This window comes from Prosopis cineraria, unplaced genomic scaffold (genome assembly GCF_029017545.1).
Source record: "Prosopis cineraria cultivar Desert tree isolate PC_DT_omini unplaced genomic scaffold, ASM2901754v1 PC9, whole genome shotgun sequence".
Classification (NCBI taxonomy): Eukaryota; Viridiplantae; Streptophyta; class Magnoliopsida; order Fabales; family Fabaceae; genus Prosopis; species Prosopis cineraria.
Genome location: NW_026555340.1, coordinates 27146884 through 27389459, shown reverse-complemented (window position 1 = coordinate 27389459; position 242576 = coordinate 27146884). Strand labels below are relative to the sequence as shown.

At 33.3% G+C, this 242576-nt stretch overlaps 24 protein-coding genes, 3 long non-coding RNA genes and 1 pseudogene across 50 annotated transcripts; 16 read left to right on the top strand and 12 right to left on the bottom strand.

Moving 5' to 3' along the window:
- Positions 1–9662: 9662 nt before the first annotated feature.
- On the bottom strand, positions 9663–15070 carry LOC129321024 (uncharacterized). 2 transcript variants are annotated; one of them, XM_054966752.1, is made up of 6 exons: positions 14602–15070; positions 13807–13979; positions 13324–13467; positions 11953–12138; positions 11444–11568; positions 9663–10641 (listed from the first exon to the last, which is right to left on the bottom strand). In XM_054966752.1, the coding sequence occupies exons 1-6, from the start codon at positions 14816–14818 to the stop codon at positions 10416–10418; spliced, it is 1071 nt and encodes a 356-aa protein (XP_054822727.1). In that variant the 5' UTR covers positions 14819–15070; the 3' UTR covers positions 9663–10415. The 2 variants fall into 2 exon arrangements, with proteins under 2 accessions (XP_054822727.1, XP_054822728.1); XM_054966753.1 differs by having other exon boundaries at positions 13837–13979; positions 14602–15069.
- A 1173-nt stretch (positions 15071–16243) lies between these two features.
- Positions 16244–22757, top strand: LOC129320734 (inorganic pyrophosphatase TTM1). 2 transcript variants are annotated; one of them, XM_054966309.1, is made up of 12 exons: positions 16244–16382; positions 17187–17573; positions 17800–17914; positions 18574–18769; positions 18874–18987; positions 19081–19254; positions 19561–19755; positions 20459–20581; positions 20655–20767; positions 20963–21086; positions 21472–21744; positions 22079–22303. In XM_054966309.1, exons 2-12 carry the CDS (start codon positions 17231–17233, stop codon positions 22151–22153), a joined length of 1845 nt encoding a protein of 614 aa, XP_054822284.1. In that variant the 5' UTR covers positions 16244–16382; positions 17187–17230; the 3' UTR covers positions 22154–22303. The 2 variants fall into 2 exon arrangements, with proteins under 2 accessions (XP_054822284.1, XP_054822283.1); XM_054966308.1 differs by having other exon boundaries at positions 16245–16382; positions 22104–22757.
- A 1233-nt stretch (positions 22758–23990) lies between these two features.
- On the bottom strand, positions 23991–26031 carry LOC129320581 (H/ACA ribonucleoprotein complex subunit 2-like protein). The gene is given in 5 exon segments (XM_054966104.1): positions 23991–24248; positions 25081–25121; positions 25124–25185; positions 25593–25662; positions 25830–26031. Coding segments are annotated over 5 exon segments (513 nt in total). The 5' UTR covers positions 25972–26031; the 3' UTR covers positions 23991–24050.
- A 10681-nt stretch (positions 26032–36712) lies between these two features.
- On the top strand, positions 36713–44570 carry LOC129320450 (phenylalanine--tRNA ligase beta subunit, cytoplasmic). Its single transcript, XM_054965911.1, has 20 exons — positions 36713–36893; positions 36970–37025; positions 37102–37199; positions 37611–37740; positions 37825–37940; positions 38184–38250; positions 38870–38911; positions 39077–39118; positions 39307–39383; positions 39878–40004; positions 40100–40267; positions 40972–41100; positions 41217–41348; positions 41540–41674; positions 41957–42031; positions 42363–42470; positions 42809–42904; positions 43013–43096; positions 43977–44091; positions 44258–44570. Exons 1-19 carry the CDS (start codon positions 36836–36838, stop codon positions 44043–44045), a joined length of 1809 nt encoding a protein of 602 aa, XP_054821886.1. The 5' UTR covers positions 36713–36835; the 3' UTR covers positions 44046–44091; positions 44258–44570.
- Positions 44571–46599: 2029 nt separating this feature from the next.
- LOC129319457 (protein STRICTOSIDINE SYNTHASE-LIKE 11-like) lies at positions 46600–48139 on the top strand. Its single transcript, XM_054964528.1, has 3 exons — positions 46600–46837; positions 46914–47186; positions 47510–48139. The coding sequence occupies exons 1-3, from the start codon at positions 46605–46607 to the stop codon at positions 47997–47999; spliced, it is 996 nt and encodes a 331-aa protein (XP_054820503.1). The 5' UTR covers positions 46600–46604; the 3' UTR covers positions 48000–48139.
- A 4378-nt stretch (positions 48140–52517) lies between these two features.
- LOC129319523 (plant cysteine oxidase 3) lies at positions 52518–56291 on the top strand. Of its 3 annotated transcripts, none has more exons than XR_008595511.1 (5): positions 52518–52879; positions 53606–53775; positions 54412–54574; positions 55378–55701; positions 55805–55944. XR_008595511.1 is itself a non-coding variant. In XM_054964635.1 (5 exons), the coding sequence occupies exons 1-5, from the start codon at positions 52672–52674 to the stop codon at positions 55930–55932; spliced, it is 852 nt and encodes a 283-aa protein (XP_054820610.1). In that variant the 5' UTR covers positions 52518–52671; the 3' UTR covers positions 55933–56291. The 3 variants fall into 3 exon arrangements, 2 of the variants coding, with proteins under 2 accessions (XP_054820610.1, XP_054820609.1); XM_054964635.1 differs by having other exon boundaries at positions 53624–53775; positions 55378–55578; positions 55805–56291; XM_054964634.1 differs by having other exon boundaries at positions 55378–55578; positions 55805–56291.
- A 1314-nt stretch (positions 56292–57605) lies between these two features.
- LOC129319932 (tetraspanin-11-like) lies at positions 57606–59098 on the top strand. Its single transcript, XM_054965044.1, has 2 exons — positions 57606–58271; positions 58591–59098. Exons 1-2 carry the CDS (start codon positions 57771–57773, stop codon positions 58906–58908), a joined length of 819 nt encoding a protein of 272 aa, XP_054821019.1. The 5' UTR covers positions 57606–57770; the 3' UTR covers positions 58909–59098.
- Positions 59099–62231: 3133 nt separating this feature from the next.
- On the bottom strand, positions 62232–64268 carry LOC129319496 (uncharacterized). The gene is made up of 2 exons (XR_008595508.1): positions 64069–64268; positions 62232–63825 (listed from the first exon to the last, which is right to left on the bottom strand). It is a non-coding gene; the product is annotated as an uncharacterized LOC129319496 (long non-coding RNA).
- Positions 64269–71115: 6847 nt separating this feature from the next.
- LOC129319218 (uncharacterized) lies at positions 71116–71727 on the top strand. Its single transcript, XM_054964216.1, has one exon. The coding sequence runs from the start codon at positions 71136–71138 to the stop codon at positions 71625–71627; it is 492 nt and encodes a 163-aa protein (XP_054820191.1). The 5' UTR covers positions 71116–71135; the 3' UTR covers positions 71628–71727.
- A 2612-nt stretch (positions 71728–74339) lies between these two features.
- Positions 74340–75236, top strand: LOC129319171 (probable calcium-binding protein CML15). The gene has a single exon (XM_054964159.1). It carries the CDS (start codon positions 74531–74533, stop codon positions 75020–75022), a length of 492 nt encoding a protein of 163 aa, XP_054820134.1. The 5' UTR covers positions 74340–74530; the 3' UTR covers positions 75023–75236.
- Positions 75237–76184: 948 nt separating this feature from the next.
- Positions 76185–82222, bottom strand: LOC129320857 (putative phospholipid-transporting ATPase 9). The gene is made up of 11 exons (XM_054966510.1): positions 81494–82222; positions 79805–81150; positions 79585–79695; positions 79043–79319; positions 78718–78806; positions 78524–78632; positions 78028–78237; positions 77747–77872; positions 77543–77641; positions 77242–77433; positions 76185–77148 (listed from the first exon to the last, which is right to left on the bottom strand). The coding sequence occupies exons 1-11, from the start codon at positions 81887–81889 to the stop codon at positions 76519–76521; spliced, it is 3585 nt and encodes a 1194-aa protein (XP_054822485.1). The 5' UTR covers positions 81890–82222; the 3' UTR covers positions 76185–76518.
- A 6608-nt stretch (positions 82223–88830) lies between these two features.
- Positions 88831–101915, bottom strand: LOC129320020 (G patch domain-containing protein TGH). Its single transcript, XM_054965147.1, has 16 exons — positions 101529–101915; positions 100874–100964; positions 100680–100774; positions 99583–99686; positions 98649–98710; positions 98478–98552; positions 96800–96951; positions 94781–94856; positions 94610–94696; positions 94438–94512; positions 93619–93757; positions 91955–92444; positions 91463–91747; positions 91254–91382; positions 90797–91015; positions 88831–89975 (listed from the first exon to the last, which is right to left on the bottom strand). Exons 1-16 carry the CDS (start codon positions 101661–101663, stop codon positions 89052–89054), a joined length of 3138 nt encoding a protein of 1045 aa, XP_054821122.1. The 5' UTR covers positions 101664–101915; the 3' UTR covers positions 88831–89051.
- Positions 101916–103808: 1893 nt separating this feature from the next.
- On the top strand, positions 103809–107783 carry LOC129320201 (protein Dr1 homolog). Of its 4 annotated transcripts, none has more exons than XM_054965485.1 (6): positions 103809–104027; positions 104208–104270; positions 104883–104972; positions 105440–105534; positions 106605–106673; positions 107428–107783. In XM_054965485.1, exons 2-6 carry the CDS (start codon positions 104216–104218, stop codon positions 107587–107589), a joined length of 471 nt encoding a protein of 156 aa, XP_054821460.1. In that variant the 5' UTR covers positions 103809–104027; positions 104208–104215; the 3' UTR covers positions 107590–107783. The 4 variants fall into 4 exon arrangements, with proteins under 4 accessions (XP_054821460.1, XP_054821459.1, XP_054821461.1 ...); XM_054965484.1 differs by having other exon boundaries at positions 103809–104112; XM_054965486.1 differs by having other exon boundaries at positions 103813–104054; positions 107431–107783.
- Positions 107784–107920: 137 nt separating this feature from the next.
- On the top strand, positions 107921–109735 carry LOC129320200 (protein MIZU-KUSSEI 1). Its single transcript, XM_054965482.1, has 2 exons — positions 107921–108213; positions 108635–109735. Exons 1-2 carry the CDS (start codon positions 108073–108075, stop codon positions 109418–109420), a joined length of 927 nt encoding a protein of 308 aa, XP_054821457.1. The 5' UTR covers positions 107921–108072; the 3' UTR covers positions 109421–109735.
- Positions 109736–119196: 9461 nt separating this feature from the next.
- On the bottom strand, positions 119197–122976 carry LOC129320441 (kinesin-like protein KIN-8A). Of its 2 annotated transcripts, none has more exons than XM_054965900.1 (7): positions 121898–122976; positions 121318–121591; positions 121148–121198; positions 120961–121053; positions 120491–120856; positions 119749–120414; positions 119197–119690 (listed from the first exon to the last, which is right to left on the bottom strand). In XM_054965900.1, the coding sequence occupies exons 1-7, from the start codon at positions 122638–122640 to the stop codon at positions 119610–119612; spliced, it is 2274 nt and encodes a 757-aa protein (XP_054821875.1). In that variant the 5' UTR covers positions 122641–122976; the 3' UTR covers positions 119197–119609. The 2 variants fall into 2 exon arrangements, with proteins under 2 accessions (XP_054821875.1, XP_054821876.1); XM_054965901.1 differs by having other exon boundaries at positions 119197–119636.
- Positions 122977–127897: 4921 nt separating this feature from the next.
- On the bottom strand, positions 127898–134311 carry LOC129320896 (piriformospora indica-insensitive protein 2-like). The gene is made up of 4 exons (XM_054966568.1): positions 131953–134311; positions 130733–131770; positions 129081–129180; positions 127898–128434 (listed from the first exon to the last, which is right to left on the bottom strand). The coding sequence occupies exons 1-4, from the start codon at positions 132157–132159 to the stop codon at positions 128106–128108; spliced, it is 1674 nt and encodes a 557-aa protein (XP_054822543.1). The 5' UTR covers positions 132160–134311; the 3' UTR covers positions 127898–128105.
- A 3052-nt stretch (positions 134312–137363) lies between these two features.
- LOC129320830 (uncharacterized) lies at positions 137364–143021 on the top strand. 2 transcript variants are annotated; one of them, XM_054966473.1, is made up of 8 exons: positions 137364–137585; positions 138066–138288; positions 139194–139317; positions 139406–139737; positions 140316–141167; positions 141503–141596; positions 141886–142079; positions 142510–143021. In XM_054966473.1, the coding sequence occupies exons 1-8, from the start codon at positions 137497–137499 to the stop codon at positions 142609–142611; spliced, it is 2010 nt and encodes a 669-aa protein (XP_054822448.1). In that variant the 5' UTR covers positions 137364–137496; the 3' UTR covers positions 142612–143021. The 2 variants fall into 2 exon arrangements, with proteins under 2 accessions (XP_054822448.1, XP_054822447.1); XM_054966472.1 differs by having other exon boundaries at positions 137366–137585; positions 141461–141596.
- A 1190-nt stretch (positions 143022–144211) lies between these two features.
- LOC129319356 (oleosin G-like) lies at positions 144212–145109 on the top strand. Its single transcript, XM_054964402.1, has one exon. The coding sequence runs from the start codon at positions 144245–144247 to the stop codon at positions 144737–144739; it is 495 nt and encodes a 164-aa protein (XP_054820377.1). The 5' UTR covers positions 144212–144244; the 3' UTR covers positions 144740–145109.
- Positions 145110–149820: 4711 nt separating this feature from the next.
- Positions 149821–150852, bottom strand: LOC129320766 (uncharacterized). Its single transcript, XM_054966360.1, has one exon. It carries the CDS (start codon positions 150783–150785, stop codon positions 150312–150314), a length of 474 nt encoding a protein of 157 aa, XP_054822335.1. The 5' UTR covers positions 150786–150852; the 3' UTR covers positions 149821–150311.
- Positions 150853–164305: 13453 nt separating this feature from the next.
- LOC129319871 (protein FON2 SPARE1-like) lies at positions 164306–165145 on the bottom strand. The gene has a single exon (XM_054964967.1). It carries the CDS (start codon positions 164850–164852, stop codon positions 164490–164492), a length of 363 nt encoding a protein of 120 aa, XP_054820942.1. The 5' UTR covers positions 164853–165145; the 3' UTR covers positions 164306–164489.
- Positions 165146–167188: 2043 nt separating this feature from the next.
- LOC129319872 (uncharacterized) lies at positions 167189–170701 on the bottom strand. 2 transcript variants are annotated; one of them, XR_008595542.1, is made up of 4 exons: positions 170296–170701; positions 170107–170170; positions 169162–169311; positions 167189–167751 (listed from the first exon to the last, which is right to left on the bottom strand). It is a non-coding gene; the product is annotated as an uncharacterized LOC129319872 (long non-coding RNA). The 2 variants fall into 2 exon arrangements; XR_008595541.1 differs by having other exon boundaries at positions 167189–167747.
- A 545-nt stretch (positions 170702–171246) lies between these two features.
- LOC129319873 (uncharacterized) lies at positions 171247–172450 on the top strand. Its single transcript, XR_008595543.1, has 3 exons — positions 171247–171285; positions 171538–171616; positions 171796–172450. It is a non-coding gene; the product is annotated as an uncharacterized LOC129319873 (long non-coding RNA).
- Positions 172451–181073: 8623 nt separating this feature from the next.
- LOC129319410 (uncharacterized) lies at positions 181074–199091 on the top strand. 6 transcript variants are annotated; one of them, XR_008595502.1, is made up of 5 exons: positions 181074–181210; positions 181340–181595; positions 181756–181804; positions 191619–191738; positions 198735–199091. XR_008595502.1 is itself a non-coding variant. In XM_054964472.1 (5 exons), exons 2-5 carry the CDS (start codon positions 181554–181556, stop codon positions 188931–188933), a joined length of 249 nt encoding a protein of 82 aa, XP_054820447.1. In that variant the 5' UTR covers positions 181074–181210; positions 181340–181553; the 3' UTR covers positions 188934–189472. The 6 variants fall into 6 exon arrangements, 3 of the variants coding, with proteins under 3 accessions (XP_054820447.1, XP_054820445.1, XP_054820446.1); XM_054964472.1 differs by lacking the exons at positions 191619–191738; positions 198735–199091 and adding exons at positions 188664–188729; positions 188835–189472 and having other exon boundaries at positions 181763–181804; XM_054964470.1 differs by lacking the exons at positions 191619–191738; positions 198735–199091 and adding exons at positions 188664–188729; positions 188835–189472.
- On the bottom strand, positions 194887–197062 carry LOC129319409 (transcription factor TB1-like). Its single transcript, XM_054964469.1, is given in 4 exon segments — positions 194887–195174; positions 195438–195815; positions 195818–196567; positions 196763–197062. Coding segments are annotated over 3 exon segments (1026 nt in total). The 5' UTR covers positions 196397–196567; positions 196763–197062; the 3' UTR covers positions 194887–195105.
- A 15864-nt stretch (positions 199092–214955) lies between the features above and the next one.
- LOC129320424 (uncharacterized) lies at positions 214956–217386 on the top strand (annotated as a pseudogene).
- Positions 217387–219143: 1757 nt separating this feature from the next.
- LOC129320426 (transcription factor MYBS1) lies at positions 219144–223713 on the top strand. 2 transcript variants are annotated; one of them, XM_054965884.1, is made up of 3 exons: positions 219144–219282; positions 222190–222628; positions 222947–223713. In XM_054965884.1, exons 2-3 carry the CDS (start codon positions 222198–222200, stop codon positions 223422–223424), a joined length of 909 nt encoding a protein of 302 aa, XP_054821859.1. In that variant the 5' UTR covers positions 219144–219282; positions 222190–222197; the 3' UTR covers positions 223425–223713. The 2 variants fall into 2 exon arrangements, with proteins under 2 accessions (XP_054821859.1, XP_054821858.1); XM_054965883.1 differs by lacking the exon at positions 219144–219282 and adding an exon at positions 219294–221233.
- Positions 223714–224398: 685 nt separating this feature from the next.
- LOC129320425 (histone deacetylase 15) lies at positions 224399–232889 on the bottom strand. 8 transcript variants are annotated; one of them, XM_054965879.1, is made up of 18 exons: positions 232783–232889; positions 232136–232376; positions 231849–232030; positions 231568–231673; positions 230302–230378; positions 229569–229644; positions 229386–229450; positions 229074–229129; positions 228473–228596; positions 228229–228354; positions 228058–228108; positions 227677–227745; positions 226798–226906; positions 225860–225939; positions 225540–225622; positions 225341–225386; positions 225062–225233; positions 224399–224758 (listed from the first exon to the last, which is right to left on the bottom strand). In XM_054965879.1, exons 3-18 carry the CDS (start codon positions 231984–231986, stop codon positions 224646–224648), a joined length of 1491 nt encoding a protein of 496 aa, XP_054821854.1. In that variant the 5' UTR covers positions 231987–232030; positions 232136–232376; positions 232783–232889; the 3' UTR covers positions 224399–224645. The 8 variants fall into 8 exon arrangements, with proteins under 8 accessions (XP_054821854.1, XP_054821853.1, XP_054821851.1 ...); XM_054965878.1 differs by having other exon boundaries at positions 232136–232380; positions 232783–232882; XM_054965876.1 differs by having other exon boundaries at positions 232136–232380; positions 232616–232872.
- A 6392-nt stretch (positions 232890–239281) lies between these two features.
- LOC129319401 (glucan endo-1,3-beta-glucosidase 8) lies at positions 239282–241441 on the top strand. The gene is made up of 2 exons (XM_054964458.1): positions 239282–239686; positions 240201–241441. The coding sequence occupies exons 1-2, from the start codon at positions 239346–239348 to the stop codon at positions 241315–241317; spliced, it is 1458 nt and encodes a 485-aa protein (XP_054820433.1). The 5' UTR covers positions 239282–239345; the 3' UTR covers positions 241318–241441.
- The last annotated feature ends 1135 nt before the right edge of the window (positions 241442–242576 follow it).

The window sequence follows — 242576 nt, the reverse complement described above, 5'->3', positions numbered from 1 at the left end:
CCATAACACTGCATTGTCCCCAAATAACCTCCACAAATGCGATCATCAATCATCACCAAGAAGCGTGAAGGACTTTTCTTTCTTTATCCTCAATCAATCTACTTGGCGCCTGTAGATGCAGTACAAAATTGTCAAAGGTATTTCTTTATGCTTTTTGTTTCACGATACTGAAAAATTTGGACACATGCTCGCTCATTATTGGCTGCTATATCGTAAGTAGATTCTCTGCTACTCAATTCGTTTTGCAGCGGAGCAACTATCGCAAGTGGCATTTCCTCATCTTATTTTTTTTTAACATAAAAAAAATCTAAATAAAAAATACGGATAAAATTTTAAAAATTTAAAATTAAAAGGATTTAGATTGCTGCCTAGCTAGTAGTGCTGCTTCGTAAACTGAGGAAAAGAAAATATGCATTTCTCTATATTTTCGACGATAGTTTAAATTAACGTAGATCATAAAAAGAATAGTCCTATATAAAATCTTAAGATGCATTGCTGTCATTTAAAAATGTGAAATATTTTTAATAAATCTTACTTGTTAATAAAATAATTTTTTATTTTTAAAGTAATCTTATTTTTTATATTTACTCATATTTAATAAGTTGTTTCACCTTAAAATAAGTGTAAAGTGGTTTATTTAATATTGACATTTAAAATTATTTTTAAACTAATCTTATTTTTTATATTTACTCATATTTAATAAGTTGTTTCACCTTAAAATAAGTGTAAAGTGGTTTATTTAATATTGACATTTAAAAAAATATAATAATTATATTTTAAAAGTGTATTGCTTTTTTAATATTTAACTTTTTAAAAAACATTTATATTTTTTAGGCGAGGTAGTAGAAAGTAAAACACAAAGATCTGAAGAAACCTTTGACAAATAGATAAGCAGGGCCTTGTGTGGCCAGGACCTTGGTGAAACGTTACTATGCTTTATGGGCTCCAGATCCTCTCCTAATCCTTTTTTTCCTTTTCTTCTTCTCATCTCATCTCCACCATTAAATTATAAAGTGAATGGTGTAGATTTAATTATTTTCGCAACAAATTTAATTTTTTACAAAATAATTATCATATAAAAATGGATAAATTTAAATTTTTAAATGAAAAAATTAACAGAGAGGTCCCAAAATAATCAATTAATTTAAGTTAAGTTCTAAGTGTTAAATTTCAGGAATTTGCAACTCAATTTTTTAATTTTGTAACTGCGTTGTGATTAATTTGCAACTTGTATTTTAAATTTTGACAGAAAAATAAATTTTTTTATTTTTCAACCATGTTAAAATTTAAAAAGTAAGTTGCAAATTCATTACAATGCAGTTACAAAATTGAAAGATGGACTTGAAACTTCTAGAATTTAGTACTTGAGACCTAACTTGAATTAATTGATTATTTTGGAACCTCTTTGTCATTCTCTCTTGTTAAAATTTGATCTGCACAGTTTTGTATATTGTTATTAAATTAAAATTATTTATTCATTTATTTTATTGCAATTATACATTGTGTAGGTTAAATTTTAACAGTTTAAAATTATTTGTTTTGGTTCAACTAGTTCAGAAAGTTGAATAAACTGAGTTCAAGTATTGAAATATGCAATCATGTTAAGTAAATATAGTAAAGGCATTCTTAAAATACTTGTGAGGCTGTTATGTAACAGTTTTACAGTTAAATTAATATAAATATTTCTTATTAATCTAAGGATGGAGATGGAATGAGAAAAAAAAGAAGAAGATGACGATGAAGAAGAAGAAGGATACGGAAGGACATGCAAAGGAGATGATGATTCTCATATAAAATAATCCTGCATTTCTTTTTCCTTTGTTGAAATTTATCTCTCCACATTTGTCCAGCAGCATCCTCTTTGACACTAAAGACTTGTCATTTTCACTAACTAGCTGTCACATTTTTTAATTTTTGGTGCAATAGCTGCTTTACAGGCTATGTTTATTGGTGTGAAATCACCATGCCAACTAGGTTCGCCAGATTGGTATGTGAATTTAAGTTTCTTCTTCTATTCTAAGGTCTTTCTGTTTTTACATGATTTGTCTAGGTTTCTAACCATGGATGATTCCTTCCCATGTTTACATTAAATAACTTTGAGGGCAATGTAAGTGCTTTTTCTTTAGGTAAAAGATTACTTCATACTTTGAGCTTCTACCTCTGTTTAATTTACAATGGCATATTTTACATGCCACTATTTATTTGTCTGTCATGATTTCATAACGAGCTTGCAAAGCAAAACCAAGGACATATCAACAAATTATGGAGGTTGTGTTTAGTCATTATATTTTAATCTTCTACCTATAATGAGATGGCCGCTAATGTTTTTGTCTTAATCACAAAGTAATCATGGATTTCAATAAATTTGCAATGCACTCTTAGTTGTAGGTGGCCACATTTTTAACTGTTAATCCCGAGTCTTATTGGAAAAAGTTATAGATCATCTCGTGGTGAACACATTCTTCGGTTTTACATTGTTCAACCAGAGGATATTAATCAATATTCTTTGGATTTAGCTTTGTGCTTGCCTCCAAATTAGAAAAATCTGGCACTAATGGGGTTAGATTCCTGTGTTCTCAAAGACGTAATCAGTCATGGAAACTATTACTTCTTTAGCCTTTTCTACAAGTAGAACAATTGAGGTCTCCTTAAGTAACACTGCTCCCAAAACAATAAAACCAGCAAGTAATAGAAGTGAGAGTCCACTTGTAACAAGGTACTCTTTGAGCTCTAACCTTACTGCAAACATCTGATAATAAGACATGAGTGTCAAAACTGAACTTTTTAGGGTGAAAAGATTTTCAAGCAAATCACTGCATTTCATTTTTTGGTGTGAACAGGTTTATGCGGATGGGATATCGTAAATGGTTCCTCTCCCATTGAGCCAACGAGTGTTGTTATCTCCTCTATAGCAATTGCCATGTGATTCAAACAATGGCACATCGCAAAAAAACTCAATCAGATCATTCATTTGGCTATAGCCATAGATCCTGCAGACCCCATGATCACCTTCCATGTCAGGCCCCTCTTTGAGGAACTCCACCAAATACTATTAAGCTTACCTTTAGTTACTACACCCCAGTTTTCGAGCCTCTGTCTCCTTATGCAACTTTCATGTTGAAACAGCAATGTTTTTTTTTTTTTTGTGGGCTATGTTATATATAAAGCATGGCTTCCTTTTGAATGTTAGTTATTTTCTTCTTCAGGTCCATGCTTGCAGAAGGTCTTGGCATGTCTGGGATTGCATCAATATTGTTCACGGGAATGGTAAGCACAAATTATATTCCATCTCTTATTTTAATATTTTTGCGTTAACATATTATAATCAGGATCTTGATTCTCTATTTTAATTAGCTTGTGAAGCGCCACACATATGTAGCTTTGTCCAGAAATTCTCAAAGATATGCCTCTTTTGACTTAATATCATCTTTGGTAGAGATATTTGTGCGAGGAAGATTCTATTTGCAAAGAGTTATCTTGTGTCTCAAAATTGCAATTGAGAAACGAGTATCTAAGGTTAGTGACGTCACATCATTTATATTACTGCATTTCAGAAATAATTGCCTACTTTAGTGGAAAGATGTTTAGCTACCTTAAAACTCATTGCTTCACTTGTTACTATGGAGTTGGAAAGCCTTAAGTGTGATTGAATTGCAGTTATTGAACTTTAGGTGCCATGGCCTCAAATGAAGTTTACATTAGATAACACTTTCTTTTGGGAACAAGAAAAACTTGAGATAATTCTCTTGAGATTAGATTTTTCAATAAAAACGTAATGCCTGGACTAAAATTGAAAAATGCATTTTTGATCCCTTTTAATCAGTTTTTCAAGACAGATTTTGATCATTTTACTTACTAAGTTCTGGTGATCTCTATATTACCTGTTACCGGTACCATGCTACTTACAACTTTCGTTGTGCCACCAGAGTTTTTTGAGATCAACCATTTAAGGAGATGCAATATTTTTTTTAATTTTTTTTTTTTTACCAGAAGGAGAGATGGAGTTTAAGAGGAGAACTTTGCTAGAAGATGCGTGGAGCCTGGAGGGCTTAATTCTTTTGCTAAAAATATACATTAGCCATGATGTTAAGCTTAACGTATTTAAATAAAAATGATTTTTTTTTTGAAAATTCAAGTACACTTTTTTTAAAATAATTCTTGTAAACTTTTTATGTTTGTGATAATCTTTTACCTTACATGAGCAAAATGCACATGCCACATCAATTTTTACATGTGGATTTAATCCATTTAATATAAGTAGTTATTATTTTCGTCTTTCTTGGAGCAGTATTTATTGATTAGATAGGTTGTTATTTAAACAAAGTTTGGTGATTAGATAAGTTCATTTAGTGTTATTTTCTGTAATATTATTTCTTTATTGATGATCTTTTTTTTTAAATTTTCCTTCTTTATATTTAAATAAATTTTTTTTAATTCCTTCATTTTCATTAGCACTGTAAGTGAAATATGATCTAGATATTTATGGTGATAATTATTCTGTCTTTATTTGTAAGATTCTTGTGATTGAATATAAATATATGCAGTGCTGGTATTATTGTATTCCTGGTGAATGTTGTAATGAGTTTGGGGATCTTCCCCTTTAAAAGATTGAGTTATTTGTATGACTATTGTAATAAGTATAACTCAAATATATTTAATCATTTTTATAGGCAGAATATGGTTTGTAGCCAATATTTTTATTTAAGTTATTTTATCAGTATTTAACTTAAAAGTTATCGATTTTCTTAAAAAATAATGTCTCTACTAATTATTTTTAACAATTATTATTCTGGTGCCAATCCCTTCTGCTTTTGTGTTGCATGACAGGTTACTAATTACATGCCATCTTTTATAATGCAAAAACTTATTACAGCCCCATTAATTATATAAATAATTGTCCATGACATTACCCGTTCTTTATATAAGTTATTCTTACCAATGTTATCAATATCAATAAAAAAAATAAGAAAAAGTGAATAAAATTTTAAATATGTTCTTATATAATAACTCTAAAAAATAATGTCATATTACTTTTTAATTTATTATGAAAAATAATTTTAAAAATATTTTTCAAATATTACTTGAAGAGCAGCATTATGGTTTTTAAATGAGACCAAATTAATCCTCTAAATTGTACTTTATAAATGAGACCAGAGGAAATATACTATAATAAATGCTATACTATCATTTATGTCACAATTGTATTCATAAATTACATTTATGGAAAAAAATAAGAATAAATAAAAAATATCTGCACAAAGTATCCATTATATGATTACTGTTGTTCATCAATTAAAGTTTATTTGATTTATTGAATTTCTTGAATAATAAACATTTTATTTGGTGAATTACAATTTCTAATTTTAATGACAAAATGTTTTATTTATTACAATTTTAATTACAATTTCTAATTTTAATTACAATTTTAATTTTTTTTTGGGGCAACAAATGGTTTTGAATGAATCAGTTAAGGCTTTGGGCTATTAAGTCGGGTCTGGCCTTGCCATGTCATACCATTTTTACACAGTCGGTCCAATTCTATTTATAAGGCACTGGAGAAGAAATTTTTTATCCCTTGTCCTTAATATAAAGCAAACTTCTACCAAAATATATATATATATATATATATGTATATATAAAAAGAAAACGGTAAGATTTTTTTTTTAACATAAGGTAAAGTGAAAATAATTAACATTTTTTAATTTTATCCCTTATTTATTTATAATTGTTTGAATTTTTAGGTAACATTTTATTATGATTATTGATTGAAGGAGGGTCAAATTGAAAAAAATATACTATATATTTTTAATAATTTTAAAGATATAGTAACTATTATTTTTCAATAAGCACGAAATTAATTCAGTTTATCTTATATTAAGAATCAAAGCATGTCATTGGCTTCTTATCATAAGTTTTCTCTTTTGTCCCTTACAATGTTGGGAAAAAATATTATTAAAATATATACATTAGGAATAAAATTAACACTTATTAAATTTAAATACAAAATTAATCAGTCTTAAGAGTTTTTTTTTTGCTGTGATAAAATTTATTAAAAGTAATTTATGAATAAGAATATATTAGGAGAATTGACTTTTTGGAAACTCTTATAAATGCCAAAAATTGTGAAGATTCGTGTACAATTTTTTTTGAGATTATTTTTAATTTTTATCTTAAATTTCAGGTCGTCATAAATGGATGTGGTCAGCCTGCAAATTTAAATGAATAAAATATTTGGGTTCTGCATTAAAATTTTTAATCTTAAGGGGAACAAACTATGATGGTGATAATATATTCCCTCTATTTTTAAATATAATCAAATTTTAAGTAACTCACACAAGTTAAGAAAATTGATTAATCCTACTATTTGTGTCTGAAGTTGAAATGTTTGGACTAGAATGTCCTTATAATTAATGTTTACTTTTTTACTAATTTAATGATACAATCCATTTATGAGGAGTAATTTGAAAAAAAAATAAAAACTCTTTTTACCTCTATATACAAGGTACTTCTTTAAAAATCAATTCTTTCTAAATATAAGGGTGTCATTGAGATTTTTGAATAATTAGATAATTTTGCTCTATTCTTAAAAAATAGAAAAGATATTAATTATGTACTTTATACTCCACCACCATAATATTAATTGTGATTGTGATGTTATTTGGGATAAAACTAAAAATTATTATGATTTGATGTTATTTTAATTAAATAATAAAATTTTATTAATATATGAAATTTGATTAAAAATATCTTATACATAAAGACCAATGATTAAAAATCTAGACTGAACTGGATGATCGGATCGTCAACCAATTTGAATTTCGGCTTGATCAACATGAAAAAATTGTTTGGAGGGTTGGATCACTTTGAATTGGTGGTTAGATCGAGAATCAAGATCAAACTGATAACCAAATCTAATTTTTAAAAACTAAAATGTTAAAAAAAACTCTTTTTTTTCATTTTTTATCAAATTTTTTATAAAATGATTAATTTTTTTAATCATTTAATATCATATTGTACAGCCTATTTTAAAATGAATGGGCATTACATGGGTGTGCAGCATAATTTTTTACTTTTCACAATGGAGGGGAAATTATTTTATAGACCGTTGCCATGTAGGAGAATTTGAGGGAGCCCACGGTGTAATCATTGGGAGTAAATATGGCGGTGTTCAGAATGTTGATAAGTGATAAAAATAAGTGTACTTTTATCGATACCCCTTGTGATTTTGGTTTAAGTTTATTGTTCTGTTTTTCATGGTTCAAGTCTAAATGTAAATCAATACCTCGTTTTTTTGTTATGGTTTTAGTTTTAACTTTTTACACTTTTTATAGCTTACATTAATGAAGGAAATCTTTTTTACATCTGCCAACATTGTGAAGCAGCAATGTGATATAATGAGCGGGTCAAAATGGGTTCAATGTGTGGGACTTTGACTTTTTACAATAAGGTTTGTTCTTCAACAATTTTTCTGATACAATGTGCATTTGGACCTCTGTATTACACCCATAAATGCATGCAAAGACTAAAATATTTATGTTACTGGTTGGCCAACTGATTAATTGAGATTAAATACTTTGGCAGATTCAAGCTTATTTCTTTGTGGGTTTTTTCTCTTACATATTAATGGTAATTTCTAATATTTTGCAGCTAAATCTCTAGAGTTGTTTTTGCAAGACGTATGTGATTGTACCTACAAGTCCACTACATTTGTGAGTCCGGGATTATTATGATCTTTGTTGTTTTTATTTGTTATTTACCCTGCTAATGAATTTGAACTAACTGAATAACATGACAGTTTTATTAATATCATTCTATTTATTTTCATACCTTTGAATTTAATTAATTTCTATTATTGCTTAGAGTTATAGCGTGTAATTTCTATTCGCGAGGAACTTATTCAGTCTCCAATTGAATTAGAGCCAATGATGTTATTTGAAATTAAACTAAATGATGGTCACTGTCATATTACATTTTTCAGCCATTTAACCATATTATTAATGGCTCCTCTATATATTTGAGTCGTGAACGTTTTGTACATGAGTCGTTTAATTGCTCTTGATTTGTACACGGCCATTACGTTAAATATATACAATAGACCGAATTTAATATGACTTATCTCCCGTGAGCTATAATTAGATGCATTAAACACAAGTATATGCATATAGTCTGTTTTGGAATTACCCTCGCTGACACTCGTTGTCCTAAAATGTGGGCTACAAAGACATTATCATATCCCATTTTCCCTTGGTATTGGGATATTGTCAAATAAATTTCGTAACATTATTTTTGACACGGTTATTTATGTTTATGTTAAATTAATTAGTAATACATCCATCTTTAAATTACGTTTGCAAATAAGGAGGGTATTTCCCCCTCTTAAGAACCAAAACCTTAAATTTGATAGTAACATTTCATAATATATATATATATATATATATATATATTGTATGTAAAATAATTAGATTATATTATTCAATTATAACTATGTTGGAACATCTAAACATGTATATGTAGTTTGGTTTCGTCTTTGGGAATTCTTTATGGATATGATGACATTTTGACGAGAGGGGTATTTTTTAAATTTTTAAATTAAACATTATATAGTTTAACGATAACCTTCCGATACTCTGTGAACTTTCCTTTATTATCTACAAGTTCAAGAAAAAAGTCATAGCTTCATGAACATTTTTCAACAAACACTTGTTGACGATTTTATAAGTTCTCCGATTTTTAATTGAATTTTCTTCAATAAAAGATACTTCCTTCGTTTAAAAATATAAAACATTTTTTAAAGAGTTAGATATTTAAAAAAGTAAAAGTTTTTAATCTTTTGAGATATAATCATTACCTTTTTTCAAAAATACCCATAATAATAATAATTTTATATTTATTATATAGTGTTTAATTAAAGTAAATATGAAAATATAGAGTTAATTGAAAAATAGATAATTATTTTATTGAAATAAAATTTAGTTAAAAATACTTTTACATTTTTTAACAGAAAGAATATATTTTTTTTATTATAAAATGGGCTCTCTATCATTAAATCTTAACTAATATTTGATTGACTAGTTTCAAAAAATTGATCCATGAATTTTCCGTGCAACGTACGAGGTCCTTCCACTAGTTCCTTATTAATCTAAGGATGGAGATGGAGTGGGGGACAAAAAACAAGAAGACGACAACCACGATGAAGAAGAAGGATGTGGAGGGACGCGCAAGGGAGCGCCGCAGAGAGGATCTGCTTCCGTGCTTTATGCTCACAGGCTACAAGCCTACAATAGACCTAATTCACCCGGCATCATGTGGTCTTTTTCAGAAATATAATTGAGTTGAAAACATTACACCGGACTTGGATATGATGCATAACAATGGCAATATGCTTTTTTCATTTCTTCTATTTAATGTTTTGTTTTTCTGTGTCTAATATACAATATTAAATAAACATTATCCATGACTTACGAGTTATGAATAGCAACTAACATTTGTTATATATTTGATATTAAATATTAATATTTTATTTCTCTGCCTAATTCCAAACAAAAGTTTTAGCGGGTCTGATAGGATATGCAGCTTAGCAATTGAGAGCCATGCTGCCACAACAGAGAATAGCCTTGATCCTCACATAATGAATACCCTAAGTTTTGGATCCAAAATAAATATGTAGGAGCAATGGCAACGCTGAGCAAATACATATTATTAAGTACTGGAAATATGCTAGGAAAGATATACATGAAAAATCAATAAATTACATGAAATTTATGTAAATTCATAAGTAAAAGACAGGGGCAAGGGCCTCTAATATGTCCTTATCTAATGCCCCAACTTCTTAATTTTATTTTTCATTTTTCTTTAAATTATTAACTTTCATTTACAATAAAAGACATTTGAAGATCTTGATGTTTTAAAATGGTGAAGATTTACATTTTTTTTTATGATTTTTTAAACAAAAATATCACAAATACACCCTTTTACTTTTAAAAAATCATATAAAAATACAAATCTTCACCATTTTAAAATATCAAGATATTTATTTAAAGGTTTCTTGTTTTATGTAAAAGCCAATAATTAAAAAAATATTAAAAAAAACAAAGTTGGGAAGTTGAAACATTATAAGGGACAGTAAAAAAGGCACATGAGAGGCCCTTGGTCCTAAAAGACACGGGCATAGATTACAGAGTGAAAAGAACTACGTAAAATTTGACAAACAACATATTAATAAAACCGACGCAGCCTACCAAGACTACCGCAACAAAAAAAAAATTAAAAAAAGTTCAAAGTGCAAGGGAAGGAACAGCTACTGCTTTTAATCTTACTATATATATCAATGCCGATAGAAACAGAACTTGGAATTTTCTCGACGGCTACAATATGCATTGGTTAACTGTGCCTCCACCGAACCCTTTCATATTTACTCAAGGAGAGAACTTTGCAATCAGCTTATCGACGTGGATAATGATATCATTTATTCGGGGCCTCACAGCAGCCTGAGGCTGAAGCATCCATGTCACAAACTGATGAAGAGCTTCTGGATATGGGGGCTTAGGTCCAGCTGGCCATTTGACCTGAGCATTTACAATGGCCAACTGCAGGCTTCCTCCAGATTCTCCTAGTGCATATTCAAATGGAGATACGCCATACCTACGGAATAAGTCAGTCATTGCTGAACAGACGTACTAAACCAGGTAAACTATTGTTAGCAAAAATGGAAAAATAACATCCATTGCCAAGACGAGGGCAGTTATAATGGTATTGAGTCGCCTTTGGAGTCCAAAGCCCTAAATATCTCACTTTTTCAAGGAGGAACTTTGTTCAGGGCCTCAAAGCTAAGGATGATATTTTCTACCCCATCCAACTGTTCTCCCTCCCTAAATAGGTTCCACTCCAAAAACGAAAAACCAAAAAAAGAAATCTAGATCAACTCTGCTTTGTTCTTTCCGTGTAATGCAAACCATGCACGCCCTGAACTCTATTACATATGTTAATTTACACTCCCTCTGGTCCTAAATATAAGATCTAGTTAACTAATTTAAGAAAATTAAGGAAATTGGCTAAGTTGGTTATTTGCTGCCATTCTTGCATAAAAAATGTGTCACTTTCCCAAAAACTCCATTCAATGTGAGAGACAGACAATGAGAAAAACTCAAATTAATGAGGGTAATTTGGGGAAAACAAAAAATGAGAGACAAAGAAGATTGAGGCCCTATATTTAGAATCAAAACAAATCCCCCAACCGGGTCTCGTATTTGAGACCAAATGGAGAAGTGTCTAAATGTTCAAATGGACATCAAGGCTTCAGAATCAAAACGCAATGCATACACAAAAAACTAAGCACATATGAAGTGATAAGACAAATGTTATTTGTGGAATCAAGGCATAGACAATATAAATTATTAACATAAAAATATAAAAAAATCACATGTAAAGAAGGATTAATCCTCACATTATCGCATACAATGTGCATCCCAGCGACCATATATCAGTTCTTTCATCAATATCAGCATGGCTTGGGCAATCCCACAGCTCAGGAGCACGGAAAGGAGCAGAGCAGTGTTCGGCAGCCCATTCCTATCAAGAAGTTAAAAATGTAACAATCACCTAAGTATAAAACCCAAGCCTGATAACTGAAGTGAAACTTTGGTCCTTCTGATACACATTATATCAGAACATCTAGTTTTTTAGATTGTCACAATAAAAATCTAAAACGAGTGATGGAGTTTTTTGTGAATTAAAAATGTGCCACCTAAAGTATGACAACAAAATGATAAAAGACCACAGAATAACTTGATGATGTGGAATGTCATATCATATGCCTCAAGGTTCAGAAATATTGTGCTTTGCAAATATGGCAAACCAAATTGCCAAGATTCATGTAGATACTAATGGTAATGTAAGAAATGGGCACATGAAACATCAACACTATATAATTAATATAGCGATGAATAGAAGCACCTGCAGCTGTAATGCCTCTTGTCGGGAGCGAATTTGCCTCTTGGCAGGTTGAGAACTGCCAAAATCCATCAGTATGGCAAGAGGCGATCGTCCTTTCCTATGTGTTATCAGAACATTCCCAGGTTTGACATCATTATGCGCATATGGAGGATCTAAACTGTGCATGTGCTCGAGTCCTGCACAAAGCTGTTGAGTTGATTTCACTCGGTTAAAAGGCTTTTACTACATTTAAGCTATGGCTTTGTGAGTTTAAAGTAATATAAAACCTTCAAACATGGATTATAGAAAAGCAATCTGAAACGAATGTTTTAAGAATTTGAACCAATTATCAAAGATAAGAAACGATTCATAGTTTAGCAGCTCGACTTGCATGTTTTCCTGTAACACACACCGTTTCATTAACGAATATCAAGATACATACTATGTATATCATGTTTTAAAAATAAAGGATACACGTGTTATCAAAAATGTAAGAGAAGTATAAATATTCTTATAAATTAATTAAATATTAACAACATAAAAATTAGCTGATTCTTGTTTCATAGGACCAGGATATTATTTAATGAATGTTGGCTTGAACTAGTCTTTTTCTCTTTTCGACAATTTTTAACTAGTTATATTTTTCCTTTTTTTTTTTTAATGTAACTTGTGCTTTCAACTTTTCATCTTCGGACTTAAGTTTTAAATGGCTTTCAATTACATTCTAAGAATTGCCTTCTTCATCAGACCAAAAGTACCATCCTTTCATTATTCAAGAACCAAAATTACTAGATAAACAGAGGGAGGAAGATAGAAGGAAAGAGACGATGATGAGAAAGCAAGCAATGCATTTTTGGATCAGGACCATGTCAGCCACTCATCCTTTCTCCTTAAAACAGTAACTCCACACTTTATTTACTCTCTCTTCTCTAAACCATGCATCTCTGCAATTGCTTTCTTTTTCCTGTTCTGGAATTTTTTTTCAGTTTCAGAGATGGAAGAGAACTCAGCAATGAAAAGAATTGCTCAATGCTCGACCATAAATGAAAACAGTAACAGAGCACTCTTACATATTGGTGCTTTAACCCTCAAGTTTTAGGGGTCAACCAGACCAGAGAACCCGTTGGTTTAGTGATTGAACAGACTGATTGGGCTCCTAGAACCATGTACGAAACTGAGACAGGCCAGAGAATATCATATTTCTTCTCTCTCAATGTAAATTTTTAGATAACCAATTTATATCGCAGAAATTGCTAGATTGATATTTTAAAAAAGTGTTGCCAGCCAAACTGTTGGCAATTTATAATTTTTAGTTGTTGGATTGATCTTTAAAGCACACGCACATAAGTCAACAAGCGTGAAATGTGTACAAAACAGATGATTTTCCTTTACCTGCCGAAATATTTGAAGAACATCAGAGGTAGAGTAGAACTCCTTCTTGGCTTTCATGGTTTTGGCATTGTCTAGCAACGTTCCATCCAAATGAACTGGAAATAACAAGTATGCTTCATGGTTCCAAGATGTTTCTTGGGTAGGCTGTCAGGAAAAACCACATTGAAGGAATGAAAAAGAGCCTAATATAGCAAAGGATTTAACACAGTGTTACACATCCCAGCACTAAGAATATATCTTCTCTTTTTATGAGCCACACTGTAACAACACAAGGACTTTCCAGATTAGAAAACCTAGAGAATATCCATGTCACACCGCACAGCTGCAAAATTCCCAATCAAGTGCGGAAAACCTAGACCCTCCTCAGCAATATAAGATAGACGTGCTGATATATCGGGGCTTTAAAATAAACATCCATATAGAATTTATCGTTTTGTTGAATAGGAGCCTAGCATCATTCTTGCCAGCAATTACTTATATTACCTCAATAAAATTTGCTCGAATGAAAATTACCTTAACAGAGATGATTGCATGATCAAGAAGCGGGAGCAGATTTCGATGACTAAACAGTGACGAGACACGGATCTCCTCCCTCACCAACTCCAACTGTTCACCATTCTGAATGAGGATCTTTTTCATGGCATAAATTCCATCTTCTGCAGAAAGGAAGACCATAACGAAGTTCATAATTCATAATTATATAGAAACTCCTCCAACTGTAGACAAACAACCTGGAAAATTCTGAACTTACAGATCACCACCACCATCAAAGTGAGAAACATGACAGGATATTTATCATCATTTTTTTACCATAATCCATGACGGGATAATTATCATCTCCATTTTATCAAAAACGCATTACTTTGCCGCGTAATCAATAGACGTTAACTAGCGCGCAACAAGGAAGAAGCAAGCATACAGATCTCGTTCAATCGAGAATATGTCTATCATGCCCGGAGACCAAAGTTCATAGAAATTTTTATCCAAGCTTAAACATCATAAATCACACACAGTGGTAGCGGTTGAGATAGGAAAGGGGAGATACTCCAATGAATGCAGTATTAAGAAGCACAGATCAAACCTTATTCTTGATCAGATTGGAGTGTGCCCACAAAATCTAAATCTCTGTATGCCTTTATTTCTATTATTACCCCTAACTCGTGAATAAAGGGAATTACTATAAGATTCCCACAGAAAAAAGGCAGATCACAGATTGTTGTACTTTTTATTCAATGAGGCAAATAGAGTAATTTGGGTTAAGAAGGAGAAGAACCGAACCAGATACATGAGAGGAGTCTTTAAGCTTCTTAGAGAGACCACCGCCAGCAGAGGAGGGAGAGGAGTCAGCGACCACCTCCCTAACCAAATAGACGAAGGCGAACCCACCTTCCCCGAGCTGCCTGACGATTCGGAATCGGTTCTCATTGATCCAGACATCCCCTCCTCCATTAACGGCGTCGTATAGCGCATTCAACCCAGAAAACGAGCACCCCATCTTTCTTCTGCTTCTACTGCTTCTACCAGTGCATGTAGATCCTGAAATCCGTCCTTTTGTTTCTCCCTTTCAGCCTTACTCCCCGTGAAAAGAAACGAAACAGGAGCCCCAGAAGGAATTTGGAATCCAGGACCTGATTTCACCACAATGGAGTAACCAGACTGATTTTTATTACCCTCCCATGACTCTGGTGTATTCCGTTTTTTGATCCCCCTCCAATTTCAACCAGTGCACCGAATTGAGCCGTCAATTAGAGTTGATTCGAGCCGACCTTTTTGAACTTAAACAAATTTTGGGCGAAACCACTACTTTAATATGTAACATAATAAATTAAATTTTAAAGTCCTAAAATAAAATTAAGACTGACTTTTTTAAACCCTTGTATATTATTATGAAAAAATTAAACATTTTTAACAGTTTGAAACTTAATTTTATTTCATTTCACTGTTAAGTGTATTTTCATTCCTTTTTCCTTGATCTTCCAAGTTTTAATTTAAAAAAAATTAAATAATATTGATATTAATAACAATAATATTGATAGAATTTAATTGTTATCAATGTTTATCTTGTGATGTTGCTATTTTTTATTATTGTATGAATTATTTTAAATTTATTTTTTTAAAAGTATTAAAATATAATTGAGTTCAATAAGATCAACAAAATTAGACCTGACCTCTTAAGAGTCAAATTTTTAAGGTTACGTTGATTTTAATCGACGGACTCTGACACTAAACACACATTTTATTTATTTATTTTGGCACGCCCCTCTTTGATTTGCACGCGCCGTCTGAGTCAAAATCAGTCAAGGGCCCATGATGTTATTTCCCTCCCAATTCTGATGTTATTATTTAAAGAGTTGGAAAAAAAAAAATTATGTGCATGCATGCGAATTACTATTGTCATTTGATAATTGATTGGTTTGTCGCCTTTTTGTGAGGATGAGGGGGGAAAATTGAAATTATATTTAGTTATTCATCTTTTAATTAAACTTTTTAAAACAAATACATACGATTACTGAATTTATCATTTCTTTTTACAAGATCGAGATATTGAGAAGATAATTAATGAATAACCAATCTAATTCTCAATTCGGGGAATTTACCCCAAGGCTGGCTGGATACGGATCCCCCGTCCCTTTTCTTTTATGCTTTTGATTTGAATTTGTCGGTGGTAAGGAGAATGTGTACTGATTTTTCCCTCCTTGAATACCGTTTCCTTGGCTGATATTTATTTATTTTTCCTCAAGACAAGTTTGTCATATTAATTTGAAATTTGAATATAATTGATTATTTGGGGTTATCCAAACGGGCTGAATGTGATTTTAGATTCAGTGTCATTTATTTATGTTAGCAACTTAACAAGCGCAAGAATGATACGGCGGTAGAAATTTAGTCCGGTAGATATTTATTCAAACACGGCGGTAAAAATCCTGTTGAGGGCCATCCACGTGCCTTGTAAACCCCCTTTTTAACCGAAATCGTATGCTCCCGACCTCTAACAGGTTGAAGGGCGTCAAGCCGTCAACTGAAGGATCTAACAAATTCTTTACTCTTTTTCTCTAAAGGTTCGCGTCTCGTGCTTTTTAGTTGCCTCAGTTCATTCTCTGTTCTAAAGCAAGTGATCGCTGGATCATCATTCTCCTCATAATGTTAATCTTATTATTTTGTTGTGGATAGCCGTACCTCCAGTTTTAATTACATAGCTGTTTTCGGTCCCAAAAAAAAAAAAAAAATCCATAGCTCTTAATTTTTGTCCAGACTTCGCAGTACAGTTTGATAATTCCAGAACGTATTTTAATTGTAAGTTTATCACGGTTTTCCTCTCTCTGTTGCAGTTCCTCAGGCTATTTGTCCTGTTCATTTTTTTTTTTTTTGTTCCTGGTTTATATTGCATGGGAAGGAATTACTCTTTATTTATACCTCTTGTTTCTGATTTAAATTATAGTGCCTCAGGCCTTTTCTTTCTTTCTTTAAGATTTGCCGTGAGAAATTTTTGGATTTCTGCATAATTGCTTTTTCTGAAAATATGCTGTGATGCAGTGCAAGATCTAAATGTTTTCCCTAATGTAAGATGACAGTATAAAGCTAGTCTTTATTGGTTTATATGAGTCGAAGTTGCTAAAATCCATTATAATGATATTATCAATTAATTGCTGTATATCCAGTAAATTTGATACGCAGAAGTTAAATGCATCACTGTTGTTTTTATAATATTATATATGTTTCTGTTTTTTTTTTTTTTGGGATAAGCGATAATATACGTTTCAAATGCGAAATATATGTGCTGCGATTCTATGTGCAATGTTCAAGTCATTCGTTTTGTTGTAGCACTGTTAGCATATTTTTTATGTGGCATTTTCATTTCCCAGGTCCTTTTGGGCCGCCTATAGTGTTGACATCCTTAGTTTCCCTAATGGCACCACAAGATACTGCCCCTACTGTTGAAATAACCCAGAGAACTTCTGGTCTACTGCGGGATCAGGTTCAACTAGTAAAAAGAAAAGACTCTGACCGCTATGAAATTGTCTCAGTCCCAGATTCTCTCTCATTTGAGAAAGGTTTCTTCATAGTTATCCGTGCGTGCCAATTGCTCGCTCAAAAGAATAATGGGATAATATTAGTAGGCGTTGCTGGACCCTCTGGAGCAGGGAAGACAGTATTCACCGAGAAGGTCCTCAACTTCATGCCAAGCGTTGCTGTCATAACAATGGACAACTACAATGATTCTAGTCGAGTCATAGATGGCAACTTTGATGGTATGTTTTATTCTCATCAATTACATTAAGTCGATGACATGATTCAATAGGTTTCATTGATCTGGAAAGACATTTCTTGATTCTCTTTTATTGGCATGCTCAGACTTTATTTTCTCCATTCATTGTCAAGAACTGCTTCCGGTTGTTCATCTTTCTGGTCAACTTCCTAGAAATAGAACAGAGTCAATTCAAACCAGACTTCTAATGACATGATTCTTGGAAACAGATCCTCGGTTGACAGATTATGATACATTGCTCGAAAATATACACGGTCTCAAAGCTGGCAAGCCAGTTCAGGTTCCCATATATGATTTCAAGTCTAGCTCTCGCACAGGCTACAGGTACTGTTCCTTTCCACGTAAAATTTCTTGGGATATGAAAAAGGTTGTTTTGTGGCTTTAATCTAAATTACCCCTCATAGTGAAAGAACCTAAACATTAACAAAAACTTAGATGATAATAAAGCACTATGACATTGTGTAATTCATATGGCCAGCCCCACTGGGATAAGTGTCGTTATTGTTGTTGTAATGAAAGAACCTGAACACTCATTCACACACGCACAATGTAATAATAATTCAAGCTAACTGTTGATCTAAGTTATTACTACATCAGATAGGCCTTACATGGCGAAAGCCCTATTAGTGTCTGGTTGTCTTAAGATTGTAGTTAAAACAGTTCACCGAGACAAGGAACTACAACATTTACAGTCTGTGAGTGTGCTTGCGTGCGGTCAACTTTTTAAAGACACATGAAATACATGTGCACTTTCATGCACACAACTCTCTAACAGCCACAGACACTATGATACAGATATGCATACAAAACACATACATGCTCTACACAGGGATGTCGATTATGTTGGGAGGGACTATGGTGCAGGCTATTTAAGTTTTTATACACATAAGCACATATAAATGGTATCATTTTATTGAAGCTTCGATGCAGTTATGTATTTACTATTCATGTCTCAATTTATTTTCATACAACTTTTCTTATAGGACTGTTGAAGTCCCTAGCTCCCGTATTGTCATCATAGAAGGTATCTATGCCTTGAGTGAAAAATTACGTCCTTTGCTAGATCTTCGGGTGTCTGTCACTGGAGGAATACACTTTGACCTTGTCAAGCGGGTGTTGCGGGACATTCAACGTGCTGGTCAAGAGCCTGAAGAAATAATTCATCAAATTTCTGAAACGGTTTTTCCCTGATCCCATGCTAGATATATTTCTCCTGTCTTGGAAAAATGCACCATAAAAGAAATCAGCTTTAATTCTAACCTGATATCTTGTTTCTTGTGCAGGTATATCCAATGTATAAAGCCTTTATTGAGCCAGATCTCCAAACAGCACATATTAAAATCATAAACAAGTTTAATCCATTCTCTGGATTCCAGAATCCCACCTACATATTGAAGGTGATCCTCTTGTTCTTCATCATGCTTTACATTTTACATGTGCTTTCTGCATGATATATTATTGAAAAATTTTCATTGTTTCTGATGTTGTAGTCAACAAAGGGTGTGACGGAGGATCAAATCAAAGCTGTTATTCCTGCTGAGCACACTGAAACCACAGAGGAAACATATGACATATATCTTCTTCCACCTGGGGAAGATCCTGAAGCTTGTCAATCATACTTGAGGATGAGAAACCGGGATGGAAAGTACAATCTTATGTTTGAGGTTAGGAGATAAACAACTCTTTTTGTATAGGTATTTATATTTTTTGAGAGAATATACAAGAAGCAATAATTTTTTTTTTTTTTTGGATTTTGTTTCTGTAGGATATATTTATCAATTTTGTGCCAATGTCTGTTTCATTACTGTTCTTTATCCAATGTTTCATGATAAAAAAAATCTTCTATCTTTGATCAAGAAGCAAAGTCTCTGGCCTGAGTATCAAAACTATTTTCTGTACCATTGAAGCACGTTTTATACTCCTGTAGCTTTTCCCGAACTTCACTACAATAAGACTTTTCTTGTTTTCAGGAATGGGTTACTGACAGTCCATTCATAATATCTCCTAGAATTACTTTTGAGGTTAGTGTACGGCTTTTGGGAGGGTTGATGGCCTTGGGGTACACAATTGCAGCTATCCTGAAAAGGAACAGCCATATCTTTCATGATGATAAGGTGTCTATAAAAACTGATTGGTTGGAACAACTTAATCGCCACTATGTTCAGGTATAATAGCATACCATTCAGAATTTCCTTGCTTTGCTTACGTGGGTTGATAATGTGAGTCTGCCATTTGTTATAAGCTGAGCATTTATTTATAAAATTGTCAGATGTCGTTAATTAATTATGGAATCTGTCTGCTGTCATCAAAGGTATCGTTTGAAGAATTTGGAACCTTTATATACACAACAGTCGATGCATGTAGGGAGATAGAGAAAAAAAGGAGGGATGATTGGTGTAAAAATGAAATACAAACCTCATACATAGTCACATTCTTTGGTGTCACTTTCCACATGAATGTATTATTGCATTAATGCAATTTTGCATTCAAAGATGCCTTTTATTGATTTGCCATGCTAAGCATATAACCGTCTACTGAGAGGGTACAATAAATTTTGCAAGACTTGAAGAGGACCCGATTAATGTCCTGACTTACAATTCTGCTTTTACAATTATCTTATCCTTCAGTGATTTCTCCCACATGCTGAAAAAGTCACAGCAATGTTGACTCAGTTCTTATATGTTTATTGATTTTTGCCTTCTGCTTGGTAATTAAGGCCCGTGCCCTGGCTTTAGGCATTATTTATTTTAGGCCCAGGCACCTGAAACTCTGCGCTTTTGGGCTGAGCTTGAACCAGATTCCCGGATCCATTTCCGTGTATTTTTTTCACTCTTTTATACGAAGTATTTGGTTCATTTTGTGATAAAGGTGCAAGGGAAAGATAGAAACTATGTTAAATATGTGGCAGAGAAACTGGAGTTGGATGGTTCATATGTTCCTCGCACTTACATCGAACAAATTCAGCTGGAGAAGCTTATAAATGATGTGATGGTATGACCCTTCCTACAAATTTAATTATGCTCCACATATTTGTAATTTGTGTACTAATTTGGTCAAAATGCAGGCATTGCCAGATGATCTGAAGACCAAACTCAGTATAGACGATGACGTGGTTTTGAGCCCTAAAGAAGCCCTTTCAAGAGCTTCTGCGGATAGGAGAATAAAGCACCTAAATCGGTACTTTTGAATTTTCTTAGGCACTGGTGATACGCCCTCTGCTTTCTTTCATGATCGGAAGATTATTATTATTATTATTATTATTATTATTATTATTATTATTTGGATAATCAGGAAGATCAATTTCTGACTTCAATAGAAATTGAAAATATAAAGTAAAGCCCTGTGATGTTTTCCCATGTATGTTTCTTGCAGCAATTTCTCACACTCATTTTCAAATCAAAGAGATAAGAGTCTATCTAAGTTGACTAGATTAGCTATAAATAACCGAAGATTCGATGGACGTGCCCTTGAATCACCTGCAGCAATTGCAAACCAAGTAAGATATATCGCTTTCAGAAGTCATATCCTGGCTATCATTTTGGCTTCTCCATTCATCAAAGCACCAAGACTTAACCTGCTGTATCTCATTGTGGGTAACATGGAGGGAAAGTTTTAGTAGCATGCTGAATTAGTTGCTAGAAAAGGTGAAAAGGATAACATCATAACCATAATATGCAATTGGACCGCAAATTGGAAAGAAACCTAAGAGGAATATTCAATTTTAGTGGAAGTATATTCATCTGTTTGTTTGGCATAGAGGGGTGGCAAGAATTGATAGCTGTCTGTGTGAGGTAGAAGGTTTTTATTTTTATTTTTATTTTTATTTTTTTACCCAGCTAATTGATTCAATTAAACTCACTCGTGATTTCTTTTGGTTACAGGGAGTCATTACACAACTTTCTGATCAAATTTCAACATTAAATGAGAGGATGGATGAGTTCACATCCCGTATTGAAGAGCTGAATTCTAAGTTTGCAAACAGAAAAGTTTCCGCCAGTCAGCAGAACTTGTCTTTACAGTCTGAAGCTTGTAATGGTTCGGTACCCACTTCCCTCTTCCTTACAGGATTGGGTAATGGTTCATTGACTGGATCGCTGTTGCCTAATTCTTCATCATCTTCCCAACTGGCGAGGGAGTCCCCCTTGATGGAAGAGGTAATTCCCTTCATTTTTTTATGGGACATCTTCAGTTGACTTTTCTTTCCATCTTCATCTTCAGTTAACTCTTTTTTTCGTTGATGGAAGAGGTATGTTTTTTTTCTTTTGTTATATTTTCTGTTCCAGTATGTTGTTTTCGGGTTGACTCATGAAATTTAGATTTTATGGGTCTTTGTGTTTGTAATCTTTTTCTTTGTGATTTAATAAAATTTATCTTTCTTCAAAAAAAACTCTTCATTCTAAATAATTGGATATCATTACTGTTCAAAAACCCGATTATGGTTAGACGTTTGCATTATGGGAGGGCTACTTAAAATTTCCTCTCACACAGCCACACCTCAACTGGCTTTTATCAGGTTGTACTTATTTCACGGGGACAACGTCAAATCATGCATCAACTAGATAGTCTGAGCAATCTTTTGCACGAATACTTTGGAGAGAGAGCACGTCTAGGAAGAGCAAACCAGACAAGCAGGATGCCTGATGTTGACTTCACCATCCCGCTTGTTCTGACTTTGGCAATTGGTGCTGTTGGCGTCTTTTTGTTCAAGGGTTTGACATCCCATAAATAATGTTGTCCTTTAGCAATACAATTTGTGAATACCATCGCCCTTTCCTGTAGTTTTGCTGGACAACTGACCAGACGTTAATGACGGGAGGCAAACGATATATTCCAACCATATATGAAGTAATATCGGATGGCCAACGGCCAGTAGGATTCGAATGATGTGTGCTTTTTCAATACAAGGATATGTACGCCTCGCCCCCTTCTCGCCCGACCAATATCCTTGGTGGGATTACTGAGCTGGATACATCTTGTAGCCCTATTTTGTGGTTGTTATACATCATGTAGATTTGACAGGTTATTGGATGTAATGGTATGGAAAGCAGCTTGATAACTCCGGCTCACGTTTCATTGTGAAAATTTGCGGCCCACCTTGCATTGTAAATTGTTGAATATACTCGACTTCATCACAAGTATATGCAGCAATTATCTGGCAATTTCAGTCTGTGTTGGTGTCTTTATTTTTCCCTTCCCTTCCACTGTCCCCGTCAAAAAAAAAAAAAAAAAAGCCTTCTCCGCGTGCAGATCCTCTCAGAACTGTTTTGCCTCAGCGTCCCTAAGCGTGATCCTTCAAGAAATATATAATGTCTCATACTTTACCATATCATCCCATGTGAAGATGATTTCATCTTAAAAAATAATTATTTCATTAAATCGATTTTTTTATTTTATTTTTTATTTTCAAAACTTGTTCTAAATAATTACCCTACAGATTTTTACAAAGAATTTATACGTCAACTTATTCAAACCCTAACTTAACTTTTTTAATAAAAATTTGTTCAAAAAAAAATTTACAAAGTAAGCCAGATTATAAGGAAATGTTTACAGTACAACTTATTTAAATTCTAACATGATTCATTTAATAAAAATTTATTTCAAAAAATTTACAGAATAAGTCAGACTTATTCGAATACTGATATGATCTATTCAATAAAAAATTATTTAAAAAATATAAAGAGAGATTTTTTCAGAACAAATTGAAAAAAAATTAAAACAAAATTATTTATATATGAGATGATGCGATAAAGTATGAGATATTGGATATTTATTGAAAGGATCAGATTGGGACGCTGAGGCAAAACAATTGTGAGAACATCCGCATCCGGCCTCCCCCTCAACCTTCCAGAAGCCATTTGCAAAGCTCAAGGGCTGCTGCTGGAATTGAATCCACTTCCGTTGAGGATGTGATGTCATGAAATGAGACAAGAATTAACTCGGGGGAACAAGACACTGAGGATCGTGAAAGAGTTATTACCGAGGCACCTCAATGGGGATTCCATTTCCGTTTTCCTTTGCTTCCTTGTTCAATTCCCGCATACCAAGAGGAGGGAATTAGTCCGTCAGTTACCCATAGATTACGCGGGGGCTTGAAACGACAGCTAACTTAAACGGCAACAAGGGGATTTATACTGCTCAAACACGTGGCATTAAATGATTAAAAGTATTCACGCCTCTTTGACTCTCCGCTCAGGCACGGCTCACATGAACATGCAAGTGAACCATAAGAGCCCTCATTGGGCTCCAGTGGTTCACACAATCGCCGTATGTTTGACCGGTATGATTCTAGAGATTTCTCACTCGATCGGCTTAGCCCCTCGTGGGATTTGCCAGGCAGCAAGTTGATCCACCGAGACCCAAAATAAAAAACAGCGAGAAAGAAAAAGAAAAGGGGAGGGGCTTTAAAAGCAATCCTTTGATAGATGATATCATATCAGCCATTTATCCGAGGTAAAATGCTTTAACTGACCAAAAGAGAGTACAAATGAATTTGTGCTTCAAAAAGAGAAGCAGTAACCTCATTAACTTCTGATACAACTTGATCATAATCTGACTCTAGTTTTTCCTGTTCCCCTTTATCTAATTCCCCCTTAGCAGGCTTGGTCATCACCAAAACGCAGCAAGTTGGCCTCTTGGTCACTCCTGCACTTGCAAGGTCCTGGTAAATCACATAAAAGACTGACGGCATTAACATACGACCATAATTTATGTTTCTTAACATATTTCAACATCGCATAATTGCATGGCGCATCTTTTGTTATCCATTAAATCGAGAGAGAGAGAGAGAGAGAGAGAGAGAGAGAGAGCTGAATTCTAAAATGTTGATAGACTTCGAAGGTAGCTGAGTTCAAAATAATGGTTCAGTCATAACCTTTGAGGTGTACGTGATTCAGTGATTAGTGATTACAGTCTACAGAGTCCGATTTAGATCATACGGGTGGAATGGGGGCACTTTGTGAGTGGTCTAACGTTTTCAAATTAAACTCCTTTTTATACGTCCAGAGAAGCACTGGATAGAAGAAGATTCTGGTAGGTTGAAATTGAACAATACAAGCACTTTCAAACCTCTTGAAGGAACATATCTATATTGGGGTGCTTCAATATTTATTATAAATGGGAGGGAGATCCTTGAAGTCCCACGAATAAAATCAACAAGAAAAGAGATTTGTATTGGTAGGTGTTTTTCTCTTTGTTAACCCACCCTATGCTTACGGGTGGCTACTAGAGTCAGTTATTAATATATTATGAGATGTTCGATATAATTGTGATAGTTCATTAGTTTGTTATGACTGTATGCGTGTACACCTCAGATGACACACATTATATATACTGTACCTCATATTCAGAATCAGATTAATACAATTACCTTTACCCTTTCACTTTCTCTCCATCGGTCCATATCTTGACACAAGGGAATAGAAAAATAACAGCCCAATGATATTACTAAAAGAGATATAACGTCAAAATACAAGGTAAAATTGATTTCTTACTTCTTTCGATGGAACGTATATGTATGGGATTTCAGCTTCTCACATAAGATAGGAAGATGGGTAATCACATCAATTGGTGATATATTGCCAGCAATAACACATAATCTGCATTAACCAAAACAGAAGATTAGGGATAGATTTATTTTCCTTCTTGTATTGCGATGCAATTGACCAGAACTCAACAAAACAAAAACCGAACAGCATAATTAAGACAGGAGTTAAAGCATCTTCAAGCCATTGTTCGGGCTTAGCAACATCCCTGGCGAAAATAGATGCACGTTGAAGGCAATCATGTCCACCGCAGATGTTTCAAAAATCGACAGGTTCCATGTCCCCTTTCTAACTACTAATATCCAGCTAAGCTGGGTGGTTGTTGCGGAAAGCAAGAAAAATGATGCAAAGGAATCAATCAGAACAATCCCATTTCCAGACATTTTCAATCATTCTTTCCTGACAACCAAACGTAAACTAATTTTCTGACAGACAGATTAGGATTTTCAGAGAATACTAACCCTTTATGACCACGCCTTATACTTTTAACCACCTCCTTTACTCCTCTCTTTAGGCACTTGTGCTCAGAAGCTGAAAGAATCAGGGAACGAACGGTTACAGGAAAGAACTCGTTATACCCAAGCTATCAAAAACGTATCCAAACATTGCTTGCAGAATGAAAATAGCACACCAAGCATAAAATAGAGAACTAGCTAAAACAAGAAAGGAAAGAAATAGACGCGCGTGCAACGTAACACCTCGACGAACAAGTTTAAGAGCTCGCTTGCAGAGCTTCTTCCCAGCCAGAGGCTTGGCAATTGGAGACAGACCGAGCATTTTCTTCTTCTCCTTCTCCTTCTCCTTCTGCACCGACTTTTCGGCTTCACTATCGCTCCCCATCGCTTCCTGGAAGCGAAGGAATGGCAGTCGAACGCAGTGCCCTTTGTAGGGTTTCTCTTTTGTCCCAGCATAAGATTCTGTTACTTAATTTTATATGCTGGGCCCAACTCAAGTTCTTTTGAAGAAAACGATGATTGGGCGCAACAACATGGAGCAAATGTGGGCCTGACCCTTGTTATTGGGCTTAAGAGGATTGCTGGCATGCAATGGGCTCTATATAACATAGACCGTCATTGAAAATTAATTATTGTACCCAAAAAAAAAATTAGAATTTAGAATCCATTAGACTTTTTTGTTTTAATGGAATGTCACAATAAACCATACAAGGTACAACAATCAGTTCATGTCAAAGTTCATAAGATTTATCTGACCTTTGGGCGGATCAACAAAAATCATAGTATCAATACTATCAATAGAAGCCTTGCAAGTAAACCAATCCATACATAATACATCTATTCATTTCTTTAAGGGTATAGCAGAAATTATCATCCAAACTTTCATAACAATATCCTTGATTTTGTTGGCAGCATTAGAAAGAGAAGGGCTACAGTGAAATTACTCCAAATACGTGTGAGAGTTGTTAGCCTTTTTTTTGAATAAAAGAGTCCATTACGACATGATAAGGGGGTACTTTCCACCTCACTCAAACCCAAAATGCTGTGCTTGCCGATAACCTTTGATTGCTTGTAGATTTTGATGCTTATCTCTGGAGATAGGAGTTTGTTAATTTTTAAGATATTCGATCTACATTGTTTTATGTGTAATGTTAACTACGAAAATTTAAGATTTAAAATAAAAAAATTATTTTAAAAAAATCTATTGATCATGTACCAGGTATCAATTAGTATGTGGGTTCCTAAATAAAAAAAAAATCAAACACATCCCGATGATGTAATCATAAGTTTAAAAACTCAATAAAAATTAATTAATATTTTTCATATTATGAATTATTCCTATAAGTTCATCAATTTTAAGGGGGTAAAATTCATGTACTTGGCTTTACATGTTTAATGTACTTTTGCCCAATTAATGCTACCATTATCGATCAAATACTTTTATCAAATTGGGTTGTGTGGGCCTACAATGGATGAATAGTGAGCATTTCATGCTAGCCTGTGTTTATATGTCAACATTTAATTAACCATGTAATTGATTTTTAATCAATTTCTTGAGATGCAGTGTCAAGTTAGAGTGGCTAGGTTATTTGCCACGTTACGGATATTTCAAATTTTTCCCTCTAGTTTATATCAGTACATGCCATTTTTTAGGGATTTTTGACATGGGGATAGTTGGTTCCACATGTTTATATCCAATGATAGTCTAGTTGTTTTTAGACTGGCATGCGTCTTATGTTCCCAGCACAATGTATTGACATAGGTGTTGTTGCTTTTAAGTTTGTGACATTGAGGAGGGCTCTTCTGTGTCCTACGTTGGAGGTACTTAATGGCTTCTGCCTCTCAAGTATATTATGTGGGCTTGGATGTCTACTCATTCTACTGCATTGTTTTGTTCCAAGATCCTTTTCTCTATTTCATTATTAATTCGTATTAATCTAAGCAATCCACAAACCGTTGTCCACAACCATAGCAATGACAATGAAGAAGCCTCCCCATCTCCCCACCATTCCCTTCCCCCCTCACCAAATCCCTTCTTCTTCCTCCTTTCTTCTGACTAGACTAACTTATACAGCAAAATAGACATTAATTTTTTAGTATGAAAAGTGATGTCATTGACAACCTTTGTTCATGATTTCTTTTTCATCTCCATAAATTATTGGTTTTTAAGTTCTTTGTTGCTTTAATCTTTTAAGTTTATTTTGTATATTGTTAAATTATTCTAATCCACTCAATTGTTTTTATGTTTGATGTTGATTTTCTAGGTGGACAGTAGTTCTTTTGGTAGAGCTTCAATTGTTTCTATGCTATCTATACTTCTTCTTTTCGTTTTCTCATAGGTTCTCCTTTACCCTTCGTTTCCCTACTCTTATTTAGCTTAGGTGGTAGAGTCTCTCTCTTTCCCTCTCTTAATGACATAGGTGAGCTAAAGCTCTTGGCATAGGCGAGTTACACTTTTTGTGGTATATAATTATGCTCGTGTCATTACCCCCATTCCACCACATACCATTCTCTACATTCCTCCACCTGAAAATTTTGGTGTTTTCGATCATGGGAGAAGAAACACTAGGGGATAGATGTTATTTCCCTTACAAACTTATTCATCATTAGATTTGGGATTAATCTTTATCTATTTCTAAAATAATGTCTTTACACATTCCTTATCTTAGTTGATTAATTTGATTATCGCTTTATTTAGAAAATTCATGTAAGCTATATAAAAGGGCCAAATTCAATAAGATTTTTTTAAAATAATCTCATAAACAAACTTCATCTACCATAAAGAAATGTAAGAGTCATCAACTTCTACAAAATGTCACTAACATGGGGTAACAATTAAGGTGGGTTATGAGTGTTTTGTTCTTTGCTCTTTTTCATACCTTTTCATTGTCATTTTCCATAAGAAAGTTATTCTTTACTCTCTTTCTATTTAACTCATAGCATTTTTTTCACATTATAAAGATGGATTTGGGTGTTAACTCAACTAGAAATTGCCATAAATGTTGGAATTACACCAAGCATAAGAAGTGTTATGAAAACTTAGGTTAAAGTAATAAGTTTCGAGGTAATTATAGTTTTGTCATTGCCATTTTTCCAATTCCACATGTCTTGGACCCATTGTTATTATTTCACCTTAGTTTTCCCTTTATGATTTTTCCTACATTGCTACTTATTTTCCTCCCTTTCATTTGTGTATTAAATTAAAACTTAGTAAATTTGATAGCTTTGTTAGCAAGCATCAATGAATATAAAATAGTAGAGAAAAAGATCTATCTATGTTCAGTCTGCTTGTAATTTCCTTGCATTTTTTACTAGATATGTTGACATGCTTGATTAATGACATCTCTATATATAGTTTGAAGAAGTTTTTGTATCTTTACTTTAACTTATTGTGCTTAACAAAATGTTAAACAGGTCTATTTATTATCTTTTTTTCCATTTTTGATTGCAACCATGGGTCATCATATAAGCTATGAGTAATACTATGACTAAGAGATTGGTTTGTCATGTTTGACAAAATGAGAGAAGTATATGTGTTTCTAAATCTTGCTTTACTGCTATAACAAAACTCTTCATAACTTATTATTCAATCTAGTGCTTGATCTTTCATGCTCTTCAGTTGAATGGTTCTTATCAAAAATCTTGGTAGGTCATTTTCTATGTTATGTTGAAAAACTATTTATATACTAACTATGAACATATTTAATTATTTATAAACCACCAATTTTCATCTAGTTGACTTTCTATCACTTACCTCTATTACTATAAGAAAATCACAGTTCATCTCTTTTTTTAATACAAGACCACGGTAAAAATACTATACAAAAAGATCAAGGTCAGGTCATATCAGAAGACAAAATGCTTCTATAATCTACTGGAGTGTCGTCAAATAGAGTAGTATTAAAATGTTTGCTGGAGGCCTCTTAAGGTAGAAGATCGGCACAGTCATTTGCTTCTCTGTAGACATGTTCTAGAGTGACTTCCCAGCTCCTCGTGATGACATTTCTAATGCTTTTGATGATTTTTAAGAGTGGATGATTCTGGATCGATCTACCATTAATGAGGGATATGGCCTCCATAGAATTATTATAAACATTTATTTTCAAAATGTTTGCATTCCATTAAATGTTTAGCCCTTCTAGAATTCCTATAAACTCAATAATGGTAATGTATTGATAACCAAGGTTTTTAACAAAGCCTTTGATCTAGTTACCCTTGTCATCCTTAATAAGACCTCCACAGGCTGCAGCACCATTATACTTGAGTGAACTATCAATATCAAGTCTCACTTATCCAAGATTCGAAGGCTTCCAACTCGCTTCATGTTTGGTATTAAAATTGCTCAGACGGTCAAGCTTGGATTAAAGCTGTAGGTCATTTATAATTTATTGAGTGCTTAAAAAAGAAATGTATTTATCTAAATTATCATCTTCGAAGCAAACTTCCTTACATCTTATTTTCCAGATGTTCCAATAAGCTTGTGCAAAAAGTTTATTCCAAGGCAGTCCTCTAGTATGTATGCTTCCTACTTTATTATTAGCATTCCAAATAATCCAGTCCTGCAAATGAAGAGAAAAAAAGATATTATATTTAGAAGGGTTAACTAACTTTTTTCCAAACCTCCTTAGCATCTTTGCAATCTCTTAAGATACGAACAGAAGAGTTAGGAGGGTTACAACCCAGTTGACAAGTACAATGCTGTCTCGTATTTCCGTTAAAGGGCATAATGTTTATTTGAAGACTATCCCAAGCTGCTTTCTAAACAAAGTACTTAATATTTTCATAAATAGGCCATTTTTAGATTTTGGACCATAAATTATTATGTTCCTAAGCCTTTCAATTTTTTATTGTTGTGTAGGCAGATCTAATAGAAAATTTACCATCAGAAAATAGTCTTCAAATAAGAATATCCTCTTCGTTCTGAGTATTAGGAGGTTAAACAAGAGCAATATGATTAATAACATTCGGGTGCAAGTATCTTCTTATAAGATCTAAATTCCAACCTTCGTTAGGCTTGCAAAAATCCATACTCATGTATGGAGAATAGAATCGACATTATGAAAGGCATGTTTAACAAGAGGATCAGGGAAAGAGGTCCATTTATCATACCAAAAGTATATTTTATCTCATTTTTCAACTTTCCAACCAATAAAAGTCATGAAAGTGTCCCATATTTTGCAAATGCTACTCCAGGTATAGGAGCAAGAATTAAGTTTAACGACCATAAGGATAGTTGGTATGCTACAATTGTATTTATTGCACAAGATCCTTACCTAAAGACAATTTGTTTTAGTGAGAATGTCCCAACATAACTTCATGATAAAAGCAATATTTTGGCTTTTGATATTTTTAATGTTGAGACCGCCAACCTTTTTATCAGAAGTGACACAATCTCGGGACAGAAGATAGGGTTTTTTTCTCCTATCAGAAGAGTCTTAAAGAAAATTTCTAGAGATTTTATCCAATTCTGCTAACATGTTATCAGGTAGGAGCATAGTTTGCATGATATAGTTAGAAAGAGCCGATAGAACAGATTTTATGAGAATAGAATTTCTCGCAATGTTGAGATATCGACTTCTCCAATTTGCTGAGTGACAGTTTGTCTTTTTAATTAAAGGTGCAAAGGTAAGCTTCGTAACCTTCTCGTGAATGATAAGAATCCTAAGATATTTTTCAAGATTACTAATAAGAGAAATTCTGAGATTTTCACTAATTTGTAAAGCTTCATTAAAATTGACATTTCCAGAGCAAAAAAGTTTGGATTTGCCAGTGTTGATTTTTTAACTAGATGCACTGCAGAAATCAGAAAGACATTGGAAAATAATTTGCATTTGAGAGAGAGATAATTCTGCAAAAAGCAATAAATCATCAGGAAAAAATAAGTGTAAGATAGGAGGCCCATTAAGTGTTAGTCTAGTAAGTTGTCATTCATTTTTATCAATACTACTACGAATGCAGTGACTTAAACGTTCAATACAAAGGATAAAAAGATAAGGAGAAAGAGGATCTCCCTGACGAATGCCTCAAGAAGGAGTGAATTCTTTTATTGGTTCACCATTCCAAAGAACTTTCATTCGAGTGGTGGAGATAGCAGTAAGAATTAATTTTCTAAAGTAATTATTTATCCCAATGGAGATAAGAGTATCGTCAATGAAATTCCATGATAGTCCATCGAAAGCTTTTTTAAGATCTACTTTAAGGGCCATAAAACCTTTTGTTCTTGTTTTTTTTCCTCACAGAATAAATGACTTCTTGAGCAATACTAATATTATCACTACTCTACTGTTCTTGAATGAAGCTACTTTGGTAATCACCAATTAAGTGGTTCATACAAATACGTAATCTTATGGATAGAATTTTGGTGATAATTTTATAGGTAACATTACAAAGAGAGATAGGTCGAAAGTTTTTTATACAAGTTATGCGATCAATCTTAGGGATCAAGGTAATGAAAGTGTTACTAATTTCCTTTATAGAATCTGGTTCTCTGAAAGCCTTTTTGACCAGATTGAAGATGCTGTCTTTGAGATCCTTCCAATAAGAGTGAATGAATCTTGCATCAATGCCATCAAGTTCAGGAGCTTTAAATGCCCCAATATCAAATGCAGTATTTTTAATTTCTCCATCAGTCACATCCCTATATAAGGATTGAAGCTAGTCAAAAGAAAGAGGTGGAAAGCAAGTAGTTGTAGCGAGTTTAGGTCTGTCATTGTTGTCTTTCTTAAAAAGGTATTCAAAGAAAGAAACAGCCATGTTCTTTAGAATATGTTGGTCTTCCACCCAATTGTCCTTATCATTTTTAAGAGAAATGATCTGGTTTCTTTTCTTTCTGATGATAGAAGTAGTATGAAAAAATTTTATATTTTGATCTCCCCATTTAAGCCATTTACATCTAGACTTTTGAAACCAAATCATCTTTTCTTGCCAAAAAACTTTGTTATATTCTTCCCAAATGGATTTTTCCAATTTTTGAAGGAAGTAATTATCTTTGTAGCTTTTGTTCTTGTCAATTCCTTCCAATCTCCTTAAAATTCTTTTCTTCTTGGATGAAATGTTGCTAATTTTTTCCTTATTTCAAGTAGTAGCTAAATTGGCAAAATTTATAGCTCCCCCCGCCTAGTTATTATTGATCCATGAATCCTTGACCATAAGTTGGAAAGATTGCTCTAGCATCTAAATTGCATGACAACAGTTCATCTCATTTCAAATCTACACCTACGAATAACTTCTCTTTCCCCCAATTTTAAAATATTATCGGTAGTATTTTTTATTGTGAAGCTTTGTCAAATATTTTAATGTAAATATATTTATAGGAACGTAAAATTGAGTTTGCAATCAAGGTTGGGGGCAAGTTGTTTGAATAGATTACAATAATATCACTTAGAGTAATGTCCCCTTAGAAATATTTGCAAGACATCCTCTTAATATATGTCTTTCTTTCAGAAGGTTTTGAAGCCAAATGGGAATGAGGGATAGAGGATTTAGTTAGTTTTGTCTTGGATTTTATGTTTTTTACTTCTTTCATTGGTTAAGCCTGCCACCAAGAGCAAAAAGCAATATGAACTTTCTTTATCTAATGATACTCAAAAGATGAGTTAAACCTCAGCATCATGTTTATATCGGTCCCTTGATCTTATCAAGCTATTATTTCATTTCATAACACCAAACAAAGATTGAATGAACATAGGTTCCTTCATAAGATTTTGCTTAGCACATTTTCATTAGGTTGTGCCCCTCCTTACTTCTTTTATTATGTTTTATGAATATAGTGTAGGTGTTTTTTTTTTGGGTTTGAAATAGGATTAGGAGAGATTAGCATATAAAAAGCCTATGAAATGTCCACGTGAGTATTAATGTGATCTCATTATTGGGTTGATTATTGTTAGTTAATTTGGTTTGCCATTATATAGCAATGAAATAAGCTTGTCATAATGGAAAATGTGGAGACAAGTGTGATGACTTTGGAATTTCAGTAATAAGGAAGATTGCATGAATTTAATTTCTTCTTTGGCCATTGTTGCTTCAATTGCTTTTATTATGAATTCTTTTTCCTCTAGTTTTTTTGTTCTCTTTTTTTGTAAATTCATTTTTTGTTTGCAAATGTAATTAAAAAAGAAATCTTTTATGAAATACCAAAGCTAGAAAAAAGTTTTGCTTGAAGCAACAAATTAGCAAAGAACATTTTTTTTTACCAACATCACAAATGAATGACATAATTGGGGTTATTTCTTGATTGAAGGCCAAGGTCAAATTTCAATTAGTATCCTCTAAAGTTTTAATCTTCCTAAGCTATTGTACAATCAATATTGATTGCTTTTTTTCTCTTTCATGTGAACACATGCTTTGTCTATGCTGCAATGTTTTAAAAATAAGAGCCTAAATAAATGCTTCTAATGCACATTTATATTTCTTATTTCTTATTCTTCAAACTCTAAACTTGATGTTTTATATGATATTATGCGCTCTAAGAGAGAATTATTCCATCAGACATAGATTGGGATTTCATCCCCATGGATAATTTTACTAGATGATTTTTTATTTTTTTGCTATCTTGATTTCTTCTCTTCAATATTAAAGAATAAGGAATCCATTATTTTACCAATTAAAATAATAAAAGCATTTTTAGTTGATTCTGTTGAGAAACTCTCAGGTTAACATGGAAAATTTAGTTTCTTCAAAACTTATTATTTTTTGTGTTATTATCTTGATTGTGGATGAGGAGGAAGATGATGAACATGGGGATCCAAAAAGGTAATTTCATTGTCAAACTTACTTATTTGTAATTGTAGATGGATTATTATAAAATTCACATAGCTATTTTGTTATTCTATATTTTATAGGTGAAAGAACTTGAAGAGAAAGAAAGATAGTCAAGGAGTTTGAGTATGTTCTTCTACATCGCAAGAAGCTCAAGATTTATTTTGTGATGTTGATGAGTTACTATAGTCTTGCAAGCTTTGGAACTGGTTGAATATATATATATATATATATATATATATTAGCCTTAAAGATAAGTTTGAGCCTATTTTTAAGAGAAATGACATAGATGATCAAATTCTCCAAGTAGGCAGCTTGATATTCTTAAAAGAATGCAAATCTTTTAAGACATGTATAGGAAGATTATTTGTTGGATCACTGAGGTTTCTTATTTAAAATGTTGGTTTTCCTGTTGATATCAGAAGAGACCGTTGGGTGTGCTCTACTGGATGCAGGCAATATGGAAGAGAAGTAAATACATGCATGAACGATTTAAAAAGGAATTATGGTTTTGTAGATTGATAATAAAGATGATAATGATTTACAAATTGTCTCTCATGATATCATTAGATTTTTGGAACCGCATAATCATGTACAAAAATTAAATGTTGATATCTTTCTTATTCATGAAATCACAATTTTACTAGGTTCTATTGTTATTGTCTCTTGAATGAAAATTTTAACCTCATTTAGGTTCTTTTTATTGCTATGTATTGGAAGTAGGAGTGCATTCAACATGTTAAAAAATTCTTAGCAACTTGATGATGAGAATTGGGATAAAGATACTTAATACGAAATCTTTAACTTTGTACAATATTCCTTCACATTGCTTCATTTTTCTCAGCAAAATGTCTTAACATTGGAGCTTGACTTTCTTGATATATTATGTTATAGACTAATGTGCTTAAGTGTAGATGATGTCCATTACTTTTAGCACACTAAATTGCTATGTTGAATGTTTTATCAGCCCAAAATTCTGATTAAACAAAATATCAAGTAACTTCAAATACATTCTTTTAAACCATATATATATATATATATATATATAGAAGATTAAATTTTTAAACAAATTCACAAATGGATCTTATAACACATGGATCTGTTCAACCACTTTTAACTCATTTAATCTCATGTTGTAAATTGATTTGATTGAAGCCTCGTAATAAATTTAATTAGCTTTTGTTTTAAAATGCAAAAGATTAATATTTTCCAAATTAAAATAACTTTTCCCATATGATGGAATATTTCTCGTGCATAGCACAGGTAGACTTATAGTTTTTTAACAATTCAAAATGTGCCATTAATATGATGTTATCAGGTTGATCTTTGTATATAGTTATGGTAGCATTGACAGAATATATAGTGTGTGTGTATTTTGGAACACTTTGTTGGCCTTGCTGAGATTGAGGGGAAGATTATTCTAACTGTAGCTTTGAGTGTGTGTAATAGCCTTGTTATTGTTGCTAGTCAAAAAATTATCCACTCTCAATTTTACACATCTCATACAACAACGAATTCTTCATTTATAATGTAAAACAAGATAATCACCTTATATAATTGATAGTTCATATTTCATTAATAATATATGACGAGGTATTTGTAATACAAGCAATTGTTGCTTTAAAAGCGCTTGATATAACATTGAGAGAGATTCTGAAATTTCAACATGCTTATGCTTTTGATATGCCAATTAGTGACAATGCCATTTGCTTTTTGTTTTTGTTTTGGATATTTTTATCAAGTCCTCGTATTTACACTTAGAAATGCATGAGAGGACATAAGTTTTATACCCATGAACTCATCATATATTTGAAAGGCTTGCAGGTCGATCACCTTAACCAAAAGCATGAAAGTATTGGCCAACAAATTCGTCAGAAGTGAATAATAAGCTAAATGAGTATGCACGATAGATAATTTTCATAAGAGATTAGACAATTGTAGAAAATAATGATGGAGTAATTAACTAGTTAAATACATAAAGGTAAGTACATACAACATTTTTTGATGAAAAGATAGGTAGTACACATTTTAGATAACACAGACACACTCACGAAATAGTTATTTCATTCTCGTATTTTAAATCATTATTTTCTCGAAGTGTGCATAAATACAAATTTCCAGGGTATAGCTTCAATTAAAAAAAATAAGATTTTTAATTAAAATTTCTATAAAATAGTATCAATGAGGGATGCTTGATTCTCAGGACACTTATTTGGAATTTGGAATTAAAAAAGAAAGAATATGTCGCAAGAAAAGATGAAAAATTAAGAATAAAAATTATTCCACGCTAACCTCGAACTTTGCATCTTGCTAAATTTTATGTTAAATCTTATTAAACTTCAAAAGCGAGAATAAATTCTCTCGCGAGCTGTTTTGTGGGCGCCACTGGGTGAAGCCGCGAAACCACATCTTGGGCAATCTAAAACCTAGCGCGGAAGCCGTCCGCTCCGCTGAGCACGAGGAGGTTGCAGTAGCGACTCCGAGAGACTACCATGCCTACTGTCAGTGTCGGGCGGGATCGTCTGTTTGCAGCTTTAGGAAGAACTTACAGTGAGCCCATTTCAATCTATTTAGCATTTCTTATGCACGACAATTACTGACACTTGCTGTTGTTTTTAATTCTCAGCACAAGAAGAATTCGAAGACCTGTGCTTCAGTTTTGGAATCGAGCTTGACGACGTCGTAAGCTCCTTGACCAAAACTTTCCAGTTTTGATAGAAATTTGATTCATCTGACCGGTACAATGTGATTGTGACAGACTACTGAGAAAGCAATTGCCAGAAAAGAAAAGCACTTGGAAGAAGAAGCTGATGAAGATGAAGAAGTTATCTACAAAATCGAAGTTCCCGCCAACAGGTACCCTTGCATTTAATTTTACCCCCTTAATTTCTTCGTACGCGCAGATGCAACCAAAATGCTGGTGTAAATTAGCCCTTGCTTCCCAAAAAACGAGTCTTTGGTATGACCTCATAATACGTTGAATGTTATTGTTGGTTGATGAAGTTTCCTTTCGGGTATACAAGCAAGCTTAAGTTCCATTTTAAGTTCACTTAATGAGTTCTAGTCTCCTGGCTCGATACTGCCTAGAATCAATTGGGGTTGAACCACTTGTTTTTATTTAGCGGCTATGTCTTATGTTTCTCATTGAATTTGGGATTTTCTTGTTTTGGTTGCAATCTTTATACTTTCTGAGAGTTTAGCGAAATAATGAAGTATGATTTAGGAAATTATTGCTAGAGCGAAGCTAAGCTGCTTGTACTTGCACAGATATGACCTGCTTTGCCTTGAAGGGCTAGCTCAGGCCCTCCGAGTGTTCTGTGGGTTACAGGAAATCCCTACGTATAGTTTGGCTGACGTTAGTAAAACTGCAATGCTCAAAATGCACGTTAAGCCAGAGGTAACTATGCTACCCTGCATTTTTTTTAATTAGGCCATTTACTGATAGGAAACTGAGGCGTGTCTCTTGTGTTACTCATTGTAGACATCTTTGATTCGTCCATATGTTGTTTGTGCCGTATTGAGAGGGGTAACATTTGATAAAGCAAGATACAACGGCTTTATTGATCTCCAGGACAAGCTTCATCAAAACATTTGCCGGTAATGTTGTTTGACTCAATTATTTGCTATTAACATTCTTTGGGCACGATTGGTTACTGGTTGATATTTTCTCTATCATTTTTAAATCTTTAGATTCTTTATTTTATTATCTTTCAAAGAAAACTGGGGAAGCCTTGCTTTTTGGTTTTTTGAATTATGCTTTTATAATTTTAAACTGCATTGCCTTTTTTGCATCATTACAACACTTTATTTTTATGTTTAATCTTCATCTTTTTTTTCCAGGCGAAGAACTCTTGTTGCAATTGGCACTCATGATCTGGATAAGTTGGAAGGCCCTTTTACTTATGAGGTTTCTACTAAAATGTAGACCAGCAATATTCTTTATATTGTATATAGAGGATATTAAGAAAAACAAAATAGGGATTCTGGATCTGAAAGAACTCTTGGAGATTATGTTGAAAGTTGAAGCCTACTTATAAAGAACTTGGAACTTGCTGCCTAGCCTCGGCATCTTTTTTATCACTAAACGGATCTTCTTGCAATCTTTATTAAATCATCTCTTTCTTTATTGGTTAGTGTGGCTTGCACTTTTGTATGATAAATGGCCTTAAACCATGTTTGAAACCGCTGATTGGTAGGGTTCATGTTAAGATCCAGTTAGAAGTTGCTAGTAATGTTCATTCTTTTTTTTTTTTTGGGACCAGCTAGTATTGTTCATTCTTAAGCCAATCTATTCAAGATTTTATCCTCATAAAGAAGCATTGAAGGATTCCACATTTCTTACTATTGGAGTTGTATGGCCTACCATGTTTCATTTTATTGTTGCCCGAATGCTTTGAATTCTTACTTATTGTTGTGTTTCAGGGTTTATTGGTATCATAAATGCAGCATGATGCTGTTGATGTATTCACCAGGCTTTACTGCAAGGCTTCATTATTGATAATTCTTACTTGATATATTTTTTTCAGGCTTTACCACCTTCAAGTATATTTTTTGTGCCACTAAAGCAGGTATTTTGTTTTTTAATAAATAATTATGGCATTTTGGTTTCTTGTGCAAAGTATACAGCTTAAGTAGTCCCCTGTAGCATAATACTCATAGGATATTTTTAACTATTCTCTGAATATTTGTTTTGAAATTAATCTTTCATCTTCTTTTCCCTTTTGGTGCTGTAGGAAAAGAACTTCAGGGCTGATGAGCTTATGGAGTTCTACAAAGTGAGTTCTTACAAATATTTCTTTGTTAGATTTAGCATAGCTGGCTACAGGTTTCTTTTTGTGCACTTTCTTGGAGTTCATTCAATTTATGGGTTGATAATTTATTGATGTTCAGTATCTTTTTATAGAACACTGTTGTTTAGACTTTAGAGACATCTCTGAATATTTATCTGGTTTATGCTTGACAGTCAGATTTGAAACTGAAGAAATTCCTGCATATAATTGAGGGCTCGCCAGTGTTCCCCGTTATATATGACTCTAAGAGGTATTATATCTCTGTAGCATACTGATCATCGAATAGCTTACAAATGTTTTAAAACATTTTGCTCTGTATGCGTTTAGCTATTGCAAACTTGTGTCTGCATCCAGGATGCCCTATTCACATTTAATTTTTGTTGAATCACTGTATGGATGCTGACTTCGATCTCTGTTTGATTTTTTTCATGCTAATTACAGCATAGGTAGATACAAGTTTGTAGATACTGTCTAATAATTACAAAACAAATGTAAAATATAAGATCATAGATAGTCTTGTATCCTTAACTGACAAGAGGTAATTTTGTGTACCCTTAAATGACTTTATGGCTCACTTGTATTTTTATTGGGTCAACTTTCAGAAGCAGCGTTGTTGATTTTACTTCTTCTCTGTTTTCCGTAGATTGTAATTTTTGTGAACTGATAACTAGCAGCCCTTGACCTTATTCTCACGCAAGTTATGATGTTCAACTCAATTTTTGACATGTTGTACTTCTTTGACAGAACTGTTTTATCTTTACCCCCAATTATAAATGGTGCACATTCAGCTATCACTCTGGAGACAAAGAACGTATTTATTGAATGTACTGCCACTGACCTGACAAAGGCAAAGATTGTTTTGAATACAATGGTAGAGAATTGTAGTTCATTGTGTTTCTCCATTCAACCCCACGTTTACTCTTCTCCAATGTGTAGATGGTGACAGGATGTTCTATTTTTTCTCAGGTAACAGCCTTTTCAGAATACTGTGAGAAGAAGTTTGTAATCGAACCAGTTGAAGTAATTTCTTCTAATGGAAAGTCATGCATATATCCTGATTTATCTATCTACAACATGGAAGTTTCTCTTCCTTACATAAATGGACTGATTGGGGTTTCATTGGAAATAGAAGAGGTATTTATTTCTTGTAACTTACGTAGATTGTAAATGTTCTTCATAATCATTCACAAATCCTGATGTACCCAATAGCTTTGTGGGCTGAGTTTATAAGAGGCAATGGCCCAATATACTGGATAAGGACAAGTCTAAGTCTGATTATGATGGTAAAAGGACTACAGGTGGACCCAAGCCCACTCATGCTGTAGAGGTCAATGGCTGTTACCTAGGATTTTGTGCCTAGGGAGAAGGCAAGGAAAGATACGTTGGCTGGGAAGAGTCCTGAACCTCTTGAAAGTTCAGGGATTATTTTCTATTTCTGCCATTTTCCCCGTTCTCAATTTTCTTGCATTTTCCTGTCTGTCCATTCACTGTAGCAGATTATTAGTAAATTTTGACCACCTCGACCTCTTCCATTCCTCATAGAAGAGGATTGTACTGATACTCCAATTACTTTAATATCAAGTTACATCAAAGCAACATCTAGATTAAGTGGCTTGTTTCTGCTGCAAATTGGCTGTTGATAAACTTCAGCCTATCATTTAATTCTTGTTCACGTCATGACTTTCTTTATGGTCCATTGGCTTAAGTACATAGCACACATGCTCACTTTATCTTATCTAATGCAAGATTCAGCATTCTGATGTTTTCTGAAGTAACTAAAGCATTAAATAATGTTTAATTTGCTGTTCTTGATTCTCAAGGCTTCTCCTTTTCTTCAGGTCACCGGACTATTAAACCGAATGCAGTTGCATGCCAAACAATCTGTGGCTGACAATAGGCAGTGTAACATCGTTGTATCCGTTCCTCCTACCAGAAGTGACGTTCTTCATCCATGTGATGTTATGGAGGTATTGGCAGGAATTTGCTCGCTCACTAAACTGTTGCCATTCGAATTGTCAAAAACTGTTGGATGCATCTTGTGCTGACAGGTTGATATGTGTTTGTTTCATTTTTCTGTCTGCAGGATGTTGCAATTGCTTATGGATTCAATGCCATTAAGGATAAAGCAATTACTGATAATAAAGGCTCTAAGAGATTGGCTGCTTCCTTGACATTACTTCCTTTAAATGAACTCAGTGATCTTATCAGAAAAGAGGTATAATGCAAGTACTTTAACCCTTATGGTTCAAGATTCATGCTTTGCAACATTACAATATATGCAACTCCTATCTATAAAATAATGCATTAAATTTTTAAAGTATATCATTTTCATTATATGCATTAGGCTTAATTTATTTAAATTTTTCTGGCTATCTGAGTTTCATCATTCCCTAATCTTCTTTGTAGGTTGCAATGATTGGGTTCACAGAGGTCTTGACTTTTATACTTTGCTCATCTGAGGAAAATTTTGGCATGCTGAATCGTAAAGATGATAGATCAGTAGCTGTTATCATTGGAAACCCAAGGTCTTCTGATTTTGAGGTTTGCATACATTAATTATACCAGCATATTGAAACTAGTTGATGTTGAGGTTGCAATTTTATTTTACCTTATTTTTTTATGCCAAGCCTTTCTTAGCCACCCATCTGAGTTTGAATACATCATATTTACATACAAGTATACATTTTTGGCCCAGCAGTTCCCTGACCTTCACAAAGTTGATCACACCGATCTTCCCTCAAAGTTGCATTACTATTATTTTCACGCTTCAATTCTTATATGGCTTTAGATTCTAAATGTTAATCTGTTATCCTGATCTCACAGGCTGTTCGAACTAGTCTTATGCCTGGCATTTTGAAAACTGTGGCTCACAATAAGGACCATCCAAAGCCCATAAAGGTATTATTTAAACTCTTGCCTATATCTGTTAACCAGTTGGATTTTTTAACTTAATCAGCTAATTTTGTTGTTTATTTTGTCAAAATAGCTTTTTCCATAAGAATATCAACTTAATTGCTGATTATGCATATATAGTTGGAGTTTCAACCACCTTGTTTTTTAATAAAGGTGTCAATGTTACCTTGTGGGTTCTGTGCCAAATGGATAATCAGTTTATTGGCACTAAAGTACCTTTTGTCTTAGTCTGGTGTTCCTATAAAGTATTTGCTAGCAATGCCTCTGTATCATAACAAGGTTTTGTAATTCATCTTTTTGTTATCTATTGGTTCAGATTTTTGAAGTTGGTGATTGTGTGGTCTTGGATGACACAAGGGATGTTGGTGCAAGAAATCAACGTCAACTGGCTGCGCTTTACTGTGGTTCTAATGCAGGATTTGAGGTATAATAAGCATTGATGTCATGGAACTTCATTTAGTTCTTAGTTCTTTGAATACAAGTTATCATGCATGAAGCCTTTATGTATAGCTGTCTCTACCTGACTAAATTGTAATTAAAAAAAAAAAAGCATGAAGGAATCACCACATACAGTTCTAATTTTTTTTCCCCTAATTGTCCTTAAATTACTTTTTTTTCATTCACTTGCTCTACCTCTTATAAAGCTTATTATTGATTATTTGATGATAAATACTGGTGCTCCTTGCTGTTACAATGAATTCCTTCCAGAGATAAGAAGCATAAATTGAATTATCATCTGAATTTTGCTTCAATGCTATGCAGATAATTCATGGCTTGGTTGACAGAGTAATGGAAAAGAATGGGGTTCCTTTTGTTTTACCAGGTGATAGAACAGGTTATTATATTGAGCGGTCAGATGTAAGTATAAATTGCATGGATGTTGTGTGTGTGTGTGTTTGCCTTCTGACATTTTTTCCTTAAAGTTTTATGCTGCTTCTGATTACTTGACATAACTGCTAAATGAAGGAGCCTGAGTTTCTTTCGGGTAGGCAAGCTAAAATCATTTACAAAGGACAGCACATTGGCACTTTTGGCATTGTTCACCCAGAGGTACTTGAGTTATGATCACTAAAATTGTGTTGGCTTGATTAGGGCCTATTTGATGATGTTATGGGTTTTAAAAGCTGCTAAAATGTCGATGATACAGAAGACATTGTTGTGGAAGAACATTCAAACTCCTATTTGATAAAAAATGATGGTGATGATTTGAGATGCTATGAATTGAGTCATATTTACAGCAATGTTCGGTAAATATCCTTATAAGCAATTATGATACTTTAAAATGAAAAATTATGTTGCAAAATTAATGGATGGTTTCAAATTTTGTAAGGATGATAATTTAATTTTTTGGAGTTATTGAATGCTCTTCTTTTGTTTTCTTTTTCTTTTTTTAATGTCCTTATTGTTTAAAGTCCCAACTCCCTACAGCTCTGAGAAGCGTCCTTCTAGGTGCTTCTCAGAACCACAAGAAGCATTTTATTGAAGATATCAAATGCAAATTTGTAAACTTTGCTGCCAAAAATCACCGAAAGGAAAAGGCGACATCACTCACGAACAGGGCTTTATATGGAAAGTTATTGGTCCGTTTTGCATCCCTGTGTTTGTAGGGGTGTATTTTGTTATATTTGCATTTGTCTATAGTTTGTCTAATATGCTAATACGGCCATAACTGACAGTGCAAGAGGTATTGTCTAATGGGTGGAATTGTGGAAATAATTAGGAGAGGCATGCAATGCATACTTCAGTTTTCCAATAATTAATTGAATCTCCGTGGCAATAAATGTGTCTATTTGACATGGCACGTTTTCCTCAACATTGCACATTATTTGCATCTAAAACTTCTAGAATATCCTTTCAGGAACAAAGTAATCAGATAATGTACTTTGGAGTCAGACGCATTATCACCTGAATTTCTTATGTTTTCTTTCAGGTACTAAGCAACTTTGACATCCCTGATCCATGCTCCTTCGTAGAACTCAACATTGAAAGCTTCTTATAGAGATAATTAACTGCAAAATGCAAGTGTCTTCATCATATTGTCTATTGTAAGTGATGATGTAGTTTGTATTTTCTTTTCTTTTCTTTCTTTCTTTTTTCTTTTTGATAACATCGGAAAGAAAGTTTGTATTTTCTTGATCAAGTATCTTTGGTCATTTGTTCATTCTCTTTTCCCTGTGATCCTGGTTGGGCTGATATTTGATTTATCTGTAGGTAAGTTGATGTTTTTCCCCTTCTTTTGATTACATTTCACCTTCAAGCTGTGAATCGGGAGCTCTACCTCTACTTGGTGCATCATACATGAATTTCCTGGGAATTCAGAGCAACAGTAGCCAGGGAAAGGAAATGACATATTTTCCCTAAGGCCTAGGGCTGTTCATTTATTTCACAGTTTTGAACATGAGAAGCTATTTATTACTTGATAGGAATAACTTTCGAGTTACATAGCTTTGGCTGGGAAGGAAAAACTTTGATTTTGGCCAAATGGACGATATTGATACCTTTGAGATTTGTGTTTGATACAAAACGAGAGCTGTGAAAATGCCTGTCAATTATGGGGAAGTCAGTGGACATCAAGGTTTTAAAAATTAAGCTGGGCATCGAACTAGTTGAGATCAGTGGTTAGAGGTTTAATTGAGAGTCAAACAAGAATCAAATTGGTAATAATAAAATAATATATATTTTTATTACATAATAAATAAATATTTTTTTTTAAAAAATAATGCAAATGTATAAAATTTATGATATGTAAATTTTTCCTACCTATCTGTTTCTAGGTTGAAATTCTTTTACACTTTCCAATGTCCTTTTACGCTTTCCAATGGGCAGAAAACATCAATCACCTCAACTTTTGAATTTTCTCAAAATCAACAATGTCGACCACCTGAGCAATGTTCATAAGGCAGGAGACTTGACAGCAAGGTGGACTTGGGCAGACTCGACGGCGAAGGAAGGAGATCGAAGAAAATCAAGAATGGCAAGAATGAATCCGAGAGCGAGTTTTTTTTTTTTTTAAAGAAAAAATGAGTGTTTGGAATTGAAAATGATAACAAGAGAAAGAGATTTAGGCTTTTGCGGTTTTTTTATTTTAATTTTTTTTATATGCTGACCTCCAATGCATCAGAATTTGAAAATATATATATATATATATATATAAAACTCGCTTGACCTATGGAGTTAGCCAGGTTGATTTTTATTAATCCCGGGTCATCCGATCAACTTGGGTCAAATAAATTCATTTCACATTAGAAAACCGGGTCGAACATGTGGTTGGATCACCGGTCTGACGGACTAGTCATGTCCGATTTTAAATACAATGTTGGACATTGCATAATTAATACGAGCAAAGGATCCTCTAAATCTGATGAGCATGTCATATAATCAAGAAGGCAAAGATATTAAATTCATGCTTGGTCGGAGTCAGAAACGAGTTTGAAAGAATACAATCTAAAGTAAGCTTTTGTGTAATTTTTTACCATATTTTTCGGGTGTGCAAGATTTAGCCTCGTTCGCATAGACGTTATCTTGCTCAATGTAAAGAGAACCAGGATAACAATTCTGTGCAAATTTGTTTGGGTGCAACCATTTTCATTTCAATTAGTTGTTTTTGGATAAAAATAACTATCGTTTTAAGTAAATATTAATTAATCTTTTAATATATCTTTGACCTGATTATTTACTTTAATTAAAAATAAATGCAAGTAATTCAAATTAAGTATTTCATTAGAAAATTTTGGCGACTATATTTACCCACATATGTATCTAATATTTCCTTCGTCTCAAATTATAGGACACTTTTAAAAAAGTTTATCCGTTCCAAAATAAAAGATATTTTAAATAAATTAAAATTTCATTAAATGCACTATTTTAATATTACTTTTCTTTTCTCTATAATTAATTTTCATCCATTCTCTTTTTAATATATTAAGTTATGGGTATTTTTAAAGTTTATATTTTTATTTAAAAAAATAAAATTATTAAATGTATTTAATAAGATTGATTAATATATGTGATTTTGTATACGGAGGAGTGTCTAATATTAACACTGCTGCTACTACTGTTATTATTAGTATAATTTTCCGCAACCGACCTCGAAATTAACGCCATGATGAGAATCGGTTAATTGAAGACCTTCCCCTTCATGATCTCACATTCTATTTGTCAATAATTTCTCAATCCCAGCTAGGCAATTGAGATGCGGTGTTTTCATACTTCAAGCATGATCAAACTCGAGAGCTTTCAAGCTACAATGGATTTGCCACAAAAACTGCAAAAATATGTCGGCAAGAGCTCGCGCCTCCTGTGACTTGCTCAATTATCTTTGACCTTACGTGCCGCAAATGTAGTTCTTATTCATAGATCATTCCAAAAAAAGTTTAACATGCTATGAATGTAGCCGCGGAATTTCGGCCCCAAATTCATCCTTCTGGCTTCCACTTGCGACAAGTGAAGGATGATGTTCGGCGTTATGAGGGAAGGGACAAAAGAAAATTTTGCATAGATAGTAAATAATTCATGAACCTCGGCCTCAGGACCTTGAGTTGATTAGAATTTAGCAATAATGTGGAATATAGCTATCCTCGTTTTCACAGTCCTCCTTTGTTCTCCATCTATTGCTTCCTCCAACAGAATAATCAGCAGGCTCCTTCTGCCATCACCAGTCACAGGTCCTGAATCTCTAGCATTTGATCCAGCCGATGATGGACCTTACACTGGTGGTTCTGATGGAAGAATCTTCAAATATGTAGGACCGAGTGATGGTTTTGTCGAATTTGCTTTCTCCTCGCCAGACAGGTAATTTCGTAATTCTACAAGTGCCCTTTTAAGAGGAGGTCTGCTTCTGATTAAACTGTGACGTCTGGTGCTGCAGGAACAAGACTATCTGTGATGGGATTTCTGACTTTTCAGAAATTCAAAAAACATGTGGGAGGCCATTGGGATTGGCTTTCAATTACCAGACAGGCGAACTATATATAGCAGATGCTTATCTTGGACTCTTGAAAGTGAATTCCGATGGAGGGTCTCCCACCCAAGTTGTTTCGTGTGTAGAAGGTAAATCGTTTCGATTTCTAGCAGGCTTGGATATAGACCCTCAATCTGGAGTTGTTTATTTCACGGAAGCTAGCTCTACTTACCAGATCAGGTAAACAATTCTTTCCTCTTGGTTTTCTTCATAAGGTCGATAGTATCATTGCACATGATAAACAATTGGATCAAATTAACAGCATTCAAAGGATTTAGCTCAATGAAATAGCATATCTTCTCGCTAAATCTGCAGAAGAGATTAAAAACCAGATCATCCTAGTCATAACACCCCAAAAATAATGGAAGAACCGTTAAGAACTAGAGAACCAATGAAAAAATTGGCAGACCGATCAAAAGTGATCAGAAAGTAATAAACTGGGATTGTTTCACTCTTGTTTCTGTCCTCGTTCTAACGACTGATTGGTGGAATAAAATTTTCAGAGATCTAAAGACACTACTTGGAAATGGAGATAATTCAGGAAGCCTGATCAAATTCGACCCAAGCACAATGGAAACCAGTGTGTTGCTGAGAGATCTTGCAGTGCCATCAGGGGTGGCTGTAAGCAAAGACGGTTCATATGTGCTAGTGAGCGAGTTCATGGCCAACAGAGTCCTGAGATTCTGGCTGAAAGGTGACAAACAAAACACACCAGAAATATTCTTACAGCTTCCTGGAAGACCAGATAATATCAAGAGGAACTCAGCCGGGGAGTTCTGGGTGGCGATGAATAACCCCATCGGATCACCACCGCCATCAAGGTCGCCAGTTCTGCCTCTGGCAGTAAGAGTGGATGGGAATGGTTATGTTTTGCAGGAAGTGGCTCTGGTTGAGGAGTATGGTACTGCAATGGTGAGTGAAGTTCAGGAGTTTAATGGGAAGCTGTATGCTGCTTCACTTGATGTTTCCTATGCCAATGTTTTCATGCCATAGAGACTCAAGCTTCAGAATAAAGCTCAGCTACGTTGGTGTGGTCGGGAATAATGCTAATACAGCTAGATTAACTTGATGTTTCCTATGCCAGTGTTTTAATTATTAGTGAGATTTATAATATTTATTTACTTCTTTGATCACTGGTTATGGTAACAAATGTGTGATTTCTTTAGCTAACTTTAATTTTTCTTTTCTTCTTAGAAAAACAGAAGACACTCAATATATTAATTTAATATGTTTGAAATTTTATTTGTCAACAGCATTCTTAAAAAATGAAATCCAAATCGACAAGAAAATGATAATTTTAAAATAGACGTGCTTAGGCCTTAGAGGCTGTGCTCAAACAAAACTTATGTGGCAGAAGCTGGTCTCACCGTCGATCTGGCCTCGTTTCACGTCTTTCAAATAACGTGACTGGCTATTGATGAATATTTCACAGAAAGATAGTGGTTATAACGGGAGTTGTGGGGCGTTGTTCACAGTGATTTGCTGGAGTCTTTGGCATCGTCGAAATACTTTTGTTTTGAGAGGCAGCTGATCCGGCAAGATGACGTGGTTACTCGGGCACAGGTGATGACTGAGACCTTCAACGATGGGAAACGACGACTAGCAATCCCTGCACCTAGTTCTACTGTAACTGTTGGGGCTTTCACTTTATCTGACCATGCTAAGCTTGCGGTGGTTTGATTCGTGATGACAGGGGTCAGTTTTGTAATGGCTTTATATGTCGTTTAGATGGAGGCGATTGTTCAACTGCTGAGCTATGGGCTTGTTTAGTTGGTCTCAAATCGGCATGGGAAGCTGGTTTTCGAAGAATTATACTGGAATCGGACTCTGCGGACACGTCAGAACTTCTTCTTCGTGCACCCAATCCAGAACATCACGGTTATGTTCTCGTGATGGAGATTCAGAGCATTCGTGGACGGGATTGGAAGGTACAAGTGCAGCATGTTCGACACGAGGGTAACACAGCTGCTGATTTCTTAGCAAAGGAGCATCTGGATCTGGCTGCTTCTCTTGGGTTTCATGCGATCATGCACCAACCGGATGAGCTTCGGAGGCTTACGGATTTAGATTGGCCTGATAAGGCATGTATGGGTTCAGTTAGGTAACTGTGATGTGTTACCTCCTTGTTTGTGAAAGGGGCAAAAAAAAAAAAAAAATACAAATTTTTAAAATGTAATTATTTTTAAAAATAAAACATTAACGCTGAAAGTGTAAAGTATAAACCAAGACCAAGATAGGTAATTGTTTGCTGTTACGTTTGGATTTCAGTTGAATATAATTAATTATAAAAATAATTAATTAATATGATGAATTTTAATTATAATTGATTATATTATAATATAATTTATTTTGATATTATTTTTTAAAATTAATTTTAATAATATAAATTATTATAAAAAGATTATTTTTAAATTAAATTATTAATAATAAATTAACACAAGGCTGACAATGATGATAAAAAATAAAATGTAACTTGGTTGACATAAAGAAATTTGTTTAGAACCATCCAAACTGGATTTGCAATTTCTTTTTTGGGGTCCAGGCCGGTACTTTTCCCATCCTGTGGCCATGATAAAAGCCTCAGAACTAGTCTATGAGGTTATGGCAAAATATAAAAAAATATGTGGTACATGTCAACATAGTCAAGCAAGTCAAAAATGAAATTTTACTTTCCATCTCAAATGATCAGCTAAGGACCAAAACAAGCACGACTACAACAGTAAGCACATAGGTTGCCTTAGGTAGAATATGTACATGCTCAGCAGACAGCAGGGCTGTGTAAAAATCCCTTCATACTGTCTGATTCAATTTAATTCAAAATGATTCAATTCTATTTGATTTGTATAAATATTGATCTTTTAAGATTAAAAAAATTGAAAAGATTATATTATTTTTTTAAGTTAAATTAAATAGGAGATTAGACATCTAAATTACTTGATTCAATTCGATCTTATTAATTTATTTAACATAATTATAATTAATTTATTTTTGACAAATGTTTCAAATGCAATTGACGTTAAAGAGATGATTGTATAAAGATTTTGAGTTTGTTTCTAAATTATTGTTGTAATATAGTGTTATTGAAGTTTATTGAGTGTTATTTTTGTTAAAGTTATAAATTTAAATAATTTGAACTATAACAAAAATATTTTTTTCGTTGTTAAAAATTATTATGAATTTATTATTATTATAGGTATTTTTATTATCTTAATTGAGTTTATTTGGTTGAAATGAATTATTGTTTCTCATAGAGGAAAAAAAAAACTAAGTGAGTATTGAACTAATAGGATTAATTTCTAGAGGTGAAAATCAGGGAGGGTTTGGTTCTTTAGGGCCTAGCCCTTATAGGCCCGACTCTTAAGAGCTCAGGCTCTAAAGCTTTACAAAAAATTAGACCTGATTTTAAATCCGATTCTTATTTAAAGGGCTCAGGGTTGAGCCCTTAAACCCTCTTTTTTAAAAAAAATTTCAACATTTTAATTTAAATAGAATATTCTAAAAATCAATATGAAACAAATTAACGTTTCATATAAAATTCAGCATAAAATTTGATAAAAATTTAAAATTTAAAATTTAAGATGAAAATTAAAATCTTTATCAATGTAAATGTAAATTCTTCCCATCATCATGTAAAAATAAAATATTAGATCCCTTAGATATAGATCTAATTATTAAAGATGGAGGAAGAGATTCAATATCAATTATCTTTACAACTTTTTTTTCATCACTTGTAATAAATATTAACTAAATTGTGTTATTGTCAATTAAATGTTTGTTGTGTGTGTGTGTGTGTGTGTGTGTGTAAGATAATTGGGCTTGAAGGGTTGCTCGATCTCAAGTCCTTTTTCACAGGGTATATCAGGGCCAGGATAGGGTTTATTAGGGTCAGGTTTTCAAACCCAATTACTTTAAAAAAATAATCTTTAAAGCCCGAATCCTTATTTAAACTAGGCCTCCAAGTCCAATCCTTTAACTCCGACCTATATTCCCAACTCTATCAGTCCCCCAATTCTATAAATTAAGTTATGTCTTGTTAATATTCAAATTATTAATAGATAAGATCGGATTATTGTTGTCTAACCCAATCTTTTTTATAAAAGAGATCAAACTTTGAGTTAAGCTGAAGTGCAATATCGTCTAATCCTTTATACAACCCTAGCAGTCAGCAGCAGCCATGAGAAGCAATCTCCCTCAGCTTGTAATAAAATTGATTAATTACCTCAATAATCAATTACCGCAAAAACTTAGGGTCTGTTTGGATTTCAGTTGGGTATAATAGATTATGAAAATAATTGATTAAGTGGTAGATTTTAATCATAATTGATTATGTTATAACGTAATTTGTTTAGATACTGTTTTTTTAAAATTGATTTTAACAGAATTAAAATATTTGGATAATTTAATCAAAATTAATTTTTAACTATATAATTTAATTTTTAAATATCAAATATTAATTTTTTAAATATATAAAGTTTAAATTTTATTAAGGAAAAAAAAGAAGAGAGTTTAATTTTATTTTTATTAAATTATGTGCTTTCTTTGTAATTTTTTTTTGGGACTGTTTTTGTAATTTTCCCCAACGTTTTTGACAAACTTTTGGTAGAAAGCGGACGAAGGAAGTTTCGAGAAAAACGCGCGTTTTGGCCCATAATCGATTTTTGATCATTTTCAACTGTTTGGATAGATTGACAGAAAAAATCGATTTTGGATCCAAAACGCGCGTTTTCTCCTTATCCAAACAGGCACTTAACTGTTTGGGTAAATTCTTTTTTAATTGATTTTTGGGCTCAAAAAAACGATTAATTGCAGTGTCCAAACACACTGGATTTAACTAGAAAAGTATTCATTTGTCTACCAAAATAGACATTCATACATTACATACTTGATCTTTTAATAAAATTTTAATTACAATTTAATTCTAATAATTTGTTGCAAAATAGATATATTTGATTTTTTGCAAAATAATTTATTCAATTGCCTCATGGAAATCCGTGCAACGCACGGGAATCAGTCTACTTTGTTATCATACTTGTTATATACTCCCTCCCTTAAATATTATCGATTATTTTTAATTGAATCAAATCTTGAATTAATTAGTGTATTATCTTTTAAATTGCATATTCTTTTTTTATTTATTTTTATTTAATAGAATAATTTAATTAAAAATACTCTATTACTTATATACTTTAATTAAAAATGTTATTTAAAAATTTATTAATTATATCTTAAAAGATTAAATATATTTTATATTTTTTTAATAGATGAAGCAGATGATAAGTGTTTGATCAAAATAAAATTTTTAAACAGACAAAATGAAAATTAAATTTACTTAAAAGATACAAATATATTTTAACCTTTGATTAAATATGTAAATGTCACTGAATATTTCGAGGGATGAGAAAAAATTTAGGACAAATGAGTGAAAATTTATTAAACCTTAAACTTTTGCTAAAAAAAAAAAAAAAAAACAGAAACAAAACTCTAGTAAGTAGCAACGATGACCATGTAATAATGAGTCGCCGGGTAGGGTTGAACAATGAGCTCTATTCCTTCAGATCTACCATGAAGAGAAATTTATGGGAGGAACTGGAAAAGTCAGCAAGTTTTCCTGAAAATTTGCATTTTGCAATGCTTTGTTCCCGCATCGGTTTACTTCTGGTTCTGGATGACCATTAAAATAAAAATGCTTAAAAAATTACAAAAATTATCTGATAAGGTGGACATGGTCTTCGCTTCCTTCCGAAGATACTTTAGCATGAAGCAGCAACGCTCCAAGGTCCAGCTTTTGTACGACCACTGCAACAAGATCTTCACTGCTTCGGGAACTCCCCTTCGTTCTTCTCTAGCCTTACAGAAGCTCTCTTCAATTCTTGGTATTTCTTATTAAAGTTTAGATGTGTATGTGTGTATCAATCGTCATTCTCTTAGGCTAATAATTACTGGTTCGTAAAACTGTGCTTATGGGTAACCCACACAAAAAGTGCTCGTAGCTACTGCTGTAAGTAGCGACTGTTGCCAATGTTGTTATGGGTCTGCCCCTTGTGGTTGAAGTAAAATGTTGGATTTCATTTTTCAGATTAGACTGGACTTCATTTGCAATGCTTTAGATTTCGACTCTAATTTGAAGGTGGGAATGTATTTCCGTTCGTCTGTAGAAATTGTGAGGAATAACTCTCTAATACCGATTGAGAAAGATACTAGAACTTCAAAACTTGTGCATACATGGAACTGTGTAAACTGGTTTTCATGGGTAGCGTGTCACTGCCTGGTTCTGGGAAATTCAAGAACATGATTTTTTTTTGGGGGGGGGGTATGTAATATATAATAGGTATTTGTTATCATTATTCAATAGTGTTTTTTTTTTCATAATTCTTTTTAAGGTATGATTGGCCATGAGAATCATTTCTCATGCACACTTTTTTTTTTAATTCCATTTTTTCTTTCCCATTGTATGTACCAAACTTCCCTGGCTTCAGCTTTGAGTGAATAATCTTCCCATACTCTTTACGTCAAAATAGAGATAACTTTATGGTCTTAAGAGTTTGGAAATGTACTATGGTCAGAATGCTTTGTTTAGTGGATGTTTCATGTGCTGTTAGCAATTTGTGACTTTGCAGACACTGTTCAACCAGCTGATGTTGGGCTTAAAGAGGAAACCACAGATGATGATCGAGGCCATGGATTCTTTGGAATTAGCCAACTGAATAGGGTAGCTCGATGGGCTCAACCAATAACATATGTGGATATTCATGAATGTGACAGTTTTATGGTGAGCTTTACCATTTTAGCATCAAGGTCAATGAGACATGTACTCAATTATTTACAGAACTAGTTTGTCATACCTCTAGACTCACAAGTAATTGGCCAATGATCTGGCTTGCGATTTTATGTTCATCTCCAGTCTGTGACTTTCAGTCAGATTCAGCTTGTACATTGGTTTATTAAACTTAAGCTGACATTTACTCTAGCCCTTTTCAAGCAGTACATATACTACTCTGCTTGTCTCCTTTCAGTCTATGCTGTCAACTTGTAAATGTTACTCTTAATTGAAAGAAAAAATAGTTAAATAGAACTAGCGTAACGTGGGCAATAATTTATCCTGCTGCTCGTGCAAGTTTTCATTTCTGTACTCTATGCCTTTTTGTGTTTGTATGTTGTTTGTTTTTATCTATCTCCTAAAGAAACAAAAGTTCTTTTGAATTTAATTACCAAAAATATCTGATTATTGGTGCCTGTATGATTCAGAATTCAGATATAGCTAAAATGTTCTTTCTTTTCTTGCAGTCAGGTTGATCATGATGTCTGTATCTAAAATTCAATGATAATGATTTTCTTGTGATTTTCCAACGGCTTTGAAATGAGATTTACTCTTCAGAATAAAAAAAAAAAAAATCTTTTGTTGCAGATGTGTATATTCTGCTTTCCTACTTCTTCAGTTATTCCACTCCACGACCATCCTGGGATGACTGTATTTAGCAAACTTCTCTATGGTTCTTTGCATGTGAAAGCTTATGACTGGATCGAGCCTGCCTGCATTGCTGAAAACAAGGAACCTGGATGTGCTCCAGGTATGACTTAATTTTATGTCTTTTTTCAAATCATGAGATTACTCCCTTTGTTTAGTTCCTCCTTGAAGACCTTGTCCTCCCAGAGTGTGTCTTCAATCTATTTTCATAGACTTCTCAAATCACATCTCCTGGTTGGGAATCATGAGCACACGGATGCCACAATGATCAATTGTGATCTGATGATGATGACTCTTGTGAATAGCCAGCCTTAATATCTTATATCTAATGTCTAATGCTCATATAGTTATCTTAAATCCACTGAATTCTATCAGACTATGGTTTGTCTTCCTCAATTCAGCATATTTTTTTCATGCGTTCTAGCTTTGTTTTTGGTTCATTTGTTCTGTTTATGATGTCAAACTTCAAACCTCAGTACCTTTGCTAGGTTTGCAAAGCTTATCATCTCTCTGTTGATCTTAGAAAATGGCATGGCCAATAAAAACTTAGTAAATGGTTAGAATCGGCATCAGATGAGCAGTTGCTTGTAACTCACGAGTCATCAATGATTTCCTTATGCTATTACGTTTGGTCTGTAATAACTTTGAATGCTATTTGTGTTATTGCTGAGGACCCAGGTTATATGACCATGCTCCATGCATGTTACTCATTAACTTTCTCGAATTTCAAGCACCCAATTTATTGGATCATATATAGAATATGGTATTCGGGAACTTTTTTTGGACATCATGCAATTTGGAAATCATCACCTTGTTTCTTGGCTTATACTTCCTTCCCTTCTTTATCAGTTACTTTTTAATTGTTCCAATAATTTATTATTTTTGGTTTTTTTTTCTCCCTTGTAGTAAGACTGGCAAAGTTGGCAGTTGATAAAGTTTTGACTGCACCGTGTGAGACATCAGTTCTATATCCAAAGAAAGGGGGTAATCTGCACTGTTTCACTGCAGTGACCCCCTGTGCTGTGCTAGACATTCTCTCACCTCCTTACAGAGAAGATGCAGGAAGGAAGTGCACTTACTATCATGATTATCCTTATTCAGCATTTGGTAATTAACTGCTAACAAACATTGCTTATATTCCATGGATCATATGCATATAGGGATACTTTTGATTGAACCTCAAGATATGAACGAGGACTGCTTTAGTTCAATTACATTTCCCATTCTAAAGTACGCCAATGCTGCTCAAAATTCTCATAGAACTCATATATTAATGTGGAATCAGATATCAGATCCATATCTTAAAAGTTTTCTTTTTGTCACTGCACTACAGCAACAGGAAATGGACCTAAATTATGCGATGGCAAAGAGGAGGAATATGCTTGGCTTGCTGAGATTGAAACGCCTAGTGATCTTTATATGCGGCAGGGGGTATATTCTGGTCCGGCTATTCAGACCTAGCTCTGTTTGCAGACTGGGAAATTGACTGTTTGTTTCCTGTGGGATGGATCATTATGAATGCTGGAAAACATTTGCCAGCATTTTGCTCCTGGAGGCGTAACTAGGGGATTTACAGTGATCATGCGGGGCATTTTCTAGTGGACTACTTTTCGTGTATACATAGTTGGAGCAAAGTCTTGATTCAGGATCTGTAATGCCCCTATTTATCCTTTCTTTTCTGGATGAATCATCTTTTTATCCTGAGAGTCATGACTCCTGTAAATATTTAGAGTCAGAGGTTATGGCTATAGAGATAACTGGATTTTATCTTCACTCGTCCTATGCTACTGGGTTCTCAAAACGTTGTTTGTTTACCCCTTTGTTCCTTGTATGCTTCTACTACTTTCTTGCTCCTCTATTTTACCTAGGCCTGCTTGAGAAACTTACAGAAATTACGAGCCAAACTTACAAATTTACACCTTATCCGCATTTTTGGGCAAGTACTCAGGAGACCTATTATTAATAAGTCAAATTTAAGGGAACATGTTAGTAATTAATTTTTTTATCCAGACTTAGTTATAATTTTCCTATGTTTGGTTGGATAAAAATATGGAGTGGCAAGGAGAAAAGTGAAAAGTTGAGATGACTAAAATGTCCATATTATGAAACATATTAGAATTATTAGTTTTGAATATTATTAATAATCTATTAATATTAATAATAAAATACATTTAAGTACTTATTTTTCATAATCATTATCAAGAAAATATAATAAAGTAGTATCTCGGTTTAATTAAAATTAAAATATCATCATCGTCATCATTAATATTTAATATTATATCCACTGATTATGTAAAAATTTTTCTGAGGATTTAAATCCTATCGCTGACTGCTATTTTTGTTCTTCCAAAAATTGGACTCTGTCTTTTACTTTTGTCGAATACAAATCCTCCCCAAATAACCCCAACAAGAAGCGATAGAAACATCACTTTATTCGAACAAGTGCATATTAGTATTCTATTGTCTATTTTATACAGTAAAAAATTTATATACTTAACTTTACATATTTATTATATCTATATCCAATTCAATCAAGATATGTGAATTTTTTATAAATTATTTATTCAATAATAAATTCTTTTTATTAATTTTATTAACATATTAAAATTTATTTCTCATAATTTATTAAATATAAATATATTAAATATATAAGTTAAGGGTATAAGTTTTTTCTTTTATATATGTGTTTATATATGCTTTTTTGATATATCCTACAATATAGATTCTATTATCATTAATAGCCCTAGATGAATTTTTTTTTATATTTTAAAAATGCTGTATTCTTTTCAAATTTACTTTTTATTAATTACAATCGATCCTCTTACCATCTGATTTCAATAATTAATTATTAGGGCTATCTTAACGAGTAAAACAATTTTTTTTTTGGGTAAGTTAACTAAAGCAATAATGATCAATGTATTGCGAAATTTGATAGATAGATATATCCAAATAGTGCTGGGTATAAATTTCACCCTACAAAAATAATTTTTCCAAATAAATAAGTTAATCAACAGTCGGTACTATTTTAAGATTAAAAAAAGAGTGACGGTCGTTTACCCCCCCCCCCCCAAAAAAAAAAAAAAAAAGGAGTGACGATCAAAACCGTTTCCCGCCTGAGAGGTAGTTACAATTTCCAGATCGCCTTGTTCTCCACTTCGCTGGCTATGATTATCTTCCCGATAATGGAAATCCAATCGGTATTGCAATTACAATTAATATTAATAAATCCATTATAACTTTCTAACCATTCCCTTCGTGTTCTTCGTTGGCTTCCGCCGTTGGCGCTGTCGGGAACTGCGATGGTCCACAGAAGCAATGTCGTGGTCGGTGTCCTCAACGTTTTGACATTGCTCTTGGGTCTTGCCGCAGTCGGTGGCTCGATTTACATTATCATCCGCGGCGCTCACGCTACCGACTGCCAGAAAGTTCTCCGGAATCCTTTATTGATCGGCGGCCTCTTGTTAGCGCTACTTTCGACGCTTGGAATCGTGGCCTCGTTTGGCCGCGTCAATGGGGTTATGTCAGTCTTCTTGTTTGTGACGTTCCTCCTAATATTGGCTCTCATATTATGGACCGTCTTCGCGTTGTTCGGGACACACTCGAAGTTAGGGCAGCGGATATGGGAACAGTTTAAGGTCGCTGATTTCCAGCATTGGTTGCAGCGTTACGTGATTGATGACTATCAGCATTGGAAAGAGATCAAGAGTTGTTTAATCGATGCTCATGTGTGCCGGAACCTCGCCGTTGACGGTGATCAGGACAACGAATATCTGATTTTCAGGCACTTGTCTGTCACCCAGGTTAGGCTTCGTTGTTCCTCCTCAATTAAAATTGTGTCTATGAATGACCCAATACATTTTTACACGTACTATTTTAATTTCAGAAAAAAAAAAACCTCAATTTTGCTGGTTTCATCAGAAAGAAGGCCTAGATGGTAGGGTTATGAATGCAGCTCTCTGTTTTGCAAAGATTTTAATATCTAAACAGACACTTTATTCTGCATTTGAGTATTCATGAGAAGTATGAAGACCACCAACAAATTAAAACCTCCGCTCAGTCATATATATGCGGAAATTAAAAAGAATATGCAGTGATAATGTTGAGTGTGGGTATGAGCAGTCCGGGTGCTGTAAGCCGCCAGTGTACTGTGGATTCACAATGGAGAACGTGACCTTCTGGGTAGAGCCCAAGACAGGACCAGTAGAGAGGGATAGTGATTGCAAGAGATGGAGCAATAGCCAGGACAAGCTGTGTTACGATTGCAATTCGTGCAAGGGAGGAGTGTTGGCCGACACAAAGCTGCACTGGCGGCGTCTAACAATCTTCACCACGATGGTGATCATTTACTTCACCATCTTGTACATCTTAAGCTGCTATGCCGTCTGGAACAATCGATCAGATTCCTGCCCAAATAAGCACCACACAAACAGCACGTAACCCTTGGTGATTCATAGATACATGTATCTTCTTTTTAAATGATACCAGTGAAGCAAGGTCAGTCTTGTTGTCCTAATATCCATAGGCTTTGCGTTTCGAGGAGGTACATATGGGTCGGCTTTCTACATTTGCTCACATTTTGTTCTGATGAACAAATTTTGACCTGCAATTCATCTGATCTTTCATGGAACCTTGAGATTACTTTTTCTTTTGTTTTTGTTTTTGTTACTTGACCTCATATTGGGGTAACTTCAATGTGATAATTATGGTTTTTAATATGACTTCCCACCCAAACCTCTGGAAATTCTATTGCAATGAAAATATTTTTGAAGAGGAAAAAAGTTTGCTGTGGTAGTGGAATATTGACTGCCCGCAAAGCTGAATTACGCGGAATTCTAGAGGGCTTTTGTACGTGCCATGAGGGTGTCCACAGCATAGTGGTTCATAGTGAATTGATGAAGCTGAGAACCTGATCAGAAGAGGAATCAATAGGGGAAACCCGATGGAGAAGATCGAGTAAATCAAAGAATTCCTTGTGAAGAAATGAAATGTCATCTTATAGATTACGTCTGCTCATCTACTGAGAGGCGAATGATTACAGTAATTAGTTGGAGAGATCAGCTCATGACAAAAATTAGTACTGCAAACTAGTCTATAAAACAGAGATGACTTACGTACTGCATCAAGAAGTTTAGGGAAGAGATTGATAACATAGGTACATATTCTACTTTATATGTCAAGTTAAAGTAATACTCATATTTCATAGTATGCGCGGCAGGGATTGCTATGCTCATTCAAAAACCAGATTTGTTGGGCTATCAGCCTATGCTGGATGACAAAGAATTGTTATCACTTCACCTGAAGAAAGTACAAGCGAGGAACAAGAAGAGATAAACTACCCATGTAGTACGTAGATGCAGAAAGTGCTGCAAACCTATAAGTGAGAGATTAAACAATGCAGAAAGTGAACAAAGAAAGAAGGAAAAATACATGTTGATGCAAGTTGTCTAATTAATTCCCTTGTAACTTATCCTGTAGCCAAGCTCTTCATGTTTTCGTTTAGAAAATCTACGCAAGCAGCCGAAGAGATTGCTACCAGGGCTAAGGATCAGAATTGTCAAATGAATGTGAGTGAGCGTACAACAATACATAGTACAAAACTTTAGACCAAGTATCCACAAGAAAGCATCCACTGAAATGGCAATGTTTGAGGGGAAAAATGCATACAACGACACAACTTTCTGAAAGACATTTATAGGAGGTGAAAACGAACCTGAAGCGCAGTTCACTTTCAGCAGAATTTACTCCAAACCCCCTTGAAGGCGAAGAGAAACAATCTTCTGAGGATAACATCGGTTTTGGAAGTTCAACATAGCTGAGAAAGTTCTGAACCCAAGGTGGAGACTTTTCCACCTTCTTCTTTAACCGGCTTTTTAAATTAATTTTTGTTTTCTTCCTTTGTCTAAACTTGCCATTAATATTTTTTCAAGTGCAGCTTCTATTGATTCTTCCCCTCTCTCATGTCCAGCATATTGTTGCAGCAGAAAATTTCTTGATCCCCATGGTACAGAAGTGGAAGAATTCACCATCATGTATAAATTATGAAAGCAAATTAAGTTATATATATATATATATATATATTTTTCCATTTTATTACTTTTTAAAAAAGAACATAAAGTCTTTCTCTTTTTTAAAAGAACAAATTTCATGAAATTGACGGATTTTTAAGTTTAAAGAATCTATTTCCATAAATTATATAATAAGCTCATCTATTGGAGTTCGGGGGAATGCTAGCAAAGCTTTTCACTCTATGCTCTCGTGTTTTTACTCGAACAAGATCTGTTTACATTGAATTAAAATAATTAAGTGAATTAGGTTTGGAAAACTTGTCAGATCAATATAACAATCATATTCTTCTGAACTTCTATCCTTGCCAACTAAACTCACTTTCATTGGCAACTCATTCATCTTCTAGCAATATACAATTTCTCCCTAGTAATTTTTTAAAAAGTAGGAAATTCAGATTTATAGGTGAAAGAAATTTAAAATTTCAAACTTGTCATCAATATATCGATTGTATAAAATTAATGGATAAACTCATAACTTATTATTTATAAATTATAAACCGTGTGATTTATTTCAAACTCCACGAAATTGACATATAGTTTCAATTTTATAAAAATAATTAATCAAAGAAAAACGGCAAAAACGAAAAAGAGAAAGAGAAAGAACTGTAACAAAAGCAAAGTAGGTCTTCAACCACACACCGATGCATTATGATATTGATATATGATACAAAATATGAGGTCAAGAGCGTCTCAATCCAAAGAACTTTCAGCTTTTTTTCATCATATCTGCTTTAATTTGATTCCCACTAAACTTGACACGAAAGATAATCTGCGAATTAGCTTCGTTCATACAGCGATTGAACATTTGGCTTCGAATATCACTATGCATGATTTACATTACATCTTCGTTCCCCCGTCTTAAACATTAACGCCTTGTAGTACGCATTTTTCTTAGGCAGCCGCGATGCACCATTGCCGCCACAACATAACTGACATACACTTTATAGTTTATACATAATGACATAATCAAGGCATAAGTGTATCCAATAACTTAGCCATTGAGTCAGCTCATTGCGAACTCCTTTAACTTAAATACACAATATTTTATTAACAGTTTTTTTGGCACCGTATTCTATTGTTATTATTATTATTATTTTTAATTTCAAAATAGTGGAATTTCAAATTATATTTTTAAATTTAAATTGGGCAAAATATGTAAACTATTCAAATGACTGGCGGGGAATAGCCGAATAATGTAAAAAGCAAAACGGCCAATAGTGTGAGATAGTAACTGAATGAGTGATCAATCGGGAACAAGGAATATAGTAATCTACCGATAGGATATCCTCAGCTTCAACCAGTTACTTACTATACATAGACTTGATTGTTTCCCGAATCTAAATTGGGACTGGACTTTATTTACTTCATGACGACAGAAACCACCTATATTTTAGACTTTGTTTGGACAGAGAATTCACATGCTCTGTTGAATTTATTTACAAATCACTTTTAAACTTGTTTTATTGAAATTAAAAAAATTTAAAATCATTAACTTTACCAAAAGTTTTAATAAATTTATATTATTATCTTTATTAAATATACATACTTTAATAAAAGGTTAAAAGAAAAATTTAGAATAAAAAGTTAATCATATGACTTAAAAATATGACAAAAAAAACTTTACTTTTATAAGATAACTAATTTGCATTCCCTAAAGTTTCTCCCTTATTATCTATTAAGTTAGAAAAATCTAGATTGATTACCAAAATACGAACAGTTTATAAGTTCTTCAATGAGTTCTATTAATTCCACGCAACAACTGATCCAAACCGAGCCTTAGTAGGATTAGATATGATTAACTCAGGAGAATTTGATCCAGATTCCCGTAAACATCATTAGCAACAAGATTCCCCAGCAAGTTGTACTCCATCCACTGTAGCCTTCCTTCTCAGTCGTAATGTTTAATATTGTTCGGTAGGCCCGGCCTACACCTGACCTACCCCTTGGAGGAAATCCTGCTTTCCAAAGATACCTTTTCCTTTACAAGAAAGCAACAAGCAGGGACCTTCAAACCATCTATATATGCTTAAGAAATGAAGAAAATGACTTGCCGATGGCAATTAGCATTTCACACCCATGGCTCCATGACCATGTTAAGAAAGCTCTACAATCCAATAAGGAGCTCCAAATTTCATAACTGAATGGAGATAAACTTTCTGGTTGATTACATCACATTTCAAACCAGCATTTGGGGCAATTAATCAAAAAATGAAAAAGTCTCTGCATGAAACATGCACCACATAAAAAGAGGCGGCACCAATATGATATGAAACATATTAAGTATGCCTGATCTGCAACCAACGATGCCTCGAAGCTCGAATAAAGACTGATATTTTATATTTTACACTTGAACAGGGGGGAAATGAAAGCGGGACAATTTCAAGAACAAAAAAAATCATCAAAATGGTGCTTCAGACAGGTAAGAACACAATTAAACACGATTACCCTAAATTCACATATACTTGTAAGAAATAGATTAAAAAGGGATGTACTAGCCGTTCTTGATTAACCCACCAATTGAAAACTTCTTATCAATTGGTAAGAGGCTTTACCATCTCAGCAATGTTCCAATGGGGCTATATAGATGATAAAAAGTGAGCTGCGAGAATGCTATTTTCTTGCTGAGAGGCTTGAGAGCAGGAGAGTGAAGGACATGAACACCGAAAGTAAAATTAAAGTAGAAATCCGCCTAAGAATATTCTCTCAAAACTTAACAGGATAAATGCGATAGATCATGAACTACCCCACTTAATATAAGATCTAGTTTGCCAGCCTAAGAGCATCACAAAATGGGAATGTCGGCAGCCGCAGTACTATCGGCAACATCGGGGGAGGTCAGTTCATCTAACCTATAGTTACAGATCATGCATATCTCCTACAATGAAAATCAGCCATGAATGATATTATAATGCATGATGACATATGCAAGCTGGAAGCTGAAACATGTAAATTTTTAAACGGTAATCGACAGGACAGCAACTGGCGAATCGATCATTAAAAGGCCATACAGCAATGTTATTGGAAATCAAGCAATAAGTTCCAAGAAAATAATAAGAATTTCTCGACAAGAAACAACTTGAAACTGCTGAAACGGAGATAAAAGCAAGAAAACTAAGCTCGGCAAGGCGACCAAACTGATGGCACCGAAAATACTGAAAGAGACCAAGTAAGCATTGGATGCAGAGGTTTATCGACCAATTCATGCTTTGTGTTTTCCCACACAAAAAATCAGGAAGAGATCGATGAACCGCTGCATCCAGTGTCTTCACCCCAGCTCCATATAGTTTCGCTGAAAAAATGCAATATTAAGAAAAGAAATTGAGAGGATTTGGACGAGAAAATGCCAAACACACAGACAAAAACAGCGAGACAATAGAAAAACTCCAAGATCCAGCACGTTCTTACGGACAAAACACGAACTCGCGATAATAAACAAAAATCAAACATAGTGGATCAACGAATTTTACAACAGAGACACAGATCTCGACATACATAAAAAGGAATTATGTAACACAAGGGTTCAAAGAAGGACCTAAGCTATCACTTCTTCTCATGAAGAAGGACTGAGAACATGATCATGAATCAGAAGAGAACAGTCAATCACCATTCACCATTGCCGTTTCTTCGCTTTGGATCGTTTTTTTTTTCCTCTCTCTATGCGGCACTCTCGATGCGAGTCACTCACAGACGCGCTGGGACTTTTCAAGGGAAATGCATTCGGGATCTCGTTTTGTTTTTATCTGGACTTGAAGTTACCATTTAGCCCCTGCTTTCAAAAGACAAATGATGCTTTTATTGTTGGAAAACCACAAAAATTGAAGTGCATTGTGGATAACTTTGCAGTCACGAAGTCTTGTTTTGGGTCCCCTTGCGGATAAGTATTTTTTTCTTTTTTTTTTCTCCCAAGACTATCATTATAAAATTTTAATAAAAGTTAAAAAATGACATGAAAAGTATAAATATTCATGGAAAAATTTAAATTTTAAAAATTGTAAGAAATTTTTTTAAAAACTTTAGATCTTCTTTGATCATAAAAGGTACTCATTCCTGTCCAAAACAGAAAATTTTTTATTAACTAATCTTAATTCAAAATGTAAGTAACATGATATTTTTTTAAAAAAAATTCTTTTTCATTCTATTTTTTGTATTTGTTAACATAGGTTCTTATAGTTGTAAATTTATAATATTCTTCTCGCTTATTATAACTTGAAGCTAATATTATGCTTGGCTCATAAAGAAAAATAGAGAGAAGGAAAAAAGTGGAGGAGTATATTTTTTTCTCTCTATGTTTTGGCTGGGTGAGAAAAAGTGCGAGGAAGAAAAAAAATTATTAATTTCATATAAGCAATAATAATCTTATTATTTTGTAGGAAAATATTTTTATATAATAAAATTTAATATTTTAAGATATTATTTATATGATATTTATCATATGTTACTGACTAAATAAAAATATCCTGGCAAACTATATCAAGAAAAAAAAAAGTTGTTCAATTTAAATTTTTTGAATTTTAAAATTATTAAATATATAGTAAACTACATTTTAAAGTGGATGGAAAATTATGATAAAATGAAAGGAGACGAAAGATATGGGAAAAAAAAGATTCATTAATAAATTTAAAAATTGAGTTTTCTTTTCAATATTTTTCCATGTTTAAAGAGAAAAATTAGAAGTAAAAATACATGAGTTTTACATATTATTTTAAAAAAATTATATTCAAGAACAACTCAAGAAACATATTTGTAGGTAATGACTAATAATAAATTTCATTCAGTAAAAAAAATAAATTCATATTCTTATTTTAACAATAATTTATTCTGTATATATTAATAGTCTTTAAATGGGATTTTCCTTATTATTTTGGACAGGAGAGTGTGTAATAATGACCAAATTTCACACATAATCAATCTATTAATTTATTAATATCAAAACAAAACCGGATCTAGATTTCATGAGCCAAACATTATGCTATTCTGGTCCTTATCATAGGGTATTTCTAGAATTTTTTTTCATTATTATAAAGTATTTGATGGAGTTTTAACTTTCAATTATATATTTTTTAATATGACTCTTATTTAAATTATTAATTATGAGAGAGAATGTAATGTAAATTTTAAAAAATTATTAGGGGTAAGATTGGAAGTTTATTATATTTTTTACTAAAATTAATGATTTAACAATCTATTATTAATTTTGATAAAATAGTTAAAAATGCCTATAACAGAGATCGAGAGGGAGCTTATACTAATGCAAAAGATCTTGCCAGTAAATATTCAATTAAAGGAAAATTTTAGTTAAGGATCAAGGAAGAAACTTAATTAGTAGTGAGTTTAAAAAAAAAACTGAAACTTCAGTTCAATCTAGGAGGAGAAAAGTAAAAATCATGTCAATGGTGAAAAGACTACAATATTCTTCATTTATTATGTAAAATTACTAATTGTTAATCTTTTTACTTTACTTATTAATTTACTAACATGAGTTGCAAATTACATGAGTTGACTTGTCAATAATTATATAAGACTTTACATCAGTTGTCCAATTATAAACAATAACATTAGTTGTTAAATTACTAATTTTATTTATTAATTTACTAATATTAGTTATAAATTGCTGGCAGGTCTTATAATTTACTAACACATCAATTGTAAATTACTAACATGTCTTATAATTTATAGCCTATGTTAGTAAATTAATAAGTGAAGTTAGCAAATTAACAATTAATGTTACAGATTATTTGACAAACAAATGCGATTTATGTAACCTCCCTAAGGTTAAAAAATAATTAACTCCAAATCATGGTAATCCAAGGTTTTACCCTCAAGGATTACCAAATTGTAAGGTTTTAAAAAAAATTTCTTAAAATTATTTTAAAGGAATCTCAATTTTTGTTAATTCAAATCCCAAACATAATTTAAGGACTCCAAATCAGAGTTTTGAAAATAAAACAAAAGTTTAAAAATCAATTAGGACCCAAATAATAGTTTTAAGACTCAAAAACAAATTCAGTATAAAAAATAACATGCGTCACGGCACCATGATGTGTCTTCTCTATGCCATGTACTGCAGTGTGAGACGCCATGCGCCACGGTACATTGCACGAAATTTGACAAATCAGTATTGTCATTTGACGGCATAAGGAGCGGACTTCTAACGTGTCTCACTTCTTCATCCGACGTCCGATTGAGGTGGTTTCAATGTCTACACAGAACTTTTTTCTAGATCTAGCTAATGGTATAGGTTTCATATTCAAACAATTTTTTTATAAAAAGTTGGACACCAAAACCCCTTTTGACTACTTTCTTTACAAAATCTCACAAATGGGGTGTCTCAACTCAACCACTCGTGCCAATAGCTTATGCAAACCATCCAACCACACTTAATGGACTCTTGCAGACTCGTGCAACACACTATACTCAACCAAAAATGCTTATTTCACAAAATTACCACTCAACCCCAATTTCCACAAAACATAAAGGGGGAGAAAAAGTTGCACAAAATCAACCATTTAGTTCCAAATTTCTCAAAAATATATATGTTCCTACTTGCACAAGTATTTTGGCCCTATTTACAGGTTTATAACCAAAACTCACTAACTCAGGGCATAAATACACTAGTCATACACAAAATCATGCAAATAATGCATAAATCATATCAAATACTCCTAGTTGGCAATTACATTAACAAATATCTATGTAAATAGTAAAAGAGAGGCATATAGAGGATTACTCCACTAATCCTAAGCCTCTGTATGTTTTTCCAAACTCAAATCCGATGAGCTAGGTCCTAAAAATATTGAGAATTGAGGGATGAGTACAACCACTCGGTAACCAAGTTTCATTTAACCCATATAGTTGCATATCAATTGTAAATAGATATAGTTAGACAATTAAATACATATATCACATAACACCAGGCCACGATTCACAAAACTACTAACCATGTGATTAGGCTTGCCACAAAACATTATATCATGTTATTTCACAAAAACATAACCGAAGGTTGTAAAAATAACAACCAAGCGCCTTCAACACATGTCAAATCATAAAACTAACAACCATATGGTCGAACTTATATGTATGATTATATGCAAACCTTATATCCTCCTGTTATCTACAACACGAAATCAGTGGCTATCTCGTGTCTATGTCTTTCACGGACTAACCCAGCCTTTTACTCGTGAGGAGCTACTTGGCTAGGGTGAACTCACTCATTTATATAATCTAGTTTCTCCTAATACTAACAATTATAGGATGTCGTACCCATAATCTAGCCTCCTCATGAACTGGTAGAGACTATTTATGTTTGAGTTTCTTGTAAAACAAGTAGGATACTCCCAAAATAACCATAGGACAATGGCTACCTCCCGATTCCAACAATTAGTGCCAAGGCTAGTTTTCGATTCCAACGGTTACTGCCAATACCACGTGGATTTTCAACCAATCTACTCCTCTCCCTACGTGAACTTCTGTCAATGATCATGCTATGCACATTTCATACATAATATACATTTTAACAATCATTTTTCAATACATGAACTCATATAACACAAATGCTCCATAATTTAACATATAGTTTACTACAATTTCTCCACCTATAGTAATAAATCGCAATTAATTTTGCAAAACATCAAGGGTGGTAAAATCACGATTTTTTTTCAAAAAAAAAACCATTTCACAAATCAACACCTTGTCAATATGCATTATCAATTTAACTCATAAATCATATTTTACAAACACAATTAACATTTAATTATAAAAATTAAGTTTCTCTCAATTACTTTAAATCTTTGAGAAGTTAAAGGTTTACCCCTCATTATATCAACTTCCTAAAGTTTCAACAAGCTCGAATAGTGCTAGAACAAACCTCTATACATCCAAATCACAAGGATATCATCACTATCTAGCTCTTGAAACTTTATCAATATAAAACTCCACGTACACTACTTTTAACCAACTCATAATCACTACCCGTTCATATCCAATGGGTTCATTAGATTTCATTAATGCACATTATCATTCATAACACCTCAAACCATCATTATTACACATTAATCTCTCCCAACTATCTCATAAATATTAATTTTTGAGTATTAAATGCTCCCATGGACCAACCACTTCTAAAATCATCAATGTGGTGTTCCAATATATTAAACAACTCTTATTTAACTTATTTTAACCAATGAAATTGGATACATACTCTTATGGACCAAAAATCCATCTTCAAACTCAAACCCCGCCATAAATCATTACAAATGAGGGAGAGAAAGGAAGAAGAAGACACTATAATCTTACCTTGGATGTTTGAGAGCTTTAATCTAGTCTTAAGTATACCCAATGTCGTGCCTTAGTAAAGCCAAATCAAGCTTTTCATTTTCTTCCTTTTCTTCTTCTATTCTTTTCACACGAAAATGAATTAGAGATATTTGATTTTTGATCATGTGTTAAGGCACACGCTACCCTTCGCTGCGATGCATGGCATAGAGGAGCCCATTACATTTTAAATTGTCTCTGTGCACCGTGGTGTGTGGCACAGAAAACAATTCTTTACTTTTTTCTCCTCTTTCCTTGCCTGAGTGGCCCGTCATCAATCCGAATCCACTTCTAGGGCTAAAATCACATCAATTATGCCAAGTTAAGCCCTTATGGTCACACACCTTATTAACTCACTAATTACCCTCATTAGGTTAGTAAATCATGATTAAAAATCTCCGGATGTTACAATTTACAAGTGATTTTGCATAACACGTGAATGATATTTTGATATTTTTAATATTGAAATTATTTTTATTTTTCCCTTCCCGGACTAAACTAAAGTCTTAGGATTTTTTGAGACCTACCAATAATTAAGTATCTTTTCTAATCTTTAACTGAAATTCTCCTTTCAATTAAGAATATTGGTATATGTTGTTGAGTGAATAAGTTTTACACTCAAAAAGGCCCTTAATTCCCAAAAAATGGGGGTGGGGATAGTAAGAGTTAAAATTAAGGAGAATAACATCTAGATTTTAAAGAGATCAATCAATTTAAATTAAGTCTCAAGTACAAATTTCAAGAATTTGCAAGTATGGCTTTCAATTTTACAACTTCGTTATAATGAGTTTTTAATTTATTTTTCAAATTTTAATATGGTTGAAAAATGAATAAATTTATTTTTCTTATTAAAATTTAAAATAAAAGTTGCAAATTTATCACAATTAAATTATAAAATTAAGAATTGAACTTATAAATTTATGAAGTTTGACACCTAAAATTTAATTTGATCTATCATTCTCCCTTAAATTAATTCTTTGCACAGCATACCTTGAGGACAACCTTTTAACTGTGTTAGGTTAAACACACGGATTTAAATCTTTTGAAAGTTTCAAGTGTAAATTCATATGAAATTGAAGTTGAACTAATTATCGACCATTGATAAAAGCAATGCACCCGGCGGCACAGAAAATCACAACTTTTGGACGCTCACAGGAGGAAAATTGAAAGACATTACGGCAAAAAAAAAAAAAAAGGAGGGGAAAGGGGCTTGGACCTTGCTTCTTCTGAATTATAATGTAAATTATAGTTAATTAATTCATAATTTATAAATAATATTATTTAAAATTTTAATTTTTTAAAAATATTATCATCTTTTTATTTATACTCTCATTAAATATTTTATATAAAAATCTTAATAATAATAATTAAAATTTTAATATAAGATTTTTTTCAAAAAAAATAATAAATAAAATAGGGGCATAGTTGAAAAAATAAAATAAAAATTATTCAATACTTTATATTTTTTTATCAGTTAAAAATTTTAAAAGATGCATTATATTGTAATTCGAAATGAGTAAACACAGCATTATTTAATTTATTGCATGGCGGCATCATCATGTAATATAATCATTCCATTCTAAATTATAAAATGTTTTTAAATAAAAGTACACATACTAATAAAACTCTTAAATACACCTTATAAATTTTTTAAATAAAAATATAAATTTTTAAAAATATCCTTAATTTAATAATTTTTTAAAAGAATTAAAGAGAAAATATAATGAGAAGGATAATATTTAAAATTATTATTAATAAATCTTATTTTTAATTAAAATATTTTATAATTTAGGATCCTAAATCTCTTTAAAAAAATATTTTATAATTTAAAAAAGAGGGAGTAACATCATTCTATCAATGGCTCACGTTTTCTCAAGTTGAGTGAAATTTAGAGACGACTTCTATTAAAGGATTTAAGTTCAATTGTTAAAGGTTGTTTACACATTAAGGAATCGAGAATAAAGTCATAAGTTAAGCAAAGACTCGTTTACATGCATGATGAGACCCACTTTTAGGAATGAGATTATGAGAAGGCTTCTTTTTAAAATTTATTTAGCGTGGAAAAGCCTGCTTTCTGCCATAAGCCAGTACGCGAGGGAGGCTTGCATGCGAAACACTTGTAAAGTAAAAACCACATAAAAAGAACGAAACCCCTCGTCGTGCTTCCCTTTTTCTCCCTTTCCACGTTGATATGCCACTCTCCAACCTCTCCCTGATTCTCACTCTCACGCATCTCGTTAAGCAACTTGCAGAGAAGAAAGAAGAAAGATAGATCCTTTATTTATATATATGCTTCATCTCCAAGCTAGTTATTTCACTCATTCACAGGCACTGCATCTAGCTATAGCCATGGCAACACCGGCATCGTCTTCGATTCTGCAGCCGGAGCAGCAGCAGCAGCAAGCAGGTACAGGAGAGGCTCAGATTCCGACCATGACTACTGCAGAAGCTGTACCGAGCCCTAGTGCTTGGAAGTCCTCTGGCTCTGTCGGTCCTTTCCTTGCAGTCATTTCTGTGCTTACTGTTCTCGCCGTTCTTTCCTGCTATTTGGGTCGAAAGTGGAACCCTAGGCCTCTGACCCCTTTAGAGAGCATCGAGAACAGAGGCTGCTTTGGCTGGCTCAAGCTCTTACGTCGCCGATGTATACCTGCGCTGGTTCCAGTTGGGAACGTTAATAAGTCGTCGGAGATCTTGCCTTCTGCTAAACACAACACTAATGAAGATTGTAAACTTGAAGATGGCAGTGAGGTTGCTGAACAAAACCTTCACCGTCAAGTTTAATTCTGTATGTTGGCCTAAAAACAATTATTTTTTATTGGCTCTACGACATGTCGTTTCTGTAATATAAGATATTTTAATAAAAATAAAGTTTCATAAATCATATTTATTCTAATATTAACATTCCCTCTTTGTTATTTTCTCTCTTAACCTTTCACAAATAAAATTATATTAAATTAAAAATTTTTTTATCATTTATATTTCTATTTTAAACATAAAATTATAAAATGTATGAAATAAATTTTATTAATACATACACATATATGTGAATAATTTTGTAGGAAAATGTATACACCTAGTTCGAGGGGAAATGATGGAAGGAATTTTAATGGAGGTGAGGGGATGAGTTAGATGTTACTTTGTTTGATTCAGGAGGAAAGAAGAGAAAATAATTATCTATGGACAACTTTACTCTCATTTCATTAGTGTTAAGATATTAAAAAAGTATATTTACATCTTTTAAATTCATCATTGAGGGTATGTTAGTTAAGGCGTGGCAAATTTTATCCCTTTCCTTTCAATCCCTCCAAATTAGAGGGAAGGGGAGGAGAAATTTTTCCTTTACTCCATTCCCTTTCAATTTTTCAAGTCAAATAAGAGGAGAGAGCAAAATTCCTCTCCTCCCCTTTAACCAAACACTCCTAAATTTAATTATTACAATAAGACATATTAAAAATTGCAATTCAGTATAGTTGAAAATAGGTAATATTAAAAAAATTAATTGTTATATCTTCATATTTTATTTAGAATCAAATGTAAATTTAAAACACCATTTTATAACTAGGACACGAGAAAGTATATGGTGATAATGTAAAATGATAGGAAAAATTATGAATAGTTCTCGTACAATAGATTTATTTACAAATAAGTTATGTAAAATTTAAAAATTATAACCAAATCTCATGAAACTTGGTTGTAATTTGAAAGTTAGGATATAAGGACAATACTATCCCTATTAATTTGATTTTCACTTGTAATTATAACTTTACAATTTACAAGTATTATTTCATGATTTACAAATTAAATTTTTTATTTAAAATTTTATATAATATGGAGTCTTTATGAAGTTAATTATGTCTACTTTAGGCTATAATTGATCTAATTGAGATGTAAAATTCATAATTTACCATATAATTATAGCTTAAGGAAACATAATTAACTTTGTAAAGACTCTATATTATATCAATAATTAAATAAGAAATTTGATTTGTAAATTATGAAGTTGTAGGTGTAAATTGTGAATTTATGGTTGTATATAAAAGCCCAATATTGTTCTTTTACCCCAATAATAAATTATACTCAAGTCTTAAGGAATTTAGTTGTAGTTTTTGAATTGAAAAAATATAAATTTTAATTTTTACATTTTGCTCGTATTTTATTATAAATCTCTATATTTTTTTTTTGTATTATGGGTCTTTATACTTTTATTTTTTTAATATTTTAAGTTCCTACACTTTATTTATTTAGAAATATAAAATATAAAAAAATAAAATTATAGGGACCCAAAATATAAAAAAAAGTATAGGGATCTATAGTAAAATACAAACAAAGTACATAAATAAAAAATTATATTTTTTTTAAATTTTACAGAACTTAGTTTAAGTATGTTTTACGGGAGCCATTCGTAGTTTGCCCTAAATGATATTCAAATTAATACGTTATACGAAGAGTGGAGAAACGAGTGTCGTTTTCATCATTTAGACATCCCAAGACCAAAGACGTCACCTTGAAGTTTAACAGGGATTTTTACCCCAAAAAAAATAAAAAAAGAGTTTAACGGGGATAATTGGGAGAAAAAGCCCAGTGACATTAATATGTACCCCTCTTGTCTTATTTATAAGGCAAAATTTTTTTTATTCATAAATCACATTATTAAATTTATTATAAATTTTTTATTTTACTCTTTATTAAAAGTTAAAAAAATATTTTATTAAAATATGTATATTTAATAAAAATAAAATTAATAATTTATTAAATTTTAAGACAGAGTTAATAAATTTTAAATTTTTTTAATATTAATAAAATATATTAAAAATAAGATCAAAGAAATATAAAAAAAAAAAATGTCTGATTCCTTCAAGACGCGTGTTTGGCTGTCTGCCAATTACAGAACACAGAAATTCGCACCTTGGCTTGCTGTAACTGGTGCTATTGCAGAGGACATTATAGACATGCATGCATGCAAAAAAAAAAAAAATATATATATATATATATATATAATATAACCAAATTTATGGATATCTAATTAATTAATTTATTATTAAATATGCTCGTGGAGACAACGCCACCTCAACTTAGCTGTGCCATAGGCCTGTGGAGAGCAGCACATGGACTACTACGAAATCTGACTTAACAAAAGAGAAAAGACACTTTCTGCAAGAATATTAAAAAACATAGTTTTTTTATCTTTATATTTTATTTATATTTTATTATAAATTTTTATATTTTTTAATACTTTAAATCTTTATATTTTTATTTTTTGGTGTTTTAAATTCTTAAATTAACAAAATATAAAAATCTTAAAAGCATTTAATATATTAAAAAATAAAAATATAAGAATTTAAAATATTAAAAAAATATAAAAAGATTATAACAAAACATGAGTGGGTACAGAATTAAAAGTCATGTTTTTTCATAAACAATTAAAATCAAGTACTCAAATCTTAGACTGACCCCCATAAACCAATCAAAAGAAAGCTCAACCGACCCTTTGACCTGAGCAAATTTAATGCGACGTAACAAAAATTAACTAAACTAATACCTGAGTTTCCAAGAAGGCACATGCATTACTTCGGAGTACTTAGACACGCCACAGAATCATTGTCCGTCATATTCGTTCACGCCACACCAATCGACTCGCTTCCATTTCGTTTCTTTCGGTTCATATTTCCGCAGATCACATCGAGATGTCGTCTAAGGTTCTCCATGTTGATCAGCTGAACCAACTAAGGGACGTTTTTTCTCGATTTGACATGGACTCCGACGGCAGCCTCACCCTCCTAGAGCTAGCGGCGCTTCTCCGCTCGCTGGGGCTGAAGCCCACCGGAGAGAAAATCCACGCGCTGTTAGCCACCATGGACTCCAACGGCAATGGGTTTGTGGAGTTCGATGAATTGGTGAGAGCAATACTGCCAGACTTTAAGAAGGAAGGGGTGATCGTAAATCAAGAGAAGCTTCTAGAGGTTTTCAAGTGCTTCGATCGCGACGGTAATGGGTACATATCGGCGGCGGAGTTAGCCAGAGCAATGGCCAGAATGGGTCAGCCTCTCACGTACAGAGATCTCACTCAGATGATCAGAGATGCCGACGAAGACGGCGACGGCGTTATTAGCTTCAGTGAGTTTGCCACTGTGATGGCCAAGTCTGCCTCGGATTTCTTTGGCCTTACATCTCCGTAACCATACCATCCAGGCTGAAATAATATCCCATTGTGTCATATGAATTCATTTCTTCAAAGATTGTGGAGGGGAATTTTCTACCTTTTCTTTTATATTTGCTCCACACCACCCCCCCCAAAAAAAAAAAAATCTGTAAGTTCTGTGTTTTATGGAAAAATTAGTTTTAAATTGGAAAATAAAATTCTAACCTCAACCTGATAGAGGACAGTTTTTAGAGATTCGTCTTGATCCGAAATATAGCCTAATGTGTACTTTTTATAATTTTTTAATTATATTCTAACAAATTAATGTAATCAGGGATGTTCTAAAGGAGTCAACTACTATAATTGTGAGCATTTATAGAAGGTGACAATTTTAACTAATAGTAATTTCAAGAATGGTAAAGTAATTACTATTACTCTGCAGCCTGTTGTGTAAACTGGAGAGAATACATAAAAACAAATGAATTTCGGATATCTGTCCTGGGTTGGATACCGAGTAACCAGCCAAATTTTTTAGATATTAAATTATATATTATACATAAAAATTAGTTTCAAGTAAATAAGAAGCAAGAGTATCTCACTAAACCCCCCCCCCAAAAAAAAAAAATCCAGCTCATATGGCATTTTCAGTAGTTTTACTGGTATATAAGAAAACATGGTTACTCCTTGTTGAGGTAAGTGGCCCAACTCTTATAATTTTTTTTTTGAATAAAAAAGGTGTTTACTTCATTGATTTTATTGTTTACTCTCTTACTTTCGCTCAACTTCAAGTTTTGGCTCAAAACAAACATCCTGGAAAAAGTGAAAAACTTGTCATAAGCTTCCAAAGAGGACCTGAGTTCGTACCAGTCACACTCCGTTGATCCATTTAATCCCTTTTGTTATCCTTATTATATCAAAGATTTGACGATATGTTTTGTCTTCTTTTGAAAATTTGAAAAATTATTTTCTAGTCTTACAAGTAGCTAAATAGAAGAGGAAAGAAGAAAATATCCCAGGGAAATACAATCAACGTCACCACACTAATAAATTATAATCATAATATTTGTCATCAACAAATGAATCAAAATAAAGAGACCAAATGTTCTTTTGGGCTTTGGCCTCTTCTTTTTACCGAGAAAAACAAATAGACTAAAATTTCTCAACACCAGATAGAAACCTCGAACGAAGTCAAAGAAACATGAACATAACTAAATGGGTAGATGCTATAAATTTTAAATTTAGATTGAATAGCGATATATTGAGATCGATACAAGAATTTCTACCATCTTGCACTAATGGCGATAGCTTTCTATCTGATTTCGAAGCAGTCAAATTTATCACTCGCCAAGTGTAGCTTTCAGAAACAGGATCTTCTGAAGAACAAAAAATCTCCAGATCCTACGTTGCTTCAGTTAGCTGTCTTCCAAGCCGAACTGGAAGACCCATCTCTGCCTTGAATATATACAATTGGCTAAAGGTTGAAAAATAATACAAAGCTAAGTTTTACATAAATAATACACAAAAAAAATCCCATTAAGAAATGCTCTCAGACTTCTCTTCAAACCGTTTGGATGCTTCAAAACGAGCCGTGAACCCTACGGTCGTGTGGCGTATCGATCTCGACCGGACCACATTACAGTACTCTGGATCATATACTTGGCCATCGTTACTGATCCATTGTATCATTTGATTATATGAGGGGGCAAACCGCATCTTTATGGAAGCACAGACGAAATATGGAATGAGGCAGGTAACAAGAACAAGCAAAGTGACGAGCCAGTAAGAAGGTGCAGGAGCACAAGCTTCAATGAAGACCTTATATGCAGTTGTGGATATGGTAGGATCCATGGCTCCATAAGCCAGAAGGAATATATACCAGAACAGAATGCTACCCCAGATGAAAATATGCTGTATAAAAGTGAAGTAATTGATAGATAATGCCATTTGGCAATTTACCACCCACACTACACAAGTGTACATGGTGGCGCCGAGGATTTCTAGCCCAACAACTTCGCCGGCTTTTCGGAAGGCTTGAGTCTCCAGTGCACTGATGCAGAAGAAGAATATCAGAGTAGCGCATACTGCCCCGTTGAATTGCCAGCCGAGTATTCTGGTCCAGCTGAACAGGATATTTTGCACACCTTCTTGGTATAACAATGGAAACTGTTTGATGTTCATAGAAGCAAGAGGTCATGAGAAGGAAACAACTTAATTAAAACTGAATGTCATCAAGCAATAAAGTGTATGGAGATCTACCTTGAGACATAATTCTGCTGAGACATCTTGATCAAACACTCCTAAGGCAATCACTGGAAGTGATGTGAAGAATACATTATACAGTGATAGAAACCAATCGTTGTAAGCTGGTTGTCCGGAGAATGATGCATATATCTCAAAGAAGAAGAGGGTGAAGCCAAAAGTAATGTTCTTGTAGAAGAAGTAACAGATCTACCAGACAGAAAAAAGACAAGCATGTCAGCAATAAAACAGATAAGGCAAAAGTTTGAGATGCCAACACTTGGTTATGATAATGAAGTTGAAAAGACAAGATCATTACCATGGACGAGATCCTTCTGTAACACCAATGTCCATGCACAAGAAGTAAGCGCTCTAAGAACCAAAATTGGGCAATGGCAATGTCACTCGACATAACGGCCTGAAATTTTAAGTGCAGCACAAAATTGAGGGTAGAGGTCATAAGGGTAAGGGAAAAAAACAAACTGAAAAACTGTAAGCTACGTAGGTAGTATTTCCAACTTGCCTGCATTCCTTCAACGCCACTGATACCAATTCCAATGTCAGCTTCCTGGAGCATTCCAACATCATTTGCCCCATCACCAATTGCTAGAGTTGTACAACCAGTTTTGGTCTTAACTAGCTTTGTGACCTGCATTTTTAAAAAATAATCAAGAAGTCTCGGTATAAAAAATTTTCCCATCACATGGTCAACAAAACCTCTAACTAACTGTTGCTTATAGAAGAAAGAATCAATGCATATATAAAGAAAGGGTGAATGCAGAAATGAGTTATTATGGAACGTACAAGTGCTTTCTGTTTCGGAGATGAACGACAGCATATGACAGAGGCACAGCCAATGGCAAGTTCAAGAAACAAGTCCTTTGCATCATCTTCTAATGCATAAGTGAGAGATTTCCCATCAATTATCAGAGCTAATGCTTCAGAATTTATATCTGATGTAGATAACGATGCCTTTCCCTCCTGTATCTGATGAAGAACACTTGCCTTAATTGCCTAAAGAATCAGCAAAATCTCATCAGGACATATCAAGCTACAAGGATGCCCACAAAATAGAATGTATAGTTGGCATAGATCCCTAACAATTTTAGTTATAGAATGAAAATGGCAATGTCCACGAGAATGAGAATGGAAATGGGAACAGGAATGAGATTTGATAGAATGAGATAAGTATGTTAGGCATGTCATGGAAAAAATGGACATTCGTGTTTGTTCCCAACGAGACCTTATATTAACTTCAATGCCAATAGACTTAATTAAATGCTTAGATTTAAAGGTCTACCTCAGCAGCAGCAGACTTATCCTCCAACTTCTCCAGTGATTTGATTTCTGGAGTTTCAGAGCTAATTATGATTTGTTTCATTCCTTGTCTTAGTAAACTACAAGCAAATCTGCAGCCGCAGGAGAAAAAGAAAGTCATGACATCATATTATTTGCGCATAGGATTTCAATAATCTAGATATTCTTTGAACTTACCCAATGTTGATTGCTGTCTCCATTTTATCACCAGTCAAAACCCAGATCTTAATTCCAGCCTGCGCTAGCTTGTCAATGCATTCCGGAACCTAACCAATAAATGCATAAAAGTTCGTAAGAGCATGACACGATAAACCAATCAAGAGCTCTTTCTCATTTTCAATTATTTGAACTCATAATTTTAGTAGGCACTGTAAGCACTTGCATGGAAAGAGTGACATCTTTTTACTAGTATTTGCAATACATCCTTGGTTTCTTCATTCTAGCTTCAGAAACAAAAAAAAAACAAAAAAAAACAAATAAGTAAATAAATTAATAAGCATACCCCGTGTTGAAGTTTGTCTTCAACAGCAGTAGCACCAAGAAGAATTAAATCCTTCTCAATCTTTTCTGCTATTTCTTCTACAATCTGCTCTCGATCAGCACTCACTATGTTCTTGGCCTCTGTGAATTCTTTATTAAATTGGTTGTACTCTTCCTCATCAAGTTCACGATATGCAAGTATCAACGTCCTCAGACCAGCATCAGCATACTCATTAATGTGCTCCTGAGTCTTCTCTTCAAACTCTCTTCCATCATTTGAAAGTCTTTCAAACATGACACTGCTCGATAGAGAACCAAAGACAAGCATGTTAATGTTTTGAGATTCTGAAACAAATTAAAAATGATACTCGTGTATCTACCCATATCATAGATAAAATTTGGACAAGAAAAGAGAAGAGACATAATTTCTCCCTTACAAACAGGCACAACTCTTAAGAACTAAATTTGGAAACTAATAGCTGGGAGTAGGTTATCTCTTAAAAACATGTGACCATGGATTAATCTTTAGCACATAAGTTTTAAGATATGTACAAGATTACAAACCTGTCAGCTCCTTTGCAAAATAGCAGTAGATTCCCGTCCTCATCTCTTACAATCACAGACATTCGCTTTCTTGCACTGCTAAACTCTAATACATTTAATAGTTTATAGGATCTGCCAACATGAAGATAGTCAATAAACATCTCAAGTTGAGTCAATAAACATCTCAAGTTTCATATGCAGGCCAAAAAAATTCCTTCATATACAATAACAAGAACCTAACCTTTCAACCTTCTGGCCAGATAGAGGATCGAGTTCACGCAGTAAAATGGTTGTCTGTGTTCTTTCAAAGAACTCAAACCCAAGTTCTCTGGCAGCAATCACAAATGCTGCTTCGTCTGGTGATTCAGCTTCATACGAAACATCACCAGTTTCTTCATTGACTTCAGGTATTGCAGTATGGCATACAGCTAGTGATCTTAAGAAGTTTTGGATTACTTTTGCATGAGGCTCATTGACCCAATTCCCACTCATGATCCTTTCATCTAGAAAGTTAAACCCTTTAACAGGTGGCTTTGCTTCAGCAATCTCTGCAACATTGTCATCTTCTATCGACACTTGTTCTAGAGGTGACCCTTTCCTCCTTGCCAGAGCTCTCTCAACATCTGTAACTCCTTGTCCATAAGTAACCCCGGCAATGGAACATTTGATAAATTCCATGGAATTACAAGTCAAAGTTCCTGTTTTATCAGAAAGTATGGTATCAACTTGGCCAAGTTCTTCATTCAAATTTGAGGTACGAGCATGTGCTGGCTTGTCCGCTTCCTCATAATACATGTGCAAGTCTTGGTTGATGAAAAAGCTCTGAAGAACTTTCACAATTTCTATTGACACGTAGAGGGAAATGGGAATGAAGTAACCATACAACATAAGGAAAGTCAAGAAATGCAACATCGCTGCAATTGCTGCCCTCTTTGGATCATAAAAAATTGTGGTCTCATCTGGTCTAAGGTACCATCTTGTCATTTTACCATTTTGAAGGTCTTCACTTGTATAAATCCCAAAGAAAACAGATCCAATAAAAGCAATCACGAATAATAAACAGAATAAGAAGTAGACAATTTTATCCATGCGTCTCTCAATGTTGCTTCTCTTTGAAGGAGGCTCTGTTGAGTTCTGCATAACCTTTGTGTCATGACCTGTAAAGATTACCACGCCATAAATAAAATCCGTGTTCCTCAGCTTCGAGTCCCTAAGCAGTAGCTGCTGAGGTGTAAGAGGATACTGTTGACCCCCCAGCTCCATAGTGCCAATAAATGTGTACAAATTTGCATTTGGATCTTCACATGCGATAGTGGCCTTGAAATCTTGAAAGCTAGGGTCTTCTTGCAGCTTTGAAGTTTCTTCCAATGCTTGTTTCAGTTTAAGGTTTGTTTCTCCATCAAGATTCGTGGTCTCCACATAGCAAATTGCATCATCGTAGCTTGATGAAAGTAAGATGAGATCAGCTGGAAAGAATTCATCTTTCTCCACCTTTACCACGTCTCCAACTTTTAGATCCCTCCATTTAGTAGATTCAAAATCTCCTCCACGATGTACTTTAACCTTTCTGTTATTCATCTCAATATCCTGATGCAATCATAAAAATAAATTATCTGACCTAAGAATTATCAGGAGCGACATAAATAAGAAAATTGAAATTCAACATGTGATACCACCAACCAAGCCTTCTATAACCTTTCTGTCAAAAACAGCAAGAAATTGCAGTTGCCAACATGCATATTGTCTCTGTGCATGTTTCTGTGTGTATGTGTTGGAAATAAACAATTACTATAGCGACAAACTGAACAAATGGCTATATTTCATAACTTTTTTTCCCGCCACCACTACGAAATTGGGCTGTTTAAGGAAAATGACACCACAATAAAAATATGCTAGTGGGAAAATCTGATATAACATCATAGAACATTACCTGCTTCTTCCTCCTCCAATCCTCAATAATCTCTTTTGCCATTGTAAGAGCAACCACAAACGTAAGAGGAAAAACGGAGCTGAAAGGGGAATTGTAAGGAGAGACAGGGAAGAAGGCCAGGATTGCACATAAGAGGAAAAAGAAATTGGCAACTCTTCTGAATTGCTCAAACAATGACTTAGGAAGAAACGAAACCAGAGTGTATTTCGTTGTTCTGACGTAGTTATCACCATAATTGATAAGACTCTCCTCAGCTCGTTCTGGGTCGTTGCAATATACTATTCTCGAAAACCCAGGTCCTCCAATCAGCGAATGCTCCCCATTAAACGACGCTTTCCCGCATGAGAAAGCATGGATTCTGCTTAAGTTATGCCTCTTTCTTCCACGACCAGCCATTTTTCAACTGCTTCAGCTCAAAAAGTTTTGAACTTTATCTGCTTCAGCTTTTTTTAAATGCCCTGTAAACACTCAACAATCCTCAAAACTAGACAGAAACAGAGCACATTTTCTTTTAAAATCCCAAACGTAGCAATGCCCCAGAATGATATACACAGAAAAGGGTAGCTTTTGAACCCAAGCCACGAGATTGAAGTGAGAATATGTCTGTCTTTTGACTTTGAAGGTTGAAAGGTAGAGGAAGGCAAGAGAGAAGCAGAGAAGAGAGGTGGCGGTGACTCTTTTGTGTAGTACTCATCTTTCGTTCTTTCATTGGGTTAGAAGCCACAATGTGAGCTGAGCGGTTTTCCAGTTTGACTTGTAGCTAAGAAAATAGTTTTAGAACGTGCACATGGCCAATGGGTCATTCGTCCTAATTCAGCAACTTGGACTCCAGAGGGCTCAAACTCAACTACCTGAATAAAAGATCCCTAAACAGCTATTTCACATTGGAATTGGCATGAAGTGAACAACAATGAACCATAGTGACAATAATGATCCTCCGCTTCTTGGCAATAAAGTCTTCTAGAAGGTTTGCAGATGAAAATTAATAAAATAATCTAAAGTTCCCTGAAAAATAGGTAGAAAAAATAGAGTCGAGATTTTTTTATTTAATTTCTTTTGTCGAAGATCCTGAATTTTATAAAATAAGTAATGCAATGGTTATGTCGCTAATCAATATCATAAATATCTATTGTAAAATCCGTCGATTCTATTGTAAATGAACAGTTATTTCAACAATAATTTTTTTCATTAATTTTGGTGAACCCTACACATATATTATTTCAACAGTTGTTTTGGTGTTGAGTCTGTTTATTTTAAGACACAAATCTCGTATTCAAAACATTTTACCTTTTTTTACCGCACTTTCTCATTTCTTAACTCTGTCAATTATTTTTCACCCCGCTCGTTGAATAAAAAGTGGAGTTTAATTAGATAAAGCTTTAAAAAAAAGACAAGGTTAGTGTGAGGAAGAAGTAAGAGGCTAAGCATGCACGTGGCATAGTCAAAGATGGATCTTCACAGTTCATCATTTTTTTTTTTTGAAAAAAAAAAACAGAGAGAGAGATGGATCTTCAGATGCATTAATTATTATTCTATATTATTAAGAATATGTCTGGTCTAGTCCCCACTCCTGACTCATTTTCGAAGGGGGAGTCGTTTCAGAATATCAGACAACAATAAAATAAAATATCCTCTTCGTTTTTTTAACGTAATTTTTCCAATATAATTTGTTTATTCGTTGGGATCTCCCACAAATTCATTTAAAAGGTATCAAATCCGTTTTATCTGATACAATCTCTATCGCGATGTCCTCTTCAAGTTTTACTTTAACAAAGCTGAGTTCAACTTACGGTGAAATGAAGGTTCGAAGTGCACAAACATCAGTTGGCCCACTAACTGTGATGGCCAAGGTGAAGATATAGCCGATCGCCTGAGATATTTATGATATATAACAAAAATCAACAGAGTTGGGACACTACCTGATTATACTATTATTATAAGTAGTGGGAGGTGAGAACAAATGGAAGAGTAACAAAATGACATTATATTTTATCAAAATATTAAAACTTAAGTTTATAAATCTTTCTCTTTCATTATACACTAGTTATTAAATTTAATTTCTATCTAATACGAAAATTTTATATCAACTTAACTTCATTCACATTTTATCATCCTAACCATTATCAAGATTTTATTTGGTAAATATATGCCCATTTTTTCATGCAGCCCTAGGAGGACATCATATACGAAAGAGTTGTAGTGAAGATCATGTATAAAATTATCGAATATTTTTTATTCGAATAATCCATTAATCTTCACAACAGTATATTATTCTTGAATTTTATCAAAAAAAGTATATTATTCTTGAAATATTACACGCGCGTGCATGTTTGTGACTTGTGAGAGTCCAGTTGTTGTTATACACAGGGAATTGGTCGTCATTTTCAATATGACAAGGTTAATTAGGCGTCCGGCCCCGGCACACCCAAACAAATATTGTCCATTTGCAAAAAAAAAGGCGTTGTAATCAGAGAATCTCTCGTTTATTTTTTTTTTATAATTTTGGATTTTGATAATTGTTGTCTGTGAGATAATAATGTGAAGAGGATACACAAAAGTGCAGGAGGCATGTAAAATAATAAAATATTGGATCTAAACCGAGTCACGTGTTTTATACGGTAACTAAAATGGTAATTACCAAAATGTTTGAGTTACAAACAGTAAGTCATCAATGATACTCGAAATATGTTTATCCGTTTTGAGAATAGATATTTAGTATTTTCAGTTAATTAAAGAGGTGATCATATTATATGTGAGAGTGAGACTCGTCTTATAGAGTGGTAAAATACTAAAGTGAACTTGAGTTTCTCACGAAATAAGTTGACGATACAATCATTAATTTTCACAATTTTATTAAATTTTATTTTTAATTTTTATAATTATTTTTTAATATTTTTAATCTTCATATATAATTTCAACAAGATTGAATGATATTTATTTGTTATAATAGAGATTGAAAAAAACTATAAAAACTAAAAATAAAATCTAATAAAACTATAACAACCAATAATTATATTTTCCTATGAAATTAATGTATTTTAACCCTTGTACTGCAACAGGGATAGTATAATTCAAGAAATAAATACGAAGCTTGCATGTGCCTCTTAATTGATGTCCTTCAAGCCAGTCTCCGTACATGGTTCCTACTTATGATCTGCACTTTCATGGGGCATCCAATGATGGTTGTTTGGCATATGTACATCCAAATAGTCAAGTAAGCAAGGTAAGTGTTCTTTTTAATCTTATTTATAAATTTTTTTATTAACTTTATTAATACTAATATAATAAAAATATAAAAAATAAAATATATGAAATTACAAACATAACTCTCAAAAAGTAAATAAATTATATAATATTATTTTTTTATTTTTTTATACTTTTTAAAAATAATTTAGACATTTCATTTAAAATAAAACATCACTATCAATCTAAATGACTTATTTATTTTATTTAAAAATAATTTGAACCTGTCATATGACAAAATTTATAATATTCATTAAATTAAGAGTTTGGAGGATTTTGTTGTGACAAAAATTAGAAAATATTGAATCCAAATTCATCTAAATTTTTTAGAGAGCATCACGTGATAAATGTGTATCATATTTCTAACCTAAAATTCTAAACTTTATTAAATAGTTTAAAATTTCCATGCTTCTTCTACATTGACAAAATCTTTACCCATAATTGGTATAAAATCTTCCTTCATTTCCCATGACATTGGGCAACGTATGAAGGAAAAATAATACAATAATATAAATTCATTCATAAATAATATATAATATAAACACAAATATTATAATATAAAAATTATACTTCCTTTATTTTAAATTATAAGATACTTTTAAATAAAATTTTTATATTAATAAATCTCATTAAATACACTTAATAATTTTATTTTTCAAAACAAAAATATAAATTTTAAAAAGTTTTCAATTTTTAGCGAGAAATGGGACAAACGTACACTACATGTCTCTATTTATGAGATTTGGATTCAATGTTTTCTAATTTGTAGCAAGGTTTTCCAAACCTTTAATTTAGCGGACAGCATGGATTTTGCCATTTTGGTATAGGCACCCAATGCTTGTAGTTGCTATGGGTATGGGATCCAAATATGCTTTAAAAATAATTTGGTATTGTTTTTAATATGGATGAGATATTTCTTAACTTCTCATGCTTATTGTGGGGATTGGACTAGGCAGGTGTCTTAAATTTTCCTACTTAATGAGTGTCTTACGTGATATTATAGACAATGTTTAATTTAATCAAACAACCATTATATATGTGTGTGCGCGCACGCGCCGCATGAAATGTAAATAGAACGTCGGATCATATTTTTACCTCTTATTGTACCCTGTACCATTGTTTTGAGAATTAGATCGGACAGTTAGATTAGTTGGATCATCAACCGGAGCCACTAACAATGGTTTAGATCAAAAAGTCCTTTTTTTTTAGTTGAATTGGGTTGGATTACCATTGAGATGAAAATTGAAATTGAATAGGAATCGTTTTCAAAAAAAAAAAAACTAGATGGTTCTAAATATAAAATAAAAAAGACTACTTTAAAAAAATAAAAATTAGATACTATTGAAAGCCAACTTTATTTCTAAACTCATGACACTTGCACAATATGATTTGTGACCCTTTTTTAGAAGATGTTGAAAATTATAAATGCAAATATAAATACTTTTGAATTTGCTCTTACCTCACTTAACCATGATCTATTTATACTTAATAAATTATAAAATTATAATTTATAATACTATTAATTTATATTCACGTTATGTTAATTTACTAACAAATAGACATTGGATTTATTTCTCATATATATACATAATATGTGTAATATTATTTTCAATTTAATTTTTTTAATTATTATGTTATCAGTTGGACTGTTGGTCTAATCGATGAGACATAAAAATCGAGTCCCATTGTCTTTTTTGGTTTAATATCTGGTTTGATTTTTAAAATATTGCCCAATACTAATACACTTTAATTCAATGATTTAAATGATTGTAGAGAAATAATTAAAATGCATTTTCATATAACTGTCTTTGATGAGCATAAATTTTCAAATGTTAATTAAATTCTATGACTGCAATGTAACAGTCACTAGTTGAGGGAGGACTTGACACTCATATCCCAGATACTTAATACTGAATGGTAACATTATCATTAAAAAAAAAAAAACTCATGAAGTTTCTTTTGTTCTTTTCTGTCATCGTTCGATTGACTGATACTCCAATAAATAAAACACGAACAACGCGGAGATCATATTTCTTTTTTCAACCCTTTCCCCCTCCCTGCACCTAAATTGTCACGTCTTGCGGCACTCTCTTTGTTTTTGTCGAACACCTCCTTATTTTATATATGCAAACAAAACCCAAAAAAAAAAATTCTTAAACATTTGCTTTTCGTTTCCATATTTAATTTTCGTCACATAAAATAAGGAAGAAGGGATGGAAAAGGGGAAGAGAATATCGTCACAGATGACGCCAAAGGCTTTAGGAGAGTAATTAATTTACGAATTAAAATGTAAACTCAGGTGCCTAAGAGCATGATAATTGGCTACTGGTAACAAGCCAATAACCACACCAAATAGATACTGTCCAGAATCCAATATTAGCATATTATAGAATATAATTTATATTTATATAATATTTCTTGCATTGTATGCTTATATACTTAATATAATTTTATCTAATTAAATCAAAATATGTGCATTTTGTTTTGTTAATAATATTAACAATAAAAATTTATTGTAGAATAAATAAAATATTTAGACACACATGTTTTTATTTAATTGGAAACACGCACCTTATATAAATAAGGTTGAGTATATAAATTTTATAAGATATTTTTTGAGAAATTAGATATTAAAAAATATAAGATATTTTTAGTATTTTAAGGTATAATTATTGCTTTTTTTTTTTCAAAAGTGCTTCTAATGAATAAATCACTTTATATTTATTTTAGAGTAAAACACTCTATTAAATGAGGATATATATGAAAAAAATAGTGTTGGTTTAAAGACAAGTAACTACTTTATTTGGAGATAAAATTTAATTAAAAATACCTTATATTTTTTAACAAAAGAAATACATACTATGCTATAAACATGAATAAATTGGCATCCTTTAAAATTTAGATTAAGTAATACCATAGACTTTAACCTTATTTATTATGTAAATTATTCCCTCAACTTTTAAAATGGTATAATCTAACTTCTGCCACTAATAAAAAATTAAATTTAATTGTTAGTTAACTAGAAAATGATAAAAAAAACATCAAAATTATAGAAAATAACTTAAAAATACAATAAAAGATCAAAAAATTATGGACAACAACAACAAAAAAAAACAAGAAAATTTAGTCCTTTTTTATAATTTTTAAAGTCATTTTCTGATTAACTAATAGTTAAAGTTAACTTCTAAACAGTAGGAATTATATTGCACTGTTTTAAAAGTTAAAGAAATAAATTACACAATAAACAAGTTCAGGATTTATGATGCTACCGGACATATTAAAAATTGATGGAACAATTTGCATAATAAATGAATTTAAGATTTATAATACTACAAGACCTAAAGTTTAGAAGACAATTTATTCATTTATCCTATAAACAATGCTCTCTTCAAAAGTTAGACCTGAGGAACAAGGCAACTGAACAAGTCTACTTCCTCACATGGGACGTGGGAGGACATGGGGAAGGAGAGAACAGTGGAGATCGGTCTATTTCATGAGGCGGCCGTGCATTCAGCTTTAAGCAAGCAGGAAAGCGGTTAACAGCACCAGAGCATCGCAAGGTGGGAAAAATGACATTTGAGTTTCAAAGAATTGATTCAATGATGGTTAAGTTAAAAAATAAAAAAAAATTTTAAAAATAAATTATAAACACCAATCAGAGTTACAAAAGAAATCTGAATTAAAATATGAGAAATACATTTAAAATTTAAATACTTTATTTATAATTGAAATTTCTGAAATTATAATTATCTAAATCAATATTTGCACCTCTTTTTTTTTTTTTAAAAAATCTTGTCAAAAATTTAAACTGTCATTAATTTAATCTTTTAGAACCTTATTCTTCCTCACAAAATCTAATAACACAATCAATGCAATCATTGCGCTGATGCATCAGCAAAGAGAAGGATGCGCATGTCATCAGCAAAGGGAAGGAGAAATGAAAGAATGGGATGATTGCAATGTTCGCGTGTAGCCCCTGATATTAATGTAAAACATGAGCTAGATTGCATGGATCTTCATGGTTCTAGTAGGTTGTAGACGGGTTTTGGGATTTTCCCTACTTCTAGGGGGGGGGGGGGAATCTAACACCATCGAAAATAGAAATAATCCTCTACTTTCTTCAGTATACGTGTCAAAACAAAGCAGACACGCTAAGCAGTGGCAATCTGAAACATAATTAAAACAATCCTCTACTTGAATTACAACAAGCTAGCTTGAATCCTGATCTTTGTATAGAATTTGAGAAATGAGCTGTACGAACTAGTGAATAACGTATATTAAGATTTTATTTCAAAATAAAGGACTTGCCTCTCCTTCACTCCCTCCGCTTCTTCTCTCTTTTGGCATCTGCATGGTCCTTCTCCTTTCTGTGACGAGAAGATCTACTTGGAGAGTCTCGTCTTCGACGGTCGTGGTGTTTTGAGTGCTTTCTACTTCTACTCTTTTCTCGAGAAGACCCTTTGTTTCTCCCATTGGACCTTGAACAATAAGGATCTCCATTATCATCACCAGACGAATCACTTCCTGAATCACGCCTCCTATGTCGATGATGCTTGGCATGTTTTCTGTCCCTTTCCTCTCCAGATGATAAACTGCTATAATCTTGATGTCGGGTTGAAGCTGTTTTAATTTTCCTTCCACCATCTTTCTCCCCGATGAACTTATTTGACTTGCTGTCAGCGATACCCGCTCCCTTGGTTTTGATGCTACCACTCTCATGCCTGGTGCGTTTTCTGCTCCTTTCCTCTTCAGATGACGAACCGCTACCATAATCGTGGCGGGGAGTTCGAGGTGTTTTGACTTTTCTGTCATCATCCATCTCCCTATCGAACTTACTTGACATGCCGTCAGCAGTACTAGTTCCCTTGGCTTTACTGCTGCCACTTCCAAGAACATTTCCATAAATGAGGTCACTTTCTGATATGCCAGCAGTATCGTCCTGGGCATGCATCAAACGTTGGTTTAAGGAGACTTCCCCGTTAGTTCTATTTGGGATGTCATTTCTTGCATTTTCCTTAGCAGTTTCATTCTGAGGGGCAGGATTTCTGAATTTTGGTGCAGGATAAGGCATGTCAGGAGGAACCTCAAGCCCCAGTTCTTTACCCAAAGATTCCAGGAAGTCACCAGCAATCAAACGGCTTAATGCTGTATTAGCAACTTCAGCTTTTTTCTCTTGGTTATGCTCCTTGATGACATTAGATTCTTCGCCTTCATCATCTGAATCGTCAGAGAAAATAGCCTGCAGGTGTATAAAAATGTTATCAACAGAGAGTTAGGCACAGATAGCTTGTGCATGAATATCATCATATAAATCCGTCAGCGGATAATGATAATCTTCAGATTAGGTACTCTGGGACACAAAAATAATAGGAATGATGAAGTTAATAAAAGCTTTCACTAGGGTGCAAATGACAGTGGTCACAGAAAATAGAGATTGGGATCTTTTGAAGTTCTAGAGAATTTGGCACAGTGAATTTCAGAGCGCGAAAGAGAATTAAATTGATGGGGGGCCTGCATGCACGAAATAAGGGGCGCTTAAGGACTATGTCTCATCTTTTGTCTTTTTACCTATGAAAGTTACGGTTCAAATATCTCTAAAAGTGGCGGATCCCAATCCACAGCAAAGACATCTCTCTGATCTGAAACAATACGAGACTGCAACAAATGAAAAGGGCTTATTGATAATTATGACAAGGATCTCTTTTCATTCAGGAAAACGGTTTAAGGCAAATGGGAAGGTATTGAATTAGATTGTAGTGTTCTAATCTATGAAATGCTGGGGGGTAATTGAATGCTTTTGGAGGTTATAACCTACAGATTATGCTTTTGATGTTTTCCCTCTTTAATATTCTCATATCTTTCTCATATTCTCTTTATTTTTGTCGACTGTTTCATCAGTTCCATATCTGGAATGCTATCCTAATTGATGAGAATTTGACCTTAAAGGGTAGGAATGCATGCGGAACAAGGAACCACTAACGCCCTAGGAAAGCCAGCAGAATGTAATGTGTCTGTATTGATACCTACCAGATGAAATATGTACGACTAATTAACCAATACCTTGTAAAGATCAACTGGCCTTTCAACATTTTCAACTTCTACATCCACCTCAGCTTCATTCCCGGCAACTTTGTTTGTTGCATTGTCATTGCCAAATTGAGGCGCATGTGAGATGTTTTTCTTTGTGCTAGCTGGTTCTTCAATCCTCGCATCTTTGACTGAATCTGATGTAAAGATCAATGAATCTATCCTACTTCTAATCCGCGGAGCCGGAGGAGGCTGCAAAGGACATAATACGTCTGATATAAAATTTTAACAGAAAAAATCTTTGCCACTTTCCTCATGGCTATCATAATAAATTCATTTCAGTCAATGAGTGAGAAGTTGGCTCAAACCACTAATTAACAAATCCTCATCAACCATACAAGAAGTGAAAATCATACATCCTATATTAAGCAAGTAAACAACTTTAAAAAAAAAAAAGAAAGAAAGAAATGCAGCAGGCTACTTGAAATACCTTCCCTATGTAAGGATCAATGAGATCAAAGCGCTTGCAGAGAAGGGGAGAAGGACGCCATTGAAACTCTTCCCTATTGGGGTAAATTTTCTTTGCTAAGGAATCTTCAGTTTGCAAATCTTTCTTTGGCTGTTTGCAAAGGGTATGTCAAACAACTTAAATACAAAGCTACATGGAAAGAAACAGCAGAAAAATCAGCTTATCTATACCTCTACTCCACCAGAAGTAAATTGCAAGGTGCCAGCTGGGGCAAAATCCATAGAAGATGGATTGAACAGCTTGCTTCCTTTGCCACATTTTCCCTTTTCTATTGCCTCTGCTGCAGCCTCAAAATCTAGTCTCTCTCTAGCACGAGCAGCTTCTGACATATTACCAGCTAAGCTAGAACTAGTAGAACGTAATCCCCCTTCATACTTCTCCTTCAGAAACCGCTCAAATCTTTCTTGCTTCGCAGGGTCATCTTTGAAAGGCTTCTCAAACTCTGGTAACTTACTCTGTCAAAAAGGAAGGAAGAAAGATCAGCAAGGGCCTAGATATACCCTTGTTAAGATTCCTAGGAAATGACAATAGGTTTTGCCAAAGAAATTAAATCAGTGTTAGATATCAACCGAAGCCACATACTTGTCAGCCAGCCCAAGTACATGAAGCAAAATACAGATGATCTCTAATTGAGAGTTCAACACAAAGAGACTGTAACTTACAAATGATGCAGGCTTAGTGAATGTATCTGTGAGATTAAACTGGAGATGAACATCAGAAGCTACAGGTGGGGTTGGATCTTGGAAGCTTCTTTCTAAAGGCTTTTCCCCCAAGATCTGCCCTCGGTTCTCAGCAGTCAGCCTCTGCACACCTGCAGCTGAATGCATTCTCCCATCAAATGGCTGCTTAATTTGATGATTGCGTTTCTGACGTGCCTCCCAAAGTTTTCTTGCATAATAGTCATGGCCAGTTCCTCCCGAAAGAAAGTTGAACAATGGATTTGACTGATTCTTTTCTCTAGATAGATCCTCAAATAATTTACCACATCGAGCAACCAAATTTGCAACCCCTTCAACTAATATCTTCAAATTGCCATCCTCAGGAGGAGGAACCTCAAGTGGAGGAACATCATAGTGCTTGTGGTCAATCTCCAGAGGTCCAGAAAATGTGTGGTGGGGTACAAAATCCTTGGGAATCACAGGAACTTCAAATCTAAAAAATCAATTAATAACTTCATTTTAAAGGTTGAATGATGGATGAAAAAGGAAGAGAAAGATAGTCAATTGGAAAACCTTAATTCCCAAAGGCAATCACCACAATGTTTTAAATTAGATCTAAGATCCCTTACCTCCAAACATTACAATCAACTAAAAAAAGTGTACTAGACATCTCGAGTAATTGAATGCAACAACAAATCTCATCCCACTAGGTGAGATCGGCTATATAGATTGTATGATGCCATCATGCTCTATTATTTACCAAACTTTTAAAAACTTTGTTGACTAAGAGGTTTCAGTCAATAACTTCCAAAAGTGTTCTCTTTGGCCAAAGGCAATCATCACAATGTTTTAACTTGGATCTTACCTCCAAACATTACAATCAACTAAAAACAGTGCACTAGACATCTCGAGTAATTGAATGCAACAACAACAGCAAGCCTTATCCCACTAGGTGGAGTCAGTTATATGAATTGTACGATGCCATTATGCTCTATCATTTATTATTGTTAACTAAGAGGTCTTGGTTAACAACTTCCAAAAGTGTTCTTCTTTCCTTCCTTTACTCCTTTTAACAGAGCTCAAAGTTATCCTTTTTACTCTCCTCACTAGTGCCTCCCATAGTCTTCTTTGTACATATCTAAACCATCTCAAATGATTTGCTATCATTTTTCTCTCAATAGGTGCTATGCCCACTTTTTCCGTATGTGCTCATTTCAGATTTTATCTTTACGTGTATGCACAGCCATCTCAACGATCTTATCTTTGCTACTCCAACTTCATACTCTTGTTGTCCTATTAAAGCCCAACATTCATTACTACATAACATAATTGCTCTTATAACAGTTCGGTAAAACTTCCATTTAAGTTTACTAGGTACTTTACGATCGCAAATAACTTTTTTAGCCTTTCTCCAATTAAACCACCCAGCTTATATTTTATGTGTAATATTCTCATCAATTTCCGCATCTCGTTGAATAATAACTCCCAAATATCAAAACTTTTTCACTTGATGTATAATCTAATCTTCTAATTTCACTTCCAAACTGATACTGAATGACCTCTAATCAAAATTATAATGCAAATATTCCGTCTTGCTCCAACTCATGTACCATTAAAAAGAATTTAAAATCATCATTGTAATTTCACAATAAATTGCTTCTACTCACCTTTCCATTTGATAGTCTGCATTGGATGCAACCCTAAAGCCAGGCAGATTACTCTGGTTCTTTTGGTTAACCTTTTTCTTGTTCTCCAAATTTGAAGGTTCCTCAACTTCATGAACAAAAGTATCTTCATATTCATGCCCTAAAAAAAAAAAAAAATCACTAAGTTATAGAAAATTTAACATTTCTATTAATGTGAAATATGCAAATTAATGATGAAATCATTGCATAATTATTGGATGCACACCTCAATTGTCTGATAATGAAGGCATCCAATTTTTCAACAGCTGTATTATACTCAGTTGCTGACTTGTTTAGTGAATGGAGAGATATAGACTTATATCAGAGATTTGGCACAGAAAAAAAATCTCTTAAGCTCAATTACTAAAGGGCAACATTAATGTGATATCAGATTATTTTGAGGTTTCGTTATGCTTTTTCTCAATCTGGAGCATATAGAAGGTTTTCTTTAGCAGAAACTCAATGAAATGGGGGAAGATTTATTGTACTAGATTCAAGTTTCACTTCTTATTTTTAAATTGATGGAAGCTTCACTCATCTTCTCAACCGTATCTATAAGAAAAATTTATCCTTTGATAAATAAATAAAAAAAAGTGCAAAGACACACAAACACATCCATGATGGAAAAAAACTCAAGCAATAAGCATTATCTTTAACAAGGGAGAACTGAAAGTGCATTTGATTAGGTTTCTCACTAGGAAGTGCAATTTCAATTATAATACATCCATGATGGAAAAAACTCAAGCATCACCCCCAAGTTTTATCAATTATAATATGACATGACAGAGTCAAACTACAAACCAGCATAAACATCCACATCCTCATCATCAAGTTCTTCAAGTGCTCCAATTCCAAAGCCAGAGGCAACCTTTCCTGCTGATGAATTGAAACTAGAAGTTAATACAAAATAGGACAAGATCAAATGACAAGATACGCACCACTAATAAGAATATATTTAGGATCAAGTTCTTACACTTCAAACCAAAAAGACTATCTTTCATGGAAAAACCTTTGCTATACCCAGATCCACTTTTGCTAGATGTGCGTAATCTTTTTTTCTCTGGAGAAAAAGAAAGAATACATAAAATCTCAAGTCCTAGCAATCAGACCACAGGCTCCATAAATAGATCAAGAAAGAGCATACCCCTAAATTCAGGAGCATGCTTATAAGGATCAAAACCTAAACCATAAAGGTCTTGCTTTGGGTTGAGTATGTAAACCTGGGAAAAAGAAGAAAAGATAAAATCTGAATGTCTGTCATGAATGAAAGTAAAAATGTCAGATAAAATTTGAGATAACAGGTAAGTTTTAATAAAAAGCAAAAGGATTGAATTAATCTGTGCCCAAGGTAATGAGAAAATCAGATTATTTTTACCTTCAGCATACACAACAAAAATCTTCATGCTTAGGGAGAGGCTTGAAACAAATATGAAAAGATCATGTTGCAGTTATGCCAATCTTGCCAAGATACATTCCTTGAATACACAAATTATGACACACAAGCCTTCAAGGGTGTTCTTGGCCTTCAGATTATTTATCTTACGTTAATAATTTCTTCAAGGGTTTGTCTCTGTCAGATATGCAGAGCGTTTGGGCAGCTTCGTTGCAATTTCAAGATACTGGGTCTTTGCTTATCTCCCTCAACAAGGATATATTATCCTCCTCTTTTATGTCTTACCTTCTATGAACAAAAAATTATCCTTTCACACCCTAATGGCAGTTTGGTACAGAGAAGTGTTTTTTATGGACGTAGAAGTGGAAGCGGGGTATAAAAGTATGTTTGGCATACAAATGGAAATGAGATTAAAATTTTATTTAATATTGTATTTATATTTTGAAAAGACCAAAATACCCCCAATTTTTATTTTTAAAGCCCCATTGAACCACAAGCACCTGAAGCGACTATCATGGAAGAATCACCATTGGAGAAAAGAACCATAGTCCACAAGAAAAATTGAGGAAGATGATTACAATACTCAATCAACAAAGCATTCAAACACAATAATAAAAATCAGATTTCATAAAACCAGATCTGAAAATCATGGAACATATTCAAACACAAATTTGCTACCTGGAGGAAAGGATGGAGATCTACAACCCATATTTGAGTGAATGCTAAAGAGAACAAGAGCAAGATCCATAAGTAGGAGAAGAATCCAAAGAAATTGATGACAATTATCTCGTGCTTTTGAACACACATTCAAACATGGCCTGCTTTAGAAGAACCCATATTTGTGAATATTTGAACGTTTATGATGAGCACGAGAGTAAGGTGGAAGAGAAGAAAGAAGAGGAGGGATCGGAGAAGAAGCACAACCAAACAGAGATTCTCGGATCTGAAACCCAAATGGTGATTCCTCCATATTTATGCAATCCAGATCTGCATTGCAACCCAGAATCATAGCCATAGTCACTGTTGGAGATTCATCGCCGATGTTGTTGCCAGAGGACCATCGTTGGCGGAGGTGGAGGATCAGTAAGTGTAGGCAAGGACATGGAAGAGGGAAGGAGAAGCTAGGGGTAAAGGAGTCTATCCAGGAAATGGAACCCAATTCCATTAGGTGACATGGAACTCACTTCCATCAATTTTGATGGAACTGAGTTGTACTGAGAACTCGCTGCCAACGTACCAAACTAACAAAAATATCTGTTCCACATCTACTTCCACTTCTCTCCCTCCAATTCCTTGCTACCAAATGAGCCATAAGGTTAAATATAGTTTATAAAGTCAAGAAATTCTCCACAACATTCATAGGACACCCAACCAGGAAAACCAAGCAAACATTCCCTTTTACAATGAAGATTGAGGACTGACTTTAACTTTTCATGTTAGATCTAGGTGCATGTTTAACTACATTTCTAGGTTGGTCAAAATAATGCCAGACAACTTAGATTAAATTGGGTAAGATGTTATTAGAAGATTATCATATATTGGACAAAGGGACCAGAGGTCCTAATAAAACAACCCCCCCAAAAAAAAAAACTTCTACCATGCAATAATAAATAAATTGTTTCTATAAGATTTGCCACAAAAAAAGAGAGAGACATCATATTGTAAAGAAGAGAAAGTACAAAATGTCGAGGATAAGATATCCTCTAGTCAGAAAAATCAAGGAGAAAAAATGAGCAAAACATTTAAAGTTTGTGAGGGAAGATTTCTCACCGGTGTGAGTTTAGAAGATGAAATATCATCATTTACAGTCTCCTCAAGAGAATTATGTATATCATCCTTCAAAGGCTCAGAATCAGTAGTTTGCACTTCTGGATCATCCATACTAAATGCTATAAAAGCTCTCCGGGCTTGCCTTCTAGCGTCTGAACAGAGGGTAACTAAATTATTTGAGACACATCTCAAGAAACCTCCCACCTGGACAGAAATGTAACTAGTGCAGACCAAAACGAGGTAAAACCTATATTTGATGAAAATAATTTCTTAACCCAAAAATAAAACAAAATGATCAACTAGTTTGATGCTAGGAAATCCGATATAAGATAAAAATACTTTCTTCATCCAAAAATAAAATCAAAAGGAAACTGGTTGGGGCTTCAAGTCTGTTGACACTAGGATAATTTTTTTTAATTACTTTTAGTGTTATTTAGAGAGTTCCTTTTCACGTTAGGAAGATAACATCATACTTGACTAGGCTTTGTTCACTCCCCAGTCCCCATAAACTTTGTATATCGAATCAGCTAAGAGCAGCCACCTCCCATCATCCCTCCAATCTGTTCCAGAACTAATTAAATATAGACCAACTGAAGTTTTAAGTGGATGCTGACAAACACCATAACAAAATTTAAAATAAGATTGAGCTTTATACAAGAAAACAATTTCTTTTTACAAAAAAATTATCTCCAGAATGTCCATCAAGGCCAAACCTGTAAAGGAGAATCAGTACTACACAAGGGTGCACTTTAGAAAACAAAAGATAACAGAAGGGGGGCAAAGAAGCTATGGAACTCTTGAACGCTGTAATTTAGACAGCAACTTAAAGAATTCACCTAAGAGCCCTTAATGCCAAATAATGTAAGAGCCAGATCCAACCAGAGAGAGGGAAAATTCATCATAAGAAGACACAATAAGTCACTATAACATAAGAACAAAAATAATCCTGAAAGAATAAAAAATTTTGAGCAACAAAACATCAAAGCTCACAACCGTCTGATTTAGTACATGCAATTATTTGAATATCCGTTTACCCTTCAGAAAAAATATAGTGAAAGAATGGAGAAGACATTAAAAAAAGATACAAAACAGAGAAATAAACCAATGTACTAACTACTATATATAGATTTATTTGACTATTTCTGATATTAGTTTTCATTTGCAATATTATAATTTTCCCTTAACTCATATGCATTTGCTAGATTTACTTCAAGTTAATTTATACTTAAAGCGGCAACCCCACTGAAAATATAGACCTCAAATCTATCTATATAATGAAAAGTATGAGTTTCAGCAAATTAAAAATTTTAACATGTGACACCCGATCACAATGTGATTAAAGAGAGGGGAAATAATCCGACGATGCAAATGCTATATGATCCTATGATTTAACTGTGAAGAGGATGAGCCAAGATAAGAAAATTGGTCTATTGCCAGAACAGTACTACACCTTTCATGATAGAAAGACGTGCTTATAAAGTATTAGAGCATGAGCCAAATATGACTAGTAAAAAAAGTAGGTTCATTCTAGTTAAGACTAGTAAATTTCTTAATCAAAGGAGAAGTTCATCCTGGAGAAGCAGCCAATTTATATTTGATTAATTTGTGTCAGCAGGCTAGCCAGATATCCAAGCAAACGCAAGAAAAAAAATTGAAGAATGATTCTAGAAAAGTATACCATGGAGTGCACTTGAATGTGAATCCTTAATTGATCGACCACGTCGCCATCCCATCTTCAAGAGCAATTTTACCCCTAATAAAATATAATATGAGAGATCAAAGAGATAAAGCATTTTTACAGAAGAAACTACTCAGATTTACATTACTAAATCAAGTCAGTGGAACAGACCAACAGACTCTGTGGCTGGAAGAACCAATTCATCAGGGGCTGGTCCAGGAATAATTGATGGCCTACAATGAATAGTAAAAAAAATAAACAAGTTCCAAAGAATTGTCACAATGGTTGGAAAAGGTAAACAAAGAGACAGAACTAATATAATTCACAACTGTTATAAGAACCAATGTTACAGTATCATATTCAAACAGATGTAAAGATACAAAGAGAATGTAGCCATTCAAGGAGGAATAATATTAAACTACTGCAAGGAAACAGTCAAATGCATTGCAATGTGAAGCCTCTAAAATTTATCAGAACACATCACCAAATCCAATGGTAATCAAGCCACAAGTTCAAACATAATACTCATTGCAACTAAGCTGAGAAATTATATTAGAATGTGAAACTTTTTGTTTAAATCTTCCAGAACCAAGAAAAACAATGAGTAAAAATTAGCATTTAATTATCTAGTGAGTGACCACTATTTGGATCAAAACTTGAAAGTGAAAAAATTATAAGCACTATGCTTTATTATCCTTTTATTTCCCTCTCTGTCTTTAGGTGAAAAATTTTATTAAAAAAATGAATAAAATACAGGAGTTGCATATCCTCTACTCAAAAGAAAACAAAGAAAGAAAGAAACCAGTTTTTATCACTGTAGTGAAGCTCTCCAAACCCTTTAGATGTTTGTTGGCAGAATTTCCCCCAAAAAGAAAAATCATCACGGAACTAAAGGAAATTAAACAGTTGTAAGTAGTTGATGGCACCATTATGTACAAGTGTAAAGCATAATGTACATTTCTCAAAGAAGCAAACATGTTTTAATTCCAGTTTTGTAAGTATAATATACCAATGGATTTTTTTTCTTCCCAAGAAAAAAACAATATGTAAATAAGTCCATTGACATATGAATACAAAAGTTCAATAATAATTGCCAAAAAAAAACCTCTTTTGCTGTTCCTTCTCAGCCTGTTTATGAGCAATTTCAGCAGCAGTGAAACCAAATGTGTCGAACTGCGAAGATGTCCCCAAAAAACGACCTTCCAATTCCTATAAAACATATGAAGGGTGGGTTAAATTAAAAGGAATGACAAGATAGAGATTAAAACCACCAATCAAACAAATGCACTCCCTAGTTGACTGCATATGTTACACTCACATGTTAGGGGCCATTCAGTACATAGAATGAATTAGGATGGAAAAAATGGAATAGAAAAATTAATTTTGCATATTGATTGTTTGAAACGTCCTTTGTGCTCCAAAATAAAAGCTAATAATAGAACATGACAAATACTATTACATGCTGAAAACAAAGATATGATACATATTATATATCTTGTTTTTATCTGCAATGAAAAAGGAATGCTTTTCCGCCAATCATACCAAATATCCCCAAAATAGTTAGGTGCATCATATTGCCAACGGTCAGCACAAAATTTAGTTCAAGATTCATCTAGACAAGACACAAAAGAATAAGCATTGCTCAATCCTTAAAGCCCCATAATACACTCAATAAAGCATACATCACAACAAAAAAGTGAAAAACACTGGAAACGGCATACTACTAGATGCATATAGAAATGCACCAATATTTCAATATCAATCAATAAGTAAAACATGATCAAGTCATTACTTGAGCGATGTACCTGGTAGGTCCCGATGCAATCATCAATATCAATATAATATATAAAAGTAGAATCGCTGAGTATTGTTATTGTGGTGTTCATTTATTATTTATTGATGTGAATGCTGATTTCTTTTCTAATATCTTGTGATTTTATAAAAAAAGAAAAAAATTGAATCTTTGTGCATTTGCACAGGAGTTAAGGCTAGTTCTTTTCATAGGTAAGCCCAAATATTTAACTGGGCCTCACTAAACAACATCAAATTGATAGATTAAAATTTTCATATGTTTGGTATCACTTAACTACATACATCGATTCAACATGAATACAATTGGAGCATAATGAAACATGACGCATGAGCAACGTTGATATTCATATATGCCCACTAATACTGACATAAAATTATTCAAAACCATACCTCTTTTTCATCATCATCCAGGAAATTCAATATACTCTGCTGTTTGACCTCCGCTCTGTTCTTCCTAGACGATGTAAAGGACTGAGGGGCCCACCCTACACATTCATCCAAGAGGTTGAAACTTGAAACCCATAATTTACTTGCGAAATTTCAAATAAATAAGGGAAGCACTCTAAGGTCATTATGAATTATACCTTCCTTAGAGCCCACTGTATTATAGTAACCAGCAGAAAACCCTCCTGTAAATGCTCCATGGAATCTCCTCCTCCCTTCTTCATCTCTGACCTGGAGATGGTGAGATTAAAATTTTAATTGAAGTTGGGCTACAAGTGGACATTATATAAGTCGTGCCAAAATATTAGCTGATGAGAATTCCAACCCCATAATATATGCGAAGGAACTAAACAACATTGATCCTGTGCAAAAGTAAAAACCGGAAACATCTGTAAGTGTAGCTAGCATATACACTTTGCACCGCATTCAAACAGCAAGGTATGGTTGAATATTTCATGCAATCTACGCCGCGGCAACTCAAGCCAACTTCATACAAAGTGACGTAGCTATGGGAAATCATACGCATACGCATATACTGATCATTCGTTCAATCGATACAGTCGCAAATCATGAGTTAAGGTCATTCAGGATTATCCTGCCAAACTACCTTGGTATTAAGGTATCACATTACAATCGGAGACACATCCATAGCACATTTTCGCCAATTTCCAGAAGGCCCACCAAGAGAATGAGAGTTTTCAATTGAATTCTACTGCACGTTTCAGGGAATTCAAAGAATCCAAGTGGTATAATAGAATCAGAGTAGCTAATCATAGTGGAACCAGTAAACCATACCTCTTGCTTCCAAACCGGAAGGGTTCGCAAGTGACCGGAAGCCTCAGCAACGGCCTTCTTCTTACGGCTAGTAATATCTTCCTCGCGTTCTATTGGCGTTCCATAAAATACATAATCATCATCTTCCGATTCCATTTAAAACCTTCTCGTATCGGTGCAAATTGTGATTAGAGTGTTATGTTCGTGATTGAGGGAAATGATTTATGAAATTTGAAAATTGCTTTGGTATTGGGAAATCGAATGAATTGACGCAGACTGCAGAGCAACGATGGACGAGTGTAGAATGGGAAGGAAGGGAAGAAGGGGGCAAACCGAGCGGTGATAAGATAACATGCCGCGGACGTTTCAAGCTGAATGCTTGAATTCACAAATCCGCAGATCCCAGACTGGCAGACACAGTGCATACCCTCCCTCTTTTTTCTTTTTTCTTTTTTCTCTCTCCTTTTTTTTTTTTTAACATGAAAGGGTAGGGGACTTTCTTAATTTAATTTGATAAGATAATTACTTTTATATAAATAAATTTTATATTATAGAAATATATAAAGTATATTAACTAAAAATTAATAATACAGCTATAAATAATTTTGGTCAAAAAAATACAGATATAAATAATTACTAATCATGATATAATATATTTTTTTCGGTGAGAAGTAAATCCTTTCAAGTTTCAATCAAATTGTCATCTGTTTAATTCAAGTTGTTAATATGTTACTAATTATTACTATTACTAATACTAATTTATTACTGATATAGTATGTAAGAGTAAAATGAGTTCACTGTTACCGATGTGAATTTTTTACTCAGTTAATTTATTTTCTTGAATTTTTTGGTGATTTTATAAAAAAACTGAACCCTATGCATAAGGAGGTTCACTAAGATGAGACTAGTTATTATATGAATTATTGTTTAATATTTCTTAAATAGATTAAACATATCATCTATTCATAAAATTTTTATAGACCTATTTTATTTTCAATTCTATGTTTTAAATGTTTTTGGAGTTTGGACATTAGAAAATAAGCATCACAACATGAGTATTTATGTTAACGGCCCAAGATATATTTAGACTTTGCTCTGGCGTGGATATTTAACTATGCCAAAATTGAATTAAAGACCTCTAATTAAATTGAACCAATGTTCTGTCCACTTGATGATCCGGTGTCCCAATGTTTGTTTTGAACAAATGCTTGTAATCTTTTTTCTTTTATTTTCTCCACGCAATCCATCCATTCTCATTTAGAACCTAACTTGGTTTCTAAAAATTTCCTTGGCTTCTCATCATGGCAGGATTTACCCTGACTGAATCTTTCGCTGCCAAACCATCGTCAAGAGCTCCATATTAACTTGGCTAATAAAGCTTTCTTAGAAGTCTCCGGACTCCAGTATCCCGTTTGAGCTTTCAAGGACCCCAGAAAAAATATTTCCATCAAGTTTCATGCCAGTACCATGACAGGGTCAGTTTTTTAAAATGAGATCTGGATTATTTAAATTTTAATTTGGACAGTTCAGATTTAAAGTATTCTCATATATATTTATATTAAAATATAAAATAATTTTAACAAGTTTTTTATTTTTAATCTGATATAGATTTAATTTAAAAAGATTAATTTAATATTAAAATTTTTATAATTAATGTGTATTGGTTGTCCAAATGTACTCTGCACAATTTAAATTATTGAATAATTAATATACATCAATTATAAAAATTTTAATATTAATTGACCCCTCTAAATTAAATCTAAATCATATTAAAAATAAAAAATTTATTAAAATTATTTTATAAATTTTTGTTTAATTAAACATAATATAAAATAATTCTTTAAATTTGCACGGTTCAAATTAAAATTTAAATGATTCAGATCTCATCTAAAAAATAAACAAAAATAAACTCACCTTAACAGATATACTCTAGTTTTGTACATTTGTTTTCTTAGTTTTCTTATTTTTAATATTTTGTTAAATTTCATTATATTTAAAAAAATACTCCCCCCAATTCTCATTGTATATACTTTTTTCCCCTTAATTTTTAATAATAAACAATCATATTAATATTTTTACATTAATCATAAAAATGTTAAATTTAAAAAATAATTTAAATATTATAAAATATTTTATATGTTGAATAAAAAATTACTCCCTTATAATAATATTATTATTATTATAAATATAAATATAAATTTGATTTGGTAATTGATACTGATAGTGGATAATGACAAGGGATCCCTCACCCGCCCTTTTCCAGCCCATATCCATTGTCTGCATTGATACCACATACAACGCGCTCCTTCTGCGCGTGAAAAAAGCTGGCGGTGACGCGCTCGGGGTACTGTTGTCGCCTTAATCGCTTGCGAGCGAGAACCTGATCTCTTATCCAGACCGCCATGTCCATCTCTGATAAATCCATATATCAACGACGTCCTCCCTCCTGTTTCTGATCTTACTGCAACTCGGATCTTCGATTGGTTGACTCGGCATCTGCTCGCTCTTTGACAGATTTGGGTTCGTCATCCTTCTTGATTCGATCTGGTAACTCGGTGATTTGGTTCCTTTTTTTCATCCTTATTGGGCGCTCTGTTTCAGATCTGTACTTTTTCTCCTTTCCCCTCTTTTTTCTTCTTCTTCTCTTAGATGTGAAAATCTGTGCAATAACTATTAACAACTTGTGTAATTGGATTTAAGGTGAAAATATGGATTCGATGGACATCGTTGGGAAATCAAAGGAAGATGCTTCCCTTCCTAAAGGTGATTCCCCCCCTATTTTGCGAGTTTGATTGGTTATTGATCTTAATTTGTTCTTCCCAAACTCAATCTGCAAATTGTTTGGATGGACAAGATGATTCTGGGAGATTGAAAATTTGATTTTTTTAGAAACTCGATCATTTGGGTTTATAAGCAAAAATTTGCCATCCCGATATTTCTTTGAATTAACCCGCTTACTCAATCCAGAAGTTCAGATGACTGAATTTAAAAATTAGAATATTTCACATGCCTCTTTCTGCGACATCTTCATGATACTTTCAATTTTGAATTTAGATTTGAAATTGTTGAATATATTGCCTGAATAACCTAACGTGGTTAAACTGGACAGTAACGTAATGTGGTTAAACTGGACGGTAAGTGAGATCATAAATGGCGCAGAACTTTTATTTCTGGTTAACGAGTTGACATCAACAAGCCATACTTGGCTGAATATATATATATATATATATTTCTTACTTGGAATGAGGATCTTGCACTATGGATGTTTGTCTTTTTCCTAGTTATTACTAGCACCTGTTCAGGATGTTGCTGCTAATTTCGTTAATGCCTTATAGCTTTGTTCACTTGCTAAAACAAATTATGATTTTTTGCCAGCAACTATGACAAAAATTATTAAAGAGATGTTACCCCCTGATGTACGTGTTGCAAGAGATGCACAAGATCTATTGATTGAATGTTGTGTCGGTGAGAACTGCTATGTAACTTTTGTTGTTTTATTCCCTTATTGATTCTTAAATTTCAGTAGTCATTTCTCCTTTGTTTGTTCAATCTGTATTTTAATGATTTTGTCTATCAAGCTTTACTTGCAAATGTAGAATGTCAATTTGGTTATATTTTGGGAGCATAAATTGATGAACATGTTGTTCCAAATTTGGTTATAAATATATTTAAAATTCCAATAATTTTATTCGTTTGTGAATTTTTCTTGGATACATATTTTGTAAATTTAGTAAATACTCTTTTAACTCTGCTGTCTTATATATTACGAATATGAACATGTGAAAGTTATTCTTATGTTGTCTTCTTTTTCTTCTTAGTATATCCATGTTAATTAACTAGAAAAAAATGTTGCATTGCTTGAATTCTCTTTGACACTTAGGCTTCAATTATATTACTGAATATGTTTTGTTGGTTGATGTATATTTTTGTAGAGTTTATAAACCTTGTTTCATCGGAGTCCAATGATGTCTGTAATAGAGAGGATAAAAGGACAATTGCACCAGAGCATGTATTGAAGGCTTTACAGGTTATTTATCTGCCTAATGCATTACTCAAGCTATGTGTGTTTCCTGCTTTGATAATTGATTATATCTTAGTGTTTAAATGGTCTCTTTCAGAGTGATGCATTTCATTTTACTTTTTAATTTTCATCTCTAGTTTCTATCTGAAAGAAAAATTACCTCTGGTTTGCTGTTGTTCTGTTTATGCTTATGTATCTTTTTAATTGTAAAGTGACCATATTGGTTTTTATATTTCGTTCCTTTGTTGTGGTACTATGGCAAATGGTGGCCAGTTTTTACTTTTCTCAAGGGTAATTGATTTGGCTTCTTTTTTATATGCTTTATCATGTTATTAACATACAGTTTATAGAAGTGGCTTCCCATTTTGTTTGTAATGGTAGATATTTGGTGAATTTGGTGGGTGTTAAACCCTTGGAAAAGGCTCGTGATTATAAATGGTCGTGAATTCTTAGTTGGATACTTGAATTGGAGTGGAATACACACCATATAGCTTCATCTTTGACATGAAAATCACCATTGGATAAAAGGTCTTATTGATGCAGCTTATGGAAGTTATGTCAATATTGGATAGGATCAAGATCAGCGGCAATTTCTTTTTTTCCCCTCAATTAATTTGTTTTCTGAAAGAAAAAAGTAGCTTGGTTGTAATTTGTTGCATTGCCATCTTCTTTGCCCCCACTCCATTCTTTTTACTTTCTTTTTTTTTCATGATCTGATAACCTTCAGTTGCTGCATGTTGCGTGCAATTGGATTTATGCTTAGCTTTCCTCTCTTCTTGGGATAATATGTTATCCCTCTTTAGACCCCCATAATTTTTTCCGCTGGTTTAATCACTGCTCCATCCTTACTATGTGCTTTCCCGTGCTTCTTGCCAACAGTCTATTATTTACTACATAAGCGTCTTTTTACTTCAATACATTTTGTTTTCTTTCTTGGCGTGGCAAGTTTGTTTTTCATAATCACAAGTACATTCGTGTGAAATTTTGAACATTGGTTGGATTACATAGTATTATTTATCGACTTGCGTGAAACTTTCTTTTTTTTTTCATTGACTTACATCTGCTTGATGATTCAGGTTCTTGGATTCAGTGAGTACATTGAGGAAGTTTATGCAGCATATGAGCAGCATAGGATTGAGACCAATGTACTTTGTTTACTTTCAATGCTTCTTGTTCTTCTCAATTGTTAGAATGATATTTTATTTCTCAAGAATTTATCCCTTTTGATCGCCCCCCGCTCTTTCTTTGTGGGTGAGCATTAGTATGAAAAGACCATGAAAATCTGGAGTTGGCCTTGTTGATCTGTACCATCCCTAATGGAAGCGGAATTTGTGTTTTCAAATCCGGGTCCAACTAGGGTGACTATCTTAGGGGGCACTTGCAGCCTGGTGGACGGTTCCCTAAACGAGGGCCCCAGCCAGTCAAAGTGGGGCTGACATCTAGGACTTTCCACAGGGTATTTCGTTATGATACCTGAGATCACTGCCCACGCATTGTTTGGCTGCAAAAATCAATGTCACCCATGAAATCTCTGGTAGTTTATATGGTCCACCCATGCTTGCGGCGGTAGCTATATTGGAAAAAAGAAACTTAAAAGTTAAAACTATGATGTTATTTAAAATTTAAATTGAATCAAGTGTTCTGTGTTTTGTGACATCAGTATGATGTTTGGTCGATCAATGGTCTGAATTTCATGACACGAATGCTCAGCTTATCTATCCCATAGCTTGTTTTCCCTGTACACGTCACTACTGCTGGTCCCTATGAGAGGTAGGAGGAGGACACTCTTATTACTGGCCAGTTAAAATTGGAAAGTTAATTATGGACTAGTGTTCTTGCTTGTGGTTAAACTTGAAAAGAGAGTAAATTTATTTGCTACTGATTTTGGTTGTTTTACAGCAGGACTCTTTAAGGGCTGGCAAGTGGAGCAATGGAGCTGAGATGACTGAGGAGGAAGCATTGCTGGAGCAGCAAAGGATGTTTGCAGAGGCGCGTGCTAGAATGAATGGTGGGGCCATTGCTTCCAAGCAGCCGGATGCTGGCCAAACTTTAGATAGCTAACTTTATGTTAGAATATATTTATTATTTTCTTCAAGTATAGGCAAAGCATCTCTCTGCTTCTCAGTAGCTCTTCTATGTACAAAAAAAAAAAAAAACATTTACTAACTCGCTTGCCGAGGCAGATGTGCTAGTTATTTGAACCCTATGAAACTATATATTTAGAAGTTAATGTAATTAGTGAGAGTTCATGAAAACTTTCCCCTATTTGTAATTTCGTGAAATTATTTTGCTTCTTCTCTCGCATCCTCGCGCCTGCTAATATTATCAGATTGATAAAAATTCAAGGACTTGGTACCCTGAGCTGAAACAATGGATCTCTGTTTTCTTAATTAAAATTGGCAAGATTTGGGGGTAACCTAGTAAGAACCTTAAGATGACTAAACCGAAAGGTTCTTGAGTTAAAACGCACTTGATGAAGGATTAGCTTGCCTTTGCCTCTACTTGGTGCCGAGTGAACAGAAGGAAGAACTGGTGGTGGGGCCCATGAACAATGAAATGCATTGGGGCTGTCCGTTCGTTGGTAGGTGCCATGTAGACTCTGCACCCAACATATTCCATGAGACTCATAACTGGATGATGTCATCAAGGTGGACGTCCAGCACCAGCAGACATGGATGCAGGAAGGTATGTTAGGGCATGTCAAGTTTCAACAGTGATAGGTTTGTTTTTTGTTTGTTTTGGCTTTAATATTTTCTTTCTTCTTTTTTAACCGTTTTGGACATCAAGTCAAAAGAGATAGTCAAGCACAATTCTTCTCTCTCTGCCCCACAAGAAAGTGAAACAACAAACACATTGTCTCCTTAGATTCCTTGCTTTTTTTCTATTTGAAATGCACTCTATCCCACCCCTCTATCTCTCTGTGTCTGATTTCCTATATCAGCTGGTGGGACTGCCCGTGTTTCTTTTGTCAGGATTCTCTTGCATTTACACCAAAGGTCTAGAAACAGAGAATTAATTAAAGCACCCCCGTATCAATAAAAGGAGAAGAAACCAGATACTTTCCCAACCCTTTCATATATTAAATTGAGTTTTTCTTCTTTCTCAGATGAAGACAGACATGGCTGCTAGAACCTCCCAAGATTTCTCCTCCAAGAGGCACTTCCACTGGACTAAAAAGGTAGGCAATGAAGAATCTGAAGCTCCCACTTCAGAATCAATCTTAAAAATCATAGAGGAGGAGGAGACCAAGGAGGATAATGACAAGAATCCAGGATCAGCAGCTGCATCACAACAAGCAGCATCAAGAAGGAAGCTTCAAGCCATTGCAATCTCAAGGCTTCGATCCATCCTCACCAAGTTTGGTAAGAACCGTTCGAGCCTACCCTTCGGCCTAGGTCCTAGAGTAGTAGGAACCCTCTTCGGGTATCGACGTGGGCATGTGCATTTTGCGTTCCAAAAGGAGCCCACTTCCCAACCAGCCTTCTTGATCGAGTTGGCTACACCAATTAGTGGTCTTGTTCGTGAAATGGCATCTGGGTTAGTTCGAATCGCTCTGGAATGTGACAAAGAGAAGGAAGAAGGTAAGAAAGCTGTGAGGTTGCTTGAAGAGCCGGTATGGAGGACGTACTGTAATGGGAAGAAATGTGGGTTTGCTACGAGAAGAGAATGCGGGCCAAAGGAGTGGGATATACTGAAAGCTGTTGAGAAAATTTCAATGGGTGCTGGTGTTTTGCCTGCTGAAGCTGGATCTGATGGTGGTGACGGTGAAATCATGTACATGAGGGCTAAGTTTGAGAGAATTGTGGGGTCCAGAGACTCTGAAGCTTTCTACATGATGAATCCAGATAGCAATGGATCTCCGGAGCTCAGCATATACTTGCTCAGAGTCTAGCATCAATGGAAGCTCTGTTCAGTTACTTAGTTCATTTCCCCTTTTTTGAAACACTAGCATCAACGGAGGCCATGTCTTCTCCAAGTTCTTTTTCCTTCTTTTTTTTTTTTTTAGATTAGTATGAGAAGTGGACTTACTGTGTCAGAGGGAGGTGGAAAATGGTGGGTGATTAGTATACTTTACAGCATGGTGATGTGGGGCATGAAAGGGTGTATATGTATAGTTTCTTCTTTCCCAATCCTTTTTAATCAGTGATCAGACAAAAAAAGTCGTTGCAAATCATGAATGTCTTCACATTGTCATTGGTTTGATTAACTGTATCGACTTCATCATGCCATCTTATGCCTTCTCTGCACTTTACACCGTTTCTTCATTATATGTGCATGCCCATTGAGATTTATATTGATATGATCATATTAAAGATAAACCGTAGCTTGAATTTATCAATAAAATCAGCTTTTTGCCCCCCTTCTTCTTTATCTGTTGGATATGATGGCTTCATTATTACTATTGTGATGCACTTGCTTCCCTGTTCAGTTAGGATTCTGTATCAGCAGCATCTTCATCTACCTATAATCCAAAATATTTCTGTATTTGCTCAAAAAGCTAAGGACTGTTCCAATCATGGCTTTTGATGCCAATTTTGTTTGTGAAATGATCCCAACAATGTTTTGTAAGCCTAATCATAGAAGTCATCAAAAGCAATATATATATTTAGGGGGGAAAAAAAGGAAAAAATGAGAAATTTCATATCCTGACATGTGACACTAGACCCCATCTTTCCCTTCCTTTTTCTTTTGTTAATACACTTGGCCGTCAGCTTTTCCTTTTGTTGACTGCTTTTATTTTATTTTTCTTTTTTTCTCCGTTCTGGTCTAGTTAATTAATTGGCATTGTCCAATTTTGTAGTATTCTCATCAATTCATTACTCATTGTAGTTTGTGCGGCTAGAGCTGCAAGTGTAGACTATATAGCCCACCAACGATATAACAAAGATGTCCAAAAATAAAGAAAAATCCCTTTAACTTGATAATATGCCCATCATTATGTTCACACTTTTCTCTTCACCTATCCTAGTTTTCAGGCTTTCCAATGTAAGTGATATTACAAATGGTTCATAAAATAAAGTATTTAAACTATGTAAATGATGAATATAGAATATAATCAATTTATTAATAGATTAGGCTTGCATTTTTTAATATATTCCATTCATTTATCATTCTCAGGTGTCTTTTATTTTAGATGTCAAAAGCCATGTAATAATACTTCTTTAATTTTATTTGTAAGTCATTTTTACTAATCTCATCAATATCAATACAATAAAAGTGTAAGAAAAAAAGTAAGTAAAATTTTAAATATAACCTTTAAATAAAAAGTAAAAAATAAATAAATACTATAATCTTATTTTTCCTGTCTTTCTCTCCCTCTTACTTTTTTAAAAATAATTTAAAAATTTTAATTTGAAATAAAATAATCCCATTAATTAGTGACTTATAAAATAAATCAGATTATACTTCTAAAAAGTGATTAATATATAGGACTGGAGGAGAATCATTTTGGGTGATATTTCCCGCCATTCACAAGACTATAAATATGTGAATTTTTTTTTAGTACAACCTTGTTATGTTTAGATAATATCAATTATACTAATGGGAGAGCTTGTAAGAAAATTGACAATTAAATTAATTTTTTAAAATGTTTATATGACAATTTTAATGATCATGTGAGATATAATAAAATATGAAACACATCCTTAGTTTGATATGACCATGAGAAAATTTTCATTTTTTGCTAGAAAAGAAAGGAGAAAATTAAAAGTGTGGGTTACAGCTGGGGAAAGTAATGAAATAAGAAATAATTAAATCATACAATTATCATGATCTCCTCATCATTGTTCGAGAGAATCAAAAGCTCAATGCTCAAATAAAGTTCGGGCAATGCTTTATTGTACAGTTGATGCTTTAATTAAGTGCACTTATATCCCCCAGCCCACCACTGAGAAAAGAGGAACTTGGAAGAAATTAGAAGAGTTCATTGAGTTGTTCTTGCTATATAGAGATGTTAATTAGAGCTATATCTATTAGCCCGGCTCTTTTAAACTCATAAATAATTAAGGCAGCGTTGTTATTTTAGGAGGTACAATTGTAATTCAGCCCTCTTAAACCTTTTTATTAATTTTTTTAAATTATGATTTTGGTTTGCTTCATTGTTTTTTTTTTTGTATTAGAGTTAAATTTGTTATGTCGTGGATTGATTTAAATTTATTTTTTAAATTTAATTTTATACGTAACAACTTTTTTGAAATTGTAAATACATATTTTGAACTTTTAAATTGGAAAGAAATAAGGAAGTAAGACCGGCTCTTCAACCCTAAGAGCTGATGTTGGATTTTATAAAATAGAGCCTTGAGATATAATTAAATTAATAAGGCTAGTTATTGAGGTCTAGACTATCCTTAATTGACAATTTTATTACTGCATAATCCCTCCTATTCTCAACTATTTCATTGGAATTGTTGAAACTTAAGAAATAGGCCATAAAATCAAATCCACAGTAGAGTAAAATTGAGGATGTATCATAAATAACATTCTATGTACATTATATTGAGAAATAAAGAATCTTTATAAAAGATATCTTATAATAAGAATGAAGGGAGTACGTAGATGTGTGTGCGTTCTTTTGTGTAATGTATTTTTTTCCCTTGGTGGAGGGTTTATTGTTATATTATTATTTTAATCGCAGGCTTCATATGGTGTGGTGTGGAGGAGCTGCTTGCTTGTTAATCGGTGGCTACTGGCTAGCTGCTCGATTTCAAGGAAAGAACATAGTGGGTGGGCCTGACTAACACACTATTGGTTACCTTTATTATTTTTTTTTTGGTTGGTATGTAATTTAAATTTTAAAGTATAGGTTTTGAGGTAATTTAAATTTTAAATTCTGAAAAATTAAATTTAAAATAATTTCATCTCACTATTAAATTAAAACAAATGTCGCTATTTTTTTAAAATGAAATTTGATGTGCAATTTCCACTCTCCCTCCCTCTCTCCTACATTTATTTGAAAAAAATTATACATCAAACCTCATTTTAAAAAATGAATAATGAACATTTATTTTAATTTAATGGTGGGGTGAAATTGACCCAGATTTAATTATGTAGAATTTAGAATGTATCAAATATAAATTTTTGATTTAAATTGTTACTCAATTTATAGTTGGAAAAATAACATCCAAAGACTATTATACAATATTTATATCCCAAAAGGACTAAATGATTTGATAATATCATTGCAGTCATCTGATCTTTCTCGCATATTAATTTCAGATGCGAAAAGATCAAAATGCCCTCATAGTTAAAAAACGAAAGGCAAAGAAATCCCCAGCAGCAAGATCACTGGAGCCCCTGCTGTTGGCAAGGTCGCCGGAGCTCTGACGTTGATGATATTTTATCTTAGAATTAAAGTTTTTAGGTCACTAAAGGTAGGTTTAATCTCATAATATTTGGCCACCTAAGCTACCAAGCCCTTTAAAACGCACGCACGCACGCATGTAGAGAGAGCAAACAAAATTTTAAGTAGTAAATCAAACACGAAATCACCTTCATGTAATAACCTAATGTGTATTATTAATTTTTGAATGAAACTTGTTATTTTACGAATATCACTTGTTAATTTGACATGGATAATTATAAATTGGGGGTTTTAAAACTTTACTTAATTGTTGTCAATCATGAATAAATTGTTATCAAAATCAAATAGATACTAATCAATAAATGACTAACACGCATAATTAAATCTTTTCTATCATTTTTTTAACTTGTTAAAACCATAATAAATTCTTGTTAATTTTAAATTAATTGTTGTTATTTTACGAATGTCACTTGTTAATTTGACATGGACAGTTATAAATTGGGAGCTTTAAAATTTCATTCATTTTACTTGTTAAATGTCCCAATATCTTGTTGTCAATCATGAATAGATTGTTGTCAAAATCAAACGAAAAATTGTTAGAAAAATGATAAGAAGGGGTTTAGTTATGCGTGTTAGTCATTCACTGACAAGTATTTGTTTGATTTTGACCACAACCTATTCGTGATTGACAACAAGATATTGGGACATTTAACAAGTAAAATGAGTAAAAGTTTGAAACCTCCAATTTATAATTGTCTATGTCAGATTAACAAGTGACACTCGTAAAATAATAAAAATTCATTTGAAATTAATAAAAATCTATTATGGTTTTAACAAGTTAGAAAAAATGATATGAAGGGTTTAGTTGTGCGGTATTAATCATTCACTGACAAGTATCCGTTTGATTTTGACAACAACTTATTCATGATTGACAACAAAATGTTGGGATATTTAACGAGTAAAATGAATGAAATTTTGGAGCTCCCAATTTGTAATTGTTCATATCAGATTAACAAGTGATATTCGTAAAATAATAACAATTCATTTAAAATTAACAAGAATCTATTATGATTTTAGCAAGTTGGAAAAAATGATAGGAAGGGTTTAGTTATGCGTGCTAGTCATTTACTGACAAGTATCCGTTTAATTTTGACAATATCCTATTTGTGATTGACAACAAAACATTGTGATATTTAACAAGTAAAATGAGTAAAGTTTTGAAACTCTCGATTTGTAATTGTCCATATCAAATTAACAAATGATATTCATAAAATAACAAGTTCTGTTCAAAAATTAACAACACACATTAGGTTATTACATAGAAGTAATTTTGTGTTTAGTTTACTATTTATAATTTTTTTAATATATATATATATATATATATATTAAAGGGCTTGGTGGCCGCTAGGCTATCATGCTTTTTAGATAGTCAAAGGTTATGAGATCAAACCCATCATTGACCACTTAAAAATCTTAATTTTAAAATAAAATGTCACTGACATTAGAGCTTCGACGATTAGCTGCTGATGGCCCTGTTTTTGTAACAAGGGCTCCGACGACCTCGCTGCTGGCAGAGGTCCGACGGCCGACAATGGTGGAGGTTTCTTTTTTTAAAAAAATATGAGGGTATTTCGATCTTTTTGCATCTAAAATTAATATGTCAGAAGAATCAGAGGATTACAATGATATTATCAAATCATTTAATCCTTCTAAGATATAAATATTATATAGTGATCCTTGAATGCTATTTTTTCTTTATAGTTTAAAGGCCAACTTACATATAAACCCTTTTTGTGCCCTGTTTTTCAAGTAGAGATGGCGTTTGTTAAGTTACATTATATTGGTTGGTCCCTCGGATCATCACAATTCGATAATTCATTACTCATTTCTTTAAGTTATAAATATAACTGCTATTAAAAATAGGTTATGATGTACTGCCCCTGGTTACGTTTTTGGTTATTACTTATTAATATAACTATTCCTGTAATTTTAATCCTGCATGGCTCTGAGGAAAAATTGAATTTTATCTACCTTTAAGGATACATACATACCTATTCATTTTGCAAGTCAAAAATTAATCAATTTTATCTCAGAATTTACAGTTTTTTACAAAAAAAAAAAATGATTTTCCATGGGTTGAATATTGAAAGTCCTCGGCAGTTGAATTACAAACCTATAAATTTTGCCTCCGAAAAAAGGAGACTTTAAGCTTGACCAAAAGAAGACCAGCTTGTTTGGATTGCATAGAAAATCGATTTTTTCAGCAAAATAATTAATTTTAAAAAAATAACCCAAACAGCTAAAAAATCTGATAATTGATTATTAAGTTATAATCACATTTTGAAATACGTTTTGAGATATTATTTATAAATTCAATTTTACTGTTAAATAATATATCTTACTCCTTAAATAAATTTTAATAAATTTAATAATATTAAATCTAACTTTATCAATAATTTAATATTAAAAAGAGGTATCTTTTATGGTAATTTATACAGTAAAAATTAATTTTAGAAAAATAATATCCAAGCAAATTACATTATAACATAATCAATTATAATTAAGAGAATAAACATAACTTTTGGTCTCTATCGTTGACTCATATTTTGCTTTTGATCTCTATATTTTTTCAGTATTTTACATCCCTATACTTTTATTTTTTATTATTTTGTGTCCTTTCAAAATCCCTATACTTTACTTATAAAGAGATCAAAAATAATAAAAAATAAAAGTATAGGGGCTTAAAATACAAAAAAAAATATAGAGATCAAAAGCAAAATGCGAGTAAAGTACAAGGATAAAAATTATGTTTACCCTAATTAAAATCAATTATTTTCAAAATTAATTGTGCTCAGCAAATATCCAAACAGGCCCGAAAACAAAATATAGGAGGAGATCTAGTCTTAGGGATGATCAAAACTGAACTGAAACTGAAGATCAAATTGAATCAAATTAAATTTGAAAAGCGATATTAAATAATATATCTTACTCCTTAAATAAATTTTAACAAATTTAATAATATTAAATACAATCTTATCAATAATTTAATATTGAAAAGTGGTACCTTTATGATAGTTTATACAATTAAAATCAATTTTAAAAAAATAACATCTAAGCAAATTACATTATAATATAATCAATTATAATTAAAAGGGTGAACATAACTTTTGATCCCTGTACTTTACTCGTATTTTGCTTTTGATCTATATATTTTTTTTAGTATTTTAAATCTCTACACTTTTATTTTTCATTGTTTTAGGTCCTTCCAAGATTCTTATACTTTACTTATAAAGGGATCAAAAATAATAAAAAATAAAAGTGTAGAAACCTAAAATACAAAAAAAAAAGTATAGGGATCAAAAGTAAAATGTGAGTAAAGTACAAGGACTAAAAATTATATTTACTCTAATTAGAATCAATTATTTTCAAAATTAATCATACTCAGCTAAAATCCAAACGGGCCTAAAAACAAAATATAGGAAGAGATCTAGGCTTAGGGATGAGTAAAACTGAATTGAAATTGAAGATCGAATTGAATCAAATTAAATTTGGTCTATTTGATTTGATTATACGGTTCAATTTGATTTTATTTTAATAAAAATTTCAATTGATTGATTCAATTCGGTTCAAGAATTCTTGAACCAAGTAAATTGAATTGACCAAGTTATATATATATATTTTTTTTTTCTTTTCATATTTTTGAAGAGGTGAATAAATTCTTATCTAGGTAAGTAAAAAATATCTTTCTATCACTTGCAGTCATAATATTTTTTTATTTAATGTGATGTTCTATTTTTTATTTCTATAATAATACTGAATTTTATTAATTTTTTCATGAATTATGATATAAGATTGTTATTTTTTTTGTTAGGCCTTCAATATCAAGGAAAAAACTGGATAGAAGAATGTATGAACAACTAGACTTCATAAACCCAAATCAAAATTTATGAACTGAATAGACCAATTGAATCGAACAATGATAATTCGATTTGATTTTAATTCAATTTGATTTAAATTTTTTACATAATTCAGTCAATCAGTTTTGTAGAAATTGAAATTGAACTGATTGAATGTTCACCTATACGCAGGTTTGGCTATATTATAAAAATAGCAGACCCAAGAGAACAATGTAGTTGGAATTTCCAATGACTGATTTAGATTTTTAACGCAACAAAAATGTCAATTTCAATTTGGTTTCATGGATGGGGCTCAATACTTGATTGTCGGCATCAAAATATCATTGACGCAAAAGCTGGTGAGAGTGTCCTATCTTGTGGCTTTTATTTCCGATTCAAAACATCTTTTTTTATTTCTTTTCCTCATAGTTAAGTTACTAAAACATAATGCACTGAGGGGAAAAAACATTGAACTCGGTGTATCACGTTATTAGTAGATATTATGGAAACATTAATTGCTTGTTTGATTATTAGAAAGAAAGAAAGAAAATGAAATAGATTAAAGAAATAAAGACAAAAATAAAATGATTATAGTATAGAAGGAAGATCATGTTCATGTGAGAGAAGAGTATACTTTAGTGCATGAAATTTATGGATAGGGTAATATCATGTTTGCCTGGATGGATAATTTAATTTATTTTCGTTCTTATTTATTTAATTCATTTCATTTCCATATCTTCCAGAAACCAAACAGTTGCTAAAGCATTGAAAAACTGGTAAGCATTTTCTGGCTCTCTCATTCAAATGTGCGCTATCCAATTTTTCAATAATATTTTGTTGGTTTTAGATTTAAAACTGAAATGCTACTTTCCTCCTCTTCCTCTGCTTTTTTTGACTGAAAATGCTATCAATAATTACCTTCTTCCTCATAAAGAGAAAGACACGTACGCATTTATGTAATTTTTAAATATGCAGAAAAGTGTTTTTTATAAAAAAATTTAAAAATCATCTATCTCATTTAAAAAAATAAAATACATTTTTATTTTTTAAATAATTTTTTGAGTGCTGACCAAAGTTTAATATACGATATTTTTTATTTTTACAGAAAAAGCAGTCTCATGGGACAATAGGCCGAGTCCTCCTCCTACATTGCCTGAGATAGGCAAACCCTGTGTGTGTGTGTGTGTGTGTGTGTTCTTGGGCTAGTAAAAGAGTTAAGATATGGATTCATTAAAAACAAACAGGTTCAGCTTGCAACAGCAAGACTGGGCTGAATTAGACCAATTGTAGGATAAATCGGACAACCACCATTATCATTATCATTACTGGCTACATAAAGGATGAACAAAGCTACACTTTGATTTAACTTAAAAGCATAGTTTGATTTGGTTCAGGCTTAATTCAAAATTAAACAGAAGCGAATTTAATCTATAGAATAGGAAAACTATTTGTGATGATATAATACCTCACCTGAAGTAGGGCTACATGAACGATAAATAAGGCTACGCTTTGATTTAACCTGAAGTCTAGTCTTTTTGACTAAAAAAAAAGTCAAAAAACTCATAGTTTGATTTGGTTCAAGCTTAATCCAAAGTTAAATAGGAGTAAACTTAATTTATAGAATAGAAAAACTATTTATGATGATATAATACCTCGCCTTAATCTAAAACTGAACAGAATCAAATTTAATCCATAAAATTGAAAAACTATTTATTATGATATAGCACCTCACCTTGCTTCCTTCTCTCTTTTTTTTTGTGAAAGACAACAATTTATTTCAACTTGATAAATTCAATTAAGATATCAAAAATATTTATACTCACAAAAATTATCACAAAGCATTAAAAGCTGATCACAATAAATCCATAATAATTTTTAACAAAAACAAAAAACATTTTAATTACAATTTAAAGGATTCAAATCATAACAACATTTAACAAAATTTAACATGTATAAACTGCATTACAACAAATTAACTACAAACTTCAACCAATAATTATAATTATAATAAAATAATTTTATATGACCAAATCAAAGCAAGCACTTTGAAAGCTCGATCTTTTACCCAATCCAACTCAAAGATGAAATCCAATATCATTGGCCTTTAGTCTTTTAGGTCAATTTTTTTATAGGACTAAACCTATCAAGTTTGTCTGAATTGTATAGGATTGGAGAATTTTTGCAAAGCCTTAATTACAAGACACTTTTAATAGAATTGTACTTTTAATGAGTTGATTAATTATTTTTAAAACTACATATTTTTTTTTGTGCTTAACCTTAATAAAATTAAAATTTTTTATTAATTATATACTATTTAATTGAAGGTATTTTTTTAAAAAAATTCTAATCAATACCTATAATGCTTTATATTTTTGAATAGAGAAAATGTCTTATATAAATTTGTATAATTTTTCCAAAAAAAATCGTTCGCGTGCTGTTTCTTTTAGGGCCATGTATTACATTGCACACAAATTAAAGTTACAAAGCGTAGCATACGTGATTTAATCATTAAATAACAACAATAATAATATGAAAAGCTAGTTTTGACATGTTGGAGAGATAAATTAGCATCCCATGTCAAATCCCGAAAAGAATTAAATGAATGTGTACATATAATCTGATAGAGCAAAGGAGATTCGAACTAAGGTACCTTCTTAGCTCATTTTGGAGATTTCTCCAGGAATAGTACAGGACAAGTAATGATCTTTGCGCTACAGCTAGTTTCCTTCTATCCTACACGACTCAATGATGCAAAACCACGGACCTGATATCTCATTTCTAAGTCCAACCATCATGAACGCGGGCTTGTCATTGCAATCTGAGAATCTTCCATCTATTCATCTCCTGGGCTCCTGTCTCTGCACACTTCGTCTCCTGCTCAAATATTAAGCCTTTTGACGAGAGAAACCCGGCTGAATAATGTCATCCACGATATGCATTCGCAGCATCAACACAAACCGAAAACACTAGATTCAGACATATAAATGCACGTGGTGAATTCAAATGAACATGTTGAGAATTTACCTGAAGAAGCATGGAAGGAGGAGCATTAGGTTCAGTAGCAACGTGGCTTCGAGTTTTTCTTCCGTTCAACGTAGTAACTGAGGGACTAGTAGCCGTCGTTATGTCCCAAAAGCTTCGTTTCTTGGCTGGCGGTGCCGGAGACTTGAACCGATGGCTCGGGCTCTTCAGCTCACCGGTATTAGTCTCCTTGGGCCTTAAGCTACTCCTAGTCACCATCCTCTTCCCATCCACTTTCTGAGAAAGCTCCCGAATCAGATCATCCTTCTGCTTCAGCTGCAAACTGTGTTCTTTTTTAATTCTCTCAATCTCAGACTCTAGTTTTTTGACAGTCCTTTCAAGTGCCTTCACAGCTGCTACCTCAGCTGCTTTCTTCTTGGACTCGGGGGTGAAACATGTGGCAGAAAACAAAGAGGTTGTTGTTCTGGGCCTTCGTTTCTGGTTTGGCTGCGCCGAGGTCGGAGGAGTCATGAGTGATGATGTAGCAGAAGGTGGTGTTGGAGAAGTGTTTGCAGCCAAGGACTGTGCTTGGAGAATCATTTGTTTCTGTTGGAGCTTTGCAAGCTGCATTCTCAGTTCTCGATTCTCCTTTTGCAACTCAAGCACAAGCTTGGCCTGCTCTGTTTCTGTCTCGACCATTGGCACTACATCCTCACTTGTATCACATGCCTGTGTTCATTTCATCATATGACAGTCAGTCAAAAGATTGCTCAAAATGCAGAAACTATAAGCACTGATAGCGTACCTTAGTTCGAATCTCCTTGGCTCTATCAGCCCAGTGAAGGGTGTTCTGAGTTTCACCAAATGAGAAGTGACTGGGACTTATGTTAGCAATCATAACAGTGTTACATGTCCCTCCTAATGAATCCTTAAGAAGCTGAGTGAGTTTTGAGTTTCGGAATGGTATGTGTTTCTTGCCTTCCACAAGAGCATTAATGCAGCTGCTCAGTGCGAGAAGAGACCGATTAATGTTGGCACCCTCCAGAGATCTCACTGTTCTTTGATCTGTGGCAAGAGCTCTCTCTGATCCTGCTAGATCAATCAATGACAGCTTCCCCACTCGGTTAATCACATTCATTTCAGCATCTCTAACTCGATATTCGACCACAACCTAAGCGTGACAGAACAAGTTGTATTCTCTTTTAGTAACATGCACATGTCACAATCACATCAACGTAGTTAGTTAATCATGACCAGACAAATATTTATACTCACCTGCAAGATAGCATGAGAGCGCGAAGAAGTCTCATTTGCACGAGTTGGTTCAGTGGTTCGGTTCTGATTTCCTTGCTGAAGTAATGCCATCACCTAAACCAAAAACTGAATTTGAGAAAATTTGCTGATTCAAGGTTCAAATAGCTGTAAAATCTTCAAAGCATACGAGGAGGAAGAAGAATGTTACTTCATCTGTAGAATAAGCTCTATATTGTGTAAGGCCTGCTGCTACAATCCCCTGAAAAAACATGGATGGATATAACGTATCATGAGATATCTATTAAAGAGTTTAAAACTCACAAGTAATACAATGTACACAGGAAAGATCATTCATCAATGATTTCATTTGCCATATACCTGTTTGTCTTCTCTTAGCACAAGTGGTCTTCCGGGGGAAAGCAAATCTCTGACAGTCTCATTATAAACCTCAAGATAGGAAAGACGAACCTCGTGGTTTCCATCACAGCTTCTTTGCCTAATTTTACTGAAAAGATCTTTAATGGCCAAAACCATCACTCCAGGATTCTCTACTGTTCCCAGCATTGTGTAGGTTTTTCCAGCCCCCGTGGCTCCATAACAGAAAACTGAACCATTCCTCCCATGCAAAACTGCTTCCACAAGTTCTGAAGTTCTGAAAGATTTACAAAATTAATGCATCTTTACGCCAAAATTTTCAATGCATTGCATAATGATTTATTTCTTTTTTGACTTGGTTAATTACAACCTCATTGACTTCTAATACTAGTCAGCTATATGTCCCTTAATCCACTATTTGAGACGAGAACAAGATTTTGAAACTATTACGCCAAAGCAAGCAACCTCAGAGAGAAATTCATCACTAGGAAATAATCCAGCTCGTACATATAAGAGCAGAGTGGTTTTAGGGTTCTAGCTTTAAAGATAAGATTTTTGAATTTCAAAATTTCAAAACACTCACGTCGTGGAGTAAACTTCTTGTTGAGTAGCCACATCTGGAAACGAAGCATCGAAGGTAAAATGCCGTCCGCGAAGCCTATTTAACCTCAGGTGATCGTTCTCACTCGCAAACTCCGTCAGATAAACGTCTCGCCGATTCACGATTTTCACACAGCACCGAGACCCGGCTTCCTTCTCCTTCTTCCCCATTGGCCTGAGCCTCACAAACACGAGAATTCGATTCCCGAATTTCCCAGCTTTCTCGGCTTCTTGGTTCACTTTCATTTCCGGCGGCGCCGTCCCAATCGAAAGCTTCCGAGCGACGGTGGCCTTTCTTGGGCAGGTAAAGCCGACGATCCGGTCGGTCCCTCCGACCAGATTTTCCTTGGAATCCTCCGCCGGCGGGTGAGGCAGCACAAACGTTCTTGTAATGGTCGAATTGGACATAGTGTTCTCTCGCATTACATTGTCTGGCTTTAAACCCTTTTCCTTGTCTTGTTTCGTTGAAGATCCACCTCCCGGGAGGGTGGTGAATCGTGAGTCTTCGGGTTTCAAAGACGAGTTCTTGAAAGCCAAGGAAGCCTGCTTCTGCTGCTCGTACAAGACAGTGAGCGCTTTCAACTTCTCCTTCAGGCGATGGTGTGGGTTTTTTGAATGAGGATTCGTACCGTTATCGTCTTGATTTACTCTGTTTCCGATTCTCCCTTCTGGGCTTGGCTCATTTTGGCCCAGGCCGACGGTCTGAGACCGAGTTGAAACTGGCATTCTACACTTTATTGCTGATTAGACATACCCAGAAAATCTGTTCCTTGATCCAGCCAGACGCTACTCAACAATCAATGAAGTTCCTAGTTTTACCACAGAAGTCCCAAAGAAAGTGTCACCGTGAAAACAAATGGAAGCTGAAAGAGTTCAGAACCTTGCGGTCATGGATGAAGACGACGACGACCAAGTGACCGCTACGATGAGAGTGGGAGAACTCGATCTGTGAGGAGGTTATTGAGACTCCATTTTCTGCTCATTACACCTCAAAAAATGCTGAATTTCTTGCATATCCTCGAAAGCGAAGCGGAATGAGAGAAACGTAAAGGGTCATTATTCTTAGGGAGTATGTTGCAACATGAAATTTGAATTTATTCTGCTAACGGTCAAAATGTCAGCTCCCAAATGGAGAGTTGTGGGGACCACTTGGAAATTTCCTCGACCTGGTGAACAGGAATCCCCCATTTTGCTTGGGAAAGTTTGGCCAACGTATGCTTTCTTTTAAGAAAAAATGCCAAGGGAGAGTTGTGGGGACCACTTGGAAATTTCCTCGACCTGGTGAACAGGAATCCCCCATTTTGCTTGGGAAAGTTTGGCCAACGTATGCTTTCTTTTAAGAAAAAATTGCAAAGAATTTAATACCCAGTCCCATTAGATTCACAGAATATTTTTAGATTTTATGTATTTATAACTAAACTAAAAATATTTATAACTTATTATTATAAATTATTATTTTTATCTTTATAACTTATTATTATAAGTTGTCATCTTTTTGTAAGTTGTGAATGCTCATTACTCACTTGTAAATATTTTTAATCACATTATAAATGTGTAGGATTTATAATTTAAAAGTATTTTATAAATGTTATGAGATCTCTTGATAATGAATTTTTTTATAATTTAAATTTAATTTTTTTAACTCACAAGAAATATATGTGTGAAAGAATGATATATTTCTGGAAAAAAAAGATTGATATTGTTGATAATATTAGTGATAATTCTTTTTTTTTTCACTTGAGGTATCACCAGCCCAGCCATGAGACCAATCCTTTAAGAAATCTAAGAGCCATAATCATTTAAGAAATTATCCTCTTTTAAATAATGAGTTCCATATATACTTTCAAGAATTGGATTTTAAAATGATGCCTAAGAGATCCAAACTATTACCATATCTGTGACATTTGATGTTAGTAATGATTCACATGTTATCATTGCTGCATGTTAATCACTTACTTCCCTTTAAAATTATTTAACATTTCTAATTAATTTGCATTCTCAATAAATTTGTTAATGGCCTATTTAAAATTACAAATTTTTTATATTTATTTTTATTTAATATAATATTCTGCTTAAAAAATATTAATTACATCATCAATGAAGAGTATTTTTAGAAAAATATTATTAATTATATGTTGGAAGAACAAAAATATCATATAATTTTTAAAATTACGTTTAGGTATTGTGAAACAAACTTGTTTACAAATAAGTTTTGTAAAACTTGAAAACTATAGCCAAGTTTTTTAAAATTTAAGTGTAATTTAAAATTAAGTTGTAGATACAATAATAATCCTGTTAAATATACATTACATCAATCAATAATTAAATTATAACTAATAATTATAATTTTAACTTTTTATAACTATAATTTCACATATTCAATAATTAAATAATCACATGTTACAAACAAAGTTTAACATTAATTTTTTACAATTATTTTATCAGTAATTTATAATTATAACTTCAGTATTTTACAATTGTTACATTACATATTCAATAATTAAACTGATTAATAAGGGTATTATTATCTTTTTATTCTAATTTCAAATTATACCAAATCTCAAAAGATTTGATTGTGATTTTTGAATTTTGTGAGTTTTTTTATAAATAAATTTACTTTGTGAGACCTATATGTAATTTTTTTATTTTTAAAATGATACTTAAAGACAAAGTATCTTATGGTTTTAAACAAATGGAACTAAATATCTATGCAACGCATGATACATAATTTGTATCAAATCACAATTTGTTGGTTATGAAAAGTATAGTTTACTTTAAATTTTAAATGAAATATAATCACATTCTAGTTTATGTTTAATTTGTATGTTAAAAGAAGGCATCCCCCTTAAACTATTTGTTTTTTTTTTTCCTTTTTAACTTAATTTGCCTGCTTTCTCCTTTAAATCACTCACTTTACCACCTTAAGTTTATTAAAAGGCGTAATTGACTTCGAATTCCAAGTAATAAACAACAGCGAAAATTGTATTAAGGGGTCTAAATAAAATATAAATATATGTACGTACGAAAGCTTTCAACTTATTCATTTGGTATCCTTTTGGATTAAGGGATCTAGAACCTAAAGCCACGTTTAGCAAGAGCGGGGTGACATGTGTCACGTGAACAGAAATCGATAATTCAAACCCTTCAAATTTATCATGTTTTATTTTTGAAAAATTAATTATTTAATTTTTATAATTTTAAATATCTTACAAATATTTTGATGCTGCTGAGTAAAATAATTCCATTTTGATTATATGATAACTTAACACACATGGGCAAAACAAAAATGACAAGTCAATAGTTTAAAATTAATATAAAACATAAAGTTATTTAACAATAATAAGTGATAACAAAAAAAAAAAGGACAACATCCGTAGTAAAAGAACCCTAAAAAATTTAATATTTGACAATAATTCGAATGAATCAGATATATGTTAAAACTTGAATTTCACTTTTTAATTATTAATGTTTTAATTGTTAATGTTTATTTTTTTAAAAATCATTGTCAAATATTAAATTCTTTTTAGAGTCTTTTGATGATATTTTGCCAAAAAAAATTGTAGTTACAATTTCCTTCATGATAACATGACATTTATAAAAATTAATTAAAATTAGTGTGAATGGTAAAAAATTTTATCATTTAATTTAAATAAGTGGCTGGGGTTTGAATCTCAACCCTATATATGTAGTAACTAAGTTGAGAAAGATCTTCCTATTGCTCTGAATATCTTGAAAATATTTTTTACTGTCAACGAAGCTTATTTCTTATTCTTAAAAAGACATTAACATTTATAAATTAAAATGAGTTGTCTATTAAACCCCATACAATGCAAGATATTCGCATAGTTTAGTCTCAATGTTAATATAAAATATAAAATTTATGATAAATCATAATACTCCCTCTATCTCAAATTATAAGACACTTTTAAATAAAATATTATATATCAATAAATCTCATTAAATACACTTAACAACCTAATCTTTCTAAAACAAAAATATAAACTTTAAAAAATACTCATCATTTAATACATTGAAAAGAGAAAAGATAAAAATTAATTATTGAGAGAGAAAGAGTAATACTAAAATTGATGCATTTAATAAAAATTTAATATATCTAAAGTATCTTATATTTTAGAATGAAAAAACTCTTTCAAAAATCTTTTATAATTTGAGACGGAGGAAATATTTGCAAGTCATGAATGGTACAATTTATTTATTAAGCGGCAAATGACACCAGTTCACATGGAATCCTCATAGTTGAAGAAAAACCACCAATTTAAAAATTATTGTAACAATTTGTTGATGAACGTATTGTTATGTACATTTATTATCAATTCTTAGTCGTGACATGTAATATAATTTATTTAATGGACAAACACACACACCTGTTGCGAAAATGATTAAATATTATAGTTTTATATAGTAAAATTTTGATAATAAAAATGGCAAACCATGATCCACTCGACCAAGCATTATATGGATTAAGTAGGTAGGCATCAGGTGGGCCAAACTCATGCTTCCTTTATCTCTTTGTTTTGTGAACATGATTTCCATAGCCAGCTTCTTTAATTTACATTCGAGTAATGATGGTCGTCGAATCCCACTTTAAATTGTGAAATCATAACACTCATAGCATACAGTGCCATCTTCAATGAATATGATCAAAACAATATTGCATCTACCCAAACATATGATTTGAATATTTTATTACGTGCTCAGGTCCTAGCCTTGGTTCTAATCAAATGCGTAGTGTACAAACTTCCCCTATAAATCATTCGAAACTTAATTAAGCTTTAAGCATGATAGTTATGATGAAGAGACTGCGACCCGATTCAGCTTATTGCCCTTTCACCAGAAGCTCATGAACTTGCGCAGTATCATTATGCTTGTATTTTTCTATCGAAATGTATGCAAGTATCTGATTTTCTAATAAATATGTGCAATAAGCTTGTGATTTTTTTTTTTTGGCCAGCAGATAAGGTCGTGGTTTAATAAATTAATCATTTTTAATTTTAATATGTTTGTTCTCATTCATTATGCCTCTTCAATATTTTGAAATACGTACAAATATGCACACAAACTTAATTGATGTGTATGACAGGGTATTATATTTTTTTCGATTTGAAAGTGATCTACTCTGCTTCTCATCACATCTATCACGAATATCAAATCAAGTACATTTACAATTAGAAAAATTATATATAGATTTCATAAATATATTTATTTATAAATAAGTTTTGTAAAATTTAAAAATTATAATTAAATTTTTTGAGATTTGAGTATAATTTAAAATTAAGATGCAAAGATAATAGTGTACCTATTAAAAATACATTGCATCAATCAATTGTTTTATCATTAATTTATAATTATCACTTCAATATTTTATAAATTTACAACTATCTTTTAACTTTTTACAATTATAACTCCACATGTTCAATAATTAAATTGATCATGCATTATAAATAAAGGTAATATTATCTATGTAATTTCATTTTAAATTACACTCAAATCCCTTAAAATTGATATAGTTTTTAAACTTTACAAAATTTATTTATAAATAAATCTACTTTACAAGATTTATATATAATTTTTTCTTAAAATTACAGGATTGCCATTCAATCAAGCACTTTGTGCCAACCAAGAATGGGGTTACAAATAATTACATATAAATTATTAACACTTCGCCCTTTCCCCCCTTATTTTACACACAATTTATCATATATATCAGAGTTATTGTTTAATATTGTTTATTTTTATTTTTGATAAATATACCTTTTTCTCTCTAATTTTACACACAATTTATGGAGTCTATATATATATATAATTTAAATATTATTCATGTAATTTGATTACTTAAGAGAAAAAAAAGATAAGAACATGTCATCATTCTTAAGGTATCTGCCCTTTCATAAATATCATAGAACTATTATTTTTTTATATATAATCAGAACTTCAAGTGATAATACGATGATCATAGATCCAGAGTACCATTTCCACAACTGCAAGCCAAGCTACCTTAATGAGCGATAAGCGAACCAAAAAAACTTCTTAGAGGGAAAATAATTAACGTCATAATATAACAACGCATCATCCATTGACCTAGGTGATTAATCAATGAAAAACCTAAGACCCAGCTAGACTAGACCCCAAAACGAACTTAAAACGACCAACCACGACGCATGATGAATTGATCAAGCTGCAAAGAGCAGAAGGAAGAACGACGACACAACGAGCAGAACCGATGTCGTTTTGGCGAGGGGAGCAATAACAGCAGCTCCACTGTGCTGGTCGTCGTTTTGATGTTGGGGCGGGGGCGAGTGGGAGTCCAAGACCTTGACGACGATCTTTTGGCCACGACCACAGTGACCAGAAACGCCACTGATGAAGAAGAACAAGCCAGGCCTGTCAAATGTGAACACCGTGTCCCCATTGTTGGAGAAGAATAGAGGACGCATCGCCTTGCATTTGTTGTAGTCTTCTTCATTCACTTCTATCACCGAGTCTGTCTTGTACTCGAAACCTTAATCACATCAACACAAACCACATCAAACCCAACAAACACACCATCGCTCTCTTCTCTTTATTGTGCACAGGTATCCTCAAGCTAGATTTACCCCTTACACCAACGTTGTCAATGTAATATTAGTTAATAATTTGTGTAGACTTTTAGCAAGACGAAAATATATTAACACTACATTGAACGTATTAAAACCAATAGATCTAGACTCTGAAAAGGAAAAGCTCATTTTTAGAATGCTTAATTTGACAGAAGGATGAACGAGTGTCGTACACTAAATTGAAGATTTGATAATATGAATTGTTTAAAAAAAAATTAAGTATAAAATTGAAATAAGCAAGGTTTAAACATATATACCCACAAAAAATAAAACAAACGAAAATTGAATAATTAAATAAAATAAAAACAACTAAAATAATCGAGAAAACACTTTACTACGCTTAAACCGTAGAAAAGGAGCAAAAAAAATAAATAAATTCAGAAATGAAGATATTAACAAATTTGCTGTGAGTAATGTGCATCAATCATCATTCAACAGAAGATTTATTGTAATTAGACGTGCTATTAACAAGCTTCTAATTATATGACTTGTTGCTCATGTTGTTGGATACAAGCAAACCATGAAAAAAGTTGAGTTTATATAACTTACGAAGGGTATCATTGACGAGGAATCTATTCCTGGAAGCCCAATCGTCGAAGAAGTCTTGATCCTTTGGAACAGTCCAGCCAACGTCGCCACCAACTACAATCTCCTTACAGCTCACCATCCACACGTTGCACCAACAAGCAACAACCACACACAACACCAAACAGCCTTTCAACGTAATATGACTAGCCATTTTTGGAATGCTAGTTGTCTCTTTGCTCACTGTGCGTACTCTCTGATTTCTTTTGCTGCTACTATTGATCAGAATTCGTGCTTCCAATGTGGACTTAAAAAGAGACATTTATTTGAAATCCCATGATCGACGAGGAGGTTTGTTAACGATCTTGTGGGAGAGAATTCAGGAGGTCGTGCCCTTGACTTTCCCCCCATTAACTGCTTCTCTTCTTTTACGCTTCTGTTTTTTTTTTTTTTTAACGTTCAGGCCTACGAATGAGAGTGAAATAAAAGGATAGAAATGCGTATAAATTTCACTTCTTCTTCTTCTTGTTTTTTTTTTCCTTAACTTTTATTCCAGGCTAGAAAATTACTTCTTATTATTCTCCTTTATTTTACGATTGTCTGTTCAGAGGCAACACGGATACGTATCCGTGTTTTAATATTTACGGATTAATAATCACTTCATAGATAAGTAGATAACAAGAAAAGCACTATTTACGGTCTTGATTTATTTTGGCAGTCGATTAATATTGTTTTGGCACTTTTAAGCTTGAAACGATTCTGTTACAACAAATAAATCACATTCCCCTTTGTATCGGTATGAAATCTGAGATGATGTGAACTGTTTAGAGTATTATTGATATTTTAGCTTGCAAATCAAGTTAATTCTTTTTTAGGTCAAATATTAAGTTTATCAATATTTGTGGATAGATGGGAGAAACATAACTTATCATTTAGTTTAGCCGTTTAGAAAAATGAATTAATTAAATTACACATAATTTATCTGAATCAATAGTCAATTGCAAACCAAGCAAAAAAAAAACATTGATCTCACTTGAAATTCGGCCACGTTATAATTGTTAATTTGCATTTCAACATTAATAATGAAAAAATGATGTAGCTATGAAAAAAGAAAAAGGAACAGCAACAGAGTGTTGTAAGTTGTAGGCTGTAGGACGTGAATTCTTCGCAATAGGGTGGTTCACGCTCTGCATCTTTCAGATATTCCAAAATGAATCACTGAATAGAAATTCATTGCTTTAGTCCCGCCAGCCATGGATACATTATTTTGTTGCATTTTTTTGCAGTGACATCGTAACCAGAGCAATGATAAGAAATTCTAAAGAAAAATTCATGCATTAATATTACAAGACACAGATCAGCATCACCAAGACCAAAGTGAAAGAATCAGAGTCAGAATTGAAAGTGTTAAAAATGGCTACCTCTCCAGGCAAATACAAGCAAGCATGCGTGTCGAGTATGATTTGAGATTTCTCTGACATTATCTACAGTGACATAATGCAAAGAAAAACATTATGAACTCCAATCAACGGGAAAACCCCACCAAGGCCCACAAAAGACAGTCCTTGAACTTGCGAAACAGGTAATCAAGGTGGAACCTTTATAATCCCCCTTTCGTTTATCTTGGCCTTTGAAGTTCCCTCAATGACAGATGTTTGATCCACACAAGGCTTTACTCCATAAGGCACTTGGATCCAAGCCGTCATTGAGCTGGCAATATAACACAGGTCATTGGCATTGTCCCAGGCTGTAAAACGCCTTCCCATTTTCCTGTAAAACCTTTCTGAGAATTCAAGTTTTCCTGTGAATTTATTTCCATTCAGGTGAAGAGCTCTAAGAGAAGGCATATTTTCCAGACTTACGGAGAGACATCCTGAGAGATTATTGTTACTTAGATCCAGATATCTTAGCCTTTTCATTTTTGTCATGGACTCCGGTACACTCCCTGTCAAACTCATGTCAGAAAAGTCCAAAGTTTCCATATTTTGGAAAAATTCCCACTGAATACCAAATAGATCACCTCTTATTGGATTGTGTGACATTACCATGTGCTGCAAAGAAACCAGTTCTTGAAGTGGCCCAGTCAATCCACCTCTAAATTTGTTATGACTCAAATCTAGAAGTACAAGATTCTTAAGCCTTCCCAGCTCTCTTGGCAACTCTCCCTCTAGCAAGTTGTTGCTCAAATCCAGTTTTAGAAGGGAATCCAAAAGCCCGACTGTTGATGGCAATGCCCCTGAAAGGTTATTCCTGCTTGCATCAAATATCAGAAGCTCGAAGAGACCCATATAATGAAGTGGAATTTCTCCCACAAAATGGTTTCCTGAAAGGACTAGTTGTCTCAATCTGACCAAATTACCGATACTCGATGGCAGCTCACCTATCAGTCCATTTTCTATCAGCGCAAGAGATTGGAGCTTCCTAAGGCAGCCAAATGAGGATGGAATAGTACCAACCAGACCCGGATTTGACCTCAAGTGTAAAGATTCCAAGCTGTTTGAGAGGTTTTCCCAGTTTGAAATGGGTAATCTGACTGGATTTTGGGTAGGATAAAGGAAACAGCCAGTCAGGGAGAGGATCCTCAAGTGTTTGAGCTTGAAAATTTCATCTGGAAATTGAGCATCATGGGTGCAGACGAGGGAGTTGTCAAAAACTGGCCCAAGGTTCAAAACAGTCACATACCAGTACTTTTCATACAGCTCGCAGGAAACTCCCTGCGCATTACCCAAAACATAAATAGTTAAAAGATGTTATAGTGAATGAATATGATGCAAAATGCGCTTGTACCAGTGAAATACTATCCTGCCACTGTAGTGAGAACAGTTTAGACTGTTACATTAAAGTAAAGATTGAACTGGAAAAACAAAAAATAACTTGGCTGGATTTAAAGTCGAACCTGTATGGGAGTCCACCCACAAGGGTCTGGATAAAGATCTGATCCGTTCCACCCTTTTCCTATAAACCCTTGTATAACAGAATACAGGGTTTCTTGTTCTTTCTTCTTCATTGGTGATAGTGGTGATACTGAAGTGTCTTGGCCTTTGCACGTATAAAAACTGAGGAATGCCGGAAGAAGAACATGTACTAGAATTCTTATGGCCATTGTTAGTACCAAGTCAAAGAAATTTACTCAGGATAATATGCAGCTTCTAAAAGCAGAATAAGCAAAAACTCATGACCAAGTAAAAAGTGATGAGACTGGTACAAATGGTTGCCTTAGCTATGCCATGCAGGGATAGAGGGACGATGATAGACTGCCCAATTTTGCTGAAGAGATAAACATTCAAGCCAAGTGACGGAGGAACTTGGATTGATAAGGCTTGAAACGGAGTGTTAGTAACACTTCTCAAGAAAGAAAAGCAATGAAATCAATAAAAACAAAGGACTGAAAATGATTAAATGAGACAGTAAAATGAAGTGGCAAGTCTAGTTGTCTAGGAGATTTGTCTTCACGCCTGCATGTATAATTATGAGTGGCATACCCATTAATGGGGATAAAAATCTATATCCTCTACTTTTAAATGGACTCGCGCTCACAATCAAAAAGAAACGAAAGTAAAGGACAAACATTCCAGTACATTATTTTTCAATTTCAATTGCAATGCCAGCTTCTTACTAAAAGCAGGCCACACAGAATAGTTTCTCGCATTCATGAAATGCAAGTGATGCCACAAAGAAAAATCAATAATTCATTACTTTTCTAAGTCAAAATATCAATGTAAGAATTGCTACATGGTTGAGTGAATAATCTTTGGACCGAACATTAAACAAATAGAAAGAAAACGTGATGAGTTAGGTAGCTCTTATTAGCCTAGATAAGTCATTATCATCATTAAACTACTAATCAATATTATAGTGGATTATTCAGATGCAAGATGCAGGTTTGGAAGAAGGTACAGTGAAGTAAGGTTGGAGTTAGGGGGACCATATAATTTGTCTTTGGATATTCACATGCACAAATAAAATGCTAGGGACGAAAGCTATAAGGCCTCCACCCACTGACTGCAATCTTTTGAATTTTAATATTAATGTACCATTTCAAACCTCTATCACCTTAACAGCGGCCACATAACTGCAGCTCAATTATTTCTGCAAACTAACTATACAGTTAGGCGTTGAGGTCAGAAAAGAACAAGGGTATTGAAGCATTTAGTAGAAACACTTCTGCATCTCAGTTAGACATTCACATTGTACTGGCAAAATCAATAGTAACTAGACAAATTATCATTTCAGCTCTTTCTAACCAGGATAACACTAAAAGAAGAACCCATATTTGGTTATATCACCGGCATGTCAAATAGTCCAAACAGAAGAGATATGCAATTGTTTGTCGAGTCACATAGTCATGTTTGAATAATAAGGGTAAGCATTGAGATAAGATAATCATATTACCAAGCATATAACAGAATGGTTTCATTGTGAAGAACAAAAGAAAAACATAAAAATGGGGAAAGGTTGGGGAGAAACGTGTATCAATGTGAGGATATGAACATAAAAAGTTGAAGGAGAGGCAGAGAGGGTCACATGCATGTGATGAGGGGGATGACCACAGTGGAGGAAGGAGGGGAATTAAATGAGGGTTTTGGAGTGTTGGCTAGAAAGAATGGAGATGGACCACCCTCAGGAAGATGCCATGAATTGAAGAAAAGTCAGTGGACTACACTACACTACTACACTGAGAAATTACAGCAGGCCTGCTGCTCAACGTTGCAGTCGCTTTCAATCTCCCACTACCGAAGGCCCTCTTTTTCGCCGTCACCTTCTTCCTTCCCTTCCACCCTCCATTCCCAACCCTTATCTCTCTCTCTCTCTCTCTCTCTCTCTCTCTACTGTCTCTTACTGCTTGATTCATTGCCTCGTGAACATCGGGGGGCATATTTGAAGGAAAACAACTCGATAACAAATTGAACGATAACTTTATGTATAAATACCATCGGACTGGATACTTGGTATTGAAGTAGATTCCCACAGTATTGTCAATCTGGTCACTTACAAGGGCGTGTGATTTCTCCTTCAATGAATATTTTAACTTGGCAAATGAAAGAGTTTTTCAAGAAAATATCAGACAATGTGATGCGCAAGATTCGGTAAGCCAACTAACAAAACGCCCGATGCAGAGATCTTTCTTGGTTAAGCTGTGACCGGAAGTGCTTGGGCATTATCCAGGACATAAGAAGCTTACTCTCCTCTATAAAGAACTGTCGAGCTTGCAATAGAGCTGCGGACTTTCTTGTGGTTAGTGCTGAAAGGATGATTCTTTTGGTGTGTTACTGTCACCTCCATTTGGCTCGTTTGTTGTTTCTTGAAGGGGGTCAAGGGCCGGTCACGGTGACTTGTAATGATTTTTAACTCGAACTGGTTGAATTTGTTTTTTTAACTTTTCTGGTTTTCTTTGACTTTGCTTTTTTTTTTCCTGAATTTTTATTTTTTTTAGTTTAATTATGTGTTAGTTTGCATTTTAGAATTTTTTTGACATTTTTTTACTTCATTTATTAGTGTGTGTAATTAATTTTTTTGATGATTAATAAAATTGGCTATTTTTGGCAAAAAAAATCAGGCCAACAACAAATTAAAAAAAATCAAATTGAATTATTTAATACAAATTTTATGACTTGACAGAGCTTTATATATTTAAATTCTTAGACTAAATTTATGGTGAGTGTCCCACTACAAGTTTCCATGATTTGTTAAAGAGTCTCTTTCAAATGTCATTAGTTTTAGGCTGTTTTAACATCTTTTATTTAATATAATATAATATATAATATGAGAATTAAAAATAGATACCGCTGAATGTGAAGAAATATTCCGGAATTTCATTTCATCAACTCAAATACAAGCACAGCGTGGAGATATATTTCATTACATGGAGTAACTTCTTGCATTTTCAGTTTTAGCCTTTTAGATATCAGTTTACAATTACTATACATTGCCGCCTGTATCTCACAGGGTTGTATCGGTTTTGTTATTTTTAATTTTGGCCGGAGGGGTTGTATCCAGTTTAAAAACAAACAGGAAATTGGCATTTCCAGCTACTACCGTAGAACAGCATGCACAACTGTTTTTTTATTTTTTTTGGGCCGAGGGAACGAGTATTGAAGCAGTTTGGCTCATCGTCGTTAGCAGGCCTCATTACATGCGGCCCAACTTAGTTACTATTAGAATTGGCAAAAAAAAAAACTTAGGCACCCGTAAAAAGATGCTTAGGACCATTTCTATTTCACCACTTTTAAGTAAAATTTAAAATTATATATACATATATATGATATAAAATATATCCAGCAAGCCATATTATTCAGCAGTGGCCGGAGCCGCTTGGGGCATCACTTGGGAAAAATGATTGTTTGGGGTATAAATTTTTATATTTTACAATTTACACCCTCTATTTATTATAATTTTATTCCTTTATTTTCATATTTTAAACTTTAAACTCATTTTAATCTTATTTTTTAGCCTAAATTTATTCAATTTTTTAACTTAAAGCCTCATGAATATTAGTCCACAATTTCACTATACTTAAATACTAATACTATTTATTAATCCTTTAAAAAATAAAAAAAATTAATTTGACTAAACTAAACTCATGTCATCCTCGTCCTAAATACTACCTAGGAGCTAATTAGAAAAAAACAATGATAAACTAAGACTCAAGACTCAAAAGTAAATTAATTGAATGTCTTTCGTTAGCTCACTGCACTTGTAAGTTAATAATTAAAAATTGAATTAATAAATAAAGAGAGAGAAATAATATATTTAAAAGAAATATAAAGGTCTTCCTTATACCAAGGGTCCTAACTCTATTATTGCTTCTCTAACCTAGAATCTTAGCTTTACCACAGTTATTAAGTCATCCCCAGTACATTTCATTTCTCAAATCCCATTTGATGCATAAGTCTCACGCTTAGTTATAAAAATGTCATTTTTTAACCTTAGCTCTATTAGTTCACACAAGCTTGTATTGTGGGGAAGAAAGAGGAAGATCAAGGGCCTATTTGTTTCTTGTTTTCAAAAATTAATCTTTAATTTTCAACATAGAAAAACTTTAAAACTTGTTTGGATAATTTTTTTATTTAATTGTTTTCATTTGATTTTAAAAACAAAAAAAAATAGAAATAACTTCAAGTTATTTTTATTTTATTTTTCTTATTTTAAAAATACATTACATTTGATTATTAAAAATTATAATTACCTTAATCAGTTTTTGTTATTAATCATTGTCATTAACTGTCAATGACCACAGTTATCAATTCATTTTTTTTATTTTAAAACTGTTTTTAATTGACATAACCAAACATATTTCATTTTATCTTGTTTTGAAAAATAATTTTAAAAATTATATTATAAAATAATTTTAAAAAGTAAAAAATGAGAATAGAAAAGAAATAATTCTAGATCTCCTATAGTCGAGAACATATAATTTTTTCTCTCTTCCATAGAAACAGAAACCTACTGAAGTTCATGAATTCTTAACTTTGTAGAATTAATTTCAAAATATTTTTTTATCAGTTTAAAGGTGATGTAAATAGTAAAAACTTAAATAAATGGTTGGCATTCAAATCCCAACTCTTATGTATTTACATAATCCTAATTATAAATCATTTTTAACATATTTTGTTAGAATTAAGAAAAACTTTAATATTCATTAACTTTATTTAAAAAACTTAATAAGTTTTTTAACTTTATTCTTATTAACTATACACTATTTTATAGCATACTTTCTCTCACGAATATTTAATGGAGGGTAAAATGAGAAAACTATAACAAAAAATGATACTCCTTCCGTCCCAAATTATAAAACACATTTAAAAAGATTCAGCGTTTCAAAATATAAAATATTTTAAAAAAATTAATGTTTTATTAAATAAGTTTATTCTAATATTATCATTTTCCCTCTATAAGTAATCTCCCTCCCTTTTCTTTTCAATATATTAAATGATAAATATTTTTAAAAATTTATATTTTTTATTTTAAAAAGATAAGATTGTTAAAGATATTTAATTAAATTTATTAATATGTGAGATTTGTCTGAAAATATTTTATAAATTAAGATATAGGGAGTATTATTTTAAATAAAAAAAATTATTCTTTTTTTATTTTATAAATAAGATATGAGAGAATGTGTCTCACCTTAGCCGTAACTTGTGAGGTGTTTACACTTTTCTCTCCTTTACATCACCTGCCCAATTGCAGCAATTTGGTAGTACGGCGGAATGTATCCCCAGGAACCAGGAAATGGGCCTTAAAATTTTTCATATGGGCCGTCCTGGTGCTACTACTAGGATTGAAGAGGTAATGGACGAATGACGAAGGAACGACGTTAATTCATGAGCGAGGAGACAAAGGTACAGAATATGAGCGCAAGCTTCATTTATTCTCTCTCGGCTCCTTTTCTTGCAATCGAACTGTGAAATCTGCTTTTGAATTCATCGAATACAGAACAAACATGGCGCAGGATTCTGAGAAGAGGTTCCATTCCATCATGGACAAGCTCTTCCATGCTCCCAAATCCGGATTCCATTCTCCCACTTACAGGTTCTCTCCCATATCTCTGCTTTTCCTTCTGTTTGTTTCCATCTATAATAATTATCGGTAGTAATCAGCCTAGCGTTTTTTCCGTTCTTTAGCCATGAAAATACAGGAACGTTCTGATCTCCTGAAAGCAATTATCGAGTCATACCGCTCTTTCCTTTTAGTTTTTACCCTTATGCTCGGGTGCTCTGGTGACTCTTATGCAGAACAGTGGACCACGAATTGTTTGAGACATCTAGAACATTATAAACAGGGTCCAAAATAATTTCAATTAGCTTTCGAAATGTTTGACTTTTTCCTTTTCCTGAACAATGTTTAAAGCAGCAAATATAGTCTTAGTTAGCTGGCTTAAACTTTGTAGACACTTTTATTATAGTTTCTAAACCATAGCTCAATGACTTAGCTTAGAAGTTTGATGCGTTAAATATTTTTGCCAAGATCTTTTAGGAATTGGGAGGTAGTTATGTGTTTTTCTGTTCGCAGTACATCAGGAGAACTTCTGTCTGGAAGTAAAAAACGTTCATACGAGTCAACTGCATTAGGGGCATGGGAATCGAATATGAAAGGGGATGTTGCTGAGGGACAGCATCCCTCATTAGCTGCAGCTGGAGCCACTCGATGTTCATGCTGCAGACCATGGGATCGTGGTGACTTTATTAAAAGATTAGCCACATTTAAATCGATATCGTGGTTTGCTAAACCAAAGGTTGTATATTGCCTTCCACAGTTAACTTTTGCAGTATTTCCCTCCTTCTCCCTCTCTTTATGTTTTTCCTTACCTTCTTAGAAAATATGTTCTTGTTCTGTTGTTTAAAATTTTAATCCCACTACATATGTCCATTTCAGCATCAGGACTATAAACTTGTGATCTAATGCTTAGTTTGCTATTTCCAAAAATGTCTATTATTTCGTTTGATACTATGACTGCTAAATAACTCCGTAAGACCAAAATTTTGAACTAGACTCAAATTCTAATACATACGTACATTTTGACACCAGAATTATGATATAATGCTTTTAATATAATATGTGTTTCTCACTTTTATTTTGACAAAATTACAGATGATTTTTTTTTGCTATGACTATTTATTAGCAGTGAAATGTATGTTAAACTTGGAACAGGGTAAAAATATGACCTATTTACCCATGTACTTTGAATTTCATGGTAACTCCTTCATTTTCCTCATATGAGTTAGAGCAGGGTTGAGTTTGATAGCATTTGAGTAACAAAGAAAACTTTCAAGTGTTAATCACTATTATTGCTGATGCGAAAATTCAGTAAACCCATAATTGATCTTCCCCTGCTAATATACTTTTGAGTGGCAGGAAAGGATTTGAAAGTTTGCAGCTGTGGATATCTGTGACTAAACGTTGTCAAATTATATTTGACAGAGTTCTATATATGTATGTATGTATGTATGTATTTTTACTTCTGTGTCCTTATGGCATAATCTTTATTCATTAAAGAAAACCTGATGTTTCCTTATTTCCCTATTTCAAGAATCATTTATGTGTATAATTTGTGACATTTGGTTTACAGCAGACCTCCTGTTCCCCTCCTTCCCTTCGAAAAATTATTGTGGCTGATCTTTTGGCTTCTGATGTTTGCAGGTAGTGAGTGCTGTAAATTGTGCTAGAAGAGGTTGGATCAGTGTAGATATTGATACCATAGCCTGTGAAGCATGTGGAGCACGGCTCCTTTTCCACACACCAGCATCTTGGAATCAGCAACAGGGTTTGCCACTGTTCTCATTTCTCTATCTTTAACCGTTTTGTGACAATATCTGGTTTACAGATTTTTACATACACTTTGTTATATTCAGTGGAGAAGGCAGCCTTGGTTTTTAGTTTAAAGCTGGATAGTGGACATAAATTACTTTGTCCATGGAGGGGCAATATCTGTGATGAAATACTGACAAGATTTCCACCTACACCTCCTCAAGTGTTAGTCAATAATTATAGAGAACGTTGTTCTGCTCTCTTGCAACTATCAGCTCTTCCTCAAATTTCACAATCAGCAGTAGATTTCATGAAAAGCCCACTACTAGAAGACTTCCTTGGAGATTCTTCAATGCTAGAAAGTGGAAATGGATCTGCCAGCAATTCTGAAATAGAAAATCTTAGCAGCCAGCGTGAACTGAAATTATATTACCTGGTATAACTGTATGCTAGAAATTTTTAAGTTTTTATTTGCTCTATGTAGGTTAAGGTTCCTTCCACTACTGACGTATGATCCAGTAACTGTATTTTCATATTGCTTGATTGACTTGACACTTCCTTATGGGCTAGAATTTGTCCATACTCTGTTTAATTATAGGTTTACAGCACTTCAATATCACTCTTAGGAGATGCTGTGTGACTTCTTGCTTTAAAAAACACTTCCATTGGTTGGTGTTTGCTGATAGTGACCTTTCTGGCTTGATTAATTTTCATTTGCAAATGAAATAAGTGCTGTGACCGTGAGTCATCGTGAATGAACTGTAGAGTCTGCTGATGTTATATATGTATACTCTATAAAAACTAACAGTTTATACTCTTGCATAGATAGTGGCTTACCCTCATTTTTATTCACTCAATGATGCATATGATATGATGAATCTATGTAATTTCAATTAATTTATTTTCAGCATCAGATTTACCCTCACAAAAACATCTGAAATACATCTTAGCATCCCCCTTTCCCCCTGATGGAGAGTGTTTTTTTTTTTGGGAAAAAAAAAAAAACTTTTGCAGGCTCAGAAGCTTATAAGTTTATGCGGTTGGACACTTCGTTCTCTACCTTACCAAGTTGACTGCAAGGATGTAGCAGACCGATCCATCAAAAATATAGTTACGGATAATAATAACCTCATTGTACATTCTGCAAACGCGGATGAAAGTTTGGAAACAGATGCAAATTCAAATGGTTCTATTGGGGAACAAATGAATCCCAATTCTGTGGTTTTAGATTGCTGCCTCTGTGGGGCCACGGTTGGTTTGTGGGCATTTTGTACTATTCACCGGCCTGTTGAGTTATTCAGATTAGTGGGACATGCGGAAATTGTTGGAAATGATATTGGGAATTCATCCAGTAAACATGATAAACATGATCTTGGAACTAGGCAAGGTGTTACTAGTACCTTGTCAGATGTTGCAACTTCATTCCAATATAGTTCAAATCTAAATATGACAATTGCTGGGGGTCCTTCTCCAACAAAACAAAATTTTAAAGCAACAGTATCTTTTCCTGTTATTGGTCAGAATTTAAGGGCTCGGCTTTCTGATGATTCTGATTTCAGCGATCATGCTTCTGTTGATGGGGATAGTATTCAGTCTGACTCACAGAAGAGGATCCGGCTTCAGGAGAAAACAGATTGTACAGTCGATTCTTCCACCAGACAACTTGTTCCCCTGTCATCTGAAACAATGGAAATTTCAAAACTTGAAACTGCTTCTCAAACTAGTATTAGTAATTCAAATGGAGATGATGCTATCGTGGGCACCCAGAATGAAGGGCTCTCTTCAAGTTCTAAGGATATGGTTCCTATACATCTAGAATCTGATGGATTGAACAGTTCAGCAGCAGTAGGTCCTAATAGTTCCCAGGTTAGAGTTTCTTTGGTTGTAAATTTACTGTAAATTATAATACAAGTATAGATAGTTTGTCAGCCTATTAATTATTCTGTCTCATAATTGCAATTCTGATGGCACAAAGGAACAATGTGATTTGTGAAGTAGTGGTGTAACTTATTTATTATTGCCAGAAATGATGCCTTATAAGCTTGCTTAACGAGCCCACTAAGCCCATCACGTGGATATTTCATTGCTTGATTTTGGCTAGTCTTGCATCTGAAATGCAATCTTTGTTGGAAGACTACATTAACTGTATTGCTATGCAGAAAGATTTGACTGAAGGTAGAGCCCTTTTTGCTGCACAACAGATTCCGGCTATACAACTTGGTAATCTTGAGAATTATCGGGTCAGAAGTGGAGTAGAGAATCCTGTAAACTGTAAAGATGTTACTTGTAATTCGGGTATGATAGTTCCTTGAATTCTTATCATTACCTTTTAATTAAACTTAATCATGGATTGCAGTTCATATGCTTCTTCTGTTTAGCGTTTGTAGCTCTCTACCTTTTTCAGTTAAGTGTAAACTTTCTTCATCTATGGCTAAAACCCCTGCCTCCTATTGACAATATTCTAATTGGCAGTTGCATCATTTTGGCTATGTTTAAGCATGACAATATACAATTCACCTGTCGCCATCAGCTGACTTGTTAGATAGGTAAAAAGTTTCAGAATCACCTTTCCTTTCCTTTCCAGGAAAAGACATGAGACCGTCTGATAGAGCCTTGGAGTTTGATCCAATCAGGCAGCACAGACACTTCTGCCCTTGGATTGCATCGATGAATGATGAGGAACCTGGATGGAAACAGACATTATCTGCCTTACTTCGCCAGAAAGATCATTCGAATTCTTCACCACTTCGATCACTCTCATCAACTTCCATTATTAAGGTATTTGCAAGTCTTACTCTACAAAAATCTTTAAATTGTAACTAAATAAATTGGCGGATGCTATCATCAAGGATAAGATTGCATTGCATCGCTCTACCTTTGGTTTATTTGAAGTGACAAGAACCTATGATTAATTGTCAGCCTAACATCCTGTGCATTGTTGCTGAAAGTGAAAAGAGAAAGAAGTTATTGTCACCCTAATACTCTTTTGCATAGCCGCTGAAAGTGAGAAGAGAAAGAAATAATGTCAATGCTCTTGGTAGAAAGCAAAGAGAAAATGCAAGTTCGATAGATTTTATTATTTTATTACCTCGACTCTCAACTTTATTGCATGACATGTCAACCAATATTGAAGTAGCCTAAAAGTTTTTCGTTTTTTGGTTAACGTATTCGTCTTCTTGAAGCATGTAGTTTCCTACACTGTGTTCAGGTGGAGGACCCAATCGGTTCGGTGAAAAAACTTTTCATGTCTCCATCCATGAGAAGAACAAAACAAACTCGTATCTCAGGACACGATACAGGGCAGAGATAGGTTAGGCCAGATGTTCAGGCGGTGGTGAACTACCTCTTCAACATTTAGTTCCCGCCCAGCCATGTTCAAGTTATGCTTACATGGCATTTTTAATTGTTTGTCATCCCATTTTCAATCATTTTTCACCTTTTTTGTTAGGCCATGCCCTTCCCAACAAACGAAGCACTAGGTAGCACCTTGATGCTTGTGATTCGCGATTGCTGTTCTATAAAACCGAGTGGTCATATCTTATCTTTATTTTATTTTATTTACATTTGAGATTTGCTATAATACATATGGTAGCATCTCTAGTTACGTTATGTTTGAGCTGGTCCTCGTGGGTTCACATGGAACCAGAATCTTGACGCTGCAAAGCTCTATACATAAGGCCACTGCAGAGAGTAATAAATCGGGACTCTATTGTGTTTGTCTGTTTGAGGGCTGATGACGCTTGGGCGAAAAGATCACTATGGAAAAGGTAAATGATGCTTCAACTTGTTCAAGAGATTGCCCTTCTTGGCATCATGAAATCTACTAGCATCATTTATTAATCGGATAATAACTAATTCAATAATTAATGTCTTGATTCTTAAAAAAATTTAGTTTAATTTTTTAAGAATAAAAATTAACAGTTTAAGATCTTGGAGAGAAATGTATTTTTTTGGTGGTCAGTCCAGAAAACTGTATTATTACTATACCAAGTAGCTTTTACAATTTTTCTTCGTGCCATGCACCCATGCTATCCTTCAGGGCAAAAAAAAAAAAAAAAAAACACCCATGCTATCCAATATACCATTTGTAGGGATCTTGACCCAAATTGAGCAGAGTTTGAGATTAAAACCGTTTTTTACCTTTTCAAAAATTCTCTTTTTTCAATTAAATTGTAATATGGTAAAACTTGTTATTTATTTGATTTGTTAGTGCGAAATAAGTAATAGTTCATGTTTATGTGATATATATAGATAATGTAAAATTTCATACAAGGTCAAAAGAAATGTGTAAGATTCATATTAGTTTTATTTTAAAATAACTCCAATTAGACAAGTTTTATTGAGCTAAGTAATTATTAAATAAAGCCATTTTGAGGGGTTTACGAGGATCAATGCATCCATGCTTCTAGCCACACTGACGAAGCTATTGTTTCTTTAATAATTATACTAAGAAATGTCTTTTTCTAAAAAGTTTTCTATGAAATGGACTGCGGGAGTTTACTGTGCAAGCTTCCAAGCCTAACGAAATATTTGCAAATCTTCTACCAATAAGACACTCAAATTAGCAGCGGATTTGAACTCAAATCTTAAGTCATGATATATTAGCATCACAATTCTTATATATATTTATATGTAAGGGTAATTTATATTTTGTAGTGTGATATATATATATATATATATATATTTACATTTATATGAAAGCCTTTGACCAAGGAGCAAAAATCACGATGCATGACCCCATAAAACAGGTGATCCTTGCACCAAAGAATTTGTTGCGAAAGAAAAAGTCCGAGACTCTTACAGTGATCTGCCGTCATCGCCTCCTCTAAGGTGACCAAATCTTCGTCCCAAAAATAGAAATTTCCTCTACTCCTACAAATTCCCTTCTCTCTCTCTCTCTCTCTCTCTCTCTCTCTCTCTCTCAAACCTTCAACCTCTCTGCCATGGCTGACCCGCAACCCATCTCAGCCAATACGCAGAAAGTCCCAGACTCTAAACCCGAACCCTCCTCCGACTCATTTGCACGTCAAGTCCTTAAACATGCACCCACCCCTTCTCAGTTCTTTAGCGTCATCGCCTTTTTTGTTATCGCCGCCCTCTCCCTCTTCGTTGCCGGTCTAACCGTTGCCGGAATCACTCTCACTCTCGTCTTCCTCACGCCATTGATCGTCTTATCCAGTCCCATTTGGGTCCCCGCCGCTGCCATCCTCTTCCTCTTTGTCGTCGGATTCCTGGCCGTCGCCGGATTCGCTGTCGTCATGCTGGCGGCCTTGTCGTGGACGTACCGGTACTTCAGGGGACTCAACCCGCCCGGTTCGGACCGGGTCGACTACGCGCGAAGCCGAATCTATGACACGGCGAGCCACGTGAAGGAGTGTGCTTGGGAGTATGGAGGCTTTTTGCAGGGCAAGGTGAAGGATGCCGCACCGGGTGCTTGAGTTTTTGGTTTTGCGTGCTAATTACTTGATTTAGAAGCCGGGATTATATTTATTATTTTTTATCAGTATTTCAGAGTGAGTTAGAAAATAAAGCATCCAATTTTTTTATATATATACAAAAGTATCCAAATCGACGAGCCTGATTCGGTGTAACGAGCATACAGCATCCAAGGAATAAAATGTCTCACACTACCTTTTCGGATTATGGGCTGGTTTGGAGGTTTGGACCGGCCCACTTCTTCCAAAAAAAAAAGCAAAAAAAAGGGACTGGTGAATGGTGATGCTTTGTAGTGAGCCTTGTAGAACCTAAAGGAAAATTCATGGGCATGCATAATACAAAGGATGATGCCATTAATAGGATACTATTCTGACAGACGGAAATTTGGCTTAATGAAATGAGTTAGTCTCTCGAACATGATAAATTAATGTTCAAATTTCTATAGAGAGAAATGTTCACTTTTAACATTCTAAACAAGTTACTTCCAATAGGAATACACATGTACACGATTGAAATTCAACTATAAGTTGTTTCTTTTAAACAGACCTGGAGGTAGTGTAATCTCTAGTATACTGTTGGTAAGTTATACATGAATAAGGTGATTAAATTTTTTTAATTTGTAATGTACAAAATTAATCCACCTAGTTCAATATTAAATGTTAAATGCTTTTTTATATAAAATATAAAATTTATAGTAAGTAGCAGTATCTGGACCTCTATGCAAGTTTGGAGGATTTAAAAACATTTTTTGAATACCAAGAAGGTTAGATATAACGAAAGGGATTAATTCCTCACATTGTAATGAATCAAGGTTAGAAAACTCATATTTAGTATTCAAATATATCTCAAATAGGATTATCTCTATTAACTAAGTAATTAAAAAAAATTTGGATAGTTTGCCGTGTAACTTGGATTAATTGATTCACTCCACCCACTGCATATTCATTGCCATTCATCATTTCATTCATTTGTTGTATTAAGCGACTCGTGACATCAAAATCTATCTTTAATAAGTCACTGGTAACAAATAACAATGATCGATGTTCTCTCACATAACCTCTTTCGAATTAAAAATTAAATTATTCTCATGCTTCAGTATATGAATAAATTGAGAGGCTCAATCTGGAAGTTCTCTGACTAGCGAGAAAATAATGCATAGTCCGTTGACCATAGAAAAGTTCAATTGCCCCTCGAGGAAGAAATTAGAGTTGAGTGAAGATTTATACGACTTCCTGACTCTTCAATTGTTCAAAGGTCTTGTGAATTGAAAGTTGAAACGGTCATGAGGCACAGACTATTCTCACGCTTTGTTATTTATACAATGTCCAATAGTCAACCCACTTCGTCCAAGTCAACCCTTTGATTTCTATCTCTCATGCTGTAAATTGCATATGCATATATTCATCCCATTATTCTATCTTATTACCTTCAACCCAATATGATTTAGGATACTACTTCTTTAATATATTTTTTATTCTTGTGTGTTACGTTAATTCTTGATGATTATGCATAATATACGTGCTCAGTTTTGCTGTTTAATACAATAATACTTGTTCTGATACTGAGTTTATTCTTTTGGAAGTTTAATGAATTAATAACTGTATTGTTTTTTAGGGTGGAATTTGTTGAGGCATTCAGCAAGCAAGAGTGGGAAAATATGATGATGATAGATTTGGAGGATGAGGGGGGGAAGATAAAGAGTACATCATCACTGCGTAATCATAAATTTCCTGGGAATAAGTAATTGATAATTGTTACTTTCAGAAACTTGTTCAAATATTAAACAAAAAAAGGAAAAAGACAAGGGTATATATGAGCGAGTTGTGCAGGCTTTAAAATCTCAAGAAGTGACGCAGGGTTATATATTTTTAATGATATAATCGTTTGACAATGTTATTATTTATGATGAAAGATTTAATCAACAAGACGTACAAGTTTACGAAGGATCAAACGAAAGCATATTGTTTCGTTAACAACTGAGTTTTATTTCTCTCAAGATTCAATAATACACATATTCATAATAAATGTAGATATCTTCCAATTAAATTATTATATACACAAAAATTAATATTGAAATTCACAGCTGCTTGTTTAAGTAACAATAATTCTTATTATTCACATCAATTTGGGCTGATTACAAAAATTTTAAATAAGACCAGCATGAGCTAAAAATTGACCCAATCAAATAGTTATATTACGTTATAGTTCACATAAATGCAGAAAACGCTTTTAGGATAATTGTTTCAAAATTTGGCCCAACAATATTCAAAATTGATCTGATTAAATAGTTATATCAGAGGGAAAAAAAGAATTTAAATAATTTTTTTGTTACTTACGTTGTGACATTGATGTAGATGGTCTCCTATTGATTAATTTTCAGTGATGCATGCAGTGACAAGCGGAGCTTGTGACCTACAAGAGCTCAGGGAGGTCGCAATTCATCCATGTGTGCTTTTGACGAAAAAAGCTACAAACAAATTAGAAAAATCCAGAAAAAGTAATTTAATTTCTGCATCTAACGCTTTAAGAAATAAATTAGAGTACTAAAAAATAATTTCCAGAAACGAATTATCAATTTTCCAATTGAATTCCAAATGTTCTTGCCATTATACATATAATGGATATTGTACTTGATCAACCAATTTTGTGTGTGTGTCGAGGCCTGATCTCATTTGCCAGTGGAATATATTTTTTTTCCATTTCTAAATGTATGAATTGGATAGTTAATTCACTAAAATTAAAAAATTGATTGAATTAGTTATATAATTATAAGAAAACGTGTATTAATAGTTTTTAAAATATCACTCAATCACTTACATTGAAGATTGCTTTTATTGATTGCGCGCAATTATAAGAATAACTTGAAAAAATAGTAGATATAGAAGATAAGAAGACCTTTTAATTAAGTAGCCCCTACTTTCTTTGTTTGGCCAAAAAAAAAAAAGCCCCTGCTTTCAAAATCAAATCCAATAATAATTTTTATTTCTACATTCTAACATCATTTTTATTTATGTTCGCCCGTCATTCAAGTCGATTCAACATCATTCATTTATTTGAGAGTAGAATTATTAATTCTGTCTTGCCAAAGAACTCATTTTACTGCTTCCAAGCTTGACTCATGTATGGTGTGTCATATTTTTTAGATATAAGTGTATACACACACACACACACACAGAGCACAAAGTCTTGATATACACCGATTTTATTTTCTATTTAATTGATTATTTTTTGCTGATTTTCCAAATGCGGGCCCGTGTGTGTTGCTCTTTTAAATTTTGATGTTAAAAAATGGCGATTCAACGTAGCAGGAACCAAACTTCGACTAACGTCTATGGTTTCTGAAATCTGAAGTGACAAAGAATCGACATTGTATTGGACTTAATCAACTACTGGTAAAAAAGCAACACCACTAATAAGTAAACAAATATTTTTTTTCACACAATTACCCATTAGTCATTGACTAGTCCGGGTAAAACCACATTGACGGCAAAACTATTTCAATAAGTATTTAATATAACTATATACTTAAAACTTGAACTTTAGACTACGAATTATGAGTTAATACAGTCATTTACCAGCTAAGCAAACAAATATTTCATATTTTACCTTTCGCAAATAATCTTTACATGCAAATTCTTATGCATTTCAATTCATTAAATAAATGCCTTTATTTGGATTGACGAAATTTTGTTTATTTTAAGAAGTACTGAACTATTGAAAATAGCAGTGGCTGAAATTGATATTTAAATCCTTACTGACTAGAAAAGATAATCACGTTTAATGCTCAATTATGTCTTAAAAAATGCTTGCAATAAAAAACACATGTATGCAATAAAAAAAAATAACGACAACATATGACTAATCATATGCTATATGTTACGAGACAAGTAAAAAATTTGATATTATAAAAAAAATTGCAATGAATTCACCATCTTTAATTTATTAATAATGGATAGAAAATTGAATGTATAAAATTTCTAAAGAAGTTAAAAATTATTACTCGAATCCCTCAATTTTCATTAATCATCAAAGTGACAAATGTTAAGCTAAAACCCTAACTTGGTTTATATATAATTATGGCCTGGCTTGGTCAACAAGTTATGACCGTAAAAATAAAAAAATTCATCGTTGTAGTCATATAAATATAAGGCACAATTTCTGACAATCTTGCGCATGATGTTAGCGTAAAAAATATGAATTTTTATATACCTTTTAGATGCAGATGCATATAGAAATCAAAGCTCACGCCTATTTAAAAAAATCTGAACTCTTATACATTTTGAATCGAACTTTAATTTATCGCATCGGTCCATTGAAAACTTCTATACCATCCACCACCATGGTGTTACAATAAATTGTTTTTAAATTTCATTCCTTGGTAATTCACCACAGTAAAATTTTTCATAGGTATTTTATATGAGGAATCATATACACACTCTTGTCACAGTCAAATAAAGGATAGAATATTTTGGTGTGATTCTCGTATAAAAAAATCATGTAAAAATTAATCACGCATCTCTTCAGTTTAGTTTTTAAATTCAAATAATCACGCATGTCAATCTGCGCCATGTCATTACTTAAGTGTAGTGTGAGAGTCAGCATGCCACTAGTAGTGGCCACGCATTCTCAACATATGATATAGGAAACATGCATGCGCGCGCGCGCAAAAGCTCGAGCACTGTTATATATTTGAAAAATTGTATATTTTATTATTTTTATTTAGTTAATCATTTAATTGGCGTTTTATGGGCGTTCTAATTAAACTAGAGGATTCACCAAAATAATTAGTGACAATCACAATAATTCATTATGCACACAACCAAGTTTCTCTCTCGGTATTAGTAAATTCATTAATTACATTCACCTCATTTGTTCAACCATTAGAGGATGATAATAAAAAATGGAAAATAATTAAATTTATTAGCATATCATTAATTATTAGGAAGATTTCATTAAAATTTTTTTTCCGGGAAAACAATATTTAAATACACGATAAAAACCCCAATAAAGAGTTCCGGTAAAAAAAGAGGGAGATCTTCTGTTATGTTTTCACACTTAAGCCTACCACATGAGATTTAACCACTGAACAAACTAACCAGTTTCTCACATTCACATACTCTATGCAAATTTTCCACTGATAAAACGAGCAAACAACGGATGGTATTACTAATATTCGAAAATTAAAGAAGAAGAAAGAAAAAATAACGACACGTGGGAACATGAACTCCCGTGCCATAAAACTCTAGCGCGAAATTTCCTTCCTAATATCGGCGCGTGAAAGTGTGCCCTTTGGTAAGGGAGCAACGACAATCGTCAGAAGAAATCTTGTCCGTTCAAGAAAACCACGGCTTATCAGAAGCCACGTGTCCTTTACCTGCCACATGTCGCGATCGGAGTGGTACACAGCACAGGCTGAGAAGGAAGGCAGGGATCAGCAGGTTTTGAGGTGATAGACACGTAATTTTACTCTGTCGTAGATTTCTCGGACGGCTCAGATTGCTTCTACGGGAACGTTTCCGCCCTCTCCCGCGAGAATCCTCACGCTCCGGTGGTGGCAAGTGTGTGCGCCTATACTCAGGGCCTATGTTCCCGATGCAAATTGAGATAACCAGGCAAGGGACTGGCGCGTGGCGACCTGAGAGGGATCTCGTTCATCTGCTTCCCGTTACTGTCGTAGTAAATTACGCCGGAAAAATCCAACGGCTGACATTTGTCACCCATCAGAATCGCCTTCTGCCACACCCCGCCGTCCCCCCACTCCTCCTCGCTAGATTCTACCCCGTGATCGCCTCCTTTCAGCTTCTTCTTGTTGTGACCAAAGGGCAGCGCTTTGTTGCTTATGCTGCTCAGAAGCTTCTTGGGCTTGGCCAGGGGCGACTTCTTCGGCGATGACCTCAACTCGATGGCCCAGTCGGCGTCGCTCGCCGGCGTCTTCATCTTCTGCTTCAGCCGGTTCGCTCGCCTGGCTAACAGCGCCATGACAGCCGACACCCCCTCGAGGAAGGCGTTGGCGTGGCGCTTCGGGGATTCCGGCGACGTGAAAACCATGGCTCGTTTTGGGATACCTGAGAATCGAGAAAAGACGTTCCGGTGGACTTGTTGAGGGAGAAGAGAGGTGAAGCTGCGTGTATTTATATATACAAAGAGTTCTGAACGAAACAGTGGGATGGGTTTAGGTGACTGGTAAGAGTCCACGGTTACTCAGGTTGACTCTTTAATTAATTTTCTTTTTTTTTTTAAATCTATTTTCAGATTGAATTTCAGACCTGATAATGGTGCAATAAAATTAAGGAAGGTGAGCGCGAATGGTGGTGGTGGAATGTTTTGCGTACTTCCTTCTTTTATAGATATTTATATATATAAAAAAATTATATAACATAATTTAAAAAAATTAATTAATTATAATAATTATATTTAAATATAAAAAATTAGTTTAAAATATTCTGTATTAATCAATATAAGAATATATTAATTATTTTTATTAAAATAAATTAGGAGTGGTGATTTAAAAAATAAATAATAGATATTTAGTAAAATAAATAATTTTGTTTATACAAAAATATAAATGAAAAGTAATTGTTTTTCTATAAAAAAAACAGAGAGAATATACTTCATCTATTGAAAATTATAAGATGTCAAGGAAAGGAAACAGTTGTTAATATAGTTAAAAATTATATAATATTTCTTTCTCTGCTAGTAACTTGTAGATGAATATAAAATTTTTGACTTATTATAATTTTTTTAGAAAAATCACATCAATTGCTGGTAGAAAAATATCAAAATAACATATATTTTTCCATATGATGTCTCTCTCTCGCACACAAAAATGTCCTGTAATTTTAAATTAAGGAAGTAATATATTTATTTATTTATTTTTGATTCTGTTCTTTATATTTTTTATATCCAATGAACCATAGATATATGCAAATTGCTTGCCATTTTAATTGGATCAAAAAGAATTTCGAAGAAGTTTTTGAATGAATCATTTTGGTTAGTAATATGAGAAATTATTGTACGGACTCCGCATCATTCAAAAAATTTATGATTGATAGAATATTATGATATTGTGCAGTTTATGTAATCAACCTTAAATAGTAAATAAAATTTGTTATTGTCGTCATTGTTGCTGCTGTTGTTATCCATACTCATTTCCCTATATAAGGTCCGTGTAACTAAATCTAATTTGATGATTACGATCTATATCTAAGTATAAAAATCTGTGAGAAGTAATAACAATATTCATCGATGATTAATAAAATTAATTTGTTAGTGTACCGCATGAACTAAACTGTACTTGATTCAGAATGATTTGCCATTTTCTGATTTCAAATTTATCAGTTAGAGCTTCCTATTCCTATAATCCTATAAAAAATATTAAATAGATTGAGTGTATCACGTTATTTATAATATGTCCAATTAAAATGTTCAAAGTAATATAAATAAAATCTTATATGACATTTTTTAATTGATTTTATTTTTATAAAACAATGCATATTTAATTTTTTGCCTGTTCTCTTTCCACTATCATTCATATCAGAATTAATTTATATTAAATATTATTTAAATGACAATTTTTTTATTAGATAAGCTATAAATAACATGGTGTATCTAGTCTATTTAAATATTTCTCTAATCCCATTGTATTTATTCTGAAGTGAACAATCCAGAATTGTAGTGGGAAAAATAATGCAATAGAGAAAAGCCCAAATTGATCAAAGGTGAAGTTGTTTGGCACGTAATTATATTATTATCTTGAACATTTACATGGAAACGTTGAGAAAGTGTAAACTCGTTAAAAATAAATATATAATTCTGTGTATTTAGGTAAATTCAGTTACTTTTAAATAAGTATAAATAAGATCGTTGTTGTTTTATACGTGGGCAGTGGTTGGGAGTTTCGTGCTATGGAGGTTCAAAGTTCAACATAATTGGGTCAACTAAGTGAGGTTGGGGGGAGACCACATCCCAAATTTGGAAGCATATAAACAAATAACACTATGTTGTGTTAGAATCTGCTAAATGGAAAGTGCCAACAAATATTGGTCCCATGATAAAAAATTTGACACATAATTTATAAGATTATGGATTTAAATTTTAGTATTGATATAGAGAATATTACTAATAACTAAATTGTAAATATCTTTATATGTATTTTTTAAATTCAAAAGCATGTTTTGACCTTGATGGTGAGAATCCAGTTCAACTAAATTTGTGTGTGTAAAATGTGTGATGGAATGTGATTAAGATGGGATAAAAGACGAGTGTTTGGAAGGTGGAATTCAATCGGATTATGGGTTCCACGTGTCCTTATTGAGTCCATGATGGGTGGGAGTGGGGAATCCAGTTCTTGAGTCGTCCTGTGGGTGGAGATAGTTTTTCCCGGTCATCAAAACATTCCTTGAATGATAGAATTAGTGCGCAAAAGAATAAGGAAATAAATTAAAAGGTTATAAATATTTTTACCTAAATTACAAAACTTTCCTAAAATTTGAGTTATGTCACTTATACCCTCTCATTAAGTTTTTAACTTTGTCACGACTCCCAGGCTCTTATCCATTTAAAAATTGCATTAGTTTGTTGTTTAACCAATCCTATTGAGATTTTAGAGATTTACCAACATGTCCCCTAAATTTTGAGAATATTAATACACACATAATTAATGAAAAAAGTCAATTATTTATATAATTTTATTTACAAGTCACTTCTGATATATTTTATTATAATGAAAGGAAACTTTAAATTAAAATTTATTAACTCTTTCTAAAAATTATGTTCTTAAACTTACTTTTATTAATTATACATATTTTAATAATATATTTTTCTCACTTCAACATTTAAAGGAGTATAAAAGAAAAACTTATAATAAAAAATATTACTTATAAATATTTTTTTTAAAAAAAATCTTGAACCTGCGCCTTATGAATAGCACACAGCGAGTATTTTTTGCCCGCAGGTTTTAAATTATTCATCTTACTTGAAGGGGAACGAATCCCGAAATTAATACAGGCAATATTAACTAGTTAATAGGCAATCGCCCCCTACTCGTTAAACTAGACACTTGTTGGCCTAACCTATTAGTGTTTTATTTCATATCATCTACATTAAAAAAAAAAGATGTATAAAATTAGAAATATTTAGTTAAAATTTTAAAATAAGATGCGTAGGTGAGAATAACACCCCCCCACAAAAAAAAAGCTTGAACATCTTCCTATTTTCCTTACCACTATTTTTAGTTCCAAAAATATTTGTATTTTATAAAATTAAGAAAAATGAAAATAAAAAAGAAAAACAAATTTCACAAAAGTTTCACTATTTATTATTGTGTTAAAAAATGAAGATAATAATCTAAAGCTCATGAGATAATGATAAGGGCCTAATTTTAGCAATTGGGGCTATTTGGCAGGTCAACCAAGATCGGGGAGAGCTATTCGTGGGACCCTGCGTTGCATTTGCATTCACTTTCAACGTTTCAAAAGTTCAAACCACGCTTTCCTACATTTAAATAATTAACACTTTTGTAATATCCTTTAATAAAGAGATTAAATATCACTCACTCACTCATTTAAAAAAAAAAAACGTTAATCAAAATCTGCTGCGATCACCGTTAGTTTTACATCATGTAAAGTTAAGGTGGATCAATTTTTTCCCATGTACAATGTTAATAAAAGAAGACGTGATTAGTGTCTAAATATCAATTGAAAGCTACACTTATAAACTTTTAAATATGTTGTCATAATCATTAACCCAAATCAAAAACCTGCCATTGTTTTCTTGTTGGTAAGCTTATGTATGTTGTTAATTGTACGTGTCAATTTCTTTTGAACTTTAATTATATATAATATTAATTACATAAATAATTCTTCATCGCGTTAAATTGAAATCTCTTATGAGCTTGGAATGGTGCATGGTTCAACAAACAATTAGGTAGGACATCTTTTAGATGATGTATTATTGGTACTGCATAATTAATTAAGGTCACTTTCTTTTTCTCTACACGTCATTGCACTAAATTCACATACAAGGGTTTACAATATTTTATCTTTTTTCTATTGTTAGTAAAAGGAATATATTATCAGTCTTACCTCTTAAGACGAGTAATTAAGTTGGATTGTTTTAATATCTCAAGTATAGGTGAATAATCATATATTTTTTTCACATAAAAATTTATATATTTTTAAATGATTTAAACGGTGTAATTTTAATTTATTAAGATATTTTTATATAATGTGAGACAATTTAAACGCCAATATCAAGCGAAAAATGGCAAAAAGTTGTGATTGCCTTCTGATCAAGGAATTTGCTATAATATGAAAACGAGCAATAAGAAAGAAAGAAAACAATTAATTGGCACCTTCAAACAAAAAAGGAAAAAGAATTAAAGTGAGGAAATTAATGACCTTGGCCGGTGATCTTTCACTGAATCAAAAGTTTTAGGACAAAATTAAAAACAAGAAAAAGAAAATATATCAACATAGTAAAGAGTAGTCATGCATGCATGTGAAACAAATTTGAAATAAACGAAGCCGATCAAACACAGATCTGGAGGTAAAAGTCAAGCACCAATACCATGTGTCTGCATATACACATGTGTATATATATATATGCATGTGAGATAAAATAAAAACAAAAGAGGACGATAAAAAGGGATTTGGACAGTCATCTCGGTATTGATCAAATTGAACCGTTCAGTCATGTTTATATTCTAAGGGAATTGTTCATTCTTTATTTGTGTAGATGATTTGGAAAACTCTTTCTTTTTTCATACTTTAGGCTCAACAAAAAAGTATATCAAATAATAGGCGATGTTTAATTTGGAAAATTTCTTTCCCATTTCATTCTCTATTTCTTTTTTTTTTTTGCACAAAAAAAAAAACCTCAATATCCTGTTGTTGGGCCTCCTTCCAGAGAAATTTTAGTCGGGGGTTCAATAACTGCTTAACGATGACATCTCGTTATTACATATTAATCATTATCTTATCACTTCGATCCTATAATAAATTTTGCCAACGGGAGGCACCTTTCCTAAATCCTGCTAGACAAAAGAACTTACCTTAAACTAGCATGCGCCTGGTTCATCTGATAACATAGTTTTGCTTTTTTACTTTTATTTGTAAGAGAAAAAACTGTATCAAATAATTTAAAAAATCAATTGACTCTATTAATTACGTCTAAAAATAAAAGAATTGAATTACAATATTTTTATTAATTTTGTAAATCAAACCTCGTTAATTATTTCTTCGGCCTCCTGTTAAGTCCATTCATCTTAATACGCGGCATGCCCAGGATGCCAGATAAGCTGTGAAAAATAATAGAGAGAGCTGCCTTAGATGTAATTAGGGTCATTGTGAACTCAAAAGATGTTTTCAAACAAAGATTCCCCTCCCCCTTCCAATCTGGGGTCCGATCCAAACAATAAACTTGTACTAATCAATTTAAGATTTTACGTATCGAAGAAATTAGAGTAAAATGCAATGACGGCGACCTTTCTTCCGTTTTGTTAAAATTATCTCATCTATTTTAAATATTTTATTTATGTAGAAATATTGTCCTTATGATCTAACTGCCTACACTCTTTCCTAATTTAAAAAACTTTAAATGATTAAGTATGTCAATATTTAAATAAATAATTTAAAATTTTTATCTCATTAAATTTTTAATTGCGTGTTTGAATTTTAAAAATTATTGGATAAATACTTCTACATAAATAAAATATTTAAAGTATAAATAAAAAAAATTAAAACATATATGCATATTTTTTAGGCTATTTAAATGATTTTTAATAATATTTATATTTAAAGAGGATGTTTTAGTTCAACATATATGATTTAACAGATACCTAACCATTAGATGAAAGAAAATAAAATATTAAAAATAAATGAAATGTTTGTATTCATAAATATTTATATCGGGAAAGATTTGTATAAGTCTTAAAAATTTAAAATAATTGAAGTGTTTGTATTTTATAAATATTTACATCAGAAAGATTTGTATAAGTTTTAAAAATATAAAAGAAGTATCTATAATTAAAATAAAATTTAAAAAAAGGCGTTAGAATAAACTAGCCACAGCCCCATCAAGAAGGGGTGCCACAATATTTTTCTCCATAGATTAATATCAAACAAACTTTGAGTTGTAGTGAAATTTAACATTTCTGCTTGAATGCTGATTTAAATTTAAAATTAATATATAATTTAAACCCTAAGCTATAGGTCTAAGGGTGATTTAAATCTTAAATTTTAAAAGGATGCCTTTTGAATCTTAAGAAATTAAAATTAAGATAATTTCACCCCTATCGATAATTTTTAACAAACATTCATCAAATTTATTTGAAAGAATTACACTTTAGACCCTAATTTAATAAAAGTTTGTTGAAAGTTAATGATATGGGTGAAATTATCATAATTTTAATTGTTTAAGGTTCAAAATGTACATTTTTCACAAAATTTAGGATTTAAATTACCCCTAAACTTATAGTTCTTAATTCAAATTGTATATTAACCCTTTTGTATTTTAAAAAATACATTCTAATCAATAATAATTTAACAGTAATGAAAAAAGTGTATTTTGCATATTATATTAATTTTTAAAAAGATTTTGAAGGAGTGTGTAAGTTTTTTGGTTTGAATTGATTTATGAAGATGAAAATTCATAAAACAAAACTAAATATTTTTATGATAAATAAAGAGACAGAGAAAAAAATATACAAAGAGTAATTTTTTTTAGATTTTTTTAACAAAGAATGATAATTTTTTTTAATCGATATTATTATAAGATTCTATTACGTCAAAGAACAAATAGAAAAAAATATGAAATTGCACTTATAATAAAAGATTATGTCACGCTCCTTTTGCTATCGTTGATAGCCTATTAAAACTCCACCCAACAAGAACAAAAATAGTTAACTTGATATCTTCTTATTCATACCCACCATAATTTTCACCAAAAATTATTTTACTCATAATTACAATCTACAATCTTTTTTTATATAGATTCATCATCATCATTATTTACCTTTTTTTATTTCTCCTTCTTATATCTTGAGAAATTTGTAATATTACCATGGGTTAATATGTAATTTAAATTTTGAATTATAGGTTCATAAGCGATTTGAACCCTTAACTATTAAAAAAGTGTATTCTGAATTTTAAACAATTAAAATTAGGACAATTTCACTCTTACTGTTAACTTTTAACAAACATTCTTCAAATTAGAGTTTAAAGTGTAATTTTTTCTAAATAAATTTTACGGACACTTGTTAAAAGTTAACAGTAAGGACAAAATTGCCCCAACTTTAATTGTTTAGGGTTCATAATACATATTTTTAAACTTTAAGGTTTAAATTGTCCTTAAACTTATAGTTTAAGGTCTAAATCATATATTAACCTTTAAATTTATATTCATAACCTCTTAGCAAATCAAACTTAATTTGATTGATGATTAAATTAAAAAATATTTTCCTGATTTTATTTATAAATCAATTTTAATATATTTTTATCAAAGTAAAAAAAATTCATTAATTTTATCTTAAAATTTTAAATCTTATTAACTTTTAATAAGGATGACGAAAATAATGCTGATCAGTCAGCAGCGGCAGCAACAGGGATTCCAGCGGTTCTTTCGATATCGTATTGTTCGATCCGGCGAGTATTCTTTGACGGGGGAACCGGAGGACTTGGTCCCTAGGGATTTGGATGATGCAGGTTTGAACACGTGAAGGACGACGTTGGCTGGGATTCATCGGGAACAGGAGGTGAGTTTTATGAGCGAACTCGATTGGCCATTGAGTCAGGAATGAGTTTGAAAGCACTCTGGCAGTCACCATGGTGTCGCGCAAAGTAAACCTTTCTTAGGCGAACATTACTATTGCGGGTTGTATGGTTTTATTGTTGCTTGTTATTGGTACTTATATATCTATATTTTTTTAATGTTATAATGTTATAGGTCTCTATAATTTTTTTCATCTGCGATGTTAATCATCTTATTTTTAAATATGCCCAAAAAACGATGACACGACACTAATAGTTTTAAATTAGGGCATGATGCTGATGCATAAGTTAAAGGCTTGATCCATGATGTTTGGAAATCACTTTTCGTTGATAAGTATTGTTGTCAAATTAGTCTGTCAGAGAGTAATCGCCTCCTCCGTTAATCTTTTGCTAATTCAAATTGTTAATTTATTTTGTTTTAAAGATGTTAGTATTCTTATTAGCATTGTTAGTTATATATCAGACAATTTAACTAGTGCCATCATCGATATGAATATTGAATATCTCTCTCTCTCTCTTTTCAAGCAAAAGGGAGGGTTTATATTCACCATGGAAACCACGGTGATCAGTGTTTGCTTGCAAATAAAATAATGAAATCGTTCCGCATCTACGAAGCTTAATGAAGTCAAGTATTGGTTTACTTCCTTGCAATTATTAGTTCACAAGATATTTAATTCTCGAAACTAAATAAATTAGTAAATATGTTTGCAAGAAATTCTCTTATCTTTATCAACAAAAGTGATTAAGATATAAAATTCATAAATAATAATGTCATTATGAACATTGAATATCTTTTTTTTCCCCTCCAAAGCAACGAGGACGGTTTCTGTTTACCAAAGAAAGCGTGGTGATTAGTGTTTGCTTGAAAATGCAGGAATGAAATTGTTCTACCGTTGAATCTTAATGGATCCAACAATTGTTTACTTTTAAGTTTTAATTGGTTAGGCCCATCCCAATATTTTGGGTCTCTGGCAATCACGAGCCCGTAACAGGAAAAAAGGGGGGGGGGGGGCGGCGGCTTTGCTTATGCTTACCCCTGTAGTGTGATTGGTTGGTCCATTCAACCTAAAAGTGTTTTTTTTGGTAATTAATGAAATCATAATTCTTAACTGTTTGTATAATTAAAAAATTCTGCTCGAAAATATGTACATATTTAGTGTTGGACAGTACTTCTATGATTGCCAAGTGAAAATATTTTCTAGAAATCAGTTCAAGAGACACTGCTACATGATATCTCTTTTATATGATTGGGGGGGGGGGAATATTTCTGGTTTTTTTTATAAATTACAGCATTAAATTTTTACCACAAACTTTCTTGTTTATCCTTCATCGATGCTGAAAGGAAAAATATATTATTAATATATATATATATATATATTTAATAAAGATAAAATTAAAAATTTATTAAATTTTTAGATAAAATAAATAAAGTTTAAAGTTTTTATTGATATTAATAAAATATATTAAAAATAATTTATAAATAGAACGAGAGGAGTGGGTAGGTTGGCAAAATATCTGTTGTGATAACAATCAACTAAGAATATAAATATTGATAATAATTTTAATTGTGAAGGGCAAAATCATATTGAAATCAAGTTAAAAGTATACTTTATCAGCAGGTGAAGGGCACCGGCAAAACCGACCAAAAAGCAAAACATTATGAGTGCCCATTCCAGTATTACCGGTGGATGTATGAATCTTGAGAGTTGAATCTGATTTGGAGTCCAACAAGCAAACTCCTGTTTTCGCCCTTTTCTCATTCCCAGTTAAGTTATATATGTATATGCTTTCTTCATTTTAAAATATAAAATATTTTTAATTAAATTTTATCTTTTAATAAAATAGTTATTTATTTTTAAAATAATTATATTTTTTATATTTATTTCTATTAAACACCCTACAATAAATATAAAGTCATTGTCAATAGGCACTGTTGAAAAAAAGACAATGATAATACTTTAAAAGATTAAACATACCTTATATTTTTAAACATTCAACTTCTCAAAAAATATTTTATATTTTTAAATAAAAAAAGTATATATATATACGATTTATGGGATAATTTTTTCGTCTCTTTCCAAAGCCTTAGTATTTTTCCAAGGAAGATTAAATTTCAGTTTATGCAGGTGAAGAAGGATGATGCTCTAATAATTCTTATTTAAAAAAAAAACACTAGTTATTATTTTTAACCCGGCGAAAGTATTACATATTTTTTTCGAATCAAAATTAATTTTTTCTTATTCTCTCTTTAATCAAAAATATATGATAATTTTAAATAATTCACGATTCTAGAATCTAGAAAGAATATTGATTTAAATATTTAATTATTAATCTTAAAAAAACTCCGTTGTTTTCAATTTAATCTTATTAATATATATATATATATGTATGTATGTATGTATGTATGTATAGGTTTTCAAAGCATAATATGTAACTTACATGAGAAAATGATAGAGTTAAATTTTTTTTTAAAAAAAACATGCATGGATGTTTTCAAACGAATGACTAGAAAAAAATATAATTTTTTAATTCTTAAACTTTTTATTAATTATTGATTTAATAAAAAAAATTAGAGATTGCAATGAAAAAAGTTTATAGATAAAAAATTATATTTTTTTAAAAAAATATAAATAACTTAAAAGTGAGTTAAAAGTTGAAGGATTAAAAGATTAATTTTTTTAAAAAAATATAAATAACTTATATTCTGAATCAAATATTACTTTTGAAAACTAAGTTGGAGGACGCTAAATAATTTTCAAATTTCTAAGAGATGGGTGTGCAGACTAATTAGGGCTGTGCAAAAGTCTCTTAGTCTCGTTCGGTCCAGTCTAACTTATGAAAATCCGGTCTTGTCCAATCCTGTAAAATGCTGGTCCTATAGGATCAAAAAGATCAAAAAGACAGGACTGATTTTTCGAGTAAGACCAGATTAGAGACCAAGTATCTGGACTAAGTGGTCCGGTTTGGTCCTATATAATTATTTTAATATAATTAAAATTAATTTATAAATTATTAATTAATAAGCCTTAGAAAAAAAGTCTTAATCCTACCTTACACTTTGCACTTTGATCGAAAAGACACCTCAACAGTGTTACTCAATAGCACTTAGCGTCTCAACCACTCACTCAACTTTGCTCTCATTCTCAATTTTTTCAGTGTACCAAAGCCCTAGCCCCTGCCTTGCACTTTGTACTCTAATCTTGATTTGTTCGAACTTTGAAGGAATATGTCTGTGGACTGATTTTTATTACTTTTATACAGTCCTAAGACTAACATGCTCCACTCAAAGTGGTGTGGCGTATCCATTTTGCTAGTTTCCACGATCCGCGTCATAATTCAACCAAATAGTTAAGAATAGGCTCCAACACCATCGCTGTCTAGAAAACTTTAGAGAATAGCAAATCTTTCTACATGTCAAGTATGAATATATAATTTATTTTTTTAAAAGATCATAGTAAGAACAATGTTTGAAATGTTAAAAAAAAAAGAGGTTTTAAATTAAAAATGGAAAAGTTGAAAAATACAGCGCATAAGGTTTTATCTGGGTTCGTTATATTTTTGCTTTTAAAACTATTTTGTGAACCAATTTTTCAAAAAAATATTTTTTAAAAACAAAAAAAATAAGAATATGTTTTATTATGTTAATTTAAAAACTATTTTAGAATTAAAAAAGCAACAACATTGGTGGTAGTCTATAATTAATGCTGACGACAAATAATAGTTCGTTAACCATAGCCAAAGGTAATTTATACTTTCCACATTAAAAAATATAAGGTATTTTTAATCGAATTTCACCTCTCAATAAAATATTTACCTACTTTAAATTAATCTTATTTTTTCATACTTAGTATTATTAAACAAACTATAATAAATATAAAGTCATTATCAATAGGAGCACTTTTGAAAAGAAGACAATAATTATTTCTCAAAAAAATAAAAATATCTTATATTTTTGAACATTCAACTCCTCAAAAAATGTCTTACATTTTTTAACAGAGGGAGTAGTAGTTAACTATAATGTGCTTTAAAATTTTAAAATTAAAAATAATTCTAAGTTATTCTCTTTTTCTTTTTAGAAATAAAAAATAAGAACAATTTTTAAAATACTAACCTAAATAATTTTTTTATTTTTTAAAAAACATAAAATAATTTTTAAAAGCAAAATTCAAACATGCCCGAATCTCTCAAATCAAATTCGAAAAGCCTAAGGGCTCGTTTGGTACGCAGCACTGGCTAAGTGGGACTGGGTTTGGGATTGAGTAATACCAAGCTTTTATGTTTGGTAGGTGGTAATGACAAATTTATTCCCAAACCCAATCCCATCTTGGTGGGAATACCCAATACCACCTCCCCCCTGGTATTGCAAATTCAATCTTGGGATTGAAATTTTCATGATTGAAATGCCCTCATCAAAAACCTGCCCAGTCAGCTTACTCCTCCATCATCTCACACGGATCTCCTCCATCATCCTCGACCTTGCAACGCAGAGACGACGGCTACTGAAGACAACCGCCATAACGACGACGGAAGAGAACTGCCACAATGCAGAGACAGGGAGGGCACGGATCGACAGCAACACAGAGACAGGAGAGTTCGCGACCTGAACGAAACTCCTTACAGTGGTAGACGACAGCGACGGTGATGGAAGAACAAGCTTAACAGCAACTGGCAAGGACGAACGATTAGTCGCGTGAAACAGAGGAAAGGCAAGAATCTTGTTCTGGACCTCCCAGCGACGGCAGACGTGCTCGCCCCACCACACCAATGACATTGAGGACGGTGGAAGAGGATGGAGGTGAGGGTTTCTGAAAGAGAGAGGATGATAATGGAGATGAGGGCAATATTGTCTTTTAGCTATTTTTTTGGGTTAAACTTGAGTCTTTTTTTTTTAATCCCATGTTATACCAAACATAATTTTAAAACTTGTTTCTAATCCCAATACCAGCCCCAATTCCAGTTCCAATCCCAATCCCAATCCTATAAAATTCAATACCTTATACCAAACAAGGCCTAAGATTATAAACCACGCGCATAACTGCTCCACCAAAAAGGTCAAAGGACATTAAGTCAAATTCCAATGTGAAAAAGGGTCATGAGCTGCTTCATCTCCAACAAGCTTCAACCACATGTTACCACACACACATTGAGGAGAGTATATTCTATATCGTAGTAGTTAAACTCCACTAAACTAAATACCCACCCGTGCTTGATAACTTGAAGCAAAACTCAAGCTATCCAGACCTAAAAGTTCCCCCAAATTAAAAACAAAAACAAAACGTTTTTAAGGTCCAAAAAGAAATCCCAGATGAGAGGGAAGATAAATAATAATAACATAATGAAATGAAAATAATTAAAAAAAAAACAATTACAGCAAAGACCCACGTGAGCATCCTATGTATAATGCGTGTTTCATTGATCCGGGTTTCTTTAAAGTCAACCCTTTTAAAACAATGTCATTGTTATTAGGAATATAATCCCCAATTTAATATTTTTATCAAATTAGTCCCTATCATATCATAACCAATCTCAATATCAAAATGGGCTGTCTCCTCCACATTTCTTGTTATTTTGTTAACCTCCCCGGGAATTGCCGTGCCGTGCCCTCGCAACTACTCCTAATTAATTCATCCCTCTAATTAACACGACAATATTATACTAATTAATCTTCTCATTTTAATAATATGGATACATACTGCCAAAAGAAAAGAAATTGAAAAACTAGTTGATGATCAGAGTGTTTTACCGGAAAATTTGGACTCTTTTGCTTACATCACCGTACAATAACGGAACGATAGGCACGCATTTATCAGAGCAAATATATATACTTTGTTAATTTGCAAAGAACGTAATTAAGGAGCAAATCGTATGTATACATTTCACAAATTATTGCTACATGATTTTTCCTTTTAATGAATACACAAAATTACATGAAGAAGAAGAATGGAGGAGAAGAAAAAGAGAGGCATATATAACGTGAACCTTTTCGTTAATGGTGTAATGGGTTCGGACCAGTAGGCACAAGGCGTTTATCGACACCATAACGCGGATCAATCTGCCCTTCTGACGGCGGAGGATGCGCCGTCGTGTGACTCCGCCGGTGGTGGTGGTGGTGACGACGGTGATGGTGGCGGCGATGGACAAACGGGGTGAAGTCAAATTTGGAGGCCAATAGTTTCCTATTCCTATTCAGAGCAGACAGTAACTGGGTGGTCGCACCGACGTCGTTGCGGTAGTCGACAACACCAACGTTGGAGGGAGCGAAGCTGAGCCAGCCACGGAAGATGATCAGAACCAGGAAAAGCCAGAGAATTGAAACTAGGACATGTCGGAATCTGAGGATCATGTTCATACTGATGAAGAAGAAGGACAATACATGAGACGACGACAAAGAGAAGAAAACAAAGATTGCATGGAGAATAGAGTGTGAGGGAGAGAGATTTGAAGGTGGTGGTCTCGCAAACTGAAGAAATTAATAGGAAGGTAAATGAAAGTCCGCGAATTTTGATTCTTTATTTAATCAGATCACAGAGAGAGAGAGAGAGAGAGAGAGAGAGAAGATGGAAGAAGCAGTAGATGCGGAGAGGAGGCAAGAATTGTCGAGCATTCTTCTTCCAATGAAGCTTCCTTTGCGTTCAAGGAACCAAATGGTCATAAAGAGCAGATTGTCAAACCTTGTTTTATATAATGGCTATGTGTGCGACTCTCTTGAGCAAGACAAGGGCCTGTGGGCACGTCCCGTAGGCCTACTCATACAAATTATTATACCTGCCACGTACATATATTTCGAATAATCTAATTACAATATCACAAGTTTAAGCAATTGATTAAGTCATTAAAGCCAGCAAAGTCCAGTGTTAGGTAGTGTGTTTCTTTGAACCATTAAGTTAGGGGGCTGATTCAAGTTACATACTCTATTTTCTTCGTGAAATAAGGGTTTAGTGTATTTTGAGATTTGGTGTATTGTTTTCAGTGAAAATGAAGCTTGTGGACGAGTCTTTCTTCTGTGTGGGACACAAAAAGCGAGAGAGGACGTCTTGAAAAGGTACATTTTCTTGTAGAATTTGGTGGGATCTTCATGAAATCTGATTCATGAGTTAATACTGAAGTTTCTAAACCGCTACTACTATGAAACTGAAATCTACGTGGAGTAATTAAAACAGAGCAATACAATTGGAGAGAAAAAAATGCAGAAAAATTGAAATTCTTTCTGAGGTCTTCTATACAAACGCACGCTATGGTATCTTTATCTTATTGTACAGTCGGCAGAAAGGAGAGGCTTGCGAAGTATTTTGACTTTTGAATTTTCGAAGTATATTGACCGACTTTACATTTTAATTTAATGTTAATGAAATTAATATCTTTTTTCTTTTGTTTCCAAATTTCTCTTTTGGGGTTTCACAGTCATTTAACTATTGGGTTTGACTTGGCATTATCAAGCTGGCATTGAATAAGCATATATCAATGTCAAATTAAAAACCATATGATCTATTCTAATTATCTAAACTACAGACTGCCATTTCACGCATTGGAACTTGATAAAGTTGCATAGGAGAAAAACACTATCCAGTTTCTTCAATTACACTCTTTCACAGGCTTCTTTGAAACGAAAAGTTTATATTTTTCCCCCTTGCTTTGATTCACGCGTAAGATTGAATAGATGAAAGTCTTGAAACCTAGCTGTTCCTACAGATACCTTGTAAGAGTAGATTTCTGACTGGCTTATTAATATCAATTACTTATTAATCACTTGCTGATTTGCGTGACGATTGAACAACGGAAGCATGCTGCCTCTGTAGAGTGCATGTCCTCACCTCAAGTTTCTCCACCTTACATAGTAAAGGATGCGATAAATTCCAATCCATCTTTATCAGAAAAGGAGACAGAGAAACTATATAACTTCCAAATGGTAGGTTATTCCTGTTGAAGGAATCCATCGTCTTTTGACCAATTACACGTTGAAGTGGCCCGGAATTATAAGCTTCATTGGCAACAAGTTAGTTATCTGACTCTGCGCATGTGTGAGAAAGATTTTTATATCTTAACTTAAAATTTCAAAATTCAAAATTTATGAACCATTTTACTTCATTATATATTAATTATTATTTATTAAACTTAATTTTATTTAACGACAAACATTCCATACCAATTCAAGCTCACTCACATTTCAATATCTTAATAATTTTTAATATGGCAGCAGGCTCAATTGCTGACTATTACTTTTTCTTTCCGCTTTAACAGAAATGGACAATGACTTTTTTGATGGCCATAGCAAAATGGGAAGGAAGTCCGTGAGTGGGGTATTGCAGAAGTAGATGGATGGTTCATGGATTCGCCATTTTCTCCATTGGTGGGCGCAAAATTTCACATGGAGCTTTCCAATGCGTTTAACCAATTGGTGAATAGTGCCCACAATAAAAATTTGCACTACTTTTGGACACTCCTCCTGGGTCCTGTCATGCAAAGTTTCAAATAGAGTTGTTGGCTGTACAGTATCATGAAAATAGATTATTACCAACTCATCATTAAAAGTCAACCCCAACCAAATTCCTCTTTCTTTTCTTTTCTGGAGACCAATAATCTTTTTTTTTAAAAAAAAAAACCATGAACACATCCACCATCCAACTTAGTGCAGCATGCTGCATAACCACCCAAAGAGTCTTTTTTTTTTTTTTTTGCCCTGCACAGTTTATCCCACAAAAACCAGAGGTACAAACATAATCATTCAAATCACACCAAAACATTCTCATGCATGGTGCAGCATGACCTTTCCAAGAGTCTTACTTTTCCCCTGGTTGATTGGCTACAAGTTTTCAACAACTCAAACCACAAATTCCTGTGGTACAAATGTAATATTTTTCATTCCACATGGGCCTAGGTATAATCTTTCACGAGCCACATGATATAGATAAGGTGAAACAACAGGATGTGAGATGTTTTACAGTAGTATTTAAAATGTAGTGCTGCGCTTGATAGTATGAACGCATTACTAGATCCTGTTTCATGTTTGAATCAGATACAACTAAAGCAGTCAGGTCACCACCTGCAATTAATTGTCATGGACAACAGTGGCTACGGATGGTGTTATAGAATCAGTTAGAATTTGTGTGTTGACAAACTTAAATCAGCAAAAACCAGTTTAAAGTTCACATGGGCATTACCAGGAACACACAGAACCAAGGCTGAGATCTCAAGCTTGAGCACTCTGGCAAATTCATGGAGGGCCCCGGTGGACTTGTGATGTAACCTAGCTAGAATTTATTGATGTTAATAAATAATCCAATGCAAATTCAACTAAGTCTAAAGCAATTAAGAATGCTGCTGAATGAAGTTCAAGAATCTGAAACAAGAAATCCCAAGCTAGACTACCCCATTGTCATTATATTCTTTCCATTTTTTTTTTTGTACGTATCAACTGTTGCTTCCAGTTACATCTGGAAGTGCATGAACCATGACACATTTTAGTATTCTAAGAACGCAAAACACAGTTTGATGCATACAAATACCTGAAATTGTCAATCCTGGGGATAAAATTGTATACATATACTGTTAATTTCATGACAATGAAAAGAGCCATTGTTAATTAATTAAACATAATTCGTTCAAATATGCAGTGTAGATATGTATTGGTGTATTTAATATTTCAATTTAAAGTATATATAAAAAAGTTTAAGCAGTCTTGGCCACACAGCCTTCTCCAAAGAAGAATAACAAATCTCATTATCAGAATGTCAAATTAATTGTTGCTCCAGCTGTCATCTTAATGAACCAGACTAGTAGTTTTATTGAAGCGATAGTGACATATGGCGATTTTAATGAGGTGGAATGAAATAGGTCCTACAAATGGTTTATTTAACAAACCATTCCACGTTTTCCTCTCAGCTTATTAAATTTATGAACAGATCCCATGACCAAGTAATTACAAGGCAAATTTTCCTCTGCTAAAAATCATATCGATCAGTAAGTTTCCAGGCTTAAGCAGACAACAGTAAAATCCATAATCAAATTAACAAATCTAAACACAATGATAAGTTGATAATCACTGATTATTTACTGTATGAACTATGAAGTCCATCAAACAAAAGTGAAAACAAAAAGCAAGGGAAAATCATGATTAGGAACCCCCCCCCCCAAAAAAAAAAAAAATCTCTTGAATCACATCTGTTAACTTTGTATCCTGTGGCCTATCATCTCCATCTCTCCCAGTACAACTTTCACAATGGAAGTCCTCATCTTCAAAGTATATTAACTATAGTCGATTTGAAGTTTTGTATCAATCCTATTTCTATAGTTTTGGCATACATATTCTTTATGGTTTTCTTGTTCTCTAATTCATCTTTCAACTTCATGAAGTGCGGTCTATGCCTAATCAATATACCAATATATATATATATATATATAATAAAATTTACAGCAAAGCATAGTGTTTCCTAATTATGAACATTCGATTCAGTTCCTAAACTTTGTGCAATGTACATGGAAATGTGTCCACTCGCTTCAAATATTTGGAACAACCACCATAAAAATTTCTAGAAATGAAGGGCACAGAATTTGGTTGCCAAATGATTCAAAAGCATGGTTGAGTCACTCTGCAAAATAATATTGCTCCAATGCATCATTTATTAAGTTACATCCTTTGTAAAATGTGAGAAGAGATTGACCTGTTCATAATCTAGATAACAGTAAGAATCCCTGTGCTGCTTGACCTTCTTCTTTGAGCACCTTACGTTCTCTTATCCCTCTTTGGCTGCCTGTTGACCACTAGTGGTAGCAGCTACAGCAGCACTACACGTTTTGGAATCTCTTGTTGTCTGTGAGAAAACCAAACAACATATAACAAATGAAGAAAAGAAGTGCTCGCTTTTATACTATCACTAACAAGTGATACTAAAATTAACAGTGACAAGTGATAAAAATAATCACATTTTGTCTTCTGGAAATTTAAAAATTTGAACCATGACGCAGCCTAGTATGCAGCACTTGTGTTAAAAAAGAACTTTAAATTTAAGGAAGAAAACAGAAAGAAACTGGTAAAAAGAAAGCCTCGTACATAAGCTAAACTTAATTAATTCTTCTTTAAAATCTAGAAAGGTTCAAAAAGGCTGACAAATATTGCAAAACACCAGCAGAAGCAGATCGATTATCATGCTTAAAGAAACATGCTATCAAGTGATCCAAGCAAAGGTGCAGATGACTGTACACAGAATCATAACATTAAGCTGTGATTTGAAATTTTACATATAAACTAGTTTCGAATCCTTCTAGCTCTGCGAACAAAGAGTTTAAAAGACTAGACAAGCGATAATCCAAAATCGGATTTTAGGGTCTTTTTGACAATTTAACATGTAGTGAGACTGAAGTCCTGGAAATGGAAGCTTCTAGTAAGAAACAAAAAATAAATAGTTTTAAAGGCATGGATAAACAGCAATCCACATAGACAAAAGTGGGCATTTAAAGTAAAAATATAATATCGAACTTGAAATACTGTAGGGTGATATTAGTGTCCTGCTTTCATCAACAGGGAGGTTGTTGTTGAGAAAGAAAGATCCAATAGGGCAATTAGTTACATTAGACAAAAGTGATTATTAGATGTACAGTAGACATACATGTAAAGACTTGATACTTCACCCTGCAACTTGTTCGACTTCGGAGAAGTTATTATTGTGCTTCCTGGTTATATCATAATTCATAAATCAGAATATTGCCCAGGGAAACATCTACTTGTGTTTATTGGCCTAGAACTGTCAACAAGAATACGCCAAAATAATGCTGCATAGACAGAGCCAAATAATTACCTCTCACTCTCAGGAGCTTGATCAATAGATCTGTCTTGTGTGTAATTTGATGTCCTTTGTCAATCAACTGGCGAGGCTCTCATTACCGGCTTCCATGACGAATTTTTATGTTTCTAGGGCTTTTCTTCCCATCAAATTCACAAAATCTTTCATTCTTACCTGTTTAGTTTGTTTAATAATTACAAATCTCGCTTTCTGCTGTGATACTTTCAACAAAGGGACCGAAAGCTGGTCTTCACAAGCGAAAATATCGTTACTTCGACGCATTTTGGCTCGGTTATCTCCCTCACTTGTTAGGTTATCAACTAATCATAGAAGGCCCTCGCCGCCAGTTGACCAACCTAAGCAGAATCACTCAAAATCAAAATCATGTAAAGTGAAACTACATTCAACATAGTGCGGAAGAATATTTTTTTGTCTCATTGAAGTACCGTTTGTTCTATTCACGTAAAAAAGAAAACAGTATTTTGATATGAAATATAAATTGCGATATAAAGTGATTACATCATATTTTATAAAAAACGTGAAGAGTTTATTTCACAGCAGAAGAGTTTCTTTATCGAACAATGCTGTGATGAGAAATGCTATTTTCAATGAAAAAATAATGATAAAGAATTGTTAAAAAAATTTATATCAATTAAAAATTAATTATTGTTAAAATTTAAATAAATAATTATTAATTTAAAATGAAATGTTAAAATTTAAATAAATATTTATTAATAAAAAATTAATTGATATAAATAAGTATTCATTTTAATTTTGATAATAAATAATTTTTGATTGATATTTTTTTCATTTTTAATTTTAGTGAATTCCTTCCCTGAGAATAAAGTCCTCTCTGAAGTCTGAAGTTTGTTTATTACACACTCTTGACACCTTGCTCCTCTGTTCTTGGTGCCTCAATCTTCCTACAAGTGGAGGCATCTAAGTTGGAATTATGGGGTTTACATATATCACTCTGTTTGAATTCAGCTATTCAGGTAAAGAAAGGTAGACAATTTTGCTAATCTCCGAAACCTATTTTAGCATTCCATCGACTTGTTGAGGCGTATTGGTTATGGATTCGTCTTCCACATTTTACGTAACTTGTTAGAAGTAAATCGTGGTTAGGATTTTATGTAATGGTTTTTAAATTACTATCTGCTATAGCGCAAAGTTATAAAGAAGGTTTTGTAGTGTTGATCTCGCGTTGAAGTTAAGAGATCACCCAATCAAATGTTAAGGTGATGCCTATCTCCGCAGGGAATTGGCAGGTACATGAACACTGACTTCGAAACTATGGCGCTGGAGATTGGTTCCAACTTCCAAATTTACTCGTGAGGTTGTAGTTGCTGTCTGTACTCTTTCTTCTTCATGAACTTAGTTATTTACTTGACATTTAACAGCTTGGAACGTAGTCTCCTGCTTGCATTTCTCATGGAGGTTTTGCATTTGATTCCAGTAGGTCCTCACGGCATTAAATTAAGTATATATTCTGACCTTTATGATGAATGTTTTCAGAAAGAGCTTAGCCGAAGTGCTCATTATGTTCGTCCGGCCTTCCCTTCTCACAAAATTTGCTCCAACTGTAGCTGATTTGAGTACAACAATTGTATGTAGAGTAGAAATACTTAAGAAGTTGAACTAATTTTGCACCAAATTTGCACATGATCACTGGAATATCCTGCTCATTTTGAAGAAATTACCACAACACATTAATTCATTCTTGAGTGAAAAGAATAGCTTCCTTGAGAGTTGTCGCTGGTAATAAGAGCAAATGACCAGTTATGAGGTTAAAATTGTATTCTCAAGGGCAGGCACATGTTGGAATGGCTCTAGAATGTTTTAGGGGTGACAACAACCTTTGCAAAAACACAAGGTAAGACTGATTGCTTTAGACCTAAAGTGGGGGCCAGCACATAGCGGGAGATTCTTGCACCAGGCTGCTCCTCTGAAGGTCTAGAATGTTATATTTGTCGTATTTACTATTGGATGGAGAAGGCACAGAAGACTTCATTTCGAAAAATTGCATTTCCTATTGCCCAATATAGTGGTGCTGAAGGTTGGCATGACAATAGAATAGTAAACAGATCCATATGCTAACTGAGCTGGTTTGGCTATGTTTTGCAAAGTCAGTATTCTGGTTTCCAACCTTTTCATTCACTGCGAGACTACATATCCCTAATATAGCTTCAAGATGGCATGCCTTTAATTTCTATGCCGTTTCTTTTTTAAGCATGTACGTGTTATTGATTAATGTGGATTTTTCTTGAGGTATGATGACTAACGTCTGATTTTCTTTTCCTTTTTCATTTTGGGTTTAAAGAGATTATTGGAAAATCCAAAATTCTAGCAGTAACTCAAAGTTAAAAGGGTTCTACGTGTATGCGGTCCTTTTTTTGTTAGCTAATACAACTCTACAAGTCTGCCATTATATAGTTGGATTTTGATCGCCAGTTGATGTGTAAATTGCGTGGATAGTGCAGTTAGAAGCACATCAGATTTATAGATCTGAAAGTCACGTGTTTGGTGGATGCTTACTGCATGCACATTTGAGATCTGAGGCTTTATTCAGGTCCTTTGTGACTTGCTTGTACTCTTTAGCCCTTTGCTTTAATGAGTACACTCAATTTTCACAAAATGTTGGAGCAGCTTCGTAATTTCAAATTCCATGCCAAAGAATAAAAGAGGAAAAAGAAAGGGATAGGAAACATGCCCGACAAGGTGAACTTAAAGATAGTTGTGTTGATTCTTTTTGAGCTTCTTACTGAACCAAGTGGCATCTAAACATGCAACTGCAAATATAATGAGTCGCTTCAATATAAGCATTCAATGTTATGTATGGAATGGATGATGATTTACTGAAGGACAATTTAAGATAGTTTCACGCAAAAAAGGGAAGAATTTAAGACAGTCAATGTTATCTTCTGACTAATTCTTTATTTGCCATTTTTTTTAAATATCCCACAAATATAAGAGGTCAACCTCAATGAAATTAATATATCGCATCGTTGTTTATAAATGGGTTAGAAATTTGTCACTTGTATGCGAAATAGAATGACCGGAAATAGGCGACTTGTTGAGGTTACGATTCTGCTCACTCTGTCTACTTCCCTTTCAGCAATAGTGCAGCGTATGATCATAGAAGTTATTTCAAATCTCACAATTTATACTTCTAGTAGAGTTAAGGCTAATTGTGTCTTTTTCAAAAAAAAAAACTTTTGCTTAATGTTTAATGGATACCAATTATTAGTTCTTAAGAAAAGGTCATCCTCCTTCGAAGACATCTCTAGAGATTGCATCTTTATCTATTAAATGTAACATTCCAAAATTTTTTCTATAATTTATTAATCTAATGAAAGGTAATTATAAAAATTTAAGTATAATAGGATTTGAGAATAGTTAGAGATAGCTATTAAATTTGGTTTTAGCTTTTGAATTGAATTCGAAAGTGAATTGGGTCACCCGAGTTCAAATTGTAGAGAGAAATTAATTTTTAGCTTATTGTGCGTTATGCTACAGCATAAAAATTTATGCTACAGTATAATTTCCTCAACCAATTTTTTTTTCTAAAATGCGAAATCAATTCGAAAAACAAAGAGTGAGACGTGAAATAGAAGGGGGCAACTAAGAGAGTATTTTCTCTGTTAGGACATCAATTCTTGAATATTTTGAAGGTGTTTAAAGCTTGGTTTCACCTAGGTATGCCTTCTTTATCTCTTCTTCTTTCTCTACACATTTTGTAAGTGAGATTTAAAGTTGGGAAATGATGATTTTCAAATTTAAGGCTACAGGTTCAAATTCATTAATTTAAATGGGACTAATAGGAGTTGTTTAAATATTTTATACATAATTTAGACGTTTTTACAAGGTTGTAAATTTGAGTCATCCATTTTGGATGAACCCTATCAAAGTGTGATTTTGGATTGTTTGATGTTATATTAGTAATTATTTAAGTTAGTGGAAGGTAAATGGAGTTAATGGAAGTTAATAAACCTAATGGTTATGCTTAAGTACAAGCTATTAAAATTTTGGGTAATTAAAGTGTTGATTAATGGAAGTTGGAAAAGTGTTTATGATGATTTTAATGATAAATGGTATAAATAATTGTAAATGAATCATCTTATACACTATTCAAACTTTAGTATAGCTTGTGAAAAACTTTTATTGAGGGATAAACTTTTGACCCCTCAAAGATTTGATGTAATCGAGAGAAACTTAGTTTATATAATCAAATGTTAATTGATTATTTGTTAAAATGGTTGATTTGAAATATGCTTAATATTTTTAAACTCATGATGCAAATTTAGCATGGTTGGTGATGTATTATTGTTGTAAATTATATGTATATTCATATACATGCTACTAGTGATGATGAATGAGAAAACGTGATTATATACTAGTTGGTATGTGCAGTGAGTTGGTTGTGAGCATGGATATATAGATTCATGATATGAATGGTTAATTAAAATGCATATACATATATGACATACATGCATAACATAATCATTGGCGAGAGTTCACTTAGGGAGAGGAGTAGTTGATTAAATTTATGTTATATTGGTAACGATCGTTGGAATCAGGAGCTTGCCTTAGCATCGATTATTGAAATTAGGAGGTAGCTTTTATTCTATGATTGATTCGGGACCTTTTCACTTATTCTATGAGGGACTTAAACCTAACTAGTCTCTACCGATTTAAAACAAAGCTGGATTAGGGAACAACATCCCATGATTGTTAGTATTAAAGAATCAAATTACATAAGTGAGTGAGTTAACCCTAGCTTGATAGCTCCTTACAAGTGGAAGGTTAAGTTAGTCTGTGAAGGACATAGTTATCAAATACCCACCAATTTCATGTTAGAGTTAACAGGAGGGTATAAGGCTGGCATATAATCATGCATTTAGTCTCGGCCACATAGTTATTAGTATTATGATCCGGTGCAGATTAGAGACGCATGGTTGGTATTATTGTAACCCCAAGTTGTGCATTATTAATATGTATATGATTATGTATTTGAAATCTAATCACATGGTTGTTATTATTATGACCAAAATTATCCGTTGTCATATATGCTTTATGCGTGTGTTTATTATCAATTGCATTTGTTTTCAATTGATATGCAACTGTATAAGTCAAGTGAAACTTGGTTACTAAGTGATTGTATTCACTTCTCAATTCTCAATTTTGTCAAGACCTAGCTCATCGAATTAAGACTGAGAAAACATGCTGAGGCATAGGATTGTAAAGTAATCCTTTATATTCATCTTTATGTTGTTTTATGTGTATTAAGATTGTTAACTTGCCAATTAAGATTTCCGTGAATATTTTTATACTATTTGCATCGTTAGTGTCTCACACTTGTGTATTTTGTGCCTAGATTAGTAAGTTTTGACTGTAAACCCTAATATAGGGCCAAACTACTTATACAAGTAGGAACAAGTAGATGAAAATGATTGTCTTGTATAAGAAATTCCTCCTCCCTCATGTTTTATGTGTTATGGAGTTGAGTGATGAATTTGTGACATATGTATTTTTAGTTGAGTATGGTACATTGCATGAATCCTATATAGTCTATTGAGTGTGGTCTAAGGGTGGTTGTGAGCTTATGACACTTTGTTGTGATTTTGAACACCTTAATTATGTTTTAAAAGCATGATAGGTAAGTTTGCATTTTGATATTGAACTTTTGACTAAGAAATGATTTGAATGTGAGAACTAGTGTCATTAGCTAGAGCTCAGAGAAAGCTTTTTGTAGATATTGAAATCACCTCAATTGGATATCAATCGAGGAATTGGGACGCGTTGGAAGTTCGGTCAAAAAATCTGTTACATGGGCTTCTACATTTTATGTCACAGCATACAATTTTATGTTGTAGCGTAATTGTTTTAGAATCATTATTTTATTTTTTGATCCCATTTGTATGTTATCTTATCTTACCTTGTATGAAGTCTATGCTTCTATACACATGTTTTTATTTAATTTTTGTTTATAAAGTGATTTTTTAAACATGTTAAGTTTTGAAACTTAGGATTCTATTTATGTAAATTTTATAAACTTGATAATTTACTTGGATTAATCCTGTAATTATTTCGATCATAAAGTTAATTGTAAATTAGTAAAGAAAATATATCAAAGATTGAAGACTAGATAATACTGCTGAATTTTTCCTTAGTGCAATTGGGCCAGACCCATGATGGTCACAATTTTACTGGCCCTAAGTTGGCTGATCTGTCACTGCTGATTCTAGTGTGGTTCATTCACAACTTTAGCTCGATCCATTGGCAAATGCCTGCTCCAATATGGAGCTTAATTTTGAAAATGACAAACCAGTCATTGTTCCTAGTCTTGTTCTTGATCCTCAATCTCCTTCGTTCTCAAGATTTTCCAATAAGAGAATAATCTACAATAGCTTTTCAGGGTGGAAGAGTTTAAAAAGAACGACTTTGTGGTTTTGGCCCAAAAAGAAAAAACTTTGTGGTTAAAAGCCAGAACCAGATGGGAGAAAGTAATCCACATATAAATGGTGATAATAGCTTGGAATAACTTGTTAGTGCATTTACCGTAGACATTGTTGGCCGAAATGCAGGACTGAGAAAAAAAGACCAAATTGAAATCAATTTCATCCTTTCATATCACCTCTAATTTTTTTCCGTGCACACAAATCGTTGCTCTATATTGACATTTTGAATTTGGAAAACATCACTTAGCAAAGCAGAATCATTAGTTTTCAGAATGATTAGTTTCCTATTAATAATAGTGATGGTGATTATAGTTGAAATTATTGATTCAATCCACACAGGTTCATTAAGATTCTAGAAAGACATTTACTGAACATCGCAGATCATGGGATATCTAGAAGATCGGGATTCAGTACGCAACCTAGCCCTTCAACTTGAACAGAGTAGGAAGTTCTTGTTAAGCAGGGTAGGCTTCTGACGTGGATCGCAGCAGATTTAATCCTGAGAATAGTATCTTGCAGCTCTTTTTCTTTGGAGATGGTGGGTGTTTTTATTATACAAGAAGGACATTAAAGACTGGTGGTACTTTGGCCGATTTATGGACCTTGATCCCCAGTGGTTAAGATCTCTGCCCTCAAATATTTTCTTTAAACGGATGTCTGAAAAAGGATTTAACCATTAGTTCTTTATGTAGCGCTTCTCGTGCTAAAAGTTCTCTGCTCAGCCAGAAAACACCAGGTAGGGTTATAGTATAGGGATGTACTAACCACTATCCCAAGTCTTAGAGCTATCTCGGCTCAGCTACTAGCTTTGTTCTGTGTTGCCTTCAATGGTAGATTTAGGTCTGTAAAGCATTCCTCAGGGTCAAAAAAATCAATATGTAGCCCGAAGCTCTTCCTCTTGCAGTGGGGCCCTCAGAATTGCTTAGGCTGTTGTTTAGCACCCATAAACATGTAACCAGAAACTTTGCCACTCATCTTTAATTATTCCATTTCTTCCTTTTTCTCAGCTTCTCCGTGTCGTGCGTGTTCAGGATCTGTTTCACTGAATAAATGACACTGGAGTTTAAGGTCTGGTTCAATGCCGAAGGAAGAGAATCAACTCAAGTATCTGAAACATTAAAGTGCTTTGGCTGTATATAGATGACCTGTGCTTGGAGATGATGATAAGTTTCTGGGCATATTCATGACAAAGACAAAAAGATTCTTTGATAGATTTAATTGATGGAATATATAAAAAGAATGGAAGATATTGATGAGGAATTGAATTCAGTCAAGTGCCTCACGTGATCCTGAGGGGTGATTTTATGGGCTTCAAATGCTGAAAAGGGGAACATGAAAGGGATTGTTCCAAGATGGCTATGACTCTGGAAAACGTGAACAAAAGGCTCATTGCTGAGCCATAAAGGTAGGGAGACACAATACACAGCTATCGACACAAGAGGCACTGAACTACAGTGTGCTTCAGCAACTGATATAGAAAACACGCCTTATCTGGGTTGGAAAATGCGATGCGAGGCGCCATGACTTTCAATATTGTGTGGATAAGTGTACCTTATTTAATCTAAAATTAGACCGAATCTCTCCAGCCATTTGGGGTCTACTGTGTTTGATCGAAATTTGCGAGCATTCATTCCTAAATAGTCCCAATCTAGCATGACTTGAATAAGTCCCTCTTATCCATCTTATCTTATTAAATATAAAGCTTATTTTTAAACAGTTAATGATTTCAGTACAGTTAACTGAATAAGTATATATTATTTAAAGTTATTCTATTTTACTTGATCGAAAGAGATTTTTTTTTTAATATATATTTTCGACTTAAAGAGCCTTTAAACAAGTACAATTACGGTAAGAAATAATTAGAGGAGAATGTCAATAAAGGGTCCTCGGAAAAGATTAATTTTTTAAAAGGATCTCTAACAAGTAAGAGTTACAAAATTGACAAATAAATTTATTGTTTTAGCAAGTACTAGATTTTTGCAAAAAAAAGAAGAAGAAGCAAGTACTGGATTTATTCATCGTCTTTTTTAAAAGAAAAATTAAATTCCTTTTGAAATCTTTTATGGATATTTTAAAACAAGAATGGGCTAAGTATAGTCACAAACTCATCCAACGCAAATTACATTACTAAATTACTCCTGTATGTACAAAATACTTGTATTCATTCAAGGTCACCGATCTTCGATGTTTGCCCAAAAATAGGTTGACGCAATTTTGCTCGTCAACTCCAGAAAAGGGTGAAAATCCTCAAATGTAATGGTGTAATTTTGCTAATTAACCCTAACAAACAATGCAAAAAAAATTACAATATGTAACAGAGGTGAACGCGGGAAAACATTGTCGGTAACCACAAAAAATGAAATTTTATATGACATGGTGTACAAGTGTAGAGATACACATGTTTAAGTCTGTCCTATCCTAACTAGCAGAAACTTTAGACACAATACATTATGAAATTATGTTGCATTTCGCAGTCACGTAAATATACTTTAATTCAAACCCCATTTAAAAGCTAAATTTAATTATTTACTTCTCATTCTCTCACTCTCTTACCCCTTTCTTATGCATCGACCTCTATTTAAGGGGTTTGACCCCTCAATTAGAAAAAGGTCAAGAAGTGCTCCTGGGGGATGCAGCAGGTGAAGAGCAGGGACGGATCCAGAAGTTGACATATGAGGGGCGGCCAAAAATGAAACATTACAAGAAAGTGGAGGAGAGGAATAATTTTTGCATATTTTACAAACAAAAATTAGTATTTGTGATTTTTTTTGGGGGGGGGGGGGGGAGCCTGCATGCCCTCCCTTGTGTCCGTCCCCGGTGGAGGGTGTTTAAACTAATTTAAATAACAGAGAAAATAGAATACGGAGTTGGGGTAGCTTCAAAAATCCAAATGAATTGTAAATTGAAGTGCGTTTTATCTAATTGTGATATGTAACAAAGTAGAATACCATGTATAAGTTTCTATCACATACGGGGAAAAAAAAAATGGACCGGTGTATTTTCGATTTTGTATTTCAGGTCAAATAAAATTTCAACCATTTTGACATTCATCGTCAATGGTTGCCAAAATGCGCCTATATTACAAATTGAAATTGTTTGCACCTTTTTTTATTACTAACATGCAAAATTGTACTTTATGCCAAAATTGTACTTAATTTCCTCTTCCTCATCAATCCATTTACACTTGACATAGCATGTGAGATCCACGCCACTTGTTTAACAAACATCTAACTTCCATTATGGATTGCAGATTTTTGAACATTTGCTCTGATTTATTGACAAAATTACATTAATGTAGTCTAGCTAGGAGGCATGCAATTCCTTACAAAATACTTTATGAGCATTTTGCCTCCTCAACTCTAAAAAAATTATTGGCAAATATTCGGCTTCCCATCTCATTGTCTCCCGAGTCGGACCATTGTTGGTGAACGGAGAGTGGTGTTGGTGACCTGATTCTATAGGTGTGTGTGTGTGTATGCATGTGACCATTTGTCGTCTTTAGTGTGGGTCGGTCTATTGCGCAGTGGATAAGAAATAAGTCAGATTACTGATCACTTAAAGATATGGAGACTTATTAGAATTTTTATGATATTATGCATATATACACATATCATTTTTTTAAGGTAGGTTATATAAACTATATGAGTTTTTCTATTAGCTTAAAGCCTCCATTCAAGTATTACATGTGATGTACCTGATATTAACTTTTGAATTTGATCGATGCATTGAATTTTCCTTTTGGTAACATGCGCAACATATATTCATTTTTGTTTTAAGGTCCACAGTTACCGAGCCTACTTGCTATTTTAAATTTTTCAAAAATATTTTAAATTTAAGCCTGTTCCTTCTGCAAATAATTTTGTTGATTTTAAAGCTTTAATTCCCAATTTAAAAACTATATTATCTTTTATTGAATGTGAATAAACTATAACTATGTCATTTCCGCCCATAAAATATTATCTAACTTTAATGATAAATATAATATATATATTCATATAATTATATGATATTTAATATTTTTATGTTAAATTTAAATATTGTAAAGTTCAAATAAAAATATCAATGAAAAAGTCCTTATAATGTGATAAAGTAACATTTAAATTCTTATTAAAAAATACTTATTTTAATATTTGATCATATTTAAATATGATCATCTAAAATAGAAGAACATATGTAAACAATAATAAAAAAATTCCATCACTGGTTAACCTATTTAATGGAGTTTTCTTATTCATTTTTGTAAGTTTACTATTTTACACCAGATTTTTTTTTTTTGGTTTTTTTTAACGGCATAGATGGACGGGAAAGGGGCGCCAATTCATTAATGCGGAAATGCGGAGGATGTGAAAGGCGTGGCTGTCGCCTGTGGGCGTGTGTGATGGTTTGGGATTGGGGGCTTCCAAAGCTGCTTTGTCTCTGCATCTCAAATTTTGAAGGCAGTGAAGCAGAGCGAGGAAGTCACGCATGCCGAGGTAACGACCATTCGATTCAAGGCACACACACCCACTCTCTCTCTCTTCTCTCCATCTATTACTGGAAGTTACTGTTAGTCAATGATCTTTGCGACGCCGCACTATCGGTAGCCATAAATATTATTGCAGATGGAATAGTCTTTATACCTAGTCTAATGCTGCAGTTGCTTCTTCTGCGAAACCCTATCTCGCTTCAGGCTTCAGCTTCCTCCAATCAAAACACAACGGAAAGTGCCACTACTCATGATTATTTATGGCGCATTCCTCCAAAAACCGATTTCGCTCCGATCCCCTCAATTTCCGTTGATCCTTTTCCATTTTCCTCGGAATCTTGTCATACCGAATGGGGACATGGAGTGATTATTCATTTAATTCACTTACTCATGTAATTCGTTTATTCATTTAATCACTTAATTGTTTACTTTTTATACAAATTAAATGATAAATGTCGTGATGAGGTTCGTTCGTTGTTTCTTCTTTACGCCCGTCGGCCCCAACCCTCAACCGCTCGACCGTTTGGATTGATACGCTCTTTTCGTGTGGAGTTTGCAGGAAAGTGTGACGAGCAGAGAGAACGTGCCTAAAGCCTCTCAGGTCAGTTCTTAATGATCTCTCCATCTGAAAAACGCAATGTTTCACTAATAACTAGTGGTTTGAGAAAGAGCCAACATACTTTTGCTTCTTGGCAATTTCTTTTTCGCGATTTGATTGCTTGCTGGTGCATACATGAACATTGTGGATGCTTTTTTCTGTTTTGGTTCTGATTGACCTTAAGGAGTGAACAATTAACTTGATAACACTTGAAATAACTTCCCTCCGATTCAAGCGGAATTAGTTGGTATCCGTGCATATGTAGCTGTGTCTGGGTTGTGTACAATCCTCGTGTGAGTCTGCGAGAGAAGTTGCTGCGATTCTTATCTGAGAAGACCTTTTTTTTTTTTTTTTTGGTGAAAGAGATGAAGATCTTTATATCTTATATATTCTTACATATTTCTTGTTTTCTTATTCTTATTCTTATCCTTATATGTTGTAAAATCTGTCATTTATTACTGTTAATCTATAGTTGGATAACAGTAACAATTTTTTTTAAAAAAATTCTATATGTTTGAAGATCATGTGAGACCCATGTTTTGAAAAAAAAAAAAGAAGAAATAATTATAGATGTAAGATTCATGTTCAAAAATAATAAACATGACACAAATAATATCTTCAAATAATAAATTATTTTTTATTTTTAATATACACGTGGTAAAAAATGTTAAATTATCTATCAATTGTTGTAAAGTTTAATGGGATTTACTATTCATCAACAAATTCTTAAACAGTAACTCCATTGAACTTTTTTAAAGAATGTATATTTTTTTAGGGTTTTTTTTAACTTGTATACTTGAAAGAAAATTTGAAAAATTGTAAGAATGGCAATACATGTAATTTTTAAATAGTATTAATACTAATCTTATATTTGAATCACTTTATATAAGTAATTGATGGTCTACTCGATAAGATTTTTCCCCCAAGAAAAGTGGATCATTAATTATTTTTTATTTTACTCTTAAATTTTTTTATAAATAAAGCAAAGGTTATATATAAAAGAGAAATTATCTATTAAATATGATTTAATAAAGTTATAAAAGAAAAATTATCTTTTAAATACTAAGCATTTAATATAGGTAAATTCAATGTTTTTCTTTTTTAAATAAAACTAATGATCCAACTATATCTCCTTGATTATAGTAAGGTAGTTAAAAGTAACATTAACATGTGAGTGGACTCTCAATCTAAAAGTAATTATCATTTTTTAAAACTTAAGTGTGAGGTTTTAAGTGCTTAAAATTTAAAAGTTGAAAAAAATTTATACATTTCACGAGCTTAAGATTCATGATTCTATTCACTCAATAATTTATGTGGTATATTGCTCATTAATCCTTTTTAATATACATATTAATGCCCTAATGTATATTAAAAAATTGCCCTTATGATAAGTGTAAAGTATTCCAAAATAAAAATTGCTGCTTAGATTTTCATTTACACATGATAATTAATAATGCATTCATGAATATTTACTGGGGGCAAATTTTTTGTTCAATTAATTAGGGGGGAAGAACTTAGTATATTTTTAACTTGGTTTTAAAATTTTCCCACATATTAATCAAAGAAAACGTGCAAATGTACCTAGGGATAACACATTTTAAGATAAATAAGTAATCATTTTTGTATTTAATATGTATGGGCAAAACAATTTTTAATATATAATAAATTATTGTTTGAATTTTAATTTTTATAAATTAAGAGAAATTGATATTTTGAGTATACAAAAAAAAAATTAACTGGTTAAAGTATACATTTAGTTTTTTAATTTTATACAAAGTTTTATGTTGATCATTTAATTTCATAAAGTGTCATTTTAGTCTTGTAACCCTAATACCAGGAATTTTATAAATAAAAAATTTTTAAATGTTAACATGTTAAGTTTAGTTTATTTTAAAATAACATTGATTGGTATGAAAAATAATTGCTTAAAACTAATAGTGTTAGGAGTTACTCTATCCGTTTAAAAATATAAGGTATTTTTAATTAAATTTTACACCTCAACAAAATAGTTAACTATTTTTTAACTAATTCTATTTTTTTATATTTATTTCTATTACACACTTTACAATAAATATAAAGTTATTATTAATAGAGGCACTTTTAAAAAAAAAATGATTACACCTTGAATGATTAAAAATGCTTTACATTTTTTAACATCTAATTTCTTCAAAAATGCTTTACATTTTTAAATGGAGGGAGTATAATAATAAAAAAATATTTTATAAAATTAATTGATTAAACTGAGATCTTATTTAAACTTAGAAGGATACAAATATACTTTAATATTTTTAATTTATATATTTTATGATAGTTTCATCTTCAGGAAATGAAAGGGAAAAATATGATGGGGCTTCGGTGCATGAGGTCGAATTTTAACTGATACTGCCTGTCACATGAATGATTCACACTAGAAGGATAGAATCTCCCTTGAAAAAAACTTCATGCGCGCGCGCACATGGAATATGGATCACAGAGGATCACTTTCATGTTTATAAAGTCATTTTCATGGGCATAAATTGCACCAAGAGTGAGGGGAAAAAATAAATTAAATTTTTTTGAATGTTTTTAAAAATATATAAATCGCGAACCCCGTTGCTTTTATTGTTATTATTATTATTTAATTACATATATGCATAGTCCAAGCTTTCAAATTTCGAAGTAGTTTTAAAGGACTGAGGGCTTGATTTAGCAGGGGTGGAATTTTTGGGATTGTGATAAGCATGTGAATAAAAGATGAAGATGGACGAATAGTGCAAATAATTTAGAGTTATATTTTTAATTAAAATTAAATTGAAATTTATATTACGTGTGAGTTTCATGATCTGATGAAATGTAGTTTCTCTTTCATAAAAAAAAAGAAATGTAATTTTTATTGATAAAATTAATATGCCTTTCAACTTTTTATAAAATAATTTAGATGTAAAATTTTCATAATAAGTTTTTAAATTATTAAATTATTACTTCTTAAAATGTTAAATTGTGGCTTGCATTATTATTATGTTATTAGTACATTAACAATGATAATTTTTTTGATGACGCATTAATTTTGAGAATTTATTATAGTGTAGTACCTACATATTCAATGATATCCTGTAATAATGAAAGGAATTAAGGGATGATTTCAATAAAGACGTGTATATTATATTATTTAAATTCAAAGCTCTTAAATTTTTAAGATTTCATTGTAGTTTAGGAATTTTGATTTGATACTAAATTTTTAAGAAAAATGTCAAAATTGTCTTCCTTAAATTAATATCAAAACTATCTTACCTCACTTATTTATTTATTCATGAAATATTATTACTTGTCTTATTTCATTTGTTCATTTTTTTATAATGAAATTAAGTGAAAGTATGATAATGAATAAGTGAAATAAGACAATTAATAAAAATCTGTAAGTAAAAAAATAATATACATTATAGGAATTAATAAATTGTATTAAGATAATTTAAACACTTAAAATAAAAACAAGTCAAATAAGGCAATGAAACAACATTTTGTAAGTATAATAAGTGAAGTAATATAATAAACAAGTGAGGTATGAAAATTTTGATATTAATTTAAATAAAATTTTAGATATTTGGAGGGTTTTAAATTCAAATAAATATGGTCCCCACAGAGTTTTATGTTAGAATTATATCACACACACATATTTAAATTACCAATTTGGAGATGTGTGCTTTATTTTCTTTCTAACAATTACAAATGTAGCACTTTTTCTAATTCTTTTTATAAGTCATTTCTAGTATTTTCATTGAAATTAAGAAAAATATTAAATATCATTAACTTTATTTAAAAATCAATAAGTTTTCAACTCTAACCCTATTAAATATACATATTTAAAAAATAGTGTAGCATTTAATAAATTTTCCAGTTTTAATAGGGAAAAAATAGCAAAGATAAATATAATAATTATACTTAAAAAAATATGAATATTAATGTTTTCAAATTTTTGAAATTTCAATAACAGACCATGGTTATTACTTATAATATGTTGTCTTTTGTTAATTGGCTTGATGTTCACAACAAACTTTAATAAATTAAATTCTGAGCCAACGTTACAAAGATTTTTAATTGTTTTTTGTTAGTTTTCTAAGTGACTTTCCTAAATTTTCAATTGATGATATAAATAATCTTAAGTGTATTTAATAATTTTTTCAAGTAATAGATATTAAAAGTACAAAATCATAAGCAATTGGCTAATTGTGATTTACAGCTGACCTTTTTAAACTCTCAACTAATGTTACAAATAATTTTATATATATCCACTCAATTTTTCAGGTGATTTATCTGTATATTTGACAAAAAAGATGATTCTCAATTAATTTTTATATATTTTCAAATCATATTACAAATAATTCTAATTGTGGTTTGAAGGTTTCTCTAGTGAGCATTCACATTTTTAATTATAAGTAAGGATCACAATCTTTTTTGAAATTTTAATAATTTAAAATTTATAATTGTCACTAATTTTCTCACAGGATTCCTAATTGTCATTTCTCCAAAATTTACCCCCCCCCCGTGGACTACATCTTTGCTGACTTTTTTGGCCCGATTTTTATCTCGGTAGAAACATAAAAATTATTATTTATTTGTAGAGTTTTTTTTAATTTATTTCACGTAAATGTAATTTCTTGTTAATAACAAGTAATTCCAATATCCTTTTCTTTCTACAAGCGAGAGGTTTTTCTTCTCCTTCTGGAGTCCTGGTCTCTCAATATTGAGATATGTTTTTGTTTTTTTGGGGTGATTTAATGATATCAAATTAGACTAGTCTTTCCCAAGTTCCAACTTTTTAATATGACTAGTATAATTTTTTCTTTTGTTATTCTTTTTTGAACAATTAGCATACATTTGAAATAAGATTTAAAAGTGATTTCCCTCATTTATGTTAAGTTTTAATAAGACTAGTATATATCATATTATAATATTTTTTTTCCTTTTATCTTGCTAATACATTTTTATCCCCTCATTTCATCAATGACAATTTATTGTTAATCATTACTGCAATTAACTTATATTGAGCATCGTTGGACCAAAAATGGAAATTGTCTCTCTTAATGTGTTTGTTTTTTAAAGAGTATATAACTTTGTGAGACTTCTGTCTGATAGACATCACAATCATTTTAACTTTTTAATGACAACTAAATTAAAGCTTATTTTTTTATTCTTTGCATTTATAATTTATAGAGTTTATTAAATTAATTACAAGTTCAATTAAGATTACAAATAATTCGTGAAATAACTTTTAACATTGTTCCTTTTTTATCTGTGAAACTACTAAAAATTACACTCTTCAAATTGTGGTACAAATAAAGGTGAAAATAGTTTAGGATGAGTTAGGATTTCATCAAGCAATATTAAGCTTGTGTAGCACTCTTTTCATTTTTTGTTGTTAGAGAAACTATTACTTTTAATTTGTATTTTTTTATAAAAAATTATTTATTTCAATAAAAATTTATTACACATTTTTTAAATTACCTCACATAATTTATGCTAATAAAAAACAATTAACATACAGTTATATTTATTAACACAGGACATTTTAGTTTATTTTTTTCATTTTTAAATATAATTATTATAATTAATTAATTTTTTAAACTATGTGATATAATTTTTTTTCATGATTATAGAAACAAAGGGAGTAGGTCAGAGACCTAAACCTTTAAAAATATTTAAAAACCCATTTAAATGTAATTTTTTAAATAGATTTACACATTAATTTTAAAGATATTAAATATGCTTTAATATTATTGAAGTTTAGATATAGATTACCTGATTTTTGAATTGTAATATATAATGACTAAGAAGACTTGCTAATAATTACAATACAATGCAATAATAAACTAATAATATTAAGTTAAATTAAAATTAATATATAATTTCTATCTAATTGAAAACATAATTAAAAATAAAAAATTTAATTAAAAACTAAATAATGAAAGTAATAATGTATATATAATATATTAAATCATAATAATATATATAAAATATAAATAGATCAGTCTATTATTTAATTAAATGGGTTGAGTTGGGCGCGTCGTAGGCCTTCTTTCACCCCAAGTGCCAGAGTGCGTGTCGGTGAAAAAACATAGTTCTATTAATACCATCCTTTTTTATTGGCTGTAATTAGTAATAATTGACCGTGACACGGGGTTGATGTTAATCATGAGGAGCTGTAGTTTTTTGACTGGTGCAATTATTTTTGTTGCCCTAATAATAATGGGGTTGAGCCCACCCAAAAGTTGGGGTCGTTTTCTTATCTTGTGAGGTGTGATGGCTGCACTGCCTCCCTACCTTTCCCTTAGACGGCTACACCACTCCACGACCACTTTGTACCCACAGTCCAATCAGTCAAAACTAACCCTTTCCCATTATCCTCTTCTCCCTGGGTTTCGCATCTACACCCCCACTTACTGTTCAGTCCTCATCTTTCCGTCCTATCCCTAGGGCTTCTCCTTCTCCACCCTAATTGGCAGCTAGCTAGATCTCCGTATTTTATGATTTCCCGATGCATCTGGTTTCCAGATCTGCTTTATTCTTCTCCTCTCTTTTTTAGATTCCTCACAGTAGTTCTTTTCTCTTAAATTTTTTTTCCAAATCGAAGTTTATGGGAACCCGGAAAACGAGTTCTAGGGTTTGATCTCATCGTATAGTTTTTCAAACTAGGTGGTGAAGCAGAAACTTCGCTACTTAAGATACAGTCCCCGTATGTTCTGCCGATTCATTGATTCTTCTTAAGATTGGATCAGGTACTCGAAAACAGTGTGTACATTCTAAGGTTCCATTTTTACCTACCTCATTGAACCATCTGGGGTTTCCTTCAGCAATATATTGAAGTACCGAATTCTGATTCTATAAGGGCTTTATCTTACCTCGTGGAAACACGCTGGATTCGCGGTTCTCTGTTGTCTTCGGCATTCTAGGGGTACCTTTCTTGTTCCGATTTTTTTTTTCTCTTTTCTTTCTTTTGATAATTTTTTGCCCCCCAAATATATGTGAATCACATGATGATGTGGTGGTAATTTCTCAGTGGGGAAGGAGGCGTTTGTTTTCAGAACCAGAAGTATATTTTCACGGAGGATATTTTGCCCATCTGAATCTGACCATGGCTTTAGGGTTCTTATTTTGAAAGGAATTGTTAATTTTCTGAGACGCTGGCACAAACCCCTTATGTTTAGGGCTTTAAAAGTAGTTCTCCTTTAGGTCGCTTTCCAGGAGCCCGAAACCACTGCATCGACCTTAAAGATTCCCGTAAACTAGTACTGCAGGGTGAGAAAAGGAGGAATCAAAGTAGTGTCCGTTGCGAGATGATGCTTCGAAACTCCTCGTTATTCAAAACTTTCAAAGATTCTTTTCCGGTCCTCTTGTAATTTCCGAGTTACGGTGTGGTGGCGATTAATTCTGAATATACACGCAATATCGGCAATCTTGTGCTTGCACCAGTTTTTTCAAGAGGCTAACTAGCTGAACCTGCGGCCGGCTCTTTTCAGAAAAATTTAGGGTTGAGCTCTTAGTAAAATGATAAATTGATCCTTTTAAACTTAAAAATAAACCTTAGGTTTTACGAAAATGATTAAATTATATTAATGTTAATATCAATAAAAATTTTCAACAATTAGTTAATATTCCTAACAAAATCTAATTGTCAGGTTGATCTTAGGGTGTTGTTATTTTTTATTAAATTTAAATTTGTTGTGTGGATTAATTTAAATTTATTTTTTTAGATTTAATGTGATGTATAATAATTTTTTTGATATTTTAAATATGCTTTTTAAATTTTTAATTTGAAAAATGGAAAAAAAAATAGGACTCCCTGGCGGTCAAAGCAAAATGGAGTTCTGAGGTATAATTAAACTTAGAAAGGCCAACCGGTTTAAAGTTTAAACTCTCTTAATTGACCACTCTAGTTTTTGTCTGTTCAGTATTTACACGTTGACCCTGGATTTGATGTCAATTAGTGTAACGAACATGATTGTTGGAAATTTCTGAAATATAACAACCTAGCATTTTTCAATCATCTTCAATATATTTGGGTTCGGCCTCACAAGGAGAGTCAATGAGTAGGGATTAAATAAAGAATCGGGTACTGGGCATAGGAATTGTTTTGCAGTACTTTCTGTAAGGGGCCATAATCGCACTTAATTTGTCGCGATACACGTTAACTAAGCGCTAAAGATAATTTATTACAGGGTAAGCTAATTATAATTCATCCCCTCCCTCTCCTCCAATTTCACCGATAATAAACTGCCATAAAAAGTTCTCAAGCAGAGGATCTTTTTCATTCAGTCATTCTAATTAATGATCATTTCCATCCCCACCAGAAGAGATCACGAGAAAGGGAAGAACAGCAGAATAGCCGTTCACTTGAAGGTACTTCAACAGTATGGCACATGCGTTTTGAGCAGTGTCATATTTAAGTAGATAAGCCTTATTCATCTTCAGTGATTACATCTGACATCAATATCCTCTCATCTCATGCAGCCCCGAAATGAAAGATTTTTTCCTTAACAAACAAACCACGCCTCGGATATAATTACCGTTCTTTTGGGCATGCATTTAAAAATTATCCACGTGTCTTGTCATGAATGGTCAGTCAGTATCTTCACATTTAAAACTACTGACAGGTCATTTTCAGTTTATTGCTGGCATCCAAAACCCACGAGTTCATGCATTCTGCTATTGTTTTCTCTGAGCGATAAATAAAACAAAGATCGACTGTTGACGTTGACCATGATAAACCTTTTTACTTCAATCAAACACGTCAATTTTTTTAATGATAAACTACTTCTAATTAACCTTTTAACTTATATTTATGCCACCATCCGCAAATAAAACTTGTAGTAGGTCAAAGCCACATGCTTTATAATTTGATAGACTATTGACAGTTTACGCAAAACCTTTTTATGAGATTTATTATTATTATTACTATTATTTAATATTTGAATGGGGGTGAAACCACTCCTATAACATTGAATCAACCACCACATCCGAACCAAGGAGCAACTTTGCCAATGAGGCAATGCACAAAGCGTATTACAAAGCTAGCGACACAAACAATTAAGAGCACTTTACCTATTTGTGGTTAGCTTAAGTAGTAAAGATAAGGTGGGCTGTAGATAAAAATTAAAGCTTCAAACTCTTGTATTATATGAAAAATTTAAGACTACTTTAATCACAAAGTAATTAAAGGCTCTTCTTATCACTATTGGTCCTTTCAGAAATCGTTTATTTAAACAATAATAATCTAGCTGAACACAGACAACACCCCTTGCCCCCAACGCGCTAGGGGACAAAATGGAACCAGATCCCTTGTTGCCCATCTCAAGATCGGGACCATGAGTTTTAATCTGATGGTCCTCATATGCTAAATTTCATGAAAGGTGTAATTTGATTTTTTCAGGCGCCATTTTGATTTCTTTGCCCTCGAAAAATCATTTAAAAAAAACAAATTTGTATTATTTCATGATTGTAAAATACCAGGATGTCTCTCATTTTATCTACAAGCTAATGATAAAAAAATCATTTGCATAAAAGAGACCCATCAAGCCAAAAAACTAAACATGGGTACACTTTCCTCCACATCTTTTGAAATGGGCAACGAATCCGGATTCGGGACAGAATGAAGTAAAATTTTAAAACCACTTGTTCTCTGCGCACACCTCCTATACTAGACTCGTAGACTAGCCTAATTTTTCCATTCTGTTCTTAAGACCAGAATACACCTAGTATTTTATAATTCAACAGCTGTGTAGCTGAATGTTGAATTTATATAAACCTGTTCAGTTACTTTAACGAGTTGTCTTCTGTAATTCAGAAAATTTCGAGGAGGAGAGGTTGAACTTGAAGGGAAGATGAAATTGACGCAAAGGTGGAGGACAGTGCAACTTGTCGGAGACACATTTTCTACAAGCAACTACATGTGTTTCTAAGTACGGTGAGTCTGCTTTTCCTTTTCATTTCCTTAATATCGAACCAGTTCGAACAAACTTTCTCCGTTAATATAATTGGTGTTTCAGATTTCTGCTATAGACTTGATTTCAGGCTTATCTTTCGTACAAATAAAAATCACACGCTACTATAGCTTGAGCCAAGCACGCCAACATGATAAGCTTAACATGTTTCATCCTAGAAATGATCATCTTTGTTCAGTCTTCCTTGTCTCTATCCTGGTTGAGAACTAATAACACACGTACAACGCCAAATAGTGGGTCCTAGACCTTCGTTGGCCGTAGTGGTCATCATATACTTGGTGGACATAGTTCATCAGTATCCCATTGAAGAGGTACTATCTTAGAATGCATGCGTTACCTCTCTTTTCTAAATTAGTTGTATCAATGTGAAGGATTTTTGTTTGCAACATAGAATGCCTGTTATTTTGCATATGATTATTTTCTAACTGGCTTTGATGAAAGAAAATTTCTCATAATTTTGAGAAAGAGGATCGCTCTCTGTCTGACAACTGACAAGATAGCCGATGCTAGACATGTCAGTACCTACGCTGGTTTGAAAGTTGAAAGTGAGAAATTTTCCACTAAAATGTCTCGAGATCTTTAGTTAACTTTACTGTAGGAGAGGTTGTTCTAACTCAGTAGCTCTAGCCTTGGGTTTGATACAATCCGATTTTATAACTCGTAATCTATATTCGATATGGGGTGTGTGTGTGTGTGTGTGAAGGGATGCGTGTCATTATATTTATGTTTGGTTCCCAAAAAAAAAAAAAGAAGATCTAAAAAAGGCTAATAAAAACGACAACTTTGAAAAGGAAAAAGAAAAAGCTGATTAAGGTATATTTTTCCTAATATTTGAAAAAAAAAAAAACCTATGTCTTGCACGCACAAAAACGCACCGATCACCTCCTTCGTTAATTGGAGGCTCTGATATAAGCTTAGGCGTGATTGAAAACGGCACTCATAAAATAACATTCAGAGCTACCGTAAAGCAGCTTTACAAACCAGTGAAATTCTGCCTTGTCTCTATATAACCAATTTTATTAATCAAGGGGATTCCTTATCCTTTCCTTTGTCATTTCTTGATCGTTCTATGACCTAATTCAGCATAACTTACGTATCATTTACTAATCTAATATTTATTTCATAGCTCTTATCACAAAAGTAAATTTCCTTTTATGATTATTTTTATTTGGTGCTTGACGGGAATAAAATTGGTCAATATTGATTTGCCCAAAAGCTTTAATCAGATGAGAATCGAAAGATTTATCGTACCAAGTAATACCTTCCGTAGCTACCATAACTATATTTGCTTTGTTTTTAAACTTCTTGTTACTTCTATTCATAAAAATTACCCTTTCGGAGCTTTTTTTCTCCGGTACGAAAAACGATTATTTAGGGGGTATGTTCATATTAGTTTGGTAAAATACTCCTTCAACTCAGAAAAATTGTTTTTTTGGGTGATTTTTTAAAATAATTGTCCGTTTTAAAGTTTCGATAAAGTATTAATTTTTGATTGGTTTACCCTTTGTTAATGCAAAAGATCTATATAAATATATGGTAGTTTGCTGAAATATTATTAAATTTCACAAATATATAATTTAATTATTTTCTAATTAGTTTGGATGAAAAGACCCAAAATGACAATTTTTACAAATTGCAGGAATTGCTATAAAATTTTACGACAGTAGAGGTTATATTTAGTGATAATGATTTTCTTGGTCCATAAAAAAGCCCTAAAGCACCGATTTTTATAAACCAAACTTGCCTAGGAATTTTAAGTGAAGTCTTTGCTAGACCTGAAGTCTGGTCACATGCTAATTTATTTTAAAGTAGTTATAGGGAAAATATGGTAGAGCGATAACATAACTTACACTGCTCCTCCATGCACAGTCAACTCGATAAGTTTTATTTAGCTTTTACTCATCATGTTCAATGTTTTCAAGTGTACTCTTTTTCACTGAAACGATACGGATCCTGTCTGAAAATATAATTATAACAAGATTGTTTCGAAACAATGAATAGAATTATTATACGAATCTCCAAAGCTTAGACATGCATGCAGCAAAGAAAAACTAACTCGATGCAAGAATCTTGAGTCTATGGGGCAGAAAATTTTTCTCGTCGGAGACCTTCTGTTTGTGTCTTGGCTCTCGAAAAACATGCTCAGGATCCATACTCTTTATTAAAGCTAAGAATTAGAAGTGAATCTTTACGGGTACGGTGAAATTAATTGATGGACATGCTAAGCAAATGCTAATGCATTCCATGTAAGTGTACTGAATTAGACTTGAGTTTGTATAAGGACACTGTCTCTACAAGGTGTAAAATTTGAAGACATAATATTTATTATAAATCCTATTGAATGATGGTGTAAAAAAAAAATCCTATTGAATGAGTGATTAAGTTGTTTCATTCTAGAAATTTAGTTTGGAAAAGGGAGAGGGATAAGTATTTCCTAGAATCTAGATAAAGTTTTGCTACCAAATAATAACATCCTGATGATATCTGATATATATCCTTTTTACTATGTTGTTCTTAACAACCCTATAATCCATCGGTCTAGTCTAAATATATCATTTGCTCCTCCATTGGATCTTTTGGTTCCTCCATGGCTTGTTGTTTTAATAATTATCCGTGTCAATATGTGGCTGAAACTTCAGATTTGATGCGTGCGTTCATTATTAGTTAATTAACTTTCCTCCACATGCTTTAGTTTCACATATCTTTTTCTTGAATCTGTGTTCTGATAAGCTGAAATCATTCATATTTTGAAATTTCAAAACGAGAAATCGACATAAGCATAGTGGTACATATAGTGGATATGTGTCCATTCAATCACTTCTCTAAAGATAATCAAATAGAGTTAATCACACATTGGAATACGCTTAGGCTATTCAAAGACAGCAAAAACATCCATACACCAGATAACCCTAATAAACCATTTTCCTAGGGACAATTCAACTTTAAAAAAAAAAATTAACATTAATGTAGCAACATGTCATCTCAGCGTGTCAGCAACACAAGTATGACTTAATATAAGCATAAATATTTCAAGAAATCTCTCTGTATTGCTAATACTTGTGGATTTTCAACTATATTTGTGTCACTAAACAAATATGATGGGTCGGGGAAGAAACAAGAAATTAAAAGTTACATTATTAATTCCACAGAGATGACATACATTCATTTACCAGATATTGTTTTCAGATGTTAGCAAATGGAAGAAGCCTTATTACATTACATACCAGAAGGAAAGAAATTAAAGAAAATACATCATGCTTGCATTTTAAATATGGATCAATTGACACATCAAAGATAGATATGCAAGGGGATGAACCAATTTATCATACGTTAGATCATGTGATTGTTGTTGGCCTCCCAAAGTTTTGCCAAGGACTGAAATTCCACAAACTGATGCTGCTGCAAACAATTACATGGTGCTATTAGAAATAGTAATCTGCTTTAATTTGTATTGCTGATGCATGTTTGTCAATTATCACGCTACATGTTAAGACCACCATATTCAATCATTAATTACATGAAGATTTATTGTTATGATAGCCACAAATAGCTGAAATTCTGCAAATTGATGCTGCAGTGTCGATACACTTTTTCGGAAGATGGATGCATAATGTTTGTGTAGTTTTTTTGGTGCAAAATTTGGTGTAATAGCTTGAACTTACATCTTGTACGAATGTAGATGGAGTATTCAATGAGTTGAATATCAAGGATGGGCTCCATTTGCCCATACTAACCACCATGGAATCATCATCTTTTGCCTGAGAACTTCGTTCTTTTTCAGCAGCCTGAGCCATCACCTCCAAGGAGGGATTACTCACCTTTTCTCCTGTTTCAAAGGGATTCCAAGAACCGAATTGGGTGAGGTTACAATTATGGTTTGTGTCATCAGCTTCTGGAAGTAATTTCCGACTTTTCATCTGCTTGGTCCTCTCTCTTGCCCTCTCTCTAGCCTTTTCCCTCGACTTCCTTGCGACTAGAGGATCCACTAGTGCATTCTTTCTTGTATTTTTGTCCTTCTCTTCACCAGTAAGGAACGTTCTCCCTCTTGCTCTTGATTCATTCCACTTAATGCCACATCATCCAATCCTGACACCCCCTCACACTCTGAAGTTGAAGATGCACTCCTCACCCCGTTGACACCACAATTATTGTAATTCTTGTCCATTGCTAGCTGTTTGATCTCGTCTTTACACTGATTCAGCAGCCACTCAACGGTTTTGCTGGCCTTGTCAAAGCCTAGAATGTCTTGAAGACCAAAGAACCTCTTGGCTACTTCCAGAGAAAGTCTCATTCTCCGATCTCTTAGCCCTCTAGCCGTCTTGATCTTGCTGTGCCTGTCTCTCTTGCAAATCCTCTTATTCCTTCCAGGGATCTGCTCATTCTTGTTCGAAACCTCCATGCTGGCACTAGCTGCTTCAGCTAGAGGTTGTGATTGATGGTGAAGTAATAAGAGGTAGTCATGATGGTGGTTTGGTTGTTGAGCGAGGAAGATATCGTTGTCTTCAAAGGAAGGCGGAGGGAAGGGAAGAAAGGAGAAAGGAGGAGGAGGAGGAGGAGGAGGAAGGCTTTGTTGCGTGGTGCTTTGGTTGCTATCAAAGGTAAAAGGGTTCGAAGGAAACATATTGGTTGGATACTTTGAGCTTGTTGCACTTGATGATAACCCTAGCTAGGCCTCCGCGAATGGGACTAGATAAAGCTTGAGAACGACATGTTCAGTTCTATAAAGGAACAATAGAGCAGCAATTCCATCCTTTTCACTTCATTTTAGTTCGCCTGCTCCCCAGCGCTCTACCTGCATAAAAGCAAGAAATATACAGTTTGAGAAAGACAACCATTTTCTTACTGTTCTTTTTACCTATTGATGATGATGCACCACCGTATATGTGTTCGTGTGTAGCTGTGTGAGAGAGAGAGAGGTGTTGTGCAACTGCCTCCTTGGAGCATAGTACGTACAACAGTTTGAAGAAGACAGCACAGACAATAATACCTTACAGGCATGAGGGTTGAATAATGAGCTTAGCCGAGGGGTGGGGGAGAGAGAAGGCAGAGAGTAAAGATGGTGCGAGTGATTAAAGAACCACCATCCAACAACAGCAATTTATTGCCCGTAATCCAACACCTTTTTTTCTTAACAGCTTTCGAGCTAAAAGCTAACCTCTCTTTAGAACCATATTATGAGATTTGAGAAGTCAGTGGATAGATAATGTCCTCTCACCTTTGCCACTTCACGTGGTCCGTAGGTGCCACTTCACGCGCAACTCAAAATCCCCCACCTTCTCTTCCCTCCCCAACCTTCCTCTCATGCTAGCAATCTAGCATAGAATTCCGTCACATTTCAGTTGATAAATATATTAAATATGTCGTTATATATGATTCTTTTTTAATTTGTTTTCATATATTTATCTGTTTAATCTGGTTTTCATTTATTGCTGCCTACCTGTCTCATTGACCTTGCATGGACTTCCAAGTTTCATCCATGTCTGTCTCTGTCCGGTTCATTCTCTGAGACGCGCAAACAGAGAGTGGTTCAAATGGGAAAGCGTGGGACGTCACATGCCATGACTTTTATGGGAAGCTGCCCGCAACACATTATTTTCTTCTTCTTTTCTTTATTATTCCCGTTGTCGATGTGATCCTTAATATTTTTTTTTTTTAATTCTAGCCAATTCACTGGCAGAAGAAAGAAGAAACTGTACACTGTTTGCCTACACGTGTCCCCCTCTAGCCCTAAAGAGGAGAGAGAAAGGTACCATAATTATTTCAGTCCAACGGGCTTCCACTGTGAGGCCTGCCACGGGAAGCGATGCTCCCTTTGACTGGGGTTCCTTACCACGTCATTTTCACCAAAAAGAGAAGTTCCAATTATTTATCTGTTCATCTATGTATCGATCCATCAAACTTTGCTCGATTTTATTTATAAATTATTTTCATGTATTAGTATAATAAAAATATAAAAAATAAAACTTAATAAAATTATAAACATACTTTTTAAAAAATAAATAAATTATATAATATTATTTTTTATTTATCTCTTTTTATTTTTTAAAAATAATTTAGATATTTTATTTAAAATAAAATATCATTATTAATTTAATAATTTATAAAGTGAATCGGAGGAAGTATTTGAGAATATCTTCTTGTTGGTTTTCGCTTCCCATGCGTGCCTAAGCTTATCCCTTTGCCTTGTGGCTGAAAATGCTCTTGCTGTGGTGCTTTTCGCTGGTGTTGTAGGGTCAATTGCTTATCATTATTGAATTAGAAACAATAATTACTAGTTGATCATTACTAAATTTTTATTTGCTTGATTTATTATAAAAACCGTGTTTCAAATACAAGCATTTATAGATGTGATCACTTCACCTGTACATGGCGGCCTTGTACATATTTCAAATAGGTATCGTCCCATTTACACTTGAATGCCCTCTCTCTCAGCGCACCTGAATGACCTAACAAACTTTCCTTTTTCTGAGTTTTTCTTTCCATTTTTACATGCCGCTCTTCCCACTTAATTTATCTACAAGTACACCTACAACTTTCCTCTCTCTCTCTCTCTCTCTCTCTCTCTCTGTAGCTATAGCTGAGTCTTGCAAGCACTTTAAAAATGGCATAATTACAAGGACACATGATATATGGCAAAACAAGGGTCGTGCTGGGGTTGCTTTCAAGCAGGAGAGATAACTCTGAGTGGCGAAAGTTGTAGGGCATGTGTGTTAGAGTGCTTGATTATGAGACCACAAAGCCAAACCCTACATAGTCATGCCTGCTTATGCTCTCTTAGTGCTTTCATTTCTATGGATAGGTTTTTTTCTTTCTTTCTTTTCGCTTCAATTTTCCACTGTACCAGAAAAGAGAAAAGAAAGAAAACCTCCCATTTGTGGTTGAGATTACAAGCTAGCCTCCCTTTCCTTTATCTATGGCATATCAGATCACTGTTTTTCTCGTTTCTCCTCGCTTTTCAGAGACATCTCGATTTGTGGATTCTAGGTGGTGAACAAATTTCCTGTCTCGAGGTCTCGTGGGTCAACAATTACTTCCCTCTTGCAGGTTCATTTGGTCTCAAATTGTATTGAAACAGAAAAATCTGCGTTTTTTGATGCGGAAATTTTGTGCCGATTCTTTCAGCATTATTCCTCTGCAGGTTCTGCTGGGTAGAACAAGTACAAGCTTATCCATTCTACGCCGAAATTATCTCTAGTTTGTGTATGATTTTTTAAACAATAGTGTATGCATGTTTGATTGAGATCTAATTGTTTTTAAGGAGGCGGTTTTTTTTTATAAAAAATTTTTTTGTGTATTTATTGATCGAAATTTTGTTGACTCAGTACATAGTTTGTCTAACTGTATATATAAAAATGAAATTAAACATTCAGTTTGTTTAGTTTTTATTCAAATATTAGTAATTAAGTTTTAATCCTTTTAACTGTCGGTTTGAAAAATGTAGTGTCTGAACGCATGCGTATAAGCACTTCTATGTCTTTTGGTGCGGGCCAGAACATAAATCTTAGACATGTTGACACAAGTGTCCAATTTTTGTCATTGGAGCTTTCCCCTAGCACTTATTCCCCTCAACATCAGAACTCGACTACATTAATCCATCATTTTCTGTGTTAGTAGATACTATAAGGCAGACTTGTTTGGCTCATCTTTTAGATTTTTCGCCCTAATTATTGAATTAACTTTTGACATAAAGGTGTGACACAGTTCAATTAACAGCAAGATCTTCTTGTATTATTATTATACACACACACACACACACACACTCTTTTTTATCAGTTATGATGTGATTAGATGGCCCCTAAAGTTTCTTCCACACCGTAGCAACCTTCACAATATCTATGTTAAGATAGGGCCCAATGATTTGATGCTTCAAAACTACATATACAGCAAGTTTCTGTGGGCATACATTTATACAGGATGCTGTCTGAGAACATTCGGAAACAACAAATAAAACTTACATCCTCTTGCAAAACCTTTGATTTGTCTCATACCTTACCTTATTCATAAAGTTCAAAATAGATTCTGTGTCCAGAATCTGCCATTCTGATGCAACATCATATATAGTTTCTATTTGAGATCATATTTTATGTTAGCTTATGCGTGATCATATTTTAAATTAATTAGCTTGTTTTCTTGCCCTGCCAACCCTAAATTTCAATTTCAAAGATAAGAAGTGAAAAAAAGCTGGTGCACAATTTCTGATAAATAGAGCTAGTTAATTCTAAATATATAACATTAGGGTATGATCTTGACCCTTTTTTCCTTGATAAAATAGAGGTTTGGGTATCTCCTTTTTTAGTCACACTCTTTATCGGTCAGGTCGCTTTTCCATTAGATTAAAATAATTTAAAACTAACAAAGATTTATCTATTTGATAAGCATGTGATTCATACCCTACAAGTGTTATCCATATGAAAAACTTGTTAATGAATAATTTATAAATATCTTTATAAATACTCTTTAAACAGTTGGTTTGCCTTCATTTTGTTAAGTGATTGAATCTAATTAACATAAACTGTTGTTTGATGAAGAAATGAAATGATTAAAATATTGATCCTTTTATTTTACTAGAATTATAATGAATAAGGGTATGCGTTTGACAATGATTCTCCTCTTTATCTAAAAAGCAGTTTCTGCATGTGGGATCAAATTAATAAAAACCATTATTTTCTTTCTGACATGACGCTTTGCCCCTTTAACTGATTGGGCATAACATGCTGATTATCCCTTGCATAGTGGTTCATGTTATCTATCCCGGACTCTGATAGAGTTGATAGTACTTTTACCAAGGCAATAGTTTCGAAATAAAAGGTACTGATAGAACGTTAATTACTTTCTTCATTTAAAAATATAAATTATTTTTTAAAAAATTAAATATTTAAGAATATAAATTATTTTTAATTTTTTAAAATATAATCATTACTTTTTTTAAAAAAGTATCTATATTAATGTTGATTTTATATTTATTATAGGATATTTAATAAAAATAAATATAAAAAATATGGTTAGTTTAATAATAAATAATTGCTTTATTGAGAATAAGTTCAGTTAAAAATATTTTATATTTTTAAATGGAGGGAATAGTAAATAAATTTTACATGACAAAATTAAGAGACAGAATATATTATACAGGCTTTGATGTGTTCTTGTCCCTCAGATTCTGCGAGTTTTATGTTTTTGTAATTCTAACATGAAAGAGAAGAGAAAATCATCTATTTTTCTTCCTTGTCTATCCTTTCTATTCTCTTGTTTTTATTCCTCTCCCTCGTTCAAATCTCACAGTACTTATCATATATATAGCAGCTTTACACAACTGGAATTTTAAAAATCGAATCACAATTTCCACAAACTTCCTGAAACTTAAATCGTCTTAAGCTTTTTTTGTGGTATAGAGAAAAACGCATAAATCACTTCCATTCAAATTAAACTTTAGGCGTGATTTCATATAGATCCTTAATTAACCTCTATTAGGCGTGATTTCATATAGATGCTTAATTAACCTCTTTTTTTTTTTCTTTATGGGGACAATATCCTTAAATTTTACATATGACAGTATGTTATTACTGGGAATTTTGTTGTAACATTAAGATTCTTGTTTAGAATATTGTCAAAACACAGTACAATTTTAGAAATTAAAAAGAAAAAAAATAAATTTAAATTTCTATACTTTATTCACATTTTATTATTATTTTTTTTGATATCCTAAATTTTTATATTTTTGTTTTTAGATGTAGGGGTTTTGGAGGCAACTAAATATTAAAAAATAAAAATATATAATTTAAAATAGTAAAAAAATATAAAGATATGAAGTAAAATGTGAGGGGAAGTGCAATAAATTAAAGTTATGTTTTTAATTAAATATTAACATTAAATTTTTCGAGCTTAAAAGTTTAAAAATGAACATCTGCACGCATCCTAAAGCCAAATGGACTGACTGTGTGCAGCCGAAATTGACTTTTCTAGCTTCGTTTCTTCTGGTAAAAGCCCATCATTACAATTTGGCTTCAGCTGTCCAACATTGTTCTTCAGCATATCTCTGCAGATAATTCCTCTCTTCAAGAAATGAGCGGAAATATTAAAAAAAAAAAAACTATTTTCCTTATTTCTTTGTCTCTTGGCCGTATCGCCGTCTCCATTAATTTATTGGTTGCTTCAAATTAAGAGTTTTTGCAGCGGACTGGTTGGCGATAAGGTTTGATTTGGCCAATAATGAACATTTTTGGTGTGTGTGGATGGCACATCTTCATTCAAATCAATCATTCCAATGTCGCCCTTCGTTGTGTCATATTTCCATGCTCTGTTCCTTCTTATCAGAACGAACATGCTCCATACTCTCACTTCTTTTTGGGGTCACACATGCTCTGAAATTCTTTTCTTAAGTGTCTCTTTGGATAAGGATCCAGTCCCTTCTCATCCTATTCATTCACAAGCGAATATAGGGGAAGGTACTACGTAGGTTATAATTATTTTTCTTTTTTCTTTTTTTAAATCCAATCTCAACAAAATATCTCACAAACGGAGGACTTGGCTCTACTATTGAAATTATGGTCTCAGCATTTAACAATCAGATTAAGATTTATTGAAGGCTCTTTTCCTATCTTTTATTATTCACATATTTATGTATATCTAATTGTTGATTTATCATTATGAAAAGCATATGAATTTATATTTTAATATCTGGACTATTTTTTGAAAAGACGAACAATTCTCATCCGTAATTGTTCAAAGATATGGTGTACTGTAGTATTGCATTTTGTTTGCTGTCATGTATGGGTGAATTCCAAAAGCACAGGCTACTTATTAATGCTCATATATTGGTATTTATACGCCAAATATACAAATGTCCTGCTTCCCAACGAGGCCAATAAAGTCACCTTCTAGAGATTAAATTTCTGGCCAACATAATCTCAAACTATTTAAGGTGGTAAGTAATTTTATGACTTATTCATGGTCCCATTTTGTGTGCTCAATCTCAATTCATCATGCATAGTCAACGACAAGTGCTCTAAACATTACCCAAACAAAACATTCAATTCAAGAATATCATGTGCGTTGCACAATTTACAGTATCTCCTAATGTGCATTTTTAGCATTCCACTTGATTGTGGGAATTAATTCTATGGTATAATGATTATATATATTATTATAAGATTTGCTAATTGTATTTAAAATTTACAAGAAAGTAGATGCAATGCATTGATACATTTCTGGTACTGCAGTTCAAAGAGAGTGATGCATGGGTGGAAATTTTTCCCCCAGATTGGTTTCTTATGCTTAGCTTAAAGTAAAGCCTCAAAAAGGGACAACAAGTTCAAGTGCTACCTTCTCTTTGCTCTTCAGACATGTTGACATACGGTACACAAAATAAGGCTTTTAAAAATTGATAATTAAAATGTTTATTCTTTAAATTTCAAAGAGAAGTCAGCTCATATAGTCCTATTAGAGCTCAGTAAGACTGACAATCCTTTTGAATTATCCTCTCTAGAGACAAATCGAGAGACGATTAGGGGCAGAAGAAAGAGCTATCCTCGCTGCACTGCTTCAAAAAAGGCCTCAGCCTCATTAGCTTAACGTTCGATGCGTTGGCCCTCAAAAACCCATCTGTCACAGATAGCAGCTTAAATATAAAGATCACTGTATATTTTGGTGCAGAAAAAGATATTTATTTTTATTTCAAGAGATTGTCAAGAATATATATATATATATATACTCCTTCTGTTAAAAAATATAAGATAATTTTTAAATAGTTGAATATTAAAAAATATAAAAAAATTTTAATCTTTCAATGTGTGATCATTGTTTTTTTTTAAAAGCATCCTCATTAAATAAATAATTTTATATTTATTTTAGAACAAAATACCTTATTAAATGAGAAAAAAAATAAAAAAATATGATAAATTTATAAATAAATAATTATTTTTTTAAGTGAGATTCGGTTAAAAATATTTATATTTTTTAATAGAGGCAGTGTTATAAGAGGATTGATCCCATAACAATATCACACGCATCAATTAAAAGTTGTCAGGTTAAGACAGTTTGAAAATATGCATGATAAATGATGGGTAGAGAACTGATATCTCAGAAATTATTGAATGAGTGATGTACATGTATGCTCGTGTTGATTCCATCCACTGTATGATATTGTTGCTAGCTACAGAAAACTTCATCAATATCAGAAAAAAGTCCATAGTGCGTTGTGAGTTATTCAGAATTGATGCTTATAGGACTTCTTTTTCCCTTATTTTCTCCACGAATTCACTGTGTCCATATGCTTCAGAAAATGATAGCTTCAAACATGATATCTGCCAAAAACAACTCCTTTTTTTGGCTCATGTCCAAATTTGTGCAAAAAACAAAAGGGTATATATTGTCCTCTCCCTCTGGTTTCCTTTGTGGTAATTAATTTGGTCTGATACATGTAGATCACAGATACGTTAAACTGACTAATTTGAACTTTACATTAATCAATTATTGCTTCCCATGATGCATTTAAAACGCTCTTCTTCATTGTCTTCTGTTCGCAAATTATCAGTTACGGAATATATTAATTCTCATATCAGTATTTGAGCAGGCCTACACAGGACTCCTCTAGTTTACTTTTCAAACTGATAAATCAAACTGTAATAATATATGTATATATATAATAAAATATGTTTGTCTGAAGGCGGGAAAATGACTCATGGGAAGGCTGTGTGTGATGAACTCATCATGAAGAAATGTCACTGACACGCTAGGTTACTATTTAGTGTTCATGTTACGCGCTTTCAATACATGTAATAATAATAGTCAAAACTCAGGCAGCTTTTTAGTCACCCAAGTGCATTTACTTTAGAACGATTATTTCGACTCGTCCTTGTTAATTTGACAGTCATGTCTTCCATTAAATGGAAACCATCCCAATCTCACGAACAGTAAATAATTGGGATTCCTTTTAATTTTGAACACGAAAAAAGAAGGGAGGAGCCAATAGAAACTCCATTTCTATACATACCGTCACGAGTCCTGCATCAAAAAACTTAATAAATAATATAAAATTTATAAATTTAAAAACTCTCTTTTTAATAAATTATTATTTTAAAATAAATTCTCACTTTGAATTTATGTCTGTTATATTAGTGCTTTTATTGAGAGATCAGTGTTATAGAAAGGGTTATCTACAGAGAGTTTTAATTGGCAGAAAGTCGAGTAAAATATTATGAAGTGAAGCTACTAAGGGCATTAGCTCTTGACACGGTGACATTGTCATAAATCCCATATCGAGAAGCCTCACAAGTGATGTGAGGTTTATAAATTTAAGAAACTCTCCCTTTTAATAAAATAGTTTTTAGGGATGAGTTTTCCCTTTAAGTTTATACTTGTTGCACAAACATACATATATGCATATATAAAAAAGATAATAATTATATTACATAATTACATAATTTAAAAAAATTAATTAACTATAATAATTATATTTTAAAATAAAAGAATTAGAATAAAATACTCTCTTATTTAATTAAAATAAAGCTGTATTAATTGTTCTTCGTAAGTGAAAATTATGAGTTTTTGAATGATATTTTTAAAAAATTATAATAAATATTTATTAAAATGTATAATTTTACTTATAAATAAAAACAAATAATAAGTAATAATTTATCACTCATATAAAAACAAAAGCAACATGTGTGGGTGTTTGTCTGTGCAATTGTCAGCTATTGTCACAAAAACGTACTCAGACTCCATCAGAAAAAATGGTGACATGAGAAAACTTAAAGTTGAAGCCTATCTACTATATGAGACTATCATGAGTGTATTTTAAAGTTAGAATCTTGTACTGTATTCACTTCATGGATAGATATAGTGCATATATAGCTGTAAAATGGATACAGAAATAATGGCAGGTTCATGAATCTTGTACAACAATGTGCACACAAGCGAGAAAAAGGGTAAGAGTGGAGGTGACAGAAAGATAACTGCATTAAGGCGAGCATGGGGAAGGGATCATCATTATATGACTTACTTACAGACAAGATGCCATAGGAAATGACATTCAATGACCGCAAATTAAAGCATATTACTCCCACCTATTCCTGTCAGAAAACAAGTTTATATATTTAATATTTTTTTTAATTAAATCAAAATTTATGAATATTTTATAAATTATTTATTTTATAATAAAGTCTTGATGTTAATTTTATTATCACATTAAGATTCATTTTTATTATTTGATTGAATATAAATATATTAAATATATAAAATTAAATGCAGAAGTCTTATTTTTTTTGTTATAAGACACATTTAATTATTTCACTGAAATTAAGGAAAGGTAGTTAAATCATGAAAAAACACAATATTTGATTTTTATAATTTTATCAGATTTTATTTTTAAACTCTATAATTTTTTTAATATTTTCAATTCTTATAGTTTCAAAAAAGTTGGGTGACCTTTATTTTTTAGGTCCTTATAGTTTTCATTTTTTAACGGTTTTATTCCTTATAGAGATTGAAAATACTGAAAAAAATTACAAGGACTCAAAACAAAATCTAATGAAACTATAGGAATCAAAAATTATATTTTCTCTTAAATTATTAACTTTGTCTAAAAATAGAATAGACTTTTAATTTTAATCTTATTTAAATAATTTTTTAAATTTGAATTACATTTTTTATAATTAATGAGTTTAAATATGGGTAATATTAAAAAATAATTAATATTTTATTGTGTCTTATATTAAAAATAAAAAATAATTTTAGAATATAGCCTACTCCCTCCATTTAAAAATGTAAAGTATTTTTTGAGAAGTTAGACGTTAAAAAATGTAAGGTATTTTTAATCTTTTAAAGTGTAATTATTACTTTTTTTTTCAAAAATACTCCTATTAATGAATGACTTTATATTTACTGTAGGATATTTAATAAAAATAAATAGATAAAGATAAGGTTAGTTTTAAAAGTAGATAATTATTTTATTGAGGAGTGAAATTTAATTAAATATATTTTATATTTATAAGCGAAAAAAGCATAATAAGAAATGGAAAGAGGGGTTGATGGCTTTATTTCTCTCGAAACCCATATTCTTTACACCCATCCACTTGATTAATTAATAAAGGAGTTCTGGACCCTTGTTGCGGTGTCATTTTCTAATTATACAGTGCACTAGCACAGCGACCTAATGAGAAGAAAATACATTTATTACAGCTAAGGGAATATATAAATATTTTAAAAGTGTTACTTTTGTTGTACGTGTGTCAAAAGTGTGTGTGTGTCAAAGTCCCATATTGATTAAAAGAAAGACTTTCCTAGTGTATATATACTAAGGAATGAAGTGGGCTAGTAAAATAAGCTTGGAAGAGAAGTGGTCTCGCGCACATGAGACAGGCCAACTCAGGCCAATCGCAGTTGAAATCAGCCGATTCGCCCCCCCTGCGTGCGAGTTCAAGAGGTAGTGGGTTCCTTTTACCGAATTATTTTTACAAATAAATAATTATTTTGGCTTGCCGGAGAAACTCAAATTTTGGCTGTCTGGAGTTTGAAGTCAAACCAGGAACGTTTTTTTTTCATTAAACAAATTAATTTTTTCTAAACGTTTGTCTTCCCAACGTTCCCAACGTTTCCAGACAGGAGGTTGAGTGCGTTTTGTGTAACTCCAATGTTTCCAGACAAGCTTTTAAATAATTTTTATGACACTGTAACTGAGCTTTTAAACCGGTGGTAACCCCCCAACGTTCATGTCCACCTTCGAGCTATATATAGCCATGGGTTCAGACAGAGCGAAATACAGAAGCCTCTTGAGTCCTCGCGGTTCTCTCTTCCTCCCTCTGTGAATCTATCTGTGTGCGTCTGTGATTACATTTGGTCTCCGTTGTTCTGTTCTCTCGTTCCACCGAGGAAGTGCTTGTTTAATCCTGGGGAACTGCCGGACGTCCGAGGGTGTGCCGGAATAGTTCTTAAGGACAGTGTCCTTCCGGGCACGACTCAAGCAACCAAACAGGAGTTTGCTGTACACGTTTGCCGCCGGTGTCATCAACAATCTTAAGAACTATTCAACCCAATGGCGACCAACAATGCTGAGAAGGTCAGTACATGCCTGCCGTTGTTGCCTTCCCCCTACCAAGGCCGTTCCCGGACATATCAAAGATAGAAGTCTTTGATGGCCGGAACTTCAAACGCTGGCAAGAACGTGTCTTCACCGTCCTTGACATGCATGGTGTGGCTGCTACTCTTGCTCAATCCGAGCCTCCTGCTGATACTGATCAAGCCCAACGAGTTGCATGGACTTGTGCAAACAAGGTATGCCGACATACTATCATTAGCACTTTATCTAATGATTTGTTCGATGTCTACTGTGTCTACAAGGAAGCTTGTAAGATATGGGAGTCCCTGGTTACAAAGTACACTGCAGAGGATGCCGGTAAACAAAAGTTCGTTGTGGGCAACTACTATAAATGGGAGATGATCGAGAACAAGGATGTGAAGGAGCAAATCAACGAATATCATAAGCTGTTGGAGGAGCTTCGTGTTGAAAACATCAACCTTCCAGACGAGTTTATTGCTGGGATACTGATTGAGAAGCTGCCAGAATCATGGTCTGACTACAAACAGCAGTTGAAACACAAACAGAAGCAGCTATCCTTGACTGACTTGATTACTCACATCATCATCGAAGACACCAACCGCAAGGCAATACGTGCAGCTCGAACCAGAGAAATGACATCCAAAGCCAACTTAGTGGAGACAAAGCCTCACAGCAAGAGGTATGATTCTAAAACTAAAGACAAGAGGAATAGAAAATCTGATTACAAACCCAATGCTTCTAACCCCTCTTTCAAAAAGAAAGGAGACTGTTTTGTCTGTGGCAAACCAGGACACTATGCAGCACAGTGTAGAAAGAGAGCAACCCGTGATAAGCCTCGAAAGCCAAATGTAAATTTGGTACAACGAGATGGTGACAGTGATGATGACATTATTGCTGCAGTGGTGTCACAAGCTCTCTTGATTTTTGATGTGAAGAAATGGGTGGTAGACTCGGGGGCTACCAGGCACATATGTGCAAGCCAAGAGATGTTTACCACCTATAATCCTGTAAAGGAAGGGGAAGACCATGTTTGCCTTGCTGATTCCCGAACTGCTAAAGTTCAAGGAAAAGGGAAAGTGGTCTTAAAGCTCACATCAGGAAAGACTCTGGCTCTGAATGATGTTCTGCATGTGCCTGAAGTTAGAGCTAACTTAGTGTCAGTTGCTCTTTTAGGGAAAGCTGGGGTTAAAGTGTCATTTAAATCTGATAAGATTGTAATGACAAAAAATAATGTGTTTGTAGGCAAAGGGTATTGTAATCAGGGACTGTTTATTCTAAATGTTGATGAAATGAATAAAACTGAATCTTCTGAGTATATGCTTGTTTATATGGTTAATTCCTTTGATCTGTGGCATGCTAGACTAGGTCACGCTAGTAAAGGTTATATAAATAGGATGCGACAACTTGGACTACTTTCTGAAATTAAAAACAGAGATTTTGGAAAATGTAAAGTATGTGCAGAAACTAAACAAAGTAAAAAACCTCATTTTTCTAGTCAAAGAGAATCTGAATTACTATCTTTAATTCATACAGATTTAGGTGACTTAAAACAAACCATGACTAGAGGTGGTAAAAAATATTATATCACTTTTATTGATGATTTTTTAAGATATACTAAAGTATACTTGTTAAGAAACAAAGATGAGGCTTTTGAAAAATTTCTGTTATATAAAGCAGAGGTTGATAATCAGTTAAACAAAGGAATTAAAAGAGTTAGATCGGATAGAGGAGGAGAATATATTTTGTTAAATTATTTTTGTGAAAAAGAAGGAATTATACATGAGATAACACCTCCTTATTCTCCCGAGTCTAATGGTGTTGTAGAAAGAAAAAATAGAACATTAAAAGAAATGATGAATGCTTTGCTTGTGAGTTCTTCTGCCCCTGATAACTTGTGGGGTGAAGCTATTTTGTCTGCATGTTTTTTACAAAATAGGATACCTCATAAGAAAACGAAGAAAATGCCTTATGAGTTATGGAAAGGGTTTACCCTAAACTTAAAATATTTGAAAGTGTGGGGGTGTCTTGCAAAAGTTTTATTGCCTGATCCTAAAAAGAGGAAAATTGGCTCTAAAACTTTGATTGTATGTTTATTGGGTATGCTGAACAAAGTGCAGCGTATCGTTTTTTAGTTTTAAAAAGTGATGTTTTAGACTAAAATACAATTATAGAAACTAAGGATGCTGAATTCTTTGAACATATTTTTCCTTTGAAAATTAAGCATGTTTCTAAACCTGTTGAGAATTCAGAGTTTGAACAAAATTTTAACGAGGATTTGGTTTTAAGGAGAAGTAAAAGGCAAAGGAAAGAAACAAGTTTTGGAGATGACTTTTACACTTATCTAGTACAAGATGAACCGTTAAATTTTTATGAAGCTATTTCTTCTCCTGATACCAAATATTGGAAAGAAGCAATTGAAATTGAAATTGAAATTGATTCTTTAAGGAAAAATAAAACTTGGGTTTTATCAGATTTGCCCCAAGGAGCTAAGGCTATTGGGTATAAATGGATTTTTAAGAAAAAATATTTTCCAGACGGTTCAATTGATAAGTATAAAGCAAGGCTTGTGGCCAAGGGTTTTACTCAAAAAGAAAATATAGATTATTTTGACACTTTTTCTCCTGTGACTAGAATCTCTTCTATAAGAGTTCTTATTGCTTTGGCTTCAATTTACAAACTTTTTGTTCACCAAATGGATGTTAAAACAGCTTTTTTAAATGGTGATTTAGAAGAAAAAATTTACATGGCACAGCCTGAGGGATGTGTGATTCCTGGGCAAGAAAATAAAGTTTGTAAACTTGTAAAGTCTTTGTATGGCTTAAAACAAGCGCCTAAGCAATGGCATGAGAAACTTGATCAAGTTTTGACAACTGGTGGATTTTCTACTGTTGAAGTAGAAAGATGTGTTTATACAAAGTTTGTGAATAATGAATGTGTGATTATATGCTTGTATGTGGATGATATGCTAATTTTTGGCTCTAGTATGTGTATTGTTAATGAAACAAAAAATTTTCTTTCTTCAAATTTTGACATGAAAGATATGGGTGAAGCCAAGGTAATCTTGGGTGTAAAAATCATAAGGAATGAAAATGAAATCTTGCTTTCCCAAGAACATTATGTTGAGAAAATTCTCAGAAAGTTTGGACATCTTGAAGATGCTCCTTTGAGTACTCCTTATGATTCGAGTGTGCAATTAAAAAAGCACAAGGGTGACCCAGTTGCTCAATCTGAGTATGCACAGATTATTGGGAGTCTGTTGCATTTGATGAACTTTACTAGGCCTGATATAGCTTATGCTGTAGGCAGATTGAGTAGATATACTCACTGTCCAGGCAGTAAACACTGGGAGGCTCTGGTGAGAGTCTTGAGATATTTGAGAAGTACCATGAATTATGGTATATTGTATAGTGGATTTCCCGCTGTATTGGAAGGATACAGTGATGCTAACTGGATTCGAATTCAGAAGAGACAAAATCCACTAGTGGTTATATATTCACTCTTGGTGGTGGTGCAATAACCTGGAAGTCTGCAAAACAGACGATCAACACAAAATCCTTAAGGGATTTTGAGTTCATTGCAATGGAGCTGGCTGGGAGTGAAGCTGAGTGGTTGAAAAACTTCTTAGCAAGTATTCCAATAGGTGAAAAGCCCACACCATCAGTGTCTTTACATTGTGATAGCCAGTCTGCAATAGCAAATGCTAAAAATAAGACCTTCAATGGCAAAAGTAGACATATTCGATTGAGACATAATATTATAAGGCAGCTGCTTAAAGACGGGGTCATCTCAATTGATTATGTGAGATCAGAGTTAAATCTGGCGGATCCGTTAACTAAACCCCTAGGGAAGAAATTTATTATTGAAACGTCGAGGGGAATGGGACTTAAGCCTGTTTGAAATTAACGGTGATGGCAACCCAACCTTTGTGATTGGAGATCCCATGAAGAAGGTTCAATGGGTAAAAACAAGTCACTTGTTAGTTCTGCTAGCACTGAATTTTGTCCCTTCCTATGGCTTGAGAAAGTGCTAGAATGCATTGAACGGAGGCTGAGCGATAGCTCTTAATGTTTTCATAGTCCTTACGGATGGTGTATTCATTGCAGATACACTTAATGAAAACACCTATACAAATGTGGATGAGGCCGCTCCTATGAGATCGTGGCAAAATCTCTAGAACATTTGTTAAAACCAGGCGAGCGCATGGCCGATAACGTGCAAAACCGTCATTAACAGCAGAGACTGTGGGGGTATAATCCGATTAATAAGACCTCTAGCACATGCTCAAGATCTGTTGGTTCAATAACGAAGTTACACCGACTTTTCTATGTGCTAAGTTTTATTAGTCTAGGATTGGTTCAAGTCGATAGACACCAAATTCAAAGTGATTATCCTCCGTGTGAATAACTCAGACGAACATAGATCCTTTTGACACATGTGGGGGATTGTTGTATGTGTGTCAAAAGTGTGTGTGTGTGTCAAAGTCCCACATTGATTAAAAGAAAGACTCTCCTAGTGTATATATACTAAGGAATGAAGTGGGCTAGTAAAATGGGCTTGGAAGAGAAGTGGCCTCGCGCACATGAGACAGGCCAACTCAGGGCAATCGCAGTTGAAATCAGCCGATTCGCCCCCCCTGCGCCCGAGTTCAAGAGGTAGTGGGTTCCTTTTACCGGATTATTTTTACAAATAAATAATTATTTTGGCTTGCCGGAGAAACTCAAATTTTGGCTGTCTGGAGTTTGAAGTCAAACCAGGAACGTTTTTTTCATTAAACAAATTAATTTTTTCTAAACGTTTGTCTTCTCAACGTTCCCAACGTTTCCAGACAGGAGGTTGAGTGCGTTTTGTGTAACTCCAACGTTTCCAGACAAGCTTTTAAATAATTTTTATGACACTGTAACCGAGCTTTTAAACCGGTGGTAACCCCCCAACGTTCATGTCCACCTTCGGGCTATATATAGCCATGGGTTCAGACAGAGCGAAATACAGAAGCCTCTTGAGTCCTCGCGGTTCTCTCTTCCTCCCTCTGTGCATCTATCTATGTGCGTCTGTGATTACGTTTGGTCTCCGTTGTTCTGTTCCCTCGTTCCACCGAGGAAGTGCTTGTTTAATCCTGGGGAACTGCCGGACATCCGAGGGTGTGCCGGAATAGTTCTTAAGGACAGTGTCCTTCCAAGCACGACTCAAGCAACCAGACAGGAGTTTGCTGTACACGTTTGCCGCCGGTGTCATCAACAACTTTTACAACGGCACTTAGCACTGTTCAATACGAGGCACTGCAGGAGATCTATCTATATGTAACCAATAATGGATAATCGATATACTATAGTTTAGTAAGTTTGGACCGGTCTCAAACTTTTTTTTTTTACAAGCTAGGATCGGCCTTATACAAAGATGTGATTTTCACAAATTATCGGTCTCAACAAGATTTGATTTTCACGAGTCTCTGCTTTAATATAGGGATTTTGTTCGTGAATATAATCTAAAAATACCTTTATAAACAATCTAAATCTAAATTGTAAGATATTTGCCATGACTACAGTGAATATTGAATATTTAAGACTTAATGCATTGATACATAAATAAAACCACCACCAATACTTTAGATTTTAAATTAAAATGTGTTGTCTTCTTGTTGATCTTGTCCACTTGTCGTCTTTCTTTATTTTTAGGTGGTCATTATTTATTTTTAACAAGTAATATTAGAATTAGGTTTTCACCAAGATCTAAAGCCTGTTATTGTATACACCTTTAAAATCTAAAAATAAGACTAGTTTTGACTAAGTTAAGATTTGTGTGGATCACATTATTTGAAGCTTATAAAATTGGGTTGGCCTTGATTTTTCTTCGCTGGACAAGTTGATCACTCATCCGCTTACCCCACTTCTCATTTCCTTGAAAATTTAAATTATTTAAAAATAAATATATTATTTTTATTTTAAAGACACCTTTTCCTAACTCTTGATTGTTTTCCAGTTAATTTTTTTGTTGACTAAGAGCAGTAGTTTGGATGCTGATTTGTTTCGATGAGAAAAATCCCATTTTAATAGAAAAAATTAATAAAAAAATACTAACTCAGATAAATATTACAATTCAAAGTAAAGAATTTAATCAAAAGAATATTAGCCCTGATAACATTTAGAATCCCTTTTATTACTCTTGAAATGTTTTTCAGGTTTTTAAGAGCACATCCAACTCTTTTGAAAATACTAAAAAAGTTAAAAAAAATTTCTTTGAAAATATATGTTCATAATTTTATTGTTTGTGAATTTGTTGATGAACTCTTTTTTTTTTTTTTGTTGCTTTCGCATCCTACTGTTGCTTTCGCATCCTACAATCCACTTCAGATTAATCTGAACTCTCATTTAGATGCGGCCCTCTTTGAGGAAGTTTTGTGAGTACCACTAATGAGACATGATTTACATGTGCAATTACGCTACTGCATATCTTGCAAATCAAACTCAAAATTTCAGATTAAACTGTCCAGGTACCTAACCATCAAGACAAACGCTCATAGGTCTTGTCAATGAACTTTGTATTCAGAATATTTACTGAATATCGGAAGAGTTACATGGGGTACATATACTTGGGCTTCGATCCAAATCACTCGGGCAATCGAAAGCCCACAGGTATTCTGTTTTGGAAACTTTTGACATTTTCTCTAAAAAAGCTGGAGACGTGGATTAGTACTATGAAAAATAAGATTTGTTCTTAAATGCCAATCTGGGTTGATCATATTGAAAAGGTTTTTGCCTGCTTAAACATGAGAATTTGAATTTGAATCTATATAAATGCAAAAAATGATTTTAGAAGAATTATTCTTATTTTGATCCACGGAAGTTTAGGCGAGTCCTTACCCCCAATGTTTGTTACACATATGATATTAAAAAATTAACTTGGATTTTCTTTAAATTTCTTTAAAGACAATTCATTTTTATTTTTAATTATTTTTTGAAATTAATTTTATTTATCTGTTATAAGATTTTTAGTTTTCCTTTTATCTATTACACCTGCCCCCATAAACTTTTGGCTGCTTTAGAGAAAGACAAAAGCGTAGCATATTATACGTAGGCAAAAAATTTTGGAATAGCACTTTATCGCAAGCTTTAATAACGATCTATTTGCCTCCGTGCACTTCCATTCCATTTCCTTCGAACAGTCATATTGTTCAGCTGAAGAAAAACTCGGGCACTGGAGCCATAGTTACTAGTTCCAAGCATCTTGGATTGGATTGACTTGATTTCATCTTAGCAGAGGCTCTGGTACATTTTGTTTTCGTTCAGTTTGATTCTTATCCGGATTGGTCCTTGGAAAAGAAACAATGTGCCCTGATTCGTAACTTCCTACATTCAGTTATGCGCGCTCGAACAATCCACTAATGGATCTTAATGAAATATGGCTGTGAGTGGTAATACTAATATGCTAATTTCTCTTATTGCTTTGGCTGCCGAAAAAATGCAGTAATTGGAGCGAAGATATGTATCTTGAATAAACGTTTGTGTTATGATTTTTTAGGTTCTTAGCTGAAGGAAATCAAGTAGTTGGGCAGTGCTATCTGAAGTGGAGTTCCTGCTGTTATGGCTTCTCAGAGAAACTTGTCTGAAAGTTGTTACATTCTCTTCTTTATTACTTCGGGGGTCTTAGGCTCAGCTTATTCATTGCACCGCATGATGTAAAACTTTAGCATTTATTCCTTTTCAAAAAAGGGGAAAAAGTCATCAGAGAAAATGAATGCATTCTCTCGGATTTGGATAAATTTCTTTACCTATGAATATGAAGATTCTGCCGGTTTTGTAGCAAAAGTTCGCATTAGCCTTTTTCTGCTTTCTTTTCTTTTCAGACATGAGGGGTCTCGTTCTTTTACACTCAAAGCAGAACTAAGTTCAACTTCAAGTGCTGACACAGATTCTTTACAAAGATGGGTTTTTGCCTTTTGTGCTATGAGGTTTGATCTTCATCAAGGCCAACTTGTTGAAGAGTGTTATCCACCTGGCTGTCTTACGCATAATGAGGAGCCGGAACTCGCTCATAGTTCATTTCCTGATTGTGTTACCCAGCCATGATTGTATTTTCTTTTTCAGATTTCATAGGCCCCCAGAATCTCATACAGGCAATGTTAATAGTGCCGCCGTTTCTAGATTCATGTATGGCTATGTCTTTAATAGACAGAGACGTGATGAAAGGCTAAAAAGAGGAGTAGAGCAGAAGTCTGTCGTAATATTGTCCCATAATCCTTATTCAAGTGTTTTTAGACCTTTGTTACAAATCGTAGGTCCCTTGTATTTTGACATCGGTAAGAAAGCTCTGGAGCATATTGCTTCTTATGTTTCAAGTTGGTCCGCTCCTGTTCCTGGTAAGCTAATGGATCTTCCTATTGGGAATGCAACTCTTAAAGTGAGCTTGCCTCCTCCCCATTGCCTGCCCATGCAAAGTTGTGTATCTTTAGAAGACAAGTCTTCTGTGGCACCTGTTCTTCCAAGTAATCAGCACATCCCACAGGGTCTTCTTCATGATTCAGATGTTGTTGGGACATTCAAAGGCCTTCTGTTGCGGCTTTGGTTGTTATGGGAGTTGTCACTTATTGGTGAACCCATTCTGATCATTGCACCCACGCCTCCCGAGTGTGTTGAGGCCGTTGCCAGTCATGAGTTTAGCTGCACCTTAATTTGTAGTGTTGACTTTCGGCCTTATTTCACAATCCATGACCCTTTGTTTGCACATTTAAACTCGCTTAAAGAAGGTGAAACTTTCCCCCCAGTGATTTTAGGGGTGGCTGACATTTTGCTCCCCAAAGCTCTTCCTAACTTCCCCCACGTTGTTTCAGTGGGAAGCCCTCCCAAATCAAGCAGGTTTTCCTTCTCAACTAGATCTTCTTCCACGGGCAGATTTTCTGGTTGACCAGATGGTATGAGACTTTCACAGCATTCCTGGAAGAAGTTTTCTCCTTCAAGTTTATTGGGCATAGTTAAGTTGCGGAGAGATGGTCCTCTTTGCCTCATGAAAGAACATAAAGAAGCCGTTTGGAGTACTTATTCTGCCATAACTAGGCCGGACAACTCTATCTTAAATAGGCTCATAGATGCTGGGATGTCACCAAGAGCTGAGAAGTCAGTATCAGTTGTTAACAATAAGATATTGCGAAGGCATTTCTTGGAACTCACTACTAATTTTCTGGCCCCTTTTAGTCCGCATTTTAGGACTACAACACCATTAGAAGGATCTTCGCCATATTTAGACCGGCCTTCTCTTCCTCAATTTAATGCTGATGAGCTATTTGCAAATTTATCTGCAAGAAGTCCACGGAAGTTCTTATTAAAGCGGATGGCATCAAACTGGCTTGTAACTTGTCATATTTGTGATGACTCCCTTTTGCCATTTTCGTACACATGTAATTTACTTTTTGACTTTGCCTTAAATTTGTATGCTGATTTGATTGCTATATTTGGTTAACTTGGTGTTTTAAAACTTTAGACTTAAAGATGATAGAGTATATTTATCAGGCGGTTCCTGAAAGGACCGAACTTTATGACATGGTTTCAGAGGAGGCGTGCTGTTGCTGAACAAGAACAAGAGAGATTGTGGAGGGATGCAAACATGAAATCTGACATACAAGGTCTCATATCTAAAATGTCTAAGCTGGAAATATTAGACACTTTTGATGCTATAGAGAGACAACTCCTTATAGAAGTACAGGTAACTGTTTTCTCAGGGTCCTTCAAATATGTCATGCAATTGCTTCACTATGTTGCTATTTGCCTACATGGATTAAAGATTCTATGTCCAAATATCTTTAATTGGCTATTAAATTTAGTTATTACTATTAAGTTTAAGAAATAAAGCCTTTGACATGGATACTTAAATATATCATGGGTTTTGAATTTATGGGCCCTGGGATCATAGGACGGATTAAGAAATCAATGCTTCTTCAGGGAAACCTATCATTTACTCTATTAGTTTTTTTATTCTCTCTAGCATTCCCTTACTTAGGCTCGAACGTAGTTTTGTGAGGTCCTGGCGCCTTTTCATAATATATGTGCCAGCACGCATGCATTTATTGCTTCACGGAGAAATCTGCTAATGACAGAAAAAATAGGTTATGATGTGTTCATTATACTCAAAAAATAAGTTACAACAACAACAACAACTCCCACCACAACCCCCTTATCTTACTTGATAAGGTTAGCTATGTGAATATCATTTACTAAGCATTTAAAAATATTATTAATTAAGAGATCTTGATCAATAATTTTCAAAAGTGTTTTTTTGAGACTTTTACTCCTTTTAACAGCATTGAAAAGTATCTGTTTTACTCTCTACACGGGTGCCTCCTGAGTTTTTTTTTTTTTGGTACATGTCCAAACCATCTTGTATGTTTATTTCAGATTTTATCTTTATGTGTATGTCTGCCTATCCATCTCAACATTCTCATCTCTATTACTCTACTTTAATGCTTTTGCTGTTTCATTATAGCCCAATATTCACTATCATATAATATTTAATTTTATAATAGTTTAATAAAACTTTTTTTTAAATTTATTAGGTATTAGGATCGCCTATTGGTACAGGCCTAAGAGAGATTATTTGTACAGGCCCTTGACCGGCAGATATCGACATAGACACGCCTGTTTAAACCTTCTGGCTGCCCTTGTTCTAATGCTTTTCATCGGACCTACAGGTTGTTGTATGGATAAGGCTTTTTTTTTTTTTGGGCTGTAACTGAAATATATTTCGTGATTTTATATCTTTTGAATACCATCATCAGCTACAGCAATCTGGAAGGGATGGTTTCAGTTCGACGGCAATTTATCATAAACTAAGGGCAGATTTACAAGTTGTTTTCAATGTACTTTCAAAGGACAAGCAACAGACCATTCTTTCAAATCCACAAAGGGCATCCCTTCTACAAGGAAGTTCTTAATTGACCTGGCTTCCTTGCTGCCCACTCTTGCTAGTTGCGGTTGTCTCTTTTATATCACCAAGGCAAACAGCAAAGCATCAATCAGGTGGTTTTGTGTATATACAGTCTTCTAATGTTGCTGCAGCGCACACTTTTACTTGTTAATAGCTTCTTCATGTCGGACTTAGACAAGTTCTGTGACTTTTGATTAGTCATGTGAGGTAAGACTCAATTTCACAGATTTAATTTTCCTTTTCTTCAGGCATACTTAACAAAACATAGATGCTAGATTTCATGTTTCTCTTAAAAATAAACAGCTGCAGAAAGCGCCATTTTTTTTTTTTATATATCCGCTCCAGATGAGGATGTGGGATGATTTATTCCTCGGCAAGAACGCATGCATTTGCAAGCACGATTGAACGAAGATTTTCTTTACTATCAAACCATTGTTACTTGTTTAAGGGCAAGTTAAAGCTTCGTGTTGATAACAGGGCTATGCCTCTATCCAGTACCAAAATAAATATACGTAGGTGGGACTGGTGCGACTGTTACACTTGAGGTTAGTAAATGTAATTGAATTTTATGCGTCCTTGATGATGTAAAACTCAGTTTTTTTTTTCTTTAAGTATGAAATGGGTATTCAATTGGAAATTTTTCGTTGATGCTCTCCAAGTGCCCCACTTGCCTTTTGACTTGCTACTCAAGTTTCAAACTGAAGCCCTGCCCCAACAATAGGATGGAGAAACCTAGGCTTTGCAGGATTCTTTTGCCTTTTTGAAATACGATTTTGAATATGTTTGTTCCTAACTAAACTGAAAATGCCCTAACTTTGAAACTAAACCTTGATCCCCCCTTGTTTTGAAGCTGGGTATTGATAATTTTTTGGAATAGTTTTTTTGGTATTAGGGTCCCCATTTTAGAGTTTTTACTGTGCTGAAGTACTTAATTTATGAAATGAAGGGTCTATACTGAGGCACGATTTATTTAGTTTGAAGTTTCTCAGCAGTCCTAGTTTTGTTTGCCTCTAAGAAGAGAAGTTGCGTGAGGCAAGTAGTAAATGTAGAACCAGAATGGTAGCGAACTTTGGTTGTTTGCATTTCAATATCCTTAATTAGTGACTTCGGTTACTGAGATACAATTCATCTGAGCTATCACTCATCTTGATTACTGTATAAAAAAACTGTTTATTAACTAACTATCATGTCAATTGGTAATAGTGTTGTTGACATATTGATACATATATAATGCTCCTCTACTCCAATATATTAGTTACTTTCTAAAGATATAATCTAGTTCATTTTATAAGTCATGATAGAATTATTTTGTTTTAAATTACCTTTAAAAATTAAGAAAGAGAAAGACAGAAAAAATAATATTATATTATTTGTTTGCTCCTTACTTTTTACTTAATAGTTATATGTTAAATTTCACTTACTTTTATTTTTTATACTTTTATTGTATTGATATTGATGAGATTGATAGAAATAATTTATAAATAAAACTGCATAAAATATAATTTTGTTCCCAGACATTACTCGTGTTTTATGAGCATGCCCATTGGTTCGTGGGACGTCACTTACTCACGTGGGGTGTTATGTTACTGTAGGCAAATGAGTGCATGTAAGCAGTAAGAATACGCAAGTTTGTCTCTTACCTTATTGTAATTGTCGATATTTAGTAACAGCTCTTTCAGTTGCCCCCAAGAAAAAAACTGTGTCCATGTTTTATTGTGTTCTTTAAAATTTTATGCATTTAAAACATTTAAATGATTAAAGCAAAGGGAAAAAAAAACTAAGAATAAATTCTGGCATACAGAAAAAAGGTCACCAATTCAGTATAAGAAATCAAATGTGATAGAGTAGATCATCATGTTATATTGAAGAACAAGCTATTTGAGTTGTATGGACAATTAATTTATTTAAAAATTAAACGTGTTTCTAGTTTTTTACCAAACTTGTCCATTAATTTTAAAAAATATATGATAATTTGAAGTATTAATATTAAATAAATACAAAAATTAATCGTTATTTTTAAAAATACTAAATTTATTATCAATTTCTAAGAATTATATATAATGAACAGTATATAAGTTTTCTCCTTGCTTTTCGGTCTAAGGTACAGTGAGAACACCTTTACCGATGATCGAAACGTGAATAGATCTGTGTATGAAGATGACAGCACAAGTGTGGTTCTTATTATGTTGAATTAGGAAACGAGAATTGGCCACGTCTCTGGTTTTGCTTTGGATATATACATATAATATCGGACTTCTATTAGGTGTGTTGTTGGAATTTGAACATCTGTTGGGGCAATTTCGGAATTATGCATTGGCGGGGCGAGCAACTTATGTCCATTTACATGCCCGAGTTGCATATTCCCTTCAACCCATTGATTCACCTTTTTTTTCCCGCAAGACCCATTGACTCGCCTAATCCAGCAGCTTTCATATATGAACAAAAAGCAGCCACAGTTAAATCTGATTATTCTCAGACTTCTTGAAATTTTGAAAGGTGACAAGAAAACTTTAATTGCTGTCTGAAATATAGAAGGTTTTGCCTAATTAGCTTTAATCAGAGCCCCTAAACGTGATTAGCTTTCAAGTCATTATCATGGTATGGTCTATTCATCAGTATGGTCGAAATTCCATGTGATTTTGGTCATTTTGAATGAAAGAAAGATTCTCTGAGCTATTCCTCGCTCGTTTTGGCCACTCTTCATCATTGTAGGGTCTCTGTAACATTCAATTCACTGATCAAAAAGGGTTTGTGTAGTTGGAAGAAGAGAACTAACAAGTCTCAAACTCTCTGTGCGAGAGAACTGATTATAATAGATACTGATAGATACTGATGTGAATTAGTGAATATGATACATAAAGCATTTCAGTATATTTTTTTAAAACAAAAATTTAGATAAATTAGATCTAAAAAGATTACTAAAGTCAAGGTGTGTTTATAAGTTAAAAGAGCACTTATAAAGATTATTTATTAACAAAATTTTTATATTGACAATGAAATTTAATCTCATAATCTTAAATTATAAGTTAAATTCTTATCAATTAAATTAATTTTTTTAATTATTTTAACATAATTTAGATATAATAGGAATTTGTATATGAATTCATATAAAGATTGGCAGCAAAGAAGAAAGTGACGTGTTTGAAAACGACAAAAAGCCCATCTCTTTAATTACAGGGAGTGGTCCTCTCTAAAATTGACTGTTTGATTCCACTATGCATCTTAACATACACACACTGCTGCTCCTTTCTCTCTCCGTTATCCTGCGCACCCCTTCTTTGTCTAACAGAGACAATTCCACAAATCAAATAATGTATTTATTTTATTTACACCCTGAAAAATAAATATATGAACAAATAATGTATTGCATACGCGCCCATCAACAAAATTTTCACCATTTTCATCACCAACCCAAGTTTTGAATCGAACCCACAATTTGCAAATCCAACCAGAACCCACCATGTCATCACCAAGTGGAATCGTTTGGAGCTATGAAGAAGAAAAGGCGTTTGAGAATGCCATCGCAATGCATTGGGATGAAGAAGACTCAACAGAACAATGGGAGGAGATTGCTTCAGCTGTTCCCAGCAAAAGCATGGAGGAATTGAAGCAACATTACCAATGGTTATTAGAAGATGTAAGTGCAATAGAGGCAGGCAATATTCCACTTCCCAACTATACTGGTGTGGAAGAAGCCACTTCTTCAAGTAAGGAATTGCATGCTTCTTCTTCCAAGGCTTCCACCTCAGAAAAGAAATCCAATTGCAATTTCAGAACTGGGTTTTCTGGGTTGGGACATGACTCATCTGGCCATACTGGTAAAGGAGGTTCTTCAAGATCTTCAGAACAAGAAAGGCGAAAAGGGATTCCCTGGACAGAAGAAGAGCATAGGTACTACCCCAATTACAGTTTCTTAATTTCTTTACATATCAACATCAAAATTCAAAACTCCCCCACTCAAGATTCCATTGGCCTCATGAGCTGCTGTTATCAAACCTCCAAGAGGGTAATAGAATATGAGGCATCCATGACTAGCCTAGTTCAGAACGGTCTGAGCTAATCGTGCTGGTTAGTAAAATTGAATGTTAAGATGGAGTAGCATATTGTGTTTAACTAGTGTTTTATACTTTAATCAAATACACCAGCCTTGAAATTGTGTAATGTTTCCATGTCAAATATTAAGGGGTCTTCAAATGTCTGCTGTTTCAGGCTATTTCTACTTGGTCTTGATAAATTTGGAAAGGGAGATTGGAGGAGCATATCAAGGAACTTTGTGATGTCAAGAACCCCAACTCAAGTGGCAAGCCATGCACAGAAGTACTTCATTAGGCTGAACTCCATGAACAGAGATAGGAGGAGGTCAAGCATCCATGACATAACAAGTGTGAACAATGGGGATGTGGCCACTAACCAGGCACCAATAACAGGGCAGCACACAAACACAAACCCATCAAGCACAATGGGTGCAGGACAATCTGCAAAGCATAGGGCTCATCAACCCCATATAGCTGCAGGTATAGGGATGTATGGAGCACCAGTAGGGCACCCGGTGGCTGCTCCTCCAGGGCATATGCCTTCGGCTGTAGGGACTCCTGTCCTGATGCCTCCTGGACCCCATCCTCATCCTCATCCTCCTTATGTTGTTCCAATGGCTTACCCTATGGCATCTCCAACAATGCACAGATGACTATGCTTGGATTTCTGGTTAGTTTTCAGTATGCACTCAGAAGAGGAGCAGTTCCTCCTTCATGTGGAATGAATCTAATGGCTGTTGTAGTTTAAATTCTAATTTAGTCGAATTTTGGTAAAATCATTAGTACCGTGAGAGTTCACAAGTAGTAGACTCTGTTTAAAGTGTCTTGCCCCTTCCCCCGTTATACTGCAAGAATATGACATGGTGTACATGGTTTTGGAAATAAATTCATTGTAAACACCAACGAATCAAAGCAAATAAATTTATCTACTTCTGGGCACAAGAGCACTACCAGTTTCATCAATATTATCATAGCGCTGTGCTGTACGTGATGGGTACTTTTATTTATTTATTTACTTACTTAAAAACAAAAAAAAAAAAACACTCGCGCTTAGCATAAAAGTCTCCTCAAACACATTTGAACCAGTAGTTACAAGCCTTTCACGTAACTACATGGCATGGGAAGAATTATTGAGGAAAGATATAGAGATGAATAAGAAAAAGTCAGGTCAGCGTGAAGATACATACAAGGAATGTCAGACACAGTTTATGATGTGTCTATCTCTAACACATTTGTGAGCATCTCTAATTCTCGATTGGTTCGGTCTCAGCTTTCGAAAAATCGGGTTAGAACACTCAACACTAGGCAGAGGGAAGAAGCGAGTCAGCTGGAGAGGAGAAAAAGCAGAAGTAGACAGGGAACATGTCCGACAAGATCCAACTATCCAGCTCAAAGATTGTCTGTCAGGTCATGAGCATACCAGACACATCGAATCCATCATTTTTTATTCCATCCCAGGCTAGTTCAGATTAAGTTCGACGCAGTCATTGATATTTTGCATTGACATTCCTAGCATCTAATGCAAATTTCTTCCCATTTTCTCTTTGATTAATATTGATTAGGAGAGTTTTTATCTCCCACTTAGGAGCATTTCAGCCAAAGAAAAAGGTTAAATAAGTCTTAACCATTAATATAACACCTGCGAGGGGCATACTATTTTTACTCCTTCATTACCTTTTTCATATCCATCTTGTCCTTCCCCTCCTCCAGGAAACCCAACAAAACTCAAATCAAAAGTTGAAAATATATCACTTGAATTGCCATGCTAATGGTCAAGCAAAAATGATATTAACCAGAATCTAGATGGAATGTACAATACAAGGGTGCTGAAAATTACAAGGTATGCCTGCGCATATCTAAAGTACTCAAGAAGATCACTTCGACTTTAAACGTAGACGGCCATTAAGAAAATGGTATATGAAACTTTTTCGCCCCCATTTCCACCATATTGGTAGCTGGACACGGTGTCTCTTCTTACTCTGTTTCCCTACATACAAAGGAATAATGATTAAAATTTTCCCTTAACTACAAGGACTTTTAACTTCCATATCTGGGAAGGCAAAATTATTTAAAAACATCTTAAACGCAATTTATAAGCATTCGCTATCATGTTCTCCGACAAAAACAAAAGTTCAACTGAGCAACGTGTGCTTAAGAATCTTTAGGAAAAAGGTTTTTCACCATATGCTTTTATAGAAGAATTTGATAGCAAACACTTAAATCTCTTTTCACAGTCGCTTCTATAGAAGGCCAAAGGTTTGTTAAACGCAAACCAAAGATAGTTCCTCACTTTTTTCTCCAAGACAGTACATTCCCCATTGTGACTGCAAATTCCCAAAGATTGGTTCTAAAGAAGGCCAAAAGTTCATCTGAATTTTGAGGACTTCCAAAACAGTTTGTAGGCCAGATTTGGAAGGAAAGTTATTTTCCAGCTCAAATTCAGGATTCTCACCCAGCAATACCTTCATAATGGATAGATAAACAATACCAAGTCAGAAACCAGGAAAAGACAAAGATACACTCCCTGGTGGAAATATGAGAACATACTATTACTAGCAAAAGGATGTACCTTGATCACTGCAGTGGCAGAAGATGATATAGAGCGAAGATTATAACTGCATAAAAAATAACAATGTCAAGTTGAAGTGAAATGCAGATCATAATGGAATGGAGCGGGTGTTATTTTAATTCCTCTTCTGATGCTTGTTTGTGTGTGTTTATTAAAAAAAATCATAATGGAATAAACACCAAAAGCATGAATTACGAACCCCCCCTCAAGAATGACAAGTAACTTTCCACCAGAAAGGGCATTTAACATTTTAGTCATCTGCGCATAACCATTGGGAGTGACCTGCATCATCAAAGGAAAATTTGAAAGTTGGGAAAACGCTTATTTTAGTCATTTTTAGAACCCCAGGAAAAAAAATGAAGCAGCATATTCAATAAAAAGAAGTCAAAGCTTAAGATTGAATACATTCTATATCCAATTTGGTACAATTCATTGCACGGTACACAGCCTGTGATTTCGTCCATTAATGCAACCAAAAATTTTTATCAAAAGAGGAAGGTGAATAAAGGAGACTCTTACATCACAACATCCTAAGGGATCACCTCTTGCAGCATCAAATCCAGCTGATATGATAGTGAAATCTGGAGCGAACTGAGAAGCTAAAATATACAATTCAAACAATAAAGAGGTTCAGGCAGATATCAAGTGCTTTCTTGACATACAATTCAGGTGGAAGGAGGAATATACTACAAAATGGAAAGAATTAATGCACGTGCAAGAAGGCTTAATCATATACAGACGTTTTATGAATTTAATACTTACTAATTAAACCATCCAGGAAAAAAATGTGAAGCCCTTTTCACATTTTTTAAAGTCCTGCCAGAGCAAAAATTCTATGACAGCTTTATTTTATTTTATTTTCTATTTAATTTCTTTGGCATTGAACACAGTATGGTAGCCCAAAGACCCAAATGTTCATTAAGATGGAACTTCCACTTTGAGGTTCCATCTAAATCATCAAATGTTCATTTCCCGTCTAAAAGGCAGTCCTAAAATTCCCAAAGCCAGTCCATTTTCTTTACAGCATCAAACCTTCTATAACAGAAATTACAAAACATTAATTGTGTTTGGTTTTCAGTTTGTCAAAATTCCTTTTATCAAAAGTTAGTTTGGTAAAAGTCAATTATTGTAATGGGATTTATGTTTACATACATTTTTTAAGTTAGTTTGGTAAATTGGAAGTTTTTTGGAAGGTAAACCATACCAGCTTTCACCATCGGAAAGTAACTGAAAGTTGTTCAAAAACCAAAAGCAACTTTTTGAAAAGTAACTCAGATTCGCTTTCGGAAAATAGACTTTCAGAAATAGTACAAATGGATTTTCTGAAGCTACAAAATATGCAAACAAATTTTCCTGAAAGCTGGTTTCCCAACAGGACTTTTGGCTTTCCAAAAGCCATAACCAAACACCCTAAGACGAACCATATATATCAGTTAACCACCATGCATGCTACTAACCTAATGGAAGGACAACATGCTGAAATGCAAAAATGTAATCATTATCTCCAACTCCTCCTCGGCTCCATGGAATATTGACACAGTGTCCTTCTGCACCCATGGCACCAACCTGCGGAAACGAACCAGACTAACTATTACGTATAACAGCCCTTACACATTAAAAAACATTTCTAATATCATTAAATGAAATACAATCGCCAGAATGGTTAGGTAAGGTTGAGCCAAATGAGAAATGGTAAAATTAAGGGATAAACAGATGAAAAATTAAATGTTAGAGCACATGAAATGTGTGTGTGGGTGTTGTAACACAATAAGTGTCTAACTTACTCAACTCCACCATGAAGAGAAAAATAGATAAACGCATACACCAACAGCAGGCATTCCATTATGGCTCACAACAATCAAGACGCAAGTCCAAAAATGAGCAACACAATGTCTGACATAGTCAATATTCTTCTTAAATTTTGAAAAACAAGCTTAGTATATCGCTTGACATTGCAATATTTCCTAGATATTGAATAGGATAAAAATGTATAACTGATGAAATAGCAAACTACTCCAACAATATGGACACCACTGAATTTTCCAATGGATTAGCAGATCAGCTTCCAAAAGTTCAATGCACCACTTCTACACGGGCCATCATGCCCAATAAGCTTATTAAATCAATCCATATATCCATAACTATATATACTATAAAATCTATAAGCCAAGACATTCGTAAGCTATGAACAATAATACTTGCCTCACTACAACACTCTTCAATCTATTAAAAAGAAAAAGAAAACCACATTTTCCACTTATATCAGAACAAAAAGCACCTGGCTGAGGTGGCCAGCAGCAGCAGGTTAGTTTCAAAAATTGTCTGCAAGCATATACCTCATCAGCAGCTCCAGTACCAGGATAAAACCTTCCCCCCTCATGTCTATGCAATGATATATATAAGACCTACAGAACAGTTTAAAACTCATCAGGAGTATAAAAAGGAAGTGCATCACTCGTGAAGCCACAAATAACTTCAAGAAGAATAAGATAGTATTCAAGAGAAAATAACAAGAAGCAGGGAAAGATTAGCACATTGAAGCAGGTACCTTAATGATAAACGCAATTAGGGTTTAAGGGAAGCAAATAGCACAAAAGTTCGACTCAGCAAATAGCACAAAAGTTCGACTCATCAATTAGTTGCACCAGAAATAAATGATCAGTTCAAAAGATTCATATGCAAAGAAAATAATAAAGTATTATAACCACACAGCTCACCGATTTGTTTTGCTCAAATATTTCCTGTGTCCCATTGCCATGATGAACATCCTGTAAAAGAATGAATAAAGTAAAATCAACTCATACTTTAATAGCGTGGCACATAACCTATTAAAAACTGCCTTCAGAAAATCGCAAATCATAAAGAAATATTATGAGTATAGACTTTACCCAATCTAGAATTAGCACCTTCCTAGCCCCTGCAACCTGAGCTGCTAATGCTGCTATTGCAGCATTGTTATGAAGGCAAAACCCCATGGCCTGTCTAACACCAGCATGATGACCAGGAGGCCTGACCTGGTTTAATTAGGAACAAACATAAACTTAGTACAGAACAAACCTTCAAAAGTTCCTGGCTTGAAATGCCATATTGCCACATAACAGGTACAGATCAATGGTGTAAACATTTTCAAACCAGAGCAAACCCATTTTTGGCACGTCCAGAAACAATTGCTGATGCCAGGTCAGAACATAAACCAGCCGCCAGCCTAGCAGCTTGAGCTGAATGCTCGTTGGCATATGTGTCAGGAGTGAAATAACTGCAATCACAAAAGTCATCAATCATAATGAGAATACCATATCAACTCAATCATAATGAGAATACCACATCAACGAGTCAACATCCAACAAGAGCATAAAAGTATATTAGCACAAAGACATTTAAAGAAATATGCTAAAAGTTGCCAGTCAAATAGAGGTTACAAATAAGGGTAAGAAATCATGCAAATTATGAATTTTTGAAGTCATTGCCCAGTAGAGGGCCAATAATATGGTAAGCAATAATACAATTAAAGAATTCCATATCTCGTGTAGTTTTGAAATAAAAATTGATGGGTATAGAAAGGCTACTGTTTTAGAAAGAAATACATCATTAAATTTGCATAACCAGGTCAACTCCTCCCACCACTTCCTCAAATGATCTTCTCGAATCTTGATAGCACAAGAAACCAGTTTAAATCATTGTAGCACATTAGAAATGTCCAGATTCCCAGATGAAGAGGGAGTGTTTAACATACCTAGAAATCATCTGGCTTGTAACTTCCACCGATTCAATGTGTTCCAAAGAATGAACCTTCAATTCCAAAGTTCAAAGTTAAAATTGGGTTCATAATACTAATTCTTAGTCTTCATATTCACTGTAAGAATCAGGGATGAGAAAAAGGTGAACAAAAGGGGCACAAGTCCACTCATTCAGACTGCATGGCCCTTCTTCAACTAAAAATCATCACTCCAAATATCAATTTCATCAAAAAAAAATAGTTCCAAAGGCAAAGGAAGTATGAAGTATTGACATATCAACGCCGCCAAGACATTGCAAAGTCAATTACCAATTGAAGTTCTTCTAGACTGATCTCTCTGGCAGAAATCGGATAGCATCTTCCAGGAAATATTCCTGTGTGCATCAAATTGGTGAATTGATCAAGTGATTACTAATACAACGCAACCAAAATAATAACACACCAATGCATGTCATCAAACATGAGTTAATATGCCATGGAACTTATACATACCAGCTGTAGCAAAACTGGCAGCAATGGCTTTAAGACGATCTGGCCTTTCAGGGTGTGGGTGTGACTTCATCTGAACCTATGCTAGCCAACAACCACAGCAATCAATTAGCAAATAAACAGACAACAAATTTTTAGTGAGACGCCAAACTTGGGTGACTGTGCAGCTTACATAGCATAAAAAATATTATCAGAAATCAGTGCTACAAAAGTGAACAATTGTAGAATGAAAACCAAGGCACAAGCAACAAAGCTTTTTTATGTCAGCCAATAGCGAAAGAAAAAAAACGAGGGGTAAACAAAAGTGATGTCCAAAATAACATTCAAAAACAAAATATTATACCAACTATGTTTTCTCAATGGCTATCTTTTACTTTTCATTCTTTTTCATTTTATCTTCCTACCATCATATCTGAAGAACAAATTCACAGAAACACTACAGATGCAATCAACCTTACCATGGTTGCACCCACTGGATTTAGCAAAAATTGTTACCACTGAAACTAATGGAAATAAACCAATTAAAATATTCCAACAAAGCATCCTATTTGTCTCCACAAGGACAGTAACATTGCCCATGATTGAATGAAAATGAACAGAAATTTGCCAGTAAGATACTTACCCATATTGAAAAGCTTTATTATGAACAAACTATATGTGCTAGCTCTAGTTATAAAGCATAACTTCAATTTGATGGCAGCAAAAGTACGGAAATAAAAAAAAATCAGAACCATACTTCTGCATGCAGCAACATTCTCTCATCAAAGCCAATTGCCGTGGTAGGACTTAAAGCTACATCTTGTGTGCCAACTTCTAAAAAGATAAGGACAAAGATAGAATGAATCTCAAACAACTTAGCAGCATAAAACCGAATGAGAACCAAAGAGTGCATCAAACCAAACAACCAATAAATAAAAATAAGAACATCTTAGAATAAAACTCCATTTACATCTTAAAAACGCCATATTAATTAATTAATTATTCATAAAAACAATAAGCAAAGTCCTTCAAGAAAAATTTCACCAAGAGTCATTCAAAAATTATGTATGCAAGTAATTTTGAAAATAAAAAAAATCAGGAGAAGAGTAAGTTTTTCACAATCAGGAGCTTGATAGGCAGAGTTTTCAGCATCTTGGATGTTTTAAAGCTACTGGGGTGGAAATCCTAACCATCCTACACCCAAATTTCAAACCACTCAATATTGGGATCTTTGAGAGATTTGGGGATCTTTTAAATTATTAATTTCCTTTTTCAATCAGCCCCATGTGCTATTCAAAACAACAAACATCATAAAGATAATATTGAAAATTTCTTCCTTCAAACGCACTCCCACCCATTAATGACATTTAACGTCCCATACACAGAGACTAGGATATTATCCATTTTTGCATTGAACTTCCACCCAATGGAGTGGGTTGTTCCCCGCACTCCCTCCTTCAGAACTCATAACCAAGCCCCTAAGCAAGAATACAATCGCTGGAATGGAGTATTCTACACTGCTAGCAGCATATAAAAGACGCTAGTCAAGAAACACTGCTTAAAGCTCAATGAAATTGAAGAGGATCCTCCCACATTTATAGAACTGCAACGTTTAGGAAGGGAGAGAAATTAATTAAGTTTTCCAAGATAATGTTATCCAGCTTCTACTTTTTCTCCATGCATTAAACAGACTTTTGCATCGTCCATTTCACTATCTAACCTCAAAAAAGTGAGGAATGGCAACACAGTGATAATAAATGTTACGCAGATAAAGTAAAAATAGAATTTCAGCATTGATTGATATGGCAGCTTAAACTAAGCAGCAAAAAGGAGAACGTTTTGTCATATTTGGAAGAAAATCTAATCAAGTTGCTTTGAGAGACCACTATTATCCATTTTACTAAATTAGACATATAAAATTTAAACATTTTGGGCAAAAACACATTTATGAAGGGATGATGTCATTATTTTTGATCATATTACGCAATCTAACTAGCCAAGCATGCATATAAACATCTTAAACCTTCTTTCATTTTGGGCTTTGCCTCAGTCAGATTGCTGTCTTCAGCATAAGGGGATGCGAAAAAACCATAGCTCAGGATTTTGGAATCTCTATGTTCCCCACATATCTGCAAGTAAAATAGAGCAATATAATCAAAAGCAATTCATCATGAAGAAATGTCCAACAATTTACAACCAAAAATGGAGTTCAAGATAGCTAACTAACCATTAAAAAATACGAATCGCTTATTAAAAGCCACTATTTAGCATAAACTACAACAAAAGAGCATGTTACAAACATACATCACAATGGTCGATATCATCAAGGTTAACCATCGTGCAGTTTGTGCAGAACCACTTAATAACTTCCAAACTCTTCTGTAAGGGCTCCCAATCACTGTCATCATCGTCGTCATCAAACATGTCTTGGTTTTGATACATATCCTGAAAAGTCACTTCCTTCTGCAGCTGGCCCTTTTCTGTGGCTAAATGATAATATCATATGTAAAGCCATAACAGATTTCAGATGTTACACAACAAATGGAAGCAAAAATTTCATCAACACAACTAAGATTCCAGCTCACACTTACAGCATCAGGATGTATATTGGCTTCAAGGCTGTCTGAAACTTTCCTTGGGTTTCCATCATTCTCATCAGAAAGCGAATTTTCACATCCACAAGTAAACCCTTCAGCGGGAACTTGATCAGATTGCTTGCAATGACTGTTCTCAGCTTCCCCATTTTTCAGACGATTCATTTCAATTGCTTCAGCACCCATTTCACATATACAGTACTAGAATAAACCTTTCACCACATTCCTTCGCGATGACCTAGCTAAAGTCCCTCGAATTGCGTTAAGCAACAAAAATTGAAAGCAGTACCAAGATGTAATAAAACCCGAAAAAAATGGTCATAAGTCAATAGTTGTTACAGGTCATACTCAATAAACGATAATATATATGTTTCTTATCTTCCGAAGTACATCATACATAAGAAAAAGTTAAAAAAAAATCCATTCGAGAAAAGAAGATAAAATGAAAGGACGAAGAAAAATGGTGAAAGGAACCACCTTTTGCCAGGTAAGCGGGTAGCAACTAGCAGGAACAGAGAAATTGGGGCGAAATGGAGGGGAACAGATTTGGATGAGGAATTAGAGCTAGGATCTCTCATTTACGACATTAAAGGTGAGAAAGAAAACGAGGTGCACACGAGCACGAAGGACGAAAGAAGCCTTACCGGTAGAAACCAGCAGCGACGCACTGTGGAAATTCCCACGGCGTCGTGGACTCGAGACTTTCGGAGGCTATAGGTCGAAAAAAACACTATAGTGTGTGTGTTGTGCGCACATTAATGTATGTATACCCGCAAGTGTCCATGGACATGCGTATGAAAGTGAAGAACATGAAAATTATAATATTTATTATTTATAAAATATTGTTTAGATATCATATAATATATAAAAGGCCAAGATTTATATATTTACTCTTATATACTTTCTCTGTTTAAAAATATAAAATTTTTTAAAAAATTAAATATTTAAAAATGTAAGATATTTTTATTCTTTCGATGTATAATAATTGTCTTTCTTTCAAAAGTACCCCTATTAATAATGACTTTATATTTATTATAGGGTGTTTGATAGGGATAAATATGAAAAGATAGGAAGTTTGAAAGTGGATAACTATTTTATCAGGGATGAGATTTAGTTAAAAATATCTTACATTTTTTAACGGGAGGAGTAATTAATATACATTATCCAATCAAATCAAAATATGTAAACTTTAATATATTAATATTAATATTATTAATAATAAAAATTTATTAGAGAATAAATAATTTATCATAGATATACATGTCTTAATTTAATTAAAATAAACATTTTAAATATATAAAGTTAAGTATATAAGTTCCTGCATAAAAAACCAACTTAATACTAATTGGCTTTAAATTTATATTTATATTCAGTATGATATATTAATGAAGTTTTGTTTTATTTTCTGCCACACCATCGAAGTATTTAGTGCTCTTTGATTAAAAAATTAAATAAATAAAATATCTTGTGCAATTTTCATATTATTTTATTTTTATTATATCAAATTAAATTACCAGCATCTCCTTGTGATGAGTTTGTTTTTATTACAGGGACAAGGCAAAAAAAGCAGTCTAATAATGAAAAATTCTTACACGTAACAATGGGTCATTGAGAATCCGAATGCAAATAACTACTTATTTTATTCTCATAAAAAATTGTTTTAAAATTCGTTGGTTCGTTCATATTAAAGACTGGAAAAACAATTTGTTATTTTAAAATATTTAGATAAAAATCAAGCAAAAAGAATGGAAAATGCTCAGACCACAATGCACAAGCCAGCGGTATTCATTGATATATATATATATAGATAGAAGGTACAGGTATGGTACAGTGATCCACATGACCTTATCAGAATCCTAACTAATCAGATAATTAATGAAATAATCCTATGCCTCAACGCTCCCCCTTAAATGAGAGGGAGTGATAAACAATTTGAGTTTGTCTCTATAGCTAAAAAACGGGGATAAGCTAGAGGCTTGGTAAAACAATCTGCCACTTGATTGTGAGATGGTATATATTGAACAACAAATGTACCAACTAAAACTTGATTTCTCACAAAGTGCAAATCAATTTCTATATGCTTTGTTTTGGCATGTTGAACAGGATTAGTAGCAAGTGCATTAGCACTAATGTTGTCACACCGTATTACAAGAGGACGTTGAGGTGAACACCCTATCTCATATGATAAAGAACACAACCAATTAACCTTTGTTGCTCAATCTGCTAAAGTTTTGTATTCAAATTTTGTGCTTGATCTAAATATCACTCTTTGTTTCGACTTGCCTAAGCAACTAGAGTATTTCCCAAATACATATAAAAACCAACCACATATTTTCTATCATCCACACTGGCTGCCTAACTAACATAAAAAAAAACATTCAAATGAAGATGAACAAGAGGTTTTATATGTAACCAGCAGTGAAAAGTATCCTTAAAGTATCTAAGAATTCTCTTAACTACTTGAAAGTGGACATCAATAGGCTGTGACATAAATTGACCCAGCTTATTTACTAAGTAGGCAATATTCTGGTCTTATGATGGCAAGGCACTATAAAGCACCAATAGCTTGGTGATATAAAGTGGCATTTTCTAAGGGTATTCTATCAGAAACAAAGATGTGTTTACCAGTTACTATAGGAGTTGAGACGGAGGCAACATCTAACATGCCAAATCTCTTTAAGATATTAAGCATATATTTAGCTTGATTTAGATAGATGCCATATTGATCCTTAGCAAATTCAATATCCAAGAAATAATAAACTGGACCTAAATCTTCCAGAGAAAATAGGCTATTGCATTTTTGAACAAAAGAAGCCAAGTAAGAAGAATTATTACCTGTTACTAGTATGTCATCCATATAAATTAGAATGAAAATGGTCAAGCCATTTATTCGCAGCAAGAACAATGAAGAGTCGCTCCAAGCATTAACAAATCCCCACCAGAGTAATGTAAGACATAATCAATCATACCCCACTTGTAAAGCTTGTTTTAGTCCACAGATTGCTTTGATCAACTTGTAAACATGATGAGATCAATTTAAATCGACAAAATCCTCTAGTTATCGCATAAAAACCTCTTCTTGAAGGTATCCATTCAAAAACACATTATTAATGTCAAGTTGACAAACTTCCCAATTGAAAGTTACAGCCATAGTCAAGATTATACGCATCGTGGTCATCTTTACAACAAGATTAAAGGTCTTGCTATAGTTAAAACTTGGAGTTTGTTGAAAACCCTTTGCCACTAGTTGTGCTTTGTGCTTCAATAGAGAACTATCAACTCTGAACTTAGTTTTGAAAACCCAACAACAATCAATCACCTTTTATGTTCTTGTGTACGGTACCAACTTCCATGTTTGATTTTGTTGTAGCATAGAAAATTCTTCAGCCATCGCTTGTTGATAGTGAGGATGAGCAAGAGCGTCTTGCACTAATTTAGGTTCAGCTAGGTCTTTAAGGGATTTTGAGTCTTCAAAAATAAGAAGCCCGACAAAAGGATGTCTAGGCTTGAATATACCATCCTCGACCCGTGTTGATATCGCGTGTGTGCTTAAAGAAGGCACGTGAGGTATGGATGAGACTTCAACAGGTGAACGCAAATCATTGGAGCTCAATGATGATGTGGATAAGCATGGCAGCATCTAAGTGGCTGGAATAGTTAACAAGTGAGGCTCCATAAAGTTAGAAGGAGTCAAACTTCTCAATGATGGAGAAGACGAATGCTTGGAATTCGAGGACTTATAAGACACTAAAGATGATGACACCTCACTTCCTAGAGAGACAGCAATAGTATTAGTTAGTGAGATCATGAGAGGAACCTCTAAATCAATACAAACTGTAGGCATTTGATTATGCAAAAATCCTATAACAAAAGAAAATACAGAAGCAACAAATACAATATGTCTAGAAACGTAGACTTGACCAGAGAAACTAAGACACCTATATCCCTTTTGTTGTGAGGCATAGCTTAGAAACACATACTTTTGACTATAAAATTGAAACTTATGAGTATTATAAGGCTGTAAGCATGGATAACAAGCACAGTCAAAAGGCTGAAAACCTTTTTAGTTTGGCTCTGTCATGTAGAGTAAAAACAAAGGCGTCTGATGATTAAGCACAGGAGTAGGTAATCAATTAACAAGAAACACGACTGCTTGGAAGGCATCAACCTAATAAGTAAGAGGCATATGGGCTTGAGCAAGTAGTGTTAAACCCATCTCAACAATTCAATAGTGCTTCCTCTTAGCATGACCATTTTGCTGTGAGGTATAAGGACATGTACATCTTATAGTAATTCCATTGGTTTAAGCTATTCAAGTAATAGCATTATATTCAATTCCCATGTCACACTAAATATTTTTTATAGCAGTCATAATTTGATTTTCAACTAAGGTTTTAAAATGATTAAAAGCATGAACAGCCTCATTTTTATGCTTAAGTGGATGGAACCATGTATATCTACTAAAATCATCAATGAAGTGAATATAATTGATAACCATGAGAAGATTGAACAAGCGAAGGATCCCACAAGTCAGTATGAAATAAATCAAATGGTGCCGATGCATGAGATATAGAATTTGCAAAGGATAATTTCTTAGATTTTCCTAATTGACAAGCTTCACAAACAAATAGATTGTTATTGTGGTTAACAGTCTCATTACAATTATTCAAAATTTGCTTTAAGATCCTATTACTAGGATGTCTTAATTTTTGATGCCATTTAACTAAATCAGCAAAACAAACTTTTGGTATTGTAGCAACATGAGCTTTGGGTAAATCAGCGGCTTGTGGTACCATTGGATACAATCCTTCCCTTGGTCTCCCTTGCATCAGTATCTCCCCGATTACCTTGTCCTTCACAGTGCACCCAGAAGACCAAGATAAAAATTAGGCAAAAGGAATGGAAAATGCTCCGACCACAATACACAAGCCAGTAGTATTTATTGATATATATAGGACAAACGGTTACAACTATGTGAATACAAAATAGACACACATAGAAAGACAAGATACAGGTACGGTACGGTGGTCCACATGACCTTATTAGAATCCTAACTAATCGGATAATTAATGAAATAATCATATGTCTTAACACATTTGATATGAAATAAACTAGAATTTTAAAAATGTGTTCTAGTTTAAAATTTATTGCCCTGTAAATATAAATAATCACCTATTTTATTTTATGATTTTTTATCTTCCTACATGTTAAAAATATAAATAATGATATATGATATATTAGCCGGTTTCTATTTTATTCTGTTTTGTTTTTTATATGCATGTCATCCGTGTCTTAGAATCCGGCAAAGAAATAAAACAACTATGCCTAGGATATGGCTTTTACGTTGTCTCTTTGGAATCATGTCGCCACGACACACGCACTTCTTGTTTTGTGTGCAAGAAATATATCTTTGAAAATTCAGAATTGCCTTGAACTTAGAACTATAATTTAATGATTTGATTTTGATTAAAGTACAGATTCTTATTACTCGGCATGGAAGTAATTGCAGAGTAGTATGATTTTGATGGAATAGGGCATGTAGCTGTACGAAAGATCAACGAAATTGTCATTATCGAATCGTGTAGGCTCATGTTTCACGCGAAATTTTTTGAATATAAATTGATAGATACATAGATTTAAAACACAAAGTTATTGTTTTTATCTTAATAAAGAAACATGAGAGTGGAATTAAACGCATATTTACGTGCACAATTTTATTTAACACCGTCTCTAGTATAATTATATGATATATGATATCTGGTAATATTACTGAGTAAACTTGAGAATTGACGAACTTAATTAATAATAACTCTCAACATGATTTGTCTTCACTCATACAATTTAAACATCAATTAAACCTTTAGTTAATCTTATTTAAAAGAAATCAAGTAGCTTTTATTCAGCACAACCATTTTTGGTCATGTAACTATAATACATGATGAAAAGACAATTGTTTAGACGACTAAAACACATTAAATTAAATGACAGCGCGACATTTTTGGCTCATGATAACAAACGAAAATCATCGCCACGTGGTAAAAAAATTGTTTGAGATTTTAGACGCAGTATTTGTCATTTATCTCACTATAGGCAACAAATTTGTCATTCATAAAAGAGCCAAAAAAGAAAAGAAAGCAAACCAAATTAACACGACTTGTATTATTTTCCTTCTCCTCCGTGCATGGCTAAGATCCATCTATCATTTCCTTTGCAGCCAACATGGCCATTCTCTGTAAAAGAGGGTGGATATGAGGAAAAAGATAAAAATAAAAAAAGGGTACACGTAAATTTATGCTGGAAAGTTAACAATTTTTGAGGATTCTCTTCAATCCTTGTCAGTGTGCACAGTCAATGCATGTGCACTTGGCGACGTATTGAAACATATTCATATTTGGTTCGCTAAGAAAGAGTCCTTGCATTCACATTGCACAACACAATACGCTTCCATTTCTTAAGCTACCAAAAGCAGCAGCACTGGACACCGTATACGCAAGCAGATAAAAATATAGCATGCATGTCATGATGAGACTATGATATCACTGATATCGTATTACACTATTCTAAAAGAATTTAAAGGATGTGATCGTCTTTATTTTTGGTGGGGTTAAAGTGTCTGCCGCTTTGTGTCTTTGTGAACCGCGGATATACATTTTTTATTTTGTAAAGTTTTAGACAGCATTCGTTGGCTAAAAAAGAGTACTTCTTTCATGGTTAATTGCTTAGGCCAATGAGGGGCGTTTATTTTACTCTCTCTCTCTCACTCTCCCTCTCTCTCCCGGTCTTGTAGCTGTGGGAGGCACTTTTGGTCGGCTTTAGAGCCCTCTGATTTATATTTAACATTATCGATGCCAAGTATGATGAAGAAAGAGCTTAACGATACTGCGACTCATGCTGGCATTGCCAGTGACTCTGGGATGCCTTAATGCCTCTCGTAACTGAATAACTAATAACTGAATAAGGAACGAATATTTTATCCTGTGCTTTCGTCTTGTACGAAAATATAATTCTTGGGGCTCACATATTACCTTCTCTGCTAATAATCCACAAAGCAGAGCATCTCGCGATTATAAGTTCTGCTGCGAAGAGAATTCCTTCCCCTTTTCTTTCATTTGATTTACATTTGGTACCCCAATCCCATCTATTTAGGTTCTTCCATTATTCTTGAATCTTCGCCGGATTCGAGGAAATCCGGGAAAGGAAATTAAAGATGGCATTAGATTGTAGGTATCAACTAATGGTGTTGCTGCTCGTCTTCTGTGTCATGGCCTCAGGGGGTCTTGGCGTTGGAGTGAACTGGGGAACTATGGCTTCCCATCAGCTGCCTCCCGAGAAGGTGGTGAAGATGCTGAAGCAAAATGGGTTTGATAAATTGAAGCTGTTCGATGCGGACGAGTGGATCATGGCGGCTCTGATGGGGACTGATATCGAAGTGATGCTAGCAATCCCCAATGACATGTTGGAAGAGATGAGTAAGAATTCTAGTGCCGCGGATTCTTGGGTCGCTGAAAATGTGACCGGTTACTTGTATCCTGGTGGACTCAATATCAAGTTGAGTAGTCCTCGTAGTGTTTGTCTCTTTGTCTAGCAGATAGTTTTTGGTTCTGCGGAAGTTTTGCATGCTACTGTTTTACACAATACTTGCTACCTCATCCCCCTTATCCCATATTCTGATATTTTCTTGTCTGAATGTCATATTTTTCTCAGTGATATCTGATTTTCCATTAAAGATTCTGCTTGCCTTCAGTTGTTCTTGGTCAAAGTATTGGTTGTATCCCAATCATTCATAGAAATCATTAATCCTGCTAGTCACAGTCATTTTCTTTGACACCACACTAAATAGCCACAAAACTACCAACACCTTATTTGAAGGTTTGAGTTTCAATCAATTATTCATCTGGCATCTATTCTACTACTGTGGCGCAGTGAATAAAGGGAAAACAACGCCTTTTAACTGGTTCGAATTTTCTTCTTGTTTATTTCTAACGGTTTCTTTTGAATGCTGTAAGTCATATTTGAACTATTCTTTCTTGCGTGGATGATGTTTGCAGTTTGCTACTTGCAGGTTTGTTGCCGTGGGTAACGAGCCTTTCCTTAAAGCATATAATGGCACCTATCTGCATACAACTTTCCCAGCTCTTAAGAACATACAAACATCACTCTATAATGCTGGCTTGGGTTCAAAGGTTAAAGTCACAGTTCCCTTCAATGCAGACATTTACTTTTCCCCTGAATCAAATCCAGTGCCATCAGCTGGTGACTTCAGGCCTGAGTTACGAGACCTCACTATTGAAATCATCCAATTCTTGTATTCATGTGATGCCCCTTTTACAGTAAATATATATCCCTTCCTTAGTCTTTATGGCAACGACAACTTCCCCTTTGAATTTGCATTTTTTGAGGGAAACAGCAAACCTCTTAGAGATGGAAATTCACTTTACGCTAATGTTTTTGATGCCAATCTAGACACTCTTTTATGGGGTTTAGAAAAGGCAGGGTACCCTGACATGCAAGTCCTCATCGGAGAAGTCGGTTGGCCAACTGATGGTGATAAGAATGCTAACATTCAAAATGCAAAGAGGTTCAACCAAGGTTTGCTTAAACATGTTCAAAGTGGAAATGGTACCCCTAAAAGGAGAGGGATTATTGACATGTATCTGTTCAGCCTCATTGATGAGAATGCAAAAAGTGTTGCTCCTGGCACCTTTGAGAGGCACTGGGGGATTTTTGAGTTTGATGGGAAGCCAAAGTATGAATTAGATCTAACAGGTCAAGAACTAAACAAGGGTCTGGTTCCTGTGCATGGTATAAAATATATGGAAAGACAATGGTGTGTTTTGAACACTGATGCTGGTACTAGTGCACTATTCTTGGCTCATAGCATTGACTATGCTTGTACTCTATCTGACTGTACTGCGCTGGGTTATGGATCTTCTTGCAATAATCTGAGCCTCCAAGGGAATGCATCATATGCCTTCAACATGTATTATCAAGTACATAACCAAAGGGATTGGGGTTGTGATTTCTCTGGTTTGGGTATTATAACAGATAAGGATCCATCAGAAAACGGATGCCAGTTCCCTGTGATGATTTCTTATGGTTCTTCATTGATGCATGGAAGGCTATGGGATATCCTAAGGAATACTGTGGGTGTATGTACCTTGATTATTATTTTGCTTTAGCTGATAGATTTAAGAAGTCAGTTTAAAATGTGTTATGGCAGATGCAGATTTTCCTTTTATTTGAGCGGCTCACTTTGAGCATTTAAAAATTTGTTATATAAAGTAGAATTTGCAAAACTCTAGGTTTCCCAATAGACTATTTTTGGATATTTTTCTCTACCTTCTTTATGAATGTTTTCATGGGGAAAGCTCTTGCAATGCAAGCAATGATCTGGATTTCTTTCCTCTTACTTCTATTGCTTCTAACCAAGTACATTCCTTTTAAGCTTTCTTTTTCATTCCTCCAAATGCAGATATTGCTGTGCAGAGGAAATAAGGAATAGTATGACCTGAGATCTGAAATTTTTGATTTAAAACCTTATTGTATTCGGTAATATGAAAAATTTACAATCATTTGTTACAAGTAGTTGGGAAACTTTCTGGTGGAAAATTTTTTAAATACTATATGTTTTCCTACTTTATAATTCACTAAATATCCGTTGCATAGTATTCCCTATGAATCTGCTAAGGGAGATCAAGTATCACTAAGCCAATTAGTCTCGATTCTAAAACATAATTGGGGATATTCAATAACGTGAGTATAACAATCATAAAATATAACAACTGTGGAAAGATAACCTGGATATTTATTTATAGAATGACTAGATCTTAATCCTTGGATTACTCTTCTATAGTTTATTATATAATGATTCCTAAATTGAATAGTCTTTGTTTAATTAGAGATAAATTTGTTTTCCCTGATTCACAATTCTAATCAAATTATGAAGTTACAGCCTAAACATTTACAAATCCCTAAAGTTATTTATAATTTAGCTAATCACTACGTGTTCCTAAGCTATTTTTTATTTGGTTATATGTGTTCGCATTTCTGTATTTGAAATATTCTTTGTCTTTCAATGCATCAATTTGACTTATTAAATGATAATTAAACTAAAACCGATATGTGTGTGTGTGTAATTCATATTAAGAAACAAGATATCCATGGCCAAAAGAATGACCCTTTACTACTTTTACATGCATGTAACACTACTATGGTTACACTAACGCTTGGTTTAGAGTGATAGAAAAATAAAAATAAAAAATAGAGAGGAGAGACTAATAGAAAGAAAAACTCTTAGAAATAGTTTAAAATAGGGTGAATAGAGTCAGGAAACGAGTGAACCAAGTCCTTAAACTCAATTTCCTTAAAAATAGTCATTTTTTGAAGCCCAACCTTTAATGATAGGGCTTGGGTGAAAGCCCATAAAACTATTTTATTT

Excerpts from the sequence above, each read along its gene's own strand:
- LOC129320734 (XM_054966308.1), top strand. The coding sequence starts at position 17,231 with ATGGCACCACAAGATACTGCCCCTACTGTTGAAATAACCCAGAGAACT. Across the intron at positions 17,574-17,799 it reads CATAGATGGCAACTTTGATG|ATCCTCGGTTGACAGATTAT; the intron begins GTATGTTTTATT and ends TCTTGGAAACAG. Across the intron at positions 19,756-20,458 it reads TTAATCGCCACTATGTTCAG|GTGCAAGGGAAAGATAGAAA; the intron begins GTATAATAGCAT and ends TTTGTGATAAAG.
- LOC129319356 (XM_054964402.1), top strand. The coding sequence starts at position 144,245 with ATGGCTGACCCGCAACCCATCTCAGCCAATACGCAGAAAGTCCCAGAC.
- LOC129320201 (XM_054965485.1), top strand. The coding sequence starts at position 104,216 with ATGGATTCGATGGACATCGTTGGGAAATCAAAGGAAGATGCTTCCCTT. Across the intron at positions 104,271-104,882 it reads AGATGCTTCCCTTCCTAAAG|CAACTATGACAAAAATTATT; the intron begins GTGATTCCCCCC and ends ATTTTTTGCCAG. Across the intron at positions 105,535-106,604 it reads ATGTATTGAAGGCTTTACAG|GTTCTTGGATTCAGTGAGTA; the intron begins GTTATTTATCTG and ends TTGATGATTCAG.
- LOC129319410 (XM_054964470.1), top strand. The coding sequence starts at position 181,117 with ATGGTTTGGGATTGGGGGCTTCCAAAGCTGCTTTGTCTCTGCATCTCA. Across the intron at positions 181,211-181,339 it reads AGGAAGTCACGCATGCCGAG|ATGGAATAGTCTTTATACCT; the intron begins GTAACGACCATT and ends ATATTATTGCAG. Across the intron at positions 181,596-181,755 it reads CATTTAATTCACTTACTCAT|TTTGCAGGAAAGTGTGACGA; the intron begins GTAATTCGTTTA and ends TTTCGTGTGGAG.
- LOC129319171 (XM_054964159.1), top strand. The coding sequence starts at position 74,531 with ATGTCGTCTAAGGTTCTCCATGTTGATCAGCTGAACCAACTAAGGGAC.
- LOC129320425 (XM_054965879.1), bottom strand. The coding sequence starts at position 231,986 with ATGTATCAAAACCAAGACATGTTTGATGACGACGATGATGACAGTGAT. Across the intron at positions 225,940-226,797 it reads GCATGTTGTCCTTCCATTAG|CTTCTCAGTTCGCTCCAGAT; the intron begins GTTAGTAGCATG and ends TGTATATTTTAG. Across the intron at positions 225,387-225,539 it reads CTTGTCATTCTTGAGGGGGG|TTATAATCTTCGCTCTATAT; the intron begins GTTCGTAATTCA and ends TTTTTTATGCAG.
- LOC129320441 (XM_054965900.1), bottom strand. The coding sequence starts at position 122,640 with ATGCCAGTTTCAACTCGGTCTCAGACCGTCGGCCTGGGCCAAAATGAG. Across the intron at positions 121,592-121,897 it reads CAAGAAGTTTACTCCACGAC|AACTTCAGAACTTGTGGAAG; the intron begins GTGAGTGTTTTG and ends TAAATCTTTCAG. Across the intron at positions 121,199-121,317 it reads TGCTAAGAGAAGACAAACAG|GGGATTGTAGCAGCAGGCCT; the intron begins GTATATGGCAAA and ends ATGTTTTTTCAG.
- LOC129320896 (XM_054966568.1), bottom strand. The coding sequence starts at position 132,159 with ATGGCCATAAGAATTCTAGTACATGTTCTTCTTCCGGCATTCCTCAGT. Across the intron at positions 129,181-130,732 it reads GGATCCAAGTGCCTTATGGA|ATTGTAGTTGGTGGCGACGT; the intron begins GTAAAGCCTTGT and ends AGCTGTAAGGAG. Across the intron at positions 128,435-129,080 it reads CCTCGTCAATGATACCCTTC|GTTTCGAGTACAAGACAGAC; the intron begins GTAAGTTATATA and ends GATGTGATTAAG.
- LOC129320830 (XM_054966472.1), top strand. The coding sequence starts at position 137,497 with ATGGCGCAGGATTCTGAGAAGAGGTTCCATTCCATCATGGACAAGCTC. Across the intron at positions 138,289-139,193 it reads CGTGGTTTGCTAAACCAAAG|GTAGTGAGTGCTGTAAATTG; the intron begins GTTGTATATTGC and ends TGATGTTTGCAG. Across the intron at positions 141,597-141,885 it reads AGATGTTACTTGTAATTCGG|GAAAAGACATGAGACCGTCT; the intron begins GTATGATAGTTC and ends TTTCCTTTCCAG.
- LOC129320200 (XM_054965482.1), top strand. The coding sequence starts at position 108,073 with ATGAACAATGAAATGCATTGGGGCTGTCCGTTCGTTGGTAGGTGCCAT. Across the intron at positions 108,214-108,634 it reads GCAGACATGGATGCAGGAAG|ATGAAGACAGACATGGCTGC; the intron begins GTATGTTAGGGC and ends CTTCTTTCTCAG.
- LOC129320450 (XM_054965911.1), top strand. The coding sequence starts at position 36,836 with ATGCCTACTGTCAGTGTCGGGCGGGATCGTCTGTTTGCAGCTTTAGGA. Across the intron at positions 38,912-39,076 it reads TTTTTGTGCCACTAAAGCAG|GAAAAGAACTTCAGGGCTGA; the intron begins GTATTTTGTTTT and ends TTGGTGCTGTAG. Across the intron at positions 42,905-43,012 it reads ATTATATTGAGCGGTCAGAT|GAGCCTGAGTTTCTTTCGGG; the intron begins GTAAGTATAAAT and ends TGCTAAATGAAG.
- LOC129319523 (XM_054964634.1), top strand. The coding sequence starts at position 52,672 with ATGACCATTAAAATAAAAATGCTTAAAAAATTACAAAAATTATCTGAT. Across the intron at positions 52,880-53,605 it reads GAAGCTCTCTTCAATTCTTG|CAATTTGTGACTTTGCAGAC; the intron begins GTATTTCTTATT and ends ATGTGCTGTTAG. Across the intron at positions 55,579-55,804 it reads TTATCCTTATTCAGCATTTG|CAACAGGAAATGGACCTAAA; the intron begins GTAATTAACTGC and ends ACTGCACTACAG.
- LOC129320857 (XM_054966510.1), bottom strand. The coding sequence starts at position 81,889 with ATGGCTGGTCGTGGAAGAAAGAGGCATAACTTAAGCAGAATCCATGCT. Across the intron at positions 79,320-79,584 it reads TTTTGCAAAGGAGCTGACAG|TGTCATGTTTGAAAGACTTT; the intron begins GTTTGTAATCTT and ends TCTATCGAGCAG. Across the intron at positions 78,238-78,523 it reads ATAAGTCTGCTGCTGCTGAG|GCAATTAAGGCAAGTGTTCT; the intron begins GTAGACCTTTAA and ends CTGATTCTTTAG.
- LOC129319932 (XM_054965044.1), top strand. The coding sequence starts at position 57,771 with ATGGTCCACAGAAGCAATGTCGTGGTCGGTGTCCTCAACGTTTTGACA. Across the intron at positions 58,272-58,590 it reads GGCACTTGTCTGTCACCCAG|TCCGGGTGCTGTAAGCCGCC; the intron begins GTTAGGCTTCGT and ends GGGTATGAGCAG.
- LOC129319457 (XM_054964528.1), top strand. The coding sequence starts at position 46,605 with ATGTGGAATATAGCTATCCTCGTTTTCACAGTCCTCCTTTGTTCTCCA. Across the intron at positions 46,838-46,913 it reads GCTTTCTCCTCGCCAGACAG|GAACAAGACTATCTGTGATG; the intron begins GTAATTTCGTAA and ends CTGGTGCTGCAG. Across the intron at positions 47,187-47,509 it reads AGCTCTACTTACCAGATCAG|AGATCTAAAGACACTACTTG; the intron begins GTAAACAATTCT and ends TAAAATTTTCAG.
- LOC129319401 (XM_054964458.1), top strand. The coding sequence starts at position 239,346 with ATGGCATTAGATTGTAGGTATCAACTAATGGTGTTGCTGCTCGTCTTC. Across the intron at positions 239,687-240,200 it reads CCTGGTGGACTCAATATCAA|GTTTGTTGCCGTGGGTAACG; the intron begins GTTGAGTAGTCC and ends TGCTACTTGCAG.
- LOC129320020 (XM_054965147.1), bottom strand. The coding sequence starts at position 101,663 with ATGGAATCGGAAGATGATGATTATGTATTTTATGGAACGCCAATAGAA. Across the intron at positions 98,711-99,582 it reads GAGAAGGAACAGCAAAAGAG|GCCATCAATTATTCCTGGAC; the intron begins GTTTTTTTTTGG and ends TATTCATTGTAG. Across the intron at positions 94,857-96,799 it reads CATCTTCTAAACTCACACCG|GTTTACATACTCAACCCAAA; the intron begins GTGAGAAATCTT and ends TCTTTTTCCCAG.
- LOC129321024 (XM_054966752.1), bottom strand. The coding sequence starts at position 14,818 with ATGGGGTGCTCGTTTTCTGGGTTGAATGCGCTATACGACGCCGTTAAT. Across the intron at positions 13,980-14,601 it reads AGACTCCTCTCATGTATCTG|AAGATGGAATTTATGCCATG; the intron begins GTTCGGTTCTTC and ends TCCTTTCTGCAG. Across the intron at positions 11,569-11,952 it reads AAGAGGCATTACAGCTGCAG|GAATGGGCTGCCGAACACTG; the intron begins GTGCTTCTATTC and ends ACTTCTTGATAG.
- LOC129319871 (XM_054964967.1), bottom strand. The coding sequence starts at position 164,852 with ATGAACATGATCCTCAGATTCCGACATGTCCTAGTTTCAATTCTCTGG.
- LOC129320766 (XM_054966360.1), bottom strand. The coding sequence starts at position 150,785 with ATGGTTTTCACGTCGCCGGAATCCCCGAAGCGCCACGCCAACGCCTTC.
- LOC129320426 (XM_054965883.1), top strand. The coding sequence starts at position 221,173 with ATGAACAAAAAGCAGCCACAGTTAAATCTGATTATTCTCAGACTTCTT. Across the intron at positions 221,234-222,189 it reads ACTTCTTGAAATTTTGAAAG|AACCCACCATGTCATCACCA; the intron begins GTGACAAGAAAA and ends AAATCCAACCAG. Across the intron at positions 222,629-222,946 it reads TGGACAGAAGAAGAGCATAG|GCTATTTCTACTTGGTCTTG; the intron begins GTACTACCCCAA and ends CTGCTGTTTCAG.
- LOC129319218 (XM_054964216.1), top strand. The coding sequence starts at position 71,136 with ATGCTTCATCTCCAAGCTAGTTATTTCACTCATTCACAGGCACTGCAT.